This window comes from Protomyctophum parallelum (genome assembly GCF_964188405.1).
Source record: "Protomyctophum parallelum genome assembly, chromosome: 5".
In the NCBI taxonomy this organism is placed as follows: Eukaryota; Metazoa; Chordata; class Actinopteri; order Myctophiformes; family Myctophidae; genus Protomyctophum; species Protomyctophum parallelum.
Window position 1 is genome coordinate 47,943,992 of NC_139702.1, and position 257,934 is coordinate 48,201,925.

A 257,934-nucleotide genomic window follows, 5' to 3' on the forward strand; every position below is an offset into this window, starting at 1 on the left:
TGAAGCCACATTTCAGGGCAAGCGTCACGGGAGTGTGTAAGATGAATGTGCTGTGAGGCATACCTATGGACTGAAAATGTATACACTATGCTTAGTTCAAAGAAATTAGGACTTTGAAAACTCAGTACTTTGAAAAACCAAGCCTTTGAAAACGTTGTATTTTAAAATTTGAGGTGACCTATGAAGCCAAAAGTATATGAAGCCAAAAGTATAGGCCTACACTCACAAAAAACAGCCCAGCAGTCTGGACTCGATCTTCTTTGGTCTGTGAAGCACGATTGTAGCAGACGTTACTTCATCGTATCCTTCAAATAGAATACAACCTTTTTGAATAAGAATGAGTTTTGAGTCATAGGACTCTTCCCTCAAATCTTCCCTCTTCAAATGAAAATATACCATGATGAAAGAACTTTTCTGTTAGAATTGTCACGTAAAAGACTGGAAATTGGGGTTTTATGAGGTGGGTGACACAACTCTGAGTGGTTTATGGCTCAGTGGCATGGAAGTAATCATACTGAATGGTAACTGGTAAGTGGTCTGAATACCTCCCTTTTCCAAAGTGCTTTGCAATTTATGCACAACAGTACATTCATTCACCCACACTGACAGCAGAGGCAACTGCCTGCTCTGATCTGAATTAGTTTGAGGTGTTTATTGCTATCTCCAGGACACTCAGAGATGATGCCAGGAGCAGCCGGGGATCGAACTGGAGACCTTCTGATTCCCAAGAAACCGCTCTACCTCCTCCTACGCCACTGATATCCCATACATTGACTATTTCAGTATGTACTGCACGATACTGTGTTTGACCCTGTCCTGTCATGTCTGTGTTATCTTTTCCAACAGTACCGGGTCGGCCAGCTGTACATGATCAGTAAACACAGCCATGAGCAGAGTGATCGAGGGGAGGGCGTGGAGGTGGTCCAGAACCAACCGTTTGAGGACCCCACACATGGCCAGGGACAGTTCACAGAGAAACGAGTCTACCTCAATAGGTCAGTGGGATATTGCTATCTGCCCTTTTCTCTTTCTTTGGGTCTGTCCATCTCAACTGCACTAAAGTAGCCGGACAACAGAATGTGTTTGCGGCATCAGAAAAACATGAGATGGCTAGACTGATGGGAAAAATCACACTTATGTGAAGTGAGGGGCGCCTGACTTTTAGAAGCCTGCACATAATGGCAGGGTCACTTTCAATCATTACTGCGACTACATTACTTTACTGCGACTACATTACTTTACTGCGACTACATTACTTTACTGCGACTACATTACTTTACTGCGACTACATTACGAGACATGAACGCAGTGTAAAACAACACCAGTCACAACATGTCTTTATATTAACCCACATGACGTCGCGTGACGTTTACTGCTGTAAACATACAAACATTAAAAGTCTATTATGGACTATTGGCAGCCATATGACGTAATTTCAATATCCAGACATTGGAGGGGATAGCGCCCCTCAAAAAGAATAATAATATTGGTTCCCATTCCTTGGGGTGTTTTTTCCACTGTTTATTTGCACATACTGCATGTGAAATTTTACCCATTCTATAATCACTATAGGAGCAGTGAGCAACCGTTGTGAGGCACTCTGGTTTAGAGTCTTGCTCAGGGATACACATTGACACTGCTGGCCTGGCCTGGAATTGTTCCTGGGACTTTGGCTCCCCATGTGGGCTCACTAACCACTCAGCTATGACCGCCCCATATGTTGTGCACTTTCACGAAAAGACAACCACTCCATATACATACCATATAAGTTTCAACATTGATTTTCTTTATATTACTGTGCAATCATCATTTACACACAGGCTTATCAAATGAAACAACATAGGGCTACAATAGAATAGAGTATGTGACCCCCATTCACATTTAATTTTCTCAGTTGCCCAACGGTATGTTAATTCAGGCCCTTCCATTTCATGTCCATAATGCTGTGGAGCGGAAATGGAGTCACACTGAAAACGTTTCTTTTCCAGTGTGTCAAGTATTGTAATCCTACTAATCCACAAGAAGTGCAAATCCAAGTAATGGTCGCAGACCTGCCCACAGTAGAGGTCAAATGTGAATCAGCAAACCTGGAAAGTAATTTCCTGCTACAAGCACCTGCAACATCCCAGGTCTGCACATCATTTGACTTTCTATGAGGCCGTCAATCATGGCGATGCAGTCAGTCAGCTTAAAGGTATATTCAGTGATTTCACTTAATTCAAATATCACTTATTTTTTTGTTTTGTTGTGATAATCCTCCCTACTATAGAGTGTGCTGGCCATATAAGGAGTTCCTCCCTGTCCCCAGTTAACCCCTGGGGGTCAAAAAACCTTAGGTTTCGTTTTTGACTCTCTATCCTGATTGGACGAAAGGCTGGGTCCCACAGCCAAAAACGAAACCTAAGGTTTTTTGAGTGAAATCACTGAATATACCTTTAACAAAATGGGTAATTGCAGTCCTTTGTTACAAAATAAATTGCACTTAACAGCTTAGAAATGCAAATGAATTCATCTCTTGGTATTTGTTGTACGAGAGACTGCGTTGTGGCAAGATCGTTACCATGATGCAAACTCATTCAGTGTTTCTAATATGAATATGGAATGCACAAGCTCAAGACAGGATCTGACATGGTGACATGGGCCTCAGCCCTTTTATCTGCCTGTAATAAGTGCCCTCTCCAGAGTCCAGACCATGAATTCAGCATTTACTATGGTAAAAACAAACAGCATTCAAGACAGAGAAGACGACGTGAATTCGATGTGAATGAGCTGATACTGTAAGTGGGAGTGTAAACTAATGAAAGGAGAATGACCGTTTATTCTGTTTGTGCATTCTGTGCCTCGTGTAATCATTATATTATGTTTTAAATCATTATGAATTGACCATAATAGTCTATGTTTCAAACCTAAGCTTATGCTCTCTCTGTATAAGCTATAACCAAAAAATACATTCTGCACCAAATATTTTGGTCTGCCAGTCCAGTTTCCTCTTTGGGTGGCACAGGCACACCGTCATCGCTTGACAGCTGTTTATTGTATCTGTGTTTAGTATACATATATCTCCACACATGCACACACGCACACCCACACCCACACACGCGCACACCCACACCCACACACACTGATGGATACACAAACTTGTAATGACAGACTGTTACATACAGTATGCAGTGTAAAGTACCACCCTAGAGGCTCATTTTGTGTGTGTGTGTGTGTGTGTGTGTGTGTGTGTGTGTGTGTGTGTGTGTGTGTGTGTGTCTGTGTGTGTGTGTGTGTGTGCGAGCGTGTGTGCGTGCGTGCGTGTGTGTGGCACAGAAATTCCGCAGGTCGGCAAAATTAAAGACCAACGACAGAGAGCTGTGTAGCATTTTTTCAGCTTAGATACCTGTGTCAGCAACTACTGGAGGAGAGCTGTTATGTTGAGTCAGCACATCTCAGAGAGAGAGAGAGAGAGAGAGAGAGAGAGAGAGAGAGAGAGAGGAGAATGAAAGTCAAACTATGACAGAACAAGGATGGTGAAACCTACCATATGGCAGGACCGTTTATGGGCATTGTGCAAAATGATGGTAATTTCACAAACAACTTATTATCAAACAACAAACATGGTGGCCCCCACGTTGTAACTTGCTATCGTACCAAGCTGGCTATTGAATCACTCTATGATAAATGCTTTCTTTACAGAAATGGCAGGTTATAGAAACAGTAGCGCGTTTGTTTGGTTAGCAACTGGGTTAGCCACATGATTGACAACAACGTCATCTGCTTTCCTACTATTTTGATTGGTTGGTGTGAACCATTTGCCGAAGACTCCCGCTTAGGCAACGCCAATCCCAGAAACTGCTGTCGTGGGGATATGGCTTTCAGTCTGAATAATGAAGTGAGACGAAAATAAATACACTCATTTATTTTGGGTGTATTTCCCTGTTAAATTGACACTTTGACTGTCATATTCAACACATTGCTGGCCAGGCCTGGAATCGAACCTGGGGCAACTGTGGACTCCTGCCCCTAATTACAATGGTGGTTTAAACTGGTGGAAACACAAGTCCGTTTGCAGCTGGTTCCGTGAAAGTTCCAAGGTTCCAAGGATCTAGAACGGAACCGTTTTATTTTGAGAATAACAAATATTCAAAGAGCCTATCGGTGATCTTCAGCTACTCAGTCAGGGTTAAATATAAACTGAATGTTGGATGATTGAAAGTCATTGAGCACATACTGAGGAGGTGTTTGTTCAGCCTCTTCTTGAAGGCATAAACACTGCTAGATGTAAAGTCTTATGGGGGAAGTCTGTTCCATAGGCTATTGTTATAGGAGAGTGCAGAAAGCTCCATATGACGTCATTTCAATATCCAGACATTGGAGGGGATATAGCGCCCCTCAAAAAGAATAATAATATTGGTTCCCACTCGAAAGTGACCTTCCAGGCATCAGCCCACTGGTAGGTGTGAATATGATGGTGCAGGTCATCCGCATACAGGAAAATGTTGTTCTCACGCTGTTCCACAACATCATCAATGAAGATGGAGAATAACAATATGCCCTGAATCGATCCCTGGGGTACAGATCCGTTGATCGGACGTGGTAATGACTGACCAGAAAGCACAACTCGATGGATCTTTCTTGATAGTTCTGTAGCCAGACATGCAATCTTCCAGTTACGCCCTTTGAAGAGAGCTTTGCACAAAGGCCGTTGTGCCAGACCTGGTCGAATGCACCCTTAATGTCCAGTTTCGACAGCATTCACTTCGCCACCTTGGTCAAGGATGTTGTTCCATGTCTGGGACAAAACTGTATTGTTTATTGGAGATAAGGTCATGGCGGAGGAGATATCTCCTCCTCTGTTTGTGGACAGAGGATTCTAGAACAGTTCTAGAATCAAAGTTATTTTAGTGGAAAAGGGGCCAGTGGCCTCTATTCAAAACTGTATGTGAGACAAGCCACACCCCCTTTGGATCAATGTGAAAAGTTGATCTCTTTTTCCTTGACCCACAGCCAACCTTTCCATTAGTTTTGTACCAATCCTTTCCTTAAACTGCTTGAGAACACATAGCCTCAATTCAAACCGTGACATGATCTGTGCTTGTGATTGAATTAAGTATTCTTTTCACGGACAGTTTTCCCTGGATGCAGTTCAAGAAAGCTTCGCTTTCAGCTTTATTTTTGGCCTTCTCCTTCTCCAAAATGTGGCATTGAAACTTAGAAAGCGAGCTTGGTGTGAAAGCTGTATGTGGGCTGTCTGTCTTCTACTAACCAGCCACCCACTATTGGCACTGAAGAATGAAGAACTGAACAGATGGTGGTGGTGGAGGAGGAGGAGGAAGAGGAGGGGAGAGAGAGAGAGAGAGAGTGGGTGCCACTTGGACTCCTGCTGAAAGAAGCTGCAAATTAAGAAAAGAGAAAACAAAAGCAGGGTGCTTCAAAGTGGGCACAGCTCTACATTTCTGTTCTGACACTTCCTACTATAGTCTCCAATTATAGTATAAGGATCTGAAAGTTCAGAGCGCGCACGCACATGCGCGCACACACACACACACACACACACACACACACACACACACACACACACACACACACACACACACACACACACACATACACACACACACACACACACACACACACATGCATGCGTGCACGCAGTTACACACACACACACACACACACACACGTTTACATACTGTAACTGCACACATACATAGTGTATACTAGTATAAGAGGGGGAAAATACACATAGGCCTACGTCATTATGGGCTGCCTCTGTGGACATATCGGGGCTGATGGAGAAGTGCATGTTCCTTGATGACAGAAATAGTCATCATAAGTTCATAACCTTGATTGGTTCATATTTGCCGCTTTTAATGTAGCCACATGTCCTGTCATTAGCATCCCTGCTAGCGATACTAAGCTAGCTAGTGTCACTTGCGGACTGTGCTAAATCCTCCTTGATAGTATGACGGTGGATCAGTTATTCCACCTCTGTACTCTTTCAACTGAATCTGACAACCACTCCAGGATATATAGCATCTTAAATGCACACATGTGTTACCAGTCTTCCCACAGTACCCGTGGAAGAACCAGATGGCTACTGGCTAGCAAAGTGCGTGACCCAGAAGGAAATTGATAAATAACTATAATAATTGGATGTCCGATATTCGGATCTCTTTTAATTGAGATCTGAATGTCAATATAATGACTCAGACCATCCGAACATTTGGGGCCAGCCCTGATGATCAAGGAACAAAGTTAATTATGGAGGGTGAGGCCTTCATGCTGTCTTGAGGTCAGTGTGAAAGAATAAAGAGATCATAACATCTTAACTGGATTCATGTGATGCTGATTCCTTTTGTGATTTGATGATGGCAAATTCAGTTTGTGGACTCTTTATTGTGGGAAGATTTACAATCAGAAGAATTGATTTTCAGGGAGGAATACCGCAATAATGGAACCAAATAATTCACGTAACCCTCTCTCTTCTATCTCTCCCTATCTATCTCTTTCTGTCACTGTCTGTATGTCTGTTTTTCTGTCTGCAGTAAATTGCCCAGCTGGGCTCGGGCAGTGGTTCCTAAGATCTTCTATGTGACAGAGAAAGCATGGAACTATTACCCTTATACCATAACAGGTACAGTTAAAGGAAGCAGACATACTTTTTCTTTCTCAGAATAAAGATACACCAATATACATACATTTGGTATCCATCTCTATCCACTCACGCACCGTCTTATGCGTAGGCTATTTTAACTTCTTTCATTAATGTTATGATAAAATAAAATGTTTTGATGCCATGTTTATTTTCAAATGGTAAATGGGGACAGACAAACTATTAGTTTGAGACGCCACCATCGATATTTTATAGATGAGATTCCTATACCATATATCCAATGATGTATTCCCTGATGTTTCTTTTTACTGAAGCAATATAACAGTTAAGGCCTATTCATAGTCTGGATTTTCGGTGGTAAGGTGACCACCGCTCCGGTGGTGAGCTGACCACCGGAGCTGAAATAACGTTGAGCGGTGGTGAGTAAAAACAGAGAGAAGGGCTGGAGCGGTGGCGGTGGTTTGCTCTTCACCGCGGCTCGTGACGTCATGTTGTAGTTCGGTGGTCACCCCACCACTGTAAAACCAGACTATGTATGAGCCTTTAGGATTTGTCACCATATCCCACCCATCGTAAAACTATAGTCCTCATCATTGAAGAGCAGCCTGTATTAACAGTGTGTTTGTCTTTGCTTTCTCTCCCGGTCCTATGACCTCCACTTCTCCATGTCCCTACATCACGTCCTGTAGAGTACACTGTAAGTATTTCTTTGTTCACAATTCTTATTGCGCAGGGTTACAAAGTGCTTTAGATATATATACTGTATTGTATTGTGTTTTATTACTGCTTTGCCTAATTGTACAGCACTTTGGTCAACTTTGTTGTTTTAAATGTGCTCTATAAATAAAGTTGGATTGGATTGGATTGGAGAATTGCAGCTGCCACTTTGGTAATAATAATCTTTACCACAGTCAGATTATATGCACGTTTGTGTGTGTGTGTGTGTGTGTGTGTGTGTGTGTGTGTGTGTGTGTGTGTGTGTGTGTGTGTGTGTGTGTGTGTGTGTGTGTGTATATATATATATATATATATATATATATATATATATATATATAACCAATTATACCTTTCAACCTGCCTGCATGTAACTGTTATTTATTTTGGGTTTTACTTAAAAATACATAGAAATAGAAATAGCGAAGATAAGCAGATGTACAAACTCACAACACGTTGAACTTGTGAGCACAAAAAGTTGGAACAACACAGGAGTAGACTGTTTCACCTGGCCAGCCAGGCCAGGAGGCATGAATGTGTGTTACTGTGTCCATGTGAAGCTGAGCGTTGCATAATCAGCCAACAGTCCCTGCATAAATGAGGGCTTTGTTTTCACCTGTTCTCTGTTTGCATTCACAGTGTTCATTTCTACCCAAGTTCTCCATCCACATAGAGACGAAATACGAGGACAACAAAGGATCCAACGACAACGTGAGTGTCCCTTTGTGCTTACTTACTTACTTAATCCTCTTCGTGCTAGGTAGCACATAAGGTCTTCACCAACGAACGCCAATGCAGTCTGTCTTCCGCCCAATGTTGCAGTTGGCCCCAGGTCGTTGTTGTTATTGTTGTTTGTTCAATTACTAGAGTTTTGGCAGACTTCGTCATACAATGGCGTCATGCAAAAATAGGGCAAATATCCAGTCTACAAGCTCAGTAGTACGCTTTACATCGTGACGCGTTGTGAGCTATTTTCACAATTTTAAAAACATTGTGAATTGTTTTGAAACATTTCGCCTACAGTATATAATGACATACCCATAGAATAGGATTGATTTATTAATTGATTATTGTATTGTATGTGTTGTACCGCTAACTTGAACCTATTCAGGACGGGAACCTCTTTTGGTGTTTTAAGGATTATGTTATACTTTAGCTATTGAATAATAGCAAATCTACAAGCTCACAGAGCGGCACAGTGCCGCCCTACGAGCTACGATTTTAAAGGGCAGTCCATACTCTCTCCGACCACCGAACTTTTCGTCGGAAAGATCAGACTTAAATTTTTTCTCCGAATTAGAGTTCGGAGAGTCACAACATCTGGGAGTGCAGCTTTCAGAAGTTGCGAGTGACGTCATGTTGTAGTTGTACCGGAGCTCTCCGACGAAATGTTCGGTGGTCGGGGGGGAGAGTATGGACTGCCCTTAACTCATATCTTTGCTTCTGGGAGGTCCCTGGAACCACATATTTTCGCATGGGCCAAATACAGATCATTCTGGGCGTCCTTTGAGATGAAAAAGGTTGAGCATCACTGACATAGAAATATAGGTTTTTCAGAAAACTGTTAGGATTTAGAAGCCATCTTTTTTAGAATTGGCCTCAGGTCTAAAAGGGTTAATAACATTTTAAGGACTATGGAGAACATTTAATACATGCACCAAACCAAAAAGTGAAGCCTGCAAAACAGGGAATTCTCACACGATGGTGCAGTTCATATAAGCCCACTTAGTTACAGATCGGCTTTGGATTGAGACCCGACCATACAGTACATGTGCCTCTCCATTCCATATCCTTCTAAGCTTTCCTATAGTGTAGAAAAGCTCAAAGCGTGGAGCATAATTTCCAAATGGATCTTCTTCTGCAGTATGTACGGCGTACACGCATTATAGGATCCAAGTGGTTCTGGCAGCTTCTGGACCGTCTGTGTAATCAGTTAATGCTTTAATGCTCTGAGAGACTGCCAAAAAATGCCTCCAAAAATGCCTCCACCTGTTGTGAACATTTCAATCTGTCCGCTGTCTGCCTCACTTTTCTCTCACCTTCTCCCTCTTCACTTTTTTCCAATTTGTATTGGCATTAGTTATCTTGGCTGTATTTCTTTCAATCATTTTATTTTCATTTTTTCACAAACTGACACATGACTCACATACAGTACACCACTTGGCTGTATTGATCGGCATCGCCTTGGCACCCAACTCCAAATGCAACAGGAAAGAAAGTGTGCAGTTGAGGTAAATTGGTTGAAATTTATGGCAGTGGGTTTGGTCAGCTTCCTTCATGTTTTCTAATAAGGGGACTTTAAATCATTCTTCCACTGGAGACCGGTTCCAACTCCTCTCCTCCCTCCTGTATCTGGGTGTGTGTGGAGGTAAATAAGTACCCAGCTGTGTTTTGTACTTGAGGGGTTACATAATGCCGTGTCATGTTCTCTGAACATGTGGCATGATCCTTCCCCATGTATGCACATACCGCACCAATTTATGAAAGTAAAGAAAGAAAGAGACAGAGAGACAGACAGACAGACAGACAGACAGACAGACAGACAGACAGACCTGCAGAGCCGTGTTGAGTAGATAGTATTGTGTTGAGTATTGTATTGTGCATTGTGCATGTTCAAGGATATGGCAGTACATGACAGAATTGCACTGTACATATAGCATGCATCTGATGGGGAAAACGGATAAAAGAAAGCCAGTTTATTTCAATCCCTCTATTTCCCTGTCAACTCCTTTACCCACCCCCCCCCCCCCCCCCCCCCCACACACACACACACACACACACACACTGCACCCCCCCTCAGTCTCTCGCTCTCTCCCTCACTCTGTCACCGCCTGTTACTATCAACCACCCCAACCACTTAATTAAACAGCGTTATAACAGCGTTGTGCAAGATGATGACAAGGACACCTGCGTTTGTCTTTTCTTTTTATCCTCTCCCTTCTTCCTGTCTGTCTCCCCTTCTATCCTCTCTCACACGCACTCATGTGCACCATTTCCCCCTCTTTCTTTCTTTCTTTCTTTCTTTCTTTCTTTCCTCCCTTTGTCTCTGTCTCTGTCGCTGTCTCTCTCTGTCTCTCTCTGTCTCTCTCTCTCTCTCTCTCTCTCTCTCTCTCTCTCTCTCTCTCTCTCTCTCTCTCTCTCTCTCTGTCTCTCCCTTGGCTGTACTCATGCATGCTGACATATCACCCTGCTGTGCCAGCACCACTCTTTCACACTGCAAGTGACAGAAAGGCCTCTTGAAGAGTGAGAAAGAAAAGAAAGCAGCGAGAGAGGAAGTAGAGAGAGAGAGAGGTAGCGAGAGGTAACAATGGAGAAAGGGGCCAATGACACACAATACTTGAGTTAGTGAGTGAGCAAGTGTGTGTGCGTGTGTGCGTATGTGCGTGCGAGAGAGTGAGAGAGAGGGGGGAGACTTTAAATGTGTTTGTGAGAGATATTTGTGCTCTTTGGACAGAAGGGAGAACAGCAAGGAAGGACAGCAAGAGAAGCCAGAGAAATGTAGAGAACGTGGACGGAAAGGAAAGTATGAAAGGCGGAGGGAGCAGTAAAGTACAGTATCTGCCGACTGTGCCGACATGCTCAACAGAGATCCACTTTCCCAAATGCAATGTCAGTTCCATATTGCTGTAATGTGGGAACAAGAGTAGGTGCCGATTCAGTTGATTTCCGTTAATATCCCCATTCTCAACCTTGTGACGTTTACTTTACGTGACTCTGTAGCTGAAGTGGGAATGAATGCTTCCAGGTTTTCCACAACGTATCATGATGCTTGTGATCCTTTTGAATGAAAGGTCCGTCATTCTCCCATAGTGGAGCAAGTTAATTGTATTCACCTGATTCATGTCCCATGTCTCAACGACTCCCTTGTTGGACGGCTAGAATGAAAAGCAGCAGGTCTTTCAGGTTGCCAGGGCTGCTGTAAAGAACCACGTACGTGTCTTTGCTATAGCACAAACCGCTGCTCTCCTGTAATGCATCAGACTGATGGACCAAGTCCAAAGTCTACCCTGAGGCCTTTGTTGTCCAGTTCTTCTCATAAGTAATTCTATTTGAACAATATAGTTCATGGCCAGCCCCTGAACATCACTTATTGTTGACGAATGACACCATCGTGCAACAAAGTAATACAGTAGGCTTTGGGCTCTGCATAATGCTGTACCTTTTTGTAACATGATGCTCTGGTACACACTAACGCACGCACGCACGCACGCACACACGCACGCACACACACACACACACACACACACACACACACACACACACACACACACACACACACACTCACACACACACACACAGCCCAGAGTCAGTTCCACGTCAGATGGAGATCATAAACCTATTGTTTTTCCTTATGCCCTGCAGCTACAGTACTGTATGATGTGTGCTTATTACCGCACGTGTGCGTGCGTGCGTGCGTGCATGCATGCATGCGTGCGTGTGTGCGTGCGTGCGGCCCAGAACATGTGCGTGATTACACGATGTGTGCGTTGCTGCGTTTGTGCATCCACGTTTTGTGAATAGCCATTGATGTGTAAAACTATACACACTCACTGCATGTTGGATGATCCGTGAGAATAGATGTGTTGACTGCCCCCTGTTGGTTTTAATGGCAATGACAAGGCATCTACAATAGTGGTAGATCGAAATACAAAATATTTTTACATTCTCTAATTGTGTAGACTTCTTGTAAATTAAGTAATGCAGATGTGGAACAATAATGTAACTCTTGAGAGCGTAAAATGACCCGTAGGGGTCCATTTGGTTTCATTTTGGACCAACTCTCCATCATTTAGCTGGTGACCACCTGGAACCCCCTCAAGGACCACTGGTGGTCCGCGGACCACTGGCTGAGAACCCCTGGCATAGAGAATGGCAGCATGGATACACAGTCAAACTGGGATGAGCAAGTCTTGGTTTTGTGTGCAGATCTTTGACAGTGAGCTCAAGGACCAGGAAAGAGAGGTTTGCTTCGTGGACATCGCCTACGATGAGATCCCTGAGCGCTACTATAAAGACGATGAGGTGAGTGTTTGCGGTGTGTGTATATCAAGTGATGTGTGATGTGTGTACAGTATAGTTGCTCTCATCCAGAGCGACTTGCTATAAGCAAGGTAAATAAATCATAATTGCGACCATATAGATTGCAGATTAATATGAAAACCTGCAAAACCTGTCAGTCCGTCGTTCCGTGATCATGATCTATCAGTACATCACAAATGCCATGTGGTCTCACACGGTTGTCAGCTCAAACCCACAAAGCAAACACTTTCAGTTTTGCACACAAATGTCAGTATAGCATATAGCCTAACATTACAAATGTATACAAGAATACCTTTACAATTCCATTTCCCACCTCTATTTCCCATTCCAAGTTCATTTGTCTTACTCTTTTATGTAACGCTATTGCCACTATTGTAAAAATTGCTGCCTGAATGTTTGGTGTGTGTGTTTGTTAATCTTTGCTAGGACCTGAGGTATTTTAAATCAGAGAAGACATCTCGAGGGATTCTCCAAGAGGGTTGGAGGGACAGCCAGGACCCCATCATGTGTTCCTACAAACTGGTCACTGTCAAGTTTGAGGTCTGGGGCCTGCAGACTCGTGTGGAGCAGTTTGTTCACAAGGTTTGTTCCCAGTGCTGCTTCCTGATGAACAAGTGACCAGCATGATGTCACATTCTTTCAATGTGATTATACAGTAGATCATAACGTTTTTCCAACAAAGACACACACATTGTTTTAAGCTGCAATGTTTCTGCTGTTCTCTGACTACAATTAATCGTAAATGTTGTGTTACTTTTACATGTCCTTTTACAAAAACACATATCTCTATGTACTTAGTATTTTACATCAAATTCACATTTAAAATAAACATAAAGACCAACCAAATACCTTGGCATAGCAGGGCTTGACATTAAGGCTTGTCCGCTTGTCTGGGACAAGTGCATTACATTTTTTCTTGTTACTTGTTTTACTTGTCCCTTCTCTCAAGGAAAAGTTTACTTGAGGAAAAGCTAGACTGAAAATATAAAAACTTCCTTTGGGAAGTCGATGTTTGAGAAGCACAAACATATTTGACACACAATTGACAGGTGTGTTGCGATTGGTGTTGGGTAATTGATCACACCACCTATTTTGTGTGCCCCATACATTTGTGCTTCATAAAGGGAAGTTCAGTCCCGCACTCATTCCGGGCCCCTCACCGGAGAGAATGTCGTGTGCAGCTTGTGGAATTTTTTTTACCAAATACACATTTTCTGCCTTTCAAATTAATATTAAACTAGTCCCCAAAACGACTCCAAGTCTTAGGAATTAAATATTGGGTGGGTGCACAGGCAGTGCTACAAGTTTAGGTCAGTCTGCTAACTGTGCGCGGATAGGACCGATCTATGGCTGTGTATTTGGAATACATGAAATATATGTAAGATCATAGACATTCTAATCTAGGGCTATTAACTTGAGAACATAGAATATTCATCTAACATTCAAACATGTATTCACCAAGTACAACCAACTTACAGTTAGTTGATTTAAAATGTAATCCTATTTGTGTGCTCGGTCTCCGCACAAGTGACTTTTGTGCCCAGACAAGTGAATGTGAAATGTACTTGTCTGAAGGACAAGTGCCTCAAAAGGTTAATGTCAAGGCTTGCACAGTGTATTAAGATTGACTAAAAAAGAAGTGTGACTTATTGCCCTACTGTGTTATACGTTGCAGGTGATTCGAGATGTGCTGCTACTGGGACACCGGCAGGCCTTTGCCTGGGTGGACGAGTGGATTGGTAGGTCTGACAGGCCCATGTTGTCCATTCATACACATGGATTATATCCATGTTCATGGATCCTGGAACGGTGCATGCATAGGCCTACACGTTTGTGTCTCAAGGAAAATAACTGATTCTCCACTGAAACAAATGTGCAACACATGTTTCAGTGGATAATTGGTTATTTTCTCTTAGAGGCACGGTCAGGCGATTAAGTATTTATTAGTCTTAACTCACTATAATATATACCCTAGATACTGGCATTAATTGAATGTACTGTTAGTGTCACAAAATTAATTTAGCATACAGTACATAGTGTATAGAATACATTAATTATATAATTCAACTGACTGTTCAGACTTTTACACAAAACATTATAGCATGTCTTAGCATAATGTAGGATTCCTTACCTCCATACCTGCCTCCATTATATTAGTATTAACAAATTGATGTAGTTACAAATGTTTTTTGTATGCACTATTTTCAAATAGATGCCGTGTGTTACCATGATAATAACGTTTATGTAAATTCAGTGTACAATGAATGTACTTCCTCCGACTCTCATCACTGCATCGCACTGCTTTACTAAAGACAAATGCTGGATGCGGATGTGTGTTGCAATGTGTTTGTTTCAATGAAAACACATGGAACAAATACTCCCAAGTCATCTTTGAAGACTTCTTTCATGTTTCAAGGCATAGCGGTCATACAGTTCTTAAGACCTTCACTTTAATAGCTCTATATTGTGATAGCAGTCAGTGCTATAGATAGAATGTGTGTTCAGTAACAGGGGTCTTCCTGCCTCTCTAGCTCTTTTACTACATTTATTTTGGGACATTGCAAGTGTGGTTTCGCCGATACTACCACACTAAAAGAGACATTTCAACCTATTATACCAAAAGCAATGAAAGACCATAAATTGTACAGTAATATAAAACTATGGTGAACTTTGTGCAGTCAGTGCAGTGGAGGTAATAGGAACAGTAACATATAGAGGTAGTGAAGTTATCTGATCTAAATAAAAGCCTTGTCCATAGTACAGTAGATACACAATGTGATGTCCACATTCCGCTTATAGAGAGAGAGAGAGAGAGAGAGAGAGAGAGAGAGATTATTGTTCATATTGCACTTAATGAAAACAACATTAGAAAAGACCTATAAAATGCCTGCTGACAGTTAGCAGATTGTGTAATGTAGACCTAACAGGATATGTCATTGATGCTCTCTGAAACATGAAAGCTCTGTCTGTCTGTCTGTCTGTCTGTCTATCTGATTGTTTGTATCTGGTTATGAGAGAAATGGCCTTGACAGCAGCTACAGTATATGGTGCAGTATCCCTTTCACATGCTACAGAGATGTTTCCATAGCTGTGGGGCATGCAGATAGCAGCTCTCTTCCTCTCTACCACTAACCGCTGTCCCTGACATCCCGCCATGCTCCTTCCTACCACTAACATCCTGACGCACGTACTGGCTTGTTTGGGGTGCATTTTCCTTGGAATGATTTTGTTTTTAAGTAGTGTTTTCATACCCTTTCCAACAATCCATTTTCTTTGTTGGGTCTGGATTATTCATGCTTGACCTTTATTATCGGACCTCATAATTCCTTCCTTCTCTCCAGCCCTCCCATCCTCCTAACATGTCTTGGGTTTGACTAGCTGTCTCCTATAACCTCTCTGGGTCATGGGAAGCTAGTGCTGTGACCTGTAATGCTTGACCTTTGAACTTCTATTTTCAAACCGTCCCAGCATCATAATAGAAAGCGCTAATCAGCTGACAGAAATGCTATGCTCACTCCCCCAAAAATGCCCCTTTTCCAGTTTCCACCTCTCATCTCGATTGCCATGATAGGGAATTTAACATTTTAAGAGGAGTTAACACCATACTTGCACCCCCGCCCCCTGCCCCTCCTGTTCCAGATATGACTTTGGATGATGTGCGGCATTACGAGAGAAATATGCATGAGAAAACCAACATTAAAGTTTGCCATGAGCAGCAAGAGCATTCCACAGCAACCCCACCTTCACTGGATGGCATAGAGATCCATGACAAAGCCAGCGTATGTGTCTTTTCATTGTATATTTTTGCTCCATCTCTCCCACCACTGTCTGTCTCTCATGTTTGAACTGTATGAATTTGACTTAACTCACCCCCGGACATGACCACATTCACACACGTAACCCTCTCCACACACATCCACTCACCCTGACCTACAGTATGTTGTTGTTTAATTATGCAGGGAGGCAACCATTAAAGACCTGTAGACTGGGAAACTTTGACATATGTACAAATTCAATATTCAAATGGTCGTGACTTGGTCTGTCATTTCTTTCAGTCCAATTCATTTTGTTTTCCACATACTGTCTGTACTATATGTCATACTAGCTCTCGACTGACACATTTTCTAAGTTCTCCCCTGTGTCAATAGTGGTGTTGCTTAGTGAAGCGAGTCTGCACAGCATTCTATATTTATAATGTATTTAATCCTGATCAGTCCTCATCATTGAGTAAGGTTGTCCTTATAATTGATGCTTCTATTGTGTTTTTTAAATGTGCTTTAATGTGTTCTGTCTGGATGTGATATGTTGTGTTTTTTGTATCCCTTTTTAATAGATGTCTGCACATGCACATCTGAATGCAAAACGTAGACAAAGTATTTTCAATTCAGTTATGAGTTGGACATGTTTGACCAAAGTGCTATGCGTCCCTCACACTTACGTCGCAATGCCAATGATGCAACCATTTTCTGAATCACAGTGTTGGGGGCGAGCCGCCCCGCGTCCGAAACAGTCGAGAAATGACAGAGTTACTGTGTGGGGGTCCCCGGAACATCCAGACCCCCAGGAACGCGTCCAGGGCTCGTACTGTAGTGTGCTCTGTGCCACTTTAATCTGTGCTGTACTATGCTGGTCACTTTAGGTGTTGCAGCTGTCCGTGCTCGGACGGAAGGACAGAGACAGACATCACAGGGACAGACATACATAGGGACACACAAAGCCGCATATTGGAGCGGAGGCACCGCTCAAAAATGATATAGCCATTTTTCCCTCCATCAGCCGGGGCGCCTGATGGAGGGGAAAGGAACTGGTTGGAATAACGTGTTCCTTCCACGCGCTACGTCCAACCAGGGAAACTCCCCCCTGTCAGGTGTAAAGGAGCAACTTGGACACTCAGGCATGAAGGAAGCATGAGTTCAAGTCCGTTGCTCTCCCCTTGTCCCCCATATATGGGGACTAGGTTGGTGGAGGGTGTGTAGAGCCCAGGATCACATTAGATGATTGACACAGGGGTGAAAAATGGGTTACAAAATCGTGGGATAAAAAATATATTAAAAAAAAATGATATAGGATTATAGGGTCTTATTTGGGGTCTCTGTGCGTCGTTTCACATGTCATCTCTGTGTGCACCCTATGCGCACGCTTGTGTGAGTAGAGCCCATTGGACGAAACCATTTTCGCTCATTCATGTGTCTGGACCCAGCCATAATGCGCTGCAGTACAGTATGATCGGCCAACATTTCCATTGGCCCTCTCGTTTCTGGGGGCTTGGGGCTATGTCAGAGAGAGTACCCATTGGCCTCTCTGTCTGTGTCCCTTTTATGCCCATATATGGAAATATCTGTCTCGGTCCTCGAGATCCCTGGTGTCATATGCCCACATATTAGTTGGATCATATATGGAGAGGCATAGTGGTTGGATCTGTGGCTCTGGACAACCGGATCTCTGTATCTGTTAGTCCTTGCTGATGTTTGATGTCGCCAGTATACACTATACAGTATATGCCCATTCATGGGCATTCCACCTTTTGTGGCCATATATGGAGCTGACTGATTTGTTTGCGGCTGATATCATGATGACACATTGACTCCATATTTGGGCATAGTCCATTTTGACACCATGTTTGGAGTCTTTATTTACTGATAAGCACTCCAAACATGATGTTTTTATATGTCTAAAACATTGAATTGAATTTGTGACAGCTAATAAGCTGTTAACAAGGCGTTTGTCATCCTACTGTACATTGACAAGCTTCAGAACTATTGGCATCGTCCTCTGGAAATCACAACGCCCAGTCAGAACGGGCAGTGTATTGGCTGCCAGTTCCAACCCGCCACTGGCGGTGCTGCTGGCCCAGGGTTGACAATACCTCCGGGGTTCGGTATGCCCCCAGTGTCTCCAGTCATACCCTCTGCTGGGGTTTACCCAACCCAGGGGCATTTGAGCATTGGGAGGGGAGCTAATCTACCACCGCAGGCCAGGAGAGGAAGGCACAGTCATGTCTCAGCTGGCATACACAGGCAAACTAAAGCCAATTTACTATTCAAAGATTCAATAGATAGTAACTGGGTGGTGGGAGCCACATTAGAAAAGAAGCTGCTTCCACTGCCTCTCTCCCTTGTCCTGTGCACCTTCCTCAATCACCGCAAGAACAAGTTCCAATGTGGATTTGGGGCTACCATTGGTTAATCTAACTAGTAACGAGGGGAGACATGTGTCTCCAAAAGGACTTCACTGTATGAACAGATACAACATATATGTATAGATTACATCATCAATCATCACCTCCACTTGTGTCCCATGTCTTGACAGAGAAGATCATTATTATGTTATACAATTATACCATCTTGTGTGCTTAATGGACTCACCGGAAGATACATGTGTAAAAAATAATAATTTAGTAGTATGAAAATTAATCAACCAAATTATCAAAGCTGAATGCTTAGTTTATGACAGATTATTGGCAGAATATTGGGTGAAATTGAAAATTTGGTTCTAGACATTGACATACGGAGACCAGTCTTGGATTCTTAAAGTCGAGCAGAAATTATATTTGGTGGGGTATATTTATCAAAACAGGATAGGGAGGCAAGGCATAACACAAGTAAGACGCGCAAACGCGGGAAGCGAACGCAGCTCTGTGTGTGTGTGGGTATGTGTGTGTGTGTACGTGTGTGTGTGTGTGTGTGTGTGTGTGTGTGTGTGTGTGTGTGTGTGTGTGTGTGTGTGTGTGTGTGTGTGTGTGTGTGTGTGTGTGTGTGTGTGTGTGTGTGTGCGTGTGTGGGTGTGTGTGTGCTACAGCTGCGCCCTCTGGTGGCGGGCGGGTGGTGTCACAGCGGGACAGACACACAGACAGACACACACACAGACAGACACGATCTGCAGGGTCTCATAGTTAGTGCTCATTGCGTTCGCAATTAAGCGGAGAGTTTCTGTATGCGCATCTCAGCCAATCACAGTGATGGGGCAGGGTTGAACCGCAACCTCCAGACACCCCGCTATCTGTTGGTGTTTTACCCACGTAATGAATGTTTAGCTCAGGCATGGTGAGCCACCATGAGTCCACCCGCCTGGAGGTCACCTTGGCATGGTGAGCCACCATGAGTCAACCCGCCTGGAGTCACCTTGGCCATAAACTAAATTATATTAATTAATTATCATTAAAGCATCGCTGAAAAACAATATTTTGGATTTAAAATCAGATTAGCCTAAAAACTACAAAGGAATGCCACAAGGCATTTTTATTTATTTAAAGGCATCCATCTATCCATCCATCCATCCATCTTCAACCACTTATCCGTAGTTGGGTCACAGGGGCAACAGCTCCACCAGAGAGCTCCAGACGTTCCTCTCCATGAGCTACATTAGTAACTCAGTAGTAGTAGGCGTTCCAAGGCCAGTGAGTCGATGTAATCTCTCCATCTGCGGTCTGCCCCGAGGTCTCCTCCCAGTGGGACGTGCATCCAGGACCTCCCTAGGGAGATGCTCGAGAGGCATCCTAACCAGATGCCCGAACCACCTAAGCTGGCTCCTTTCCAGGCGAAGAAGCAACGGCTCTACTCCGAGTCGAATACTGGACTACTCGCCCCGGTGCTTGCCCGTTTTTCCTCCCAGAATTTTCCCCAGTGAGGGGGATAACTTTGTAATATGCTATTGGCTGTTTGTATTCTTTTTGGAAAAATATAAAAAGATACTCCTGTGGAAAGGCTATATTATTTGACTTATATTGAACCTATAAACAATTTAGTATTATTTAGTATATGTAAGGTTTTGCCCCCTCAAATGGTACCTCGTCAGATAATCCCCACATATCCTACAACAACTTCTGTGAACAGACTTCACTAGTAGCTTTTCATAATTTATATTTGTACTTGTAATTTGTTCTGCTGTCATGAAAGTTTATAGTTAGAGAAATTCAAAGTCCATCCGTCTGCTGTCCAGCCTCTCTCCCACCCCTCACTGGGGAAAATTCTGGGAGGAAAACAGAAACGGGGCGAGTAGTCTTGTTACCCTCCGAGTCTCCCTCGCGTGACTGAACTTCTCACCCTATCTCTAAGGGAGATGATACCCGTCGGAGAAAACTCATTTCGGCCGCTTGTATTCGTGACCTTATTCTTTCGGTCATGAACCACACTTCATGACCATAGGTGAGAGTAGGAACGAAGATTGCTCGGTACACAGAGAGCTTTAAAGGCAACGCCTAAGAAATGTATTATTTGCAATGTTGCTTTCTGCATGCATTGGACAATGAGTTATACTCTAATAGGCAGCCTGAGCCTTTACCTACTGAACGTTATGACATTCTCTCACTGTAGCCCCTCTCTCTCTCTCTTCAAAATCAGACATGACGATGGATGAGGTGAGAGAGTTCGAGCGCACCATCCAGGAGGCGACCAACCAGAAGATCGGGATGTTTCCCCCTTCAATCTCCATCATTGAGACACCCCTGTCCTCTTGCACCCTCACTGGTCCTGCCAGCGCCCCGTCCACCCCAATGAGCACTGACGCACCGGAGTTCCTCTCTGTTTCCAAGGACCGGCCTCGCAAGAAGTCTGCTCCAGAAACCCTGACCCTGCCTGACCCAGACAAGAAGTCTGCTCCAGAAACCCTGACCCTACCTGACCCAGACTCCACTGGTGTTACCAAAAGCTCTTCTCTGAGCCCACCCGAGTCAAACCACTTCCTGTCACTCATGCCTCCTTCCGCCGTCTCCGACAATGCTCAGTTGGAGTAGCGAGGCCGCGGGGCGCTTTCCTCCCTTCTGCTTTACCTTTTTCCTAGCCTGTCGTCTTTGTAGCTCAATGAGACTAGTCTAAACTCTTCACAGCAGTGCCCAGACCTTCCATGTTTACTAGCCATATCCCATGGTTCAGGCCTCTCTCTCTCTCTCTCACAAACACACACACACACACACACTCACACGCACGCTCCACTAACCTTCGCTCTGACCAGGCAGCTGTAGGCTCAGCCACAATGGTGGTTGACTTCCTCTTCCTGTAAATCTAACAGATATGTCATTTTGTCGTGCCACTCTTTTAAGGAGTGTTAATTTGGTCATATATAGTGACCATGAGTGTGGAGTAGGCAGCGAAACCCCAACACTTGACTAGTGAGAAAAAGATTATTGACAAAAACATAATTGACACAAGGAATTTAACAATCCGACTTTAGAGACTTCAGAGAGCTTTGAGTGGAGGAAATCTATTCATAACTATGTGCGATATCTTATTGAATAGCTTAAATCTATTCATAACTATGTGCGATATCTTATTGAATAGCTTAAATCTATTCATAACTATGTGCGGTATCTTATTGAATAGATTAACTTCCATTAGCGAACCACTTGCAAAGCCAGTGTGTGGCGGTGAAAACCTGACACATTTTGTGCGCACATGTTGCAATGTATTTTGTATTACTATACTAACATTGGTGTAACATTATGTATCAATCACAGTGACTGATACATAACGATTAAGGTTATAATACATAATAATAACATTCTGATTATCTCAACAAAGAGCTTACTTACCCCAATTATTAGAAAGAAAGAAAAAGAAAGGTCAGGCCTTGCCAGTCTACTTATTTTAGGTGAAAGTAAATTCTCAATTAACAATCCAAACTTATGTTGTATGCTAGATAGAGAAACATGCTAACACATTAAAACACAACCATACATTGCACAGTAAAGTTCTGATTGTTAAGGACATTACACACCAGGATCGTTTATTTTGCGCGATTAATTCGCATTCATTTATTGTGTCAGTATTATCTACACAGAGAGTAAATATTACACTGCGATGAAGCAACGTAATTATCTTTCCGAAACGAGGTCGATTTTTCACCGTGAATAAAAACATCAACCTGTATGAATAAGGCATCACCCAATTAATAGTTTGATGTGAAATATTCGCATCTTCACGCTCCCGGGGTGTAAAGACTTTTAAGGGTCCATTTCTATACTATCAGAATTGTACTGTGCGTACAGTGTACCATTACATTACAATGTCAACCACAAACTAATCCCATTCACACTGGTCTCAGATCCTTCTCATGTCACTTTCTGATCCCTTAACATCAGTCAGCACAACAGCCAATCTGACGGAACATCCCATCCTTCCACATATACCAGATCAGTACAATCACAAACTCACCTCAGGTCTCCCTGACTCTACATCCTGAGTTATACTTAGTTGTGCCTAGGTGTTATATGCACCGAAAAGTACCCAAAGTATGAATCAGGCTTGTCCAGCTCACACTGAAGACATGGACTGTATTATCTACCGTCTACTCCCTTAACTGCAACTTTGCAGGTGTTACAACCCAGGGACTAATACCAGGCTACTTAATATTCGGAGGGTTTACACAACATCAGCACATATGGAACATTTTCATACTGACATTTTAGGTTAAGTTACTGTTATATCATCTTTTTATGGCGTGACCATGTAATGATCACATGATCATTACACTGTGTACGACCTAAATTTAAAATGGCCTTACTCTTGTGTAATATGTGTTTAAAAGAATTGGAAGGGCCCAACAGTACTTTGGGGGGAAATTCCAAATGTATGATGTACTTACAAAGTTGTGAGAATGCAATATAAGCACAAACAAATACATTTGCACACTCTTACATTGTGTTGTCACTCATACAGAAGTACATGATGCATATGGGATATTTTCAATGAGTAAATATACACAGTCCTAATATAAACATAGCATAGTATTTTTCCATAGGCAGTAATATACAGTACATTTACACTGGAATTAGGCAATTGTGTTAACGTGTTAACCTAATACCATTGAGGAGTTCACTTTATCATTGCATATCATACGATTCATACCCAATTTGACAGAGATGCAATTGCAATGTGCAATTTCAGCAAATGGACATAAATGTTAACTGTAAAGAATGCTGGGTATTTCATGTGATGTCAATGTAAACCAATCTTATAAAATCAACAAAGAAGTCTAATGTTATGTGTAGGAACATGGCCATTTGGGAGACTTTTCAAGTACTCAGTGGCTGCTCCTTGGAAATGTTTGAATGTTACAGTGATAATGTCCATTGGGTGGGGACAGGGCACTTGCATCCAACTGATCTTATGCTGTCCCTTCTTCGCAGTGCATTGATTGCGTTGTGTATATCACAGGCATGCTGATAATATTGCTTGCCAGTGTTGGTTATATATTAAAGCCAGCTTTTTTTCCTTGGCGTAGACAAATGAGTTAAAAAGAGGAACATAATTTGTAGCATCATTTTGTTTGTGCTTGGCTTGTTCGGCTATCTGTTATCTGAAACCCTATCGGAGAACCAGACGCAGGAGAACAGCACGTAATTCTGTAATGGAAAAAAACCTCTTTCTTTAACAATCACATCGAAGAAGGCCCTCTGATACGATGCATGGAATGCTCACAAACACATGATATGTTAAGTGTATGTGTAGATTCTGTAAATGGCTGGATGTGTATTTGGCAACGCAAATGTATGGAGAAAGTGAATACCACCTCTGGAAACTCCATAGTATGCCTAATTTAAACTCTGTAGTATGGCCGTGTCATGCGATGGAGTATAGATTAAGCTGTAGTTGTGTACAATAGAGGAGCAGAGTTTGGTGTGAAAATGTAAGCACGTCGCAAGACCCTAAACGCTCTCAACTCAGTGCCTCTTGCATGCAACAAGTGTATCGTCTGTATGCCAAACCCTCTGAACATATTTCAGATTATGGTGTTTCACTTCACCTGTCACTTAGTTTTTTAATCAAGAATGAACTAATCGCTTTAAAGCATTTTGACAAAAAATGGAAATAGGCCACCGATTTACATAGCCACGCCTATACTGCTTGATCAAATCCTTATCGGTCCTATCAAGTCACTATCAAAGTAACAGGGATATAGTGTGTTTACGTTGCATTTTCTAATAATGTTAATAACTATTTATAAAGCACTTTTCGGAAAAAAAAGGCAAAGTGCAAAGTGCTTTACAATAGCAAGATAAATTACAGCCATAAGGGAAAAGCAACAGTTGGTTAACATTCAATTGGTAAAATAAACAATAAAACTAACAAAATCAATAAACATATTGTGTCAAATGTAAAGGTGTGCAAGGACTCAAGGAGTGGTTAATATAGGCACTAACATCTTAGAAAATGCCTTGATGTATGTTTTCAGGAGTGATTTAAAAGATGCCACGACTCTGCTAGCCTTAGATTCTCATGCAAGGCATTTCAAACCACAATCAGCCACAGTGAAGAGGCGAGTTTTGGGAACAACCAAGGGAGCCTACATCAGGATCTAAGATAAATAAATACAGACATTTAATTTTAAGTGGTGCAATTAAGAATATTTTTGCAGTTAATATTCCAAACTTGCTCATCAACAAAGTATTGTGACTGAACGGAAATCTTAGGAGGGATAAACAGGCTTTCTCCCTGTTAATAGCATTGACTCATTGTAAAATGCATTTTGCACAAATTGACAATGAAGGATTGCACAACAGCAGAGTGAAATCTAGTTTTGTTGGATCAATGTCCTTCACTTGAACACAATAACCTAATAGAGCATATAAGGGACAGAGTCCAGCTGATGGTCTACTCTAGCCCACAAACATTGTTAATATTATATATATAATAATATGGTGTACAACGCATTTTCACTAGTAGTTATTTTAAAAAAAATACAGTAGCTCTATAGCTAATTTCCAATGGTAGCTTATTTGGACTTTTTGTTCTGATTAAATTAATTCTGTTGTATGTTACATATTGGCCCGCTGTATAAGATCATGTTATGTATATTACTAGCTCTGCTGTTGACCATCTCTCTTGTCAAAAATACAGAAATCAACAGAAACAACACAACATATCCAGTAGTATAGCCTCACGCTTGTTTTTTGTTAAAAGATTAACATATTAGATTGTAAATATAGTAGTGGCATATTGGTTTTCTTACATTGTTTTCATTCCGAATTACAATAAAGATGTCAAATGATTTTTTATTTTTTAAGAAAGCTATCAAAATGTATTGTGATATGGATTATGTAATGTTATATCTTTAAGGGACCATTTTGGAGGCATGAATAAAATATTGCTTTGGTTTCTCTGCTCATATCAGGCTTATTTCATAATGTCACTTAAATGGATAACTGAATGTCATATATTGAATCCTCATCATCTATTTTTGGATATTGAGTTCCATTAAGTTCCCACTCCTCATAACAGCGGTGCACTTTAAATTGTACTGTTGCTTTTGTTAACCCTGCAGGACAAAATCATTTGTAACAGCTGTAAAAAATGAAAGCTCTAACAGGGTTACTGCTTTGAGTCAGTGGTAATTACCTTTTCTGTTGTACTTCTTTTTGTAGTAAAACTGCTGTGGTTTCATTTTGTGGCTGCTGTAGCCTATAGCCTACCGTTCGAAAGAAAAATCTGTTCATAATCCATACTTCTCTGGACCAAGCTTTTATTTTTTGCTCCCTCCCTCCTGTGTGTGCTGTCTCAAGTGCCATCAGTGTTCGGCTTCTGGATCGTTGTTCTTTCTGTGTTCTTCCACTTTAACTTTTATTCATATTTGTCATATTTTTTACTGCCATTTGACGTTCATTTGGTTCTTTGATGTATTAAATTGTTTCACATTTTTTTCCTCTCTAAAATCTTGTAGTAAATAAAGTTTACTTGCTACTGTAATCCATTGTTTATTTTATAATGAAATATAAAACAAAAGATCCAAACAATTAAATAATTTACAGTACTTTTAGATTAAAATCTGTTTTTAAACAAAACAAATTGACAAATAGGTCATTTATTTGTAGGCTAGATTTTCTTTTGAAGGTTTAACTGAAGCACTATATACTATACACTATATGGCTTGTTTCCATTGGGGTCCACCCTCCTGTGAAACATACAAAACTAGAAAATTCGCAATTTAAAAAAATTGCAGAGTGTGGTTGCCGCAGTGGCTTACATATGCCCCTCCCACTAGTATTGCCAGCCAATTACAATTTCAAGTCACGCCTTAGATCATGCGTAAGTAATTCGGAGGGGATTTAACCCCCGAAATTCATGTTTTTGCGACAAACGGTTACATTTCTCGCATTTGCGGCGCCCCCTATGGATGAAAATGGAATTGCTTTTAGAACTTGGTTGATTGAACCACCCCGGACATGTGATTCAAATGTGGGATGGATTGGACATTCCGTTCGTGATTTATGGCATTTTTTGTGATATAGGCCCCTCCTACTAACTTCGGAAGACGATTACGGCCGAACGATACGCACTTTCAAAATTCTGCAGTTCAGTTTTAATTGGATGGGTCCAGAGATCACGTGTGCCGATTTCTGTGAGATTTGGACAAAATCTGTAGGAGGAAAAGCAAAAAGTGTGTTTTGGACAAAATTCAAAATGGCGGAAAATCTATCATGGCGGAAATGGGCGTGGCCTATATGGGGAGATGCGTCATGACCCAAGGAATCCAGGGAAAAAATATTTTTTATTTTACGACCTACGGTTCAAGAGTTATAAGCCAAAAGGTAAAGTGGGCTGTTATAGCGCCACCATGAGGCCGACCGATAAAATTTTAGGGTTAAATAATTTTAGGGATAATGTTGAATTATCCCTAAAAGTTTTGTAACTATAGTGATTACAGTCTCCGAGGAACAAATACTTGATGGACCAATGAATGAAATACAACACATTGAGCAGGGCACTGCAGGGAGTTGAACCCCGTTCCGGTAAACCAGAAGTCCGACACCAGTGCCTTAGTTTTTGTGTTGTTGTTCATTTAAAGGTCCAGGTGTGCATACGCATGTGCCCCTGTGTGTGTAGGTGCATGTGTGCATGTGTGTGCACGCTTCAATGACCACTGTTGGACCCAATGGCGATCAAGGACCTCAGGGAGCCACCCATAATTCACAACAGTCACAGCAAACTCTGTTGCATCACAACTGGTGGCCAACAGTCGTAACCAACACCGCCACGACCCACAGGAGAATACCATCGCACAGTGGTATCAGACCAACCACAATCAGCCAGCCCTCAAACCAAACCCTTCGACCTAGAAGAACTCAAAACTGCAATGGGAAAGTTGAAACCCGGAAAAGCAGCAGGGATTGATGACATACTGGCAGAAATTATACAGCACCTGGAACCTAACGCAAAGACCTGGCTCGTGGGGATGCTGAACACATGCATGGCACAGAAAACCATCCCTTCTGTCTGGAGAAAAGCCAAAGTGGTTGCAATCCCCAAACCTGGCAAAGACCCATCATCCTCAAAGAGCTACCGACCCATTTCCCTCCTCTGCATCACCTACAAGAGAGGCTGCTACTCCAACGCCTCATACCACTCATAGACACCAAGCTGACTAAAGACCAAGCTGGTTTCCGTCCCGTCCTGTGCTGGACAGAGCTCAACCTCACCCAACACATTGAGGATGGGTTTGAGGGAAAACAAATAACTGGAGCAGCAACTGGAGGGCGAAGCAAGCACGCAGGCAGCTTGTGCCTGCCTGCGTGCCTGCCTGCCTTCCTCATGTGGAAGCTGCATAGTTGAGTTTGTGTGTGTGTTTCTTTTTCTGTCTTTCTTTCTTAGGACGAAGATCAAGGTAGACGCCGTTGGAAGGCTCAACACAAGCCGATGCCCCTAGAGATCCATCCCAAAGCTTCCCTCAGGGAGTCCAGCAAGCCAGCTAGCCAGCAAGCCCGCCCAGTCAGCCAACGCAGCCAGCCAGCTCCGCCAGTCAGCCAGTGTAGAAAGTCAGGCTGCCAAGCCAGCGCACATCAGCCCTTGCAGTCAACCATTGTAGCCATACCAGCCTTGCTCAGTCAGCTCAGCCAGGCCTCTCTCGAGGCCTGGCTCTCTGTCTGCCTGGCCCGGTCTGCCCCGCCCTGTCTTGCAGCAACAGAACCAGCCTTGCTGGCAAGCCAGCCAGCTCAGAATACGAGCTCAGCAAGCCAGCGCAGCTGGCAAGCACGCAGTTAGTCTAAACCAGTTTCAGACTGGCAGGCCAAGGCAGACAGACAGGAAGACCGAGGCGCCTAGGCAGGCAGACAGGCCAGGAAGGCAACAAAGTGCAGGCAGGGGGACTGTCCGGCCTAAGGCTGCGCTGCAAGGGTTGGAGCCTGGCCAGCTCCTGCTGGTCTAGACTGAGTGGCTGTGGCTGCACAGTAAGGCTGCGGTAACCTAGTCTGGGCTTGCTGCTGCACTGGCTTGCTCAGCTCGCATTCTGAGCTGGCTGGCTTTCCAGAAAGGCTGGTTCTGTTGCTGCAAGGCAGGGCAGGGCAGACCGGGCCAGGCAGACAGAGAGCCAGGCCTCAAGAGAGGCCTGGCTGAGCTGACTGAGCAAGGCTGGTATGGCTGCAATGGCTGACTGCAAGGGCTGATATGCTCTGGCTTGGCAGCCTGACTTTCTACACTGGCTGACTGGCGGAGCTGACTGGCTGCGTTGGCTGACTGGGCAGGCTTGCTGGCTAGCTGGCTTGCTGTGCTCCCTGAGGGAAGCTTTGGGATGGATCTCTAGGGGCATCGGCTAGTGTTGAGCCTTCCTATGGCGTCTACCTTGATCTCCGTCCTAAGAAAGAAAGACAGAAAAAGAAAGACACACACAAACCCAACTATGCAGCTTCCACCTGAGGAACCGAGACGCAAGAAAATAACTGAGCGTCACTTGGGATGGTCACAAACTCTCCAACCATACCCACCCCATGTATCTTGGAGTTACACTGGACAGGACACTCTTCAAAAAAAAACACCTGGAGAACACAAAAGCCACGGTCAACACCCACAATAACATCCTGTGAAAACTAGTGAACTCCCAAGTGGGGCGCAGACCCACAAACAATCCGTGCAACTGCCATGGCCCTGTCTTTCTCTACAGCAGAGTATTCCTGCTCAAGCTGGAGCCGATCACGTCACACCAAATTGGTCGACACAGCCCTAAATGACACCTGTCGCATCATCACGGGATGGGTCAAGAAAACACCTGTCCCGTCCGTGCCTTTATGCGCTAGCCGGCACCTCCCCCCGCACATCAGACGACTGTGTAACGCTCAAGATGAATGGAAAACACAGGAGATAGACAGTGAAGTCTGGAATGAAATGATAGAGAACACCTCACACACACAGTTTCCTTTCGTGGCTGTTTACATTCGAGGGTCGCCGGTCCTCTCAAACGGAACAGTTTAACGTCATGCCCAGGACGAAAAGATATAGAGAACACCATAATGACAAATGACAAATAACAGCAGGAAGGCATGGGCCACAATCCACCGTCTTGGCAAAGACCACACCAACCATAATTCACAACGGTCACAGCAAATTCTGTTGCATCACAACTAGTGTAGGTATTGGATGGAGCCCGCACACCACAGGTATAAGAAAGACGTGATGCAGAGGAGGGAAATGGGTCGGTAGCTCTTCGGGGATAATGGGTCTTTGCCAGGTTTAGGGATTGCAACCACTTTGGCCTTTTTCCAGACAGAAGGGGTGGTTTTCTGTGCTGTGCATGTGTTCAGCATCCCCACAAGCCAGGGCCTTGAGTTAGGTCCCAGGTGCTGTATCATTTCTGCCAGTAGGTCATCAATCCCTGCTGCTTTTCCGGGTTTCAACTTTCCCATTGCAGTTTCAAGTTCTTCTAGGTCGAAGGGTTTGGTTTGAGTGATGGCTGATTATGGTTGGTCTGATACCACTGTGCGATGGTATTCTATGTGGGTCGGTGGCGGTGTTGGTTACAACTGTTGGCCACCAGTTGTGACCAAGACCGCCACCAACCCACAGGAGAATACCATCGCACAGTGGTATCAGACCAACCACAATCAGCCAGCCTTCAAACCAAACCCTTCGACCTAGAAGAACGTGAAACTGCAATGGGAAAGTTGAAACCCGGAAAAGCAGCAGGGATTGATGACCTACTAGCAGAAATGATACAGCACCTGGGACCTAACGGAAAGACCTGGCTTGTGGGGATGCTGAACACATGCATAGCACAGAAAACCATCCCTTCTGTCTGGAAAAAGGCCAAAGTGGTTGCAATCCCTAAACCTGGCAAAGACCCATTATCCCCAAAGAGCTACCGACCCATTTCCCTCCTCTGCATCACCTACAAGCCTATCCCGTCACACCAAATTGGTCGACACAGCCCTAAATGACACCTGTGGCATCATCATAGGATGCATCAAGACAACACCTGACCCTGTCCCAACACCTGTTTACATTCGAGGGTCGCCGGTCCTCTCGAACGGAACAGTTTAACGTCATGCCCAGGACGAAAAGATATAGAGAACACCAACATGACAAATAACAGCAGGAAGGCATGGGCCACAATCCACCGTCTTGGCAAAGACCACACCACCCATAATTCACAACGGTCACAGCAAACTCTATTGCATCACAACTGGTGTAGTTATTGGATGGAGCCCGCACACCACCAAAAAAAAGAAAAACAACATACTATAGTATGCCCTCCGTGACCATGGACTTTAGCCTTTCGCTTTTCTGCAATTTAACCTTTTTTCAAATCCTCAACAATGATGAAGAATCGCGCACTATAGCGTGCCACTTAATGACCTTGACCAATATCAATGACCTTGAGCAGTATAAATTACCTTCAATAAGACTAGTAAATGACCTTGACCAGTATAAATGACCTTGACAAGTACAAATGACCTTGACCAGTATAAATGACCTTCACCAGTCGAAATGACCGTGACCAGTATATGACTGTGACCAGTATAAATTACCTTCATGAGACTAGTAATTGACTTTGACCAGTATAAATGACCTTTAGAAGACTAGTAAATGATCTTCACCAGTATAAATGACCTTTAGAAGACTAGTAAATGATCTTCACCAGTATAAATGACCTTGACCAGTATGCGGTCCGTGACCATGGACTATAGCCTTTTGCTTTTCCTTGATTTTCACCTTTAAAAAATCCTCAACAATGATGAAGAATCGCACACTATAGCGCGCCGCTCAATGACCTGAGACCATGGACCAATGAATGAAATACAACACATTGAGCAGGGCACTGCAGGGAGTTGAACCCCGTTCCGGTAAACCAGAAGTCCGACACCAGTGCCTTAGTTTTTGTGTTGTTGTTCATTTAAAGGTCCAGGTGTGCATACGCATGTGCCCCTGTGTGTGTAGGTGCATGTGTGCATGTGTGTGCACGCTTCAATGACCACTGTTGGACCCAATGGCGATCAAGGACCTCAGGGAGCCACCCATAATTCACAACAGTCACAGCGAACTCTGTTGCATCACAACTGGTGGCCAACAGTCGTAACCAACACCGCCACGACCCACAGGAGAATACCATCGCACAGTGGTATCAGACCAACCACAATCAGCCAGCCCTCAAACCAAACCCTTCGACCTAGAAGAACTCAAAACTGCAATGGGAAGGTTGAAACCCGGAAAAGCAGCAGGGATTGATGACATACTGGCAGAAATTATACAGCACCTGGAACCTAACGCAAAGACCTGGCTCGTGGGGATGCTGAACACATGCATGGCACAGAAAACCATCCCTTCTGTCTGGAGAAAAGCCAAAGTGGTTGCAATCCCCAAACCTGGCAAAGACCCATCATCCTCAAAGAGCTACCGACCCATTTCCCTCCTCTGCATCACCTACAAGAGAGGCTGCTACTCCAACGCCTCATACCACTCATAGACACCAAGCTGACTAAAGACCAAGCTGGTTTCCGTCCCGTCCTGTGCTGGACAGAGCTCAACCTCACCCAACACATTGAGGATGGGTTTGAGGGAAAACAAATAACTGGAGCAGCAACTGGAGGGCGAAGCAAGCACGCAGGCAGCTTGTGCCTGCCTGCGTGCCTGCCTGCCTTCCTCATGTGGAAGCTGCATAGTTGAGTTTGTGTGTGTGTTTCTTTTTCTGTCTTTCTTTCTTAGGACGAAGATCAAGGTAGACGCCGTTGGAAGGCTCAACACAAGCCGATGCCCCTAGAGATCCATCCCAAAGCTTCCCTCAGGGAGTCCAGCAAGCCAGCTAGCCAGCAAGCCCGCCCAGTCAGCCAACGCAGCCAGCCAGCTCCGCCAGTCAGCCAGTGTAGAAAGTCAGGCTGCCAAGCCAGCGCACATCAGCCCTTGCAGTCAACCATTGTAGCCATACCAGCCTTGCTCAGTCAGCTCAGCCAGGCCTCTCTCGAGGCCTGGCTCTCTGTCTGCCTGGCCCGGTCTGCCCCGCCCTGCCTTGCAGCAACAGAACCAGCCTTGCTGGCAAGCCAGCCAGCTCAGAATACGAGCTCAGCAAGCCAGCGCAGCTGGCAAGCACGCAGTTAGTCTAAACCAGTTTCAGACTGGCAGGCCAAGGCAGACAGACAGGAAGACCGAGGCGCCTAGGCAGGCAGACAGGCCAGGAAGGCAACAAAGTGCAGGCAGGGGGACTGTCCGGCCTAAGGCTGCGCTGCAAGGGTTGGAGCCTGGCCAGCTCCTGCTGGTCTAGACTGAGTGGCTGTGGCTGCACAGTAAGGCTGCGGTAACCTAGTCTGGGCTTGCTGCTGCACTGGCTTGCTCAGCTCGCATTCTGAGCTGGCTGGCTTTCCAGAAAGGCTGGTTCTGTTGCTGCAAGGCAGGGCAGGGCAGACCGGGCCAGGCAGACAGAGAGCCAGGCCTCAAGAGAGGCCTGGCTGAGCTGACTGAGCAAGGCTGGTATGGCTGCAATGGCTGACTGCAAGGGCTGATATGCTCTGGCTTGGCAGCCTGACTTTCTACACTGCTGACTGGCGGAGCTGACTGGCTGCGTTGGCTGACTGGGCAGGCTTGCTGGCTAGCTGGCTTGCTGTGCTCCCTGAGGGAAGCTTTGGGATGGATCTCTAGGGGCATCGGCTAGTGTTGAGCCTTCCTATGGCGTCTACCTTGATCTCCGTCCTAAGAAAGAAAGACAGAAAAAGAAAGACACACAAACCCAACTATGCAGCTTCCACCTGAGGAACCGAGACGCGAGAAAAGAACTGAGCGTCACTTGGGATGGTCACAAACTCTCCAACCATACCCACCCCATGTATCTTGGAGTTACACTGGACAGGACACTCTTCTTCAAAAAAACACCTGGAGAACACAAAAGCCACGGTCAACACCCACAATAACATCCTGTGAAAACTAGTGAACTCCCAAGTGGGGCGCAGACCCACAAACAATCCGTGCAACTGCCATGGCCCTGTCTTTCTCTACAGCAGAGTATGCCTGCTCAAGCTGGAGCCGATCACGTCACACCAAATTGGTCGACACAGCCCTAAATGACACCTGTCGCATCATCACGGGATGGGTCAAGACAACACCTGTCCCGTCCGTGCCTTTATGCGCTAGCCGGCACCTCCCCCCGCACATCAGACGACTGTGTAACGCTCAAGATGAATGGAAAACACAGGAGATAGACAGTGAAGTCTGGAATGAAATGATAGAGAACACCTCACACACACAGTTTCCTTTCGTGGCCGTTTACATTCGAGGGTTGCCGGTCCTCTCGAACGGAACAGTTTAACGTCATGCCCAGGACGAAAAGATATAGAGAACACCATAATGACAAATAACAGCAGGAAGGCATGGGCCACAATCCACCGTCTTGGCAAAGACCACACCACCCATAATTCACAACGGTCACAGCAAACTCTGTTGCATCACAACTGGTGTAGGTATTGGATGGAGCCCGCACACCACAGGTATAAGAAAGACGTGATGCAGAGGAGGGAAATGGGTCGGTAGCTCTTCGGGGATAATGGGTCTTTGCCAGGTTTAGGGATTGCAACTACTCCAGCCTTTTTCCAAACAGAAGGGATGGTTTTCTGTGCTATGCATGTGTTCAGCATCCCCACAAGCCAGGTCCTTGCGATAGGTCCCAGGTGCTGTATCATTTCTGCCAGTATGCCATCAATCCCTGCTGCTTTTCCGGGTTTCAACTTTCCCATTGCAGTTTCACGTTCTTCTAAGTCGAAGGGTTTGGTTTGAGGGCTGGCTGATTGTGGTTGGTCTGATACCACTGTGCGATGGTATTCTATGTGGGTCGGTGGCGGTGTTGGTTACAACTGTTGGCCACCAGTTGTGACCAAGACCGCCACCGACCCACAGGAGAATACCATCGCACAGTGGTATCAGACCAACCACAATCAGCCAGCCCTCAAACCAAACCCTTCGACCTAGAAGAACTTGAAACTGCAATGGGAAAGTTGAAACCCGGAAAAGCAGCAGGGATTGATGACCTACTGGCAGAAATGTTACAGCACCTGGGACCCAACGCAAAGACCTGGCTTGTGGGGATGCTGAACACATGCATAGCACAGAAAACCATCCCTTCTGTCTGGGAAAAGGCCAAAGTGGTTGCAATCCCTAAACCTGGCAAAGACCCATTATCCACAAAGAGCTACCGACCCATTTCCCTCTGCATCACCTACAAGGCTATATGAGAAGCTGCTACTCCAACGCCTTGTTGCCACTCATAGATACCAAGCTGACTAAAGACCAAGCTGGTTTCCGTCCCAGCCGCTCCTGTGCTGGACAGAGCTCAACCTCACCCAACACATTGAGGATGGGTTTGAGGGGAAACAAATAACTGGAGCAGCATTCAGAGATCTCTCTGCTGCCTACGACACTGTCCAACACCGCACAATGGTCAGGAAAAGCCTCCTCAACAACAGGCGCTTCTATGTCCAGTTAAATGACCAGAGGAGTAAATGGAAAGCCCAAAAGAACGGCCTCCAACAAGGTAGCGTGCTCGCCCCCCTCCTTTTCAATATCTACACAAACGACCAGCCACTACCCAATGCCTAATGCCAGCGTTTCATCTACGCCGACAACCTCTGCATTACGACCCAACAAGCAGACTTCCAGAAGATTGAGTCTGTCCTTGAAAGTGCCCTCCAAGAAATGTCAAGCTACTACAATACAACCACCTGAAACCCAACCTATAGAGAACACCTCATACACACATAATTTCCTTTCGTGGCCGTTTACATTCGAGGGTCACTGGTCCTCTCGAACGGAACAGTTTAACGTCATGCCCAGGACGAAAAGATATAGAGAACACCAACATGTCAAATAACAGCAGGAAGGCATGGGCCACAATCCACCGTCTTGGCAAAAACCACACCACCCATAATTCACAACGGTCACAGCAAACTCTGTTGCATCACAACTGGTGTAGGTATTGGATGGAGCCCGCACACCACAGGTATAAGAAAGACGTTCTTTGTTGAAATACTGACAGCGTTTCGATCCATTTGATCTTCATCAGGTCATGTGTACACAAAACATACACTTTTATACTAAGGGAGTGCCCCCATTAAACAATCAAAATACCACATTTTGGTGCCCCTCCCATCACTGCAGGTGTGACACGTCAACCCTGAGTGAGTAGGTGGGGACCCAGACATATTGATGTAAATATAGTCTGTTCAGAAATTGTAGTGCCTCTCATAGAGCTTGTAGGTGATGCAGAGGAGGGAAATGGGTCAGTAGCTCTTCGGGGATAATGGGTCTTTGCCAGGTTTAGGGATTGCAACTACTCCAGCCTTTTTCCAAACAGAAGGGATGGTTTTCTGTGCTATGCATGTGTTCAGCATCCCCACAAGCCAGGTCCTTGCGATAGGTCCCAGGTGCTGTATCATTTCTGCCAGTATGCCATCAATCCCTGCTGCTTTTCCGGGTTTCAACTTTCCCATTGCAGTTTCACGTTCTTCTAAGTCGAAGGGTTTGGTTTGAGGGCTGGCTGATTGTGGTTGGTCTGATACCACTGTGCGATGGTATTCTATGTGGGTCGGTGGCGGTGTTGGTTACAACTGTTGGCCACCAGTTGTGACCAAGACCGCCACCGACCCACAGGAGAATACCATCGCACAGTGGTATCAGACCAACCACAATCAGCCAGCCCTCAAACCAAACCCTTCGACCTAGAAGAACTTGAAACTGCAATGGGAAAGTTGAAACCCGGAAAAGCAGCAGGGATTGATGACCTACTGGCAGAAATGTTACAGCACCTGGGACCCAACGCAAAGACCTGGCTTGTGGGGATGCTGAACACATGCATAGCACAGAAAACCATCCCTTCTGTCTGGGAAAAGGCCAACGTGGTTGCAATCCCTAAACCTGGCATAGACCCATTATCCACAAAGAGCTACCGACCCATTTCCCTCTGCATCACCTACAAGGCTATATGAGAAGCTGCTACTCCAACGCCTTGTTGCCACTCATAGATACCAAGCTGACTAAAGACCAAGCTGGTTTCCGTCCCAGCCGCTCCTGTGCTGGACAGAGCTCAACCTCACCCAACACATTGAGGATGGGTTTGAGGGGAAACAAATAACTGGAGCAGCATTCAGAGATCTCTCTGCTGCCTACGACACTGTCCAACACCGCACAATGGTCAGGAAAAGCCTCCTCAACAACAGGCGCTTCTATGTTCAGTTAAATGACCAGAGGAGTAAATGGAAAGCCGAAAAGAACGGCCTCCCACAAGGTAGCGCGCTCGCCCCCCTCCTTTTCAATATCTAAACAAACGACCAGCCACTTGAAACCCAACCCATCAAAAACCCAACTATGCAGCTTCCACCTGAGGAACCGAGACGCAAAAAAAGAACTGAGCATCACAAACTCTCAAACCATACCCACCCCATGTAACTTGGAGTTACACTGGACAGTTTAACGTCATGCCCAGGACGAAAAGTTATAGAGAACACCAACATGACAAACCCTACACTTAAACCCTCTATATTTAATAAAAAACAATTCTGGACAGGAATCCTGTATTGCAGGGGTGCCCAAAAGGTACATCGTGATCTACCAGTAATCACAAAGGCTGTGCAGGTAGACCATATGGCATGCCCCTGTATATAATCTATCACTTGAATTAAGGTGACTTGACACCAGCTCAAATGTTGCACACAAACATCAGTAGCAAAAGTACAAAGTTATTGTGACAGTAATAATTGCTATAGTGTGTGTTCAGTAACAGGAATATTCCTGTCTCTCCAGCTCTTTAATAAATAGAAAAGGGTTTAATCAGGAGTTGTAGTAGCCACAGGATAATCTAAGCGGTGGATATTGCTCTTGTCTTCATGTCTTTATGTATGTAAATTGTCTTGTTGTTTGTGTCAAATGCGTGTATATGTGTTCTGCATATACTTGGCTGCTGTGTTGCAAGATAATGGGAGTTACTGATACTATGGGAGTGAATGGGAGTGAAAGGGAGGTACTGTTACTATGGGACTGATACTATGGGAGTGCATGGGAGTGGATGGGAGTGAATGGGAGGTATTGTTACTATGGGACTGATACTATTTGAGTGAATGGGAGTGAATGGGAGGTACTGTTACTATGGGACTGATACGATGAGAGTGAATGGGACTGAATGGGGTGTACTGTTACTATGTGACTGAATGGGAGTGAATAAAAGTGAATGGGAGTGAATGGGACTGAATGAGAGGTACCGTTACTATGGGACTGTGTTTAACAAACAACTGGAGAGACCGGGAGACCTCTGTTACTGAACAAACACTATAGCAATGATTTTGTCACAATATAGAGCTATTTAACACTGTTACTGAACACACACTATAGCAATGATTACTGTCACACTATAGAGCTATTTAACACTGTTACTGAACACACACTATAGCAATGATTACTGTCACACTATAGAGCTATTTAACACTGTTACTGAACACACACTATAGCAATGATTACTGTCACACTATAGAGCTATTTAACACTGTTACTGAACACACACTATAGCAATGATTACTGTCACACTATAGAGCTATTTAACACTGTTACTGAACACACACTATAGCAATGATTACTGTCACACTATAGAGCTATTTAACACTGTTACTGAACACACACTCTATAGCAATGATTACTGTCACAATACAGAGCAATTTAATTTAGGTAACCAAATTGACCCCAATAGTAGATCTTTACACTCTCAATAGTTCAATTGTTGTTAAGCATCTGCTTAATTTCCAAAAAACTACACAATTAGAGAATGTAGAAGATTGCTACTTTTGATCCTTGGATTTTATAATGCTGATTGTAGCATAGCGATAGTGGTTAGTGACTGAGCTTTGTTAACATGAGTGCCCGGGATCGTTTCCCACCAATTTCAAAGAATGTTTGTTGCTTCGTGCCAATTTTCACAGAATGTTTGTCCTTTTACCTACCAGACAATACTCTTCTCACCTCTAGTCGATTATTTATTCAGCGTTTGAGCCACGGACCAACATTTGAGGCCATCTAGTCTCAGACCCATTTGAGCCACTGACCACCATTGTGAGAGTCTATTAATGTGAAATGGTGGTCCGTGGCTCAAACATGTTATCACTTTTGAAGTTACTTGTTGTGTTTAGATATGTAAATACTACTCTTTAAAGCCGTGTTTCGGTAGTCGAGTGGGTACTGTCGACGGTTAGTAAACATTGAGGCCGGGCATAGTTGTTTATAAACCTTCGACACTAACCATTCGGCTACTGAAACACTGTTTTACAGTTTCGTACAAACATCATATATAAACATCATAACAAGTAACTTCAAGTGATAGACGTTTGAACACACAAACAACAACAGCGTTAAGTATTAAATAACATTTATCACTTACTTGCTCCGAAGACCGATGGTGACGTGGCACTTCCAAACAAACACTGACCAAACCTACCTCCACGCGTCTCTTCCGTATTTGAGGCAAGAAAGCTTAGAGAAGGAAAAGACACCACCGTCATGGTGTCACGTGACTGGACGCCAGGGCTGCGCCATGACACCCCACCACGCCCCCATGTGCAAGAACTCGCAGCGGAAGTTCGATGAATACATTGGAGTGGATGGGAGCCCGCTGGACATCTTGTAAAGAAACATTATTTATGAACGATAGCGACCTTTGTCATATAATCGGTCCAGGAATATAATAGAAGACATATCACAGATTGTTTTCCGACTGGGTGTTTTTCGACTTGCTAACTGTTTCATTTTATTCAGAAATTTAAAGAGCACAGGGTACGTTTCTGGGCTGCATGGGCTTAGCCTGCTGGTGGCAGTATTGGGTTCACATCACAATCCTGCCTTCAAAAGCCTATATTGTTTTTAATTCATCAACATTACAAACTAAATAACGCTTTAAAAATGTTGAGAATAAAGGATTTTGCAATATTACAAGTCAGTGGTGTTTGATGAAATACTTTTTTTCATATTAACAGTAGCCTTAGGACCAACCCGCCCACCTCCCCCTATTTTCACACCGTGTAAAGTACCGTGCCGAATTCAAATAGCCACTACTTTGCATAACAACAGCTTTAACTGTTTATATACCTGAGCTGACTGTGAGCGCACGTAGCCGGTAAGCATGCCATGCACACTTGACTTAAGTTACAGGAGTGTGACTGCTATGGCTCCAGTAGGCTACTGCTGCTGTGTGGTGTTCTCCTCCATCAAATAACAGTTACAGATATATTCGTCCAAAGCAAACCTTTTAGTTTCGCTAGTGTCCAGTAAGGATGTTTGTCTGACCATTTTAAGTCTACTTTTGTGTTTTAGGCTTAGGCTATAGCCTACAGCTGTTCTGTGTGCATGCCGCGATGCGTGCGTGCGTGCGTGCGCGTCACGTTCCGTGGTACCAGTACAATTTCATTTATCCAGTCATTCATTCATATTTAACTTGAAACTGAATAAGGCAATGTCTGGAGTTGATAGAGCAAGCATTAACTTCTTTAAGGTATGCCTATGCCTACTATATTTTGAGGGACACATGACTCTTAAATCGTTTAATTACCTCTACATTTCACATGCAAATATTATACTTTCACTACAATTATTAGTTATTACTGGACTACTATTAAGTTGTATTGTACTACTTAAAACTACTGTTGTATTATACTAGGTGGGTTGGTCCCAAGGCTACTGTTAATTTGCGTATTTATTCTGAAACTTAACCACTTGTAGAGCATATTACATTGTGATACTGCTAGGCAACTTTTACTTTAGTGAAAAAAAGTATTTCATCAAACACCACTGACTTGTAATATTGCAAAATCCTTTATTCTCAACATTTTTAAAGCGTTATTTAGTTTGTAATGTTGATTAATTAAAAACAATATAGGCTTTTGAAGGCAGGATTGTGATGTGAACCCAATACTGCCACCAGCAGGCTAAGCCCATGCAGCCCAGAAACGTACCCTGTGCTCTTTAAATTTCTGAATAAAATGAAACAGTTAGCAAGTCGAAAAACACCCAGTCGGAAAACAATCTGTGATATGTCTTCTATTATATTCCTGGACCGATTATATGACAAAGGTCGCTATCGTTCATAAATAATGTTTCTTTACAAGATGTCCAGCGGGCTCCCATCCACTCCAATGTATTCATCGAACTTCCGCTGCGAGTTCTTGCACATGGGGGCGTGGTGGGGTGTCATGGCGCAGCCCTGGCGTCCAGTCACGTGACACCATGACGGTGGTGTCTTTTCCTTCTCTAAGCCAAGAAAGCTTAGAGAAGGAAAAGACACCACCGTCATGGTGTCACGTGACTGGACGCCAGGGCTGCGCCATGACACCCCACCACGCCCCCATGTGCAAGAACTCGCAGCGGAAGTTCGATGAATACATTGGAGTGGATGGGAGCCCGCTGGACATCTTGTAAACAAACATTATTTATGAACGATAGCGACCTTTGTCATATAATCGGTCCAGGAATATAATAGAAGACATATCACAGATTGTTTTCCGACTGGGTGTTTTTCGACTTGCTAACTGTTTCATTTTATTCAGGAATTTAAAGAGCACAGAGTACGTTTCTGGGCTGCATGGGCTTAGCCTGACTCCGCCAGCTGGTGGCAGTATTGGGTTCACAATCCTTTGTCATTATAATCGGTCCAGGAATATACAAGAAGACATATGACAGGTTGTTTTCGCCGAGTGGTTCCGTTCGGAGGATGGTGGTGGTGGTGATCGCCTCCTCCTCCTCCGTGAACGAGTCTCCAGCCAAGAGTCTGGTAGACATAGACTTGGCTTCGTTGCGGGTGAGGCTATAGGACCCGCCTTTTAACAGTTTGCAGAATTACAGTACATTTCAAACACAAACTCAACAAAGACTGTCAACTGTGAGTGGACGACCCAATTAAGCATTACACTTGTTTACAACAGGATCCACATTGTTCAATTCATCAAAACATTTAGAGACATACAAATAGACACTTCAATTGTTCTGTAAAGCACTTTGAGCTGCATTTCATGTCATGAAAGGTGCTATACAAATAAAGTTTTATTATTATTAATAGGCAACTTTTACTTTTAGTGAAAAAAAGTATTTCATCAAACACCACTGACTTGTAATATTGCAAAATCCTTTATTCTCAACATTTTTTAAGCGTTATTTAGTTTGTAATGTTGATGAATTAAAAACAATATAGGCATATGGGATTTTGAAGGCAGGATTGTGAACCCAATACTGCCACCAGCTGGCGGAGTCAGGCTAAGCCCATGCAGCCCAGAAACGTACTCTGTGCTCTTTAAATTCCTGAATAAAATGAAACAGTTAGCAAGTCGAAAAACACCCAGTCGGAAAACAATCTGTGATATGTCTTCTATTATATTCCTGGACCGATTATATGACAAAGGTCGCTATCGTTCATAAATAATGTTTGTTTACAAGATGTCCAGCGGGCTCCCATCCACTCCAATGTATTCATCGAACTTCCGCTGCGAGTTCTTGCACATGGGGGCGTGGTGGGGTGTCATGGCGCAGCCCTGGCGTCCAGTCACGTGACACCATGACGGTGGTGTCTTTTCCTTCTCTAAGCTTTCTTGCTCTAAGCTTTCTTGATTTGAGGGCGGCGGCACTTCCTTCCGGTGTGAGGCCACGCCCGCGAGATTTAACAACGAATCTATTGTAGTCATATTGTAGTCATATTGCCCCTACGTTACATCCGGGTCCCTTGGTCCCATCCGCTTCTAATGCAAAATAGCTACATATAGACCGTGAGCCAGGACCCCATTTTTGGGGTCATTTGTACCGAAGGGGGGATTAATTCTCATAGTGATTTTTGGGAAGGTATACACCCCTAGTGCTAGAAAAAATGTGATAGCATTGCACTGGTGGTAGCTTTCTGTGTGTTATCACTCCATTTATAACCCCATGTTAAAAGACAGTTTTCAAAATCCAAATGAAGCATTCTACTTCAAATTCATGTTTCTATCTGGTTATTGACCCCCTTTCTTTAAAAAATGGTGAGGATATAGCCCATACTATATATTTTACAAAAAAGTTGTTAAAATAGCATCTTCAGCAATAATATCTATGACAGGCAGTGACAGAATAGTGATAGAACTAGGCTATAGTGTAAGTAATGCATCTGAAGTATTTTTACCGTACTAAAATGTCACTGTGACATTTATGTCACAGTGACCTGACCTGAGTCAAACTAACAAGTACTCACAGTTGAGTGTGACAAAACAGCTGCTGTGCATTGAGTTAATTGACACAGTATAACACAGTATAAAAAGAGCCAGTCAGTGGAGATTAGACAGTGCTACATAACTGAACGAAGAGAGAGGAGTGTTTAGATTGAGTAGCTGTATTCAACACTACATTCCAATTCAAACTGTAGATAAATACATGTGCCCATAGTTTTTTCTTTTTTTTTGCTTTCTTTCATCAAGTTTTGTTTGAAATTTCTACAGTGACAACTGCAGTTTACAGCTGTCCATACCTTCACAGCCTAATAATCAAAATCATTGTCCAAGTCTTCAACGTCTTCATCTGAACTTTACACACTCTCTGAGGTGGATGCCTGGTTCTCACAGTCTGCCAGTCTACACATGTCAGTACACTTGAGGCCATTTGCAACACACACACATTTTGGGAGTGAACATTTCTTTGTACAGTTACAGGCCAGTAGATCCAGGACAGCATCAGGTGCAGACTGGCCTTCCTTCCAGTGCACCACCAACTGTTCAGATTCCCCTTCTCTCTCCATCTTCCATCCTCTGCCAACAGGGCTGGGAACTTGTGGGTCCTGCTCCAAGCATCTTCTCCATATACCAGCCTGGTAGTTAGCTCGCTGTGCATGTTTTGTTAAACAGTCCTTAGTGGGAGTTGATGACTTTCAATTTCACCTTTTTTAGCACAGAAAAGATGATACCTGAGCTCATTGATCTTGGTGGTTGAGGCTTTTGGGACATACATGAGACATGTAAATACCTCTAGTTTGTCCATCAGTTCTGGGGAAAGGTCCCATTCCGTACCCAACTCAAAGAATGTGTCCTGTATTTCCCTGTTGCTGGTGAGAAGTTTTAGGGCACTTGTTTTCCCTTTGCCTGCAAAGGCACTTACAGTGTCACATCCAGTACTGTATATGCATGCAACCCAATGAGAGCCCTACAAACCTCCAAGCCAACAGAGGCAGCAACTTTCCTGATGTCTACAAGCCTTGTACGGGTTCTTTTGCCACATTTCTGGAACAGTGGGGCCGTAATCCTGTCACAGAATGCTAAAGACATAATGAAAACATCAGTGTCTTCTGAGCAGATGACTACAGACTGGTATCCCTCTCTTGTGGCATGGGCAGCATGGAGAAGTAGGCGACCATCTGCTTCTTCTTGTTGACATTGAAGAGCAGACACCTCCTCACTGTCTTGGGACGTAATTCTGTAACATGTGTCATTCACAGTTGCATAAAGAATCTTTCCCTGTAGCTTTGATCTATATTCTGCATTCCTCCATTCATGCACAATGAATTTAATGAGACTGTTTTTGTTGCTGACTTTGGTCAAGGTCTGTAGTCATCTGCTCAGAAGACACTGATGTTTTCATTATGTCTTTAGCATTCTGTGACAGGATTATGGCCCCACTGTTCCAGAAATGTGGCACAAGAACCCGTACAAGGCTTGTAGACATCAGGAAAGTTGCTGCCTCTGTTGGCTTGGAGGTTTGTAGGGCTCTCATTGGGTTGCATGCATATACTGGATGTGACACTGTAAGTGCCTTTGCAGGCAAAGGGAAAACAAGTGCCCTAAAACTTCTCACCAGCAACAGGGAAATACAGGACACATTCTTTGAGTTGCATGGGTACGGAATGGGACCTTTCCCCAGAACTGATGGACAAACTAGAGGTATTTACATGTCTCATGTATGTCCCAAAAGCCTCAACCACCAAGATCAATGAGCTCAGGTATCATCTTTTCTGTGCCAAAAAAGGTGAAATTGAAAGTCATCAACTCCCACCATGTAATGACTGTTTAACAAAACATGCACAGCGAGCTAACTACCAGGCTGGTATATGGAGAAGATGCTTGGAGCAGGACCCACAAGTTCCCAGCCCTGTTGGCAGAGGATGGAAGATGGAGAGAGAAGGGGAATCTGAACAGTTGGTGGTGCACTGGATGGAAGGCCAGCCTGCACCTGATGCTGTCCTGGATCTACTGGCCTGTAACTGTACAAAGAAATGTTCACTCCCAAAATGTGTGTGTGTTGCAAATGGCCTCAAGTGTACTGACATGTGTAGACTGGCAGACTGTGAGAACCAGGCATCCACCTCAGAGAGTGTGGAAAGTTCAGTTGAAGACGTTGAAGACTTGGACAATGATTTTGATTATTAGGCTGTGAAGGTATGGACAGCAAAGTAAACTGCAGTTGTCACTGTAGAAATTTCAAACAAAACTTGATGAAAAAAAGCTAAAAAAAAAGAAAAGAAAAAAAAAGTATAAAACAACAAAGACAAAAAATATTTATATAAAAATAAAAATAAAATAAAACATATATATAAATATATATAGGGGGCTAGCGGTGCTGAGCCTTCTCGTGGCGGCCCTGTTTTCACAAATTTTACAGTACCAAACACTCAATTGCTAATTTATGCTAATTGTTGTTATTGTTATATGAATTTATAAACTGTGTTCGCTTCTCGTGTTTGCGCGTCTTACTTGTCTTTACTTTAGACATGTATACCATCACAAAAATCACTTTGAGCATTAGTCCCCTAGGTGGTACAGACCAACCCCCCTTGCTCATATGGCCATTTTAAGCCCCTCAGCCATATTAGATATTGAAAATGACGCCTTTCTGGAAAATATATTTTACTAGATTTTCACTATGTTCTCAAGCATACCTAAAGGTACCAGAATCAATTGGAAAAACATTTTGTATATTTTATTTTAGGGGGTTAAGTTGTATGTTTTCATATATTGACCCATGTAATTTTCGCCTATTGTTGTATAATAAAATGCATGATAACACCAATAAAGCTACCTCTGGTGCAATGCTATCACATATTTTCTGACTCTAGACATGTATACCTTCACAAAAATCACTATGAGCATTAATCCCCCAAATGGTACAAACAAACCCCCCTGGCTCACGGTCTAATATGAACGCGTGAATCTTTTTCTTTTTTTTTACAATAACGTTATTTGTCAGAAAGGAAGCCATTGAGGGTTAAAATGGGTCTTAATGCTTCCAACTCATATAACTGTCACCAACAACACTTTTAATGATATTACATGAAGCAGACAGCCCTGTGATGAAACCTTTAGCATTACACTGTGGTTAATACGTTTTTATTCACAATGGAATGTTATTGTACTCTTAATATATCATGGTGTAGCACAGCACAGTAGATTCATATTTCAATCGATCTGGGATGTTAAAATTGTGCAAAACTCTGTTCAATGAATGGCCTCTTCTGCTACATTAAAATTACTAAACATTAAACGTTACTTATACTGTTATTGAGACTCCTATAGAGCATGTTGACATGGATAGCTTGGTTAGTAGTATCTCTGTTAGTTAATGCAGTTTGATTGATTCAATTAATAGCCTATTTTATTAGACAAAAATGTAGAACAGTAGTGTCATAGAGTGGAAAATGCCATTTGGTTTAATGTCACAGAATGCAGTGCCACGTAGAGCAGCATGATAAATGGTTAACTTTATAGTGTGTTCAAAAATGGCAGATCTGCAAGTTCAGTGTCTTGAATGAGATGTGCTGTGAGTTTGCATATCTGCTATTGTCCAGCATAGGACCGTTGCACAGTGAAGTATAGACAAGGCTTTAGGATTTATAAGTCGTTTTTAGAATATAATAGAATATTCACTCCAGTGAATAGCATTTATCCATTTAGATAACTTTTTGATGTTATTTAATTACTTATTTTTACACAGAAACATAATGTGTGTCTTTACAATAACTGTAATGTAGGCTAATAATAATACTAATAATGTAATGTAATAATTATTAATTAAATAACCTTATTTTATTCTGAAGGCAACCGGATGTCTTAAATTAGCTAGCTCTCAGACAGGAAGTTCTAAATTAGCTCAAAAGACGGAGCCCAGAACTGACAGGTAGGGTACAGTACCAAAAAAAAGCCCTATCTTGACCACAGAAACGCCCCTAAAAGACACGGTATCCTACCGTCGGTATAGGCCTACGTGTAACATAGTGTGTATATACAAATTGGCAGATTTTATTTTTTATTTTGCACGTCACTTTCTGACTTTCCAAAGGAAACGTTTTAATGCCTTATTGCTGTGTTGTTGGTGATTCTGCACCTGGCTCGCTGATAACAAACTATCCTTACACCTGGGAAAAACTGAATCCATCCTCTTCGGATCAAATAGTAATCTCAGCAAGGCAGATGGCTTCTTGGTTAGAGTGGGTGACAATATTATCACACGAAAAGATCAAATTACCTACCTAGGTTCCATCCTGGAGGCCAATCTTTCCGGTGATAAGATGGCCACCAACGTAATCAAAAAAGTCAATCAAAGAACAAGATTCCTTTACAGGATCTCCTCACTGGTCAGCAAAAACACCTTGAAGACCTTAACAGGAGCCCTCGTACAAGGTTTCTTTGACTATGCATCCACCTCTTGGTACCACAGCACCTCAAAGGCCCTTAAAACAAGGCTCCAGACCTCCCAAAACAAACTGGTCAGGCTCCTACTTGGCCTCACCCCCCGAACCCACCTCACCCCTGCCCACTTTGACAGGCTGGGATGGCTTAGGGTCGACGACAGAGTACAGCATCTTGCAATGGGTCTGGTCCACAAGATTCGATACACCACCAAGATACCCATGTACCTGTCTAAATACTTCCTTAATGTAAACGAAGTCCACACCCACAACACCAGAGGGAGTGCAACAAACCATGTACAACCCAGATTCGGCACAAACAAGGGACTAAATTCTTTTCGCTCCTATGCCACCAAAATGTGGAACGCCCTACCAACAGTCATTAAGACATGTGAATCCCTTGACTCCTTCAAAACCGCTCTCAAAGGGCACCTACGGATGGCTGCAATTCGAAACTGGCCTCTGTAAAATCTGAATCCCCCCACCCCCCCCACCCCCCATTTTCCCTCACTGTATATTGTATCTTTTCCCTTTTTTGCTTCCCATATGATGAATTCCTGTTCTGTACTTTAGCTACATAGAAATGTCTATTTGTATGTCTCTAAATGTTTGTACGTCTTTAAATGTTTTGATGAATTGAACAATGTGGACCCTGTTGTAAACAAGTGTAATGCTTAATTGGGTCGTCCACTCACAGTTGACAGTCTTTGTATTGAGTTTGTGCTTAAAATGTACTGTAAATTCTACAAACTGTTAATAAATATTTCAATCAATCAATCAATTTGTGGATTCGTTTTTAGATCAATCAGGGATCTGTTAATAACTTAATACTGTACTGCAGTCTGCAGTTGTTCCCAAATCCACATTTGTTGAGCCCCCATTAGACCCCCATTAGACACTATACTTGATATGTATCAAACAAATTTGGCTAATAATAAATTAATTAACATAATTTCAAACATTAAACCATTTAAACTTCTTCACCTGAACTGAACCAGCTCGGTGAAATAACTCAGTACTCAAAACATGTTAATTGATATCAATTTTATTTATAACTGCCAATGTCATGTAAATGTACAACGCACAAAATGTATGTCACCATAACCAAACATGTATTTCTACTTGATAAACCTTATTTATTGGAAGACGGAGCACTTGCAGCATAGATTTTGAGTCTATAATTTTGTTCTAAATACCTGCAAATTGACAAATTGTACATAACTCCTGTACTGGACGCTTTATCGTATAAAGTAAAGAAAATAAAGAACCAGACCACGTGATTAGACAAAAAGTCTCTGCAAGCTGATTAAAAAAAAAAAAAAAAAAAACAGTTTCTTACCCAAACTTACAAGTGAAACTTCAGTAGTATTTAACCCATTCTGACCTGAGATCAGATTCATACGAGGTTTCCACATGGACACACACTGGTCTGATTAACCCATTCTGACCTGAGATCAGATTCATACGAGGTTTCCACATGGACACACACTGGTCTGATTAACACGGTTCTGAATGTGAAAATCTGACATAACATTTCTATGTTCCGCATCTAGAGCCATACTGTAAAATAGATTCCAGCCTCACAAGAACTATGCATACATTTCACCTGGGCTGGTGGTGATTCACATTAAATGCCGGCAAAGCCATCCATCCTTTAATCACTTGAAACATGTGAAATTACAAATGTTCAAAAACAGCCTCACAATGCTGTGTTGTGAGATTGTAGATCAGCCATTTTTACAATTGAACATTGTTGTGCGACTAAGTGTATATATTATGTAGGACTTAAGAGGTTAATTACAAAATGATGTAACAATAACTGAACGACTTCTACAAACATCTGTCAAAGGCGTCACAAACTAGAAAATTCGCAATTTAAAAAAATTGCAGAGTGTGGTTGCCGCAGTGGCTTACATATGCCCCTCCCACTAGTATTGCCAGCCAATTACAATTTCAAGTCACGCCTTAGATCATGCGTAAGTAATTCGGAGGGGATTTAACCCCCGAAATTCATGTTTTTGCGACAAACGGTTAAATTTCTCGCATTTGCGGCGCCCCCTATGGATGAAAATAGAATTGCGTTTAGAACTTGGTTGATTGAACCACCCCGGACATGTGATTGAAATGTGGGATGGATTGGACATTCCGTTCGTGATTTATGGCATTTTTTGTGATATAGGCCCCTCCTACTAACTTCGGAAGACGATTACGGCCGAACGATACGCACTTTAAAAATTCTGCAGTTCAGTTTTAATTGGATGGGTCCAGAGATCACGTGTGCCGATTTCTGTGAGATTTGGACAAAATCTGTAGGAGGAAAAGCAAAAAGTGTGTTTTGGACAAAATTCAAAATGGCGGAAAATCTATCATGGCGGAAATGGGCGTGGCCTATATGGGGAGATGCGTCATGACCAAAGGAATCCAGGGAAAAATAATTTAGATTTTACGACCTACGGTTCAAGAGTTATAAGCCAAAAGGTAAAGTGGGCTGTTATAGCGCCACCATGAGGCCGACCGATAAAATTGTAGGGTTAAATAATTTTAGGGATAATGTTGAATTATCCCTAAAAGTTTTGTAACTATAGTGATTACAGTCTCCGAGGAACAAATACTTGAATGTGAATTTTTGCCTTTTCCCATTCATGTCAATGGGGAAATTTAATTCACTAATAAATTCATATCAATTAAACTATACAACATTTCTCTTAACAAAATACAAGCACACGATTCCCGATTTTTCCGGTCAATTTGACATATGGCTCAAGTGCGTACAGCGTACAGTGTGGGAGGTATAAAGCGTCAAAATAAAGACTACTCCAGTGAAATAATAAAGTGTCACAGTTACAAGAGTCTGGTTGCCCATTCGGGCAACCACACTAATTAAAAGAGAAACACCATCCACGAGCATGCGTAAGCACACCAAAGTCCTTGTAGCGGTGCTACTCTGGCACTCTAGTTTACATTTAAATGTGAACTACTATGTTTAGTCATTTAGATCAGATGCACAGCACACAGTAGACAGTACAAGCTGGCTCCGCCACACAAATCTGGTCCTTCTGGTGCTCAAGCTCAATAAGCAAACATACACACCAACCAGTGATTTAAAGTAACTACAGTAGCCTACATGTATGCAGATATACATGCATGTATACAGGTATGCATGCATGACTACATGTATACAGGTATACAGGTATATACAGGTATACATATATACAGGTATACAGGTATACATGTATGCAGGTATACAGGTATACATGTATACCTATTATATAATAGTATAAATAATAGTGTGTGTCGCATTTTAAAAACAATCGTCGGTATAGTCTGCAAGGGCAACCGCAGATCTACAAATTCACAACAGGCTGCAGGTGTGAGGCAATGTGAGCTTGTATGTCTGCTCTCCCTCTCGCACACACACACACACACACACACACACACACACACACACACACACACACACACACACACACACACACACACACACACACACACACACACACACACACACACACATACACACACATACACCTCAACTACTGTACTCAAGTATATGTACAATCCTGAGGTATTTCTTTTACTTTCTTTAGTATTTACAATTTCTATACTTTTAGGCTACTTCTACCACAGTAGCCTACAATATTTCCCTCTGAGTGTAGGCCTATGGTGAACATATACAGATCTTCACAGATGGATCAGTAGACCCAGAGACGGGTAGAACAGGGACAGCCTTTGTAGTCCCTAGGGCAAGATACAGACGAGCGTAAGATAAACTGGGGGTATACACAGTAGAAATGTATGCAATATTAATGGCGTTACAGTGGGTGGAGGAGGCAAGACCAGAAAAGGTGGTGGTGTGCTCAGACTCGAGCTCAGTACTTAAAAGCCTGATGTCATTCAGGTCAAAGTGCAGAGAAGATCTAATGTATCGAGTGCTTCACATGCACCATAACTTGATCCAAAAGGGAGTGGAGATACAGTTCATGTGGGTACCAGCGCATGTGGGGATTGAGGGAAATGAGACCGCAGATATGCTGGCTAAGGAAGCACTGCTAAGTGAGGAAATAGAGGTGGAAATTCATATAAGTAAAGCAGAGGCTAAGTCAGTGGTATGGAAGAAGGTGATGGAAGAATGGCAGCAAAGATGGGATGGAGAGGGAAAAGGAAGGCATTACTACAGCAGCCAAAGTAAAGTGGGTGGAAGTAGAATGTACAGTAATGGATGCAGGAGAAAGGAAGTAGTAATAACACGGCTAAAGTTGGGACACAGTGCGTTAAACAAAACATTGAAGGTGATGGGCAAACATCCTACAGGCCTATGTGAACACTGTCAGGAGGAGGAGTCGGTGGAGCATGCAATTATGGACTGTAGACAGTATCAGAGAGAAAGAGAGAGTATGGTGGAAGAGCTGAGAGGGTTGGGAGTTGAAGAAATAACTTTTAATACGTTAATTGGTGCAGCAGAGGATAATACGGGGAGAGGCACGGTGATCAGGTTTATTAAAGAAACTGGGTTATGGGATAGAGTCTATCCCATAACCCAGTTTCTTTAATAAACCTGATCACGCTTACTTACTTACACGCTTACTTACAGTCTATCCGATAGACTGTAAGTAAGCGAGAGTAACAGAAGGGGGCGGTAATGCAACTATTTGGATGCCAACCGCCATAAAACCCCATGAAGAAGAAGAAGAAGAACGGGCCGACGTGCGAGCATTTTTTACAGTCTATGTGCGAGTCTCGTGAGATTGGACTGCTCTGTCTGTTTTCTCTTCTCTCAAACAAACATGGCCGCACTGTACGAGGGGTACACGTTGTGCGCACTCACACAAACCCAAAATATTTCCGATTCAGGAATCCAGGGAATTGAAGTGGAGAGAGACATCGACCACGTCGTCGTCACGGAATCGAGCAGATCTGTCACTTTGTTCAAGGTAAATTACACCGATATAGGATGATGATGTCTGACTGAGCGTGTCCTGATTGAGTGAGCCACATGATAGCTGATGGGCTCTCGAAAACTAGCCTCGGAAACCCAGACGTTTTTATGTACAGGGAGAAAACAAACGTGACAGCAGATGCGTTTATAGCTCTGGTCCATGGCCCTAATAGACCTTGCTGCCGTTGTAGGCTACGGACCAGAGCTAATGCGTGTATAACGTCACTATAATCAGGCGAGCCGCGAGCGTGTGCAATGTTACTTACTTAGCTCTGGTCCATAGCTCTAATGCGTTTCATTTAGAATGCAACGCATTAGATTAGAGCTATGGACCAGAGCTATACTTACTGTGGTTGTGTCTGCTGTGCATGAAGCAAAGCTTTGCGATCAACCTCGCTCCCTAAAAAATAAATGCGATTTGAAAGTTCTCAGATTCTCGTGTCGCTCTGGCTAATTCTCGTGTAATGTTGTGAGTCGTGACGACATCATTATTACCCATCTTCTACTATTTTAACGACGTACTACGTAGCCGCATGCACAGACACCCCCCCCCCCCCCTCCCCTCCAACTTTCTTCTGTGCTTTTCCCCTTTTGATTGATTGATTACTTTACTAGACAGTCACAGACATGTTACTTTTACTTTATATAACCTCATGTAACAGAAAGCCCCATTCGACTCTGCAAACAAGTAATTGGAACCGAAAATCTGGTATTGGTCGCACGCTGCTACTTAGCCCCTCTCGGGACCCTACGTAAAACTTTTCTGATATTTTGTTGAGTCGTCAAAATGTCAGAAACTTCAGTACCATTGGGTTCTGCTTGGAGGGCTAGCTGCTACTTTACTCTACTTTGGTTATGTTCTGTCCTGTTGGACCGGACCGGGTCGTGCTGTATAGCCTTCGATACAAGACATTGTCTCTTGGTACCACAGCACCTCAAAGGCCTTAAAACAAGGCTTCAGACCTCCCAAAACAAACTGGTCAGGCTCCTACTTGGCCTCACCCCCGAACCCACCTCACCCCTGCCCACTTTGACAGGCTGGAATGGCTTAGGGTCGATGACAAGAGTACAGCATCTTGCAATGGGTCTGGTCCATAATATTCGATACACCACCAAGATAGTGAAGAACTGAAGATACCCATGTACCTGTCTAAATACTTCCTTAATGTTAACGACAACACCAGAGGGAGTGCAACAAACCATCCCAACCCAGATTTGGCACAAACAAGGGACTAAATTATTTTCGCTCCTATGCCACCAAAATGTGGAACGCCCTACCAAGTCATTAAGACATGCAAATCCCTTGACTCCTTCAAAACCGCTCTCAAAGGGCACCTACGGACGGCTGCAATTCGAAAATGGTCCCCGTAAAATCAGAATACCCCCCCCCCCCCCTTTTCCCCTCACTGTATAATGATGAATTGAACAAGGTGGACCCTCTTGTAAACAAGTGTAATGCTTTATTGGGTCATCCACTCACAGTTAACACTTTGTGAGCCCACGCAAAACTTTTAAAAAATCACATTCACCTAGAAACTCCATTCACACTTTTTATAATTCAGCTGACTGTGGAGACACATGCTGGAACTTTTTACTTTTAAATGTTTTATAGTTTCTGAGTTATTTAACTTAAACGCCCAATGCATTCTCAATGGCAATAACACAAACTTTGGCACCACGTATAAAAACAAAAGCTGGTTGACAGACTTTGGGCAGCTAGGCCAACAAAGAGAACATGATCGTAATCCAAGTCCAACCTACACAATAACAAGAATCTCTGTCTATCTGATGTGTGGTTAGGCTAGTGATAATACCGTATGATCACTATTCACTACTAGTAATATTATTAATGGTAATGATTACAGTAATGTCAGAAACTATCACTTATAAATTATGTTAGTTTGCAAAGAGTGTCGATTGTTGAATCTGAAAATAAATAAAAATGCATTTAGTGATTTTCTGACACATATCTTGCAGTTTACTCAAAACACATGCATTCAGATTCTAATAATGGACTAACTCTTATTCTTTTAAGGTTTCAGACCAGAAGCCGCTTGGCAGCTGGACGGTGAAACAAGGAGAAACCCTGACCTGTTCAGCAGTTTACAACTCCCAAACCCAGGAGTATGTGGCTGTCTCAGACCATAAGGTACGTAGGATGTCCCATCCGTACCTGTTGGCACACTGGTTTGATTGATTGATTGGTTTGAATAATTTAGGCACATGTTTGTGTTTGATAACAGTATGGCCATACAGTCAAGAAAACCTTTCTAAAAGGATGACACAAAAGGCCCAGAGTGGCTTGTTTCCATTGTGGTCCATTGTAACATGGTAACAATTGCTTCTTATTAGGACTGTGCTATATATCGTTTCACATGTCGTGGGCAGTGCTGTTTCTGGAGATATTATGTTGCCTCATGAACCATCGGGGTATATCGGGGTCCACTGATGAACTGGTGAAGGCTCTGTCTCCATGCCCAAAACACGTTGGCAGCTGTAGCATTTTGAAACTTTGTCTAGCCATGTCATAATATATTGCCATATCATGATATATATATTTAACAGGGCTTGACATTACGTCTTGTCCTGTTGTCTGGGACAACTAATAATATAAATCTTTCTTGAAAAGTGCATGTAAAATATACTGTACCTTGTCCGTTGGACAAGTGACTCTTGGTTTCACCTTTTCTGTGACGCTCCTAGCAACCAACAATATTGCCTGACATTATTGTCTGGCTTTCCTAACAATCACCTTTCCAATATTGCCATTCCGTTTCAGGAAAACCGAACATTGTGTTAATCTGTGGCTTGTTTCTTTACGTTCAATGGGAAAAACTAACCTATGTCACTTATTTATTTATTTTAAACGGACACTGTTGTGCTAAACGAGCCATCAATGTTATGGCTCGATGATTACATGAAACATTTAAAACACCTGTCAATTGTGTGCCCCATACATTTGTGCTTCCCGAACATTGAAGCTTTACCTTGTTGAAAAGTGGTGATATTTTTACTTGACACACCATCTCACCATTGCAGCAAGTAAAACTAATAAACTGTTCTGTTTTTCTTTTTGTAGGTTATCAGAGTTTGGAAGGATGAAGACATACATTTAGACAAGACCTTCAAAGCAACTGTGAGTATGAATATAATTGATTGTGTTAATGCGTCTGTCATTGGATGTTTCCCCCTTTCCTACCATGCACACTGTGCCATTGTCACATTTCTGAACCTTAACAGACCCAGCCAATCCGGCTGTAGAGCGAAACGAATGACAAAAGGAAGTGCACAACAAATTTGACTGCAAATTTAATGCTATCCGTCAGCTAAAGATCTTCACAGGTGCTCACGACTTGGAGCCTGTGCTGAAGCCTAATTTATACATTGTCAAAATGAATTCTACTTTGCGGAAACTCTAATGTAAGTGAGTGAGAGACTGTGCCATACAACGCAGCACAACTGAGGCTGTTTATTAACACCATGCTGTTTATTCTACCTGGACACATTCAGGTGTCTTCAGATGTGTGTAGGGTCCATGCTGCCCCAGGAACAGAGCCTGTGGTTCTGTTCCAGAGAGGTGCGGTCAGACATTTGGACTCGCTGCTATCCGCTCCCCAGCAGCCCATAGAAGAGGTTCTGGCACAGGAGGAAGTAATAAGGTGAGTGATGACGTTAGTCTGAGTCCTGCATTTATCAGGTGTTGTAGAATCGCAGTACTGGCGGGTCTACTTTCCAGAAATGTCGTACGGATTAATAATGCTAATGGAACTATACCTGCATAGATTATAAGTGTTTTGAAATTGATTTATTTCAACAGCTTTTTGAGAATCTAATTAATCCAAGGAAAATGTTTTTCTGTACTGTCAGGAATGTAGTGAGTCATAACCAGTGGACTAAAAATGCAACCTGTACAGTATAGTCATTACTGATTACACATGCTGACGATAGCGATACAAACTACATTTCTTACTGTCAGATAATTTGGATTGCTGTTGATGCATTGCCTTTTGTGACCTTTAGGTGGAGCACAAGCATCATGGCAGAGACTCAGCGCTTTGTCATCTTCACAACTGAACTGGTGAAGCTGATTTATTTTTTGTCTCTATGCATTGGAGGGCCCCTCCAAAATGTTAGTTGATTCTTCTTTGTTTTGTCTCCATGCATTGGAGGGCCCCTCCAAAATGTTAGTTGATTCTTCTTTGTTTTGTCTCCATGCATTGGAGGGCCCCTCCAAAATGTTAGTTGATTCTTGTTTGTTTTCATGCCAATCATTGTTCAGGTTCAGGTTTATTTGTCATGTGTATAGATACAGAGTATAAATACAATGAAATTTATTTTGCTCTGAGCACTCTCAGTCTTACATACACAGGACATAAACAAACCTCTATAGTGCAAGAAAAAGACAAAAAAACAGAAGAAAAGTGCAAGTGAAGTGACAAAACAGTGCAATACAGTTCAAGGTCAGCTGTTCAGCAGCCTGACTGCCTGGGGGTAGAAACTGTTACTGAGACGGGTGGTGCGAGATTTGATGCTCTGGTAGCGTTTTTTGGAAGGGAGTGGTTTGAACAGGGTATTTGCGGGATGGCTGGTGTCTTTCATGATGTTGTAGGCTTTTTTCATACATGTTGAATGTGGAATCCAGATACTGATATCTTGTGTCTTACCACAGAAGGGGGATCAGTTCCTTTACTTACAAAGATTGAAGCCTAACACACTGCAGATATACAAGCTGGAGAGAGAGGAGCCTGGTCTCTCCCCACTCAGCTTCTCTGCTACATACCGGAACAAAAGCATCAGCCTGCTTTATCTCTGTAAGTACAACTGCACTGCATAGATGTGACTGACAGGATTTTATAATATAAGAGTGTATTTGGCAAACACAGATTAAAGATTAAGATGCTGTTATTAACTAAGTAAGTTCTAAGTATCTGTCAGTCCTTGTCCCTTTCCCTGGCATGCCCCTTTTGTGTCCATATATGAAGCTAACTGATTTGTTTGTTAGACAACACACATGCTATTTGGACATAGCTGCATTTGGGTTATATTCCACACGCAGATGATGTTGTCAGTGACACATGGGTGTATTTTCCTCTTATTGTCTCATCCTTCTCCATCTACCCAGACCCCAACGGTCATGTGTACCAGAGTGAGGTGTCTGTGCAGGGCCACGCGACTGAACAGGGATCCCAGGTGCTGTCCCTGCCCCGGAACCTGCTTCTGAGTCTGCCCGTCGGAGAGGGTCTTCTGGGGGCTGCCTCAGCCCTGGCCCTGGATGAAGCCCACGTGGCTGTGGTGGGGGTCCCACACCCCTCTGCTGGGGCCGGCAAAGGTAAATATTCGAACTTAAAATATTCATGATGTACATGCTGTTTTGTAGCACTCTGTTTTGTAGCACGCTTAACTCCTCATTGCTCACCGGGCAGTGCCTTGGTATTTTGTTTCTTTATGACTCATTAACTAACGTTGGAATTTTCATCTGTTAAAAATTAATTAAATGAATTGTTAATTAATGTATAAATATACAATAACTCCATTTAGTTACCTGTAGATGCATTGAATCCGAATATGAACAAGCTGCAATTATTGTATTCCGTCGTTGACACCACAATTTAAATGCAGACACTCCGGACAACTCAGCTTTTCAGTTGGAGCACGCGCACACACACACACACACACACACACACACACACACACACACACACACACACACACTCTTTAGTATGTTGTGTTTCAAGACTTTCAAACCAGTTGGTTCCGAGCTTTGTGAATCTTAATATCTCCTGCTAGCACGTGCAGTTTCTGAATGAATTCTCTGTCCTTGTCTCCTAAGACTTCCTGTGCATCTGGAATACCAATTTCCAGACACTCCAGGCGGGGAAGGAGATGGCAGGCAAACTCTATGGACAGGTAGGATTGCTACAATATGAACATAAAATTGGATGTGGCACTGAGCTTGTTTTGTTTGCAGTGAGATGCTGTTATAGCCGTGTTTGTTTGACCAAATGTTAAGTGGTTCAAGATGTAGTTATACTAATAGGAATATTATTTGCTACTTTTAGCTGTGAGTTAGGGAAGGAAACCTGAGTCTAATAGAATTGTTCAGTAGTACATTTTTGTGATCTTCAACGTCATTATTTTTATTTTCATATTGAGGCCAAGGTTCCCTGTCCTTGTGGCTGCTCTGTGCTAATGAAGGACTGTATGACTTTGGTAGAACATCCAATCTGCTCTCCACAGTGACTGGGCTTACAGTCCCTCATCACAACTTTATAGCAGTTTACACTATTAAAATACACTCTTCATGTCATCTGATCGTCCTCTTGCAGCAATGTATGTAGATTGAATGCTTGGTACTATCGGCTACTGAACATCAAGTGAATTTAAGATGTTTAAATGAAGTGACACTTAAAGCACTGTAAAATATGCATCTGTAAACTTTGCCGTCTGATGCACTTGTGCCATGGGGGAAAATAAGAGAAAAAACATGAACCTTTGATTAGATAAATGAGTAACACAATCATTCCAATTTAATTCCATATTAAATTGTGGACGTTTTATATTCTTGATTGTGGAAAGGTTTTTGCATTCATTTGAATTTCTCTGGTTTAGCTGTGGAGTTACTCTGGGAAGCTGTTTATTCCCCATGGGAAGGCCCTCTCTGTTATCCCGTATGAGTGTGCCAAGTCTTCCCTAGCCTCAGCGCTGGGCAAATTAAAGAAGGCTGGGACTGAAGGTAAGGAGACATCAGAGCAATATAATGCCAACATAAAAGCAGCTTGACTCCTCCAAACATTGGCTGCATGTAATATTTACTCATACTGTACTTAAATACAGTACTCATAAAATAAATGAGAAAAGATTATATAAAATACAAATTATGCTGAAAGAATTTATCCAACTCTTTGATCTAGTTTTCTATTGTGTTCATGGGTGGAAATTAAAATCATGTTTGATTACTTTTTTCTTATCCTAGAGTCTAAAATTCCAGTGTTGGTGCCATCATGGAATACTATTCTTCATGGAGAGAAGACTCAGGCTTCAAGATCAGTGGATACTAGGAAGTCTGTAAGTCACTTTGTCTTCAGCTAACCGCTAACAAAATCATACTTTAACGTCTGTTAATTCCCCTATGGATGAAGATTTTTTATTTACCAGTTAAGTCCCCAGACAAATGACATATGACAATCATTTTCCAAACATCAAACTCTTTCTGACAATCCAAGTAACTTGTTTGCTTGTTTGGATTATTCTTCCCAGAAATTGAGCCGTAAGAGCCAGTCAGCACCTGCCTTTACTGTTGACCAAGTTCTGGAGCGTATCAAGGTAAGAATAAGATTATTGGTTGAAGGGTATTCTAACCTGCATCACTTCTTAGCTAGCCAACACAAAATAAATAATAAATAAAATAGCCTACACGACTATACTTTTCTATGTTTTACTCTTAGGTGTACAGGACCTAACGGTGTCTTTTTCTGTTCCTCAGAATGCACCGGCCGAGGAGGTAGAGAGGGAGGTAAAAGGGCTCCTCTCCAGAACCGATATCCAGGACCTGCAGACATCGGTGGGGCTACTGGCCTCAGGCCTGGTGCTGCGGAGCCTGGCCGATTCAGCCTTCTACACCCCAAGCTCCCTGGCACAGCTGGTACACACACAGTGCCTATGCCACAGGTCAGTGAGCGTTGGACAAAATCTGGAGGAGGAGTAGCAAACTGTTTTTTGAAGATAATGCAAAATAGCAGAACATCTAGTTAGTCAGAAATGGTCTTTGCCATTGTGGGGAGTTGCATCATAAACCATCATAAAGGATTTATATTAGTAGTAGTTCCAGAGTTATAGACAAAAATGTAAAGCAGGTTGATATAGCCCCACCATGAGGCAGATTACAAATAAATACCTTTGAGTGTCTTCCTTGACCTACTAGCAGCATGCACAAAAATGCCTTTTTGTTCCGTCAATATTATGTTAAATTAACATTTAAATAAATCTGTCTGTGCATCAATTCAGAATCGACCACATCTGCTGCATCACGATGTATCCAAGATTAATTGTTTTCCCGTCACTACTCCCTGTACATTACATCTGTGTGGCCACACACGGCTCCAATGTAGTGGTCATGTTCGCAGACGAGTATATATATATATATATATATATATATCTGATCATGGACAACGATGAGTTCGAGAACCTGTCACACCTATCGGCATCGACAAGACCAAAGAGCTGATTGTAATGTAGACTACAGGCCAGGCAGAGAATATACCCCTATCCACATACAGTAGTAGGTGCTGCAGTGTAAAACGTCAGCATCACTGAGGAACTCACCTGGGATGTGCACACTGAATTGGTGTTGGAGAAGGCACAACAACTCCTTTCCTTTCTCAGGTGAAAGAAGGTCAGCATGATCCCTAGGGTTCTGCAAGCCTTGTACAGAGGCACCACCAAAAGCATCCTGACTGGCTATTTAATGTTAACTGTACTGACCTCATCCGTAAAGCAATGCAAAGGGTTGTGCAGACAGATGAGCACCATTCCCTCCATCTTCTACAATGAACGTTGTCAGCAAAGCTTGCAGAATCGTCAAACCGCTTGAGATTATTGGGCAAAAGGTGGAAAATATGTGGGATTGACTACAGGTACAATAACCTTTACGGTGGATTTATTGACAAAATGAGATTCGCTGCAGATGGACACAAGGACTCAAAAAAGGATACATGCATAGTATACAGATAAACGCTATTCTATGCATCTCACCCCTTATGCACTATGCCATATGTTTGTAAAATGTTATCTGTTGGTATTCCACAGTGTGTGTCCCAGCCTTATTCTGTTGGCCCTGGAGAAGAAAGACTATTCCCTGTGTCAGCTCTCGCTGCAGCTGTTCCCAGATGTGCCTGAAGCTTTGACCTGTGCTTGTCTCAAAACTTTCATCAGGTAAACTCAATAATGAATGAAAAGAAAAACCAAGTCACTATTGTTCTCATTTATTTTCTTTCTGCATGAATTGGCACTATTTTACTGCCAGACTCTTTTAAAGGCTGTCTTTAAATTGAGTTCAGCAATCCATGCTATTCCACCCCATTACTACAGTATATACTGTACAGGTTTCTTCTCTATTCCTGAACAGCCATGTTGCAATGTGTGTTCTCATTGCAGCATTCCAGACAGTGATACCGAGATAGGAGGGCTAGAGCCTGATAGTCTCTCCTTCATGGAAACCGTCTTTGCAGCATGTCGAAGCCAAGGAGGCGTGCAGAATGGTTTTAGTCCTGACAGTTCTGATCCCTGCGGTGGAGGCCAAGCTCCAGTGAAGACCACAGCAGATGACACGGAAAAGCCGTCAGGCCAACCAGGGCAGACCTGTCCAGTGGGCCTGCACAAGGCTGTGCTACTGTATCCTCTTTCTGTGTTTAGGAATGGATTACAAAATTAAATGGATATGCAGGACATTTTTAATACGTCAAGTCTGTCTACCATTGTACTTGAAGCCCAACCAAAAGCAGCTAGTCTACTACACTAGTAAACCCACCATGTACATACTCTACATATGGTACAGTACTAGATAAATAGACCATTATTGATCCCACAAAGGGACATTTTGTCACTCTAGCGAATGTTCAAATATATGGATAATTAGTGTAAAGTAGATAAACCACGTGAACACTGGTGCGAACATTGAAAAAATAGGCAAAAATTCAGGGCAGGCTATTCGGGGGGGGAACCAAATAATAGACTTTTTTTTTTAATTTCCTTCAAAAACATGACAAACTGCCAAATAAATAAATCTTAGGGAAAAATCTTGAATACAAACATTAAAAGAGAATACCTAAAACTGTGAAGGTGTTAATGTCTTAACTGAAGCAGCAATGAGATCCTGCAGACGTCTTACAGTGACACCTTTATCCTCCCACACCTAAAAGACCTCTCGGCTCCTCAAGTCTTTGTGAGTACAAGCTGCTAATGTGCCTACCTGTGCTCAATGGTTGATTTGTTAGCAATGTAATTACTGGTATGAAAATGAAAGACTGTGTGTGTAATTTATAGTGGACGGTTTCCCAATTTTTCTGTTGTGAATCAGTTATTTTTGTCAAGCGACACATTGTAAAACTAACCATAAATTAGGCTCAAGAGGCAATTAACGAGCCCTTTTCAAATTCCCTCAATTCCTACCAGCCTTTGAAATTCCACTCTTTTCCCCCTACAGCTTTTTCTCCAGTACTTGCAGTTTCTTTATGTGAAATATTCCCAAGATGCCTTTCCACAAATGCATGGGTTGAGATCACCATCATTGACACTGGTTTGTATCCCATTGAACACTTGCATAATCAGCTGTGAAATCTGTAACTATTGATAGCAAATTGGTAGGTGTGCTGTTTATAAATTATGATGACATAGTATTATGTTAGTCCAAATATAGAGTTGGGAACAAACGTACATAAAGGACAAACGCAGTTCTAGGTGGCTTGACCCTTCTGTGCCACGTTGTAAAAAGACGGGAACAGTAAAAACGGGAATCAATAACTGTTAATGATTTGGGAGGATTGGTCATCAGGTCATACATTCCAGATTATTAAATTGATATTCATCATTATAGATTACATTATAAATACATTTATTTCCTTTATTGTCTCCTCTAGATCATGGATTGGGTATGTTTGATGTTGGATGCTCATTTCACTATGCTGGTAATGTCTCCAGAGGCCAGAGGCTTACTGTTGAACCTCCAAAGTTTTGTCAAGTCTCAGGTAACAGTCTCTATCTTTGTGGAGTGAGTGATTTGATTCCAATGTATATTAATCTATTTATGGTTCCTTTTCTAAATGAGGTCAGTTTGGGACACAACCAAAATTCCGTTGTGTCAGGAAGAAACCACCTAACTCCAAAGAAATTCAGGAAAGGAAAAATATATATATTTTCAGGATAGTAAGAAAACCTTATATTTTGTAAACGAAGCAATACTGCCTCATCAAAGTTGGGTGTTGTGACTTTATATACTGTATTGTTAATTACTTGCATGAGAGGGGGAGAGGTGGTGGAGTTGGTTGCTTTACAGTTTGAGGGTCCAATGGAGTTGAGAGCTTTTGTCCAAAGTGTTTTTTACTATTTTCCATTGTCAATGGAAAATATGTCATGGTCAATATTTAAACGACACACAGACGTGCAAAAAAACAAACAACTCAAAAATGGAGTTATGTGGTCTCCAGACAGCAACGATATGTTGCTACAGGTAGCTGTGTCTTGATTGCACCTACTGCAGGTTGATTCTAAACCAGGGTAGAATTTGGCCAGATTACTTGCAGATAGATAAAACGTATAAACCTACCTATATAGAACTGTAAACCAGTCATGCCATGTACAGTTTACACCCATAGGGGGGCACCCCAAATTACCAATCATCTCATAATTGGATTGACTATACTGTATGTCATGACATTTTTAACTACTGGGGTAATGGCAAGGGTGAATGGCAATTATATTAACCAAAATTGCATAGACCTTTTGTTTGTTTTTGTCAGCCATTGAAAATAGTATACGGTAAACTAAATGTAGCTTTCTAAATACTCATGGCAAAATAACTGCATGCCACTTTAATCGAAGGATTAAATCTTTCACACCTTAAAATAATTGTATTTACTTACATTATGTAAGTATTAGAGATATGTTCTCCATTGACCCTGAAACCTCCAATGGTGTCTATAATTACTTCTAAGTTTTAACTTTTACATTTTGGTTAAACATACTGTACTACCAGCTTGCTATCTTAAAATTGTGAATTTGTGATCCCTCTTCAGGTGAGACTTTACTCTGAACTGGGAAAGCTGGAAGGAAGCCTCAAAGAGCTCCATAAGATGAAGGTGGAGAAGGACATTGGACAATACTCCCTCGAAGTTATCGAGCTGTTTTAGGATAATTCCAGATCATTTTTAATAAAAATGTTGGCTGTCTCTTCTCCTTCCCATATTTGACCCGTTCAATCTGTTTGTACAGTTTTGTATTCTGTGTGTACTGCTTTGGCATACATGCTGTACAATATTTTGCCCACCAGAATGATTCATGTGTTTTATGCTACACAATTGCTTGTGTAGTTTATACATTCAGACATTGTTAAAATGCAGATCCCTCAAGTCATGTTTTAACCTGGTCAGTATTTTATCAAGCCTATATCTATGTCTGTTTCACTCATCTATCTCCGCTTTCCTTAAGAGTCAGAGACAGCCCTGTTATATTATATTAAAAACAGTACAGAGCCTGGCTCGCAAAAGGCTAATCTTTACTTGAAATGGGGGTACCTTTGATAAAAGTGAGATTTAACTGTCTTGTATGTGTCAAAACTATGAATGTAGATCTATCAGTTATATTAGATTTGCAGCATGTTTTCTGTAGATACATTTTGTGTTTCATATAATTCATCACATTGAAGAATCTGGATCTGTGACACTATTTTTGAACGGCTGCCATGCGGCAGCCAAGTCTATGGACTTTTAATGTTTGCTTTAAACAGTGATGTCACGTGGCAGCCACAGTGGGTGCCCCTGACTTCACACAAGTGTGATTTGTTTTAATAAATGCAACTCTGTAAAGGGGTTTTTAGATTTAATTTGTGTGACATTTCAAATTATTCATTTCATATCTTGTGAATTCAGAATGAATTCATTCAAGATTATGATATCTCATTTGCAAAACCGCTGTAGTGCAGAAGGTGTTCCTCTATTGTGCAATAAATCTTTTGGCATTCAATAGCCAAAACTTTTATTTAGGCTATCATATATTCTTGTTAATGAATGATGATCAAATCACATCTTCTGGACCTGTGCACTCATCACTCACAATTACCATACTCTGAAACTACTGTGTACAAACACATTCGCCTCCCCTCTCTGACAGACTTGTTGATTTAGAGAGCACTAATGAGCAAAATAGTTTACACCTTTTGTGGCCCAATCAATCAACTCAGTGCACAAACACTTTGAAGTTCAAAGGGATCAATTAGATTTCATTAGATTTATGAATTAACATTCTATATGTAGACGTAGCACATAGCACTCTATAATGTATACTCATAATTACTAACTAATAAAGTACTACTGTTAGATAATAGGTTAAATGGTGCATTTATATAACACGTTTATCCAAGGTGATTTACATAGATTGTGCATTACATTCACCCATTCGCACACATTCATACACCGATGATGGAGGAAACCATGCAAAGCACTAACCTGCACCTATGTCCTATGATGTCCTGCACGGTAGGGAGCTCGGCAGCAATCAGGGGTTCAGAGTCTTGCTCAAAGGCACTTTGACACTAACTCTGGGGGAGCCCGGGATCAAACTAGGAACCTCACGATTTCTATGTATTTGATTGCGACCATAGGTCGCAGTTTACTATGAAAACCTGTGCCGTCACCGTCAGTCACGCCACCATATATGGCCATTAGTCCATCACACCGCGTGACTTCACACCTCGTGACACGTCACAGCACCATATATGGCCGTCAGTCCATCACGCCTCGTGACACGCTCCAAATATGTCCGTCTCCATATATGAAGATCACGACACTAACCTCATCAAACCCTGGATAGCCATACATGGAGAAGACTGGATCATCACCTAGATCTGTATATATTGAGACGGCCATATTTGGAGCGTCAACCCCTTAGATCACCATATATGGAGCTGACCTGTTCTGACATTCCATACTGTATGCTTCTCACCCTCAGGGCGTCTTACTGGTATATTTGTATTACAGTGTATTGTTCCTGCTTACTGTAATGTTGTTCTGGATTAAGAGTGTCTGCAAAATGCCTAAATTCAGTAAATTGTAATTAAGAGATCCAACCAAACACAGACATGTCAACATAAACAGTGGAATAAACTAAAATACAGGGCAGAGCATGTCTGACAGAGGCAAAAATATTTATAGCCTACATAGCCCACAGTATACATATAAAACATATGATAAAAGTTACATGATTTCCCTTGAATCTTTTAGAAAAACCAGAGGTCGTTAGATAAAAGACAAAAACGATTCGTTGTCGGCAGGATTCGAACCTGCGCGGGAAGATCCCAATGGATTTCTAGTCCATCGCCTTAACCACTCGGCCACGACAACGTGATGCAATGTAATCACTGTATAAAATAATATTTAAACATTCCTACCGAACCATCCGTTAGCATTGGCCGTTAGAAGGTGTTAGGAAGTGTTAGGATGAGGATCTGTTAGGATTCGATTCGTTAGGACTTATCAATATTCTTACCTAACTGTATTACTTTTTTAGTAAGTATATATAATCAATTTATAATTTCAAAAAAATATGGCCTACTCACTACTCAGCGGTCTATTAACAGATAGACAGCTGAGAGGTTCATAAGGTCTGTTTTGTTTTGGAGCCTTTCAAAAGGCGGAAACATCGAGGTCGCATAGTCGTTGTTGGAATATAAATGGTTATGCAACATATTTATTATTCAACATCCTAATGTGATATGCAACTATTTGCTGTATATTATTATATAATAGTAATTAATAGGCTACTGCACATTGACAGAAACGAGTCATTGTTAATAGCCAAATGAGTCGGTTTTACTTTTTTAACCAAGATTAAGCCAATACCTTTCAATGTTTGGTTTTACTTCATTAATCTTTGCACAAAGTCTAAAATGACTTGAAGGTTCGCAAAAAAGCTTTCGATGTCGGACATAATGCTTATCTTTTGCCTCGCTTTGCAACGACGACGACAGGAGCGCAAGCTTATATTGTGACCGGCGGCACGCACTCGACGGTCTGCCTGGGATTCATCATTCAACCCACCGCCACACATCATTCTACCATAATACACTTACAGCGGGGTGTCAGGTTTTGCACGGATAACTATTTTTATGAACCAACAAGGCAATTGCGTCTATTGTAGAATAGCGAGTCACGTGACCGCCCCCGTACACACACACACGCACGCACGCGCGGCGCGCACGCACAGGCCTGCTGGTGTGTTTTCAACGGAGGGAGAGCCGAGAAGAAAAATGGCGTCTGCAGGCGACCCAAAGCGGGACACCGGCCATTCGGTTTGAGCTTTCTGCCTGAAATCGAGCCCGGGGCTTGTTGGGACTAACTTGGACCTTCGCAACATTGGATATTATTTTCAGCCGTTTTTCTGCGGGTTGTGTTGGACACTCCTGCAACGAGATTGAAGCCGAGGAGAAGCCACTCTCTCCTACAATGAGGGGGAGAAGAGGAAGGCCGCCCAAAGAGGCAGCAGCGATGCGGGACGCATCTCCGGAGCCAGTCCGCGGCTCCAGGGGCGCCAGGAGCCGGGGCATGCGGGGCCGTGGACGGGGCAGGGGTCGGGGACGGGGACGAGGCGGGGGTGTCGGCGGCGGCTCCGGGGAACCAGACGCAGAAATGACCGCTCGGGATAACTTTAATTCAGCCAGGGGCCGCAGGAAAGTTGCAGGCTCCGCGGCGGGATCGCGGGGCGCCAGAGGAGGAGGAGGAGGCAGGGGGAGAGGCCGGGGGTCCAGGGGAGGACGCGGCGGCAGAGCGGCACCACGGCGGCCGCACACCGTGGTGGTCTACGATGACAACAGCGACGAGGAGGAGGATAATATAAGCTACAGATCGGACGACGACGAAGAAGAAGAACTCTTGAACGAGAACCCCTCGTCGGATCAAGAGGAGGCCCTTCAGAACGACTCTGATTATCTGGAGGAATTAGATGATGATGATCATGGCAGCTACTGCTCGGACACAAGCTTCAGGAGCCACAGCACGCACGGCAGCAACACAGGTAAACACCGGGGCTTTTATACGTGGGCAATGCACGCAAAAGTGCAAGGGTTTCACATGTATATAAACTCCATTTGAGGAAAAGGTAGCTGCATTGTTCAAAATGGAGATTGCATTGAGAAACAGGCCTTTGTTTACCGTGTGCTGCTCCGCTGGCCGCTTGAGATCGGCACATTCACACATGCTGCTGTACCACCAAGCATGTTTCTGTTATTTTGACAGATCAGCAACTTTTTATTTTGCCAAACAAGCCCTATTAAAGGGCAATGCTAATATACGGCTAATATTTTTTCTGTGTTATCATGAGCGCTGCGCTTGACGTGTCTTCATTTCAGAGAAAAGTAAATAGAGCCATTTTTCGTTTATTTTTCGGTCGTTCGTTCATTCATTCATTCATTTTGACAGTTTGACACTTCCCGTTATGCTTGTCAAATATAAGCATTGGCTCTAGATGTACATATACATTTACATATGCGCCCATAAATTAGCATGTTTTTGTTTTGTCTCCACTGAATAGTTTGAAGTTTAGACGGAATTGCAAGTTTAATCACGTCTGACTGTTGTTAGACATATTAATAACCCAAACAAAACTAAGTCATTTAAATGTAACAAGACTGAAACGTTATTTTACCCTGTTTAGGCTTGATTTCTACACCGTTAGGCTTGATTTAAGTTTGTTATAAACATGTTGGTTGCGAAATGCAAGCAAACGGAGTTTGACAGGCCTTTGTTTTGAAAAGAGGCGCTATAATTTCACCTGTTGCCAAAGCCCAGCTCATTACAATATTACGTCGTAGACTACTGTTGTTGCACCGTTACCATGACAATCAATCTCCTGTCCAAATTAGACCATTTTGCCTGTTTGTTTCCCCCTTGTTGATATAAGAATGTAAAAATCATTATTGTTCTTTCTGTTGTTAATACTTTATTAACACCCCTTTTCTTTTACATCAGATCTTTTTCGGATTCTTCTTCTTGTATTTTTTTAATGAAATGTTTTCTTGCAATAAGTCATTGGAGGCATAGGTATAACACCTCCGCTCATTTTCTGACCTCATACAACTCTGGGCTCAAGTCAATCTCTTTTGCACCACAAATAGTTCAGGGAAGATAAATGCAAATGGTAATAACTAAAGTAGCCAGTCTCAGTCTGCCACATGCTTTGCTCATAGATACGTGAATATGGAAGCATTTTGTCCTGTGATAACAGTTGGGTACACACTATGCTCAGTCTCATTGACATGGGAACATACAGAATCCATGTATACTTTTGAATGATGTGCATAGCCTACATAACAAACACATACACCACATCTAGATGTGAATATGCAGGTAGCCTTTGGAAGCTCATATCAGACAGTGTCTGGGGAGGTGATAATCTCCCACCTCCCCTGTCACTCACCGCTTTATAAATTATAGCCCGCGTAATAGACCCTGATTTTTGACAAAGTTTGGTCAGCCTGGTCTGCTTGTTCTACCCAGCATCTTGAATGATTATCTCAGGACACGGTGAACTCTTGAAGTCTTGTTCATTTCTTTTCACAGTTTAGCAGCATATCTAGTCATCAACCTCCAGAGCTTATTGAGTGTATCACTAATGCATTATGATGGAGAGTGAGAATTAGCTAGCTAGCTAATAGGTTCAGGCATAAGGCTAACACTGACCCAACAGACTCATGGTGAGGTATGCAGCTTAATCCCCGATGGTGGACAGCCTAAATTTATTGGCTTTTCCAACTGGAATATCTGCCTCTCTTTCATCAAGAACTTTGCGTCTGTCATACAAACAATTGGACTGTGTACATTCACTGCTTTGCACATCACACATTGATCTAATCTTATTTTGTGTTGGTCTGTTTTCTCTGTCCCTCTCCCTCACCTGCCTGTGCAACATAGGGCGGAGGCGCAGCCGGGTGCCGCGGCCACGCTCCCCCGTCTTGGAGGCAAAGGACGTGCCTCCCCTCGAGCTCCCCAAGTCGTCAGAGGACCTCCTGATCGAGTCGCAGCTCCTCAACGTGTCCGCTGTCTACGAGGTCCTGCGCAATTTTGGCTCGGTGCTGCGCCTCTCGCCGTTCCGCTTCGAGGACTTCTGCGCGGCACTGGCAGGCCAGGAGCAATGCACGCTGCTTGCCGAGACGCACATCTCCCTGCTCAAAGCCATCTTGCGCGAGGAGGACACGTCCAACACAACGTTTGGCCCTGCCGACCTCAAGGACTCTGTCAACTCCACGTTGTACTTTGTGGATGGTATGACATGGCCTGAGGTGGTGCGTGCGTACTGCGAGAGTGACCCAGAGTACCGGCAAACCCTACCCTTCCAGGAGAGCGAGGACTACCCGTACGAGCCGCTTGAGAGCAAGGTCAAGGTCCTCCAGTTTCTTGTGGACCAGTTCCTGGCCACCAATATCGCCCGGGAGGAGCTGATGTCTGAGGGCGTGGTGGCGTATGACGACCACTGCCGTGTGTGCCACCGGCTGGGTGACCTTCTCTGCTGTGAGACATGCTCGGCCGTCTACCACCTGGAGTGTGTGAAGCCACCGCTGCAGGAGGTGCCCGAGGATGAGTGGCAGTGCGAGGTGTGTGTGGCGCACAAGGTGCCCGGTGTGGTGGACTGTGTGCCCGAGGTGCAGAAGAGCCGGCCCTATATCCGCCAACTGCCCATTGGCTACGACCGGCACCACCGCAAGTACTGGTTCCTCGACCGTCGTATCGTGGTGTAAGTTGCTTAAGTTGCTTTACTTTTTAGTGTCCTACGCTTTCTCTTTAGTAAGGTGATATAACCTGTACTTTCATTTCCTGGCTGCAGGAAATGAAAGAGAAAAAAAAAACAATATCAAATGGGTAAGAAGAGCAACAGTAGATGGAGAAGGGGCGGTGACATTGTGTCATACTAAAGATGCAAAAAGACATGCAGTGGAATTCACCTGCTTTATATTTTCATCATTCTGATTTAGTGACATCAGTAGTTTAGGTGTCTTGAGAGTTAAGAATCATTGTGTGAATGGATCCGTGTGTGTGTGGGGAGGGGGGGGGGGTAGCTGGATGATAGAGGCAGAATTTAATCGAAAAGCCAGTTAGGAGTACTTATGGGCTTGAAGGTGTACTACTACTTAACCCCATGACCATTGACTCGCACTACTGGCTGATAAATAGCCTACAGTGAGTCAAGGCAGAAGACAGAGCTCAGGTTGTGGCTTAGGTAGGTGATAAGCTGGTTTCAAATTCATGGGATGAAAAACCTCCACTCATAAAACTGTAAAAGTGGTTATGATTAGATATTCTTGACTTAAACTGCACCAAACTATCATTAGTTGTCACAAAGCCACTTCTCTGTGTGATGGTAGAAGTATTGACACTATTGGCTTGCCCATAAATAAAACTTTTTTAAGAAAGTTTTTTGGCTTTTAGCCTTTATAGATGTACAGTAGGTAGACAGGAAACGGGGAGAGAAAAGGGGGAATACACACAGCAAAGTTCGCCGGGATCGGGAGTCGAGCCCGTGACACACTGTCACGCTGGATTACCAGCCAAGGTGCCTGGACTGCTAAGCCGGCCCACGTTCAGGTGTTTAGACTTTAAACGCCTGAACGTGGCCAAAGCGCTCTGTCTTCTGGTCTGTGGAATATTAAATTAGAGCAATGTTTACCTATAATGTGCTGTTTTTACTGTTGCTACACAGATATAACATAACAAGTGTGAACCCATAGTAATATAGCAGGTATTTGGCATAAACATTCAGGTGTGACTTTTTATTGCACAGCCCCAGAAAGTAAAATAAAAATGTGTTAAATAGTTTATATAAAATAGCATTTTATAAAGGACGATGTACTTTTCGGGTAAGTGGGCATGACCTGAGCTGTACTCTCAAGTGCCTCTGAGACCTTAGTGTCAACCCCTGAAGTAGACCTCAAACGGATGAGATGGAGAAATAATTCTGGGGTATAGATCTGTCATTGGTATTGGACACTGACATTCTGTTGGGGAGGTGACATAGTGCTATCTTAATGATTAGTGACTGGGATCTTCTCATATTGATGTTTGTTACCATATTGGCATGCTTTTATTATTTATTAATATACATTTTTACAAGGTTCATTTCTATTCTGAGACCGTTGATTAACTAGGGTTAGTCTACCACCAACACAGAAGCACCCCAATATTGAGGTTATTGAATATTATATTATTGAGCCATTTGCAGGACTTTATATATTTTCATATTGTTAGTATTTAGACCTTAACTTCTAGGCAGTATTAAGACACCATAGTTCTTCATTTGAGCAGCTAGCTAGCTTCCATTTATAAATAAGCAGCGGAATACTGTCTTCTGTATTGAATAAAAACTCTCATAGTTGTACTCTCAGTATGCCCTCTACAAGGTGTGTGTAGCATCGTAATGTCAGCAGTATTGGGTCCATACGTTAGCATATTATATAGCTATTGAACAGTCCCAGATGGCATGGCTGCTGGGTCAGCAGCCGGCAGCCCGCTACATAAACCATAAAAAGGACTGTGGATCACCTCTACAACACATGATTTGAACTATACTGTAATCTATCATCTATCATTGGCTCTCTCCCCTGGCTCCCACTCGTCACCAAATCTCAGCAGGTGCTATCATGTAATAGATCCATTCCTCACTCATTGTCCCGTGGAGAATTTGTGTGTGCGACAGTGCGTGGTACTGTGGCTCTGTTTGCATAAGCACATGGCATTTTTGCGAGCGCACAGCACGCAAATGCAATCTCAGATGTGGCCTGTGTTTTATGTATGCACGTGTGTTTCTGTTTGTCACTCCAAGCAATGTGCATTGTGCACAGTGGCAGGTTTGTGTGAGTGGGTGACTGAGCGTGCAATAAATGTGCATGCATGGATGTGGGATACATGTGTGCCCATGTGTGTCAAGTGAATTCCTGGGAGGATGCTGAATAGACAGGATTGTGACTTTGTGAGAAGATGTCCCTGGCAAGGACTGCACTGTGCAAAAAGCTGTCAACCTTCCAGTCTTGGGAATATCTGTCATTGCACTGGACACACGTATCTTTAGGCCATATTCTAAATGAATAAGCAGGGATTTTACCCCTGTGCCTGGTACTACAGCATGCCCTGGTGTATTTTCACGTGAAAGTGAATGGGCCATTTTCTTTATTTGTGACTTGTCATTTGCATGCATTATGATAACTGCAACCCAAAGAGTCAGATAATTAACAGCTGAGCATTCAGCACATGCATGTGCAGTTGTGTGCTTAGTGTTAGCAGAGACACGGCAGAGCTAGGCTACAGGAACTGATCAGCACTGTAGATAAAACAGTTTAAAAATGTACCTGTACGAATGTTCTATGGGTAAACTCCACTCTTGATTTTGTTTCTCAAAGTGGGTGCTGTGACGAAAGTCCAGGGGTGCCGCAGAATACATTGATAATTGGAATTTAATATAATTCCACTTCAGTTTAACGGTAACCACTTAAACCCTCTTTGCATTGTGAGCTTGTAGATTGCTTTTTTTTGCAAGCATTCGTTTTGCACGAAAATCACTCCTTGGGCTAAAATCGTCCATAGCCACCTCTCCAAATGTGATGAGGTCATCACATTTGTGATGATGGCTATGGCCGTTTTTATTATTTACAGAGGTGACCTGAGACGAAAAACTTTGAGAACTACTGATCTAAGTGCATAATTTCTCTCCCTCCATCTTGTCCTCAAACGCCTCTCCTATTTTTCCCCCACCTGCCCCTTCAATCCTGTCTCGGCTACAGCGAAGAGGAAGGTGAGCAGGAGGATAAAGCCATCTGGTACTACAGCACTAAGGTAAAGGGTTATTTATTTTTTTAACAACCATTTTCAGACCAATGGCATTGCTGCGCTGTTTAAAAAAACCAAACAACACATCACTTGTGCATTCCTTTGATAATATCCCCTTCTCCTCTTCCTCTTGCTCCTCCTCTACTCCTCTCCCCTTTCTCCACCACCTCCTCCGATGTCTCCTGCTTTGCAGGTCCAGCTGGCGGAGCTTATCGACTGTCTGGACAAGCAGTACTGGGAGGCGGACCTGAACGCTGCGCTGGAGGAGATGAGAGAGGAGGTCCATGTCCACATGGACATCACAGAGGACCTGACCAACAAGGCCCGTGGCAACAACAAGTGTTTCCTCACCGCAGCCAACGGTATGTTTGTCTGTAGTGGAGGGTGTTGTTGATAATGATGGAGGGAGGGAACTTAGGGAAGCAATGGCAGGATTCAAACCCAGGCCATGGCACGCAGTTGTGGGTATACACAGTACTACAAAGCAAACTCTTGAGTTAATTAACACTTTTTCCACTGCGTACATCTGACTCTGGAGACAAAAATCTCCTCAGCCCCTTTTCCTCACAATAGATCATTGTTGATGTAACGGCAAGAGCGTCTCTGTGCTCAACAACAAGATCCCGGGTGCTGCTTTCTCTCTCAGTACGTCTGAGAAGTCGAGGAGGGTCGATTTTGTTATCTCAACAAAACAAAAAAATCTGTCGCTATATATCTTACCATCTCTCTTTATTTCTTTCTCTCTGTTGCTGTCTATTTTTCTTTCCATCTTTCCCTGACTCACAAACTTCACAGACACACTTCTCACTCACTGTGTCTTCTCCCAAGTGCCAATGAATGCCACCCAGTCATAGATACGTAACTGAGCCATAGGAACCAGAACTGCCATTATGTAACCTAAACCCTGTTCCCGGCCTGGCCGCCCTCCAATTTCCCCACAGCCCCTGCTCCTTCCACTCTGCCAGTATCCAGAGCTAGTGAGAAGCATAGCGCTCATTTCTTTGTGTGATTGTCATTTTTTTATTATTGTTAATAAAGCAGAAACATATTTAAAATAACATTACATTGGAAATAGGGTGGTATAACAGGGACATTGCAATGTGATTCTGCGGAACGCACACACAGAGTTTAATTTCTCCCTGAACACAATTAATGAAAATGATAATTTTTCGACGTCAATGGTGCGTCAAAGCCGAGATTGTGTATGGAACCAGACTTCAACTTCAGCCAAAAATAAAAGACGACACCCTTGAAAAAGCTTTCATTCATCTGGAAGAGAACTCTCCTAAGCACCTGCTATGCAATGGAAAAAAATATGATAGATATTTCCTACCTTCCCCTTTTGAAAGAATCAACTAGAGAAGTGTATCTATTTAAACACTGCATGTTATATCCAAGGTTTGTGTTTTTTGGGACTGCGTGCAGAGGCTGCAGCCGTACATGCTAATACTTTAGCGCTGCATGTTCACATTGACACTCCGTTGTCATGTAGTGTTGTAGCTGTCAAGTAGCCATCAGTCAAAATGGAATTTAGCCCGTTTCCCCAAACCGTATTGTTGGCAGCTCAGCCATGAGGGTAATGTCACAAAACACTTGGCTTTGCCAGTCTGGTTCCACTCAATTGACGAATGACACACAATGCACTATCAAAGCTTACACACACACACACACACACACACACACACACACACACACACACACACACACACACACACAACACCCTCACACACACAGCGTTTTGTTTTGGGCAGCAGTCGGCACACACAGAAGTCAAGGCAGACGGCTGTTTGGAATGTGAAGCACAACGGAGCTGCACAACACAAATAAAAACAGAAGCCCAACACGAGGATAAAGGAAACATTCAGTCCAAATGTCCAGTTTGCTAATTCACGACTACTACTACTTTGGTGAAACTTTGAATTTCTCGTAAGTTTACGCTATGTGGGCATTATCTGACGAGGTTAAACCTTACATTATAGCCTACTAAATTGGTCAATATAAGTAAAATAATATAGTCTTTCCATATAGGAGTATCCTTTTATATTTTTCCAAGAAGAATACAGCCAGTAGCATATTCACCTTCACAATCACTTCTACGTAATTCAACTCCATTCAAACTTACTTTATTTTCGCATATACTGGTAATTCTTTACAAATTACTGATCTTAATTGAACCTGACACAGGCTCTTACTGTTCATAAACTTTCAATAGATTTTAGTTGTGAAAAAGGGCTTTCCCCTGACTCCGCTCTCAAAGGGCACCTACAGACGGCTGCAATTCGAAACTGGCCCCTCACCCACTCACCCATTTCCCCCCTCACTGTATATGTTTCTTTTCCCTTTTTACCTCCTTTATGATGAATTCCTGTTCTGTTCTTTGGCTATAGTGTGTAAAAACGTGTACGTCCCCAAGAGGGGGGCGGCGTCTGAAAAGCTAGGGACAGCCCTCTTGTGGGGTTTAAATTATAGCCCACATCACTCAGAATAGAGTGACGGTGGTATGTTTTTGTAAATATTGAGCTCGTTCTTGTCGACAACATAGTGAACCAACACCAGGATGGATAGAAAGAACGTCGGGCCCAAATACCTTACAAGGACAAGGAAAATGTCTAAACACGGCTGTGCTTAGATAATTTAACGTTATGTCTCTGCGCCCGTGTGCCATACAGCCAAGATCCAAGCCATTCTACGTCTTTTTGTAAACTCGTCAATCTGGGTTCTGTCTCCATGCTGGAAAGATGGAAATCTAATTCCGTTTTCTGGCTCATTCCCACACCGTGACCTGCTGTGGCACTTATTTACTGAGCAAGTCTGCACCATTGTGAGGTCAGTTTAAAAAAAGAACGTATACATTAAAGCACACCGGATAGTCGCTCAATGTAAACAAACCAGACAAGCTAACAAGGTTGGCGGCCGCTACCACGTGACACATATGTGTCACGTGGTAGCGGCCTATTATGTTGACGCCCCCTCAAGGAGATTTTGGTAGGCCCTGGCCTATATAGAAGTGTCTATTTGTACGTCTCTAATTGTTTTGATGAATTGAATACCTTTATTCATCCTGTGGGGGAATTTCAGTCACACAGCCCTTAGGGTTACAGATCCAGAGTAAGGAAAGTACTGTCGGATATCGCCAGACCAGTGTAATGTGATTTATTTTCCTGGTACCACGTCATTTTAATGACGTGCACACACATGCACACTAGGGCATTCACTTCTAGTCATTTTTACTAGTTGACTAGTTGCCTAGTTTACTAGTCGACTAGTTGTTTAATTAATTATGTAAAGAAAAAAACCATTGGTGACTATAACTATAATCTACCTGATCTTGAGGCCTACAAAATGGAACCACTGCAGGGTACTTCTTGGAAAGTCTAGTGACCTGAGGTTAGGTGCGTCTTCTCTTGAATCTAGGCCTAGGGGGACGCGTTCTAGTGTGCATGCACGTGCACCGTTCCGTACCGGCACGTGCATTTTGTTTGTATCACGGCGTGGTACTGGGTTCTACGAGCATGACACCACTGGATATAGTAATACAAAGGTAAGAAGGAACAATAATAAGCACCATAAAGAACAACAGTATATAAAAGTATACGCCTAAGTATACAACTATCCTGCACAATGCAGAAAAACAAAACCTTTTCTTCGCACTGATTGCACTGTGTTAGGGTAACTGTAAAATTGTGAGGTCCTATGTGAAAACGATATGAGTTCATAGTTTTCAATACATCAGGGTGGTGACACGTACTCATGCTCAGCCCTGTTAACGACATTGTCCATTACTCCTCTCTCTGTCCAGACGAGATCATGGACCGGATGCGGGCCAGACAGGAGGAAGAGCTGGAGGTGGTGAAGAGGCGTGCCGCAGAGGAGTCCCTAAAGGCACGCCTGGAGAGGGAGAAAGAGGAGGTGGACGTGGAAAAACAGCAGGTGGAGGATGAGGAGGCCAAGCTAAAAGAAGAGGGACCACAGGAAGCGACCACGGTCAAGGAGGAGGTGAAGGAGGAGGACAAGGATGGAGACAAAGCTGCCTCCCAAGAGGAGATGAAGGAGGCCCTCAAGACGACAGGTAATATGATGACTACATGATGGTGGTTTTATATAGACTACTCCTAGTGTCTCGTCGTAATGATATCCACAGGAGGAAATGTTTGTAGCAAGTTCTGGTTTTACCTGTTTGTCAATAAAAGTAAAATTGTTCAACAATGGCATCTAAGGATAACTGCACACCATTGTATTGTAGTGACATGAGTCGTCATGAGATGATGATGCCCTCAGCTGTGGGCATGTTTACTGTCTCTATTGTTCCCAAAAGTTGCCCATGTGCATTTATTATCACCTTCAATACTGCCAAATTTATAACATTGCTGCCATTGATCTGTAGTCGGAGAGGCTCCACCTACTACTCCACTACTACCATCTACTGGTCAGGAGGACAATTGCAGCCATAGTTTGTCAGAGGGATCTAAACCTTCAGCAGCTGCAGTTCCAGCTCCAACCCTCCCCACCAGCGAGAGCCCTAGCCTGGCCATGGAGGCTCCACCCCACCCTGCCTCAACCGCAGAGGCTGTGGGAGAGCAGCTTGCTACTGCAAAAGGCACTGAAGAGAGCCAAGGTATACAGGACACTCCAGGATCTGTTGCTTTAGTGGTGAAAAGTTGTCACCAGATCTGCAACTCCATGCAGGATTGTATAAACAAGATGCACGCTAGTTATTGCCACGTGGTCCTCTGGCCTTGCTTGTTCCTTCACGTGCTTGGTCGTTCTTTAAAACCAGTGCCTATCTCCTCCGCAGTTTGACCCTAAAGACCCTTCATTCCACTTGGCAGAAGTAGTAGACGTTCCTTTAATTTTCTCCTCCTTGAACTTTAGCTGAAACGATTTTGTGCACCTTTTGTAACTCTGCTTTCTTGAGTGCTTGCAACTTTGGCTTTTGCTAAAACCAGACGAAAAGCAAAATGCATGAAATGTCACTGTCAGCGGTGAATGGCGCTGAGTTTCAACAGTTACCAGGTGTAATTGTTCCTTTCACACTGACCAAGGCATTCTTGGTTGGATTGCTTTCATTTTTACACAGTAGCCTCATTGGACATCAGGAGCCTTGCTGACTCACATCTGCTTTGTTTTCATACCTAGAAGCTCATCTTCCATCATTATACAGCATAACATTTTGAGTTAACAGACTCTGGATTTTATGGTGTAGTCGGTCAGTAATGGCATGCTCTGTGTACAAGCTGCACATGGTGGTGCTTGATGCTTCCAGCCTGCTTGGCTTTTTATTTTTATATATATTTTAGGCCAGTCTCTGCCTGCTACAGTAGCCCATTGCTTATCTGAATTGTATTTCCTGTTTGAGTTACTGGGCATCTGCACTTCTTTCTGCCTATCACTAGGGGGAGCCCCAACCTTGCCATTTACTTCTTGAGGCTGTCTCTCTAACTAAGAAGGGAACCTCTTCTTATGCTTGACCTGCAGTTGAGAGGTCATGTTTGGCAGCTAACCTTGTCTGGGTCTCATTCACCGTAGTGCTTCGTCAGTGCCTGCCGGGGGAAATATTAAATATTGTGTCATTTGCATGACAAATGACAACTGGTAAAATGCAAGCCAAACTTATTCTGTGTTCCATCTATGTATGCTTTTCAGCAGAGAAACCAGTGTCAGATTTGGTTCCACTCAGCGGGGAGGGGGTCCCCAGCCTGAGTCAGCCGTCCCAGCCCAGCGAGGAGAACAGTAACGGCAGCACGGCGATGGGGGTGCACCCCGGGGGCCCTGAGCCCCCTGACCTGGCTGATAAGTCTTCCCAGTCATCCCTGGCCAGCCTCGATGACACAGGTCTGACCCGTCAGCAGCAACGCCCTTCTGTTTGCCATGAACAAAGTCTGACAAAATGTCAAGGTTTAGATTTGATGAAAGACTAAATTCCAAAACGGTAGTTAGCAATTAGCATTGCTTTTAGGAGTGATGTAGTACATTTTACATTACATTTATGTAGTACATTTTTACACTCTGTACATAGATAGATGTATATATCATCATGATATAACGGTATACGTGACCTGTAAATCTTAACGTGTGTTTCCAGGTGATGGTAAAGACGGAGAGGCCCTGGGGCCTGGTGGTAAGAAGTCCGCGTCCATGCGAATGGTGACACGGCTCAGGAACCCTGAAAGTAAACTGAGCCAACTCAAGAGTCAGCAGGTGGCCGCCGCTGTTCATGAAGCCAACAAGGGCTTCAAGGAGGGCAAGGAGGTGAGAACCCCAAACCTGGACCCGCAGTGTCAAATCATGTATTGCTGTAAGAGATGCACCATATTGAAATTTTGGCCGATATCGATACCTGCGATAATATGCAGGGTCAATTCGTCCGATACCGATAAATTACATTATTATTGTGATTGTAGGTCGCAGTTTACTATGTGAGTATGTGCATCCACACTCAAAATTTGCACCTGCCCGTTTGGGCAACCCGGTAGCAACCTTCACCTGCCCGACCATTATTTTTACCTGCCCCGTGCAGTTGGGCAAGTGTTAGTGTCAACGGTTATTACAGTATAACAAGCATCTGTCCTTTATGTTACATCACACTGTTTGGCAGGGTGGCCCAATGGACTAGTCAATTGCAGAGCAGTTGTCCTCTCTCTATCTTCGGTTGTCTTAACAATTAATGTTAGCTAGCCAATTGCAGAGCAGTAGTCCTTCCAGGCTTTGAGATGTTAAGTTGACTTTACAACTGACATTAACGGATTAATTCATCCCTCAGGTGCTCGTGGTGAACGCGCAAGGTGACGTCACACGAGTCAGTACGCGCGCCAAAGAGGTGGTGATGAAGGGAACCATTAGCAACTACTTCAAGTTGGGCCAGGAGGGCAAGTACCGCGTCTACCACAACCAGTACAGCACCAACGCCCTGGCTCTCAACAAACACCAGCACAGAGAGGCAAGCAGGCTGGCTCTCCTACATTATTGGCTTAAAGGCATAGTTCAGGTTTCTTGTGAAAATCCTGGCTAGTCTGACGGGATGTGCAATATCTGACCCAAATGTAAAAAAACCTGAACTATCTTCGATGTTATGTTTGTTTGATTTGTGTGATTGCTGAATGAAACCTTCTCTTTCCCTCTGCTTCACTCCTCACCAAATTACTTTTGTGTGTTCTTGTTCTGTTGGCTTTAAAATTCAACAACTAAAATAAAGGAAGGCAATTTTCCCAGATCTCTATGCAGACCCGACTGACTAAAACCCAACGTATACTTATTTCCAACCAGGACCATGACAAGAGGCGGCATCTCTCCCACAAGTTCTGCATGACACCAGCAGGGGACTTCAAATGGAATGGTTCCATCCATGGCTCCAAGGTCCTGACCATCTCCACCCTGAGACTGACCATCATCCAGCTGGAGAACAACGTCCCTGCACCGTTCATGCATCCCAACTGGGCGTCGCACCGGTAGGGACGTTCAGCGTGCATTTAGCTATTTGTACCATTCACAATTGACTGACCTGTATCTCCTATTTTAACAATTAAACATGGTGGAGGAATAATAAAAGCAAAGCTAAGTTGTTGTTTTTGTTTCTTTTTCTTTGGACAGGACCAACTGGATTAAGGCAGTTCAGATGTGCAGTAAGGCCAGGGAGTTTGCCCTGGCTATGGCCATCCTAGAATGTGCCATTAAACCTGTTGCTATGCTGCCTGTCTGGAAGGATGCACTGGGCCACACCAGGTACACACACACACACACACAACCAAGATTGACATCTTCTCTATCTCATTAACCTAGGACCCTTTTTCTTTTTTTATGAGACATTTAATTTATAAGCAAAAACATTTGAAAGCATTTCAGAGGATGTTTTTTTTGGGGGGGGGGTTTACGTTTTGAGTGCATGGACACACACACAGGATTTGTGGCCAAGCATGGCCAGCAGTTATGCAGGCCTGATGTGATTAGTAGCAGATCACATCAAGTAGCCCACCCCCAGCGCGAAGCATAATATTTAGACTAGGACTCTGCTACCTGCACCACCTACCTCCGCCTGCGCTGCAGCCTCTGCACCACAACGCTCCTTTAAAGACCCGAGCCACACTCTACACAGGGTCGGGGCTACAAAGTGTTGGTGTGAGCCTTGCATCAAAGTTAATGTGGGAAGGTGTGTGTGAGTGAGTGAGCCTGGGAGTGCTGTGCATCCCAGTTATGTGTACATCGTTTGTATGTGTGTTTGATATTACCAGAGTTTTGATAACCTGTTATAACTGGGTCCTTTAGATTTTAGCGTTCATTGGCTATTCAAAAATTGTAGATATACAAGCTCACATCGCGTGACTTTGTACCTTGGCCGTCTGCTATTTTTGGACATTTTTGAAAAAGATCTTGAAAGTGTGAGAACTACTTATTTAGAAGCCATATGTACTGTAGAATCGGCCTCAGGTCTGACTTAAAGGGTTAAAAATCGCTTACTCAATAAAGTGCGATTGGAATGTCTTATCAATAAAACAACTATTTATACTAAGCTATGGCCCAGTATTTAGTACATTTTAGATTTCTGAACTTGTAATTCTCTCAAATTACTTGTGTTCCCAAGAGGCTCTGGTGATTTGTGTAGGTCATATTTCACATTTCAGGAAAGAACGCGTTTGCACTCACCACAGTGCTCATGTGCTGGATGAAACACATGCTGTGCTCTGTTCAGCTGTTCATTCTGTGTTTTATTCAAGGGGTGCATTTGTGCGTAATATCTGAAAAACCATGTGAAACAGGACATTGTATCTTTGTCCAGTCAGAATGGTCATAACACCGATTCTTCTAAATCAGTAGTTCTCACACTTTAAGATGTTTTCAATTAAAAATAAATAAAAAGCAGATGTACAGCTCAGCACAAAGTGGTGTATCACCCAGGTGTAATCATAACCATAAATGACGCTCATTCAAAACTACTTATTGAAGGCTGTTCTGATGTTGCCCTTTAACGAACAGTTTCTCACATGGCGCCGGCATGTTGCAGGTTACACCGTATGACATCCATCGAGCGTGAGGAGAAGGAGAAGGTGAAGAAGAGGGAGCGGAAGCTGGAAGAGGAGGAGACGATGCAACAGGCCACCTGGGTCAAATACACCTTCCCCATCAAACACCAGGTAGGATAAAGGACAAGTGCTGGGTCAAATACACCTTCCCCATCAAACACCACATAGGATAAAGCAGTGGTTCCCAAACGTGACCCAAAAGCGATAGACGTTTGCCCGTGAAAATAGCGCAGAACGTGATTCTTTGCACCACATTGTGAGCTTGTACATCGGCTATTTTCACTACTTCTTAAACATTTGCTTTCTAATTTATGGAATTTCTTCGATTTTTCTTCATGAGATTACCGAAAAAGGCAAATGCATTCATTTTTAATTCAATTTTGGGGGCGAATGTTTTTGTAAAATGTTTTGAAATTATAATAATTAAAAACCAAAAATATTGGGACCCAAAAAATTGTTTGGGAACCAGTGGGGAAAAAGGACAGGCACTAGGACAAATACACCTTCCCCATGAAACAGTGGTTATGATACACACACACACACACACACACCAAACATCAGATTGTCGTCAGATTTATCGTCTCCACTCGCCCTGGAAAAGGCTAACTTTGACGATCCATGACTTCAAAAGCGCTCTGTTAAAAATGTAGATGTAAGGTTATTTCAATCCAGGAGTGAGTTCAGACCTGGGAGAGACTCTCGTGGAGTGTTGAGCACACATCAAGCTGCCATGCGCTATCTTTTGACCCATATTTACACATCGCACTGGAGCTGCTTTCATGTCCAAGACCACAGCCTTACTAGATTTCCATCCCGCCTGAATCCATCCAACATCACAGCTAATGACCAGGACGTTGTTTAATTACCGCTTCCTGTGTCCTATGTGTGTATTTGTGTGTGTGGCCTGTGTGCATGTGTAATTGTGTATGGTCTCTTTCAAGCATATAGAGTGAGCTGATCAAATGGCCAGTTAACCAGTGTGTGACTCACCTCTGATCTTCTAATGTCTCCTTTCTCTGCTCTAACCTCCTTTCATGTGTCCTTCCTTCCCCTCTTTGGCCTCTATATTTTCTGTTTTTCCATGCTTGCTTACTTTGCTTTCTTTTCTTTGTCTTTCTCTGCTGTGTGCAGGTTTGGAAGCAGAAAGGAGAGGAGTATCGTGTCACAGGCTATGGAGGCTGGAGTTGGGTCAGTAAAACCCATGTACATCGGTTTGTCACCAAACTGCCTGGCAACACCAACCCCAACTACCGCAAAGAACTGGAAGGTCCGTCTCTGCACAACATGTGGTTTACTATCATTTGAAATATGTCTCCTTCAGTCTCTCAGTTCTATGTTGAAATTTATCCAGATGTTTTTCTTTAATTTCTGAATTTGAGTCAAGGATCTAGTGGAATATCTAGATTCCACTAGAATAACATATATAATATCATATATGTTCTATCATATATAGAACATATATATGATTATATATATATATACATGTTATATGTTATACATATATATATATCATATATGTCATATATATATACTATCATATATATAACATAATATCATTATATATGTATTGCACCTATGAGTATAATTGTTTTAGAATGAACGTGATATAGACTGATTAAAATAAACAATTCTCCCTTAACGTCTTCTATAGATGCCAAACTGGGCAAAAAGTGTACTCTGCTGGACTTGAGTCGACGGCAAAGTGTGGCGACAGCAGAGCCTCAGGGAGCAGTGGCCAGCAGTGGAGAGGAGAAACATGGAGAATCATTATGCACTTCCAAGGCCTCAACGGATGGCCCGTCTGAGGAGAAGATGGAGGATGGAAAGACGGAGCAGGCGGGACAGGAAGAGAAGATAGAGGATGGAAAGAAGGAGGAGGCGGAACGGGAAGAGAAGGTGGAGGATGGCAAGAAGGCAGAGGTGGGACAGGAGGAGAAGATGGAGGCCCCATCAGTGGAAGAGGCAGCTGAGAAGATGGATGTGGACCCCGCAGACTCAGGACCAGATGAAGGAAAAGGTTTGATGGGTTTGGGTTCTGCTCATCGCATCTCTTATAGTGTTTATTGAAATTCAGATGTTTAAATGTCTAATATCAGTCCTATGTCATTATGAAACTCCCTCATCTTATCAACCTGGTGTATTTACCACAAGCAAGCTTGTCGACTTCATGGGTTTTCCCTGAACATAACAAGTTGTGTGGCTATTGAAATATGGTGCGGACAAAACGCACAAAGTGGAACATTTCCTTCCTTTGAAAATAGCTCCTGGAAATTCAAAGTACATTTCCATAGGCCGATAGATAGATCATAGGGCAATAGAAATTACATCTCAGTTTTTCTCTTCCCATCAGGGACCAAGACGGTGCAAGAGGACGAATCCATGAAGGCAGAGAACACCGAAAGCTCTGAACGTCCCTTCAACTACGACGTCGTGGACGTCAGCAAAGGCTTCCTCACCCGCATCGCCTACAAGAAGGTGGTCAAGGCCTCCAAGCTGGATGGTTTATTAGAGCGCCGCATCAAGCAGTATGCCATGGAGGAAAAACAGAGGCTACAAGCCTTGACCTCCAAACCTCAGGGCCTTACTCAACCTGCAGTGAGTGCAGTCACTCCGCTTCGGCCGCGGCAACTCCTCCCACCCCGGGCTCTGGTCTCGGATCAGCTCACATCAGGTGTTACTGTAAAATTGGAGGAGAAAACTTCCACAATGCCTGCTCCTGGGTCGGCCGAGGTCAAGGAGGAGATTAAGGCTGAACCTTCTAAAGTTGTAGACAGGACTACTGTGCCTCCTCTTCCTCTCTCTGTTCCAGACAATGCGTCCAAAGTCACTGCAGGTGGAGCACAAGCTTCACCACAGAACCAAACTGCCACAATGCACCGGACAGAGCAGGGACACTTGGGGGAAAGGACTACAGGGCCTGCAGGGGATAGTTTGGACACGTCAAGGCAAGAGGTTAAAGAAATAACACCTCAGCTGCCTCAGAGTTTGTTTGCACAACAAACGGCTTGCTCACCTTCGGAAATTAGCAAGACGGGGCCCCAGGTGGGTACCCTGAACTCGAACTCGGTATCAACAAGTACACACATTTCTGAAAATGTCAGCTCTGAACATCCGAGCACGGAGGAGAATCGCAAGGGGCCAAAGGTGAACAATGACATAACACAAGGCATTGGACAAAGTAGAACTGAGGGCATTAGCACGGTCACCACTCAGCAACTTCCTCTTTGCCGTCAGGTGAATGGGAAGGACACTTTGGAGACCAAAGACATGGTGTCCAAGTCTTTGGTGGCTCCGAACCATGAAGCACTCAACAGTGCCGACGTCAAGATGAACAACACGGGTGAAGGCGAAGGAGATAGTCTCGTGAGTTTGCCAAGGGACAATGGCCAGCAGAAGGCCTTGGTGAACGGAGATGTGGCCGCCGTAAACGACGCGGTTCGGGGCATTGAGCCCAACTCGTCTCCCAGGGTAGAGGCGGAGAGCAAGGTAACGGTATCGGATCAGGACTACCAGCCTCCGGTGAAGGCAGCCAGAGTGGAGAACAATATAGATGCACTTGAAGCGGACACTCGGAGCACCGCTGCTCAGCACAACCAATCGGTATCGAGCAGCACGTCGTCGGAGACCAAACATACTCCGGCAGTCAAGGTCATTCGGATGGCACCCTCTCCGATACCCTCGGCGGAAGAATCCAGTCTGAGTAACGATTTTGCGGAGGAGAACGGCAACAGTGGCACGACGGTTACCCAGGTAACCACCACTATGACGACGTCCACGACAACAGTCACCACGGAGACGAAGGTTGTCAAGGTGCCGCCGCGCTCGCCCAGAGACGTACCCACGCCTGCGGCAGCCTCGACGACGGAGAGCAGCGCTGTGTCCACCCTCACTACGATGACCAAAACGACAGTGACTAAAATCCGCTCGCCAACGCCCGACAGTCAGTCGGAGGACAGCCAGAGTGAAACGGTGACACAGGAGCAAAAGGTGACGCTGCTGTCCTCCAGCTGTAAGTCGACCACAGATCCCAGTGGGATCACTACGAACCAAGAGCTGTCGTTGTCGACCAAGTCTCGTGTTCGCCTGCTCAAGTTTTCCCGTACCAAGAAGACTCGCTCGGACACCGCCTTACCGTCGTACCGCAAGTTTGTCACCAAGAGCTGCCGGAAGAGTATTTTCGTGCTGCCAAATGACGACCTTAAAGTGTTGGCGAGGCGGGGCGGATTTCGAGAAGTGCCCATCTTTAGCTACAATGCCAAGCCATCTGCGGATATCTGGCCGTATCCCTCACCCAGGCCTACGTTTGGCATCACATGGAGGTAGGCAACCTCTGTCTCACACAGGCGCGCGCAAACACACACACACACACACACACACTCACACTCTCTCTCTCACACAAATATATTATAGACATTATATTGAGGGAACTTGCACTAACCCACAGCCATCTGACAGATGCATAACCCTTTAATCTACAAGTAAATGTGAACCAAAGGGAGAAAACCAAAAGATATTAACATTTTTCTCTGTCTTGGAAGACAAAGCACTTGATACGAGGACGCTCAGCATTTGACAGCCAAATATGTTTTGCAAATTAATAAAACGGAAAGTATAGCTCAGTTCATGATCTGTGGCTCAGATAAAAAGAGAAATATGGGCAGAAGTTATGAGAGTTGGAACAGTAAGTGCACTCATCGCAACAGCGAGCCAAAAGTTCATTAGCCATAATTTATTACACAACATTTTAGGAAGTCACCGTTTAAAAAAGAAGAAAGAAAATCAAATAAGTCGATGAAATATTGTAGTCAAGCTAGTGTATGACTTGCTGCAGCCGTGAGACTGTCTAAATTTAACAAATAAAACATTGTGGAAATTAGGGGTGTGTGTAAACGGGGCTGCCCCTAAATGTTTACAAAATAACATTTGGTTATTCTAAATATATATATATATATATATATATATATCATTTTTATTTTTTTCAAATGAGATTTGGTCTTATAGATCGAAATGTGCTCAATTTTGATAATTTTCTGGGTGTACATTTTAATTCATTCATTTTCAGAATCGTCGTGTACACATCCTTAAAAAGTATTCTTGGCTACCTTCTTGGGTACAAGTACCTTGGACATATGTGATTCAGAGTGTCTCAGTTTCTTTTACTTGCCAGGGTACACCACTTTAAAACTCATTTTCCATCAATTAAGGTTTTAAAGGTTACCGGTATATGGAGGCTTTGGAAGTTTTCACCAGTGTCACAACACTGTAGAAAAACACCTGCCTTTTTTGTCACAGTGGTGTTAAGAACAACGATTGATCTTCCAGCCACAAGTCTGAGCCATGTCTAACGGTACAGCATTGATAGCATTGATGAAAAGAAAAATGGAATGGAAGATAATTCATCTCCAATACCTTAAACGTCTTAATTATTAGCTGACTGTGTGAAAGTTTCCCCAGGACCTGATATTATTATACATTTTGACCCTGCCGTAACGCCACATGGCATGGGGGCTCTGCTGATTTGTAGTTTAAGAGAATGACACACATGGGGTGATGCGCTCAAATTGCCTTCCCCGTCCACTTTATTTAAAACCTGCTGTTGAAAACGTGAGGTGACAGAGGGAAGGCAATGGCCCGTCAAACTGTCCCCTGCTTTCACAGCCGTGCCGTGTCCTCCTGTACTTGTTGTCCGTTTATGTCTTCCTCCTCCCTCCCCGTCTGCCATCCGTGGCTTTGGTCTGCGGCCGTGTTCTGGCTCAGAGCCACGTGTCACACGGTGTCCTCTGGAAAAGATTCACATTTTGTACTTGAGTTAAAGTATCTACTGCAATATAGAAATACTATCTGGTTATTACCTGGAAAGTCCCGAATTCAAAATGTACTTACAAAATGTATTGGCATCAAAATGTAATTAAAAGTACCAAAAGTAGAAAGCACTCATTGGAAAAAGTTCCAGTATTTCAAATGTATAAAAATCACACAATGTGTCGCATCACGACACATTGTGTGGCTTGTAGATCTGCTATTTTCAAATGGCTGAAATGGGCTGAAGTGGTTACCATATGTTTTGTAATTATAATCTAAATCTACAAAGTAACAGTAACTAAAGCTTTAAAAACATTGTAGTGGAGTAAAAATACAATATTTCGATCCAAGATCTAGTGGAGTAGAAGTAAAAGTATTGTACTCAAGTAAAGTACAAAATGGTACAGTACAGTTACTTTCCACCACTGGAAACAGGGGACCTCAGAGTTCCAGAGCAGACGTGAATCATCTGGCGGTCAGAGTAGTGTCAGGATGTCCATGTTGTGCGATGCAGGCCGAGAGATGTCTTGTCCTCTGCTAGTCTGTGGTCACTCGCTGGAAAAGGGGGATATCTTTCCCCTTCTCCCTGTCCCCGTCATGTGTTTATAGATGTGCAACATATTTTTAACTGACCATAAAAAATATCATTGTTGGGACAGTGACCACAGACATGAGGAAGGAAGGAATGCGTTCATTTTTACCTCAAATAAATGACTGCATAAAATGATTCATTTAAAAGACACTATCCTGTCATCCTATTTTGTATATATTTTTATATGTTTTGTTTATTTTTTATTCCAAAACAGTTTTGCTAACGCCCTGAAACAGTTTATTGAATTAAACCGTCTACATTCATCCCTTTGAACTTTGTGGAGCTGCTGACACTTCCGTGCCTTTTGTCAGTATTCATATTAGTAATAATCTCTGAACCTCAAAAGATCACTGTGTAACATGATGTATTAAATGTGGCAAGCAGTTATTCTATGACTGAATCACAGCCTTGAGTCCAGTATAGTGGTACCACTTGTTCCAAGGATGACGTTCATCACAGGTCATCACAACCATGGCGCCAGGACCATGAAAAAGGGCAAGGACCCCAATGGACAATACTCAAGTCATGATGCATTGCACAAACAGCGAGACGTGATTGAGTTTGTCATTAGTTTAGAGATATAAAATTAGGATTAGGTGTGGATTTGGTGTGTTTTAATTAATTAGACTTGCAGTTAGGCACTGTGGTATAAGTTTGGGTGTGGTGTTTGGTGGGGTTAAGGTTAGGGTAAGAACCTGTGAGGGGGTTAGTAACTAACCATTTCCAAAAATCCCCCAGGGCCAGCGGAACAAGAAATATTCTTTATCTAATTTATTGCCTCTGAAATTGTTTATGCTCAATCCACTGAAAAAATACCATTGCTTGCTATATAGACCACTACTGCATTTTCAAATGGCAAGTGGTTGCAGGCTTGTTCCAAGGAAAAAGGGATTTCTCTTGACTAAGGGTTTCATGTGATGTGCTTGGCGTTCAAGTCAAGTTGATGCAACATGACTATGATTTAATTGGTATAATGATAATCATAATGTTGGTTTAAGCCTGTACATTGCTGCAGCATTATGACAGCAATGTACACTATGTTCTTCCAACGCACATTTATTTATTTAATTAGTCTCATTCAAAGACTCATATCTCCTTGGAAGTGTGTTTTACATTTGCCTTATATAATACGGTTGGTAATGCAGAATGTGCGTTTTTTGTGGCGATGTTAACCCATTCTGACCGGGCACCCATTTTGGTGTTGGCATCATGTTGTGCTTTACCTATTGAAAAATAGCAGATCTACAAGCTCATATCGCGCCACCGAGTGGCGCGATACGAGCTTGTAGGTCTGCTATTTTTGAAAAATCGAAGAGCGACTGACATTTCTAGAATCTGACCTCAGGTCAGAATGGGTTCATCAGACCATTGTGTGTCCGGCGGAAACCTCGTATGAATCTGATCTCAGGTCAGAATGGGTGAAACTACGAACGCATCTTGTCTCTCTGTGTCCAGATATCGTTTGCAGACGGTCAGGTCGCTGGCTGGAGTGAGTCTGATGCTGCGGCTACTGTGGGCGTGTCTGAGGTGGGACGACATGGCCGTCAAACCCTCCTCTGCGGTTGGCACCACACGCACAGGTAGATCAACATCCAACCAATCAACGCATTTACATCTATGCCGTCGTATCAACTTGCAAAAGGATAATCTGGGTCCTTTTATAGTACACTACAGTATTTTACAGGAAGTCTACTTTATGTTTTTTCATATATTTCACATATTTTCCCAGGGTGAGCGGCACGATAAAAGGGTAGTTAGGGTGACATCTGATATCAGCCCTCGGCCTGCTGAGCCCCCACCCACCCCCACCACATGATTTCTGACCACTCCCGGCCACGACACTGTTTGCTATTAAAGTCTTTCTGCTCCCATCCCGCAAAAATGTTAAATGACTGGTAATCTCGCATAGCCAGATTGAGGTCTGGCCGAGCTATGTGAGATTAAATTACCGGAGTTAAGTTTACATCATAGTTGGCTATCGGAAATGACCAGATTTTGATGCGTTTGCTGGAGGCAATGCATTTAAATGTATGCTTAAGTCCAATAATATTTTATACCTCATTTTCATATAATTTAGTTTTTCATCCCGTGCTCATTATGCACCAGCAGTGGGTAGCATAATGAGGGAGTAAAGACAACATTTATGTCGCGTCAGTTCTACCAGAATCCTGTTGCAGTCTCCTAGTAGCCACCACACTGGCATGTGAATGAATCCTGTTGCAGTCTCCTAGTAGCCACCACACTGGCATGTGAGCAACCGCTTTTGCTGCGTTGAAATATCAAATTATATTTTCATTTGTTTTATGTTTTTTTGGTATGTGATGAAGAACCTGAACCAATTATTGCCCGGCATTCGAATGCCGTAATCTTATATCCATCACATAGTTGGTAGTTAACGGTTGTTCAAGGTTTTTTCAGTGAGGTAAGTATTTGTAAAATAACTGAATACTACTTCACAAATGCATCTTTGTGTTGTTGGCACCCCACCCTTACGTTTTAGGCATCTATCTACCAGCACACACACACACACACACACACACACACACACACACACACACACACACACACACACACACACACACACACACACACACACATATCCATTAGCAAAGAAATAACTAATAACAAAACAACCAACCTAATTCCAGAAAATGTAGTTGCGTGTGTGAATTCTTTGGTAGTGCATTTTCCCTCCATTTTCTTGGGCCTCTCCTCATCGCCATACAAACCCAGCCCTATCCCCACTCATTGCCACAGAGCAATCCGAGACGGAGATCACCACCACCGAGATCATCAAGCGCCGTGACGTCGGCCCCTACGGCATCCGCTCCGAGTACTGCATCCGCAAGATCATCTGCCCCCTGGGTGTCCCAGAGACTCCTAAAGGTTAGAAGACAACCAAGTCTCTGCTCGGAGCTTATATGTTTTTATTTTTGTCTCTTTTTGTGTCTGTATACACATGTTCACTAAACGGTTAAATCAAAAAAGACACAGATGCTTTGCTTTCCCGGTTTTAATGGGTTAAGTCTTAACCCATTAAAACTTCTAAAATTTTTGAATTTTAACCACATTATTTTATACTTTGGCTATTCACAAATTTCAGATATACAAGCTCCTAGCACGTCACTCCTTGCTGTGCTGTGAGCTTGTAGATCTGCCATATTCTTTGTGCAAATATACAGTATATATTTTTCAGTGAACATTTTTAAATCAAATCTTTTCTTCTGGTGGTCCCTGAAACCACATATTTTGAGATGGGGATCCATGGCAAAATGCATATAATCATTGGGGTCCTTGACTTGAAAAAGTTTGAGAACCCACTGCTAAGTTCAATGTTCAATGTTGAAAATGAGTGGTATTCCCCTCTCTCTCTCTCTCTCTCTGACACACCAATGTCCCTCCACCTCCCTGTGCACCCTTCCAGAGACCCACACTCCACAGAGGAAGGGGCTGCGCTCCAGTGCACTGCGGCCCAAGAAGCCGGAGCCCACCAAGCAGACGGGCCCCGTGGTGCTGGAGACCTGGGTGGCCGAGGAGGAGCTGGACCTCTGGGAGATACGAGCCTTCTCAGAGAGGTCAGAGAGACAGAGGTCACAATGCCTGGATCCATTCAATTTAGCAGCAATAAAAAGTCAATATGAATTATTGTGTTTCCTGCATACAACATGGACAAAGCCATTTACTCACCTACTGTAGGCAGCTAGAATGCCCAATTTATAATTGTGATCTCTTCCAGATCAGGAGGACATGTGTTCTATGTTGCAATAATGTCTAGCAAGTTGCAACATATCTTGCCAGCTTGACGTTAGCCATCGTCTTTTAAAATAACATGGCTTATTAGCCACAATCTAATGACGGTAAGGTTATTTTATCCATGCTGTGGGCATATTGTTTTCTCTTACCAAAATTATTTGTCTGAGGTGAGAGGGATTGTATACTAGGGACAGCTGCTAAACAACACATGCCAAGCTTGTGCTGCTGCAAGCCATTCAGTTTCCATTTCTGGTCAACACCACCTTGATCAATATTTTAGGGTAATTCAATTCAGTGTTGTGCATAACTTGCATTGATGTTTGTAACATTTGTGTTCTATTCCAGGGTAGAGAAGGAGAAAGCCCAGGCTGCAGAGCAAGCCAAAGTGAGTAGATGTTTTGATTGTTGTTTTCCCATCAATCCACACTTTAATTCATCTCTTCAACTGGAGACTGGAGAGATTGACGTCTGTACCTGGTCAATATTATTATTATTATTATGCAAATGAGGGGCGGTGGCTCAGGGGTACAGTGGCTGGATGGTAACCACAGGGTTGCCAGTTCGAACCTTGGCTCCCCCAGAGTTAGTGTCGAAGTGTCCTTGAGCAAGACACTGAACCCCTAATTGCTCCTGATGTGTATGAATGTGTGTGTGAATAGGTGAATGTAATGCACAATCTATGTAAAGCGCCTTGAATGAAGGCGCTATATACATGCACAATTTACCATAATCAATGAGTAGCAGGTCATTATTTAGAAATAAACCCCAAGAGGGTGATTAGACCCAGACATGAAGCTGAGTGGTCTTTATCTTCCCCTTTTCTCATCCTGCTTATTACACAGCTACACTTAAAAATCATAGACTCTAAAGTCTAAACTAAAGTAACAACAACGCACATTTTAAAGGATTTCATTACATTATGCCAGGTGTGTCCAGTGCAACGCAGTCTGCTCAGCAACCAACTTCAAATAATTTCAAAAACATTCTTGAATGTACTGTTTAGCTGTAAATGACATTGTGTGTTTATTTACACAGCTGCAATGTTGGATATGGGCACAAATAAGGCAACACAGATTGATATAAGCCAGGTGCTCTGAGTCTTTGATTAGACAGTGGTCTGTTATTGAGTTCAGTGGTCATTATTTAAAAAAATAAGATGGTTGAATTCAATGTTCCGAATCAAGCATTCAACCAAGCAGTGTAATAATGCGTATTATTGTTGACTCAGTCTGACATGGATTTGTTGCAGAAACGTCTTGAGCAGAAAACGGTCTCGGCCAGCGCGACTCCCCCGGGTATCCCCACCACAGCAGCCACGACCCCCAAAGTCATAGTTGGCTCATTGTCGGGCCAGGTTGCCCCCGGAACCAAGGTCGTGCTGACCACCAAGTTGGGCACCCCTGTCACATTCCAGCAGAACAAAAACTTCCAGCAGTCCTTCGCTACCTGGGTCAAGCAGGGTCAGAGCACACAAGGTATGTAAAAGGTGGCCCCAGCTGGTTTCCCTTGAGGATGATGAGGCTGTGAGGGTGACTTGAGCTGCATTAACATTGTGAATCACATCTTGACATCATCAAGATGTGATTCACAATGTTAATGATTTTTCTCAGACCTCCGGTTCTAGGAAACACAGAATGGGGGGACTTTTTTATTATTTCAGCTCTAAGGTATATTAATGACATAGTAAAATGTTGAAAATGAGTGGTATGCCCCTTTAAGGACCAGCAAACTAAATGTATGCAATACAATTTTTTCCACCAAAATGCTTTTTCTTTTATCCTTATTTTCCTTTCAAATTCTTCTTTTTTGTTTTTGTTTTTAATCTTTCTTGTTCAAAACATGCAACAGCAACTACTGTATATCTGCCATTGCAAATGAAAGGATTTCTGTCATTTCATCAATGGCAACTGTTCTATAGAGTATAAAAAAGTGCGTTTGTGATTTGTGAAGTGCCTGGAAGTAGCGCTTGCTCTGTCTTCTCTCGGTCTCGCTCGCTCTCTGACCCTCTACCGCACTCTATCATCCTCTCTTGGGCGTTTTCCGTTTGCTGTCCAGAGACAATACAGTGAAATTTTTAACTATCCAAACCGATAACAAAACAATATACAAAAATAAAAGAAAGGTGCAATTCTGGGAAATTGCAAATGTGGTTGCACTGACACGAGTGAGTCGCGAGGAATCCACTGGGAAGTGAACTCTGTCTTACCGTTTATATATTGTGATGTCATGTGAAGCATGACTACAGTGTGTGAAGCATGACCAAAAGCTTCACTTTTCTGTGGTGCAAAAGTTAACAAAAAGCAGGCTCGATTTGCTGGCAAAGACTGAGAACAATAGTGTTGCCTATAGCAACCACACTAAAAACAAATCACACTTGTGGGAAGTGAGGGGTGCTCTTATCATCATACATCACATTCTGTGCTCAGCCAATCCAATAATTTCCGTGGTACAAACAAACAGACACACAAAGCTGGGCTTTGGGCTAGCACCCCTCAAAAATTGGGGGGGAATTTGGATTGTTGCAATCATGAAAAAGCTATAATAGAGGATTCTGATTACTTCAAATAAATTCTCTCTTTTTTTCGGTTCATACATGCATACTATTTGTAAAGGCAAATATGAGTGAAATGCTCTCATTGTAGAGCCGATGTGGTCTCCTTACTTCCTCTTCCCTTCGAATCAGGAGAATCTGATGTTTCCATCACTGCCAATCAAAGCAAAAAAATATATATATATAATAATAAATGAATAATAATATATCCCACTTCTTTACACCTGTAAGCCTGTGATGTGACAATAAGGTTAATTCTATACCCATGCCAACTGCAAAGCCATTTATCCTGTGAATGAATGAATGTCGTTCGTTAACCTTTACCACTAAAGACTAAAGCCAGATGTTAGTGGGTGTTTTTTGTCCAGTGGGAAAGGGGCTTAACTGTCCACATTTTGTTGATCAAAGGGGTTTTGGGTTGTACATGTTTGAGAGATGTATTTACATATGTGGCGTGTTTGTTGCTTGACTGCAATAAATCACACCAGGGTTCTAATTTACACAATTTATCTCCGCATGGAAACTCTTCTTGGAAATGACTTGACTTCCTATTTACACTTTCTGTGTATATGTAATCTGCTTTTTCCTCTTGACTTCAAAGCTACGAATTACATTTTCATACTAAACACTTTCAGTCAGTTTGTCATCAGTTGGAACATCAGATCAATTTGCTTACCTGTCCTCACCATAATATAATTTATCACATACAATCTTTTGAAATGTGTGTGCAACTGTGCAGTGTGCACTTTGCATAAATGAAGATATTAAATATTTGTAGTAGTAGTAGTAGTAGCAGCCATATATCATCGTATTATATTCGGTTTATTTTGTATTGTGCTATATATATATTATTTATATGATGGTGGCATTTTTGGGTTTTCCTCTTAGGAGCATCAGGAACCGTAACCACCGTGTCCACGTCTGGTGGACAGACCTTCCAGATTACCGGCACCACCGTAGGGGGCAAGGTTCTGACTGCCAAGCTGCCGCTGCCTGCCAACAGCAAGATTGTAACGGTCAACGTGCCAACCACGCAAGGAGGTATGGTTATGGTACCTTTTTTAAACAAGCTCCACCTTGAGCATAGAACATCATACTGTAAATGTTCAGCTTTTATTTTCCAATGTAGCCTTTTCCTTTCCATCCAGCATCCATTTTGAGATGTTCATATTGGTGTTTTTACCCCAAGGGAGACCACACCTGAGACGGTTCAAATATGTCGGAGCATCCGATTTAGGTCTGAGATAAGTTGTTGTCGTCAGTTAAAAGCCTTTTAGTGTGCCAACCACGGACTTGGCTCTGTAGACGGATGGCATCTGTCTGAACTCATTTGCTGAACTCTGAGCTATTTCTTCCAGCCGCTGGAGGCAACACCGGAGACGTATGAATTTTCTTTGTCTACAAATTGGGTGCAAATTGGACATGCCTCTTTTCCTTGATTGCAACTGTCAGTATACCAAGGATCCTGCAGCTTCAGACGGACTTAAAACGTCTAAATATTGAGCTATGCAAAACCGTCTCCTTATTTTCTGCCACACTGTTGAATTAATCAGAGGTTAACTTAACTTAACAGTTTTGTCCAGACTATCAAGAAATGTGGAGGAAGTTTTATTAGATTTGAATGCGAAGCAGTCAGTTATTCTCCTCATTCCTAGTGATGTACGGTACTCTTTTGTTATTAACTACTGATTTAGTAATATATCATATAAATAACATTTGTAGAATTTGCCTTAATGGGTTAATTGTTTAGACGCTATCCTCTTCTTATACCTAGTAACCATATTCACACTGCTGCTGCAATTTTGTTCATTATACCAGAGTATGACGATACTTGTCATAGTATGACAATAAAATGGCTACCCTGTGAATATAGTCAATCACTCTGGTAGCATGCACCTTGGCTTGAGGCCTCCCCTACAGTCTTTGCAGGCCGGGTTATGTCCCTGTTTTATTTTCAAGTGACCGCCAACACAATAAGCACTGTGGGCCCTGCTCCCACATCACACAACCACTACCTCAGTCCAGTGTGCTGACCTACTGTGAGCCTGCCTCACTGTGGCACACGCCGTGAGTCAGTGGCTTAGTCTGGAGTGGCGCATCACTGCCTGGTTATGTCCTGTCGGCATGGTAATCTAATAAGAAAAGCTGTTATTTTGGTTGGATGGTTTTGTGGACGCTAAACTTGTGTAGTCTGAGATTCTAAATCCAGACATTGCTTTTGAAGTACTTCTTACTAAAAGAAAAAAAGGTCAATATTGACCCGACAGATGAGGCGACGGTTGATGCTGAGCAACCGCGTGGGTCAGTCTGTGGTTCTGTCGGGTAACGGGATGATGAATGGCTCATAACACCTGTTAGAGGTGGTCCTGGTTCAAATGGACCGAACAATGTGCATTAGCAATACACCCATCCATCTACCGGTACATTACATGGGCAAGGTGGTTGCACCAGATGAAATATCAGAGAATTATGTGTAAGTAAGCTATTCCATTATACAGTTAATGGTTTCACTCCTATGATGCAGTTCACTTAGCCAACCCGGCCTTGTTCAAAGCTTAGCAAAGCTGTGCCTAAGAACAGGCTCAAAATGTCCCAGATATTCCACTGTAGGTGATTCAGTGCCGATGCCTTAATCAAGTATTTTATCACATTGATCCAACTATTATGGGCAAAGACATGCTTTAATAAGCTTTGAGCTTAGAAGTCATGAAGAAAATGTTGATTGATTTAGGGTCAGGGTTAATTTTGTCAACTAAAGCTATGATGAAAAATGTTCGATAAACTCAATACCTAAATTATATCTAAGCTACGATGACAATATGAATATTGAATATATATATATATATATTGACAATTTCGTCAACAAATAAAAACTAGACGAAAATGTTAGGGAGGTACTAGTGGAGAACAAAAATCAAGTAAAAATGTCATACAGATTTCATTTAAACTTGAAATAAAATGCAAGTTAAAGAAACCACCACTGACTTAGTGACTTGAACTGATTAGATAAGTGAATGACCCACAGTTGCTTATCTTGAAAATAAAATTGATACACTGAATGAGTGTAAAGTTTAACTGTCTTCAAATTGAAACAAATAATTATGTACTAATAGAAGAATGCATGGTTGAAAATTGAAACCTGTTGAATTTTAGTCTGACTTGATTTAGTTGACTAAAACCTTATGTTGTTTAGTCAATTAAGACTACTAGACCTGTACATGCCCAAGCAACTTGGGAACCTAATTATACCCGTTGTCAACTTGTCATAGCACCCGCTTTAACTATCTGTCTGTGTCCCTTTTGTGCCCATACTGTATATGGGGATCTCTGTATCTGTCTGTCTGCCTGTGCCTGAAGAGTGCAAAGTGACTGTGAAAAGTGGACTGGTTAAGTAATCAATTGGCAGGTGTGTGGTTGCCATTGCCATGGCAATCAATTGGCAGAGGCTGGAAATTGCACAGGTGAGAGGACTTGGCCTCATTAGGCCCACTGGCAGAGCCAGAGGCTGGAAATTGCACAGGTGAGGGGATTTAGGCTGATTTGGCCCACTGGCAGAGCCTGACCATAGCCTTTTGTGGTGGTTCTGGAGAACCGTGGGTCCAACCGACTCGATACCGTGCACTGCACTCCCTGCGGGGGTGTGGAACGCGTGTTGATTGAAATCGGTGGGGCAAACGGTTCTCGAGTTACGTGCATTACAACCGTACACACACGCAGACAGACACACACACACAGACGTGGTGCATTTATAGTAGGATTCACTCAAACTAAAACAATTTCAGATGACAGAATTTTTTTTTTTTTTTTTAAGATATTTTTTTGCGGCTTACGCCTTTTATTGAATTTTGAAGGGACAGACAGTAGGCTGACAGGAAACGGGAGAGAGATGGGGGGATGACATGCAGTAAAGGCCGTGTCGGGTCCGGGAGTCGAACCCGCGGCACACTGCGACTGGATTACCAGTCCGGTGCCCAGACCGTTACGCTACGGCCTGGGCCAGATGACAGAATTTTGACCTTGAAACTAAATCAATCTGTGCTGTCCTGTCACAGTTAACACTGTTTAGGATAGAGATAGCAGCCCCCCCTCCACACACACACACAAAAAGGAAGAAGATGAAGGGGGGGAAATCGTCTTTGAAGGGGAGACTTGCAGTTGAGGTGGAGTGAAACCAGTTAAAGGACATGTATATTTATCCAGCATGACTGTTTGGCCACTGTTTGTTTTGGAAGGTCTTAAGGAAGTTAAGCAGGAAAACAAGTTTACCGTGAGGTCTGCTTCCCCAGACAGGTAACCCTCTATGGAGGGATTCCATTTTTCTTTTTCCCCCCTTTACTTTTTTCTCTCTTCCCCCTGCCACTGAATGAAAGTGTGCCACTACACTCGCTAGTCTCACTACTCCATGACTCTCTCTGAAACAGCTAGGCCATAGAAGTGAGTGTTTGATGTGAGACCAGAGCTGCAAACTCCCCAGGTCTTACGACCGGGGGGCTTAATGTGCCCTGTTTGAAGAGGGGCACCCTTGATGTTACAGGTTTACCTGCTTGCTCGTGGTTGAAAAAAGGAAAAGGTATGTCGGGGGGGGGGGGGGGGGGGGGGTGCAACACTCCAGGGGCTTAGAGAAGGGTTTCCGTTTCAGGCCTCGGTTCACGTGAGCTCCAAAATACGTGGAGCCCCAGCAAACAAATATGAAGTGTGCCCTTTGTCAGAATGAAGTCGAGATGTAGCGTCTGAACTCATGCATGATTCATAAGGGCCTTCACACATGATGGGGGCAAAGCAGCCTGACTTTCAGCGCACCTTTTGAAGATTTTGTTGACCTTGTTCGGCTAATATTTACAGTGGTCATGATCTAAGGCCGGCGGCTTCGAAAGACAGGGAGCCTACAAATAATTCATTGAGTGATATCAATACCAGCCCTCCACCCAACCACCTCTTGTCCTGTGTAAACTTGTTGCCACTTCTTCAAATACATAAATTGCATTATGGAGATTCTTGGTACTACTTACGCAAGGAAGCAGAGTTCATTTTTAACACATTGTCTGCTATTGACGTATACAATTATTCAATCGCCAACTGGTATCTGCGTTTGATATATGTGACCGGGGACAGTGGTTTGATATACAAGGGGGACATGGTCATTTTTCAGTTCTTTACACTGCACACTGTAACCTTTCATATGATGTATTGCTCATTGAAATTGAAAAGAAAATGAAGAAGATATGACCATCTGAAACTTGTTGAACCCGAAACACCAAAGTGCAGAATTTGCCCTGCAAAGTTTTAAAAGAAGAATATACCGGGTTGCTTATTTCTCTCGCAGAATCTGGCAACCCCGCAACGATAGCTGTTAGCTACATAAGCTAATATATTGATATCAATCCTGTAGCTAAAACAAGTACATTATCGCGCTATATTACATATCGATGCGATCTGCGTTATTATGACCTTAATTTTCATGGCAGGTACATTCCAAAGCAACTAATAATAACCACGTTATGGTGACATAATGTTACGTTTACATTAAATGCATTCGAGTCTTCTTCTTCTGCTATTGAAAATAGCAAGCCATTTCAGCATGTTCCATTGTTTTGATGACCAGTGCCCCTAGCTGGAACATTAGCATGAATTAGCTTTAGGAGGACCGAAAATAAACACACTTTTTACAAAATACGATTGTTAATACTTCTTTCTCTGCTATTTCTGTTAGCCAGTTAGTAAAAGACTAGTATTATCTCCCAAAACGATTGTGTACAAAAAGGCAGATTTTAGCGGAATTTGCATACTTTAGCAGGGAAGCTGTATTTCTAGTTAGCATTGATTAACAAAGAACTTTGCTTTGCTTTGCCCCAAAATACGCAAAAATAATCTGTAATTATAGAGACATTTTTGCAACGTAATCACAACGACTTAATGACACTAAAACGACTTTCTGATGGAATAAAAACATTCTTTAACATTCCAACTGTGTTAATGTGGCTAAAAACGAAAACAACAAAAAAAAGAAAAAAAGTAGTTTGGACTAAAGTTTCATTACTGCCGACTTGTGGTTGAAATCACTGGGAGCGGTCACATATATGTTTTATACCGCTTTATATGGATCTGAAATGTCACCGCTAAAAAACAACTTTTTGCCCTGAGCCGGTTGCTAGGCAACGCCTTGCTTTCCCCTGCATGCACAGTGTGCTCACACATGCCTAGACTACTGTTATAATTGGGATCTTCTATGGCAAAAACTACGCCGCTGTCCATTGTGCTGATCAGACGTCCGAGGTTCGGATCTGATTTCTGATTTTTCATCGCATCGCACTCTGAATATAAAGTTTCAAGAGAAAGATCGCTAGCGTGAGCTAATGCTAACATTAGCCTTTTCCTACTATAGAGACACACAGGGACTACAAATTTCACGCCCCCAAATGAGACCGCGTCCTCACTTCTGGTCCGTTAGAACGGTGTACTGCAGACCAGCCCATAGAAGTCCATTGAAATTCAATTCAACTGTAGTTAGCCTACTTTTAAAATGTAACAAATAGAACGTTGTTATTCATGTCTATATTTTGAACATGTCACAGGCTTACTAATATGTTCTACCTACCACGGAGCTCCGACGGTGTGTTTTACCGTTGTCAACTTGTTGTATAATTAATTTGGCTGAATAGTTGGGAAAATAACCCAGCTAAATGGAGGAGTGACATTATATATCCTGACATTTTCCTAGTGAATTCTCAGTATTAATAATTATTCTTGCACAAATGAAAAGAAACACAACAAATATATCTGTGTATTGAAAACCTCAAGGGATGCGACCGTGACGTATACATTTACAATGCTAGCACTTTTGAATCTCTGGAGTATATTATAGTACATTGTGGGTTTTATATTTAGATGGCAGGTATGTGACATTGAAAAGGACAAATCAAACATATGGGACACTTTATTAGAACACAAAAACAATCGCTACAGCCTCAGTAATCAACCAGTGAAATAAGGGTATTTTATGATATCTCTCATAGGGATCGCATTGACAGCTGCAGTACACGGTTCAAACGGACCAGAAGTGGGGCCACGGTCTCATTTGGGGGCGTGACATTTGTAGTCCCCGTGTGTCTCTATGGAGGTCTGCAAACCTCCGAGTGGGAAAACGTAATTACAGACTTGTGATGGGCCACGTAACTAGCCGTCAGTAGGCCCCCACGCAGGCTTGTCAGCGGGCCCCGTTTGCGTTGTCTGTCACGCTAGTTACGCCCCTGACCCCCCTCTCTCTATCTCAGGTATGATTCAACAGAAAGTGTTGGGGATCATCCCAACCAGTTCGGCAGGCGGTGCCCAGACCTACACCACATTCCAGCCCCGCACCACTACGCTCAGCATCAGGCCCAACACCCCTGGCTCCCCTCAGCAGGTAACTACCGGAACTACTGGCCTGGATGCACGGAGACATTTTCCAACTAACTGTTGATTGTTTCATTCTGAGGTTAGCAGTGGTTTGACTCATCGTGTGCTTTCCAGGTGCTGACCACCGGAGGTCAGATCCGTCCTGGAATGACTGTGATCCGAACTCCCATCCAGCAGGCAGGAGCCCTGAGCAAGAACATCCTCCGTACACCCGGCCTAGTGGTCCAGCAAGGTAAACCTCTCTGTCTCTCAGTTTCTCAATCTCTCTCTCTTTCTCTCGCTCTCTCGGCTCATAAACCTCTCAGCTACACACTGACGCACTAAATCGGAATTCGATCATACCCCATTATTAAGGCAAGGGAGTTCATGGAATGTGCATATGTATGAGCCGGTCATTTATGCACTAAGCACAACCCGATAACCCCATTGAAACACCTTGAACAAACTATGTAACGGAGTATGAAAAAGGGTTTAATGATTAAACGAGTTTACATTTCAACATTCTACACACTCAAATTGTATAATGGCTTTAATCACCCATATGCAGTGTTCTAGTTAGACTACCGGTAGTTATATCCTCCCAAACTAACCATTTGCTTGGCTTAACTCCATTATTCCAAATAAATTGGGTATTTTTGTGCATGTAAACATCAGATAATAATGATCTTGTTACCCATCATGCCCATGCCCAGGTCAAGGTGGACAACAGGTGCTGACCCAGATCATCCGTGGCCAGGCAATATCCACACCAATATCTGGTGCCACCACCATGGCGAGCCCTACTTCACCCGGCACACAGCGGCCTCAGCTGGGCCAGAGTCCAGCCAAACTGACATTGTCAAACCTCACACAGCTCACACAGGTTGGATCATCAGTCCTCTCACACTCGTCTCATTGTTACTAAGCAACATAACTCAATAATTTTGTTCCATAAGACACCAGGATTTAAACTACCTCTAAAAATGTGTAATATGCCAACAATACAAATGAACAACCAAGTGATCTCTTATACTAGATGAGATGTACAGACGGAAGAGATTCGGAGCTGACCTATCCTCTTTCCACTCGCCTCTCTCCTCCTCTCCTCTCCCCTCTCTCGTCTATCTGCCCTCGCTGACCCAGAAGTCACCAGGAGTGGCCCCCCAGCAGCATCTGACGGTGATGATCCAGGGTCAGGGTCAGACCACTGGCCAGCTGCAGATCATCCCCCAGGGCGTGACCGTGATCCCCGGCCCTGGACAGCAGCTTATGCAAGCCCAGTTGCCCAACGGCCAGGTCCAGCGCTTCCTGTTCACTCCTGTTGCTCCCACTGCCACGCCCACCGCAAACACAGGTATAACCACATACACACACAAGTCAATGCAGCCAATACAAAAGATAAATACAAGGTCAATATCTTAAGCCCTAACCACACCAATGGGTCGCCATGCAACTCCTTGCAAACAAATGCTTTGCGAGGAGTTTGATGGTGACCTATTGGTGTGGTTTGGGCCATTGAATTGAGTCACTTGAGTCGACGTGCAACAGGACATATCACACCACTGGGACGAACGTTAAAACCATCTTATCCCGTATCGACCCTTTGGTGTGGTTAGGGTTTGAGTTGTCCATGACATGAAATCGTTTGTTATACTGGGCTAAGCAGATGGCAATGTCAGCCGTCACCCTTATTCACATACAAATTCTCTCTCTCCATCAGTTACTACGGCTGCCGGACAGCCCCACTCCGCCACCCCCACTAAGACCCCAGCCCAGCCCGCCCAGCAGGCCGCTGCCCCGGTCCAGGCGGGTGCCACCCCGCTGGCCGCCACCAGCACCCCTCCCTCTGCCACCCCCCAGGGCCAGTTGCCCCCTCAGACTCAGCCCCACATGCCCATCCAGTCTCCTACACCGCTGCAGGTGAAGACGCAGGGAGGGAGGACCCAGCTGCAGATCCAACAGAGCCCACATCTGATCAGTGTCCCAGGGCTCCAACAACAGGTACAGTTGGGGCATGAGAGTTAAGCGTGTTACCGTGTTTATATTCAGAAATGCTAATCCTCTCGATTTGATGAACTGGACCCGATTTGGCTACCCGATAGGATACAGCTTTTGTCCCCACAAAATGTCCACAACACATTGACAAAATGGGAAAATGTACGTCATCTTGCAACACGTCTCTTTGCCATCGACAATGAAAGGAGAAATTAGGTCAAATGTCTGCCAAATATGATGTCAATTTGTGGCAACACAAACATTAAATGCCATTGACAATGAATAGAAGGTTATGTATATCCATGGAGGAGCAGGAGACCGGATTACTAACGATATCTACAAGTTGGACACCACCACAATGGTCTGGATTTTAAATAACACCAGAGGGGCTCCACCCGATTCATTTTCATATCACTACACCACCATCATCAGGACAGATGTTTGTATTTTGTATCTGGAATAATGATGGCAACAGCATCAGTGTGTTTGACACTGAGACTGACAACTACGTATTCACACAACTATGTATTCAGTCTACATTTCCAAAAAGGACTGACCAAAAGCAGGGATAACCCATATTCTCACCAGCAATGAAAATAAGACTAGAGGGGATATCAAAAGTAGAGTTGTTCCGATACTGGTATCGGGTATCGGGCAGATACCACCCTCAAGTATTCGTACTCGGAACCGGGCCCCGATACTCTGACCCGAGTACCAAAACATCCAATTGACTCTAAGCTGAACGAATGCAACGGGAGCAAGTCGGACCCAACACTGCAGCAAATCGCCAGAAACAGCCGATCTACAAGCATAAATGACAACTGAAGTGTAGGCATGACAATGAAATTAAATTGGAGAAAAAGGGGGTAACTCAACAAGAATTAGTACTCGTATCGGTACTCTGTATCGGCTACTGGCGAGTACTAAAAATGTAGTACTCTTACTCTGTCTGAAAAAAATTGTATCACAGAAACCTGTGTGCGGCCTAATTGGCTGCATGGCAATATTTGCCAATGTCAATGAAAGGAGAAATTAGGTCAAATGTCCGCCAAATACGACGTAAATGTAACCAACCAATCACATAAATTCAGTTGTTCATGAGATGATGTATACACATTCACCGAAAATGTTGATAAAGTTGCATACCTTGTTTGGTGTAGGTGCTCGCCCAGCTCCAGGCCCAGCAGACGGCTGGAGGAGGCTCCCTCCCCCAGCAGATCAAACTGCAGCTGCCCTTCCACATCCAGCAGCCTGGGGCCACCTCGGCCCCGGGAGGACAGGTACTGGAACTGGAACAATCCGGCATGTTAATTTTACTCTGAGATTGTAAAAAAAATACATTAACAGAATTTCTCTGTGTGGGTTTTTGTTTGATTACCTAATTAAAAAGATGTTTTGTCTTGATGACGATTTGTAGCCCCTAGCAGTGGGGCTCTACGTTTGGCAAAGGAGGTCAGTCTACCCGTCGGTTGGTCCGTCGCAGTCCACCAGTTTTGTCCCAAACAACATATTTTAAATATTGGCCCAACAGCTGCATCGCCATGGAATTTGCTGTGCGCTCTCATGCTCCCCAGGGCCCAATTATTAAAAGTATTTATTTTTAATCAGATTTTCTCAGTAAAGATCATAAAGTTAAATATAATTTAATCATTGATTAAAGGTTTTGAACTCTTGGGACCAAAGGATGATTCCAGGTGATCCAGTGGCCTTTCCCTCTTGCATCACCCTTTGGAAAAACATAATTTATCTCAAAATGTTAAGCGGGATTGCCATAGTGCCACAGTAACTAAGTGTATATATATGTTGTACTGCTACACTATAGCAGGTCATCGTACTGTGTTTTTGTGCGTAGTTGTTGATGTTCATGTCATTGTGTTGTTGTTGTGTGACCTGTAGATGGGCAACGTGGTGACCATCCAGACAGCCTCTGTCCAGGAACAGCTCCAGAGGATCCAACAGCTCAGAGAGCAACAGCAACAGAAGAAGAGACAGGCGGCCGAGGCCAAGAGGGAACAGAGCCTCAATGCGGCCAACCAGAGCGACATCATCGCCAAACAGGTGGGGGAAGGGTGTGTGTGTGTGTGTGTGTGTGTGTGTGTTTTTTCAGGCAGCCGTCCAGCCGGGTCATTCATCCTAGTATGAGGGTCGGTCTCTCTCCCTGCCATCAGTACATAAACATTCCTCGTCCTCAAACCCCGTCCTTACGCTGCCTTTATTTTCACAACCTTCTGTCTGTTTGAACTACCACTTGTGTGTGTGTGTGTGTGTGTGTGTGTGTGTGTGTGTGTGTGTGTGTGTGTGTGTGTGTGTGTGTGTGTGTGTGTGTGTGTGTGTGTGTGTGTGTGTGTGTGTGTGTGTGTGTGCGTGCGTGCGTGCGCAGAGTGAGAGGAAATTAATGTTTTTAGTTGTTGCTGTGTGTCTGTGCCATATTACTATTGTACACGTCTCACTGTCTGTTTGACTTATGCCTGCTATTTTAGGTTTATTTTGGATGTGAATGTCCCAGTATGTGTACATACCAGTGCTTATTTGCATGTCATGTCTGTCTGTCTGTCCATTACTTATAGTTATTTGACAGCTGTGTGTGTGGCCTTTCTGTCTGATTCACATTTCATTATTAATCCTCTTATGTATTATCATGTTAGCTCTCTACAGTAGTTAAGTTGGAGACATTCAAGTCACCAAAACTGTCCCCTTGAAGATGGTTGATTAAAACAATTATCTGTCTGGCTGTCTAATTTGTTGTTGGTTGTGTGTGTATTCTTGTAGGTGGTGATGAAGCAAAATGCTGTGATCGAGCATTTAAAACAAAAGAAGACCATGACACCTGCAGAGAGAGAAGACAACCAGAGGTAGTGTGTGTGTGTGTGTGTGTGTGTGTGTGTGTGTGTGTGTGTGTGTGCGTGTGTGTATATTTACACACATAGGTCATCATCGCCACACCCTAGCTGTCGACCTCTTGTTTGGCAAGTGTGTGCATGTAGCCAAGCCTGTGCACGTGTCCACATGTGCGACCTACATAGCAAAGTCTCCCTCCCTGCAGGGGGGGGGGGGGGCAGTGCAAGGCAGGAGGTTTACATTGAAGTGGTGTTGTGGGTCATGGGAAGGTTCGGACCTGAGCATCACCACACTCACTGCGAACACACCGAATAACATGCACTCACACTGTTCCCAGTGGAAATGACGAGGAGCTCTGAGGAACGTGATCTGCAAAAATAATTGAAAACGCCCATCCCTCGGAGAGTTGACTCTCAACGTTTAAATAACCCTCTTCACCGCCTGTTGCCATTGTCCATGTGTTTCCCTCTAACAAAAGAAAAAAACGTATTTCTGAGGGTAAACATCAACCAAGAATACAATACAATACAATGCATGCACTCACTTATTCTTATCTAGTGACTGAGTAAGGAGAAAATGCCATTTCCTACTGACTCTGACAAAAAACATTTATGATAATACTCGCAGAGTAATGGTTCCAAATGACTCGTACAGAAAACCTCTCAAGGATAGCACAAAAACAAGAGCGAAGTTCTCGCCATGGGCCATCCTTTCCTAGATGTGGGTAGGCAGGTCCTACCAGCATTTCTACCACACAGAGAGGCGTGACCCGTCACCGACCCTGACAACCATGTGTTTGTGTCCACAGCGTGGCCATTCACACCAAGCTGAAACAGCAGAGCCACGCAGCTGTGAGCTCGCAACACCAGCTCCTCATCTGTCTCCTGCCTCATTTGTCATTCTCGTCTCTGCGTGTGTGCCCGTTTGGTACCCCGTCTACTTGTCTGTCTTTAACGACGTCTTCCATTTTTGGAAAACCGAAACGAACCGTGTCAAACCGGGGAACTGAGACCACTGAGATGGTGTGTGTGTGTTAATGCGTGTCATTTAGCTAATTTCTCTACTCTAGGTTAGACTGTCTTCTCCGCATTCTTTTTAATCAGATGGTGCAGTACAGTGAGTACTGATGAAAAAATATACTCCAGGGCTCGACCCATCCCTGACCCTGATAAGAGTGTGATTGATAGTCATTGTGACGTCCATTTAACTACTCACACGTAGGTGCGCTCAACAAGCTATTTTGTTGGTGAAGCCAATGGCTGCCAACATAAACAATCCTTCTCTGTTGGCTGAGAACGTTAGGGTATGTTAGAAAACATACTGCAGAGGGTGAAGCTCAGTGATGAGTATTCACAACCAGAGCAGCACTTTAACTGGAAATTTATTTTATAAAGGTTTTCTACATTGTACTAATGCTTGGTATTATCAGAACCAAACTAAACTTACTAAATATGTTGTTGACTATGTTCCATAATTTTGCATTCTTTTGCAGATAATTTCTGCTCAAGTCTGGAGAAACAAGATATTCTTCGGTTTTGTTTTAGATGTCTGTCTTTCTTTAATCTCTTAGCTATCATATTTTTCCGTTTGTGTCTTTGTATAGTTTGCAGTAAGGCGTGGAAGTGTTTCCTGCTTTATCATGTTTCTAAGAGAAGAGTATGGCTTCCCCATTGCTCATGTACGAGCCTCGGACAGACACTGTCTAAACACTGAGGAATACAATCCTCCCCCTAACATCTGTCATACATGTGACCGAATAACTGGACTCTCTGTAGGCTCACAATATTTGAATTCCCACCATGTCACACATCCTGCCATTTGGCATCACTTTTTATTTAGCTTTTTATAGTAGTATGAATTTATTAAAGGAGTAGTTCGCCCCTTAGATTACTTATTTTCTATCAATTACAAACCCCATGAAGCCTTGAATTCATGGAGATTGTTTTTGTTTGTTTATGTCGCATTCCTAAGCCAATACCTTTAGTGGCGGAGACTCAAAGGTTTGAACAATCATTCTGTCTCTAAAGTTGCTCTTGCTCTCCTCGTCCTTCCATTCCAGGGCGATAGTGTGCAACCAGGTGATGAAGTTCATCCTGGACCGGATAGACAAGGACGAGAAGCAGGCCGCCAAGAAGAGGAAGAAGGAGGAGGTGGTGGAGCAGAAGAGAAGGTTGGCCAACGCCTCCAAGCTCTCCTCGCTCCTCTACCGCCACAAGGAGAGCCTCAAGACGGAGATCCTGAAAAAACGAACCCTGCTCGACAAGGAGCTGCAGCTGGAGGCGCAGGTGCGAGGCAGGGGGAGATGAGAGAAATTGGGATGGGGGGCGGGGGTCTTTGTAGCTTAGCTTTAGCAGAACACTCACTCACTCACTCACAGCCAGACTTGGACTCATTTTTATATCCTACCACATACTGTATTGCGACAGGATAGATAGAAATACAGCTACGTCATTCACCATGTCACCTTTCGTACAGGCCTGTAACCAAGCCATTCTTCATTCCCTCAGGAGGAGCTGAGGAAAGATCTATTACGCCTTCGGAAGGAGAAGGAGAGGGCTCAGGCCGTAGCCTACCAGGCTGCCCAGGCGGCAGCAGTGGCGGCGGCGGCCGCAGCCCGCGGCCCGGCGCCGCACAGCCACCGCACGCCACCGCACGCCACTGCAGCCCCCCACCACCAGCACCACCTCGCCTCCCCCACCAGCACCGCCTCCACGGCACACAAGAGGAAGCGGGAGGAGGATCAGCGGGAGTCGCCGCCCTCGGCCAAGTCCAAGAAGAAGAAGATGATCTCCACCACCAGCAGCAAGGACAGCAGGAAAGACATGAAGCTCTACTGTGTCTGCAAGACGCCCTACGACGAGACCAAGTATGAGTCTGATCACTGCCGCACTTTAATATCTGATCACTACTATACCAGTGGTTCTCAAACGTTCAGGACCTCTACATTCATAAGCATTGGACACAAACCCCATCAGAAAATAGTTTGTGCATACAAGATTTGTGTCGTAAATAGTTTCAAACATGTTTTTGATAATGTTTGTGACACATTGTACACCGATGTATATCGGTTAAACTGGTTAAACTGATTTTGATGCTCTATCTATTAAGACATTTTGCTGTGGGCCCCATGGAACCTAGTCAACCTACTCAAGCACCCCTGGGGGTCCCCGTATTCCACTTTGAGAACCACTGCACCATACCATAACACTACTCTGATCACTGTTCCACACCTTTATATGATTGGTCATTTATTTCACTGTAGTATATTTTATTAAAACTGCTAATTAATTGATCCATGACTTTCTCCCTCCACAGGTTCTACATCGGCTGTGACCTGTGCACCAACTGGTACCACGGCGACTGTGTGGGCATCACGGAAAAGGAAGCCAAGAAAATGGACGACTACATCTGCGTCGAGTGTAAACGTGGCCAAGAGGGCAAAAAAGAGGAGCTGTTCTGCATCTGTCAGACGCCATACGATGAGTCACAGTAAGAAGCTAGGGACAACCTGTGTGTGTGTGTGGGGGGGGGGGGGGATAGCAGCATTTCTTCTTCTTTTAAACTGGATTAATGATTACCAATAATCATTGTGAAAGTGAACTTTTTTCTTTTTTTTGTAGACAATTTTGGGCAATTTTGTTGTTTTGCTTCACCCGCACCAGACTCATGATGTCGTCTCTCGTGTGTGTGTGCAGGTTCTACATCGGGTGTGACCGCTGTCAGAACTGGTACCACGGGCGCTGCGTGGGCATCCTGCAGAGCGAGGCCAACCACATTGACGAGTACGTGTGTCCACAGTGTCAGTCCACAGAGGAGGCCATGACAGTCCTTACACCACTTACGGAAAAGGACTTTGAAGGCCTTAAGAGAATTCTACGTTCCTTACAGGTATGTATTGTAGGAGACACACACACACACACACACACACACACACAGACATAAACATACAGATGTTTACTTAGAAGGGGCGTCCTTAGGTGCTTCCATAGTGTGGTTCAATTTATTAGCTGATTACAGACGGAAGGACAGGGTGCAAAACATACACTCTCCCCATGCCTTCGGCCTGGTGGAGAGAATAAACGGCATAGTGTCCTCTAGACAGGATCATGGGAGTACACAAGCTCTTACATAAATACATGCATACCTCTCTATGAATGCTTAAAGATGCACCCTATGTCCCTATGGCTATGTGGAACACCTGACATTTTCTTTCACGGATTTGGGAAGTGCTAGTACACACTGAAAGACACACACTCATGTTCACCTGCACATACACATACTTCCTCATTCCCCTCAGGAGTCAGGAATGTCCTCTCGCATGCACACACGCGTGCTGCGTCCTCCTCCCTCCAGAGATGTGTCAATCTCACAGTTGTTTGTTTTTTGTCCATAAGCATGGATTAAAGTTCTGTCGCCACGACTGATTTCAATCATTTGGAATCCATAGAAGTCAGTATTGACCTTTTGCAGACCGCGGCCATGTTGCCATCAGAGTTTGGAAGCACTCGTTTTCAGTAAAGCAATGTCCTGCTGCCTCTTGCATTATGTGCTAATTCAACACAGGTGGTACGCAGGGAAGTTAAGTGATATCTAACGAGCACTTCCGAACTCCAGAACTTAGACAAATAATCACCTGCAAGGACAGAAAGTAACTCATAACATGATTATAGTGGATTTTTATGAAACAAACACTTAGATAGAAAGATAATAATTCAAGCTTTCCGTACAGCTGCAATGTTGGTGAGTTTGACGTTGTGTAATACAATCAGATAGTACTTTTCTGTTTGGATGAATGGTCTGCCAATGGGAGGTTGCACCTAGGTAGCACCTTGCCATTAACTTATATGGTAAGATGGCCGCGGTCTGCATATGCAGAATAGAAGTGTGTCCTGCACCAAAAATAGGCTATCTACAAGCTTACAACATGTTTTCAGAAAACCCTAATGATCTCAGATATTTATTTCATAACCGCAATCGTTAACGCCTCAATCTGCAATTTCTTCAACTGGTTAGCTGTATGGCTACCAAAATATCATCATTTTACATATTGTTAAGTGTGTAGGACACGCAGCGCTAGTGTGTGGTAACTCATTTCACGCTGTTTCACAAATTACATATTAGGACATGGCCTAGCAAAAAAAATTCAGTTGTGAGATTTTATTATGCTTTAATCCATACATAAGCCTCAGCGTTTTCTCTTCTCCTTCAGGCACATAAAATGGCATGGCCCTTCCTGGAGCCGGTGGATACTAATGATGCCCCAGACTACTACAAAGTTATCAAGGAACCAATGGGTGAGTAGAGGCATTGCTGACCTGTCTGTGTCCACATATACACATCTGACCCCCATCTGAAAATGTTTTCTGTGAAAGAGTATAGGCCTATATTCAAAGATTTGCACACATTTTCACGATATTTCAAAAATAAAAGATGAACTATGAGCTTGTAGATCTGCTATTTTTCAACAGCTACAGTTTAAAATAATGGTTAAAATGGTTTAAAGCTATGGGGTGACACAGATGCTCAGATCTAAATGGGTTAACAGAAGGAAATTATAATAAACCACGTTTTAGTTGTGTGCTCACACACTAGTTCTTCGCTCTTTATATTTCTTTCTTTCTTTCTAAATACCTTACACTTTTTTTGTCCTTCCACATACTTTGTGCGAGCCCACACAGTTTCTGCAGGAACTGCTTTTCTAGTTATATTCACATCTCTATTCTCCAATCCCTGTGACTGTATGTAGGCAACACAATTTTGGTGTGTCTTTACCTGTAATTTTAATAATACTAATAACATTGAAATAAATTAATGCATAGACAAAAACCTCATCAACTTGTATACACACACACACACACACACACACACACACTCACAGCCTCTTAAAGTGTTGCGGCCGGCCAGTTACCAGGAAGAAAGCCCTCCAACTCAGATCAAACCGGCCGTGTAAATGGGAACTTGCGTCACCGGGGCCTTTTTGAACTTCCACACAAACAAACCGTTAATGAGCGGCTCCGGGCCCCGCCGGGCTCCTGGTGGAAACAGCCCAGAGAGCCTCAAGCAGCCAGCCCCACACTCTGGCTCCTGTTGGCCTGCATGGCGCTGGAAACTACCCCCTTCTTCCTCCTCCTCTGTCCACCTCCACCTCCTCTTTTTCTACCGCAAGAAAAAGACCTTGTTGAATTAAAAAAAAAAAAAAATGTAAGAGAGGGGCGTCTGGCCGGCGTAGCTGCGGCCCTTCATCGCGTCAGGGTTTTTTCGAGATGAAATCAGAAGACAGAGAATAAGGAGGCCTTTGATATATCGGCCATGAGGTCTCTGAGTCAGGGTGGGGGCCGATGGAGGTTGAGACTCGGGATCTGTTTGTTTAAAAGCTGAGCCCCAGGGACGCGGCACGCAGCAAACCACTGGCAGCAGCAAATTATATGAAGAGCCCAACCAGCTCTCTCACTAACGAGCTCAATCTATTTATTTTTTGTTTTAGTTTTATTCAACCTTCTATTTTCTAAGGCTGTACCCTAGCCCTGTTTTTAGGACTCGAACTTCGGCAGGAACTTTCGAGCGAACATCCAAACTATTCGTTTCTAATTAATTAAAAAAATTACCTTTTGAGCTCCGAACCTCGGCGTTTCTAGTTTCTACTCTGCTACAATGTTATGCTTCCCACACACATGGGAAGAAGCAAAAGATGCTCACAGACAGTGTATTTGTGTAGGCTAGTCGTTAAGCAGCAGGAGGACGTTTGTTAGCAGCTCAACCAAACCAAACGTCCAACATAGATAAAAGTAATTACTCACCTACTGCTGCAGGTTCCATAAGTAATCCCAGTGTTGTTCAAGATGCATGGTTTTCATATTGTAAATAATTATGGTCGCGTGGTTTAGCGACTACCACTATGACTATGAGAGGAGCACGTAACTTTGGGAAAGTGTCATAGTAGCTTGTTTACAACTGAAACGGACTTCCTGTGCACTGACTTCCTCTTCAAAATAAGAGCCACGTGTAATGATTAGTCAACACTAGTTTTATTTCTAAGTCTACTTACAGGACGTTAACATCAGATTTGAGTTCCTTTTGAATGCCTGTCAGATTTCTTTGCATAACTGTCTCAGCTGTTGGTGCGCAAATGCGCCTTGCATTCCTTTGATCTACCGCGCAGAAAACATTTTGACGACGTATGCGCACTGGCGCACCGGTTGTGTGCCCCCCTGATAATAACATCTAAACATGTTATTGTAACATATAAAAACAACATGAACATAGTACTCTTATTATGCATATCGCATTCTCGCCGAGATATATTTTCGAGAAAAATAACAAAAAAAACAATGGTTCAAGCCCATTAATTAAGATTCAAGTGCCAACCCTAACGAGCGAACGTTCGAACCCCGAATGTTCGGGGACAGCCTTACTATTTTCAAGGGACTAAGTAGAACCAATCAGATATCTAACTAAGATTTTTGTTTTATTCAAGTGGCAAAGTAGAACCATGAAAGATCTTTGTATTCAGTGATGCGTCAGAGGTTTGGTTCATTTGGCAGCAGCTGTGTTCACAGGAACTTCAGTCTAATGACATTCTCCTCAGGAATGACAGCGGGTCAGATGTCGGTAATTGATTTTGACCAGTGAGTCGATTGGGGTTAGGGCTGGCGGAGGCTTTGAATTTTTGCTGTCACATATAAAATGATGAACTGTACTCCAAAGATGCATATTTGAATGCTTATCAAGCACATGCCACAAAGGCTGCAATTACTTTGAAGCAAGTATGCAGATTTCTGGAGGCAAGTCGATGAGAAAACTCGTGATATACTGCTAGATCCTCATTGACTTTCCTGCCAGAAGTGCTTTTCTTTTCTGCTGCGTATGTGATGTTTTGTCTTTGGCAAAGAGCCAAATGGTATTGAGTAAGTCCATCTCTCATCTCCCTGGTGCACAGACCTTTCCACCATGGAGGAGAGGTTGCAGAAGCGCAAGTACATCAAGCTGACGGAGTTTGTGGCGGACATGACCAAAATCTTCGACAACTGCCGCTACTACAACCCCAGTGACTCGCCGTTCTACCAGAGTGCCGAGGTCCTGGAGACCTTCTTTGTTCAGAAGCTCAAAGGGTTCAAAGCCAGCAGGTAAGATGCTGGCAACTGTGACAGTGATGTCACTTGCTGCTCACCGCCCCCCTACCTCGAAAATAGGAGTCATTGATGGTACAGGGAAGGAGTGCAACAGGGTTACCTTCACTCACACTCAGTGTATTGTCACTGAACGTACATTCACGGTACTGTATGCTATATACAGTAGTGGTTTAAACACACTACCCCTCTTCACAATTCATGGACCACTTAAGTGTTTAGTTATTTTGTATTATATATGTAATAAAGGCAAAATAAAATATTATATTAAACATCAATTATCCACATTACAGATGTAGAATTCTATTGAGCAGATTGTTTGTTTGAAATTGTCTTGGCATGTGAGTTGTGACCCTGTGTATGTTTCCTCTGACGTCAATGACTCCTGTCTTTGACCTCTCGTGTCGATCTCCCTCTGATAGTTGGACTCATCTGCAAATGTTTTGGGCTGTGACTAAACGGCAGGTCTCTGCACTGATTCTGAAAACTACTAAATAGACTGAGTGCATTTGAAAAGCCAAGTTGTAACACTGTGTGTGTGTGTGTGTGTGTGTGTGTGTGTGTGTATATATATATATATATATATATATATATATATATATATAATATATCTCATGTTGCACTTAAATGTGCAATGCATCAGAAGAAATATGTAGATATTATAATAATCCGACCGCTCTGACAGCTTCCTAAAAAGTGCCGTTTGTGTAGGAAGCTGTTGTAGCTATAGCAATGGAGTGCCTTCACATTTTGCAGTTGCGTCTTCAAGCTCTGTTTTGCACGACACATGCTTCATACTTTCATCCATCCTTGTGTTTTCAAGTTTCCTCTCTGTCCTTATCTCAGGGTTTCTCTGCTTGACCACTTGAATTCCCCTCAACCGCCAACGTGTCGATTTTTAACATTGATCGGGCATATTGTAGGGTACCATTTGGTACGTTCGGACGAAAAACCTAGTACTTAAACAAATTCTTGTTTCTCATACGTAACAAGAATGTAGTCATATGAACGATGAGAGAAAGCTAGAGTTCAAGACTGGGCTTTATTATCCCCATGAGGACATTATTTTGTGAGTTTGAGTGTATCTAATGCATTTCAAACACCTAAAGTCAAAAAGAAAATGAGTCCAAGGCACTCTTCATGAAATGTGCGTCCAGCCTGAACCTAAGTGTAATGTTATCATGTGCTTCATCTGCATGTATTTACACCATCCATTCTCTCTCTCTCTCTCTTGCAGATTGTGATGTCATAACTCCTGGGTGCCGGGGTCACTCAAAAACAAAAAACACACAAAAACAGACAATTGGCCTATCCTGGACCTTGCTGTTTTTTTTATTTCCATAAAACAGCATTACAGATTTATTAAAAAAAAGAAAAAAAGAAAAAAAAGTGCATATATTAAAACCACACTATAGGTGTGCTTCCATTAGTATTTTAGAAGGACATGAACCTCAAATAGAAAAAAGAAGGAAGAAAAAATCTAATGTTCTAATTCTAATAATGGCAGCCATGTTGGTTACACAAAGCAAGGGAAAAATAAGATTATTTTCGTACAGTCCTTGCAGAGAGATGACTGATATTTTGTTTTGGAAAAGTTTGGTAATCTCTTAAATGATATTAAATATTGGACACAAAACAAATAATAGATTTTTGATATTGTGATTTCAGATAAGCTCCACAGCACAAACAAAGATAAGTTATAATTTGCAAACTTGACAGGACAAGTTTATTGTATTCACCATAATGGAACATTTTTACCTCAAAGCTGACTGTTTTAAAAAGTGACAGTTATTAGTTTTTCATTTTACCGGATGTCTCCATGTATATGTTATTTTATGTGCATATTATATCCTTTTGTGAAGGACTATTTTTATGTTCTAAAGGAAATAATGGTAGGACTTGTATAGAGAGGTCAGTGAGAGAAGAAATCTAGTTAGCTCTCCTGTTGTGAATATGATGAGCATGGAAGTGTCATGTTTCATGATGTAATGTGGTCTTTGTATATACACTGTTGAGCTAACGTTACATTATGACACTTGGTTAACATTTCACCAACATGGCTGCGTTAACTTTCCAAAAATGTCTGACCCCAATGGCATCCAATACATGTTTTTTTTTTTGTATCCCCACCTCTTGTCTAGTGCATATTTTTGTCATATTGTCAAGCTTTTAATAAAAAAAAGAAATGACAACCAAGTCATCCAACTGTTTGCTCCTCCTCTCTGCCTGTCTCTGTAGGTCTCATAACAACAAACTGCAACAAAAATCATCAGCCTCTTAGGTCCATTCTAAAAGCTAAATGTCAAAACGGCACCCTCGCAGTTTACGCTGAACAAATTAAGCCATGGGGGTTCGATGCAGGCTGAGCCATGTCCACACAAAACCGTCCCCATCTGAACGGGGGGGTCATGTCCCTGTTGAAATGACAACACCAAACTGATGCAGTGACACCCAGCCGGACAAACCCCTCAGCCTCCCTTAACGTCCACAGTAGCGGTTATGGAAGAGAACAGAATTGAAAAGCCCCTTATTATCCAAAGCGTCCGAGGAAAACAACTGCAAAACGTGTCCCGGGGTAGATGCTGGGGCAAAGCAGCCCCCATCTTCTGGGGCCTAGCTGCCTTGACCAAGGTGGTCCTCCTATTCAGGTGAAGTGTATGGAGGACAGTGGACAGTGTGGATGGCCAACCTGTGAAGCAAGCTCTAAACTGGTTGGAGGGCTGTGGAACCGAGCTGCAGTAGATGTTTGGAGAGTCGTCTTCATTCTATAGCTGATCTCTATTTTTGTGTATCCTGTATGGCCAGATGTCAGCTCCTCTTTTCCTAGCCTGTGGTGAAACTTTAATTTCATACTTTTACCTTCCAGTTGTCTCAACTTTGCCGCCTCAACTTCTCAATTCGAAGGTTTTTCCAGACAAACCAAAACAATACACACACACACACACCAGAGTCTGGTGTTATTTAGAACCTGAACCTGATCATGTTCTGATTTTCTCATGTTGTGTCACTCCCCTCGCGGCACTGCTGCAATTCTACATTTATAAACAATGGCACTGTATTTTTTTAGAAGCATTGTTATTTTTCAGAAAATTGAAAATAGGTGGAAGTTTTCTGTCGTCTCCACCAATGAGAATATTGTGTATAGACAATAGTGTTGGGGGTAATAGAGGGCTGTCTCTCGTCGATCTCAAGAGCCCCATCACCTAAATGTACATTTCTGATTCCCACCCACCTTCAGCACCATTCAGAACAGAGAGCCATTGTGAAATTATTGTCAGGTGCGGTTTGGCCCGTGGCAGACTTATTTATGAGCCCTGGTTTTGTGGCTTCTCTTAATTTTTGTTTTCTCCACCCCATAATGGGATGTTGATCTGTTGAACATAAAGAATGTTGATCCAAAACCTTCACTCCGAGAACTGATGTCTTTGATCCTGGCTCTCCCCAGAACCATACCTTGCCTCACTGTGAATGCTCTGGGAGAAGTCAAGGACACGTAGACGGGAAGCGTGTTTGAGGCAAGCGGAATTGAGCATTGCAGGGACTGGAGAAAGGCAGTTAAAAGTATTCTATATCAACCCTGAAACACCCTAGCCCTCGTATGTACTACTCACTCCGTCGTTGCATCTTTCTGTTTCCCATCCTATCAGTGAGAGTCCATCTGTCTCTCTCTCCCGCTCTATACTATCTTGCACGGCCCTCCCCTGCCAACATATTTCACTTTGTTTGACAGGTTGGCTCACATGTATCTCTCAACTCACAGAACTAACCCTCAAACGCATGGCTCAGTAATTGTATAATGGAGTTTTCCACTCAGCATCAACTCAATTATGTTGTGGTCTGTGGTAGCACGTCTGGGAGTAAACCGTGTGTGTTGGGGGGGGGGGTCGGAGAGATCTTTCTACCGTGGGGTTTGTATGACAGTTTTATAGCAGCATTTTTTGCATATTTTGGATTTTTTTTCTAATCAGTGATTATCATTACCGTTTTTGAGGGGAAAGAGGCAATTATGTAGCTCTGTGCGTCTCAGTATATCTGATGAAAATCGACTCAAAAAGTAAGGAGTCCTAGTTTCAGTTTCACTTCGTCAGCACGGTGGTTTTCTTTGGAGAGGCAGAATTGAGAGATGATGTGATGCCAGTCTCTCTTTTTTTGCTCACAGTTTAGTCTAATACAAATGTCCCCCTGCTTTATACTTGGGCGTTATTGACTATTTGTAAATTATGGCTGTCTATATATAAAGAGATGAGAGATTTTTTGCTCTTTTAACTGACATTTAAGCCGACTTGTACATTTTAACTGTCTATTTTTTTCTCTTTAATTCTCTACATTTAGGTGAAATTGCCCTTTTATAATAAAAAGTGCTGCATATTGTGTGCAAATTGGTTTTGACCTGGGAGGGAGGGGGTGGGGGGGTATAGCATAACTCTTGTAAAGGGTTTTCTTTTTTAATTGCTAAGGAAAGAACCAGTTCATCACAATTTCTATAAGATTGCGTCTCTTATATTATTTATTCATATCAGTGAATGGTTCTCTTGGTTTTTGGGTGGATAAATGTTGAAGAAAGACATGACCAGGGATACAAAAAAGTACACTATGTTTTTAACAGATTGTGGCAATTAACTCAGAAGATATCCTTTTTTGTACTTGATAGGAAATTTCATCCTAGATAATAAAGAACTGTTTTTGACATCAGTTTTCTAAAGTGTTGTGTCATCTGTCTTTGATGTCTTACTCAACTGTGCCTGACCTTGTGAATTGGAGGGGAAATGATGCCCCTGTTCATCATGTTAACTTGTCCCATTCAAACAGCTAAAACCTGATTTATACAGCATAAAATGCATACATGTTAACCTGAGTGGGATTAGTGGGATAGTGTTACATTTCTGACAGCATGTGTAATACTACCGGTATATGTCCTGATGTTGCTACACAAAGTCATGATCAATGATGGGGTCAGTTTTTAAAAGACTGACCTTTCCTTTAAAAGTGCCAATTACTGTCACTTCCCATTTTATTAAATACCACGGAAGAAGAGCTTAGGCCAGATGAATGCATCGCAGGGGTCCAATCAATTATCTCAGACTGCCAGGGGAGAAGGAGGAAAAAGGCTTTTAGTGTGTAGACACTTCTGGTGAGCTCTCAAGGGCAAGGTCACGACCCTAACATGCTATGCACACTCTTCCTGTGTTCAAATTAGTAGCAGTACACACGAGCAACCTCTACAGCTGACCTTTTCTGTCTCCCTCTCACACCACTCTCCTCTACCAAACCTCCCCCCCGCCTCACTCAAAACCGCTAAGTGAATCCAGAAGGTTGCAGGGACACTAAACACACCGCAGATGACCACAAGCCCCCATCTATCTATCTATCTCTCTCTCTCTGCGGCTTCACTGGCTTGGGGGCTGTCACACAGGAAGCAACGTGCTCCCACCTCCCCCTCTTCCCTCGTTCCCTTCCCCACCTCCTTGTCTCCTTCCCTCCCCATCTCCTTCCCCTTCATCTATCTCTCTCTCCCCTCGCTCTCGCTCTACGAGTTGGAATGTCCTCCTGCTGTGATGGTAGCTGAGATGGGAGCGGGCTCCTGTTTCCTGCCTGCCCGCATCTGTTCCCTCCAGCACTGATCCCAGATAGAAGCTTCCTCCAGCCTGGGAACGGACGGAGCTCAGTATTCAAGTTCCCGAATCACCCCCCCCGCCCCTCCCCCCCACCACCACCACCTCCTTCCATCCATCCCACGGGCAGATGGTCATTACAGCTTCATTAGGGACCCTTCTCATGCTATCACTGGCATTGATATTGTGACTCAATGGTTCAGTAAGGCTCCCATGACCAGTCAAGGTCAGATGGTTGTGATAAGCAGCCCATCAATAATGGGATAACATTTAGTGGTGTGTGGGTGTGTTATTTTAAAAGCTATATGCTGTAGGCATGGGCCTGCAATGGTTGGCTGTCCAACATATGCACAATTGTACAAACTGAGACACAAAGTCCACATCACACTACTGGGTACAAAACAAGTACAAATCTTTATTGGGTTCATGTATAATAAAGCAACATGTAAGCTCTCAGTGCAAACATTTCGTTCTATTCCTTTGGTTTACAAATTACAGACTGAATTCATACTTTGCCGAATGACAAACAATGTTTTCAAGTTTTTGAAAGTGTAAACCTTTTGTCGATACGACACAGCCATTCGATGAAGCATAACATGTCTGCTTGTGGCCAGGCTAAAGCCATAAGCCTGAGTCTATAAAAAAGAGAAGGGATTAGAGGAAAGACAGACTGGATCTTTCCACTATTCTCTTCTCTATCATGACAGACTGAGGGAGGAGTGAGGAGGATCCTCTGTTCCCTGTGTCATTTTATCATCACTGTCAAGAGGAAACATCATATGTACAAAACTGTTACTCTTCAGGGTTCAAGTTCAAAGATAGCAAAAGAGATGAAGATAAGAGGTTTCTGCCCGACAGCAACGATATGTACGTAACCCTTCACCTGGCCCACGCCTCCCTCCTCATCACCCTTGCTTAAATGCCTAAATGCCTCCTTTGAGCCTTGATCGGCCTCCCTAGAGAGGTATGTGGTGTGTGTGTGTGTGTGTGTGTGTGTGTGTGTGTGTGTGTGTGTGTGTGTGTGTGTTTTGTGCAAGCGACCAAACAACAGCCAAAGGTGGCATTACCGCTCTACACAGCCGAGCTGCAGCGGAGGTGCTTTTCCGAGTCGTGCGTCCAGGTGCAGAGAGGATCAGATCCCTTTGATTAGATTTATGGCATGCCTCCTGCAAAAACACACAACCAGGCCCCTTTTTGATGTCCTGGTCTCCTCAGGCAGACATTTCATCGAGCGCACATAATTAAAGTTAGAAAAATAAGCCTCTCTCGTGACAAGCAAAGGTCCTGTCTCCCGCTGATCTGCTGGGGTCTTGTTGCTGCTTTTCTAGCCCCCCCACCCCCCATCCCCAAAACAATAATAGTTAGTGCATTTCCTGTTTCCCAATGACAGGGGCACTGTGACAGTACAAATATGTAAATGTTGTTTTCACCCTATTGGAGACAGGCTATTGAAAAATAGCATTAATTGGGGGGGAGGAGGGGTTACATTATTTTTCAAATCAGGGTACTGAAAGGTGTAAAAACAAAAAATCACACCTGTGTGAAGTAAAGGACACTCTTATCATACATCATCTTACATCATCTCATTCCGGCCAATCACAATTCGCGTCCTCACTTATGTCTTCAATGTTTGTGTTTACACAAACACTGAAAACTGGCCATTCATTGTCAATGGCATTCAATGTTTGTGTTAGGACAAACACTCAAAACTGGCCATGCATTGTCAATGGCATTCAATGTTTGTGTTACAATGTTTGTGTTTACACAAACCCTCAAAGCTGGACATAGGAGGGGCTAGCCCCCATCAGAAATATTACGATTTTGGATTTGTAGTACAGTGACATCTCAAACGTTTCCCTTATGAGCATTTGTATGGAAAACAATGAAGCATGATTTGCAAATTGCATGAACAAATTTGTGAATAAATTACATCATGATTAAATATGCATTGCTTTAACACAGATTTGCATTATAAAAACTTTGGGGTTTGATATTGAAGAATTGTATTGACCTAGAGTGGAATGCAATGGATGGTGTTCCAAAGAGAGAAAACTTCCTCTTGTCTGCCAGTTTAGAGCAGAACATTAAACAGAAAGTCTTTCCTGTGTGTGTGTGTGTGTGTGTGTGTGTGTGTGTGTGTGTGTGTGTGTGTGTGTGTGTGTGTGCGTACGTGGTGCATGCGTGCGTGCGTATGTGCGTGTGTGTGTGTGTGTGTGTGTGTGTGTGTGTGTGTGTGTGTGTGTGTGTGTGTCATAGTGTGACTAAGCAGGCTGGAGCTGGCAGAGTATCATGCACAGGACAAATATGGACTTGATTCACACACTTGAAAAAAGAAAAGAAAAGAAAAACTCTTAAATATGGCTCCCTGCTAAATGAAACAGCATCAAATGCCAAATAAATTTCCCCATCTGAGTTATTCTATTGAACTGCTGAACTCAGGTCATGCTAAATATCAGAAGGGGGTTTACTTCACCTTCGTGCTAAATATTTCCTTTTCAGAAGAGCCAATCAGAGAACTGCACTAAGTTGAACTGAGTGACTTCATGTGCCAGACATGAACGTAACGCCCATAATGATGAGGCCACACTAAACTGAGCTAAAATACTGTAGCTGAAATGACTGTTTAAAACTGTTTAAAGGACCACTTTTCAACCTACCTTTATATAATTGGTCCTCACTAATGTTCATGATAAAATGCCACAATTCTTTCCTACTCAGTCTGTGTCTCATAGGAGGGCTGTGGGCAGTTCAGAAACACATCCACCAGAAAGTGCAGGTTTTCTATTCCTGAAAAGTTGCAATGCGATAATGGAAGCCATCATTCTCACGATAAAAATAATCTAAATATTTTTCAAAAAACAATCTTGTTTAAACAAAAATCTGCCTAGCGATCATGTCACTGGTGGACAGGTTTTTGAACTGCCCACAGCGCTCCTATGGCTATGAGACACAGACTGAGTAGACTTTTTTGGGGGTCATTTTATCATGAACATTAGTAGGACCAATTATATGAAGATTAGTGGTGAAGTGGTCCTTTAAGGAAAATAAATGCGGGTCCGGCCTTGATAGACGCCGCAAATTCAATGTGGCAGAAGAAAACATTGAACTCGTCATGCTTGTGTCTTCTGTCAAAGAGAACACCATTTCTTTCTTTGAGATCTGTACAAAAAAAAGGGTAAAAACAAAAACAGCCTGGCTTATGATTCATCACCTTTCCACAAGTTCTTGCCCTCTTCAGAAGCTCTCCTTTCTCCTGCAATGATGGCGGTCTGCTTAAAGGTCAGTTCATATAAGCAGCTACAATGTCTCTTGGGTACAGTGGGCGTGTCTTTGGTTCACCTACACCTGGAGCGGGTGGCCTCAAGGGCTTTCTGATGCCTCCGTTTGTTAAACCTCTTGACGTAGTTGTTGCTTCGCAGAAGTCCGTCCCCCGGCTTCAGTTTACCCCCCAGCAGGCTCAGGAGGTCATTGGGAAGGTGGCGCCTCCTATGATAGATCTGACCCATCACAATGTATCTGCTCCCTAAAAGAGGAGACATTGAGAAGGTCTTCTTGAGAAGTGGATACAAGCTAATCATGTCCAATATATAAAATATAATAATTGTATAAGAAATATACTAAATAAAAATATATAAATGCATCCTCAAATGTTAGAAATGCTTGTGAGCTTTAGATCTTTGGCTTGATTTAACAGATTTCAAATTTATGATATCACCCAAACAATACCAAACAACCAATCCTTTTTTTTTTACACAATTATTTTGGGCTAAAACCCCATATCCTTCAAGAACCTGGTAGAATAGATGCAAGGGGTATTAACATCTGGGAACAGCATCTGTTCCCCATCAACAACTAGGCAACTAGCCTACAGTATTAATTTAAATGAACATTGGATGTTTGCTGTGCAAGCAGATTGCCTGCCTGACACCCATGTGTGAGCAGCTCTACTCGGGGGTTCTGCACATTTCATATCATTAAATGAAGGGAAAGCATTTGTTAATTTACTTCCACATCCAGAATTTCTCTGCTTGTCCTAGGAGCTACACCTTAAGTTGTGGTCACAAGCTTCTCTAACCCAGTGGTCTCCACAAGATTTTTTGGGGGTCCCCAGATGACAGTTAATTTACAATCTATAAGGACTTTTACGACCTTTAAAAAAGGTCGATCTACAAGCTTGATTTTGTTGATCGGCTATTTTTACAATATTTATATGTGGAACCGAGTCAAACTAAATGTAGGCCTAATAACTCAACTCCCACAATTCCAAGTGTTTATCGGGTCCTCAGTTCAAATGTGATTACTTTGGGGGATCACAGCCTGAAAATGTTGAGAACAACTGCTCAAACCAACCTTTTGGCTTTTATACTATCTCAGAGATGTTGAACGTACCAAGTTTGAGATCCGGGCAGGGCTTGCTGCACTTGTAGGTATCGAGAACCAGAAGACGGACTTTGAAGAAGAAGCTGTCAGGCGTCATGTATAGACGACTCATCTTGTAGAAGCCATCACTGCTCACCATTAACGTTATCAGGCGTATTCCTTTGCGCACCATGTCAATGTCATGAACAATCCCATTAACGGCTGTTTCGAGACAAGAGACACGTGAAAACATATCATGAGTTTATTGTGAAATTCACCCCATTGTGTTCATAATGTTTGAACGTAAAGTGTGGAATTTATGAAACCCCCAGAATTGTTGGTATGGCTTCTTATATTCCGTTAACAGTAGGACTCAGAGATGGAAAATGTCCCATTACAGATCGAAATACCACCATGTATTTCCCCATTTTCCCCCAGAGCATTACCAATTATCCTTTACAACCACAAAACCAGTTTAGCGTTCATGTACTGTCAATCCTGCCATGGGTTAAAAATAAGTCAGAGGACAGTGTTGCAATGGAAAAAACTATGTTAATGTACATGTATACTGTACTATATCTATCTATACTGTAACACAATAATCACTATTAAATATGAGCAAAGTACAATAAAAATAATTGGAAAAGACAATTTACTTTGATAGTATTAGTTCGAAGTACATCATTGACCATTTAATCACATGTTCAGAGGTTTTGTCCATTGTACATAAAAAAAAAAAAAAGAATCCAGCACTCAGTAATGTCCTTTCACAATTCAATTTGCCTCACTGCTGGGACCAACAACAGACATGTTTCAGCTCAAACATCCTTCATCAGTGTTCTTCATCACACTGATGAAGGCTGTTTGAGCTGAAACGTCCCAGCGAGGCAAATAAAATTGTGAAAGGGCATTACTCAGTCCTGGCTTCGTTCCTCTTCATTTTGGGAGTGTTGCGGGCACTGTGTTTCTACTGTACCTGTGAGTGAATACAGTACATACCAAATTCACTGTAGCAGTAATACTCTCTCTCTTCCTTCTCCTTCCTGCACTCACTCATACAGAAGGCATCGTGAGTGAAATCAGACTCTGTGAAGAAGACAGAGAGAGGAGCGAGGGATGAGAAGAAGAGAGGGAAAGAGGACAAGAGCGAGTGAGCGTCTACTATTGTGCCAACACAGAGACAGCAGACTCTCATTCCAGTGTCATTAGAAAGGACAGGGTTGTCATTACAAAACCCAGGCATCACATTCCACCAGTAAAGGACTGGGTGTGGTTCTGCACGGATGGGGGGGGGGTGTCCCCCCCCATAATTACAGTATCATAGCTGATCTCACTTGTTTTGCATTTTCATCATCATAACCTCGCATGTCCCTGAGACTCACCACAAAGTGACACATTGACAGCTAGATTTGAGGGATGAGTGAGCAATTTGTGGCAGCAGATGCAGTCTTAACGATGCAGACTGACTATCAACATGACTCCTGTGAGCTGGGTGAACTCTTTGTGTGAATGTATTGTTTGTAGAAAGACAAATAGGACACTGACTGTAACAACATATTTAGCTTATGCTATTTAAATGTCTTCAGTTGTGAGTCCATACCAGCATCTACCACCCCCAACCCTCCACAACTTTGTGACCATCGTAATAAAAAGCTCACCAGCCTGAATACCACGAACATATACTCTACAGTTGTGTGTTCCTGTGTACTATATATAAGTGTGTGTGTGTGTGTGTGTGTGTGTGTGTGTGTGTGTGTGTGTGTGTGTGTGTGTGTGGCAGCACTGTCTGACTGTGATTGCATGTGACCAGGTCATCTCGCATACCTCGTTTCAGGATATCAAATTGGAAGAGCAGGCTGGAGGACCGTCGGTTGTAGAGGACAGACGGGCGACTGTTATTTCGACCGGCGCTGCCCAAACCTGACTGATAGAGGCTGGATTTCCCCGGACGGTTCTCCTCCGGATCCAGTCGTCTGTTTGCTGGCTCCCTGCGTGGGGAGGGGGCTGGCGGCTGGTGTGGCGGGGACGGCAGCAGGGGTTGGTGGGGTTGAACTCTGGGCCTGGTGTTGGGGTGGCCCTCTGCCTCACTCTGCTGTGGGGGATTGATGTTGACGTGGGGATCTGCGTTGGGTTTCTGCTGAGTGCGGTTGGTGATGGCCATAGTGCTTCCTGTCAGTGGTGTCTTCGGAAGCAGGCCGGCCGCGTCTGCCCTTGCTTTGTCACTGTTGTGCTCGATTAGACGGTCACTCTTGGGGCCTTTCTTGCTCTTGTTGTGAGGACTGTGGTGGCGAGGGATGGGCACCAGGTCACTATGCTTGGGCCAGACGCCCGAGGGTAGTGGATGGAGGGAATATTTGCTCTCCCCCGTTCTGCTGCTCTTTTCCAGAAGTTCGTTGATGGGCAGCGAGGGCTCCTTAACCCCCAGCCTGCTCTGGTTGCTGTGATCAGGATCCACCAAGCTACCCTGGCCTTTCTCGATGAGGGTGTACAGTTCTGATTGAGACAGAATAATGTATACATTATTAGACACATCCTGTAATGCAATGAAATTACTGAAATAATACATTATATATCACTCCTATGGTTAGTCTGCCGACCATTTTAAGACTAGAATTCCTTGAGATCGACAGTTGTAGTTCTTATAACTCAGTCTCAGGACCTAGCAACCACCATGATAATCTATGTTTTTCTCTGTGCCAATTACAGTATTTATTAACTGTTGTTCTGCTATGTTCCACTACCAAACGGGACCTTGATACTTTATTATGGAATAATAAGCTTTGACTTTGATATATCTGAGTTTAAAAAGTGAAACCTGATTAGGATCTTTAGGCAAAAGGAAAATGTTAATTAAAAAAAACTAAAGACGTGAGTTAGCCTACTCCCGATTCCATCAACGAGAAACAATCTGATACAGATCTAATCAGATAGTCATAGTTGTTCTCATAAACTCTTTACAAAATCACCACTATAATTGTGTTCCCTAATAGACAAATATAGCCTATAGCCAAACAAAATATATATTGACTTGAGTATAAAGTATAAACGTTGCATGTTTAATTTGAGATGTTTTGAACAGATCTGGCATCTGAAGGCATAGCATTGGAGATTCTAATTGTACTACAACTTCTCCCTGGAAATAAAAAACGTCTGGGTTTCCGAGGCTACAACTTAATTAATCAAACAATACACATACAACAACAGCATTCGATATTCTGTCATTTCTGTATGAGGAATATGATTGTAGCATATCTGTCAAAATTAAAAGCCTATAAGCTACATATGATTTAAATAGGCCTAGATACGTATATAAATCGGAATATAATAAACCGGAAAAATATAAATATAATAAAGGGGTTAAACTCACCATTAACAACATGCTCCTCCGCATTAAGGAACGGAACTGCAAGAAACAAGAGCAGTGAAATAATCCCTGTCATCCTGAATGGTTCCGTGAGGACAGTGTTTTAAATCTGCCGGAGTGTAGGGATGCCTGGGAGTTTTATATTGACTGCTTGGGAATGGGAATGGAACTGGATGGGATGGAAAGGAAGGCGGGACGTCCAACCACAGCGCTGTGACATGACATCAGATCACACACTCTTTTCATTCATGAATGTGTTCCAGAGAACTACAGAAGCCCCGGCATATAGTGTAGTGAAAATATAGCCTCTGCTGTTTACTTAACAGTGATATAATAAGTACCGTAATTAACGATAGTTTTGTTTTCTTCGTTTCCGCCTTTTTCTGCTTGAGCATTTTGTCTACTGATCTCCAATGTCATTTTGCAGATTAATTTCCTGTATGGCTGGTATGGTATGGATCTAAGATTGGATGACGAATCCTTAAAATAAATGAAACTGCAATAAACAGATGTGAACTTGAGTGGTATGCTATTTTTAATATCGACTCGCCATCTCAAATACAGTTTGTAATCAATAAGTCATACATTAAAAGCGTGTGTCCTGCAAAATGATTATCCCATAGAGTTATCCCATAGTCAGTGGAATTCTGTTCCGGCTGCCTTGCATTACTGCCCTCTTGAGGAAGAAAATAGTAACATGAATACACTTTGCTCGCTGTTAAATACGGTTTATTCTGCAAAACCGGAAAGGACAAATCAAACAGGCACGCCTTTTAATTGATAAATTGACGAACGTTGAAATAATTCTATCACTAAGGCCTATATTATTCAAGGGTTAATAGTAGTGGCGACGTGTACTCCTTTATTTTGCCGTCAGCAGGCTACGGCAGTGACAGTGATACATGAATGCCATGGTGATATCTCCCACACGATGGTATCTGCAGTATGTAACCTGTGCTATTCTGGGTAAAACGAGAAACTAAATACGACCCAGATGGGACTCGAACCCACAATCCCCAGCTCCGGAGGCTGATGCCTTATCCATTAGGCCACTGGGTCAGCACGTTTCCACGTAAGCTAAGGTGCATTTATAAAATGTAACAGATCGGCTCTGCGGTTTATTAAATGTATTTGTTATCACGTACATAACATAATCTCGCTTTAAGTAAAATAAATTAAAAACGGCATGACACATTATTCCGAATGAGCACATTCACCAAGGAACTTGCTCCTTTTACTTAGCCGCCACACGCTCTCGCGATAACAGACCGTTGCCAATAACAACGACATGGTGTTCGTGTTTACGCTTTTGTTTAACCACTTGAACCCCGGCATGGACTGGGGGAGGGGGGCTAAACGTCCCGTTAGTCAAAAATACCCGACCCAAAATCTCACAAGGCGTCAATGCGACGCGGACGCGTTGTTTGTGAGCTTTTAGGTCGGCTATTTTTTGGCGAAGGTTGGTGTATATTTATATTGTAGACAGAGAGACTCGGGGGTCCCGTTTAATTTAAAGCGTACTGTTGAGGGTTGAAGGGGTTAATAATGTGACGCTACAGCCCCACGCGGCCATTACATCTATAGGGCGATTCCTACGTTACGTCACAACAAGTACCAGAACAACCAAGCAAGGGCTCGGTAAGCTCGTGCCGCGTGATTAAAATATGCATTTTTAAATCATGTTTAGTATTTATCGGCGTGTCGGATTGATACATTTCACTTGTTTGGCACGCAGAGCGCCATTATAGCCATGTTCTGTTGTGTTTAGTTTAGGAGAGAATGAGCAGCAGTAGTAGAAAGGGTTTGGGTTTAGTGGGCCACATGGTGGCCGCCAACTGAAAGCCACCCTGCCACTGTTCGTTCACAGCCTCGCGGCTAGCTGCGGCAGCTAGCTATACGCCAGTTCGTTTGTCAATATTTTTAGCCGATCCCATGACAGAAAGAGGATAACAATTCCTGTTTTGCTCACGCCAGGTGTTTTATTTCCACAGATTGTCTTCTTCGTTTTTTGTTGTTCAACAATCAAACGGAGATGTCAGCTGCCAACAACGACAGCAACGGAGCTCGTCTCACCCAGTTCAAAAACAAAGGAAAAGATGTCAACGTAAGTTGGAGCTGTCAAGAAGTGGCCCGCGCCGCCGGTCGGCTCAGCCGCTCAGCTACTGTAACGTAACGTTACGAGAAGGTCAGTTACACTTGAGAGACGATCAACTAATACTTTTTTTTTTAAACTTAATTTGTTTAGGAACTCAGGCGCCGGAGAGTTGAAGTCAACGTGGAGCTCCGCAAGGCAAAGAAGGATGAACAGATCCTGAAGAGAAGGAATTGTGACGGTGGCCTTCTAGAAGATCCAACATCTCCTCTCCAAGAGATAGACCCCAATTCACAGGTAACTAGAGTTAAGCATGTGACTGTTGTGACATTGACTCATAACCTCAGATAAGATTTGTTGAGCGGGAAGAACATCAGAGATAGCATGTTAGGGTCCTAGGCGGCGGCCCTGGCTGCATACTTTCATAATTGGGTAACGCTGGTGAGTGGTGATGCCTCAGATTAATTTCTAGAATGGTTGGCACTTGCAGTGGTTGGTGGTAGTTGTCATCAGAGCACTGTAAAATATAAGTACTCCATGGATGACGGACAACCTTTTCCATATGGGAAGTAGTCTGGACAAATACAGTTGCATGTTAGAAATGTAGTTCCTGTAATTTGCCTTAGCTCACGGTTCAGTGGGGGAAACCATGCACCATGGCACAAACCTGCACATCGGGAGCAATTAGGTGTTCAGAGTCTTGATCAAGGACACTTCAAGTTCAACACTAGCCCTGAAACATGACTTGTCATAATCATGACAGTCATGACGCAACTGAAGCCAGTTTTACGCGATCGCTACATTTACACGGAAAATGCTACATAAACATTCAGATTTCAAATATAAAGTCCGCACATGGGGTTAGTTTGGAAAATTCACAGTTGCACACCGGGAGTGCACTCGCCTATTATTCTATATTGGCAGTGTGGCCAGCGTGCCTATATCGAACACAGAGTGCCACACTCCTCCCGACCGATAGGGTCACGTAGTTGAAAGCCAATGGCAAAAAAACAGCTTGGATAAAAATGCCTTTTATTATACAACACGGAATGCAGCAATGCTAATCGCTGTCCCAGTAAATTTCTAACACCCGTGGGCCACGTGGCGAGTACTTTATATTTTAAATCTGAATGTTTATGTACACGTTTACAATGTAGCGATCGCGTAAAACAGGCGGAAGTTAAGCCATGACACTTGTGAAGTACGAGCATCATGTGAACCATGGCTACTTCAACACTAACTCTGGGTAGCCCAGGATCGAGAACCTCACAGTTCCCAGTAAATGCACCATTAACCATCCGGATGCTTTATCGGCCACTCTACCCCTGAGACGCTGCTGTGTGTGCTATAGATGCACGTTTAGTAGTGTAATAACATAATCTGTGATCATGAGATTAGAGATGGTTTGAGTCTCATAATCATCACGTGCTGATTCGATTGTTATATATATCTATCTCGAACAAGCCTAGACATGTGAATGTCTACAATTATAATACATATGGTAATGTTAGAAATTCTTTGATGTGGTTTGGCTTATGTGTGGTAAGCTGTTTTTGTGTGGCCTTTTCAGCATTGGTCGGTGGAGGAGATAGTGGCAGGAGTAAATAGCCAAAGCCTTGATCATCAACTGCAGGCAACACAGGCAGCCAGGTAAGGAGCTCTGAGCCTGAACGGATTTACTGTCAAAAGGGATGGGGTTGGACTACTTGTTCTACTTGTGTCCAAATAGTCAGCGATTGTGGTCTGGATACTTAAAGGAACCATTTTCAACCTTATCATATAATTAGTCTCACTAATGGCTGTCTAATCGCTCTGCATCTCAGAGGGTTGGCTTTGGACAGTTCAAACGCCTGCCTCGTGCCTACCTATAAGCGCTGGACCAGTAGGCCACAGAAGTAACTCCACTATTTTCTTTTCTATTTAACTTTATAATGTTCGCTCCCAAATTTGGAGTCATACATAATCATACAGGCCAAAATAATTATCGGATCAGGGGAAATAATACGCATCGCACTCAGTGGATGTTTTGCGTGACTTTTGTTTTGTCAGATTTCGGATACGCAAAATGCAGCGAAAAAAGTTTGTTTATACATAAACATTGTATACAAATTTTACACAATACATTTAACACAATTTAACACAATACTACACTATATGTATGCTTTATCCCCCTCTAATGTATTCAAGAATGTGTCCATGAACATAATGTCATTCATCATCACTTATTTTAAATATCTAAATATATTTTCTATATCTGTTTGGAAGCATGGGAAGGTATTACATTGACGTGGCCTCTGCTGTACATATAATTGGGTTTGACACCCCTCGTCTAAATCCTGAGCAGTCCCTTATTTCGTAAACAACTCCTTAATATACAATCTGCACCTCTGATTGCTCCCTGCTGCAGAAAGCTCCTATCCAGAGAAAAGCACCCTCCCATCGACGGCATTGTCGCGGCCGGCCTCATCCCCAGGTTTGTCAGCTTCCTGGCCCTCTCTGAATGCCCGCCCATCCAGTTTGAGGCGGCCTGGGCCCTGACCAACATCGCATCGGGCAACTCGTTACAGACTACTGCGGTGGTAGAAGGAGGGGCCATTCCAGCCTTCATTCTCCTTGTGAGCTCGCCACACCTCCATGTCAGTGAGCAGGCTATCTGGGCACTGGGCAACATCGCAGGTACACATCCAATATGGGATTTGAGTATGACACTTCGGTCCTTCCGTTCTTGTTCAAGCTAAAATGGCTACCACAATCTCCATAGCAAAGCAATGCGAAACAGTTACTTTGAGGCTGTCAAGTTCGTATGTATATCGTACATGTGTGTGTCTAGTGTCCACCAGAGGGTAATGAAAACATCAAAACAAACTTGGGTTAAACCATATTCAGATGCCCTAAATTAAAGCTGATGACCCACGTGGCTCAACTATGCAGTATGCAGGCCTCTAGGCTGCAGCTGTTTTTAGTCTGTTTGCTTATTTAGACCAAACTGACAAGAAGTCAAGGACATTGCTAGGGGAATAAACGCAATACATGTGACTGACCACTGTGACCAGTCGGATAGATTCTAAGTTGCCCAGGTCAGTATGTTGACACAATTACTTTTTGCTACCCAGGTGATGGCTCCAACTACAGAGACCAAGTAATCAAGGATGGTGTAATCCCACCACTACTGTCCATTTTGGGAGGCACAGACCTGTCTGTGTTACCTGTGAGTTCTCAACTTCTCATCCACACTACTGGCTGGTTTCACTGAAATCTTGGCTGTTTGTCATTCATTCGTGATTAATTTTTTTAATGGATACATTGAACCCATCTATAAATAACTTTTCCTCTATTCAGCATTAGCCTTGTGTAGCCAGCCTTCATCTGCCTTTGCAATGCATATTGCCCCAGGCAGATTAAGTCTGGCCCTTCTCAATTTTGGGAGGACTTCATGGCCAAAATGGTGACGAGCCAAACGGATTCGTCTGGAACCAGGCTATAACCAACCAGGGCCCAGTATGCAAATATGGGGCGGGAAAATAAAAACAATCTTACACTGAGAGGGACAAGACTAATATCCACGCGAGGCTAATTCAGCATAGTGTGCTGCTTATCTATGAATCCACCCGTTTAAGTTGGAACTTAAAAGCTTCCCCAATTTAAACTGGTGAATTAGTTTATCTAGTCCATTACTGTTATTATTTCTCAATTGTAAATGACACCTGACTCTTTGTGTCCTGCCAGTCTGGCTACCTGCGTAACGCCACCTGGACCTTGTCCAACCTGTGTCGGAACAAGAATCCTGCTCCCCCCCTGGAGGCCGTGGTGCAGCTCCTCCCAGCCCTGGTGGGCCTCCTTTACCACAATGACAGAGAGGTGCTGGCCGACACCTGTTGGGCCGTGTCCTACCTGACAGATGGCCCCAATGAGAGGATAGAGGTGGTGGTCATGTCTGGCCTGGTACCACGCATGGTGGAGCTCCTAGCCTGTGGCCATCTTGCCATTTTGGTACGCATCACTCTCCATACATCAGGCTCATGGGTCATTACAGATCATTTTGATATTTTGACCAAAAATCTTCATTATCATCTGTAATTTGCTCTGGATTACGAATTATTAATTGTAATCATAATTAGCTATTTTGATTACAGTATTATACAATTAACTCCCTTATGGCCCTTGACGTAATTAATCAATAAATCCCTTATGGCCGTTGACGTAATCGTTTAATTCCCTGTAATCGGGGGCTTAATGTACCAAACTGTAGCAACTTTTAGCTTGTTTGGCTAACGGCCGATGTAATCTACCTAAACCGTCCGAAATCCGCCCGTGCACGCTATCAAACGCACTTTATGTGCATCGCTGCGTAAATGCGATATTTTGGGCTTGATTAGAGCTTAATTTGACTTAGTTATCCCGGACATCTGACTGTGCATCTGAGTGCAGAAAGCTAGCGGATGTTTACGTCACCGGAAGTGATATCGCCAGATTCGCTCTGATTGGTCAAAATTGGCATAATGGTGAAGTTACCGCCACCATCAGGACTGTGTATAATACTATAGGATTTCCGTGTTAAAATGAGATATACAGTAGTGTGTCACAGATTTGTCACAGATTTTTCTATTGGCATTAAAATGAAGCCAGTTAAGACAGGAGGCCAATTCTACAAATTCCATCTAAATTAATAGTTCTCACACTTTCAAAAATAATAGCAGTCCAAGCTCGCTCATGAAGCAACGTGCTGTGAGCTTGTACATCTGCTGTTTTCGAATAGCCAACGCAAAAATCTGAAATGCTTTCCAGGTTTTAATGTCTCGTCTTCTCTCTGTTCCCTCCCAGACCCCTGCCCTGCGGTCGCTGGGTAACATTGTGACGGGGACAGACGAGCAGACGCAGAGTGTGCTCAACGCTGCCGCTCTCAATGCCTTCCCAGCCTTGCTGCGCCACGAGAAGAGCAACATCCAGAAGGAAGCGGCCTGGACCGTGTCCAATATCACCGCTGGAAAAGACACTCAGATCCAGGAGGTCATCAATGCAGGCCTGGTGCCCATCCTTGTAGAAGTGCTTCAGCAGGTCTGAAATGAGGGGGAAAAAAGATCTGGATGTGTACTTCTATATTATGGATACATTTTTATACAGTATGCATCGTACGTAACCCGTTTTCTGTGTAGTGCTATACCGTACGTCGATATATTGAGGCTTAGATGACTCAAGTTCAATTTCAACCACTGCTGACCACCAGAGGTTGTCTTTTGAGCAATGAATGTTACCCCTTCGCGAAAGCGCAAGACAATTGCATGTGTGCTTATGTGGGATTCATTTATCTTAACTTGGATGTCAGAGTGGTTTAAAAACATATTTAGAGTGAAATGTACAGTAAGCATAGAATTATAAAACCATGACCAAACTCCTCTTCACATGTCTACCTTGAAAGCATCCCCCTTATTATTATTTTTGTCTCTTGCTCAAATGGTAATTCAGTCTCATTGATCTGTGACTACCTTGCGTTGCCTTGACCATTTATGTCAGGACAAATGGCTAAAACAATGATGATGATGCATCTGTACCCAGCTCTGATGCATTCAAATTCAAAATGATTCCAGTCTGGCGATGCATGCTATTTTTAACATAATACTACATTCTTTCAAGTACCTTGTTTATTTTGTTTAATTCAATTTTGTGTGTCACATCATGATGTGACATTTGTATATTCTGTGGCAAATTACGTTTTCAGATTGTATATAAATTTCAGATACATTTTCAACATACTAAACACTAGTCAAAAAGCAGATTGTATTTGGGACCCATGCCATTTCTCTAGGAGGACTCATACCACCTGTAGTTCCCAGGATCCACTACATTTAAAACCTAACATTACTCCTAAATGTCTATGTTCAGGGAGATTACAAGACCCAGAAGGAGGCAGTATGGGCCATCACAAACTACACTAGTGGGGGCACCACAGAGCAAGTGGCCTACCTGGTCCAATGCAACGTCATGGAGCCCTTGCTGTGCCTGCTCTCTGTCAAAGACGCCAAAGTCATCCGGGTCATCCTAGATGCCGTCACTAACATTTTCATGGTAAGTTTCCAAAACTTGACAAACTCATTGCATTGGTTGAAAAATGTCTCCACATCTGTGCAGTTCTTCCATAAATGTGTCATTTTTAGCAAGTATTGTTAAATCCATTTGACGCTTGGGGTGCGTCTTTTTGCCGGTATTGTACAAGAACAAGGATGTCTATCCCATTTTCAATGCTCTACTCTAGACCACTGGGAGATGGACTGGACTGCTGAGGTAGAGAACCACACCCATTATCAGCTCCCAGTATTAATTATGCTACTCATAGACTGAGTTGGCAGTACTCTTGAGTAGGGATGTCAGGGGTTAACCGGCTAACCGGTTAGCCGACCGTTAAGAAACATCCGGATATTTTTATCAGCTTTAACGGTTAATTTGCATAATAATAAATGCGTGTTCTGATCTTAAATCCCTTTCTTTTAGATCGTTTTTAGTAATAGTACAACATAAACATTACAGAGACTGTAGTTGTCACTGTACAATACTTTAAAACAGTTGTCATGTTGCACACATGCCTAAAATTGCTATTTGCGCCGCCCAGCTTGTCACACTCCAGGCTGTATGAACAGCGCTCGGGCTCTGTTTTCTGCCCCCTCAATGTCCCCGTTATCTGTTGTACTTCAATGGCTAGTTGGCTACAAGTTACAACGGTAGCTTTGCGGTAGTCAAAATGTAAGCGAGTGACAGCGATATGAGATTAACACATGTCGACCTTATCATTAATAATTAAAAAAAGGCTTAGCCCATGCGTCCAGTGGCTTTATAGGTATAGGTTGCTCAGATCTGGACTGGATTTATTTATGTTTTGGACTAGAACTGGCGGACCTCTGTACTGTAGACGCGCAGATGCATGCATCAGCATCATGCAGATGTGATGCGTTGTTTATTGACAACAATTTATTTATATGTTGCTTTTTTGTTTGTCTTTTAAAAAGGAGCATAAATAAATGTATACCATTCGTCTACCAACTTTAATTATGTAGCCTATACATGCATATTACATTTGGGGTAGCCTATTAATAAAAAATCAACCACTATCCGTTAATGACCCGGTTAATCCTATCGGCTAACCGGCTGGGAAACTATCCGTTACTGACATCCCTACTCTTGAGTCTACCAACTGAGCTACACAGACTTCTATATATATATATATATAAATAAACGTCAAGGATGTAGAGAAAGAGAAATGCAACAGTGTTTTGAGGGTGCTAGCACCGTCATATGGCAACCAAGTCATTGGACTTTTTAATGTTCGTTTAGGGCAGCAGTTAAACAAACACTGATGAACTGAGACGTCATATGGCCGATATAAATACAGTGATTTTTAAAGGGCGCTAGCCCCTTCTATAAACTGCTTTTGTCCCCACAATCTCAAGATTTGCCATTTACCACGGTAAGAGAATTCCAGTCAAATGTCTGCTAAATTTTGTCTCCGTCCGTCTCAAGTTTTGCCATTGACGGTGAACGGAGAATTTACGTCATATGTAAATGAGCAAATCAGCTAACCAATCACAGACATTCTGATTGGCCAGTATGGGATGATGTATGATAAGAGCTGATAATTCCGCTAAATATGAAGTAATTTAAACATTGTATCATGGTTAAATGATAATAACATAAATCGATGTATGATGACAAGAGCGCCACTCATTTCATACGCGTGTGATTGTTAAGTACTGATCAGAATTTAAACTAGGGCTGCTGGTATGGTATCGCACCAGGGTCCGCATCCAACCACAAGGCAATTTACTATAGCATATATAGCACTACAACCTTTTGCCAGTTACATTGTCCTATGACTCCTGAGATCATGTGTAACTAATTTGGAGAAGATTTGTCAAAATAAAATACCAAATCGTGTTTCTGCAACATGCAGTTGTACCACCCCTATGGGGGTACCACTTTTGGTACTGATTTGAGTAGAGGCCCTTCAACATGGGATTCAAACTTGAGGTTGATGTTTTGTTTGCTATAGTAGCACCCTCCCACTAACTTTGAATGCCAATAATGTTTTTATCACATGAGTCCAGGCATAATGTGTACTAACGTTTGGGCAAACTGTAGCAGTAGTAAGTATTAAAAAAAAAAAAAAAACATGGTGGAAAATGTAGTTGGATGGAAATGGGTGTAGTTGTGTCATGATCCATTTTTTTTAAAGGTGGCATTGAGAGAAATGGCAAGTGTGGTTGACCTGTTGCAAGTTGTGATAAAAATAGTATTGCACTTAGTTGAGGGAGCAGCGTGTTTTTTATCTTTTCCATGTCTTGACAAACCACACAGATTGGTCTTTGTGGATATTTTTCAATGACTTTGACATAATTCTATTGTGTCAGGCATTCATCATCTTGCATGCACGTTCTCCATTAGCCTCAACTTCTCAAGTGACTGTGTTTTTCTCCAGGCAGCGGACAGAATGGATCAGACGGAGAAACTCTGTCTGATGATTGAGGAATGTGGCGGTCTGGACAAGATCGAAGCACTGCAGTCTCACGAGAACGAGTCCATCTACAAGGCCTCCCACAACATCATAGATAAATACTTCTCAACAGAGGCAAGTAGTCTGTTGTATTAGTCTCCTAATGACTGCTGGCTTGCTGATAAGAGCTATTGTCTGCAAGCGACACAATTGTGCAATGAACTATGATTAAGCTTTAAAGCTGATAAAATCCCATGTTTTTAACGCATTTAGACTGGCCATGCTACTTTCCCCTTAAAGTATTCTGTATCTGTACTAGCCGTTTTGTTACTGAATTCTGATGTTCTATCCATTTACAAGTGTTAGAGGCAAAAAGAAGGGAAATAAAATCTCCATCCCAAACGCATATCGGCTCGGACCACGCACAGTGGGTTTATCGCTAAATCACTTATTTTGTTCACTTAACAATTCTTAAGTCTGTTTTTAATAATGCCGGATATTTGTCCACCGTTTTGTCCCAAATGGTCTTCCGTAAAAGGCGACCGGCCAATAAACCTCTCCTCCCTGCTCAGAGCTACAGCACGCTTATTATTGTTTTGCCTCTACCACTGGAAGAACAGCTGCCAGGGCGCACGCTGGCCTAGTGGTCCAGGCGTATGCCACGTATAGGTTTTGGCCTGACGGCGAGTTGTGTGTCCGAGTCCCGTTCATAACAACCTTTGCTGCATGTCTCCCCTTCTCTCTCTCTCTCTCCCTCTGTGCTGTCTATCTTCACTTACTTATACTATCAATAAAGCCAGAAAAGCCAAAACATCTTAAGCCGCGGTAGTATTACTTATCTCTGAAGCAGGGAATGCGTGCACAATTATCTCCTTGTAGTTTCGTAGTCTTCTGTCTTTTTCTGTACTTTTCCAGATTCAATTCTGTGAAGTTTCTCAGAAAGACCTCAGGTTTTAGGGTGTCTTTCATAAAACTGCCTTCGATTTTGGAAGGCCTTTTCAAAATGGGCCTCAGGTTTAAATGCGTTCCATTTACATTCCTTATTTTATACTATTCCCCTAAATGAATAATATTAATTTGTATTTCAGGACGAGGAGGATGAATCTTTGGCTCCAGACTCCACTACAGATGGCTACGCTTTCCAGGTCCCTGACAACCAGCACTTTCACTTTTAACATATCCACTGTTTGTTTTAAAACATGTCATTAGTACTTGTCTTATTTCAGACCTGTACATTACCATACAAAAAAAGGAACATTTCACATTTTTTTAATAAGTCTGTAAAATCTGTAAATAAACTTTATTAAAAAAGATTGGTATCTTAATTATCGGTATCCTCACGAGTCTAGTAATACAAGTGGGGGGGGGGGCACAAGTGGCTTCTGAGGAATCTTGTGCGGAAAGGTGGCAATGTATCATCTCACCACAAGGTGTCAGTGTATCATTTAATTTGCTTGCCTGCTAACTTGGATCCATGTCCATGATCATTAGATCACCTTGATAATGAAGTTAATCAATTATATACAATATTAATGGATGAGCAATTGTTCACTGACTTGAGTGACACAAGGGGATATGGCTGAGCTCCAATCCCCACAATATTTTCTAGTATTTGTATATAGCACATTTCATGCAAAGTAAACGTGCACAGCATAGAGTTTTTTCTTATTATGGGTGGGCATCATCACCCTGTCTACTGCATTCACCACATCTCGTGCACGCGCGCTTGTGTGGCGGTGATGTCACCAGTGAGGAGGAGGTTCAACAGCACCAGAGCACTAGCAGCGTGCAGCAGCAGAAGCATCCTCATCATTCTTTCACACATACACGCACGTCCGGAGAGAGGAGGGCAAATCCTTCTGACTTTGAATCTACCCTTGTTGGATCATCACCCGCGATTGGGATGAGAAGAAGTGTTTGCATTTTTGTTTGTTTCCTATTGCGGAAGATAGTTTGTGGATGGGAATATTATGGCACCACTAGTGTCTCTATCGGAGCCACCCTGCTGTGAGCCTGTGACTGGTCCATTCTTCTGCATTTAGAGGCAGTGTGATTTCTAATGGTGATAACTACGAGCTGACCCATAGCGAAGCCAGAGGATTTTTGCAGAGGGGGTGGCGGGGGGTGTCTGTTTTAGGAGAAAGCCACACTACTTTAACAACACATGCAGTACACATCCTTTTTATGAGTTTTCATCAAGCTGGAACATAAAGGGGAATGTCTAACCAAGGACTGAGGAGAAATGGCCCAGTAAAGCTGCGGTTGACAGGTAGGACGATTTAAAGCCCCGTATCGCTTTTTAGCTTGCTAGCCGGGGCTAACTAGCCATGCTAACGTGTTGCAGAATCATGTCGCCGTGTGAACGCCGGCATTTGTCTCATCAAAACGGAATATATGTTGACCGCTGTGTTTCACTGCTGCAAATGTGTCCATTGTCTGCATTTAAACCCTATGATAAGGTTAACAACGAGACGCGCACGCGCGTGCATACGTATCGAAAGTCAGCCAGGGTGTCCCCGCTAACGTTAGCAGTCGTAGCTACCAATGTTGGCTAATGTATAGACTAGTATTTAGCTCAGTCACTTCACACTGAGAGTAATACGTTTAATGAAGTGTTTAAATGAAGCTTAAACCCACATGAGCCTAATAGTATCATACTTAAGACAGACATTGTTTATCAAATCCGAGCCTAAACATTAATAAAAGCTAAACCCAAATATCATACTAAAGACATGTTTACATAAGCCAGGCTCAGGACCATAGGCTCAGGACCTGTCCTAACATAATTCATGATTTAAGAACACCTAAACTAAACATACAAGAACCTATAAGATTATCATACTTAAGACATGTTCAAATAAAACCTAAACATATTAACCTAACATTCTACTTGCACATGTGTTCAAATATAACATATGAGCCTATTGGTATCATATTTAAAGAATGAGTGCCATGGTCTTTTACACCCTAAAACATGTTAATCAGGTATTATATAAGGAGATGTTTTTTAAGTGTGCAGTATTTGTTAAAATTACGTTTTTATGTGGACACGCCCACCAGTTAATTACGTATGCCTGGTTTGCTTGGTGGGTGGTGAAGGTGATCCACCTGAACTGAAGCTGCACCCACAGCTGTGGTTGTATGATAAAGGGGGAGGGGATGATTTGTGATGTCACTATCACTGTTTTTTTTTCCATTGGCACGTTTGACTGTCAAGGTTTCATTTCAGCCTCTAGGTCTAGGAAGTAACTATAAATACAAAGGGAAGACATCATTGCACATAACCACACCAAGTGGTCTAATGAAGTACTGTCACCTCATAAACACATGGCTGAAAAATATACAAAAATCATGGCACCCATCTTTAAGACGTGTAATGAGTCTAGCATCATATATAAGACATGTTTAACTAAAACCAATGTGCCTCATGTTTAAATAAAATAGCCTAACGTCATCACATTTAAGACAGGCCTATATTGGAATATAACAACTAAGCCTAATGGCATATACCGGTGTATATATTGAAATAAAACAAATGAGACTAATATCATATTGAAAACCTATTTAAATAACAGAGGCTAATATAATACAAAACCTATGAGCGTATAATTCGTAGGATATCTTGAAAGTAAGGTAATCTCAGATTTATAGACCTATCAACACATTTCTTGTGGAAGTCAATTCCTGAAAACCACAGCACCTGTGGAAAGATGGGATTCTACTTACTTTTCATTGTCCAGATTGCCCAGAGCCTACTGTATCCGGAAATTTCGACACATGCATACAAACAGTCTGTTTCTGTATCGCTCTAGATTGCATCTGCAAACTGCAAAATTAGTCAATTTACAAATCAAGGCGCCACAGATGCACTGAAACACCACCTCCTCAAAGGGTGCGTAGCATTAGTCCAACCGACCAATAATCCGACAACCATAAATCCGACTCCAATAATCCGACCATAAAGCCTCACACTGAACCCTATCCCCAAACCAGAACCGCACGCGTTAGCCACGGGTGAGTCTTAACCAGCCATGTAGTCGGACTAAGAAAGTGTGTTGTAGACTTGTAGTTGTAGTCACTGGGTTTGTAGTAGTCCTGACTGAGGCTGGTACAACCAAAACGGAACCAGAATTACACACAATAATTCCCTGCGATCAAGGCCAGGGCATCCAGAATTTTAGGGCCTACCCATTAAAACCCTTTATTATCCGTGTCCTAGACCGGATCACACAGGCCAGTTTAGAACGAATACCAGGCTTTCCTCTGAGGTGGAAAGTCTGGATGAGCGTGGGTTACATTGGTACCATGACCCAAAGCAGGTTTCCTGGTGGTCAGATGAAGAGCAAAAGCTGAATATCTCCCCGGTCAAGCTTGGGGGGGAATTTTTCTTTAGGCTAGTGGAAAAGAATAAAAGCTGTTTGGTTTTAGCATGCATTGCAAGATATCTGGACCTGGACCAGCAGAGATGAGCTACAGGCAATGAGGGCACAGGACAGATGGACATATACGTGATTGTTTAAACAATAACAAAAGTTATGTTGCTTGAAAGTAGAGGCATAACGTGAATTGCAAATGGAGTGGCAAAGTGTCTGTTTGGATGTATGGCAACAGGTGGATTTTTGCAAAACACATTTTTGGAACAAAATGCCTCAAATCATCCAATTGCCATCAAAGGCATAGGAAGAAATGTCACCCTTTTCATATTGGCCTATTATAGCACCACCAGGATTTTTGTTTTTGTTTTGTTTTTGTTCATTCTATTTTATGTTGCTTTCTCGTGATCATAAAAACCTGCACAATATTGTGTATAAGTTACCCACAAGCCAGAATAATGTATGTAAAATGCAGTGTCCCGTGTGCATTACTATGGTTGAACCTTTTGCCAGTGGGGTTGTCTTTGTTATAGTCTTTGTCACTTCACTTACCCTACATAAATGTTTGTCATGATTGTAATTGGAATACTTTTTCTGAATATTAGTGCATTGCAGAGGAAATGACTCCGTCCCTGCAATGTACCCTCATGGAGTAAATGAGCTGCTTTAAAAAAAAATGATATCCTGGTAAGGCTGGTATCACAAATGATAATGTATGAAATTCTGATGCTGTTGGTTGACCTGGTTCATGATTACGTGGTTGAAACTTTATGCAAAAATCACACCCGTGTAAACTGAGGGATTTACTGTGAACTAGTACTGTACCGTACTGGTACTGTTACTGTACTATTTGTACTGTACTCTGTGCGGTACAGTGACAACTTGTGGCCTGGACTTTCCTCGTCCTTTCCTTTCTTGTGATTATGTCAAGACTTTTTGCAATGATATATCTTAATTTGCATTGTTAGGCTCGAGGATATTATTTATTTATTTATTGCATAAAGTAATCATTGATTATTAGGCTACAAATACATCTTGCCCGTGTCATTCTGTGGTGCCTGATCTGTACAGCAATGTGCAGGATCTTTTTATTTGTTTATAGATTGTATTCTTTGTGTGTGTGTGTGTGTGTGTGTGATGCAGAGAAATTATTTAGAATAAATTAGGGATGTGGATTATCGATTAATGCACTGTTAATTGATACGTTTTGATACGTTTTGTATAAGGTTATCGCTCGATTAACCGGTTTGTTGATAAGAGGCGTTTTTGTAAAAGATCTGAGAATCTTAATTCATTTCCCTCAATGTCTAACATACAAATCTACATTTTCCATCCATCTGTAAACGTTTCTTTGTAGCCCTTGCTGAACTGGTCTTTTGACCGTGTACTTCTTCCTGGCCTTTCTGATGGCCATGCTGGTGATTGGTCATAATGTCTGGAAACCATGACGACTCAAGACACACCGAAAGTTGTGTAGTGTGAACTGCACACCTTGACACCTATATGACGACTTTGAAAGCCATGCAGTGTGTTACTGTTTATAAGCCTTGGAAGTAATTATGATTTTACTTTTAGGAACTTTTTTCATTCAAATACACATAGACACACAATGTTTGTGTTATATCTCCATTATGACCTCGGACGGATATGCTCTAAAAGAGTGAAAGACACATTTTCTTTTTGACCTAGTTGCTCATTTTAATTAAAGACTCATGATAACACATTCTTATCTGTTATCGTGATTCAGGTCTCAATAGTGAGAAATGTATCTTTTGCTTAATTTACTTATTCCATTCCAATAAATAAACTGCAGGAAGAATACAGGCTTCTGGTTCTTATGCTGATAATCATGGAGAAAATGTCTTTGAGTGCTACTGTAGAAAGAAATTAAGTTACAAACCATAGGATCTAGTCATCTGGCCTGCCTGCATGTCCCAAGTCTTTTTTTTCTTCTCTCTCCTTTTTTCCCATATGGGGAATGGTTTTAAATGGGCTGCAGTGGTCTTAAGACGGAATCCGAGGAATGTGGAACCTTGGAGAGGAAATGTGAGTCTCCAGATCATAGGCACATCCTCTGTCTCTGAGAATAGGAGGGGTGGTGGTGGAAAGGGACGGAGGAGACTGTGAGCAGTACATAGAAACTCTCTCTTCCTCTGTCTCTGAGAATAGGAGGGGTGGTGGTGGAAAGGGATGGAGGAGACTGTGAGCAGTACATAGAAACGCTCTCTTTCATACAGTACTGATAAACAGTAACACCAGTATAAATGTTCCCTGTTGACCCTGTGTGCACAACTGTGCATGCAGCAGCAGTGCATTAGTGTGTTCATGTTTCGTCAGAGTCATGTGCCTAAGCCTTGTGTGTTAGGCCTAGCTCTACATGCTGAAAGAATTCCCCCATCTTATTCTGTCTGCCATACAAGAGAAGTTTGGTCCTATACCTAGTTATTTATCTAAAATGGCTGCAATAGTGAGTGGTTTGAGACATGAAGTAGTGTCCTACTTGCTGGGCTTTCTGTCAAGAGGCAGGCACAACTATGGGGAGATTGCTGGTTTCTCTGATACACTATTTTCTAGGAGATGACTCAAAATATATCGGCCTTCCCCATGGTCTGACTGTTATGGGCTTATGCCTGTAGTGAATCCAGAGCCAAAGTGCCTACACCAAGGCACTGCCATACTGCAATAGTCCTGCTGGCTTGGTGCCAGCACCAAGCCAGCAGGACTATCTCTGGATCTCTGTTGCATTTGCTGTTTAGACAGCATTCACTCTTCTCGGACACCCTTTCCACTGGTTGGGTTCAGTTATTTTTGGTTCTTAACCCAGCAAGCCAAATAACGTCATGATAACGTTATGATGACGTCCTCCAGTGACTCCGGTGACGTTCAGGACTAGGCCTGATCACAGCCCATATGGGGATGATCTTTACCTAGTTTCCAGGACGTCTTCACCAGTTTAAATAATATATCTTATTCTGGGCCAGATCTGACTAGTTATGATATGGGGACGTCCGTCTTAATTTTAAATTTATGTTGATTGAAATCAGGTGAAATTCTGGGCCAAATGTGACTAGTCTTGGTTGACTTGATCTGGCCCCAATCGAGACGTCACTAATTCGTCCAGGTCCTGACCGTGCTTGCTGGGAAGGCACCTCCAGAGTCCAGATAGCACATATTCCTTCACGATTTGGCGCCGGGACGGATTTCTTGCCGTCTCTTTCCTGTCGACAGATTGTCGATAGCTAGTCTTGGCGTTTTTGATGAGGATCGTGAGGATCGTGATAAACCCGACATGTTTGGTCATTGACAGACGGATTCCCCATCGATAGAAAAGAGAGGAAGGGGTTCTGTAGAGCACCCTCATTCGTTGTTTAGCTTGTCAATCAAAGAGGCAGTTTTGTTATTGTCTGTTGCTACACTATATGAGCCTTCGAGAAATTACTGGTTATCACAATAATAAATAATATGCATATAAAAAATCTGACACTGCTGTTTACATGCAGAGGGTGGACAAACTATCCATGCATGTGTGCATTTTGTACATTTTAGTCAATGAATAGATGTATAGCGGCTATCTGTTTGTGGTCAGACTCATCAGCATCAGCTTTTAAACATTCTCCTCCAGGGAGGCCAAGTTTTCACTCGCTCAGATGTGTCGGTTAGTGGAGTGTGGGTAGGGGGGCGGTGCTATTATTGGTTTGCCCATCCTACTGGGCTATCCTCTCTTCTGCTCTCTTCTGCTCTCTGGCCAGAGGTATAGAATTAGCATAAGCTACGGATGGCATGCTATAGAGTATAGATTGTGGGTGGCAGGATTTTGCCACCCAGTTTTTTGGTCCCAAGTGCCTAGGTGTGAAATCCACATCACTAGTATACACTGTAGGCTCTTTGGAGCACCACCACATCTTTATCTGGGACAGTTGCTCTTTGGATCTTAACATTTTGTGGGTGCCCCAGAGGCACCCAGGCTTGGTAATGGGGAACAATCTGGGATTGTGGCGGGAGCTGCTATTTCTAATGCTGTGGGGAGATGACAATTGTTGATCCTTCACTCTCTGTCTCTCTCTCGCCACTGCAGCTAGAGTGGTTGCCTTTTACAAGGACGGTGTTTCCCCCCCACTTTGTTGTCCCTGAAATCTAAGGGAGGATAATAAAGGATAACCTTCCCCAACGTTCTGTTTACTGAATGACTACTAGAGAGAGACATGGTGATGTCTGTGCAAGAAAACATCAACAAATACATTATGCAAGTAAACCGTGTGTGTGTGTGTGTGTGTGTGTGTGTGTGTGTGTGTGTGTGTGTGTGTGTGTGTGTGTGTGTGTGTGTACGCAAGCCAGGAAGCTGGTGATCAAGATATAGAAATCCAAGTCCCAACATTATACTGGGGCAGAGTGCATTTCAGGGAAGTTAGTGGGTACCATCGTCTGAGCACTTGTCTTCTTCCAACAAAATACTGGTGTGTGTTTGTGTCGCTGCATGTATGCAATGTGCAAGTACTCAGCACACAGCACACGCATAACATTTCCACAGGATGTACTGTCAGCACGCAATGCTGAGCTTAAATTAGGCCTGTCGGCTTCCTAAAATGTAGGGAATCTATTTAGGCATGTTGGAGACTAAATAGGCCAACAGTTCTCAACCTGGGGATAATGCCACTCAGGGTTTCAGATCTGGCATGCCCTGCAATGAGGAAAATGGATTTCCATGCATAGGGCAGGGGGGAATTATAAACGTAATCAAGTGAAATTGTTTGAATAGGGGTCAACCACCGTTTTAGGTGGTTGGCCACATGCCAGTAGTAGCATTAGTGGTGTATCTTGGTATATGTTCATTGTGTGAGATGCCCAGCCCGTGTGCACTGGGCATCTTATGATGCAGGACACTTTAATAAATAGTTATCTATCAATAGTAGCCAACTTGGTCTTTAAAATTCCATTGCCATTCTCTGTTAATCAGAATAAGTTGGTAGTATGCTTGACACAGTCACAGTATTTATTTACTGTGTGTGTGTATCTGGGTCAATTCTTAAAGGAAATAATGCTCACACTGACACATTACTCACTGTTGTTAATGCTACATGGATATGGAATTGCATATGTTGGCACTGTGTTGTTGATTTAGTTTGTTTCCTCCTTATTTAGAGTATTCTCCCATTCTGGGGGCAGTAGGGATGGTTATCGTCAGGATTTTATCGATTCCGGTAATGCTTATCATCATGGATTCTTTCTTATCGATTCCCTGTTTCATTCTTTTAGCTAAAGTAAATAATATTAGTACAAACTGAGATTTAGTCTTTTGTCCTGAAAATACTGGTGTTTAAATTAAGCAAGCAATTGTCCCTGTAAACTAATGTTAAATCAATAAAGATTTATCAACTTTAACTTTAACTTTAAGCCAGAACTTTAATGAATATAATTCAATGTTGTCTCCTCATGACAACACTCATGACAACACATAAAGTAGTACTTTGTAGCTGGCTGGGATGTTACATCAATAATTGTCAACTTTCAATCTATCAATTAAATGGGACTGTCAGATTTGTTTTTTTAAGGGACCGACCAAGCTCAAAGGGACTTCTTGGTCCCTTATTCTATAATTTGTCTGTTTTTTCTTCTCCTCCTTCCGCCAAAAATAGCAGTTCTGGCTTAACCTTCGTTTTTTTCGGCTATGCCAAACGGTGAGGATGCGAAGCCCATGATCATTGGCCAAAGGGTGGCGCTATAGCACTCAATTGAAATTTTTAACTTTGAACAGGCACAGCTCATGAACCGTTTGACCGCCAGCAGTAAAACTTTGATACAAATACGTCTCCTCATGCCGAACAAGTTTCGTGTTCTGACTTTTGACCTCTGACCTTTAGATCACCCACCATTTGAATGATATGAAAAACAGTTCAAATCTATCTCTATCTCTACACATGAACCAATGAAAATTCTTCTTCTGCCCCTAATACATGATACATGCAGCGTCACATGTTTATGAAACTTTACAGTATGGTAGAGGATCATGCCAAATTAGCACTTACTCCAGTAAGTTAGTCTTACTCCAATTGGCCAAAGGAGGGCCCTCCTATTAATTTAATTGACAGAATACTCCGTCAAAGGAAGCTAAATTGTTAATGGCAAAGGCAGAAAAAGTGGTATGGATGGCCTACTTGGTATGCTGTGATTAAGCCTGAGTGAGCAGGACTCCCTGATAAGCAAGTCTCTCTGCTGCGTGTGCATCCTCGCCTTACAGCTCACCCCTTTCACTCTCACACAGCGGAAAAAGGCCTGTGTAGTCCGTCTCCTCGGGCTGAATATCAATAGAGGTCGGTGGCTGAAATGTCTGCCTTATGAAGTCTTGAGCGCCGATGCTCGTTGTACAGTACTTACTGTACGCCTTGGCAATTTAGATTGGGGAACTGTTTACTTAATTTCCATAGAGCTAACGTCCGGACTCCATCCGTAGTCTGCTGTATGGAAGATAGTTGTCCTTGCTGGAGCTCCTGGACTCGTGTTGTTTTTCTCTATGTGCCTGTCTGTCATTGGCCAACATCAACACAATGTTCCTCTGAGAGAGTGGAAGTGTGTGAGATCTGCAAACGTAGAGTTTGTGTGCCAATGTGTGTGTTATGCCCTTGTTCGGCAGTGCGTGTGCATGTGCGTTTCTCCTTGGCAGTTCAACACTAGGATGTGCTGAGGGAGGCAAGAAGAAAGCAACTTATGTGGATCTGACTCACTGCATCTGCTCCTCTCTCATCTCCCTTCCTGTCAGTCTCTCCTCTAAATTGTCCCCTCATTTCTCTCCTCTTGTTCTTCCCCTCCTCTCTTCTTTTTTTTATCACTTAAAATTTTATTCTCTCCTCTCTTCTTACTCATTTCTCATCAAGTCCCCCCCCCCCCCCCCAATTATTCCACAAAAGTCTTTGCAGGTGACTTTTGAATGACTTAGATTTTATGTTACTTTTTGGAGAATCTGCAGCTGCCATCATTCATAATGCAAATCCAAATCCACAGCCAATGTGACTGCCTAAGCTTAGTGCATTAGGACTGACTTGCTTCAACAAGCAATGCCCTCCAGACTTGGAAGGTGAATCCGTTAGCTTCCCAGTTCCCACCGTCAATTTCTCCTAAGTCCTAACATCATTCATTACCAACCGCAATGTGTTCTTTAAAAGCAGTGGAATGACCCAGTGCATTCTATAGCGAATGGTGAAGATAAAACAAATCACTGAGCTGTGCAACTATACATTTCTTCTTATAGTTAATGTACTGTGCTCTGTACTGTATTGTAGTGTACTGCGCTCTGTACTGTACTTTGGAATTTCTCGAAGATTTTGCCCCAAAATAATCAGTTATTGTGTGGGGGTCCTAGTGCTGCCAGAAATGGCCAAAAATGATATTCGAATATTCCTTGTAAAACACCACATGTATTCGATTTTTTTTTAAATTATTTCAAATGTATATGATTTTAATATGAATATGATGAATATATGAATATGAATATTGCAGAATAATGTGCTGTAAAACTTTCTCTTTATCTATATGGTCCGGTCCTGTATGGTGCTGAGAAATGCACTCTCTTGAGTCTTGCGAGATCAAATTAATGATTCATAATTATCTAGCCTAATTTTTGTATAATGTTTTAGTTTACGAGTCTCGCCAGAACTCGCACAGCAATTTATTTTTAAAATTCAAATCTTAATTTAAATTATTCGATTATTCTTTTACATCCGAATATTCATTCGAATATGGAATATTCGCTGGCAGCACTAGGGGGTCCCTGGCAGGTCCCCGGAACATCCAGATTTCCAGGAACGCACCCAGGGAGGGGCGGCCAAGTACGTACGTATGTATGTATGTATGTATGTATGTATGTATGTATGTATGTATGTATGTATGTATGTATGTATGTACGTATGTACGTATGTACGTATGTACGTATGTACGTACGTACGTACGTACGTACGTACTTGGCTTACGTACGTTCGTGGACATAGGGACACACATAGCTGCGTAATGGAGTGGAGGCACCGCTCAAAAACTATAGCTACTCTCACAACACACACACACATTATACTGTTGCAGCACAAAACTGGTTGTAATTATGAATCCACATTATCTGACTGATTTCCTTTCTTTTGTTCGTTCACAAGGTTTAGTGTGTTGTACATAGGGTTTCCCGCATTTCCAAGACTTGTGATTTATTTTGTACTGATTGACAATTTGACATCATTCAAAGCTTTATGTCTAGCCAATGGGCAGTTTCAAGAAGTGTGTAGGATTTATTCATTAATATGTTGTATGTGGAAAGTGAAATCAAATCAGTGGAAGACACTGCATAGCTTCACATTGTTAAGTCGCATTGTTAAGTCGATAGTCGCTTCCTGCTCCTCGTACAGTGAGGACGCTTCGCTTCGCCGCTCTCGCCTATGCTTGCATTCCTCAACTGATATCCATGCTTTATTTTATCTCTCCCCTTGGTGGAGGAAAACACACAGAGTGTGAAGTCACAGCGCCCCCTGGTGGAGAAAAACGCACAGAGCGTGGAGTCACAGCGCCCCCTGGGGGATAAAACACAGCGCCCCCTGGTGGAGGAAAACGCATAGAGCGTGGAGTCACAGCGCCCCCTGGAGGAGAAAAACTCACAGAGCGTGAAGTCACAGTGCCCCCTGGTGGAGAAAAAATCACAGAGCATGAAGTCACAGCGTCCCCTGGTGGAGAAGAAATCTCAGAGCATGATGTCACAGCGTCCCCTGGTGGAGAAGAAATCTCAGAGCATGAAGTCACAGCGTCCCCTGGTGGAGAAGAAATCTCAGAGCATGATGTCACAGCGTCCCCTGGTGGAGAAAAAACCACAGCGTCCCCTGGTGGAGAAGAAATCACAGAGCATGAAGTCACAGCGTCCCCTGGTGGAGAAGAAATCACAGAGCATGAAGTCACAGCGTCCCCTGGTGTCAACTCTCCAAACTGGCCAGAAATGTGTTGCCCCACAACATGAATTCCAAGGACAGAGATAGCTAGCCTGGTTAATAAACCAGACCGAATCAGCCGTTGGCAAAAATAAATTGCCTGCCGGCGGATTACGGTCTGGAGAGGCTCAATTGTACGCCCATTTCCTACACCAGAGAAATGGGGCGGCCAATCAGGACACGGTATGCAATATGGGCGGGCTTTGGTACAGTGACTTTCAATGCTTGACACCTTTGACTGACAGTAGCTCTGACCAATTGCGTCAAAGAGAAAATGTTTCAACCCGCTCCCCTGGAAATGAAATCCAAGCTGAGCCTCCCCAGACTAATATCCCGCGGTCCGTGCGCTATTAGTCTGGTTTATTAACCAGGCTAAGAGATAGCGCCCTAGCCAAAACAGATAATATTGTGGCAATGGTTGCCATGCAGCCAAAAACAAGGAATGTCACAGATGGTGAACCCACAACTCGCCCTGGTGGAGACACAGCGCCCCCTGGTGGAGAAAAACTCACAGAGCGTGAAGTCACAGCGCCCCCTGGTGGAGGAAAACGCACAGAGCGTGGATTCACAGCGCCCCCTGGTGGAGAAAAACTCACAGACCGTGGAGTCATAGCGTCCCCTGGTGGAGAAGAAATCTCAGAGCATGATGTCACAGCGTCCCCTGGTGGAGAAGAAATCTCAGAGCATGATGTCACAGCGTCCCCTGGTGGAGAGAAAACCACAGAGCATGAACCCACAGCGTCCCCTGGTGGAGAAGATACTGAGGCCACCGAGAGGTCCTTCAATGACAGTCGATTGGAAGAATTTCTAACTCCCTCACCAATACATCTCCTCTCATTCACCCCGGGCATGGTGGACCTGATAAACATTGGAATAAAGTCGACCCCCCTTACCAGACGATGTCACCGACTGACGGCGTCCCATATGTCAAGCCCAGCTCCAGATAGCCTAGAAAATACATTTGATAACTGATATGAACAGGGTCCATTATGTGCAGCAACAAACATGTATGGACCCCATGCTTCTAGAAAGCCTGGTGTTTCAATCACTGCACAGGTTGAGGTTTACAACATCTCTACTGTTATTTAAAATAGTGTCCAACACAAGGAGTGGTCTGGAGAGAGAATGCTGTTTGGTTACTGTACCTCACAGGCATCACAGCCCCCAAAAATGTGATAACAAGCTTAACCTTGCCTTGTTTAACAAATAAGTCCTCCTCTGTAAATGATATAATCTGTAAAGAGAAGCTAGATATAATCTTTCTAACAGAGACATGGCTTGGCTCGGATGGAGCTGTTCTCCTAGCGCCAGCCTGTCCCGCAAACTACAGTTTCATTCACTCTGTTCGCGAAGCTAAGAAAGGAGGTGGACTGGCAATAATATTTTCAGACACGTTAAAATTCAAGGCTCTGACCCTTGGCAGCTTTACATCCTTTGAATACCAGGCCACTATACTACATGGTCAATCCTCTATGCCCAGGGCTGCACATAAGTGGTGCGCCACCGCGCATGCGTCGTCAAAATTCAAAATGCGCTGTCAATCAAGCGCCGGGAAGCGCTTCTGCGTACCAACAGCCGGGGCCGCCTAGAATGATTATTATGGCCAGAATACTAGTAAATTCTGTGGCGAGAGCATTTTCCACCGACTGCCACTCAAAGTGGCTACTGGCCAATCACAGCGCGTCCTTACTCAAAAGGGGGAGGATCCATGCTGCTTTCTGCTGGGAGCCTGGGAGGAGACGGAGGGCGGTTGACAGGAAAACCTGACACAAATAGTTTCGTCTTCTCCGTTTCAGATAGCAAACTACTGTAGTCCCCGGTGTAGAAGGGCATGCTTTGGATGCTTTGCACTCTTCCCATTTGCCGCTGTGCTTAAGTTTGTTTTCCGGCTGTTGGAGCAGCATGGTTGCTCGTGTGCGATGCCGTCTCAGAAACCGAATCCGAGGCAGAAACCATATTAGCGTCTCTCACAGCCTAGGCACCGGCCACCGACTTTTTACGGGTACTAAGGTTTTAGTTCCGACATAGTGGAGTGGGAAGAGTTTAAAGCATTGCGGACTGGCACTGCTGAACTGCTGCCCAACATGAACACCGTGTCTCGACATACTGTGCCTTATTATCGTAAAGTCGGGTAGTGTACACTGTTTATTTTTGCACCGAGGAGCCATGTGTGTCTGACTACGTACGTCGCCTCAGCTAAAAACAAAAGGGAACTAGGGAAGCCTGATGTATGCTTCGCCGTACGATGTGTCGCATGTTAAAAAAATAGCTGATCTGCAAGCTCACAACGTGTCGCAACACGTTGTGAGCTAGTAGATTGGTTATTTAAATACAAAATAATAAAAAATCAAAATATTGCTTTGATGCTCATATTATCCTTAGGAAGTATTAAGTTGTTAACTTAATTTTAGCAAATTTATATATTTTTAATAATGGGATGAATCTACAACAAGAGCCATTCTAGGGCTAAATCTAGAGTTGCAATACCCTCCATTGACTCCCCACTCATCAAATAAATATTGTTTTGCTATAAGTTATTCATCCCTCTTTTATCCATCCGGCGAGACGGGTCGCCGCATTTTAGGAGCACCAAGCAACTCCTCCAGGTGCTCCTCTGAGTACTAGACCAAAAAAGTTGTGTGCAGCCCTGTCTATGCCAATGATTAGCATTTATCGCCCGCCAAAATGCAGTAAAGCAGAAATATCAGAACTTTTATCTATCTGCTCCACTAACTATGACAGAACCCTTATCTCAGGTGATCTTAATCTTCACCTGGATGATGCTACAGATGCTGTGGCTATGGGTTTCTTAGAGTTATTGCACTCCTTTGAGTTTATCCAACATGTTGTTGGGCCTACACATAAACATGGGCACACTCTGGATCTGGTGATTTCTAGAGGGCAGAACATCACTGTGGAAAGGACTATTGAAAGGCCTGAGCTATCAGACCAGTATTTGCTGTGTTTTAATATGACTGTCTCTGATCTAGAGATAAAAATCACTGAATATAACATAAAAAATCACACACGTGTGAACTGAGTGGTGCAATTCCCCCCCCCCCCCCCCTCTCTCTCTCTCTCTCTCTCTCTCACTCTCTCTCATTAGAGTCACTACCCCTCTCACTGTTTCTGGCGCCCCCTACTGCTATACATACTCGTGCTTACACAGACACACACACAAACAAACAAACAGGTACGAGGACATTGCAAGCTGGTTGTAGGAGTGGTTGCACCACTCAAAAAGTAACACCCAGCTAGTAACAGCAGCTAATGGTCCCAGGGTAGATCTCTCCAGGGGGAGCCTATTATCGTTCTGCGCAATTGATGAAGACTAACTCCGCAAAACCATATCACAGATGACATCATCCTCCTGTTCATTGGATACAATTCCCACCACCTTTCTCAAAGAGGTCTTAGACAGTGTGATTGGAGATATCTTAAAAATTGTAAACAGCTCTCTACAATCAGGCGTCTTCCCAGACTCACTGAAGACTGATGTAGTTAGGCCCCTACTCATGAAACACAATCTTGATCCTGCTGTTTTGGGTAACTATCGACCCATTTCAAATCTACCCTTTCTGGGCAAGGTTTTAGAAAAATGCATCTTCCATCAATTGGATGTGTTTCTACAGAACAATAATGTCCACAACAAATTCCAATCTGGCTTTAGGAAAGGTCACAGCACAGAAACAGCATCCCTGTGCTTTAGACCCGCTGTTGACCTGCCTGTCTAGCATCAAATGGATCAGTGAGAACTTTCTCAAGCTAAATGAGGATAAGACAGAAGTTCTCATAATCGGTTCTAGTGAGCAGAAATAATCAATAATAAGCAGACTTGGCAACCTGACTGTAGAAAGTAACAGTACAGTAAAGAACCTGGGGCTTATTATCAGTGTTGGGTGTAACGGCGCTATTAATAACGGCGTTATGTAAGGGACTACTTTTATTGGTAACGGAATAAACTAACTAGTTAGTTTTGCAATTTAGTAGTTAGTTACTTAGTTACTTTTCCAAAACAGTAGTCCCGTTACTATAATGTGTCCCTGTTCATTTTGTGTGCAAGATTTAAAAAATAATAAAGCCCCGACTGCCCGCAGTCTATTTCTCCTGCCTTCATATCTGTGTGATTTATCTTCCCAAGCCCCAATGCGCAGCGCATAGTAGCCTACTATACATCCTGCATCTACTACATCCTGTAAGTTCACTTAAGAAATAAAAGTATTGTTACAAGCAGCTTTTATTTTGAAGAGGAAGAGGAAGTTGTTTCGGTTGTAGCCAGCTACTATGACAGTGCCGGTGGTGGAATATACTCTATGCGGAATAATAATAACAACATGCTTTAAGCCAAAGTAAAAACCGCATGCGTCTTTGACTTAAACAATGTAGTCTAAACACTTTGGAATTATGTTATACATGGTAGATCCTCCGTGGCTGCGTCATTAGGTGAGTACTAGTTTAATGAATTGTTTAAGTTTCATAGTAACATTCATCATCAATGCCCCCCCCCCCCCAAAATAACAGGTTACAGGATTCTCATTCCGTTTCTGTCTGTCACTGCCTGCAAGGATGGCCGCCGTGCCATTTCTTATAAACTATCTTGTTCATACGTGGGTCCACGGTGGTGGTGGTGGTGGTGTTGTTCATGCGCCGCGGTGCGCACCGTGGAGAGGGCATCATGTGCGCTGTTGGCTGGTTGGAGCGCAGCGCAACAGCCTTTCTGTCCAGTCCTACGTGTATAGACTGGCGATTGTGGCGAATTATATTCGTTAATAAAGAGAGAGCTGTAAAGGGGATATTGTCTATGGTCAGTTCATGGTGTGTATCATTCTCGTTTTTAACCATAGAGTTAATTAGGGCCGTAATAATGCGGCGCAATTTAACTAGAACTAAGATGAGAGAACATATTACTCTAGTTTTGGCATCACTGCACTGGCTTCCGGTTGTTTTTAGGATTGATTTAAAAATTATTTTACTTGTCTATAAAGCTCTCAATGGTCTCGCACCTTCCTACCTACATGACTGCCTGCCTAAATATGTCCCAAACCGCCCCCTAAGGTCTTCCACTGCTGGCCTGCTCGCTTTGCCTAAGAAAATGGCAACTAAAAAATACGGGGAAGCAGCTTTTTGCTTCTACGGGCCGTCGGCATGGAACAAGCTCCCACTGTACCTTCGTCAGGCAGCCTCTGTAGACATTTTTAAAGCTCAGCTCAAGACCCACTTCTACAACATTGCTTTTAATTGATCTTTTATTTTTTATTTTTTGTTATTCATGTCCTCACTGTATTGCATTTCGTTGCCTTGCTTTTCTTTTATTCTCCATTGTTCTGTAAAGCACTTTGAGCTGCATTTCATGTCATGAAAGGTGCTATACAAATAAAGTTTTATTATTATTATTATTATTGTTTCCAGTCCGTGCATCCAGCTTTTATTTTTTTTGAACGGCAACCACTCCACTGCTGTCCTACTGGCTTTGGTTAGTTTGCGGTGTACATGCGTGTCTCCTGCTAAATCATTCACTATGTATGTATTTAATGTACACAATTTGTGGAACATACATTTATAAACTACTGACTCATAAGTGCATCACAGTTTTGTTTTATTTTTAAGTTATCCCTAGATGTTCTTGTTAGTCTGTAACATTTCACATTTTCCTTTGGGTGGTCAGAAAAACGCATGCCATCCATATGACATTAATAGACAGACAAAGCCCTGTGACTGCTGTAAGTTGTTGGTCTGCACTTGAATGCCTCTTGAGGACCTGAGGAAGAAGTGAGTTTTACTTTTGGTAATGAACATTAAAGTAGTCTCACTAGTCTGTGTGAATGCTGTGGGCCTTGCCAGAGTTCAGGGAACTCTGTCTTAGTGAATGCAGTCTGTGGCTAGTATAATTAGGCTAGAGCAAGAGCTGTGTTTCACCTGCAATGAATGGTTCTGTAGAGCCTTGTGACTGAAACCAGAGTTGACCATTGGCAGTTGCCATGCACACAGGCCTGAAGTGCGCGACTGCATGTGCATGCATGCGTACACTTGTACCCAAATAATATAGTAGAATTTGTTAGACATTGTGACACCTTTTCCTGGTCCTCAAATAAATTGTTGTTATATGGTTTAAAAAAAAATATATATATACTAGGGCTGGGGCGGTATGGGATTTTTATTACCGCGGTTATTGCCGGCCCCCATACCGCCGGTATGGCGGTTATTACCGTGCGATATTAATTGTGAGATTACCATAATGACGGTAATCATTAAAGGACCACTTTTGAACCTATTTTCATATAATAGGTCCTCACTTATAATCATGATAAAATGGCACGTTTTTTTCTACTCGGTCTGTGTCACATAGGAGGCCTAATCTAATTGAATACCCCTGCCATAAAGCATTACACTTGTTTACAAGAGGGTCCACCATTTTCAATTCATCATTTCATTTTGTACACTATGCACTTCTATAAAGCCAAAAACAGGAAATAATCATAAAGGAGGTAAAAAGGGGGAAAACGTATACAGTGAGGGGGGAAAGGGGTGGGTGGAGTCAAGGGATTTACATCTTAATGACAGTTGGTAGGGCGTTCCACATTTTTGTGGCATAGGAGTGAAATTAATTTAGGTGGACCCTCTTGTAAACAAGTGTCCACTCACAGTTAACGGTCTTTGTATTGAGTTGTGCTTGAAATGTAGTGTAATTCTGCAAACTGTTAATAAATATTTTAATCAATCAATCAATCAATCCTTGTTTGTGCCGAATCTGGGTTGCACATGGTTTTTTGAACTCCCTCTGGTGTTGTTGTGTTGCTGGCATGATTAGACTGACTGAGCGTCACTGTTTATTATGATACACTTCATTTCATAAAAATAAAAATAAAAATAATCATAAAAATAACCCCCCCCCCCCCCCCCCTTTTTTTTTTTTTTAAACCGCGGTAATGAACCCGATACCGCGGTATGCGTTACATACCGGCGGTATGGCGGTTATTGCACCCAGCCCTAATATATACATTTTTATGATCAGGTTTACAATGAGGAAGAGTTTTACAGTATGTTTTAACAGCGGGCGACAGCCAGTCGAATTTTCCAGAAGTGCATTATTTGTCTATGGGACCCGGGAACTACTGGCGATAGCTAGCGATAGCAGGCAAACGGGCGATGGTCAAAAAGTGGGTGGAGGAACGTCGCCCACTTTTACAATTTAGGCGTTTAGCATATACTCTTAATCCAGAGCGACTGGATCTACGAGCTGATGGTATGTGACGCGTTGTGAGCTTGTAGATCGGCTACCGTGTGTTTGTGTGTGTGTGTGTGTCGCCCGCCCGCCCTGTGGTCAGGCGTTGTCATGCAGCACATACCCAAAATACCCAGCCATATACTTCCTCAAAGTCTGTTTAGTCTGCCTCACATAACTGTATACCACTTGGTGAACGCAAGTGCCGACCCGGATCTACTTGGGTTTTGGGTGTCCATTTTAGATGCTAAATAATTAGTGTCAATGCTAGCGAGCTAAATGAGGCCATCCTTGCTCTAAAAAGCGCCAATGTTCCAATCGGGATCACCGGACAATCAGAAAAGACCTCCGAACATCGCGCGTTTTGTCAAAACCATGGAGATCTCCGTAGATTTAGAGTTATTCAGCTTTTTAGTCCGCCTGTATACAAGTGCGCATGAACGGAACTGGCCTAGGATTGCTGAAGAAGGAAAGGCCAAGCAAAAAAACTAAACAAAACAAAATAAATCAGTGATCAGTTTGATATCAATAATAAAGCTTATATGACGGAACGTTCCGCCAGAAGCAGTTGCCGTGGATTCTATATGGCGGAACGTTCCGTCACAAGCAGTTTTTGTGTTAATAGCAAAATGGCCAGTGTGTGAATATGGCTATACTAATCTTTCTCCCAGGAGACTCTGCTTATCAAATATCAACACAGAGGTTGTTCGCATTGATTTATCACCAGGCCTGATCATAACATTTCTCCATAGCTATACCATTAGTGATCAAAATCAGTCGGGAATTCAACAGATGCTACATAATGCTTTATTTGAACAATAATCTGATCATCTGAATATTTGCATCTGTGACTGTCAAGTGTCAATGTTCCCATGGAAGCAGCATTTGCTGATGCTAAGTTGTGTATTGATGGAGGAGTTGAAAATGTGAACATGACATACCAAAACCTGTTGCTAACATACTTTATTTGAGTGCTGTGCCAGATGAGTGAGGGAAATGTCATTGTTTTATTCACATTCTGTCTGCTTACATTTGTCAATCCCACACGAAAGGCTGTCTTTGCTTTTCACTTTTGGCTGAGAAGCTGGCAGTGTCAGACAGACCTGTAAGCAAGGCATTACACTGTGAGCTACCTTCCACAGTACACCCCATAGATTTTCTTTTCCAGCTCGGTCCTTGCCGATTTCTGTTTGATTTTTCACTTTTTTTAACTGATGAGGCATTTGCAGGTTGTTAAAAAGGGGAGTGATTATTTAAACATCTGTCGAATGTTTTGCCATGTCATTGGAAAATGTAGTCTAGCCCCTTAAATGTGGCCGTCTGACTCTTAAGCCTTGAGACGTTCAAACTACCTGCACTTTCAACCTCTGGTGCAGGATTTCAGGGGAAAAAAATGTGAAGCCGTCTCTTGTTATTTTGATGATTCATTCAAGTTTAGCTTTCCCCTGAAATTTTCTGGCGGCGGGATGATTTTGGCAGCCACTGAAAGTTTTCTGTGTCTAGACAACAAGCAGGAATTTTATTATTATTATTAAAGCCCTCGAATGCTAGGATTTAAAATGACCCACTCCCCACAGCCTTGTGCGTCCCTTTACTGCCCCTTGGAATGAATCTCATGGTACATTCTCTTTCTCTTACCCCAGTGTGTGTTTTTTGTTTTAGATTCTGGCACTGCCGTTCCTGATTTACAGGGATGTAATTCTAAAATGCGGGCGAGGGGAGAAGCGGGGAGGGGGTGGAGAAGAGCCACACTGTTTTGCGGTCCTCTCCGTTTCCTCTCCTCGCTGTGTTTTCCCTGCTGGATGGCCCAGGGAGCCCCCAGGATGCTGGCGTGCTGGATTATGGCTTGTCATTTCATTGATACATTTGTTTTCAGTTTACTTGTGGATTTTCCTATTGAGTCTAGGCCGGTTTAGCAGCACCACAGCAACGCAGACAAGGAACATTGCTCAGGCGAGAAGTCAGCCACACACGGCCAGTGGAGCCTTCACAATGACAAGACCGATGCCTCCGTTATCTGATCGGGCCGAGAAAGTTTGTCTCCAGACATTTAAGTTGTAATGATGACAAATTGCTAAAGGGTAGCTGAGGCAACACTCCCTCCAGTCTCAATCCAAATTTTATGTTTGAGCAGGCTTTTGGTGGATTGACCAATAGCTTCCACTCTCTGTCTCTGCTGGACAAAATGTGTTTGTGGATCTGGCTGGATAGGCTATTATTATACCAGCACATATCTCCATTTGTTATCCATATGGCTTCATTTAACACACAGAACAAGGGCTGGTTTATATTAGAAGAGACCATAATAGATTTTATGACCACACACACCCTACTTCAGTTAATACAAACATAAGATTTAACCTATGATGGAACAAAATCTTTGTCCCAAACTGTTTTCAAATAACTTCTTACAGAGAGGGGTTAATCTAGCTAACAACAAAGCACTGACTTTAGTTTTTCCGTGCGCTTCAGATGAGAAGAGTGGAAAGACTGAACACCTCCTGTGTTGCGTAACTCCAGCTTCCTTACCGGAGAGGAGGTGGGCTCCGAGACCAATATGCAGAACGCATTAAAATTTCCAAAAGTGCGTTCAGAGGATTTTCCCACATTCTATGCAAGAGAAACCTCACCTTTTCCCCCGTACCGTCCTTCTATTTAACGGGCCAGTTGGGAGCCCCTACATTTCTGCCAGTCGCACAGACCTCAGAAAATGAAAGAAATCAGTCTTGGAAATGGAACGGGGAAGGTATGAGCAATTACAAGAAATGAAGCTCCAGGAACAGGTGGTGCTGTTGACAGCATATTGGTTTGACTCTTCCTCTGACCTTAGCAAGAGTATTCCTTCTACCAGTCTGTCTGTCCCCCTGGCACACACATACAGTACACACACTATGCCTTGTACCAGTCTGTCTGTCCCCCTGGCACACACATACAGTACTCACACTATATCTCCCTGTCTCTCTCTTCCTGTCTCTCTCACCCGGATCTAACCCAGACAAGTGACAGACAAGGCGACGCTGCCACAGTGGCTCCATTTTGGGGTTGTTTTTTGTTGTTTTTAATCTGTTCTCAAGCACACAAACACACACACGCACACACATACTACTTTGTCCCTGTACTAGGCTGCTGCCACTTCCCGCTGTCCCTGTTCACTCCACAGAATCTGCGCCGCCATCATCAAATAATAGCAGTAAAGGGCATTGATGTGGCTATGCCAAGAAACACTAAGTTACTGAGGGAATGTTGTTCGCTCGCAGCCAGATCCTAATTCACTCGGATGTGTCAGACTCCAATGTTTTTCTTTTTTACAGATGTTCTTTAATGCCTGCCAAGTTTAGATCAGTTTAGTGTCTTAGTGTCACTGTGACTGGTCCAGTCGGGTTTAGATCAGTTTAATGTCACAGTGTAGTTGGTTCAGTCGACTCTAGCCTCAAAGTATGCCTGCATTGCCTGGGTAATCCATTGTATTTTACCACAGGTTAACGTCCTTTCTGACCATTGCTAGAGCATAATAATAAGTAAATCCCCTTTTGGCCTGGTTGGAGGGGGATTATGAAGATAGTTGCCGAAGTGGAACTTTTGTTGCTTTCTTCACTTGGTAATGCTGTCTGTAGAATGGCCCAAAGGAAGCAGGTTGGACTGTACGGATCGCACTTCACTCCCCCTCACACTGCTCTCCTGCTACTGTTCTGCAGTGTATCTGGTAGACCACTCAACATGTAGATATACTGTGTAGTAGTACACACACACACACACACACACACACACACACACAGCAGTGTGTGTGTGTGTGTGTGTGTGTGTCCAGTCTCCGCGTGGGGGGGGGGGGGGGGGGGGGGGAGAGTGCGTGAAGACATGAGCGATTCTGCAGTTCTCGCATAGTCGCCCGTGCAGATGGGGGGGATCAGGTAGCTTGGACGGCGCCGGTATACCGTGCCCACCATTTAACAAACCCCCACATTTAACAGTGGTCTGTCGGGTCTCCCAACTGTATCCAGAGGTTCACTGAGTCATGTGCTGCTGCCAATGCCAAGAAACGCTGACCATTGTTGACCAATCACTGACCCAAATGCTTCATACTGTTGTGTACACTTTTGCCCCTGAAAGACTCGGGTGGTGCGTTCAAATTGTTAAATAATTACCCAAAACAAACATTAAACATTTCGGTAAGCCATGCATTGGAGGTCTCCGGTCTCCGCCAGGTCAGGTAGGTTATGATGATGATGTCCGTTGATGATGTATTGACACATGACCCCCCCCCTCACACTACATTGTTCCTCAACGTAGTGTGACTTGCAGTTTCACTGCAATCCCACTATGTGTTCATGATTTGTGGCATTTTGTTCTGCTATCTGCTGGATATAGCCTCATTCATGAGGTATGCCGCTTACCAGGTGAGCCATCGATGCAGCCAACTGTAGTACATTGAACATGTAGTGTCAGCTACTTACCAGGTGAGCCATCGATGCAGCCAACTGTAGTACATTGAACATGTAGTGTCAGCTTCTTACCAGGTGAGCCATCGATGCAGCCAACTGTAGTACATTGAACATGTAGTGTCAGCTTCTTACCAGGTGAGCCATCGAGGCAGCCAACTGTAGTACATTGAACATGTAGTGTCAGCTACTCAGCTTCTTACCAGGTGAGCCATCGAGGCAGCCAACTGTAGTACATTGAACATGTAGTGTCAGCTTCTTACCAGGTGAGCCATTGGGGCAGCCAACTGTAGTACATTGAACATGTAGTGTCAGCTTCTTCCTGGCTGTTGATAGATGAGCTCCACAGCCACAAACAGCTGTAGACTTTAACAGTTTGACTGCGGGATAAAAACCTGCAATCCCCATTTGACTGCCTAGTTTTTCACTAACCTTTGAAGAACATCATCATAACAATCTGCCTTGAAATGGTGTGATCCTTTGTGGTGCCGATCAACAACAAAGAGCGGAGGAGGAACGCTCCCGTGACATCATCCGAACGGGTCACTTATCCCACTCTGTCCGAGTCTTAGAACGTATTAAAAACGCGAATTAAACAATGAAAACATAACTTGTGAATGGGAGGGAAATGCCAAGCTCAGCTGAATATGTACGCACGCACCCACGAGTGGCCGATACAGCAGCCGGATGGGAACCGCGAGGTTCCCAGTTCGATCCTGGGCTCCCCCAGAGGTAGTGCCGAAGTGTCCTTCCTTGAGCAAGACTCTGAACGCCTAATTACTCTCGATGTGCAGGTTGGTGCCTTGCATGGTTTCCTCCACCATCAGTGTGTGAATGGGTGAATGTAATGCACAATTATTAGATGTAAAGTGCTTTGGATAAAAAGCACTGTACATCTAATACACACACGTGCGCACCCACGCACACACGCAGTGGCCAGTACAGCAGCCGGATGGGAACCGCAGACTGCAGAGCTCTGTCTCACCATCAATCTAATTATTCTTTCTCTCTGTGAATACAACTATATAAATCAGAGTAGTGTTGAACCGCCCAATTGACACAATTAAATAGCGGTACTTACTACTTTGGCACCCCTAGCCCCCCCGTGGCTGTGTCATTTTGTCAATGGGTGGCATCTTATTTAGACTAGTGTCATGGAGCAGTGCCCAGTCATGTAGCCATGCAGCAGAGGAAAAGAGTATAGCCTCGCGTAGCCATATTAATATCACTGCATGGATATTACTCTGGTTCCCCTCTGTCCCACCCATTCCACAACAACACTGTTATATTTCACCATCTGATTTCTATAAAGCCTTTCTCTATTCTCTTTTGGGTTTATTTATTTATTTATTTCCCCCTCTGACCATAGGCCTATACATTGCACGCATGCACTCACGCAAGCACGCGCGCGCACTATTGTATCTGGTACTTGCTTCTGAAGCTGGGCATACACTTAAGTCTCAGTCCCTGCTACATTTTCTCCAAAATGGTCAAATGGTTCATATATCCATTCACCTCTTCACTCGTGCCGCGTGGGCTGAGAGGAAATGGTTTTGCCATTGCTCACAGGTACGCTGACGCTCTGCATTTAACAGGAAGGTCGTCATGTGGATCTCATATGTACAGTATAAGTATGACAGGCGCCAGCTGCTCTCAGCCCCCTGGCCTCTATATCGCCACAGAGCTGAACAGCGCAGAGACTCCTGTCAGATAAAAGCCCATGCCAGTATAAAACGGGCATGGTCGTTTCTACAGTGAGTCATGTAGGAGCGGCATTCCACCGGTGTGACACCACGCGTTACTCTGTCTCAATGAGCCTTGATTTTGGAAGCTTAATTCCCGTGTGAGTCTTTTGTTTGCTCTATGACTCTCTCTACCACCTTCACCCCCCTCAACAAAACAAATTGTTTACACAAGAAATGAGCACTCAGGATTTTGTTAAGCACGTTGTTCAGTTGATTGTAAGGACTGTCATTTGAGAAACTCGTGAATATATGGAATCCTTCCAGTTACTATGAACGAAAATACATCGCATGGATGCACCTGGGACGTATCCTCGTTGCACTTTATTGAGGCTTCCCATCATGTATTCTATTCTTTTTTTTCCTTTTTTTTTAAACAAATATGCTTGACCTTCTCATGCCTATTTTTATCTTGTTGTCTGACTTTATGTCTTGTCTGGTCTTGCATTGTGTTTGATATAACCTATGACCTAACTGTAAAGCACTTGATGTATGTCCTGCCTGTGAAGCACTTTGAACTGCAACCCTGTATGAAAGGTGCTATATAAATAAAGCTTATTATTATCTCAGTGATGTATCCCAAGGTCATCTGGGTTTCGGGTCTCGCGAACATCATACCCCTCACTTGGGTGACCCAGCCGGGGTGATCAAGTCCCGACTTATATCCCAGTAGCTACCCTCGATCCAGACCCATTAGGGAAAGACCAGGGTCACACACTCCGTTGGAACCAAGGTTATAATAGTTTTGGTTTTTTCATTATAGTTTAGTTTTAGTTAGTTTTGACATCTTTTTTTCTAATTCAGTTAGTTTTCGTTAGTTTTTAGAGCGGGTTTGCTAGTTTTAGTTTAGTTTTTATTTTGTGAAAATGCTTAGTTTTAGTTTAGTTTTAGTTTTTTCGTACTTTGGTTTATTTGTAGCGAAGTATAGGATTAAAAAAGATCAGAGCAAGTATTGTGTAATAAAAACTCAACAAAAGATACCATTAAAAGTATATATATTCAGTCTCTGTTGGACAATCAACCATGAACACAAGTTAAACTACAGTATAACATTCCACAAGATAGCAGCCTTAAGAGTGCAACATGTACTGTCAGAACATAAATCATAAACTGTGCAACATTGCAAACAAAAACACAGATAAAAGTGCAACAAGAACTGCTATATCGAATACAGCTTTTCAAAAGTGTGTGTGTGTGTGTGTGTGTGTGCATCACACCGTCAGTGTGTGTGTGTGTGTGTGTGTGTGTGTGTGTGTGTGTGTGAGAAATGGATAGATGTACCTGAGAACACAGAGCAGAAGAACATAAACCGTAAATACTTCAGTCAGAGACAGTCAAGGAACTTCTTGAGGAAAACACGACGCTCCACAGAGCATAAGAACATAAACCGTAAAGTCAAAACTGTTTAAACAAAGTCCTTGCAAGAAGAAGAACTGAATGAGGAATCAGCTATATTAAATACAGCGAGTATTGAGTAAGTGAGTGTGTGTGTGCGACTGTGCGTGTGTGCATGCGAAACAGATAGATGGCTGTACTTCAGTCAGACTGACACAGAGTCAAGGAACTTTTTGTTTATCTTGAGGAAAACACGACACTCCAGAGATGTGGTTGTTCTGTTTCTCAAGCCGGATGAGAGCAGTCCACACACAGAGAAGATCCGCTCCACAAAGGCTTGTGAGGCAGGGGCACTAAGAAGATCCAGTGCCACAGGTGCAAGTTTTGGATATACAATCTTCTCCCTTGAGCTCCAAAACTTCAATGGAGTCTCAGTCACACCCTGTTTGATTTCTTCACTGTACTTCTTCATTTCCGTCAACAGGCTGGGGGTAACACTCTCTTCAGGCTGATTTGTCGAGGATGCATTGACCTCCAGACGGGACGCAAGGAAGCGGTATTTCTGGAGGACAGTAGGAGCGGGGTGTGGTGCATTTTCAGTGGCAATGGTGGGAACATCAAGAGAAGCAGTAGCTGGGCTGTACTGAGCTGCCAGGTTCTGCACAAATGACTCTGCTGCCCTCCTCAGTGGCGCCATCTCTGGTGATTGCAGAACAACAGACACACTTGGATCTAGTAGGCAGGCTGCTGCGGGTGTCGCATCAAAGTGTGGGCAGTCAGGGCTGAGAAGGCCTGCAAAGCGTTGTCTTAAAGACTTCAGCATCAGCTGAGCTAACTGCTTTGCCGTGGTAGTTGTCAGCAGGTGTGCCTCAAGGTTAAGCAGGCACGGCAGTACATGTGACAGTGACTGGCTGTCACTCTGAAGCTGGTCTGTATGGATGGCAAATGGCTCAAGCAGCTTGACGAGGCTCTCCATTTTAGACCAATCACTGTTGTGAAGTGTGTCCATGCTCAAGTCCTCAAGCACTTCATTTAGGTCAGCTTTGACCTCCAGCAGTCTTCTCAGCATGTCAAACGTGCTGTTCCAGCGTGTGCTGCAATCGCGGATCAGAGTTTTTCCACACTTTTTGAACATTGCTTCATTTGCTATTGACGATTTCCGCACAGATGCAACCAGACTCCTTGCTCTGGTTATGAGGGAATCAGCACTGGCATGCTTCATCCCATCTTTCAGTGTGAGCTGAATGGTGTGGGCCAGGCAAGGCATTCTCTGGAACTTGTTGTTCTCCACATCTTCAGGCAGGCCAAAGTCTTAGAAGAAAACAGAGAGAACAAACAAACAATAAGATGATTATCCAATGTAAAACAGACAAAATAAAATAAGTTTATAATGATTAAAAAAGTATTCATGGTTTAGAACTTTGTCAATAAAACTTTTTTTTTTTAGCAGGGATTATTTAGAACATTATATTTTATTATATTTAATTTCTTACACTATGAGCTCCATTCAATTCCATTCAACATGGTTTAATATTGCATCTCTATACTAATTAATTTCAATATTAGATGTGATATCATGCCATGACAATAATTATGTTGCCAATGTGCAGAAACTTTTTACACCACTGACATTTTTACATTGAGTATACACTACAGTAGCTAGGCTTATATCAGTAGGCAACAGGCTATTGAGTGAGTAAAAAAAGCTTTTGGTAGTTTTTGTTTTTAAATTATCATTATCCCTTTTAGTTTGAAAAGGATTTTACATTTTTTTCTTCAATTGAACACTATATGGTATTAATATCAATCAAGCCTTAAAATGCTGGTTATATCATTGTGACATGTTATATCCAAAATAAACAAATAAAATACAAATCAATAAAACAAATTAATTTAGCACTATAATCACAGCACACTCACCCATGTCTCCAGCCTCGCCACTCTCCTCATCTTCTGACTCCAACTGGTCCTCCTCTGCTTCCAAGATCAACACTTCATCCAGCCCATCATTTCCAGTATCAGATTCCTTACTGCTGTTCCTCTCCCTCCCTCCCACCCAGGGTCCTGCTGTTCCTCTCCCTCCCCCCACCCAGGGTCCTGCTGTTCCTCTCCCTCCCTCCCACCCACCCAGGGTCCTGCTGTTCCTCTCCCTCCCTCCCTCCCACCCACCCAGGGTCCTGCTGTTCCTCTCCCTCCCTCCCACCCACCCAGGGTCCTGCTTTTCCTCTCCCTCCCTCCCACCCACCCAGGGTCCTGCTTTTCCTCTCCCTCCCTCCCACCCACCCAGGGTCCTGCTGTTCCTCTCCCTCCCTCCCACCCACCCAGGGTCCTGCTGTTCCTCTCCCTCCCTCCCACCCACCCAGGGTCCTGCTGTTCCTCTCCCTCCCTCCCACCCACCCAGGGTCCTGCTGTTCCTCTCCCTCCCTCCCACCCACCCAGGGTCCTGCTTTTCCTCTCCCTCCCTCCCACCCACCCAGGGTCCTGCTTTTCCTCTCCCTCCCTCCCACCCACCCAGGGTCCTGCTGTTCCTCTCCCTCCCTCCCACCCACCCAGGGTCCTGCTTTTCCTCTCCCTCCCTCCCACCCACCCAGGGTCCTGCTGTTCCTCTCCCTCCCTCCCACCCACCCAGTGTCCTGGTGTTCCTCTCCCTCCCACCCACCCAGGGTCCTGCTGTTCCTCTCCCTCCCTCCCTCCACCCAGGGTCCTGCTGTTCCCCTCCCTCCCTCCCACCAAAGGTCCTGGTGTTCCCCTCCCTCCCTCCCACCCAGGGTCCTGGTGTTCCAGACTGCTGGCACCTCCTCAGGGAGTAGAGCATAGAGAGGGGAGTGCCGTCTGGTCATCCAGACTGTTGGCTCTCTAACCTGTGACATAATCGGCATCTCAGGCATTCACTGGGCTGAGGGCTGGGGATGTAGAGTAATGGGTTCTGAGAGGAAGTGTAACATAGATTAGAAAGTGTGTGTGTGTGTGTGTGTGTGTGTGTGTGTGTGTGTGTGTGTGTGTGTGTGTGTGTGTGTGTGTGTGTGTGTGTGTGTGTGTGTGTGTGTGTGTTCGTTCGCTGCTGGGAACTTAAGGTATATTAAGTGGTCATTGTACTTGATGTCTTGTCAAGGCGGTCATCTACAAACGCACCCAAGTGTCTGGGGCTAGTCGTATGCTAGCAGTACATGCTGCACGTCTTTCTGTAGTGAGCAAGCAAGCCCGCCAGGGAGGCGTGATGTGAGGAAGAGGAAGCGTTTTTTTGTTTAGCTGTGGAACAATGCTGTGAATGAGACGGCACAGCCTGATCCTGCAACAGGAGTCATAACAGGGGCGAGGGCGAAGGGCTGCTCGCATCACCGCTTGGACCATCTATGAAGGGCCGTGACCATGTGTTCTTACGGGGACGGGTATATGTTGTTTATGGTTTCTTTGGATTGGATGCTTGTTTTCTCAACTTATTTCTAATACAATGTTCCTCAGCTTTTCCAAAGCTACTAGGCTACCTGTTTTGGGATTTTGTCAGACCAGTTTATCACCAGTCCACTGACACTAATCTGACTAAGCATCCGAAAAATATACCACTACTACTGTAGCAAATACCACTACAACTAAAGGGAACACAATTATTATTATTGTTGTTATTATTAAATGCAGGGCTGCAACTATTGATTAGCTTCTTACTAATTATTCTAATATGTTTTCAATGATTTCAGAAAGGATGCAAGTTGGGAATGCATGCCCCACCCGGTTATACAATACCCTTTGTATCTGTTATAAGAGGATTTGTTGTACTTCTGTCTGTCCATCTAGGGCTGGACAAGAGCACTGTATGTCCTCTCCTAACTCTCAACTCGGATATCACATCCTTTAGTGGCAAAGAATGCTGATCCTTGAGTGAAAGAAGCTCCTCTGGATGTATGTGAGCCCTGGCCCGCGGGCTCTGCCTGCTGTAGGCCCGTGTCCATTCTGTGTCCCCTTGGTACATCCATCCAGCCTTGTCCCGTGATAAACCCCTCAAAGACACGGAAGGTGCTCGTTGCACCCTGTGTCTTCATCGTGCTGTGTGTCCTGTTGTTGTGTCTCCAATTCCAGTGTTCCACATTGTCTGTTGTTCTGAACTGCCGGCCGCTCGGTCAGAAAAAGTAGCAAAAAAAACATGGGCTAATGATGCCAAAGGCAGATCGCATTGCCAAACATGGCCCAGAAGGTTTTGATGCAAAAGGAAAGGGGAAATGGTTAAGAAAGAACAGCTGCATGCTCTCCAACACATCTACTCTTGCAAGCACGGGAAAGATGTCTTTGTCCATCCTTCTGTCTCTCTTTCCGTCTGTCTGTCTGTCTATCTATCTTATTACCAGTAAGACACCTTAAAGCCAAAGGGCGAGGTCGTGAGAGCGCCCCTCACTCCACAGAGGTGCGATTTTTTTAAATTAACACCAGCATTAATGTTACAAACCCCGTAAATGTTGCGTGCCGCACCCTCTGTGAATAGCCTTTGTCCAACATCCCAATAATCCAACATTACTAAGCATGCAGCTGAGTCTTAATTGGCCACATATGTCGGACTAACGCATGATCCCCGTGATATTATTCATTACTCATTTGTTTGAAAACACTTACCCTGGTTAGCTGCTCAGCACATACATGCTGATCTCATCTCGTCACAGCTCCCATGGGAGGTATTGACCCATAACAAATAAGCGATCAGGTACACAGAGGGCGTGGTCGGACAAGATACTGTGCGCTTCATTTCAGGGAGGTATTATATAATGTAGCTATGATCCAACATGACACCACTTGGCGACCTATTAAATGTATCTCAAAAGATCTCTTCCGTTTTTATGTCTTCTGCATCCTGGTTGAGTTGCATTTAATTGAAGTCCAAGTCATGGCGCACACACAAGCAGCAGGTTATGCTCCAGGCTGCTGGTGGTGGCTTTTTAGGTCACTGAACACTTCTGTCTTATCTGTGTCGTATTTTATTGCAGATAGACAGGTTTTCCATCCTGACCATTTGGTTGTCAGAAAGTCTGAAAGTCTAGTGTCTAAAGTGCTGCAAGAGCTAGTGGAAGTTCTTTGTTGGCTCTGAAAGGCTGGGCCCTTACGTCTTTTTTCTTTCTTTCTTTTGCAAGACTACCTTCACCCTGTTTTTAATGCCTACACAGTACACAGCCAAAATCTCACTCCAGTGTTGAACATTTTCTTGTAAACTAAACACCCCTTTGACCGTATTGTTGACCATACTAATATTTAGTAACACTTGACATTTGAGGGCTTAATGCTGTGTGGGTATAATGGCAGAGCTGTGTGGGTATAATGGCAGAGCGCCGCTGACACAGAAAACACATCAGCTCATTAAAGGGGAAAAAAATAAAAAGAATCAAGCCAGTATTTATCCCTTGATGTTTAAATATTTGACATGGATGTCCAATGGAATTTTAAACCACTGTTTTCTATCAGGGTTTGGGATGAATAACTGCAATTTACACATTGAAAATGTTTCCCCTGGATTTTTATGCTGTCACAATGTATTGGTTTAAAACATTTAGGTTTTAAGTTATTTAAACCCAGTTGCTGTTTTATATGATTCCTGTAAAGACTACACACAGTACGTTTTGGATTAAGGCCACATATTTTATTGTGATGAGCACAAATTGTCAAAGTTATCATGTCGTGTCAAACTGATCTCACAAGGATTCACTGAGAATCCTTACCTTGTCGTACAGCAGCTCTGTGCAGGAGGATGGAAAGCCAACAGTTTAGGTTCCCTGCCAACACCCACCTTCACACTCCCCCCTGTCTGTCCCCAGAGCCCATCTGTCAAATAGACACTTCTCGCCCCCTCCAGGTTTGTGTTGGCGATAGGGTGACACGTCTCGGTTTCAACCCCTGACAGAAAACAGACGCCGCTTGATTCCAACTGACAGCTCTGTTCAATACCGGTGGGAGAAGGAGGGATGTACTATTAGCCACTGTAGTGTTTCCCTGTTCTACTGTTCCAACAGCCACATACCACATTCCTGTTTTCACTGTTCTAAAATATTGAGTATGGGGCCTAATGCATTGGTTTATGGCCTTCCCATAATAACGTTACACTGATTTGACACTGGGACAACTGGGAATTAGGAGAGGCGATCTGGGCCCTACAAAAGAGATTAGTTTGCTTCCAAAATAGCGGAGCAGATTAATGATATAATGCAAGCACGACATTTGGCACAAATTCTCTCTAAGGGCCACTCTTATGGAAAAGGCGCTGGCCAGGCCACTCAAAATTCCAAGATGGCGACTATTTTGTTCAACATGTCAGCCGCCTTAGTGGGCAGATAATGATATGATCAGTGTCGGCTGATCACTTAACAAAACTACCACACACTATCGGTATGCGAGTGTCATTTAACTGCTCTCTTGTTTCCTAGTGGGTTGACTGTGGGTTTACTCTATTGATAAATAGGAATTCAATTTCAGATTTAGCCAACAGACCAGAAAAACAGACAGTGCACCGTCACGCAATCACTTAATTTAGTGCACTTAACTTAGCCACACTCTTGGGCCTCGACATTGCGGTTAAGCAGTACTGTGGTGTAGCGCTGCGTAACATCCTTTAGGCCTCCTGGTGGTACAGGACACACACACACACACACACACACACACACACCCTCCCCAAACAATATGCAGTGATCCACTGAGAGCCATTGCAAAAAGGAGGTACTCAAGACTCCCTTGAGAAAACAAGTGTGAATCCCACACCCTCCCCAAACAATATGCAGTGATCCACTGAGAGCCGTTGCAAAAAGGAGATACTCAAGACTCCCTTGAGAAAACAAGTGTGAATCCCCAGCAGACCTCCCTGGCCCTGTCTGTTGATGACCTCTCTTACCCTTTGACCAGCACTAATGCCAACGTTCAGCCTGACTTTTGTGTTCAGCCAGATGATAGATTAAAGAGATACAGATCATTTTAGCATGCTTCTCAGAATACAAAATATTGATGACCATTAATCATTACATGGCATTTTTATAAACCATGTTTATGTTCTGTAACATTAGAGGTAATTTTTTTCCCCATTAGATTTTAATGTTCAGAACCGACTCGACGCTGGGCATATCACTTCCCCTGGTCGCCTGCGACTCGTCTGTAGAATTTGAAGTCTGTCGGTCGGATGTTTTTTGTCGAAATGTGTGAACTACAGTCTGGCAATGGCATACACGTGTCGTGCACAGATGGACAGACTCATTTTATGCATTTATATTAGAATTGATACTTTTATATTTGTCTAATCAGTGTGTGGCATCTTAGCTTGCCAACCCATAATATCTCATCTATTTATCATCATCTATCTATTTCATTAGCTGTGCTGACAAAAACCATCACCACTTCTTTGTTTTCTTCTGTCTAAGGCAGAGCCACGTGTGGGCTTGCAGGCTTAATGTGATTGTGTACAGTACACAGGCTCAGACCTTTAACCTGCTGGTTCCCTTGGGGGAAGGAAGCTGCTGTGGCCGACCTCTGGGAGTGTGATGACAATAGGGTCTAGGTCACTGGCTAGCCACTGTCTGTCTCCAAGCCCCTCAGCTACCAGCCAATTGTAAAGGTGTTCCGTTAGATGTTTAGATAAGCAGGGTTTGGCTTGGTCACATGGTCCATTCTGTTGATTTATAGATGTTTTCAGACCATAGAGTGGGGTTGGTCTTGACAAATGGTCCCCAAACAGCTGCTGTTTCATCAAGTGTCCTGAACAGACAATAAGGCATATTTAACCCCTCAGTGACCCTTTAAGAAAGGATTGCAACAAAAAGTTGCAACAAATCATGTGGTTGTTCTTTGAAGAACTGTAAGTGAAGTTATCCTAAACCATGCTTGGCATTTCTGTACTTGCAACTGAATATGAAGACACTGCAAAATCCTGTGTGTCCGTTTAATTTTGAGAATGTAAAATGTAAATGAACTCTCAGCTGTTTGCGGTATAGGCTGGCTGATTTAGTGTATAAAAGTGGCGTAGAATTTATTTCTGTCCAAGACACACCAAAAATTACACCGTGTGAAGTGAGGGGAGCTCTTATAATCTATTGTTTCATTGTTATTGGGTTTAATTGGTGTAGGACCGAAATAGCCAATTCTGCTTTGTTTAGGTACTGTAACATGAACTCCTGCTTGTCAGCTGTTGCTCTACTTGATCATTCACCAATTTATCTTCAACATACATGTTGTGTCCACTAATTATTGTTAACGTTAGCATTCGCAATGTATTGGATAACACTCCTCAAGTTATAGATGACCCTCTGGCTCTGCCAACCACTGGTATCTTGGCAGCTCCATACATTCAGACTACCCCTTTTATGTATGGCTATTAGTTTGAGGACAGATAAACAAGTCGGTGTGTGTATGCTTTGCAAGTGAGTGCACTACACTTACAGTATGTGTACAATACTGCTTGTATTGTGCGGAGGGGTGTACATACAAGCATGTACTAGTGTATGTGCATTTGAGTATGTACAGTATTGTGTATTTGTAAGCCACCATTGCAGTTGGAATGCATTGGGCCTCAATATCCCAGAAGCCTTTGCATGGCAGTGCGACTGAAACCTTTCCGGTGACGTCATCCAAATGCGTCACCTATCCCACTCTGTCCGATGGAAACCCTGTAAGACTTAAAGACTTAAAAACGTGAATTAAACAATGAAAACATTAACTGTGAAAACGTGTAACTCGTGAACGGGAGGGAAGCTGTTCCAAATCAATTAACTTGTGTAATTCATAGAAAATCACACTTGTGAAGTGAGGGGCACTGACTTATCATCATACATCATCACATTCCAGCCAATCACAATTGACGTCCTCACTTTTTATCTTGTGGTACACACATACACAAAAAGCTGGCTATAGGCCACTATAGGAGTAGGCCTATCGTGCTCAGCAAATCAAATCATCGCTATGTGGTACACACATTGCTCAGCCAATCAAATCATTGCTATGGGGTACACACAAACACACAAATCTGGGCATAGGAAAAGTGTGCCTCGGAGCACAGGTCAGGTAGGCCAATGTGGCCTAGTGGAAATGTGCATGCAAAATTTCACAGAAATCACACGTTCATTATTTTAGGTATTTAGTTAAGATTGGCTTCCAAAGTTTGCAGAATTAGTCAGTTTCTGAACAAATCAGGATGGAATATGGAAAATCGGACAGATCCATGTTGATCACATGTCTATAAAGATACTCTGCAGATTTTGGGACAAAATCTGTCGGAAGCATGCACGCACCCCCAGATTGGACCATTTGTAGAGAACAGTCATTGTTGTTATCACTTTTTGTCTTTTTGATTTAGTCTGTGCTTCTTCACTTATTCACCAGATGGTGTTTTTTGTAAGCAAATTAACAAGCGGAACAGAGAAAGCTTGCTATGAAAACACATTGCTTCCATTAGCAGCTTGTTAAAAGGCCGGCAATGCACCGCACACAAACTTTGCTCAAGCCAAGGTATTTGTTTTGATGCAACTCTGCACCTGCAAATTGCAAAACTCAGGCACAGTTTCCGTCAACTGTTTGTATGTTCCACTTCCACTCCTTTCTGCATCTATTTCATTCAGGGCTCCTAGATTATCACTAGCATCCCTTTGCTCTGTCCATTGCTTCATTGTGCCACTGCCTTGCATCCATTCATCAGCAGCAGCAGGCTGCTCTACCCAGCAACAGAGTCTGTGAGAGGTCATTGATAACGATGAAAGGGGCTTTTACCTCAATGCTGGTGGTGCTGGTGGCTGAGACAGTGAAGCAGTGTGCAGGTTAATCCCTTAATCTCCATTAGCGTAGCTGAGTAACTGGAGAGCCACGACTCCCTCAGTGCTCAACCTGACGGCTACTTAGCACCGTTACCTCAGATCAGCAGTGGTGGCCCACTATAGCAAAAACAAATCACACCTGTGTGAACTGAGTGTTGCAACTCCCCTCTCCCCCTGCCTCTCTCTCTCTGTAATTAGCACTAGGCAACAGTGCAACACTATCTCTCTCTCTCTGTTTCTGGCACAACAGTGCCACTTTTGCCCCTACTGGTACTCATAGCCACACACATAGGTTAACACGGACATTGCTGTGTTCCTTGGAGTGGTTGCACCACTTAAAAAAAAAAGTTTCCCAGAGAAACACAATTTTGGATATTCATTCATGAGTATACTCGTCAATTCAAAACATTCACTGCCATGGAGTCTGGACATAATGAACATTGAGTGTTAATGCCTTGAAATATATTTTCCACCAATAATAAGCTGTCATACAAAGCATACATATCTAGATGGGAGGATTTAGCCCCCTGTCCACATCATGGCCCTATGGCTGAGTTTGTATCTTGTCTCCATTCAGGAGACCGTGCCAAGACTTCAAATCCACGTAACTTTATATATTTCTTTCTCTGCCTTATTTATTTGTTATTTTACACACATGGACACGTGTCCATTTTGTAGTGTCATAGGAGACCTTTCTGGCTGCCTAGATGCAGCGCCCAGGCTGTCGGCTTTGGCTGTATAATTTACTCCGACGAGCAGTTTGTTCGTTTTCACCCAGCCAGCGCTGTAATTTGGTTTCTGTTCTGTTATGTTGGGATTCCATCTGATTCGTTTGGCTGTGTTAAATTGGTCACTCTCACCAGTTCCACACTGGGCAGGGCAGCTGTTATTCTGAGTGCTCATGCTTTTCAGAAATGGTATAACTTGTTTCTCTGTCTCCATGTGGTTCAGGACACTGACATGAAGCTAGTATACAAACTGTAATCCGTGTTCCTGCTGTCCCCCTTGAACCAGACTTTAGCATGAACCTGTGATCTACTTTTCATAATCTGTCATGTCACATTTATGTATATTATGATCTAGAACGTGTACTCAAGTCTACCGAATATCCTAGTTTGGAAATTTGAGAGCTCCACCATAAAGCTTTATTTCCCACAAATGCATATATTTCCCATGTACAGCTTACACGGTCAGGTCATCTCGTACACAAAACTTTATACTTCTACTACTTTATACATCTTTATTTTTTACAGTATCTCTCTCTCTCTGCCTTAAATAGAGCCCGCTGCTGTTCGGAAGGATGGCAGAGTAAGTACATCTAGGCACTGGTTGCATATAGGCACACCACACAGGATATGCCCATTGTTTCAGCGTCATGACCAGCCCAACAGTCATTGCCCAACAGTTAGCGACAAAGTTGCAGGGATTTCAACTTTCACAAGCTTTTATATTATATTATATTATATTTTAGCCAGGCATATGAAAAGGCTTGCGGGGATGAGGGGCCTGGGAACGGAGAGCCGCACGTCACCTGTGCCTCATCTATTAATAATGAGCTGGGAAAGGCTGCAGAAAGAGGGCAGGAGAAGTCTGTGTGAGCGTTTGTGCATCTGGGTTTGGACTGTGTATCTGCCTGCTTTCAACCCTGGTATAAACGTATGCACACACACACACACACACACAAGCTAGGGCAGAGGGTGACTGAGTGCATTCCAGAGTTGGGAGTTGGGACTGGGAGCTAGTTTTGGGGATCGGTGCATTCCCAGCGGTGGCCCCAGCTCTGTCTGTCTGAGTCTGGTGCACAGCAGGAAACCTCATCTCCTTATTGTCTCTGTCAGGCTGAAGGCATGTTTTCGTGTGTGTGTGTGTGTGTGTGTGTGTGTGTGTGTGTGTGTGTGTGTGTGTGTGTGTGTGTGTGTGTGTGTGTGTGTGTGTGTGTGTGTGTGTGTGTGTGTGTGTGTGTGTGTGTGTGTGTGTGTGTGTGTGTGTGTGTGTGTGTGTGTGTGTGTGTGTGTGTGTGTGTGTGTGTGTGTGTGTGTGTGTGTGTGTGTGTGTGTGTGTGTGTCTGTCCGTCTGTGTACAGCTAATCTCTGGCACTGTTGGCCCAACCGACGCAAAACTGTGCACACATACTCTCTGCAGGCCAGAGCTGACCCTTTGCCCCATTTTTCGCATTGGCCTTATGGCCTATTATAGCACCACTATGAGATTTTTGCAAAAGAAAAAACGTTTTTACATTATTCCTGCATATTTTGTCCAAACATTGCACAAATGTCGGTACACATTATCCCTATAGTTGTGATCTGTCCGATTTTTCATATATATTTTCCTCCTGATTGGCCAAGATTGGCATCTATAGTTTGCAGGAGTGGCTCATTTTTAACAAAATCAAATCATTCTGTGAAATTTGGCAGCGCATTCCACTAGGCAGGATCAATATATCCTACAGATTTTGTCGAACATCATGCAAATCAGTACACATTATCTCTATGGTCATGTGATCAAGACACAATGTGAATCACATGTGGCCAAGGACCTCCACCCAAAATGTACCTGACTATAACACGCCACTTCACATGAACACCAATAACTCTTTTACACTAGCTCATACACAAAACTACAGTTTATGCCTATCCTTCATATATCATGTTCCCATGAGAAACAATTTTTGCTACTACTTTGACACTACTTGTGTCTCTGTGTCTGTACATTCATTCAATGGCCCACCATAACCTACCTGGCCTGGCAGAACATGTTTCTAGTTATTTGTTTTCCCTACTCCAGCTAGGAACTCTCCTTTTTTGTGTTCCTTAAAGTACCATGCGTTATGTCATGACCATTTGTCTGTGTCCATCTTGATGACATTGGACATAGATGCACAGGGCTGAGGTGAAGTGAGAGATCAGGGCAGTCACACTCTCCTTATTGACTGTCTGGGTCTGCCTCTGCTTCTTCTTCGCACTCATCTGTTTCCTTCCGCATTGCTATCTCTCCCTCTCATCCTCCTGTAGCCCCCTCCCTCGAGTCCCTCCCAAAATCAGTCCCTCTCTCCTGCTCAGCCAGTGAGGAGGTCAGACAGGACAACTGTGCTGTTCCCGGTGCCTGCCTCTCCTCTGTCTGTCTACTACAGTCTTTCTGTCTCTGTCTCTGTCTCTGTCTCTGTCTCTCTCTCTCTCTCTCTCTCTCTCTCTCTCTCTCTCTCTCTCTCTCTCTCTTTCTCTCTGTCTCTTATCGCTGTCCTTATCCAGCGGGCCAGCAGCGCTGGAGAGTTTGTCCCACTCTAATGTCTAACTAGTGCTACAAAGCAAGCTTTGGCCCACTTCAGTCCACCTGGGGCAAGAGTGACATTTTAGAGAAGGAGAGAGGGGAGGAGAGGTATAGCTGAGGAACACATGCTTTCTTTCTTTCTGTTCATCTCTGTTGAAAGCCATCACATGTTGGCCGTGATGCACACCTCGGGGACTTGCTTCATACAGGAAAGAATGCTTGTCTGCTCAATATTTTACAAGGCGAGCTACGCATAATCTGCTCTTCCTCCTGGTCTCATAATGGGACAGCCAGGACAGACTGACGCGAGGGATGTATGGATGGATTACTGAGGGTTACTGGGGGGAAACTGTGTGGACTAGATATATATTCATAAATACTGCGACCATTATATGCTGTTGTAAACACGCACCACCCAAAAGTGATGTCATTAGAGGAGAATGGATGAAACCTCACAGTAGCCCAATTGAAAATTAGGAGAAAATGTGCAGAAAGAAATGTCATACTCAGGTTTTTAACGGAAGGCATAAATAGACTCGGGTGATATTACCAATGGTGGGGCAGGAGTCGCAGGACTTCTAGGCGTTCTTCTCACTAACAGACACAATGCTACATATTGTCAATGGGAATTTAATGTTTGTGCTGCCAGAAGCAGCGAGTGCATTCTCCGACATTGGCAATGAGACACGGCGCTGCCAGGGGGAGGGCCGGCAGTAGGTGGATGGATAATGACGGCTCCATTCCACGGCACTGTCGGTCCGTTCGACGACTGCGCTCCAGACACCACAATTGCCAGTAACAGCTGCCGGGGGGAGTGGCGGCATCTGCCGGTGAAGTTGGGGGGGGGGGATTATGTCACTCCACTGCCGCTCCATTTCACAACTGCCGGTTAACAACCGCAACGCTGCCTGGAGAAGGGGCGGCATCTGCCGGTGAAGCTGTGGGGATTATGACACTCGACTGCCGCTCGCTTCCGTGGCAGTGCGTTGGTCTGACATGTGTTGCATCGTGCTTATGTTTAGGGTAAGGGTTTGGGGTAGAGTGTCTGACTGATGCCGCCGAGAAACACTACCGCCTGCCGCGGATGTTCCGCGGCTGATGCCATGCGTTGCGTCGTGCTTCCGGTTAGGTTTAGGGTTTGGGGTAGAGTGTCAGACTGATGCTGCCGAGAAACACTACCGCCTGCCTGTTCCACGGCTGATGCCGCTGCCGGAAAATGCACTCGCTCTCCCTCCTAATAGCTTAACCTCAAAAAGATCACTCTGGTGTGATTTTATCATCATACAACATCATTCATCACATTCCGTGCTCAGCCAATGAAATCATCACTATGTGGTACACACAAACACACTAAACTGACCAATCAAATTATCACAAATATTGTATACACAAACACAAAAAGCTGGACATAGGAGGGGCTATTTTAAATGTTAAGATGTTTTTAAGACATTATAATAGTTACACCTCATGGGATTGTTTGCTATGGTTTTGTGTACTTGTTAACGTCCACAGCTTAACTTGTTTTCTAACATCTGTCTCTCTGCCTCTTCTCTTCCAGTCCTGTGTGCGAAGAACCTGGCAAAGAAAGACTTCTTCCGTGAGTGGAATCTGCTTTTCCTTTTTTTTTTCTTTTTTTTTTTTTTTTATACTATTCCTGTCCTGTGTGAGTCCCACATGGATTAGAGAACTGGCAGCGTGTTGGCTCTCAAACTGATGTCACTAAGGAGCTGTCTGTCTGTCTGACATGCAGAACCAGAAGGCCTGTCACGTGCACTGCCAGCCAAAGCTCTCATAATATGTGGAGCGATTAAGTCGAAAAGTGGCACTTGGGAAGAACAAGGCACTTATAGAATATGAATTGAACTGCGTAGAGATCTAGTCTATGTGGTTCCAAGGTTTTATTCGATGCTCTTCTTTTGAAGTAGCATTTCCACTTAATGACCCTTTTGGGCTTGTCAGGACTAGAGCCACGTCTGAGTGGCAACAACCAGTTTTGGAAGCACACTTAACCTGAATAGTCTAGACTGGATGGCAGGTCATACATAGTCAGCATCCTGAGATGCAGATGTATTGTACTAATTGTGCCAGAGGGAAGTAGGTGAAGGGATATAAATAATGTCTGATTTTAATTTAATTTGGTGCAAGACTCACACGCACGCATGCACGCACACGAGCGTGCGCGCACACACACACACACACACACACACACACACACACACAGTGAAATGCTGACTACTTCAAACCGTTTGTCATACAACTCCATCCGTGTTATCAGGGCAGAAGATCTGACTTCCTCTGTCACTCATCTTAATGCAAGCATGGATGTGTTAAGTTTCACCAACCAGACAGCTTTCACAACGGCGTAACCTAAAGCAGCACACGCCCTTAGCTTAATTGCCATCGTTATGGCTATAGTAAGGACATTGGATTGCAACTGACGCATCCTATTCAGCCTGTAGACTCGTTTGTCATTTAAGCCTGATATATACTTAGTTCCGTGTCAGTGTCGCACACCGAAAATAGCAGATTTACAAGCTCACAATGAGCTTGTGTAGCACTGCAGAGTGGCTCACAACCTCAGCCTGATGGCCTAAAAATCTCCCTTGAGTCATAGTGATATCCCTTTGGCTTAGTGGTTAAGATGTTGGCTTTCCACACGGGAGACAAAGGTTCAATTCCTGGGTGTTAAACTTGTATATCGGCTATTTCCAGTGTGCAACACAACGTGCAGCTGACTGTAAATCAGGCATTACCTGGAAGCCTAGGATGCGATTCGATTACTATGAATAAGCGTGGGTTTTTCGTGACAGGGATGAGCTCATCCACTTAAATGCACACCAAAAAAAATAACCAGCCAACAAGGGAACTCCCAACGGAGCAAATGTGACTTAACAGGTTTGACCAGTGTGAGGTATCGGTGCTCAGAGGCACAATCTATAAACAAACACAATGCATGTGTGCATGCGCGCATGCACACCAGTGTTGGGCATCGTTACTTTCTAAAGTAACGTCGTTAGGTTACTGGATTACTGCCCATGAAAAGAATCCCTTACCGTTACAGATTACCTTCTGAGAAAAGTAACAAGTTAGATTATTTTCCGTTATTTTCCGTTACCCGACAATTAAAACCCATTTTGAATGCTTGTGCAAGTTGTTTACATTGTAGGCTATTAGGCTACTGCCTACCGTCATTGCGCCGCATTATTACGGCCCTAATTAACTCTATGGTTAAAAACAAGAATGATACACACCATGAACTGACCATAGACAATATCCCCTTTACATCTCTCTTTATTAACGAATATAATTCGCCACAATCGCCAGCCTATACACGTAGGACTGGACAGAAAGGCTGTTGCGCTGCACTCCAACCAGCCAACAGCGCACATGATGCCCTCTCCACGGCGCGCACCGTGGCGCATGAACAACAACACCACCACCACCACCGTGGACCCACGACCCACGTATGAACTAGATAGTTTATAAGAAATGGCACGGCGGACATCCTCGCAGGTAGTGACAGTAACAGAATGAGAATCCTGTAACCTGTTATTTGGGGGGGGCATCAACAACAGCCTGTTGTTGATGATGAATGTTACTATGAAACTTAAACAATTCATTAAACTAGTACTCATGACGCAGCCACGGAGGATCTACCATGTTTAACGTAATTCCAAAGTCTTTAGCCTACATTGTTTAAGTCAAAGACGCATGCGGTTTTTACTTTGGCTTAAAGCATGTTGTTATTATTATTCTGCTTAGAGTATATTCCACCACCACCACCGGCACTGTCATAGCAGCTACAACCGAAACAACTTCCTCTTCAAAATAAAATCTACTTGTAACAGTACTTTTATTTCTTAAGTGAATTTACAGGATGTAGTAGACGCAGGATGTATAGTAGGCTATACTATGCACTGCGCATTGGGGCTTGGGAAGATAAATCACACAGAAGGCAGGAGAAATAGACTCCGGGCAGTCGGGGCATTATTATTTTTAAATCTTGCACACAAAATGAACAAGGACACATTATAGTAACGGGATTACTGTTTTGGAAAAGTAACTAAGTAACTAACTACTAAATTGCAAAACGAACTAGTTAGTTTATTCCGTTACCAATAAAAGTAGTCCCTTACATAACGCCGTTATTAATAGCGCCGTTACACCCAACACTGATGCACACACACACTCTCTCAAACACACACACACACACACACACACACACAGAGCGTGCCATTACTATGAGACACAGACTAAATAGTATCCCTTATCAGATTTCCCTTTGAATAAGACACTGTGGAAAGACATGCCTTGGAGCCACTCGGCAGATAGCAGCAGTGCTTGTCATTTCCTCTCCCATGTTATGTAAATAATTCGGACTGTAAATAACGTCTCACTGGCAACGTTTGCATGCCACTTCTACTGCATGACTGCATTAGTTGATTTTAATATTTGTTTCCACACAAGGAGGCGATTCGTTTTCAGTTGAAATCATCTATAAATGCAACAATGCAACAACTCTGAGAGTGTGTATCAGTCCTCTGCGTATCTGAAGAACTGTTGTGTGTATCGCAGAGGACCAGAAGGAGTGCAGTGAGCGGAGTGAAGTATGCTGGATCAGCGCTATAGAATACGCAAATCCCCATATATGGTCGGATCAGAGGTTCTCCAGAAATCTCTATAAATTAGGATCCGTGCACATGACCTCGCTTCTCGACCTCAGGGCGTCTGGTTGTATAAAACATAATCAGTCATGTTTGTTTTTTTTGCCACATGACGTCTCACGGCGTCACTTAAACAAACATTAAAAGTCCATAGACATACCTTCCCAATGACAAACAATTATAAAACAACCTAAGATTCTGCAAATCTATTACCCAGTACCATTAATCCAGTACCCGTATGCCATCAACAAGATGTCATAGTACTTCCATAATTGAGCATGCCTGACACAGCACTCCAGTCTCGTGGCCCACTACATAAGACAGTCACAGTGTCGTATGTCTTCTTCTGATGCCATCAGGTTCGGACAGATAGTCATCTAAAAAGCCATTCCTTTGTCTCTGCTGAGTCTGCTCCTCTATATTTTGTCTTCACAGGACTGCCAGATCCATTTGCCAAGGTGGTGGTGGACGGCTCTGGACAATGCCACTCCACAGACACTGTGAGGAACACGCTGGACCCCAAGTGGAACCAACATTATGATCTGTAAGTGCTTATTAACATCTGTAAGCCAGTCACAAACACAATGTGTGCCACTCTAGGTCCTAGACTAGAGTCTAGGACAACTGAGGAGCAACCTGACTTTTTAGCCTTCTGTCATCCCATTAATATGTGAGGCAGATTGTAAAATGTCTTCTAAATCCTAACAGTGTATGTTTCTAATAATATCAGTGGTGCTCAAACGTTTTTCACGTCAAAGACCCCCAAAATGATATGTATTTTTCCTTGTGCAGAACACAAGCTCAGGAAACCACGGTGACGAAGTTAACTCAATTAGACTTGATTAGATATTGAGGTGACTAGGAGACCTGAGGCTTTCTTCACCCTCCCAATAACTGATTGTGGGGGTTAGCAGAGATGGAGTACTCGAGAGGCTGAGGAATTGGGAATTGGCTTTACTAAATTGGGACTTGAAGGGGAGGAAATGTTTTTTCTTTTGTCTTGAAGGGGCATGATTTGTGCAATAATACAATAATACTAATAAATTGAGTTGACTACAGGGGATTGTGGAAAAGGGAAGGGAGGGGCCGGGTCAACCCAGGGGCCAAACTGGAATAGGCACAGTGAACACAGACCGTGGTCATGACAATTCTGTGATGCACATTAGTCTCTGTCTAGTGTGCATTAGGTTGACCTCTCATTAGTCTCTGTGTCTAGTGTGCATTAGGTTGACCTCTCATTCGGTCTCGTCGGTGGCAGCACTCATTTCAGAATCTTCAGATCTTTGAATAACTTGTAAAATAAGATTAACACACATTCTACCAATCCCCAGCAATAATTGAACGAACATGGCAGTTTCCCCTGCTATTTTGACTACAGTATTTGCTTATACTGCAGCCTGTCTGCTCACAATAAAACTGTATTTTAACTAATTAAAAGTTGATTACAGCCAGTTAAATTGTTCTGACATACCCTAACTGCTCCTTCGCTTTGCATATGTAAGATGGTATGTATACTGTACCTAATTGAGATTTCATACTGATTTAAATTCAAATGAGTGATTTTGAGCTTTTAAAGCACAATGACTTTAGTATACTGTACTTCCAGTATATTGTACATACTTTCTCTCTCCTCTCACCCTCTCTCTTTCCCCCCTACATGGTAAAGGCAGATGGCCACTCAGCACCCACCCGTCTGCCCACCCTTCTCCTGCCTGACTTTCTAACAGTTAGAGGTTTTTTTTGTTTTAGTTGCCATCATTGCAGATATGCTTGCTCAGCATGGGGGGGGGGGGGGCAACGTTTGGTCTCAGCTCTATATCTAAAGTGTTTTGGGACAACTTGTGATTTGACACAGTAACAAAATTGAATTGAAAGAAGTTGCCACTGAATGGCAATCTTCCAATTATTCACGCATTTTACATCTCAAATGTTTTCCAGAAGCCACAATAATCAGCCACAATAATCACAAAAAAGTCCTTCAAAATCCCAGTGGGACTGCTCATGTAGGGGCCTGTCTGTACCAAAGTCACAGCCACGTAACTATCAGTGGTAGAAAAAGTACTGCATTTCAACTATAATACTGCAATATAGAAATACTCTGTTACAAGTAAAAGTCTGTAATTCAAAATGTACTTGAGTAAAAGTACAAAGTACTCATTGTGCAGAATGTCGCATTTCAAGTTTTCAATGTATAAAAATCTTTTGAAAATAGCAAATATGACACATTGTCAGCTTGTAGATTGGCTAATTTTCAATTGGCTGGAATATATATGTAGGGCTGAAGTGGTTAATATGTTTTGTGATAATAATCAAAATCTACAAAGTAACTATAATAACTCAAGTTTTCAAATAAAACTAAAGTAGTTGAGTAAAAGTAAAATATTTGGTTCCAAGATGTAGTGGAGTAGAAGTAAAAGTATTGAAAATTGGAAATAGTCAAGTAAAGTCCAATAACCCCAAATTGTACTTAGGTACAGTACTTAAGTAAATGTACTTTCCTCCAGTGCGTAACCCTCAGTTCCATACCATATAATAAACAGGAGAAGAGAAACACACTGTGACTCCCCAGTGGCACCGCACTGTAGCTTTTGGTTTCAGTCTCTGGCACTGCTTTGCATGGCGCTGCTATGATAAGCGTGTGAGGAATGCAGAATCAGCCTCCCCTTTTCCGTGTGCACCAACACCCAGCTATAAACCACTATGGCCCTTTTAGCGTGCGCACGGTGCCTCTACAATACCCTGGGACTGTACACATTCCACGCTCCCTGCCCGGGCCAGACTTTCAGCAAAGTTATAGGATTTCAGAAGATCATACTAATCCAGTATTAACACCACTGTTCCTTATCACATATTGCGTCAGTGGTGGACGGGTTGTGCATTGTTTTGTGACATGAGGTGTGCTGAACTTTGTAACGTATGGCTCTGTTCATTGTGTTCAAACAAGAAGACAAATGTACTGTATGTTGTTAGTATGTATGTACCCTGTGTGAATACTGACTATTCACCATTTCCTTTTGGATATTTGATGGTTGATGTGACGAATGGAGTTTAATTATCATTCCCCCACATTTTAAATCTGGTTGTTTCCCATCTTCATGTCATATTATTTATTTGGGGTTAGGGGTCAATAATGTCAGAAAAGACAAGCCCTAATCGTCTCATCTCCACTGAACTACTCTGTGCTTGACTGAATGGAAGGAAGCAGTGTTTTCGCTGGGGGCCGGGGGGGGGGGGGGGGGTGTCGTGAATGTCCTCCCTGTTGAGCTCTGTTGAAGGCTGTTGGGTCCAGGGAGTAATCACCCTAAAGGACCCAAAGGGCCCACTGGCAGACAGTTCAGACCACCACAGAGAGAGGCAGAGGAAAAGGAAAGCAGACTGAGAGGGTGGATGATGGAGTTAATGTAGGGAGAGCTGAGTGGAGGAAAGAAGGAATGAGGAGAGTGTGTGGTGGACCCATATAGAAAGACAAAACCATAGAGGATGAGGCAGAGATGGTGGGAGGAGGAATTGTTGGAGAAGAATGTGTACAGTACTAGATTAACCCCCCCACACACACACACACACACGCGCACACACACACACACGGACGACAGTGGTTCAGGAGGTAGAGTGGCCGTTTCGGAATAGCAAGGTTCCCGGTTCAATCCCAGGCTCACATGCACACACAAACTCACCTGTTTCGCCAGTACTTGTTCTGCCCTGGTCAGCAATCAACATCAGGACCCACTCTTGCCTATACCCCCCCCCCCCCCCACCCACCCACCCACACACACGACTCTGTCTGAGGTGAGGAATCCCCAGTCAGTGACCCTTCACCTCTCCCTCTGCTTCAGGAAATGGTTGACATGCCACTGAGAGCAGATGGGAGGGTGGGCTTGGTAGTCTGCCAGGACTGCCTCCTCTACTCCGTCTGCAGTTTGAGGGGGTGGGGTCTGTTCCCATCAAATTCAGATCATAATGGCACCGCCGACCATCGACTGGGATCCATGGGATAATTCCCCTACAGTGCCACGCTGCCATGTTACAATATGTTACATGTGGTCAGTGTCCTGTTAACATTAATCACTTCACTTTCCACCTGGCATGCTTATTGTGGGCATTCATTGTCACAATAGATGAAAATGTTCCTAGTTCTTCTCAAAAATAATAAAATGGCGAAAATATAAGAGTTAAGACTGCTCCATGAGACTGGGAGATTAGGGGTGCGGTCCCTGGTTGAGTGATACAAAGATTATAAACATTTTACCCAATTAGAAAAAAAGAGTGCCCTTTGCGTGTTTGGCCCCTTCCGACCTTAAATGACACTGCCGGACCTCCACCCAGCTGTCCCATTACCTTGGAATGTAATCCAACAGTCTGTGGCGTTTTGTCCTGGTGGAAGCACAGAGATCTGAGAAACGTGTAACTATGGTCTGTCTCCTGGTCCAAACTGTAGATGTTCATTGTGACTGCTGAGCATGGTTTGTCAATGAACTCATCCATAATATACGTCTAGAAAATGCCCATACAATGTTGGATGTATTCGGGGCACAATTTGACTGTTTAATCAAAGTTTTAAAAAGGTACAGTATGACACTTGAAACCTGTTCACAGGTCAGACCCATGACTTAAGTTTGATGGCAATTACTACTGGTCTACCGTAGGAATGCGCTAACACGACGCGTTGCTGATTCTACCCCTCTTGGCACTCAGCATCAAGGGTTGAATAGTCCCTGCGACATACTAGCGCCATGTCTAGGGGGAGTACTTGTACTTCATGCTGCCTCATGCTTAAGCCTTAGGAAACAGGAGATGGTCTCCTGACCTTTGGGCCACATAGCTCGCGATCCATTGGTTCTGAGGCTACTTACTGACACCTGACTGTTCAGGAGATGCATGGGTTTTGTTTTTCTTTTCTTTCTGGGCTTTTTCTGCCTTTATTGGATAGTTTTGTACAGTATGGTCATAGGAAATGGGGAGAGAGATGGGAGGGGGTCAAGACAAGCGGCAAAGGTTGTTTGGGATCAAGGAGTCGAACCCGCGACACGCTGTCAGGATTAGCAGCCTAGGTGCCCGGATCGCTGGGCCAGCCCGGCCGAGATGCATGAGTTTTGATATGGAGGCCATACTAGTAGTTATGATAGCAAGAAGTATTTGAGCATATCCCTCTGCACCGCCCATCACCAACCATTCGGAGGGTATGTTCATGAACAACTCAGTTTGTAGCACTGACACTGTTGTGTGGCTTAAATCAAATGCCCTCTGGCCCTGGTCTACACTGCATGGCACACCGGTACTTTACAGTCTGAACATCCCTGCAGTGCAATGCAAACAGACTGTTGGCAGATGGCCAGCTTTCCACACAAGTCCATCCTTCAGTCTGAGATAGAGGTGGTGTGTTGCGTTGTGAAATAACACTGCAAGGGGTCTGGGGCTCTGCTATAGGCCAATCCATAATGACAATGTGTTGGTACTAGTTGGCAGCTCTCTCACTGTCCCCCTAAGGCCTGGGCACACAGGCTGCATAATTCATGCCCTGAACAATACGACAACATAATGGTACCCATCTATGACACCTTGCTCACCAAGTCCCAAAATGCGGTACAACATTTATGTATTTTATTACTTTCTCTTCCCCTTAGCTAAACAAAAAATAGCACATTTACAAGCTCAAAGCCTGTAATTTTGTCAGTTTGTACATCTTCTATTTATTTTTAGATGGGGGGGGGGGGGGGATGTATATCTTGAAAGTGTTGAATAATTATAAGTCATTAATTTATTAAGTTTCAGAACTATTTGGAAGGCAGTTGTAGAATCGGCATCAGGTCTTAATGGCTTATCACTGAATTTGCAATGGCTTATCAGACAAAACCTTAATGAAAACCTTAACCTTAATACACGTTAGGCATGTATCACCATAACCCTAACCATTAAACCATTATATTCACTGGTACTGTGTACTGTGAGAGTGAGGATCTCTGCCAGTTGCATTCTTGTATGTTTCCCTTCTCCCTTTTCATTAAGCAAATTTTTTTGTTTGCAGCTAGACAGGCAGATTGTGAGAACAATGGTTAACAATGCAGAGAAATGCGACCGGAATGCCAAACATTCAGTTGTGTGCCTGTAGGTAGTACAAATCTTTTTTCCTTTCGACTGCAATTGTAAAAGCAACTCTCTCTCTCAAGAGTTTAGCTCAAATGTAATTTCTATGACTTAAATTCTTATGCACGTCAGTCACACACACACGCACACGCAGTCACACACACACACACACACACACACACACACACACACGCAAACGCAGTCACACACACACACACACACACACACACACACACACACACACACATCTGTTATTTTCGAGTCTTCTCCCAGTGGTTAAGAAACTGTTGGACGACAAAAAACACTAGCGGGCGTTCCTGTGTTGCGTTACATTGAAATCGGTGACCTATGAATCCGGTTTTGACGGAAGCAACAGCTGTACCTATTTGAAATAGTCTTGCACACAGGGCCCTGCAGGCTGCGGGCCGTAGCGCTTAAACGCCACTAAATTCCATTGTTAAAGGTATTATGACATTATTTATAACATAATTTTAACAACATTAAAAGTCTTGGCCATGGTCCTTCAAACGTGTCTAAAAAGTTTGAACACTCAACTCCACTCCAGTATTTCTTGCCAGGAGTTTTTGTGTATGTGTAATCTGCATCCTGAGAAGCCATGGAAAAACACATTCTTTTAGCCTGTAGATGTCTGTAATTCCCCCTTTCCTGTCAACCCAAGATGCGCTTCTTTGACAACGTGGTAGGAACGTCACCGTAAAAAATAAAAGAGTCATCTAGGCCAGTTGGTATCCAGTGTAAGGACTTGTGTTGATTGACACAGCCAACAACAGAGCAGATTGATTTTTCTCTAGAAGCCATTATTAGTAAGTATTACAAAGAAACAAAGTCGCGGTCACAATGAGGAAGCGGAGAGGAGAGGGGCGGAGAAGAGAGGGTAGGCAGGGAGCAGAGGGGAGGGGGCGGAGGTTTAGCAGGGATCTACGTATATGCCTGCCGTCCAACCAGATGAGACATTTTTGCATAATTATTCACAAAAGTCCAGACAGCAGAGAATACACTGAATGTTCAAACTTCGTTATTTTTTTGGTGAAATTGATGTCAAGAAAAGCCAAAAAAGCCAAAAAATCTACAAAAATGTGTTTTAAATGTCACAATCCCTTTAATCTGGGCCTGTTTGTCAAATGTCCTTAAGCCCTGTCCCTGTAACCGTCCCACCCAATGTAAGTCACTCTGGCCCCAGCAATGCATATAATATCCTGCATTAACAACATGCATCCAGAGAGTGGACAGATCAGACACTATTGCATATGTCTATTCTACGTCTGAGCAAAGACATGGTAACGCCCCGCCTGCCTCTGATTGGCCTACCGACACTACAGAATACCGCTGGTCTCTCCAGACTTTCCTCCATCCGAGACGCCAGGTTACTCCATGGTGGGAAGAGAATGACAGCTTGGCACACGCTCTTGTAGAAGAGGCAAACTAATATTGTTTATGCCGTTTGCTTTGATTGAATGATTGATTGAACACATATTTGTATGATTTGATTTAGGTGTGTTTTAAATTAAAGTGTTAGTGTTGATTATCATGAATTAATCTAATTATAGTAAACTAATACTATTACTGGTATACTAAAAAGGATAAAGATCAAGGGAAAAGAGACCTTTTTACAGTACAATAATGTTTCAAGTTTACACTGTACACATAAACAAATAAACGGCATAAACAATATATTAGTTTGCCTCTTCTACAAAACATGAAAGTTACTGTCGCGCGTGCCAAGCTGTTATTCTATTGTATTATATCGTTCTTGTATTATTTATTTCCCACCACGGAGTAACCTCGCGGCAGACTATCCAGCATATAGCTATCTTCCCTCGGAGGAAAGTCTGGTAAGTCCGGCAGTGTCGGTAGGCCAATCAGAGGCAGGCGGGGCGGAACCATGTCTATGCTCGGACATAGAATAGATATACGCAACACTATTACCTACAGTATATGCTACTCAGTCAAAAGGGAATCCCACCGAACCAAGGGAAGTATTAGGTTTCAGGTATGGCGATGACACGCACCCGCCTTTGACCTCCCTTCATCTGGAAACCTGCTGCTGCTTACAATACCATTGTAGTGGCAAGCTCAAACTAAACTTTGCCACTCGGCTGGGCACAGGTTTTTTAGCTTAATTGTCTCAAGCTGGTATAATAATGACTGTGTCATTCTTGTTTCTTGCTTAATCATTTTTTATGAGGAAATGGCGTCGCTTTCTACCTGTCCTCTCAACCTCAGACATTCAGTCATTGTCTGCGGGTGCTCTCTCATTTCTCCTTTCCCTCTGTGAGAGACAGTTTGCACAACAACGCATATGTCGCTGCAACATCACACTGGCCTAGTTATCGCATCACATTCACACTGTGAAGGGAGATGATTCAGTGTCCTCAGAGAGACATGGAAAAACAAGACATGGAAAAACAAGACACCACATGAAAGACAAACTCAAACTCAAACAGCTGATGCATCTGCGGGTCTGAAATAAAAAAAATGCTCCTCATAAAAGACCAGATCAAGTCTGAGATTACGAGACGTAATTATGTTTTCTCTATCTTAGTAAACATTAGTAACGTTGATTTCATGAGAAACACAAAAGTACAGCAGGCATCTCTGTGTTGCACACAGTGCACAGATGAGCTGGCATCTATCCCAATGCATTCTCTGTGGAGCAGCTCCGGCTCTGACATTACAGTATAATGACTGAACTAGGCTGTTAATTAACAACTGCAGGTGTCTGTGAGAGCACCCATGAGGATATTTTATGGGTTGAAGGGTCAATATACTATTATGGAATAAGGCCATTCAATGATTTAAGAAATACAATAAAAATACTTCTGGATTCACAAAATGAATAGCCCATTCATTGTCTATGGAAGAGCTTCAGATGTTGCATGACCTCACAGTTTTCTGACTTTGGGAAAGCGTCCTCTTTCATTCTCTCAGGCCTTGATCGTTTTTAAGTTTCCTGTCCTGAAGTCCAATCAGATAGTGTTGCCAGATGACGAAGATGTGTGTGTGTGTGTGTGTGTGTGTGTGTGTGTGTGTGTGTGTGTGTGTGTGTGTGTGTGTGTGTGTGTGTGTGTGTGTGTGTGTGTGTGTGTGTGTGTGTGTGTGTGTGTGTGTGTGTGTGTGTGTGTGTGTGTGTGTGTGTGTGTGTGTGTGTGTGTGTGTGTGTGTGTGGGGCATGTAACGATATATATCGATATTCCCAACGATATTAATCGATTTATTTATTTGTTTTGTTTTTAGGGGGGCTAGTGAATTATGATGTGTATGTGTGTGTGTGAGATATGAAATGTGAGCTTTAATCATATTTCATCATATTCAAGTGCTATTGGAGAGAAATGAAACGGACTCCATGCAGTCACTTTCAGTAGTAGAGCACTGAAGAGGGGAGCTGTGTGTGCCTGTGACTGCCCAGGTGATGGTCGTTGATGCTCATTAATACATCAAGGAAGGCAATTAATGTTTTTGCACTGTACAATAGATCTACATCTATCCTAAGATGCCATCAAAGAAAGCTTTTTTTTTTTTTACATGTTAAGGTTCTAAACAAGAAAGCATGTTTACAGTTGTTGCACAGAAATTAAGCAATTTTACAGAAATGAGACAGACTCATGCAGTAACTTTAGTAGAGTACTGCAGAGGGGAGCTGTGTGTCTATGCTCATTAATACATCAAGGTTATGTTTCTGCACTGTCAAAAGTAACGCTACTTTTGCAATGCAGTTAAATGAAAAATGTGAATAAGCTCGGAGGGGAAGATAAATTATATAAAAAAATATCTTTCTGGAAAATATTTTTTTGTGAAAAATCGTGAGTTGAGTGAATCGTTACATGCCTAATATAGTGTGTGTGTGTGTGTGTGTGTGTGTGTGTGTGTGTGTGTGTGTGTGTGTGTGTGTGTGTGTGTGTGTGTGTGTGTGTGTGACTGTGACTGTGACTGTGTGTGTGTGTGTGTGTGTGTGTGTGTGTGTGTAGCATGTATACGTATATAGTTCCACAACTTCTGAATGTTGTAAACATGACATGAAGCCAAAGCCCTGTCAACTTCTACCCCTTGGCTTTCATAGGCTGTGCATCTGTTTTGATGCATGTTGTAGGGAAACCCCTCTACTCACGAATGATATACGACATAATGCCATCTTGACATCACACACAGTAAAATCCTTAGTTTAAAATTGCCTCGAAATGGGCGTATTTGTACACTATCAGAGATAAAGATTTGATAGTGCAGCCAGGTAGGCTGTAAATGTGTGCTGGGCGGGCAGGCGGGCGGGCGGGCGGGCAGGCGGGCGGGCTAGCGTGTGTGAGAATGTGATTTTGTGTGTGCCCTGTGAGTATTGCTGTGCACTATGTATGTTGTACCGGTATGTATGTATGGGGGGGGGGGGGGGGGGGGGTGCGTGCGCTAACTGCGCTTACTGGAGGGGGGGTGTGTGTGTGTGCTTACTTTGCTGTCTAGAATTGAGACGTGGTGGAGCAGAATACGGGGACTTCCTCTGTTCTTCAACCACGGCTAGACTAGATTCAGCCACACATATCAACACACACACACACACACACACGCTCACTTTGGGATCAGCTAATCTGCCACATTACACAGTCTGAAAATCTGCACCACAGTCGCGGTGTGTATTCCGTGCTTGTCAGAGATGCAAAACAAGTTCAATTTGACATCTGTGTTTGCATATTTTGGCATAAAAAAAGCTGTGTGTGTGTGTGTGTGTGTGTTATATATTGCGCTGTATATTTTTGTGACTGTCGGATACAGCATTGCATTTCTCCTCTAGGCCAGAAAACCATCGTGAAAGGTGAAACAGATGTCATATTATATTGTGTTTTATGTTAATATCCTCCCAGTCTGACTACTGTAATATCCTGTCTGAGTCGACAAACTGTGGCATGTGTCCAAATTGTGCAAAAAGCATTGGTCCTTAATATCCCTATTTATGTTCTCTACATTGGTTACTGTCACACTTTGACCTAGTGTGGGTCATGTTGCCGAAAGGCACAGATAGAAAATAGAAAAAACTGGAAAATACTGAAAAGGAGAGTACCTGTTGCAGAGAAGTGTTTTACTTTATTCACCCTTCTACACAGTGACAAAAATGAACAAAGGTATCTACAAATATTACTGGACAGATTGGCCACCAGGTCCTTGCACCTCCATAGTCCTACGTTGACTGATTTGCAATGGCAGGTCTCCGGCTAAGCCCCTCCAACTGGGCCATACCAAACCTGAATTGAATCCACAATTACACCAGTTAAATTCACTATCTCCAGGGACATTACATTTCTCAATACATACATTTAAAGTGTCACATAGTACTATAAATTATACACATATATAATTAATTATAACCAGAGTACTCTACCCAAAACTAATTGGTTAGTTGGTATGTCCCCTACACAAACCCACAGTTGGTAGTTGCTCCCTACAATGGAGTCAACAATTAATCAATCAAGCACCACACAATATACATAAAGTCAAAATAACAAATCACTCTCACTCTGCAACATAAAGAACAATTCAAACTTTAACCATGTGTTAAATTCAGTCTCAGTGGCAGGCTGAATGTTTGTCTAAATCTGGTCCCTAGCTACTAGGCACAGCCTCTGATCGTCAAAGTTGATCAGAGTTAAGTTGATCAAAGTCAAAGTTGATCAAAGTTAACCCAAAGATCAACAGTGGTAAGGTTTTCAATCTTTTTCATCATGGACCCCTACATAAACTTAGCCTGGTAATAAACCAGACTAATATCGCCGGCAGGCAATTTTTTTTTGCCAACGGCTGATTCGGTCTGGTTTATTAACCAGGCTAACATAAACTGACATTATACAAGAGGTCGTTTCGGGGGAAGCAATCTGATTGGTTGAAACAGCCGTGCTTTAAACGACCACATAGGAACGCCTAATAAAAACATAGAAATCAGCTGCTCTGTTCTCCCAGTGCGCAGCCGACTGTGTTGCTATAGGCTAGCGAGTTTCTTGGGACATTTGTGGTCGTAGTGGCTACATCTGTCATTAAAAAAATACGATTTTTAGCGAATATCTTAGTTTAAAGCGTAACTGTTGCGAAATTGCAATTGCAGACGAGTTCCTGCAGCATCGCAGCCTTCACAGACTTGCATTAATGACGGTAAAGAACACCCTCTCATGTAATATTGCTTTTATTATGGGTTCCATTTCAATTGATTCTTGCCTCTCTCACAAACACACACACATTTTAAGAATTTAGTCCACACAAAGGGAAATGCACAAGGACACAAACATTATGGGTGCAGTTATGTTACAATCACAAGCTTATGACATACATGATACAGCAAGAATGTCACTCAGCAGTGTCTCTAATAGCCATATTCGTTCACACAACGGTGCTCAGGACTAGGCTTAGTCTCATATGGTGGCATAGACGGTACCACAGGGACAGTACAACACCTCGCAAGTCTTTCTGCCTCATCCTCTGGACACTCCAAGCTGTCGAGAGTTCGAAATGCTCCCACAGCTGTCTGTCGACATGTCCCAGGCCGGACCATCAGAGAAAACAGAGCCAGCAGTCTCACACCGCCGCCCGGTGACAACACACGGCGTCCTCCACGTCTGCTCCGACAGCGGACGTATACACCGTAGGAAAGTCGCCGACTCACCGGGTCTCTCCCGGTGACGCTGGGCCCTCCTCACTCCACAGCCGCTCTCATGGGCCAGTCCACACACCGCTGCCCAGATGGCGGACCAACACACGGCAGGGAAGTCACCGGGTCCACTGCCTCTCCTCCCGGCACCTGTTCACGGGAGGGGCTGTCAGGCAGCGTGATCGCCGGTAGACTACGCCACATCTTGACGTGATATCCTGACACACCGCCACAGGAATTGCAAAAGTTCCAAAAGCTGCACCCACTACATTAACGATCGTAGTTAGAACGGGTGCGGTTGTTAGATGTTAAGCAAAGTTGGCGTCCACCGGCGTTCCACCGTGTGCAATTCATCCAGAACTCCAGTTTCAGTTATATAGAAAATCACACCCGTGTGAAGTGAGGGGCGATCCGCTCTTATCATCATTCATCATCTCATTCCGGCCAATCACAGTTTTTGTCCTCACCTTCGTCTTCAATGTTGTCAATGCTGGCCATGAATTCATTGTCAATGGCATTCAAAGTTTGAGTTAAAACAATGTTTGTGTGCACAAACCCTCAAAGCTGGACGGGGGCACCCGCTGGCCATGTGGTCCAGGCGCATGCCACATATAGTGTAGGCTTTGGCCTGACTGCGTGTCAGCGTGTGTTTGAGTTCCGTTCATGATGATCTTTGCTGCATGTCTCTCCCCTTCTCTCTCTCCCTCTTTCCTGCCCATTTTCACTTGATACTATCAATAAAGGCAGAAAAGCCAAAAACAAATCTTTAAAAAGCTGGACATAGGAGGGGATAGCGCCCCTCAAAAAGGCAATGTGAACAACCTAGAAAAGTGCACTCCTCTGAGAGCAGGACTCCATTCGGCCGGGTTGCCTACCCAGGGCCAGGGCCAATGTTGTCAGTCATAGCCGATTACAATGTAAAACCTGACCAATACATCTCGATCACGTGACTAGAGAAATAATGTGTCCCAATTTGTGTGAGTTGGAAAAAGTGTTTTAAAGTCAATGTGACCAATGTGATCATCCAGGGGACATAAAAGCATAATGATTTACTTTTGTTCCCACGCACACGCGCACGCACACGCACACGCACACACACACACACACACACACACACACACACACACACACACACACACACACACACACACACACACACACACACACACACACACACACACACACACACACACCAGCTACTGTACCTTGTGAAACTCACTTTCTCTCTCGTTTGTGCTTTCAGCTACATAGGGAAGTCAGACTCTATCACCATCAGTGTGTGGAACCACAAAAAAATCCATAAGAAACAAGGCGCTGGTTTCCTGGGCTGCGTCCGCCTCCTCTCCAATGCCATCAACAGACTCAAAGACACTGGCTGTAAGTATTTGTGTGTGCGTGTGTGTGTGCGTGTGCGTGTGTGTGCTGTGGTAATTTGCTCACTGAAAACAGGCACCAGTTTTTGAACCCTTATCTCATCTTTCTCTCCTCATCACTGGATCTTCTTTCTGTACATATTTCTATATCGGTGCGCTCTCACTTTCTGTCCCTCTCATCGCTTCTGTTTTTCCATCTGACCTTTCCTGAGAGAAACGGGCAGATGTAACGAGAGAAATTATAAAATGGAGCTATGTACTGTACAGATAAAATATCGGATAAATATAGCATGCATAGATGAAATGTAGAATGAATGTAGCTATGCATACTGTACATTTCATCAACAGTGTTTATGAAATGTAAACAGACTAGAGACGGGGAAGAGGATGCATCTGAAGGGGCTTTCTCTACACATGGGGTCCGCCTACACATGCACACACATGTACTGTACATGCGTGTGCGCACATACACACACACAGGGTGCCTGGTCAATGTGGCAATCGAAATCTGCAAAATCAGTCAAAGACTAAGTTAATCAATGAACTCGTCTAGAAATGTGTTCACACAAACGCATGAGAGAGAGAGGGGGGAGAGAGAGATTACATCAGAGCACTAGATACAGTACATCATAAACATAAAGGTAGCACTTTCTTTATTGGTAGATGAAGCATGACTCTTTCCCTCAGGTCAAAGATGTCTGACTTTGTGGTTAAATTCTTCCTTTGTTAGGTGATGGCTATTCCTGAGTTTTATAAATCCTGATTTGTACTTAATCTTAATCTTAATTTTAAATATCGTAAAACGATATTTAAAATGTCACACGTTGCTTATATCGTGACAAGAAAATGCATTGGTTACGTTACATAATCAAAACCAAGGTAAGAAATGATTGTCACTGGACCACATCAGTGACTGACTACACACAGGTCATCTAGATTTGAATGTTGTGCAGATTTACATGACATTCAATGAGTGGTGTGTTCTATTCGTCATATCTCTATGTACAGCTGTGTGAGTGGCTGTTTAGAAATTCTGTGTAAATAAATAAAAAAATAATTATTGCCTTTTCTATGGAGAGGGGGGTCCGCCATCACCATCCAGACCCCCAACACACACACACACACACACACACACACACACACACACTAGACTTGGTGTCTCCAATAACAGACATTGTCTTTATGTCCAGGAACTATGGTGACTCCTTGCTTCCTCTGCCTTTTTGGCTACATCTCTTAGCCCCTAGCGAGCTAGCCGGCCACTCAACGTGCTGGTCTTTCAACAGGGCTATTGTATTGTCAGCAGCTTTCCAGGAAATATTGCTGCAAGCATAGAGAGGATCTAGCAGCTTGTTCAGTACGGTGTGTCCAAAGAAAGGAGTGCTGTTTTGATGCCAAAACAGGAGCACCACAAGCTCCTTGGATGTTTTCATTACCATCCTATACCAACAGTTGCATCAGGAGGGATTTGCTGGCATGTTACCTGTGATTATAGTGCGACTGAAGGCATGATACAAGTTTTATGTCACCTCTGACTGGAAAAACCACACTGCTTAACTAACATGACCCGAACCAGCCCTGAACATGAGTACAGCTTCATATTTTACGGCAACAAAATTATTTTGTTAGTTATCATTCAGGACCTTTCACTAATTAGTCTGAGCCACCACGGGACCTCTGAGCGTTGCCATAATTATTGCACTACTAAATGCGCAACGAAATTCGGGCAGACACTCGTATTTGACATTCCGTTTCTCTCCAAAGCTGAATTTTGCCACTACTGTTGGAGCAGCCATAAACTACACAGGCTCATCCCGGTGTTCTGGGCATCTTTTGTCAAGTTAGTGTTACTAAAAAGCAGGTAAAAGAGTAACGTTTGAGCAGATTAACATCAGTCACTCTACCATTCAATGTAGTAGAAGAGCTGACTCTGTACACCACAGATATCTTGTCTCCACTTACAGGAAATGCGTTTGCTGCGACCATGGGACCCGTCTGTGGATTTGTCTATAGGCTACAGGATGTCACATGACAAAAATAATGGATTTAAAAGTGAATATGTGACGTTGCACTGTGATAAGTTGTTAGCTTGTACAGTAGATCTGTTGTTTTTGTCAAGTGACACAGTGATAGCTGGTGTAAAAGCCATTATTGTGTATGATTGATATGGGTGGGGTTTTGGTATTCAGATGAGGCAGAGATTTTGATTGGGGCACTTATGGGGTGTGATGGGTCTCTTTAGGAATTGCTCAGTGGGCGAAGGAGGACACCTGTAATACCTGAGGTCAAGTCTGGCATCATAACAGATGTGTTGGTGAGTTGTGTCTCTGTAGGCACAGAAGTTGGTCTGTGTGTAACCGAGACAATTGACTGAGTGGCATTGCTGGTGATTTTGTGGTCATATACAGAGTGACATTATGTTTATTATTAATCACCTGTTTGACATGCACAGTTATCTCTGTATGGCTCCTGTGTGGTAAATAGTGGGCCTATTGCTGCAGTGCAAACCATCTGCTCAAATTGGAACTGAAATCGGCATTCACCATCATTGTTTGTATTTTGCCATGCTTTCTTGTCGATCTGACAATGTCCTGTCCGGTTTCCGGCACCACAGCATAAAAATGACTGACGTGGCCTATTCGGAGGACATAAAGTCACTGAAATGCACTGGCAATGATTGATTACATTCCCCCACCTCCCCCTGCATAATGTATCCCGTCCAATTCTGACCACAAACTATTTCTCTCTGGCCATCTTAAATGAAAACACCTAGCCTTAAATTAGTCAAGCTAAAGGGTGCTATATTTTCCTTGCAAAAGAGTTGTGAATGGTCTCCAGTAGCCTTACGGTATGTTTGATTCTAAGGGTTGTTTTTTGGGCTCCCAAGAGAGTACCAGAACCCACAACATTGGCAGCATTGCCACATAAGCCTCAGTAAAAGCCAAGGAAAATGTGCGTGCCACTCTGAGGACTTCCAGAGGACTTGCCCTCAGATCAAACAGTGTTCTGCAGAGACAGACAGTATATAGGCTCCAGTCAGGCCTGAGACCAGCCACTTACTGTACAGGCAATGTGGCTGAAATTATACCGTAGTACAGCCACAGGAAGTGGACAGGGCGACATGATCTATGGCAGCAGGGCTCCAGTCCTCACATTACCCCTCTGTCTGTCTCCTACGCTGGGCTGAACATCGACACATGGCCCCAGCCTGCTCTGCGGTCTGACCAACACACACACACACACACACACTCTCACACACACACACACACACACACACACACAAACAGCCACCCAAGGGGCCCTCCAGTAACTGCTGTACATACAGGTTCCTCAAAGTCTCTACTCATAGCCATAGTCCAGTTTGTTGTGTGTGTCACACACTGACACACACAAATACTGAATCTTGCTATCTATATCGCTCTCTCTCATTCACTGACACACGCAAACAGACACAAACACACGTAGCCAGAAGCGCGGAGTTCACTGGAACTGCTTGAGTTTCTTAGAAGTTTGTCCGTCTGTACATTCAGCTCTACTTCCTGTGGCATCTCACACACACAGTTACACACACACACACACACACACACACACACACACACACACACACACACACACACACACACACACACACACACACACACGCACACACACACTTTTACAAGCAACACAGCTTTAATTTGCTTGTGGTTACTATAAACCTTGTTAAGAATTTAGATCTGATAGATTGTTCAGAACCATGTTCTCCCTTTTATAATCATGTCTTTTTTGGCTTGTTTCTAAAGCACTCACTGTTTCGAAAAATGGGGTTACACTCTCATAGCCTACTACTGTATAGTACATAGATGACACGTGCTCATGCAAATATTTGTGCCTAAATGAACATATTCACATATTGCATGCTCTGCACTCAGACAAACACTCATGTAAGCATGCATAATGCAGCCCTGCACACAAGCAAAGAGGTTTTTTATGCACTTTTTATGCATTTGAATAAAAAAGACCATAACCCGGTGTAGCATGCCATAACACCCATATCAGGGTGGAAAGTCAAGGGGAAGAAAGGAGGAGGCTTGTGCTATTTTTTTTAATTTCCTCCTCTCATCTTCTAAGTAGTCTTAAAATTCACCTCAGATGCTGTCGACTCTACGGTTTTACTGTAGGTCTATGTTTCACTTTCATCGCTCTCTCTCTCTCTCTCTCTCTGTCTCTCTCTCTCTCTCTCTCTCTCTCTCTCTCTCTCTCTGTATTTCTTCTCTCCCTCTTCCCCTCTGTAAGAGAAACAATCTGCTTACTATTCCAGCCTTGTAAGGCTTAGAACCTTCCCTGTTTAGTCTAGACATGGATCCGGAACAGACACACACACACACACACACACACACACACACACAAACGTCTGGAATCAAGCTGCCGTTGTGTTCTGGTCTTACTTTATCTACGTGCAAACCAACCACACATGACACCACGTTCAATGTCAATGTGTATAACGCGCACACTCTCTCAGGCAAGAGCGAAAGACATGATCAATCTGATCTGAATTTGTTTTTGTATTTATTATCGGGGAATTGAGAAAAAACTAGGGCATCTCTCCCTCGGTCCCTATGGTGTGTGTCTTGTTGTTGTTGTGAGGTCCACTTCATTAACGGCAGTGAAATGCAGGAGCGCAGTGGAATCCTGTGTGTGTGTGTGTGTGTGTGTGTGTGTGTGTGTGTGTGTGTGTGTGTGTGTGTGTGTGTGTGTGTGTGTGTGTGTGTGTGTGTGTGTGTGTGTGTGTGTGTGTGTGTGTGTGTGTGTGTGTGTGTGTGTGTGTGTGTGTGTGTGTGTGTGTGTGTGTGTGTGTGATTGCGGAGTGTATCTGTGTCTGGGATCTAGCAGGGGTCTTCCTGGGTTATGTTTCTCTGCTGTCTCCCTGTCTGGCTGAGCTCGCCTTCCCTGAGGGGAGCAGACAATGAAGCCTTATTTATCCAGCAACCCACAACAAGCTGCTACCAAATCTGCACGGAACTAATTTTCGGATGTGTATCACTTTCCCTCGGTGCCGCCCCACATCTGTGGACATTTTGCTGTGGACATTTACCCCTCAACCTGCACACCGGTCCACTTGCAGTTCATCTCACACAGTTAGTTTAAGCTAAAACGTCACCTGTGCCACTGTATGTATTGTAGAGGATTATTTCCAAATTCAGAGCATCTGTCCCGTATTTGTTGAGGGGTGCTAGGTGCTAGCCACTATATAGACAGCATTGTCTGTGCGTATGTCTGAGTACGGAAATAGCGTTTGTTGACCACCAGGTGTCACTGTTGTCACTGCAGCCACACACACACACACACTCACACTCACACACAGGCCAGGGAAGAGAGCTTGTACAGTACAGTACAGTACAGTACAGTACAGTACAGTACAGTACAGTACAGTACAGTACAGTACAGTACAGTACAGTACAGTACAGTACAGTACAGTACAGTACAGTACAGTACAGTACAGTATTTTTTTACTTTACTGTATCCTGTATTACTTCTCTCTCTTGATTGTATTAAATTGTGTCAAGACCTAAAAAAATCTATTTCAGTTTACTAAAGAGACGGGTAGACCCCCTGTTACTTAATGTGGTGTTATTGTGTATTCATTCATTCATTCATTCATTCATTCATTCATTCATTCAATGGTCTATAGCTATTTAACACTTTGCAAAACTAAAATAATTTACAGCAACTTTAACACTTTGTATGGTTATTTTGTCCTTACAGATCAGAGACTGGACCTGAATAAGTTGGGCCCAAATGACAACGATACTGTAAGAGGACAGATAGTTGGTGAGTAATATACACACATGCACATGTAAGCGCATGCACAGTTGCACACACACACACACACACACACACACACACACACACACACACAGCGAGATAAATCATCCCACACTAACTCAGTTACACATGTCAGATTTGATTAAAAACAAGAAAGCGAATATTTTAGAGTTGATGTTTGTACACTAGCCTTCAAATGATCATTGCAAGGAAAGGTGTGTGTGCGTGTGCGTGCGTGTGTGTGTGTGCGTGTGCGTGTGCGTGCGTGTGTGTGTGTGTGTGCGTGTGCGTGTGCACCTCTGTGCATAAACACCAAGCCACTGTCTCTGGGGTGAGAAGGTGAGAGGACAATGTATTTGTGTTGATGTTTTGTTGCTCACCATGAACAGCCTGCATGAAGGCACCTTTACACCGCGTTGCACGAGACATTAAAGTTTGAGTTTGCAGTGCTGGAATGGTGATGAAGTCTACTCATTGCACTTTCACCAGCGAAATTCATATTGATTTTATTTTCTTCTCGTTTTCTGACCACAACATTTCAGTTTGTTTCCATCGCGGACGCACACAGAGACAAGCTGAAGGTTGGTTCGTCGGTCGGTCTGTCTGTACGGTGGTTGGTGTGCAAAGTAATGTGCAATTGTTTCCTTTTGACCCAGAAGTCAAAATGAAGCAGGCACGTCCAATCAGAATGAGAAACCCCCCATAGTCATGTATGAGGTTCGTACAAGAAAGTTGCCTTGACACATGACAACCCAGCAAAATACTCAACTTAAAGCTGCAATCCAGAACGTTATTTTAACCAATCTCTGTTAACACAATCCCCGCCAAAAAACGTAGCCTACGTTCATTGTCGGCAAGCGACAAGCACCAAAATACGTAGGTTATGTTAATTCAGTTGTATAAATGTGTTCGATCCAATCTAGTGGTAAGGCTACTCACATTAGCTTCGGATGGCTATCTGTTGTTAGCCATAAAACTGCACTGCGCCATCTTGATTGCGTGTGTACACACGCTTTCAGTCGTACTTATCATGTTCCAGAACAACGACCGGTCGAGACAACACACACACACAATTAAGACAAGTTGACACAACATCCGGTCGCAATGTTTTGTATCTTCAAAATAAGGGTTGAACGGGGCGATACCCTGGCATATAGTAATGATTCTTTAATTAATCCTGGTGGGGATTGTGTTCATATAATACCACTACCACATCTGCTGTGGTTGGAGATGATCTCCCTACTCGTCACTGAGACATTTAAGGCCTATTCATACTCCAGTTTTAGGTTATAAGGAGACGGTTGTTAGTAAAAACAGATGTGTTTGGTTGAGCGGTGAGTTGCTTACCACCGTGGCGTGACGTCATGTTGTAGTTCTTGGTGGTCACCTTATCACCTAAAACAGGAGTATGAATAGGCCTTTAGACCCTAGTGTCGGATAGGACAACTACTGGTTGACAAGCTTCGAATACATTTGCAATTACCTCTCCCCATCTGGAGAGAACGCAAAACCTACGGATTGTAGCTTTAACAATTGACACAACAAAGTGCATGTATAGCACTAAACTCAGCACATTACAGGACATAATATTATGCAATGTGAACCCCTGCACTAAGAAATAAGCTTCAAGCTTATTTCTTAGTGCTGTGATAATATGCAAGCTTATTAGTGTAATCCAATTACATTTCTAATGTAATTATGAATCTAAATATATATTTTAATGAGAGCATACTGTAAGGAAATACGGTTGCAGAATTTCCCCCTCTTTGCTATAAGCGTTGCTGTCAGGTACACTGTAAATTAAATAATTTTAAATTTACAAGTTTTGGATTCTTAAAATTGATAATCCATTGTAAGAAAGACAGACAAAGGGCAAGGGAGATGAATGTTCAAACTCTGCTCAGTATGGTTTACAATGGACCCAAATGGGAATGACGTGGCTCCCCATGTGGATCTCAGCCTTCATTCACAACCTATGACATCAGCTTCAACCCTGTTCATTTCAATTATTAATGTAAAGTTAAATGTTTCAAAAAGGTATAAGAGATATGTGATAAATAATAAATAGTGGCAGTTCTTCTGAGGCCCACTGGCAATGTGCACAGGTAAAACGACATTGATCGGTCGTGCAGTTTGCGAGATTAGCTCTGGACACACATACACACAGACACACGCAGAGACCCTCTTATAGACGGCTAGACTCTGCAGAGCCACATGGTAAAAACCTGTCCTAAATTGCTGCATGGCTCCTTGACAGGAAAACTGCATGTGATACTCTGGCACACAGTGAAGAAGGCTGGAGTGCAAAGGTTTGATTATCCTTCACACCCTACAAGTACGCACAGTACGCTCAGCAATGATGTACAATCAAGCTGCAATGAAAACACAAATCACACCAACTGACATTAAAGTGCTAGTTGCAAATAGAAGCTACGATATATATTTAATTATATAATCCCTTATGAGCCTATTCAAAGTTAAAAGTACTTGACTACCAAACGAGAAAAACAAAGGTCTCAAACGATCGCAGCCCTACCACCCCCCCAACCCTGATGGTGTAGTGTAGTCTATATTAGGATGTGAAGCAGGTTGCTGCTAGTCTGTTCTAAGTATATATATATATATATATATATATATATAAATGACACCAAAGGAAGTGGAAGTAGCAGCACTCCAAAAAATGAACATGCAAGACTTTGTCTCAGGCACACGAACATGAATACTGTATGTACTTTCTCTTCTTTCTTTTTATTTATTTATTTAAACTTTTTTTTTTGAGGAGCGCTAGCGCCATCTTTGTCTGTTTATGTGAACACAAACACGACGATTTGACTGGCTGAGCATGATGATTTGATTGGCTGACCAAAGACAAAGGAGGATAAAAAGTGAGGGAAGAAAAGTATTTGGCCGGAATGATATTTGTGATGATTTGATTGGCGGAGCACGGAATGTGAAGTATGATGATAAGAGCGCCCCTCACTTCACATGAGTGCAAAAAATTTTATTTTACAAATTGTCTCTGTCTGTCTGTCTCCATCCTACTGTATTTTTGTTTTTGTACGACATCAGGTTAAATACGTTTCAGTTGCTGATGTAACATAAAGTCCAATTCCTTTGGTGTTTTTCTTATGCTGTAATCCTCAATGTCAGAATAGCTGAGGGGCGAGGGCTGCTAGAGACTCACAACCATACCTGTAGTAGTCTATCTATATCCTCTGTCTCAAGTCTCAATACAATTACCGTACCTGCTGGTACACATTACTAGACCCCACGGCTCACAGCTGCTCACTTCCACTCGTTTCGGTTAGAAAATTGAACAGAAAACACATCTCAGTGACTAATGATGCCACATTAGTATTCCATAAGTAGTTTTATGGCTCAGACCACTCTTTGCACTATTCAAGGTTTTGGTGGGAATCCAAATCCTTAATTGATTGACTGTTAAAGTGCGACGAACACGGCTCCATTTGTTGGATGTCTTGTTCAATTAGAGGAACGTGAAGCTTTGCACTGCCCACTTGACCCTGTGTTCCAGACTATCACTATATCCCCAGCTGGCTCAGAGTGAATTAACCTCACTAACCTCACAACGGTTCACGGTGAGGTTAGTGCTGTGAACCTCGCACTCGCAGCACTGCAGCGCTGTAGGTCACACCGCTCTACCGCCAGACACTGTTAGCATCTGTTGGTTCCCAACAATGGATACTCCCATCCCTGACATGTCCTCTGACCTGTAGCTGTGTAACAGATATTACTTCTTTCTTTACCGGCATTGTGTTATACTTTCACTCAATGTTGCATGTTTTTTTGTTTGTTTTTTTTAAATCAAAAGTACAGATAGGACAACACACAAACACATACACCTTTTACCCACAACATAATATGATGACCTGCTGGAGAATTCACATACTGTACCACAACAACTTAGACTGCACACCACTATCACATTTTCAAGTGCTTTGCTCTGCCAACTCCTTTGTCTTTGTGTGCAGTGAGTCTCCAGTCCAGGGATCGTATCGGGACAGGAGGGCCAGTGGTGGACTGCAGTCGCCTGTTTGACAACGACTTACCTGATGGGTCAGTACTGAATGACACTGATTCTAGGTAGCACTGTCCCTTAGCTTTGGGGCATCGCAGTACTTTGCATTCTTGATTTAGAATCCACAGCTTACATCTGGTCGTTTGTCGGCAGCCATTTTTTGCCCTTCCCCGTGTGCAGTTGGTGTAATACACGAGGAATCCTGTAGAACATGTGCACACTGCATGCCAGTGGCCTGTGCCCTTCTGTTTATTAATATCTTCTTCACATTTTTACTGTTTGTATATTTTAGAACACAAATGAGTTTGCCAGCGTTGGGGAAGTTTAGACTCCCTTACTTCGTTGGAACACTGTCCATGTTGGCTTATTCTAAAGCCCAAACCACACCAACGAGTCTAGACGGGACAAGATGGTTTTAGCGATCGTCCCAGCGGTGTGATATGTCCTGTTGTACGTCGACCCCATAGAGTTATAAAGGATAGAGTGCGGACAGCACCAGGAAGAGTGATATACTTCCGCATTTGACCACCAAATTTTGGTGGTCAACCCAAGTGATTTAACAGGTTCAATTCAATGAACCACACCAATGGGTCACCATGCACCAGTTTCAAGGAGTTACATGGTGACCCATTTGTGTGGTTTGGGCTTTAGGCAAAGCACACTGACACTTGAAATGAGCATGTTTGATGCACTCAGCATGTCAGGCGCTGAAAGTGGGAGTAAAAAACCCCATACAAATTCGGCTTTAAAGGCTCGAAACAGGTTGTTGACGATCTCCTAAACGGTGGGAGACATAGCTAGCACTCCTCCCAGACAGCCTAAGAGCAGCAGTTGGTTGAAAGCCAAGACTCAGCCCACAGACACTGTGGTGCATTTCCACAATCTTTTCTGAATACATACCAGCATTGATTTGCAATTGAAATTAAGCTAGCGGTTATAAAGGGATTTTTCTGTTTTACTTTGTGTCTGAAACAGCTGGGAAGAGCGGAGGACAGCCTCTGGACGGATCCAGTATCTAAACCACATCACACGCACCACACAATGGGAGAGGCCTACCAGGTATGCACGCACGCACGCACGCACGCACGCATGCACGCACGCACGCACGTACACACGCACGTACGCACGCACACACATACTCAGCACATTAAGTGGACCACAATACAGCATGATTGCATTAGCATACTGAGTTGAGTCATGCATATAGTACGATGCACAACAAATCTGCACTCTTGGAAAGGAAGAAACCAAAAAGAAGTGTCCCTATTAAGTGGTTGCACTTAGCCCCCCCCCCCCATCCCGTTTCCCTTCCAAAAAGAACTTCCACTAAACTCCATCCACTCGCAACACAACAATAACAGTCAGGCGGTAATGAGTGAGTTCCTATACATTTCCTGACCCACCCCCCCCTCTCCACTGCGCGCACACGCACACACTCGCACGCACACACACATGCACACACCCTTCTGCTCTATAAAAGGTTAATCAGCCAGCCAGCCGGGCAGCCAGGTTTTGCTTGGCCTCGGCCGTTCCTGCAGGAACAACTGTCGCCTTCCTATTTGGCTGGTATCAGTGGAGCCTCGAGGGGAGTAAGCAAACAAATAATAGCCCAACCCACCAGCAGCAGCACTGCTGTCATCACCACCACCACTCCCACGCAGACCTCACCTCGCTGCACTGGTCTAGTGTAGGAGGCGGAGTAGGAAAGGCATACAGGGGAGAAAGTGGGAGGGGAGGATAGCAGCCAGGTACGATCTGGGTTAGAGGGCTGACTTTGACATGCTCCCCTAGAGGCCTTTTGGACTAAATGTTGACAGCAACATGCTAGTATCCCAGAACCGCTTCTTTCCAGCTAACGGCTAACTCTTGAGGATGAAGTCTCTGTCGTCCAAGTACTACAGGTATGTCATTTATATATAGCAACTTACGCTTTCAACTTGTTGTGCAGTAGCACAGCAAACCATCTTAGCATAAGGAGGGAGGGGACTGAGGAGGAAGGAGCGGGGGGTCTCGGAGGGAGGCAGGAGGTATCTGAGGAAGAGGGTTGGGGGAGTGTAGATAGTCATGGCGTCAGTACTTCTGAACAGACACACACACACACACACACACACACACACACACACCCACACACACACACACACACACACACACACACACACACAATCTTTGTCTGTAAGTCTGTCTTTGTTTGTCTCTGCTTATCAGATATCTCTTTTGTCATTATCGCCACTCTTATACAGCGGAATACACACTCACTCACACACACACACACACACACACACACACCCACACACACTTTTCTTTTTTTTAAAGGTAATTCAGTCATGAAAACATCCTGTTGATTTACATTCCTTAGTGTAAGCTTAATACCATGCCTATAACATTTACAGTGCTGGCATGTACCCTGTACATGCTTGGTTTTAATCTGTGCACTATTATTATTATTTAATCCCGGAAAGCGGATTCCCAGGAACAACCATTCACATCATTTCCATTTCCCGCAAAATAAGGGGGGGACATAGTGTGTGTGTGTGTGTGTGTGTGTGTGTCTGAGCTTCGCAGTCCCGCCCCCTTTCATGACGATGACAGGCCCAGGAAATAATTCCCCATTCATTTTCCCCATAGAGATTTCAAAAAGTATTTATTTAAAGATCTCTAAGCCTCGAACAAAGCCAACTCGGATCGTGACAAATCACTTCTTTGTATTTATTTGTTCGACCCAAAATATTGTGTTTGTTGTCATGAATTTTCATGATCCGAGTTGGCTTTGTTCGAGGCTTACAGATCTTTAAATACTTTTTGAAATGTCTATGGGGAAAATCCATGGGGAATTATTTCCTGGGCCTGTCATCGTCATGAAAGAGGCGGGACTGTGACGACACTCTATATACTACTGTATATATATAATATATACACACACACCAGAGCATGTGAGTGGAGCGCGAGCGGAGCGAGGAGTGGACTGGCTGCATTTTGAACTGAGCGCAGAGCATGTTTTAAATGTTGCAGAGCGGCTTCCGGAGCGAGAACTGTCCTCCGCTCCAAGCCGCTCAGTGCACACGGCACACGTTGGTGCATGTTTAGAACCTAAACGTGTTGATGTGTTGACTCAGTGTGTGCAGAGTGCATTTACCAAAAGTATTATGTGCATTCATCAAAGCGTGATTCGTGTGGCGACCGACAGTGCCAGCAACATGATCAAGGCATCTTTACATCCTCCCTGACGTTGAAGGAGAAGATGATGATGATGATGGAGAAAGATGATGAAGTAAAAAAAAAGCCTCTATATGGCCATTGGCCGCGGCACCCGGCGCCGTGTTTCAATTGTTATACAGAGAGAGAGAGAGAGAGAGAGAGAGAGACAGAGAGAGAGAGAGAGAGGACTTTAGTCGCAGAAATAAAGGATTTTATGCAACTCACGTTCAGCACGTTGTCTTTCCAGGGCCAGGGGTAAGTAAACTAGTTAGTAGTAGCAGCTCCCTTTAATTCCTCTGAAGTGACGCAGAACTTTATTTCCAGTCCCCGTTCACAAAGTGCAACAGTCCCGTATATATTATTAGGCTATCAACTGCCAAGCTTGGCTAGCAGTTTACATCAATCATTGGCTCTCAAGCCCATACGCGTAATCTGCTTCACGGACTATCCATGAGAATAGACATACAAATCACCAATGTACCGCTCATGGCGTGTCGACAGTTTACACATCTGTTCTTTTGGATTTGGACACATGACGATGGGTAGCCTACAATAAGCATTTTGGAAACGAAATAGCCTGTACAGTGGATTGTAGGCCTAACATTGGTGGTCATCATGTAACCTGCCTGTATCTTTATACGTGTATGCAGTCTGCAGTGAACATTAACGTTATATGGAGAGTTTACCGTGGTGACGTTGATTGATTAGGTCAGGGTGACATTAGGTTATTATTCACTGCAGCTGGGTTAACGAGACAGCAGTGCAACATGAAACCCTGATGTGTTTTTAAACACATACATTTTTATGCTCCAGGCAATAATGACGATGTGTTTAATTAGATAATATCAGGAATACGGCATTTTATTTATTTTCTCCCCATAATTCTTTGCTGCTGAGCGGGTGTATCTGAGTGGAGCGCCCGATGCGCAAATGAAGGTGAGCGCTGAGCGAGCGTAGAGCGGCGTGGGGGGGGGAATGAACACGAGCGAATGACGAGCGGAACAAAAGCCGCCGAGAGCGAAGAGCGGGATTATCGGCCGCTCCGCTCCGCTCACATGCTCTGACACACACACACAGTCACACACACACACACACACACACACACACACTCTGATGAAGGTCTAACAACCTTGTGAGACGAAGCGTTGTAACTCAGCTGTTCAGGTACTAACACAGAGCAGAACACTATAGTGTAACGGGATGTTTCTCCTCTTGCAGGCCGGCGTCTGAGTACTCCAGCCCGTCAGGCCGTCCACTGAGCTGCGTGGTGGACGAGAACACACCTGTGGTGACGCCGGTCAACGGGGCCGTGGCCGTCGGGGCGCCCCCGGGGGAGCAGCGGCTCCAGGAGCGACGGGTCCGGTCGCAGCGCCACCGCAACTACATGAGCCGCACGCATCTACACACGCCACCCGACCTTCCTGAGGGATACGGTGAGTTGGGGGAAACGCACGCACGCAACCTTTTCAGGTTTTGGGGCCTAAAAGTATGGTAATTGATGATGTTGGTGATGATTGTGAAACTTGGAGCCAGGAGATCAGTGCAGGTCTTGATGACATGCCTGGAGATAAGAATCAAGTTTGTTTTTGTTTTTGTCAAATCACAGATTTACAGGTCTACAGTGATGGGAATGTGGTTTTGTGCAAGGGGGGGGAGGTGCTTTCTATGTGTCCACTCTTTTCAATACCATCCTCGCGTCATGCTCTTGAGTGGAACTCACCCTATCCTAAGGACTGTATGTGGATTTAAATAATACAAGTAACTTTTACTCAGCAGTGTCAACACATACTGAAGGCTGGGAAATATGAATAGAATAATGATGATGAATTCACAAAATACTGAATATATCCTATTGAAACTGAAATTTAATATCAAGATATTAAATCTTTATTATTTACTATTAATTAACTTTACTATTATTAAATAAAACCAAAATCCATCTCCTCTGTCTCTCTGGAGCTTAGCATGTTTGCGTCTTGTTTTTCCTTGTCTTGGTCTATTTTGCATGCCATTTTCTTCCTTCCTTTGTATCCTTGTGCTCATCTCACTGAGCTCATTTCAGTACATAAGCATACAGTTGTTGAATTTCATGATTAAGGAAGTTTAGAGGCAACATGGCAATATGGAGTGCCATAAATATCTTGACATCATTAAATTATATCATCCAGCTCTAATCCTAGCTGACTCACATGCAATATTGTCAGTTTCTTGTTGAAATGTAATATTATTACAGTCTCCAGAGTGTCATACTTTGAATGCTCTTTTTTTAAATAATCATAGAAATAAATCCCATCTTTTTCTCTTTTTTTATGTTGTGGCTTAACGCCCAGTCGTCTAGGGTGTGTGTGTGTGTGTGTGTGTGTGTGTGTGGGGGGGGGGGGGGGGGGGGGGGGGGGGGGGGCGTGGCCACACGCGCACGACTTCAAAAATACATCAATCACAGCGCATACCACTTCCATGATGTCACAAAACAGAACTTCCTAGTAATGTTGACGTGTGTTTAAGTTAGTAGTTGAAATGATATACCTGTAAACCAGCATTGTTCCTGTGAAGTATGTCAAATGAAGTGTAGACTGTAGTCCATCACATTAGGACATGCAACATCTCAAAATGCACACATTTAGTACCTGACTATCAACTTACGATTTCTTGCTCTGTACTTTCCTTGGTCTATTTTGGATGCCATTTTCTTTCTTTCTCTGTACAGTCTGTTCCTTGTGCTTATTGATTCTTCCCGTCTCTGTTTGGTGTATCTCACCCCCCCCCCCCCCCCCCCCCCCCCAACCCCACAATCATGACAAGTGCAGTTCAGCACTGCCTATCCTCTCCTCTCCTCTCCTCTCCTCTCCTCTCCTCTCCTCTCCTCTCCTCTCCTCTCGGTATTCCCACAGTGAGGTGATGCCGGAATGTTCTTGCTGAGTACAGGCACGGCACTTTAGGTTCTTGACTCCTTTCAATCCCACAGCTTTCCTCAGTGTCACTGCTTGTTTTCACCAGCTTGATTTAGCCTTTTTTTCCCTTCTTTTTGTACAGAAAGCAAGCGAGGCTTACTCTGCGTGTTTTTCACAGTCAGCCACAATGCCCACAAAGTGAGACGCTGTAAAAGAAGGCATTATTTTAAGGTTGGTGCTGGATACCAGTGACTTAGAATGCCACTGCTGGACAGGCGCCCTACTTTCTGAAAATGCCCCCACTGTGTCTGTCCACCACGGCTGGCAAAGCGTGGGCCAAGTGAGTCACCCAGTAACTGCTATAGCGGGCATTTTCCCCTCAGCTGAACCCTCTGAACCACGGGCTGGGTGTGGCCAAGGACGCTTTGGACCAGAGGAAGAAAAGAGGGGAAAAAAGGGATGGAGAGAGGGATAGGAGGGTACAGAATGTGTTAGTAGAGCCAGTAGGAACTTAAATTAGTTAACACTCGCACACACACACACACACACACACACACACACACACACACACACACACACTCACTCTCTCTCTCTCGCACCATAACAGTAACTCATTTGTTTGAGATTGAGATCCAACACATGATTTAGAATCGGGTGAATTCCCATGTTTAGTTTTTCCCCAAATGTGTCATTGTGTGTCTTCCTGTTTCCATTTATTTAAAGTGTGTTGTCTTTGTGCTTTTGGTATAGACGATCCAAGGTATTCCCTGGCTTTGGTTTCAGTGCAAATCAAGCTCCTGGAACCCATTCAGTAACGTCACATCTAGGTGTCCCATTCACCTCAGGCTAAATCTACTGGGTCTGTAACATATGAGGATGATTGGAACACACTGCCGCTATACCTGCTCTAACAAATTCAAAATTTCTTATTTCAAATTAGATTCTTTTCTCAGTTTAGATCTGCGAATTCTCAATTCCCCTGTACTTTTTTAGTACACTACTTGGTTAACTAGGGAGGGTGTACAGGGGCACGGTAGCACAGTCAGTAGTGCTGTCGCCTCACAGCTAGAAGGTCCTGGGTTCGATTCCCGCTGTGGGCGCTGGGGGCGTGTTCTCTCCTCCGTGTCATCAGTGCCCATACCCGAGGCGGGGTTGGCGAAAGGGCCTTTCTGTGTGGAGTTTGCATGTTCTCCCTGTGTCCCCTAGGGTATAGGTACCCTCACAAAAAACATGCAGTATGCCTGGTCTCTAAACTACCTTCCCCTGGCCAGCGTCTGATGAAGGGGAAAGGAACTGGTCGGAATAACGTGTTCCTTCCACGCGCTACGTCCGGCCGGGGAAACTCCGGAAAAAGAAGCAGCTTGGACTCCTCATGCATAGAAGGAAGCATGAGGTTAGTCCGCTGCCCCCCCCCCCCCCCAGGTTGGCAGAGGAAGTGTAGCGCCCAGGATTACATTAGATAATTGACACTGGGTGAAAAAATGGGTTGCAAAAAAGCACTATGACACCTCCAATATACGGTTTGTGATGCCACCACTATCACCAGCAGGAGTCACTAGTCTAGTGACAGAGATCAGCCAGCTCCCACGAACACGGCAAATTGTGGTCGTTGAAATCCATCGGCCAAGCCGGATGATGCACCGCTTTGGATTCAATCCCTAGACTCAGCGTTGGTGGGCAGCAATCTTACACTAACATCCGAGTGCCATTATTATCAACGTTTCCCTTTTTACTCATTTCTATTTGGCTGTTAGCAAAGTGTTACATGTGATCTCTTCTACCCCTTTCTCTTCTCTCTCCAGAGCAACGAACCACTCAGCAGGGCCAGGTCTACTTCCTCCACACACAGACTGGTGTCAGCACCTGGCATGACCCCCGAGTGCCCAGGTAGGTAACACTGAAAGTCACACACATTGGTTTCTTTGTTCTTTGTTCATTATACAAAAAGGGCTACCAATAGTTGATATTTTAACCGCTTCTAATATAGACCTTAATATTTATTCTGGATACCGTTGGGGACCCAACTGGATTTGACAGGGTTGTATTTGGCATATTTACTTTTTCTTGATTACTTGGTATTTGGGTTCAGAACAGTATCATTTGTGGATTTTTCTTTTTTCGCTGGACCAAATGGACGTGTACGGTCGGGATATAATTTCGAAGCGTCAGGTTGAGTTTTATAGCTTCGATTTGAGCAGTGTCCTCGCAAACATCCCAGTACTGTAACGGCACAACTAATATTCTATCATCCAAGGTTAAACTCCTCTGGACAGTTGTTCTGCTGAACATAGCACAGGCCACTGGGTTCTGTATTCAATCACATCGTCTGAAAAAACTCTTCATAGCTCCACTCGTTAATCCACGGGAGACGACAGGCAGTGCTATTGCATTACACGTCTTTGGCGTCTTCTTGGCGTAGCTGCTCTCTTCCTGCCCCGAAACAGCCTCCACATCATGAGCTCCAACGCCCAGCAGAACCCCCTTTGGGTTTGGTCCTTTCTTGGACCATCAGTGGTGATACGACCCAGCATGCCGAGACGCTGCCGGGAAGACGTGATGTTTCCAAGTGATGTGTCCTCACATCACACACACACGGTCCAGGTCCATAGGGAAGCAGTAGAACAAGTAGTTTGTCAGATGTGCCATGATCATGCTAAGCAACATTAAGCCTCACGACTCCAATGTTTGTTTTGCTCATTTAGAGCAGTGACAAAATGAACGATAAGCAATTAAGTATAGTTGTTAATCTAACCATTCCTCCATTTATCTATAACCATGTTGCATATTTACAAAGCACAAAAGACGATTTAAATCAATTGTGTAGCGCTGTGCAATGAAAAGCTGGACATGGACATGGGATAACTTTTTGAATTACTCTGTTAGGAGCAAGACATTGCCTCAGCATTGTTGTTACTTTAATCACATAATGGTCATCCCATTGCCAGGAAACGTTTGAATAGTTTCAAGACCTTGCGGCTCACTATGTTGCCAGGGGAGTGCTCATCCATCTAAATCACCCAATAACTGTCTTGTGTTAAGGTAGTTTTGACTGTGGTGAGTAATTGTCAGTTATCAAGGCCCATTGTTCTCTCTGACCTCTTCTCAGCAGACCTGTCTCCTTAAACTAAATATGAGGTGATAATAGTTTGTGGCACTTAGAGTTTAGTCTATGTTAGACTAAATATTTAATTCTGATGGCAGTTCTCAGTGCTTGTAATAATGAAACTGTAATGGTAGTGCAGCAGCAGCACTTAAACGAGTAATTACCACATTATGTTGCATTTCATCAATAAATTGGGGGATATTAGAGAGGATTTATGATGTTCCATTTCAAAACCTCAAGGGTCCTCAAAGTCTAATGAATTTGATGAAACTGGAGTAGCAATGCATTCATATTTATGAAGCTGTGTTGCTGTTTTAGTATAGCTTTGTCATGGATGGTTGTAAATACGGTGGAGTAATAACTGCAACAACTGCAGTATTTAAGTAGGTATACTTGAATATATGATGTCCCTGAAGAATCTTTATATTAGTGGCTACTTTTTAAACATGCATCCGGCCTGTGTTGGAACATCAGCAGCCCTTAATGGTTCTTGGGTCTTTAACTTGGACCCTACACACGTAATTCTTGAAATGAATTCAATAATTCCTTTCCCCAGAGACCTGAGTAATGTGAACTGTGAGGAGCTGGGTCCTCTGCCGCCAGGCTGGGAGATCAGGAACACTGCCACGGGACGGGTCTACTTTGTGGACCACAACAACCGAACCACGCAGTTCACTGACCCGCGACTCTCCGCCAACCTCCACCTAGTTCTCAAGTGAGTTCATAGACGAGCATGACTTCCCCGGAGCAGGTTTGATGCCGTAACAGTTGCTGCTGTCCTGTCCACTCCCTGCTAGCCTTCTCCATGGCATCCCAAAATGCATCTCCCTCTCCTGTTACCCCTTCCCTTAAGTAGATGGAGGACTGCAGGCCCCAGGCACTAATCCACGCACACAAGATTGGCTATTGAAAGCCACATGAAACTCTTCACATTTCACCAGCTTCTTTAGGCCGTATATCAAAACAAGCCTCAAACCACAAACTAATTAGGCCTGCTATAATATACAGTTCCGGATATAAGGCTGAACTGCATGCAATGTTGAACCAAGAGTTTGCCAGACACATGGAGAATAAGCATTTCCCAAGCAGCCAGGAGAAGCTTAATTAGAACATCCAGTTGTGGTATCAAATAGCGTAACACTAGACACATTTTGAGAATGTATATGAATTCCCTAAAAAGGCCTCTGAATGCAAGTTGCCTTTACCTACTGTATTGTACAATGTTATACAGTTAGGTGATGCTAGAAAGCAGGGAATGAAGGGAGTGGATTATTCATATTTTCACCAGTAGAACAAAAAAAAAGGAGGTTTGCAATCTCTGCTGTATCATTTTATTAAAGGCATGAATGACAGATAAGCGTTGAGGCAGCGAAGGCTTTCAGAGCCCCCATATACTTGATTCAGTACGTGGTTGTAAAGATTGTGCTCTATACTGTGGCTATAAAAAGTGAATGCATCAGGTGGTTAAATGTGCATAGATGGTTTTGGGCCATCGTTTTTCCACTATATAATGTTCATTACACTAGTGAATATACCTGCTGTATGAGGCCCACATGTGGCCCTGTTGATCTCACCTATTCTGTTTTTCTCTTCCTTTTTTGTCCCTTGGTTCTCTCTCTCTATTTGTCCTCTATTTTATGTTTTTTCTTTTGCGTCCTTCCTAACTTTTCCATTGCTCTCTGCTCTCTGGTTTTGTTATTTTGTCTTTCTACTCTCCACTGCTTCTACTCCTCATTCCTTTTGTCCTGCCTGTACATCGTTTGTCCCTCTCTCTCTTCATCCTTCCTTCCTGTGTCTGTCTTTCTTTCCTATCTTCCTGTCATTTGTTTCTCTCTCTTCTTTACATCTCCTTCTCTTCATCTCTCTCTCTCTCTCTCTCTCTCTCTCTCTCTCTCTCTCTCTCTCTCTCTTTCTCTCTTTCTCTCTAGTAGCCCTAGTCCAAATGGTTCCCGCTTGGCCATGGACAGCCAGCAGAACACTAACCTCAGGTAACCTACACACACACACACACACACACACACACACACACACACACACACATACGCACGCAACAGCACATCGAATTTGGGATATTTTAGCGGTTGTCAAACTCTGACACACTCGACCCAGCTGTCTGCACAAAGCACTTTCAGCAACTAATCACTCAAGGCTTCACACAAGCGCTCTGCTATGCTGCAGCGAGGAAATGCTGACAGTGTCCTGTCCCACTGGTCAATGCCCATCTGTGGGTGTGTACTGTACACACATGTACATGCTTACCTTTCTCCAGGGGTGACTTCCATGTGGATGGCGTTGAAGCTATGTATCTCTCTCTCTCTTTCTCATACATCGTTGGCGTGGTGAGCTGTCAGTCCATCTCGTAGTGTGTTTGTATTTGCTGTCAGCAAGCTATCTCGGCTGAAGTTTCTATTGCTGTTGCGCACTGAAAATATGAAAAATAGCCGATATAATTATACACATTCAGAGTGTTAGCACACTGTGAGCTTGTATATCGGCTATTTTCAGTGCACGACACCGGCATGCAACTAAGTGTACTTCAACTCGGGCTTAAGCCAGCAGCTCGGCCTGGTGAAGCTTCCTTGCTTAACTTGACAAGTTGAATGTAATACCAAACAGTTGTTAGCCAAGCGACTGTTAGCTTAGCATTGGTATTGACATCACACCATACAAAACGCATGTCTGGTGTGGTACTCTGAGACATCTCAACTGAAAGTCAGCAGCAGGTTGGCGGGGAGAACAACTTTTTACAAATCATCTGTTAATTAGTAAGTGAATGCAGCCATTAGTTGGCATAAATATTATCACTACCCCATACAAGGATAACGTGTCATTGTGCAATTTGTGCCGACCGCTCATTAGTCCGACCCATTACTAACCCTAATCCCACCCTAACCATAACCGCACGCGGAAGCCAAGGCGTGAGTCTTAACCGGCCACGCTGTCGGAATAACGGGATGTCGGCAGTGGTTTTCATGGTGATTTTTTTCCCGGTACCACGGAACGGCACGCACGTGCATGCGCGTGCAGCCGTGCATGTGCGCATCACGGCATGCAGCTGCATAGCCTAAGCCTATTGTTAAATAGTGTTTGAGCATTTTAGACACACAAAACACAAAAGTAGACTTAAAATAGTCAGACAAACATCTTTACTGCACACTAGCTAAACCGAAGAGTTTGCTTTGGACGAATTAATCTGTTCTTTGATGGCGGAGAAGGCATTGTTCTTGTGTGCAGAAAACCACGGAGCAGCAGTAGCCTACTGGACCCATTAGCCTACTGCTGTAAGTGTGCGCATGCTTACCGTATGGGCTACGTGCGCTCAGGTATAAACAGTTAAAGCTGTTGTTATGCAAAGTAGTAGCCATTTGAATTCGGCACGGTACTTGACACAGTGTGAAAATAGGAGGGGGGGGGGGGGTCAGTAAACCTAGACCACTGGGTACTCTTGGAAAGTCTTGTGCGTCTTCTCTTGAATCTAGGCCGGCGGACGCGTTATAGCGTGCCCGCACCACCGTTCCATTCCGTCCCTGTGCGTGCACGTCAAAGAATTACTGGTACCACGGCATGGTACTGCGTTCTATGAGCATGACACCACTGGATGTCGGACTAATGTGCGGTCCCCCTATAGAAGTCCACATAGTTGGGTAATTCAGGTAAAGAAGCTTAAATTAAGCTGTTGGTGTATTTACATAAGTATTCAGCTGGAGTCGTAATGTGAGGCTGGATGAGTGTTGTCTGGTGTATCTTTGCATTAACGCAATTTTGGAAAGGGCAGAAACGGAGGCACCAGCAGAGAGGGGGAGAGAGAGGGATTTAATTTCACACTGAAAGAATGTGGCGATCTCCCCCTTCTTCTTTTCTAATACAGATTCTTGGTCAGAAACTCTTGCAATAACAGCGGCTGGCACGATACGCGTGTTTGGGAAATCAACATCTGGTCATCTGGTCAAATAGTATCCATGTGTGTCAGAACAGCCTCTGCTTATGAGTTAAAGCTCTGCAATGTTATCCAGTCAATTAGCATCGTTCGGTGCTTGTCTGACTCCTTATTAGGAGAATGCAGAAGGACTCCAGCCTTCAAATGGTAAAAACCTATCTATCTATGTATCCAATTGTGGCCTTTAACCCCTTAACCCATTCTGACCTGAGATCAGATTCTAAAAATGTCTTCTACATCCTGACAGTTTTCTGAAAAAGCTATGTTTCTGTCAGTGGTTCTTCGATTTTTCAAAAATAGCAGACCTACAAGTTCGTAGGTCGTAGCTCGCTATGAGCTTGTAGATCTGCTATTTTTCAATAGCTAAATTATAACATAATGTTAAACACCAAAAGGGGTTCCCGCCCAAAATGGGTTGTAGCACGTCACCCATTTTCAACGTTATCTTCACATAATCGGTCCTCACTGATGCTCATCATAAGCTGACTGATTTCCATCTATGTACACTTCAGAAACCTGCCTACCAATGACATCATCAATGAGGATTCCTATCTAATAGAGATCAACATATTTGTTTGAAGCTTTTCAGGAAATGGTCTGGATTTAGAAGGCTTTTAGAATAACATTTTCAGGTTCATAGTGCAGTGAAGAATGACAGAAAAGCAAGGGCACAAAGAAGTGATGGGATCCCTGCAAAAGTCCAGAGTGGCAGTTTTGAGTATAAAAACTTTATACATTTTATGTCCCGCAACACAAGTCAGGCAACTATAGAGGGTATGCGCAAGCATGAAGTGAATGGCAGATCGAGTGGCAAATCGAGTGGCAAAGTGAGTGGTAAAGTGAGTTTAACATCGTTTAATGTAATTTAATGCAATCAAATAGGACTTTTCTGTTTGGATGTATGGGCTGTCAAGGCCAGAAAGTAGTTTTTGCCACTCAGTAGGTGTTCCCGCATAACTTCCAGGTATGATGATGATGTCACGCGCATGCCCTCTATAGAAGCACTCCAAAAGCTATGGTTCTTGACCAACTTGAGCAAGATCCGATGATGAATGTCTAGGCATTTTGGTAGGGAAAAAAAAGAAAACCAGATGGAACCCTAAAATACACACACAAAAAATAGATATGTACTGTAAGAGAATAAGCTTTTAACAAGAGTGTACAGTACTGTATGCTCTATGTATCTCTATCAATTACAGTCACCTTGGTGTGTCCGCATGGCTTCAGAAACCCTAGCAGTGCCACAGTTCATCTTATCCTCTCGTCTCTGCTTCTCCTCATTTCCCCCTCCTGTCCTCTGCACACATCCCCTCGTCTCTCAGCTCTGTTCCAAAAAACTGTTAAAGTTATCAGCCTCGCGGCTGGCTCTGTGTCAGGACATCTGTCTTTTATCAACCCCAGGATTTCAGACTATTTCACCCAACACCCACATAGGCCCACCACACACACACACACACACACACACACACACACACACACACACACACACACACACACACACACACACACACACACACACACACACACACACACACACACACACACACACACACACATTAGTACACAGACATACATGGCCCACAACAGTACTGATAAATGGGTTTCCTTTAAGGCTTCGAGAAAGAGAGGGGGGAAAACATGTTGTGTTGATACCAATTACCTCACTTTCACTAACACTTTGGGGTCTTGAACGGTTGGGAGTCTGTTGTGTATATGTATGTATTCATTATGTCTAGACCAGCAATTCCTTTAATGAAGGAGTACAGATTCATACATGCATACATACTGTACAATGCAGACGATGAATACAATACCTCCATACATATTCTTTCTCTTAATTATTGTGGGAAGAAATTGCAAAGGAAAGTAACCATACCTGATCCTAGTAATAAATCCAGAGTGTTAATTTAACCCTAAGAGTGCAACATTTCAACCATAGACTGTAAAAAAGAGCCGTGACTCGCATTCATTAAAGCAGGAGAGGAGCAAAAGGCTGTCAAAGTGTCAAAGCATTCATGTTTTATACAAGTTGAGCTGTCAAACTTGAGTGTGTTTCTGTTACAAGAGAGATGGTCGGTTGACAGTGTTTTGGGTTCCATGTGAAGAGTACGACCCTGCTGTTTTTCAACACAGTCTCCTCAGTACAAGTGCTTTTAAACCATTGAGACCTGAGGACGACAACTGCCTTCTAAATCACATCACACTAAGAAGTACTTAAAAAATAGCAGATGTACAAGCTCGCAGTGATGTGCTGTGATCTTGTACATCCGTTATTTTTTAATAGCCAAAGCTAAAACCTAAAATGGCACGGATGCTTTCCCGGTCTGTAATGTGGCTTTCTGTCTAACTCGAAATGAATACATTTCACTTTCATTTTCGTATCATTTTTTACAACAGTGATCCATTTTTTATCTCAGATAAATTATACAGGATTGTTAAAAAAAAAAAGCGGTTGTGGTACAGACAGTATTTAAAAATGTGCACAGAGCCACGCCTGGCCTACACCATCTGACCCTTAAGCTTTGACCCTGTACCCCAAAAAGGGGACTGACCCCAACAGCCCCCACCCTCCCCTTAGTGTAACTATGGTTCATATTATTACACTAACTATAACCCTTATGCCGTATACACGCACACACGCACACACAAGACACACACATGCTCTCCAGCTGGTCTTAATGTTGTCTGAGTATATAAGCTGATTTAAGGCAGCCACTAATGCGTGTTCATCCAACTCTTGTCAATATTAATTGACAGCTTTACATTTGGCTTCCCAATACTTAAAAAAAGAGCTATGTTCTATGTGTGAAATGTGATTGGCAAATAGTTTATTTATTATGTAAATATTTCACTGCCTCCATATAGGAAAAGTAGAGTGACAGACCACGTAGATTGGATCCTGCGACATTTTAAGAAGGCATTGTGTGCCCGAGTCAATTTGCTTCGGTTCAAGCGTGGCTGAGCCAGTCAACCTCAGGCGAGGGAGAGCTCTTGGGTCGTCAGACAGTCAGACACAACCACATAACTGTGGTCTGCCACACTGTCTCTCACATACGCTGCTATACACTCTGCTCCCTCGCTCACACCCACCGACGCCAGGGTTGCCAGATTATGCGAGAGAAACAAGCCATCAGGTTTATAAAAGCAAGTCCAAAAGAAGCGATTAGGCCACATGAGCAAACGGGCGAGCACACGTGCACACTGCACAGAGACACACTCGCAGAGACACACCTACAGATTTTGTGGAATATCTTTGAAACATATTAGCAACTCATCTTGTATGGGGTCCCTGGCACAAGATAATTCCAGAAGCGGGGTCCGTGGACAAATGCATATGATATTCATGTTTGTGGTCCTTGACATGAAGCTATTTTGAGAAACGCAAAACAACATTAGGAAGCAAGACGGAATAAGCAAAGCCCCCCCAAAATTCTTTGCAAGCGACTTCCCACAAAAAGTTACTTATACAGTAATAAGCAGACATGGCAACACTGCCTGACACGTACCGTATGTCTGACACACTGTCTCTCACATACGGTCCACTCTGCTCACACCCCCGACATGGACCGTATATGTCTTCAGCCTTACATCAGTGTTTGCTCAAGTGTATTTTTAACGTGTCATGCATCAGCAGGTATTTTCCCGACCAAGGCATACATCTTCATGACATTTCCATCAATATTTGCGCTGATGTTCAAAAGGAAAAGGGTTTATATATACTGTACTTGGCAGATTATGGGTGCAGGGTATATTTAACTTCTGGTATAAATGTGAACACAGATTATTAGGTTGTCCTTTACTGTGTGTGTGTGTGTGCGTGCGTGTGCGCGCATGTGTGCATGCGTGCATGCGTGCATGCATAGAGTGTTTGATTTTCAATTCCAATGCCATGTCTCAGGTTTCGGTTTACTTACCCTCATGCCACAGAAATGCAGTGTTGAGAAAGGTATATGTTAACAGTGCTCTTTACCTAAATATTGTCTGTATTTCTGGCGTTCAGTTCAGTGATTAATGTCCTGTCTGTGTGAAGCAGTGAAAGGAAAAGGGCAAGACCCAGGCCTGCCAGGTGAAAAACTTTAATCCAGCAGAAAAAAGTGAACCTACAATGTTGCTTTTGTAGGTTTTATTCAAAGGGTAAAGTGTCAACACATTGTATATTCCACAATTTTACAGGGCAGGTCAGAAACCGCTTCCCTCTTAGAAATGTCTGGCATTGTATATTTAACACTGACACTGCCAGCCGCCTTAATCCAAACACTCGGGTGATAAACCTTCAAATTCCTCGTTTCTGAACTTTGAGAATACTGCTCCTAAATTATTTTCGGTTAGATAGAGTAGCGTAGCTTTGACAATGAAATAAGTGTGACAGAACCATTTTTTTCAGGATTTCAGGGCCATTATGAGGAACTTGCATTTTATGTGAAACACCCATGTAGGACATAAGACAATGTATCAACATACAAATGCTATACTGTCACTGTAGTGACAGGACAAGAGGTACATACAAAATATGATTAGTATATCAGTATCAAATGTAATAAATCGTATAATCCTACTCCAGCAAGGAGGGGACCGTTATAAACCGCATAAACTGAATCGAGTCGTATAAACAAACAAACAAACAAAGACAAACACAAATTATAGCTTGCTTTGGGAAAGTGAAGTCGGCTGTAATGTCTTGCTATAAAGTATAATGTACTACATACATTAGAAAATGCCCGATTTTCAAGCTCACATCACAATCCGTCGACTCGTTAGCTTGTAGATCTGCTATTTGTTCTATTTTTGGACATTTTTGTCTCACGACATGGAGGGGGGTAGAATTTCCACCCCAAAATCGATTACCATGAGTGATATTCAATGTGCTAAACATGGTCTTTTAGCCGACATATGCCACGGTCAGGGTTATATGACATGGCAACCCCGCAACCTGCTCATCACTGTATGGTCAGGGTTATGTGACATGGCAACCCTGCAACCTGCTCATCACTGTATGGTCAGGGTTATGTGACATGGCAACCCTGCAACCTGCTCATCACTGTATGGTCAGGGTTATGTGACATGGCAGCCCCGCAACCTGCTCATCACTGTATGGTCAGGGTTATGTGACATGGCAGCCCCGCAACCTGCTCATCACTGTATGGTCAGGGTTATGTGACATGGCAGCCCCGCAACCTGCTCATCACTGTATGGTCAGGGTTATGTGACATGGCAACCCCGCAACCTGCTCATCACTGTATGGTCAGGGTTATGTGACATGGCAGCCCCGCAACCTGCTCATCACTGTATGGTCAGGGTTATGTGACATGGCAGCCCCGCAACCTGCTCATCACTGTATGGTCAGGGTTATGTGACATGGCAACCCCGCAACCTGCTCATCACTGTATGGTCAGGGCTATGTGACATGGCAGCCCCGCAACCTGCTCATCACTGTATGGTCAGGGTTATGTGACATGGCAGCCCCGCAACCTGCTCATCACTGCGGGGTCATGTTGGAGCATCAACACGGAAGACTAGCTCTCACACCGTTTCTAGTACATGCTTCACACGCTCACATAACTTCACAAACACGCGACACATTCGGTTGAATCTGCAGGAGAGTAGTTTGGCCGACCTCTCGGTCATTTCCCCCCCCCCCCCCCCCCCCCCCCCCCCCCCGCTGGAGCTGTATGGCTTCTACTACCAGCGGGCATTCCTCATAAAGGGGTCTTTGATTGTCTTGGCCGGGGCGGGCTGAGGGCCAGAGCAGGGTGGGGAAGAGAGTTCCAGTATGGCTCTTTGGCACTGCTAGCTGCAGCCTACCTGTACCAGCTCCCTTGAGGTCATTGATCTCTCTCACACACACACACACACACACACACACACACACCCTATTGTGACTGTGCAGGTTCAGGTGCAAGGGTGTGCTGGCTGACATTCATGCTGCTTTCACTTCTTAACTTCTCACACCCTCCATTTTATTTTCATCTCACTTTCTCCCTCTACCTTGGAATAACAATAATAAAATCCTCTGGCTCCTAGATTGAATGTGAAAGTTTGTCTTTCTCCCCCGATCGTCATATTTCACCCAAGCTGTCACGGCAAAAGGAACCCTTTTTGATGGCCTGCCAGGGCAGGTCTTCGGCTGCGCTTGTATTTTCTATATTTACGGTCAAATATGCAGAGCTCGGTTCCCGTTTGGAAACCAGAGACGGCAAAGTATGTCGACATGTATTTTTAATTACACTGTGCCCTCGGAAGAGGGGGGGGGGGGGAAGCGCTCAAATTATGCTTTATTATATGGTTCTCGGGCACCCTGGCCAAGAGCAACTCATTCCATTTTGTTTTAGGGCCGCCCCCCTCTCCTTCCTAAAGTGGTTCTCGGGACGGCCCGACTGCAGTCTTACCCTTTTTTTGACATGCGAATGGGGCCTCGGTGCCTGCCAATAAAATAAATAGCAGCTGACTTGATTATACAGGGATAGACGGGCGAAACACTGCACCCGTTTAGTTCGGGAATCCAAATAGAACAGGCCTTTTTTAACCCCCGGCGAACCAGACAGACCCAAGTGTGGAAGTGGGTGTCTGAATGAGTGGGCGGCGATGTTCTGCTGTACCTCAGAAGGCCTCTCCTTCCTTTCTATCCAGACCTAACCTCTGCGTGCGCCACCTTTTGTTTAGCCAACGCTAGGCCATGCACGCTCCGCTCCGCTCCGCTCCCGGAGGTGGACAGTAGCAGTGTTGTTCTTGGCAGCAAATTTAGATTTTTAGTTTTAGTCGCATTTTAGTCACCTGGAATGTTTCAGTGTTAGTCTAATTTTAGTCGACTAAATATCATAGGATTTTAGTTGACTAAATCTACAGTTGATTTAGTCGACTAAAATTTATTTTGGCGGGCGTTGATGCCGTCGTAATGGCTGATTTTACACTTGCACATGCAACTAAGTGTAAAATGACTTCTACTGGATCTCTTGTCCACTAGTCCCTAACATTTTAGTCTAATATATTTAGTCTTAGTTTTCGTCGTCATAGCTTCGTTTTCATTTCGTTTCCATTTCGTTTTTGTCAGTGGAAAAAGGTAGTCGACGAACATCTTTCGTCTTAGTTTTAGTCGACGAAATCAACACTGGACAGTAGCGTCTCTTACAGAGGGGGGCCATGCTGGCTCAGCGTCTGCTGCTGGGGAAACCAGGTCCGCTGCTGCTGCTGCCCCGTCTGAATGGCGGGGGGAGATGGATTATGTTTTCACGAGGCCCACCCAGGCGTGCCACCACCGACACCACACTGAGGCCTGCTGTGGCCAGAGCTGGAGCGCTGACCAGAGATCAGCTTCCCCTTTTCCCAACATTATTCTTTAGGGCTGTCTCTGGAGTTATGAAATGGTATGCGGTGGACGGTGCCATGCAGGGCAGTTGAGAGAGTTCAAAGAGACAACGGGCCCATAAAGGGATGGATGGCTTGATCTGAAAAAGAACAAACTATACAGTTACAGTACATTAGATTAAAATGCCCTGCTCACCTCATGATCATAATAATAATCATCTAATATAGCATCTTTCCAAATTGGTTAAAAAGCTTTACAAAATAAAAGGATGATGTGCTACTGTAACGTGGATAGAAACCAGACCTAGCTGAGCCTATAGTTAACCTAGGCATTAAATTAACTCATTACAATGCATTTCAAACGTCTATTCACCAGCCCTTACTGTAGCATGAGGCATGATGCCACAGCCTCTGGTGGCTCCAGCCACAGTTATCAGTAGGCAGAGGCACCTAAAGGGAACCCTCCGCATCAAGAAGCCTCCAGGGGCTTTAGGTGGAGCCCCGAGATGTCCCAGAGTGCCTCTTACCGGCATGACAAAGGAAGAGAGAGAACTCTTGTGATAAATGGCGGAAGAACAAATGCAGTCTATTTTGATGACAGAGAGAGAGATGAAGATGGAGGACGGGCAGAAAGAACAAACCCTCTTTCTGCCTTTGTCTGACCAGAGGTGTTTGTCTCTCTCCCCGAGGCCCAAGGGGCTGACACCGCCTGCCAGCTGGTCAGACCCAGAGTGAAGCAGAGATGTGGATCACATTGAGCCACGGCTTTGGGCCGTGTTTGGACTGCTGTGCTTTGCTCTGAGAGAACAAGAGGAAGAAGAGGGGCTGGGGAGGGAGGGAAACTCAGATTCAGTGGTTAAGACAATTTGAGATGGTGGAGATGGGGGAATTCCCTGCTGGAACTTGCTTCCCTTTCCCTCAACTCTCTCTCTCTCATGTGCACACATACGTACATGCACACGCACGCTTATCAAAACAATGCAGGAGAAACAATTCTTAATATATTTTAAAAAAATTGGTAAATTGTAAACCATAGTAACACGTACAGAAACTCATTTTACCCTGATTATCTTCCCAACTCTTCTCTATCTTTTCACCCTCATCCCACAATCGTCTATTCTTCCTCTCTCCCTTCCATATCTGTCGCTAAGTCGCCATACCTCTCCTTCCATTAATTTGCCCACACCCACAATGTACTGTATCCCTCAGTCATAGTCGTCTCCTCATCTATCTCTCTCTCTCATATCCCCCCCCCCCCCCCCCCCAGTCGTCCAAGCCAGTTGAAGGAGCAGGTGGTTCCGGGGGTCCCCCAGCAGGTTCTGTCCCCGGCCCAGCTGCCAGAGGAGGCCGAGTGCCTGACCGTGCCCAAGTACAAGAGAGACCTGGTGCAGAAGCTCAAGATCCTCCGCCAGGAGCTGTCCCAGCAGCAGCCCCAGGCGGGCCACTGCCGCATAGAGGTTTGCCGCGAGGAGATATTTGAGGTAGGACGTCAAGGCCGACCAATGCTTTTGATGAGGAAAATGTTTGAGTCGTTGCACACCGTGCCTTGCACCATAAATAGCAGATCTACAAGCTCACAATGCCCTGCAGTGTAGATCGGCTATTTTCTGTGTGAGACACCAGCACGCAACTGGCTCTGGATTTCTGCCATTTAGTAGAGTACTGCTCCTAGAAACAATATGATTGCACAAGCTACAAACGTGAAAGGGAGTTAAATCTTTGTATGCAAACTTTGGCCAATAAATAGCATGTCCTCATAATTCAGGAGGACGCAAAATGAACAGCGGCAATCTATGAGAATCACAATGTAATCTAGTCTCGAGTCTCATGTGGGCTCTAAGGTAACCGTAAAAGGGAATGTTTTGGAATTTCCAAGTGGGACTACTAGACGCACACGCTAGCATGCACACGCATACACACGCACTACATCAGCACAAACAACTTTACAATGACCATACCGTAAGTGTGCAACTCAGAATGGTCTAAAAAATGGTCAAAATGTATATAAATAGAATCATGCATAAACACAGCAACCTTTTAACTGCCATAAATGGTAAATGGTGCATTTATATAGCGCCTTTATCCAAGGCGCTTTACAGAGATTGTGCATTACATTCACCCATTCACACACACATTCATACACCGATGGCAGCGGAAACCATGCAAGGCACCAACTAGCACATCGGGAGCAATTAGGGGTTCAGTGTCTTGCTCAAGGACACTTCGACAGTAACTCTGGGGGAGCCCGGGTTCGAACTGGCAACCTTACGGTTACCATCCAGGCACTCTACCCCTGAGCCACCGCCGCCCACAATGTGCCATGTCCACAAGCGCACATCCATGCACTTTACGGGCTCTTTTTTCTCGCCTCATTGACTCTGCACCAGAATAACAGCCTGATGGCAATGCAGAACCAGTACGCAGAACTGCTGTACTATTTCTCAGTAGTAGAACGCACACCAAGAAAGGCCTTCACCACACCACACCACACAACTCTACTCTCTTTTTATCCCCTTTCTCTCCCCCATCTCTCTCTCTCTCTCTCTCTCTCTCTCTCTCTCTCTCTCTGCTCTCCAAATCATTTGTTCTACCACAGCAAGACATTCTTTCTGGATGATTTCAGCAGTTGGAGAGAAGGGGGAGGATAGGGGGAGGGGGTAAAGAAAGGGTCTAAGACAGCAGTGGCAAGTATTCAGGGCCAGACATAACTTCATAACTACGAGTTGAGCAATGAAAAATATGACTTCATACCCCTTCGCGACGTGACAGCTGTGTGTGTGTGTGTGTGTGTGTGTGTGTGTCGCTAAGTGTGAAAAAGTAGAGCTGTGAACCTACTTGAGGTTTGCAAACGGGAACCAAAGCCATCAATTGCTACTGACTGCACATACGTGTGTGCGTGCGTGCGTCGGTGTAAGTTTGCATGTGTAAATGTCTCGGTTTCCATGAGTGCACGACTGCACGTCTGCGCGTGCGTGCATGTCGTCATTCCCAGTTTACAACGTTGCAACGCTTATGTTGCTGTGGCAGGAGGTTGTTTACCGTGGCACAGCTTCTGAGTCTCTGGACTCTTCATAGAAACAAGACTCTGAGCTGGAGGAGGCTCTTATGTAATGTAACATGAACACACACACATGCTGGTAGTACTACAGTATATATTTTCAAAGTCATCCATGCAGCGAGCACACACTCTCTCTCACTCTCAGTGACTCTCTGACAGACTCCGGTTTTGGTGCGTTTCCAGAGATTCCTTCCTAGGCACCATGAGTGCCTGGTCTTCCAGCACAGTGGTTGCACACACAAGAACAATAGATGTGTGGGGAAGTGCACTCACGCACACACGCACGCACACACGCACACAAATCTCAGCAGTATTTATCAATACAACAGCCAATCGGTTCTCTGTCTATAAAGCCACTTTTGTTTGGCATACGAGAAGTGTCAGATATCCCATGAAGCTAATTGTTTCAATCAGTACGCAACTTGAACTTGATTCACTACTTCCAGGACCAGAATTGACACAGAGCCTCACCAAAACCAATAAACAGAGTGAGGGAGAGTAGACAAGACAGACGGATATGAGAACATACAGTATGTACTGTATGTATGTAGTACAGTATGTGAGATACATTGATCGACAGGAAAGCCAGTGAATGAAGATGCGTTTCATGGTGTTGTTGCTTCAAACATGCAACAGTGTGGTCCAGTCATGTTGTGCTAACTGTGATGCCTGCTGTATCCTAGGAATCCTACCGTCAAGTCATGTTGTGCTAACTGTGATGCCTGCTGTATCCTAGGAATCCTACCGTCAAGTCATGTTGTGCTAACTGTGATGCCTGCTGTATCCTAGGAATCCTACCGTCAAGTCATGTTGTGCTAACTGTGATGCCTGCTGTATCCTAGGAATCCTACCGTCAAGTCATGAAAATGCGCCCCAAAGATCTGTGGAAGAGACTGATGGTTAAATTCAGAGGAGAGGAGGGTCTGGATTATGGAGGCGTTGCCAGGTATTTTGTGTGTGTGTGTGTGTGTGTGTGTGTGTGTGTTAGGGCATTAAGCAAACGTGATTTTTGATAGTCGACTCGAATACCATCAAAATTTATAGTCGATTAGTCGGCGGTAAAATATGATATTTATTCCATCCAATCAAGCATTAAAACATCGTGTTCTGAAACAGCCAGCGAGTGAAGCAAAACAGAGCCGGTGAAGTTCCAAACATTGGAACTATCCCATTGAGATACAATGAGCACTTCTGCATTCCATTGTTACAGTGGGAGTCAACGCGAGTGTCGCCACTCTCTTACTAGAGTACGCTGAATGCCGCTCTGATTGGCCGAAATTAGCTCAGCTGTTTCAAGTCAAAGTTGCAAGTCCACAATGACTCACAGATGGACGCGTTGTGAGCTTGTAAATCTGCTATTTTTGATGCGCAAGACCGTTCTACGGAGCAGCATAGCATGTTACGTTGTTGTTCCTTTGGTTTTTAGAAGGAGGTACAAGCTAGGAGGATGTTATGATTACATACCGGTACTAGGTTTGCTAGCTAGCAGGCTCAAGGCTGCCAGGCTATGAAGATGATCAACTACTTAACTTCATCGCGACTATTATAACTATGATCGTGCGGCATAGCGGTTTGTTTTTTTGTTGGATAAGCATGAAGAAACATGAAATCATGGCAAGAGCTACTGTAGTTTGACTGTCACCAAACTGGATAATATTTGGCAGAGTGAGGAGGAACTCCTGCTGCTATACTTTACTGTACCGGACGACACGACGACAATCTAACTTGTTGAACAAACTACAGTAATAAACTCACCAATAGTAAAAGTATTTACACACTGTAGTTGTCCCCATTGAGCGTATGAGCCCATGAGGCATATCGCATTATGCTTTTCCCAAAGAAAATCTGTCTTGAATGCTGCTAGTGCCACCGCCGCTCCGCCGCCCACCGCACCTACACGAGTGAGGGTGACGGCAAAACCCACGTACAGTAGGCTTGTATATGATATGAAAACAATCAGCCAAGAATGGATTAGTACTGAAGTTAGCGAACTACCAACAAAACAACCGAGCTCACAGCTGCATGTCTGCATGTCTGCTGTAGAAAAAATAAAAATAAATCATAAAAATCATAAATAAATATTACAATTAATATTAGCGAATAATCGGATGTCAATTAACAGTGTCCAATAGTGTTTTGCTAGTCGACTAGTCGACTATTCGATTATTATGTTAATGCCCGTGTGTGTGTGTGTGTGTGTGTGTGTGTGTGTGTGTGTGTGTGTGTGTGTGTGTGTGTGTGCGCACGCGTTTGCATGTGCGTGCGCGTAACACAGTAAAATCAGGACTTGATTTTCCCTCGCTCACATTTCAGTGAAATCTTTATTTTGAAGGTCCATGGGCCTCTTTTGACCAAAAATGTAATCTGGGAAAATAATCCCAGATAAAAGCTTTTTTCTGGATCTCATACATTTTCACTTCCGGTAAATGTCCTGTTGTATCTGTTGCTTAGCAAACTAGAACCATGCATACGTTGGAGACGTTGGCGAAGAGGGCAGGCTATCATGAACCACTGAAAAGACCACATGACGTAAATGTACGTCATCTGCGCTTAACCGCTGGATTAGACTTGACGTGTGTGTGTGTGTGTGTGTGTGTGTGTGTGTGTGTGTGTGTGTGTGTGTGTGTGTGTGTGTGTGTGTGTGTGTGTGTGTGTGTGTGTGTGTGTGTGTGTGTGTGTGTGTGTGTGTGTGTGTGTGTGTGTGTGTGTGTTAGGGAGTGGCTATATCTACTGTCCCATGAGATGTTGAACCCCTACTACGGCCTGTTCCAATACTCCAGAGATGACATCTACACCCTGCAGATCAACCCTGACTCTGCTGTCAACCCTGTGAGTTAACACGCCCGATGTTTAATTTTGTCAGTCATCATTAGAATTTATATTTCATCACATCCCCAGCCTTTATTTGCCCTGGGTGAGAGGAGTGATTCCTTAAGTAATATTATATGCAGTTGCTGTGTTGATCCAATGTTATTTTATCATTGTTTTAGTGAATAATAAGGCTATGGGTATTATATTATTATTATATGTCATAAACAATTTATCACAAAGACCTTCTGCAACATTACATAAACTGCATCAAATGCCATTTGCCAACCCTCAATTGGATAACGTCGAGCAATGACGGATGCCAGTGTGATAATCTATATCTATACACAACATAAATGTTACTTAGTTTTGTTGCTGTTGTCAAGATATGCTCTACAACAGATTGATAACATATTGATACATCTTTGACAGCAGCCTTGCTAGTTTGTGTTTAAGACATTCCACATTTACTATTATTACTTCCACTATTATATTCTGCTGTATGGGTCCTTAAATGTTTACTTCAGTTCAAACTACCATTTTTTTTGCATAGCTGAAAAACATAAGCAACACTAAAGATCCCTGTTAAACAAGAAATGATCACATAGTGATATTTGTCAGGTGAAACCAGCGCTGTCTCCGTTGTGTTTCCCCCCCCCCCCCCCCCTCATATTAGTATGATTATTATTTTAGTAACGTGTATGTTTGTGTGTGACAACCTCGCGCCAGCGGGCATTTGTTTTCCGACGCTCTGTGCGTGGTTCAATGACTGTTTTGTTGTGGCTTTGCATTGGCTGCGCTGCGCTGTTTCACCCGCGTTTGGTTTGAAGTTATAACGAGTGACGTTCGAACATTGCAAACGTGTCTTTCCCGTCAACCCGTGAGTGTGACTGCAGGCTGCGTGGCTGCCAGGGATATTAGCCTCTCCCCTTCCCATTGCCCAGAGGCCGCTTTGCCATCCCATTGGCTAGAAGCAGCCAATCATGACTAGGTGGCGATCTGTCGTCTACATTTCATGAGTAGATGTATGTCAGGTTTCACCTGACAAAAAAACCCAATTTAGATCTTTTCACAGCTCTACAAAGGGAGAACCATGACACATAAACCAACTGCTTAGTAGATGAGCTGCTTGAACTGAAAATGAATAAATAGGTCACTGGACTAGGGAAGAAAGTAACCATTTAACTGTGTGAAACTCGCTGAACCTGTTAATACCACTCTTGTCCAGGAGCACCTGTCTTACTTCCACTTTGTGGGTCGTATCATGGGCATGGCCGTGTTCCACGGCCACTACATCGACGGAGGCTTCACCCTGCCTTTCTACAAGCAGCTGCTGGGCAAACCCATCACCCTGGACGACATGGAGTCTGTTGACCCGGACCTGCACAACAGCCTTGTCTGGATCCTGTAAGAGAGACACACACGCATACGTATGCACACATTAATTTAATGCAGTCCTGAATAGGCTTACCGTACCATACCATTGCTGAAAATAGTTTCAATAGGTAGTGTTTTCTTTGAATTTAATTTGTAATGCTACTGACGTTTGTGCACAGCAACACTCTTGAAAACAGTATTGCATTGTGGGTTTGACCTGACAGGTCAATCAATCAATCAGGTCACCTTAATACAAGTGGCAGATGCAAAGAAATACATATGTATATATTTGTATACATATATAATATACATAATTTATGCATATATTATTTTAATATGTAAATTAAATATTCTTTAGGGGCATGTCATGTGATCTACCTGCACAACCTTTGTGATTTATTGGTAGAATGCGATCTACCTTTTGGGCACCCCTGACCTAGATCTTATACTGCCACACCAGGTAGACTGCCTATAACACGCACACTATTGCACTATTGCAGCACACACTCACACACATACTCAAGCTAAATGACCATGAAACCCTGAAATTAGTGATCTCTAGTGCCCTCTGGTGGCTGAAACCACAATGGCAACCATCTCAGAGGGGATTATGAAAAAGTGTGTTTTATCCCCCATGTCTTAGGTGTTGTGTTTGGTGTCAATGTGCGATGGTTTTTGAAAACCGTATGCCCATACATTCCATGCCAACAATCAAAAGCTAGTTACCAAGTGCACAATTCTTATGATTTTATACATATTCCCTCCCAGTTTATAGGCATTTTAAGTTTCTGGCAGCCATCATGGACACCATCTTGAAAATGATGCCTTTTTTCCTAATTTTAGTATGTTGTTTAGCACACCCAATAGTAACAGAATCTATTGAAAAATCTCTTGTATCAATTATTTGGGCTTTCAACGAAACCTATACCTCTCTAATATTGGAGTCACTGCAAACAGACCACAAGGGGGGCGAGCCCAACTCGTTTGCGGTGTTTTTTGAAAAATGTATGCCCATACCTAACACCATGCCAAAAATCTGAAACCAAATCTTACGAGTTCCTCCCAACGTAGGTGTGAGGGCCGGCCCGAACTCTCAATGTGAGTTTGGACAGTTAATTGTTTGACATTGTATTAAGTGTGTGTGTGTGTGTGTGTGTGTGTGTGTGTGTGTGTGTGTGTGTGTGTGTGTGTGTGTGTGTGTGTGTGTGTGTGTGTGTGTGTGTGTGTGTGTGTGTGTGTGTGTGTGTGTGTGTGTGTGTGTGTGTGTGTGTGTGTGTGTGTGTGTGTGTGTCACCTTTCCAGGGACAATGACATCACAGGAGTGTTGGACCACACCTTCTGTGTGGAGCACAACGCCTATGGGGAGATCATCCAGCATGAACTCAAACCCAATGGCAAGAGTGTCCAAGTCACAGAGGACACCAAGAAGGAGTATGTCAGGTATGGAGAGCAGTGTAACATCCTGAGTATTAGAAGAGGACTCTTTCTGTGCACTGACGGACTGCCTCCAACTGTTTGTTGTGTGTCTATCTTGTCTAGGTTGTATGTGAACTGGAGGTTCCTGCATGGTATTGAGGCCCAGTTTCTGGCCCTGCAGAAAGGCTTCAATGAAGTGATCCCACAGCACCTGCTCAAAGCCTTTGACGAGAAGGAACTGGAGGTAGACCATCTCATTCCCTATATCCGTGGCCAAAATGTCACACTCTTTTCAAACGCGCTGCTCCAATGCTGTACTGCTGCTAGCTGCCTCTATAAGACACAGTATGTTACAAGATCTGTCTGTACTAACCAGTGGTGGACAATAACAAAGTATCATGTACTTAAATACATTTTTTAAGTTAAAAGTACTACAGTACTTTTAACTTGAGTACAAAATTGACAGAGCAACGTTAACTTAGGTAGGTGAGTAACATTCGACCAGGACTATCTATACTTCTGCTCTAGTATTGGGGCAGAGTACTTTAACCGCCACTGCAATATGATTTTAAAACATCCCATGCCCACGCCATCTCTGCCCATAGCTGATCGTGTGCGGCCTGGGTAAGATCGACATCGCGGACTGGAAGTCCAACACGCGCCTGAAGCACTGCACGCTGGAGAGCAACATCGTCAAGTGGTTCTGGAAGGCGGTGGAGTCGTATGACGAAGAGAGGCGAGCCAGGCTGCTGCAGTTTGTCACCGGATCGTCCAGAGTCCCTCTGCAAGGCTTCAAGGCGTTACAGGGTGGGTGTGAACATGTGGCTTGTGAGAGAGAGGACAGGAGCGTGAACATGTGCTTACAATCTGAGTGCACGCAGCATAGAAAAGCGCTAGTAGTAAGTCAGTGGTTCTCAAACGTTTTCAGGTCAAGCATCCCGAAAACTACATGCCGTGGACCCCAATCTGAAATTATTTTGTGCCAGGGACCCTGTAAAAAATATATTATGATTTTTGATTTCAGATTGACTTTTCTTGGCAACAATGTTTTTAGTTAATTGTTTGACATTGTATTAAGCGTGTGTGTGTGTGTGTGTGTGTGTGTGTGTGCGTGTGCGTGTGCGCGTGTGCGTGTTTCTTGTAGGTGCTGCCGGACCCAGACTCTTCACCATTCATCAGATCGACGCCAACGCCAACAACCTGCCCAAAGCTCACACGTGGTGTGTATTATAATAATGGTGTACATTATGTTCAGGCGCCTGAGTGTCTTCTCTATGTCTCTCGTTCATATCTCTCTCCCTCTCTTTTGTCTATCCCTCTTGCTCGTATCTCTTCCCCCTGTTCACGTCTTCCATCGTTTGTCTGTGTTCCTCATTCGTCTCTCTTTGCTCTCTCCAGCTTCAACCGGATCGACATTCCCCCCTACGAGAGCTACGACAAGCTGTGCGACAAGCTGCTGACTGCTATCGAGGAAACGTGCGGCTTTGCTGTGGAATGAGTGAATCCTTTTGCAGGGGTGGGTGTGTGTGTGTGTGTGTGTGTGTGTGCGCACGCGCATCACTATGTCAACAAAGCAGCGACACTCTCACTGACTGTCACCACACTGCACATGCAAGCCCCTCCTCGGACACACGGCAGGCGGATGGCAGGCCAGAACGCAGGCTGAAGCCACAGAATGGCTCACAGACTTCCCCCTCCATGTTCTTCCCTTACGACTTATCTGTTGTTTTGTTTTATTCAGCTGCTATGAGAGACTTGAAGGTTGTTGACCTAGAGACCCCCACAAGGATGTTGCTTTGGCTTGACATTTTTATTCTATGATTGAATTCTTTTCATTTTATCCTCTGGTCTGATTTGTGTGATTCGAACGCTGAAATTCAAGGCAGCATGAATAAAGTCTGCAGCCAAGGCGACATACATTTTCTGTTTTCGTTCGTTTTTTTTGCGGGGTGTTGTTTTCCAGTGTGATGCATAAGGGCCAGTTGTTTTTCAGTCTACAGTATGTCCATTTAGCTTTCAATCCAAAGGATTCCAGTTATACGTTTCTCATCTCTGTTCACTGCTGAAGAATCAACAGGCTTGATTTTCATATTGGACTGAATTGACCCCTGCGCTGCTCTCTGATCTTTAACATGGAGTCTACAGCTAGCCATATCTTGCCCACAGTAGCCGTTCTAACCTCAACTAATACAACCTCAGACTGCCATGGCCGCCTGGGGCATCAACTGAATAAACAACGCTGACTCATCCATCATACCTCACTGGTATGTTTTTTGACATATGAAGGGTCTCCTTCCAAAATGCTCTACACTATCTGTTTTGGCAAGATTCAGTATTCCTTTACAGTTGTAGTTTTATGTCCATGCTAGTGATTATTTCACAAAAGGAATATTTTGTTTTGCAAGTGTTAAATGTAAAAGATAAACGGGAGCTGTCATATGTCATGCTAATACCAATGAGATGCCGGAAGTGTGTGTGGAAGTTGGTCAGGTGTTGGCATTTTTGTGAAATGGAGTAAAGCTTGAACAGTACAGAGGGACGCTTTGTTACAAAGAGCAAGCTCTTTTGAAGGTGTCAAGTGAGTGATTTGAGGATTCCGCCTCACCGAATGCACGTGTATACCGTAGGGGTGTGTGTGTGTGTGTGTGGGGGGAGGGGTCATATTTGTTATAGTGTGTGTGTGTGTGTGTGTGTGTGTGTGTGTGTGTGTGGTGTGCATGTATGTGAGGGTAGACATGTCCCCCCCGTCCCCCGTCCCCTATGAAACGGCATCAGATTAATCTCACACTGCGTAGGTGACCGGAAAGCCACTGTACTGGCCCCTATGGTTTATTTTATTTTATTCAGCACAGTTGCAAATTTGCATGTTTTATTTGTATTCCCCCCCCCCCTCCTCTGAGTCAGCATAGCACAGCACAGTTCTGGTCAGCTTATACATGAAAAGCATCCAGAGAATTTGTCCAGGGGACAGGTCATGTTGAAAGACAGAAATGCTTTTACAGTGACATTTTTTAAACGTGAATATATATATATATATATATATATATATATATATATATTAAAGCCAGTAGAAATGTTCTCTCTCTCTCGCCACTTTAGAGCACTTTACATCCCCAGCGGTGATGGCAGGAGAGGCTTTCTTCAGAGATGAAAATGACCCCAGATATACCATATTTTATTTGCAAGCGTACAGATGCATTAGAAATATACAGAGTAAAAAGTATCTATATACCTGTATTTTCTTTTGGTATATATATATATATAAATATATATGTATGTACAAATACATAGCTATTTTCTATATGGCTGCTTGTACTTTATGTTCATTTTACATGCTAGCATGTTGGTGTCTGATCATTTTTGGTTCCTCTTTGCATTTGATTTTTTGATTTTTCTTTTTTTCTTTGGGAGGGGGGTAATTCTGTGACGAGAGCGCTAAACGTGAAGGGATGTTTATGGAGGTTCACATGTTTGATCCTTTGTCTGAAACCAGGGCAGACTGCAACACCTTTTCTATTTATTGGACCCCCCCCCCTGCCCCCCCTAACTTCTTCCTTAACTTTTCATTCAGAAAACCTTTAGCTAAATATTACACACACAGACATGTCACATGGTATAATAGATTGAATTCATAACATTTTCTTTTTTCTGTCTTTATTTTTCTTTATAGAAAAAACGTGTGCCTGTTTGTGAGATGATCACGTATGTGTGTGTGTGTGTGTGTGTGTGTGTGTGTGTGTGTGTGTGTGTGTGTGTGTGTGTGTGTGTGTGTGTGTGTGTGTGTGTGTTTACACGGTCCCTTCCTTGGACACATAATGGTGCACCTGTGTCCCTTTGTGGGCTACCAAATGAAACATCACTTCAGACCACAGAGAGGTTACCGTTAGCACAACTCCCTCTCACTAGAGGCTCCCCCCAAACATCCCCCTGCATGAATGGATGCTGAACAGATAAATGCCTATTTATTTGCAGTTTATTAGTTGTCCTCCTAGAAAAATGTGTTTTGTTTTGTTTTAAAACGGCCTGCTGTCAATAGTGATTGCTTGCAACCATGAACAGTTTCTTACATGAAATTCAGAAACCTGTGTGTGTGAGTGTGCACACTAATTTGTTGTAAACAGCTCAGAGCCTCCTGAAGAGAAAAAACACCCCGAACCGGTGTTATTTGTACAGTATGTATCATTTTGTTCATGCCGTTATGTGACTCGCAAGCGGCAACCTTTGATTTGACCTTTGTAACTTTATAACCAGACACAGAAATGGAATAGTTCTTTTGGGGGGGCGGGGCACATTAACCATTATGTAGATACATATGCAAAGTTCTTGATATGTACAAATTTACAATACATCCAATGTCCACGCACGCATGCACACACACACACACACACACACACACACACACACTCTGCTCCACCTTATACAGTACTGTATGTCCTTTTCTCATGGGTATGTGGAGCTCTGAGGAATGCATTGGGGGTTCAGTGCTTCCAGACAAAAGTGGACTGTTTTTTTATTAATCCTCAATTTAGCAACGAGTGTACATCCTAGGCAAGATTCCGATGTCCATTCAACAGTCTAAGACGAGACAGCCTGTAAAGTGTGCTTTGTTGCCTGATGCCAGAAATGTGTGTGAAATCTCTAAATCTGATCGGAGTCATGCAGCCTGGTGTTCATGAATACACAGATGTGTTCAGAACACTGCCACGATTAACTCAACTAGTGATGCGTCTACAATTATTATCAAGACCCCTCTCCACACTTTTATTCATTCATTTTCACTTCTGCGGATAATAGTTTTTTCTGTGTAAAATTAATTGATTTAATTGATACAATTTGCAAAAAACGTATTTTTCACCACCAATATTTTATTTCTCTGTTTTCTTTTGTGTATTTATTATTACAGTGTGTGTTCATAGTTTTTCACATCTGCTGCTCTGTGAGCTTTGTAACTGACACCTGTACATAAGGAAAATGAAAAAAGGCAAATATTAAACTTCTTGTACCCTTGCAGAAAACTGAGCAATAAAACCATGCTGTTTGAAACTCACAGCATTATGTTTCATAGAACCACTGGTGTTCTCCTTATTGTCTAGAACATTCCATGCACCACCAGTCTGTGATCGTTCTCAGCTTGAGAGTCAACCTTTTCACAAGCTGGGTGAAATCCTGAACTGCGAGGCCAGTGCTTGCGCAAGGGCAGGGCATCTTAAAGATCTTTTGAACATTCTCATTTCCATTCAGATAACATTGAAATGTAGGTTACATACTGTATGTCTGTGACAGATCAAAATCAAAACAGTTCAGTGAGAGACCCTGTGATGTGAAGCTTCACTGAGAAACAGAAGACATTGATAAGCGACAGCGTACACCCATGATTACGCCACTGACCTTAGCTGAGACCTTATGAACATCGGTATCTTGATAGCACATCGATAGCATGTCATAATCCAAGAAAACCTGCGTCTCCCGTCCATCCGTCACACCTCCTGACCTCCATATATGGTTGCCAATCCATCACGCCTTGTGACATCATGGATATGTCATGCCACCATATATGGCCATCTCCAATTCTTCATATATATGAAGATCACGACACTGACCTCATCTAACCCTGGATAACCATACATGGAGAAGACTGGATCATCACCTAGATCTGCATATATGGAGCCGGCCAGCAACTCTACATCTGACCTCAAACCCTTAATCTGACCCGTTCTGACATTCCATATGTTGATCCTACCCCACCTGCACTTCCTGTTCTGACATTCCATATGTTGATCTGACCTCATCAAACCTGTACACTCAAGACACGCTCCATATATGGCCAGTACAGAATTAATTCAATTATGTTGCCAAAGCGCCAGCGCTCGCCCAGCAATCTGCTGTCACCCAGGTGCATGCGTGCACGCAACCTCGCCCTACCTCACTTCTCGCCCTCAGGGCGTCTTACTGGTTAGGCTATAGAAAAACTTAAAGGCAGAGTGGATGGAGCATGTGCAACAGGTCTGCAGGCAGGTCAGTAGGATATGTGGCCGTTGCCCTATCCGCTGAGCTACCCAGGCCAGATGCTACCATATGGATATGTGGCCGTTGCCCTATCCGCTGAGCTACCCAGGCCAGATGCTACCCGTTGCCCTATCCGCTGAGATACCCAGGCCAGATGCTACCATATTGATCCAATTTGCCTTCCAATTCATCCTGACAGCATCCCGTGGTTCTCCAGCTTGCCCCAAAACAAAAAGACAAAGATGCACTTGGTGCAATGCCTTAGGAGAGTGACACCTGGTGTCCAAAGCAAGTCACTGCTGACTTAGGCATGTCAAGCAATATTAAAAACATAATTAATGGGACTTAGAGATACTGTAATAAATAATGATGATTACGAAAGGCTTGAATTAAAATCCAAGATCATGAAAGAAATAAGACTGTTACTCAGTTAACAAATAACATGTTATATACAACACATAAATAATACTTAACTCTTATTCTGAGGAGAGAATGTTTTGAACTCCATTACCATCTCAGTTGCCTAGTGGTGGCCGCCCTGAGATTGGGATGGGCTGAGTCCTACCAAAAAGTATAAAATGGTACTCAATGCCTCCCTGCTTAGCACTCAGCATCATGTCCAGTGAAAGTGCATTAAGCTGCTTCATGCAACGGAAACAGAAGATGGGCTCCTTACCTATGGGCCACATGGCTCAGGAACTGTTGGTTCCCCCAAGGCCACGGAATTTGGGCAAGACTAAGATGGAACTCCATATTTGGGCATGGCCAATGGTGTCATCATGTACGTCAAGGCATCTCTGCTTAAAGCTGAACGGCACAGGGTGAAGATTATAGTATTGAGTGAACCTTCATTAATCACTATGTACAAGAGCAACAATTTACACAGGAAGATAAAACTGTGATGTAATATTGTGTTGAAAATCACACGCTACATATTCGGTTCTTGCAGGAGACCCCTGCAAGTGTTTTTAAGTTGTTTTTACAGTGATTATATAAAGACAGAACTCATCACAGTTGTTCCATGTACTGCAGCAGCATTAATGATGACCCGCCGCTCCTGGAAGGAGTGAGGTCCCAGTCCTCCCAGACCCAGTTCTCCTGTCCTGGTCCTGAGTGTACATACGCCTTCACGTCTCTGGTCTTCCTCAACAAACACATCAAGAGGAGCCACAACAACCTCTACTGCCAAATGCAAAGGAATGGACAGATCCCCTCAGAAGCCATTCAACAAATTACTAGCTCTGTAACAGAACCAACATCTTTCAGCCATCAACAGTTCACCAAGACTTTAACGGAACCAGGGGAAGTAAAGACACTTATGTTAACCTACACCGAAAGGCAAAAGCACACTTGTAAACAATGTGACAAGAGTTTCACTCATTTAGGCACTCTGAACAGACACCAGCATGTCCACACCGGAGAAAAACCTTTCCACTGTGCACAGTGTGACAAGAGCTTCAGTTTGTTAAGTAACCTGAAGACACACCAGCGGCTTCACACTGGAGAAAAACCCTTCCGTTGCACACAGTGCGACAAGAGTTTCAGTCAATTAACTCACCTGACGACACACCAGCGGCTTCACACCGGAGAAAAACCCTTTCATTGCATACAGTGTGACAAGAGTTTCAATGAGTTAGGCAGTTTAAAGAGACACCAGCGTGTCCACAGTACCGGAGAAAAACCCTTCCAATGCGACCAGTGTGACAAGGGTTTCAACGATATGGGCAATATGAAGAGACACCAACGTATCCACACCGGAGAGAAACCCTATCACTGTGGACAGTGCGATAGACGTTTCAGCGTGTTAAATAACCTGAAGACGCACCAGCGTCTCCACACTGGAGAAAAACCTTTCCACTGTGCACAGTGTGAGAAGAGCTTCAGTTTGTTAAGTAACCTGAAGACACACCAGCGGCTTCACACCGGAGAAAAACCCTTTCATTGCATACAGTGTGACAAGAGTTTCAATGAGTTAGGCAGTTTAAAGAGACACCAGCGTGTCCACAGTACCGGAGAAAAACCCTTCCAATGCGACAAGGGTTTCAACGATATGGGCAATATGAAGAGACACCAGCGTATCCACACCGGAGAGAAACCCTATCACTGTGGATAGACGTTTCAGCGTGTTAAATAACCTGAAGACGCACCAGCGTCTCCACACTGGCGAGAAACCCTTCCATTGCAAACAGTGTGACAAGCGTTTCAACGACCCTGGTAACCTGAAGACACACCAGCGTATCCACACTGGTGAAAAACCCTTCGACCAGTGTGACGAGAGCTTCAGTGTCCACACTCAACTCTGTCCAACAGAGTGCTCTGATGAAAACGTTAAACACTGTCTGTCAGTGTCTGAAACACTACCGGACAGCCCAAATAAAAGACAATGACCCACGATTGGTTGTGGCAGCCAGCCTCCAGGGTTTCCCAAAGTGGGTGCTGTAATGCCAGTCCAGGGGTGTCGCAGAATACTATTTTGAATCAGTATCAGTAAATAAAGTCACACCCGTGTGAATTGAGGGGCGCTCTTATTGTACATCCATGATCTTTCCAAAACATTGGATTTTTTTAATGTTAAAGTTGAAATAGCCTATATAGGAGCAGCAGTCGTACCCATACAGCAGAGCGCTACTAAGGAATGTCTAATACAACTGCTGTTCTAAATCCTTTAAACCCATTGTCCTTATACCGGCCGTGAAACATACCTTAGTTACACCAATAATAGTGGTCTCTTATTGGCGGAGGGTTTGCACCGACAGCCGATTTGCTCAGGCACATATGTAAATTCTCCATTCATTGTCAATGGCATTTAATGTTTGTGTTCAGACAGAATCTATAGCCGTTTGTAGGAAGGGCCAGCGCCTTTCAAAAATATTTATGGGTTTAGATTATTTTCAATCAGTTCAAACCAAAACACATTTTTTCAAAGTTTTCCTCGCAACATCTCCAGGGAAATTATGCATTTACGCCCAAGGAAAATGTTTGAGAGAACAAATGTTATGCTACACCCATTCAGTGATAGATGGAGGCTGTGTCAAAAAGACCAAGTGAGCCTTTACTGAAACTTTTCCAGTTTGGTTTCCTGGTGTGGATTGGAATAAAGACCATTGTGTAGTCCCATTGTGTGTACACTGTATTTTTGAGGGGTGCTAGCCCCTCCTATAGCCAGCTTTCTGTGTGTACCACGGATCTGAGGATGTGAGGACAGAGGATGCCAATTGTGATTGGCCGGAATGTTATGCATGTTTTTTTTTAACAAAATCCAGCTAGTGTGGCTAGACAATGAATGTCTGAAGAAACCTGGCTCTGGTCCATAGCCTTACTGCTCTTGCTAAATGCAAAGGCATTAGAACTATGGACCAGAGCTACAATGGGGGGCTTGAGTTTTATTTTTTAGCGAGATGGGGAGCGATATGCAGCAAAGGTAGTCTGGATCGGGAGTCAAACCCATGACACGCCTAGGTGCCCGGACCACCATTTACTTTCATTAGATGTTGACATAACATGACAGAAATTATAATGCATAAAAACCATAAATATGGTTGGCTTAATAGTCATTCATAGCAATTAAGCGGATCATTTTAGTTTGAGGCACTAGCCCCTCTAATGCATGGCTTTTGAAATGTCACCCAAGTCTATGGACTTGATGTTTGTTAAGAGCACTACAAATTATTGCCAGCCATTTAGGGCACTGATGTGAGACAAATATAGATACATCTTATGACCGATTTTGTTCATACCAAAAACACTGCATTCATGTCTCAGAACAGTGAATCTGAAATAAATTAATCTAAAAGTCTACATTACCAGGCACCCCTCACTTCACAAGTGTGAAGTTTCACAATGTCAGGTTCCCACGGTCAATTATAAAGGGCCAAGAACTATTCAAAATGTCTGGAAAAGGCTTTTACATTTTAAACTATAAAATCGTAGTCGATGTTAAAGTACCAATTTCACATTTTTAATTTAGTCCATCTTTCTAAACCTTTAAGTCACCATTTCTCATTGAAAACAATGCAAAAGTGTGTTCTACCAATTGGTCGACCAGACTGTAAGCGCTCCTTAATTCTCAGACAATACATCCATCAGACAGCTGCGTTACAAAATCAATTTTATTAGTTGCCATTTTAAAATTCAAAGGACTTATCAAGTTCAGGACCCTTGAATACAAACTCAGAATCCGTTGCCATAGACTTCACCCCCTCAGCTTCATCCTGGAATGGAAATGAAACCATGTTAAGATAAAAGCACATTCCTTTAAGGACTGCTTCACTTTTCAACCCATCTTCGTACAATTGGTCCTCACTTGTTCAAGATTATAAAAAAAAAAAAAAGTTTAAATAAAGTCCTTGGTCAAGATTTAAAAAATATATAAAATGGCACAAAGTGACGTTTTGAATAGCCAATGGAAAAAAAAAAAGATTACAGATCCTTTAATGGGTAAAAAAGAAAATTGGTATCCCACTTCTAAGAATCAGTGTCATAAGAGTTGTAGAACACCTCATCTTTAGCCCATAGTCTAACGTCACATTGAATATAACCAATATACAAGCTTAGATCTGCCTTTATTTTTTATTAAAAAGCAAGCACTCACGTCAGCAAAGAACCTTTCAATGAGGCCATGTGCAGCTTGGTACACCATGTCATTAGCATGGTTCTGCAGCGTCTCCAAATGATCCAGCCCACCCAGTTCTTCAACCAGAAGGCACAGTTTCTCCGTCTCTCCCAGCTTCTCAGCCGCCTTTAACAAAATGGAAGGGCTCATATCAGTATACAGTAAATTATGTACTTTCAGTGGAGGTGTAATTAAGTTTTTCTACCATTGCATGTCATGGCCAGCTGCAATAAGACTACTGAAGTGGGCAATGTCCACAAAAGAGTAAAACATGAACCATTGCAGTTATTTGGCAAGTGAGTGTATAAATTATGCAAAGAAAGTACATACAGAAAGCCTGCATTTGAGACTACAAAATACAGCTCCTTACCAAGAAGATGTTGCTGATACAATCCAGTATAACCAGGATGGTTTTGGAATCTTTGACTTGCAGCAGGTCAATAATGGCCTCTAGTGCTCCACTCTGAACCAGCTGCACCACCTGCTCCACCGTGCCCCCACTGGTGAAGTTGGTGACTGCCCACACTGCCTCCCTTTGACTTTTGAAGTCACCCTGAAAGAAATTACTCTACTTAATCACACATTCAATTCATTATTGTGCAAACCACGGTCATTTTATAGCCATGTTGCTTACAGAATACCTAGAGCTGTCTAGCCATTTAGATGCCACTAAACTCAGTAACCTTTGTATTTAATATACAAGTCAAATTACATAAATGTATCACGCTTGTGATCAGTTTTGGGTAATCAACACCAGAAATACTCAAAATCACCAGATTTTTTACTGCAGCGTAACATCCATCCAATACAAACTATTGGCGTACTTACATTTCTGAGGACGTGTACCAGCGGGGGCAGTAAGCCACAGGTAATGATTTGTTGAATTTGCAGGCATGACCCTGCTGCAATGTTGGACAAGGCCCATGCTGCCTCCTTCTGCACACTGGTCTTAGGGTACCTCAGCAGTTGAGGCAGGACAGCCAAAACATCAGCATCAATGGCCACCTGGGTCTGTACATCTGATCCACTGACTATGTTCCCAATGCAGCGTAGTGCTGGAACCTGGGGAGCATAAAGCAGCACTAGAATGAATTGTTGCCTGCCATTCAAAGAACACATTTTACTGGTACTTTGACAATCAAACTACATTCAAATATAGCTATATTCAGCTAGTATGTCCTCACAAGCAGCTACTGAAGAAAGCAAAGGATGTTACCATCATAATTCACCAACTGACACGACCACAAAAACTGTCATGTTGAATAGCAACTCCTTAATGTTGACTACAAGTCTTCTGAATAAGCCCCAGTCAAAGAAAATGAATCCTGAGAAACGTTACCGTTACACCGATCTCCTTATGTCCCATAAGAACCACCAGCCGAGGAACTATGCCAGCTTGGACCACGACATCAATGCGGTCGTTGGAGCCATCCGTGAGGTAGGAGATAGCCCAGCATGCATCAGCAAGCACATCTTTATCAGTGTGGTGCAGCAGCTGGGTCACAGCCGGCAGTACCTGGTGGGGGACCATAACATGAAACCGCCTTGTAGAGTCCATAACACAGGGTATGTCATGGTGGGGGACCATAACATGAAAGCGCTTTGTAGAGTCCATAACACAGGGTATGTCATGGTGGGGGACCATAACATGAAACCCCTTTGTAGAGTCCATAACACAGGGCATGTCATGGTGGGGGACCATAACATGAAACCCCTTTGTAGAGTCCATAACACAGGGTATGTCATCGTGAGCCACAAATATGCATAAAACGTTACCTGCTGGACCGCAGACATGGGTGGAAACGGATTCTTGTGGCGGCACAAGTTAGACAGTGTCCAAGTCAGGTTACGCAGGTAACCCACCTGGAATAATACAGTTTACAAATTGTCAAGTTATGTTCTGGACAAGCCCAGCTAAAACAAAATGCATTTAATTCAAGCAACTGGAAACTGCTGCTCTAAATTTCAAACTCAACTTACAGGCGTTTCAGGAGTTATCCGGGACAGCAATGCTGGCATGACATTGCAGTTGATCAAGGCATCTCGATAAACTGGACCATCACCTGAGAAAATAAACCAATTAGTGGCTACAAATCCCAACATGCCATTTGATGAAAACCCAGGATAGATCGAGGAGCCTTTTATTCCATTTCCAGTCCAGATACATTTTAAATTTCAGCTTTACCAGCAATGTTTCCTAGAGCCCAGACAGCCTGCTCACTGATGTGCAGATGTGGTGAGGCCAGCAGGTTGATGAACACTGGCACAGCTCCATGCTCCACCACCTGAAAAAAATGTTTCAAATCACTATTGCAAAAACAAAACAACCTCATTATCCTACACCTCTAAGCTTTATAGAGTCAAGCCCACTATTGAGGTAGAGCAAAGTACTGGTTCCCAAACATTTATGGGTCCCTATTTTGTTTTTAATTTAGATAATAGAATTTCCTGAATTAAAAATTTCTTTCAAAGTCATTTCATGAATAAATGAGTAAGAAATTCCATAAATTAGAAAACAAATGTTTAAAGGACTACTTCACAACCTATCTTCATACAATAGGTCCTCCCTAATAATCATGATAAAATGGCACCAATTTATTTTCCTGCTCAGTCTGTCTCATAGGAGGGCTGTGGGCAGTTAAGAAACCCGTCCACCAGTGACATCGATGAGGAATCCAAGCCAATAGAAAATGCATGCTTTCTAGTCCTGCATTTTGTTTTAAAAAAATATGCCCAATGATGATGTCCCTGGTGGACTGGTTTCTTAACTGCACACAGCCCTCCTATGAGACACAGACTGAGTGTGTGGGGGGGGGGGGGGGGGGGGGGAATTGACGATAGGTTGAAAAGTGGTCCTTTAAGTAGTAAGGATATAGGCTACATAACATTATGCACCTGTTGTGTATGCCATGAGGTTCCAGATGCAATGTTGGTGAGAGCCCAGGCTGCTTCAAACTGCAACAGAAGATCATCATCCCTACCCAGGAACTCTACAAAACGAGTCAGCAATCCTGCATCTACAACCTCCTTCAGAGGAGGATCCTTCTCCCGTGACAGCAGCTTCCTAAGAGAGGACGACAGAAATGGAAATCAGGAGGAATAAAATAAAAATGTAACCCATCATTTTCAAGTATAGGCACACCAGTCCATGTTCTATGGCCTCTTAAGCCTGGCCTAGTGTTCATTTCCCTGAGGGGGGAGAATGGCACCAGCCAGTTTCTAATTAAAAGGTGCTTACTTCGATGCCCCAAATGTTCGAGAGGCATACGGGGTGCTTGTACAATGCATTACTCTGTAGTTCTCAATAAAGATGCGTTTTAATACAGTTTGTGGCCGATTCTGTCGGAAGTTACCAATGGCCATAGATGGCGGTAGTGAGGGACGCATCCGGTGAAAGCCGGAATTATGCAGCTCAACGTAAACGGGAAGTAAACGAGGGGGGGACATGCCCGGGAAGTGGCGTTCGGCCACAAACTGGATTAAAACACTTCTACGGACTAAGACATTGTAAAAGCACCCCGTAGGCCTCTCCAACATTTGGAGCATCAGGGTACGCACCTTCCATTTCTACATGTTCGTAGTTCTAAGGGGGCAAAATCGATACATCTAAGTCTAAATTTTAGGCTAATAATTACCCGGCCTAGGCTACAGTAATTCACTAGGTAGGTAGCCTTAATGCATCACAATATTTAAAATCCTGTCAGCTACATTTGGACCAATATTGCTGCCTATGGTGGTTTACCTGGCTGCCTGACAACCTTGAGCTTGCATGATCTTGCAGTCGCTGTTAACAGCTCCAATGATCTCCTCAAGAGTCATCACCATGAATAGCTCCTAAACACGACAGAAAGTTTGATTTAATTAAATAATCCGAGTAAGAGTTACACTTGCGAGAGCTGTGTGAAAAATCAAAAAAAGTGCCCAACTGACATTTTGGCCGGTGGTGTGATCGGGTGAGAGTCCATCCTCATCAGGGAGAGATGACAGAGTTATGTTTCTGCGCTTTAGAAAGTTTTCGTTTTTCTGAGCTTTCCGCAGCTCCACGGTCTCCGTAATCCTTTTCTCCCGAAGTTTCTGAGTGCAAAAGTGACATGGAAAGAAATTATGATCGATAAGTTATCTAACTAACCCTTGTATTACAGCAGGTTATCACATCATGGCAACTTACAATGGGATCCTTTCCCTTGTTTTTGAATTTAGAGATGCGATCATCGGCGGTGACGTTCTTGGTAGGCATCGTGGACATTGAGTTTGCGACAAACTGGAGAGCGCACTGAACCACAATCAATCAGAACTGTAACGTGAGTCGGAGAGCTTTAATAACCCATCCCATTCCGGGTCACTCAGGTGAATGTATTTAGCAATGATTTTTGCAACGCCCCCCTGCCAATGATCCAAACAGCAACTAATAAAGAACCACGGTATCGGTTTCCATGGGATGGCCAAACGAACGGCACGCAAAAAGGTAATTTAAAAGATGTGTGTGATTGTGTGAATCTGTGTAGACTGTCTGTGACTGTCAGTGTCACTGTAGCGTAGCGACGTAGCCTATCCGTTTTCACAGCGGGCGCATGTAGCCTACTAAGTAGCCTAATAGGCCAATGTCGTGTCTTGACAATAGAGGGCAGCATTACCAAGGTCTACAGAAAAAGTTTACCTTTTAACCCTGAACATTAAACTAGAGCGCACAGACTGTGTGTGTGTGTGTGTGTGTGTGTGTGTGTGTGTGTGTGTGTGTGTGTGTGTGTGTGTGTGTGTGTGTGTGTGTGTGTGTGTGTGTGTGTGTGTGTGTGTGTGTGTGTGTGTGTGTGTGTGTGTGTGTGTGTGTGTGTGTGTGTGTGTGTGTGTGTGTGTGTGTGTGTGTGCGCGCTGCAGAAGAGAGGTTGACCATTGGCAAAACGGCAGGGAATATAAATGATAAATCGAACAGGAGGAGAGTGAAAGAGAGAAAGTGATCGTGTCTCCCAGCTGCAGCTCTCCAGTAGGGTCTAATTGCCAGGAAGGGCTGAACAATAGAAACCCAACTAGACATTTCCCCCAGCCATAATCATTTCCTTTTTCATAATAATGTAGATTGCAGGAGGAACCACGCACACGCATGAAGCACAGCCAGATTCCTGGCTACTGACACCTCTTCTGTGGGCAGTAGGCCTACCTTGAGGACAGGTCAGGTCAAGAAGACCCAAACCAACCATAGCCATTTCCTTTTGTCTGCAACAGCCTCTCTGACTCTGACTGTTCACAGGCATATAATGTAGGGAAACTATTTCAGTACGATTTACCTAGAGCAGGAAGGCCAAGGAGCATCTCCAGTGGAGGAACTTGCAAATATACCTTGCTCAAAAGTAACCTACTGTATCACAGAGAAGAGATGTCCAGTGCTGTGACAGCCTTGTGTATGTAGGCCTACATGTAGGCTATATATCAGCAGAGAGCAGTCATCATACAGCTTTCCAAAGCCTTCAAACAATATATATATAACAAAATATAACAATTATTTCACAATCATGGCCACTTAAGAAACAATTACTTAAATCTAGAAAGTGCTACCTTCCATTCAAACCCCTCAAACATGAGGGCATATGAGGTATGCGGTCAACTGTATGGCTGGCTCAGGGAAGAGGACACACCTGCCTTGCATAGTCCCGTGGGAGGTAAATCTTAATGATTGGGCATGGGATACAAGCTAAGGCTTGATCACCCTTTAGCTGGCCACCTTTGATGAGGGTGTATAGTGTTTGAAGGCTGAAACACCCGCTGATTCAAAGACACACTACTGAGGATGTGTCCCGAAATTGACATCATGCCCTAGTTAAGAAATACACTTCCCAATGCCACTCTTAACATCAAGGCGAATCTCATGTGAGCCCACACCATCTATTGGCACAATGGACAGTCTTAACATCACGTCCCGTGTTATATGATTCTGAAGATAAGATTTTTATTGATCCTGCGTGGGAAATTCAGTTGCCTTCTTCACTCTTTCTTTTAGTTGAGTTCATTCATAATATCCTCACTGGCCACTTTTCCACCAGGCTTGAACCGGTTCCGTTCTTAGTCCATGAACCTTTTCCACCAGGGTTGAACCGGCTCCGTTCTTAGTCCATGAACCTTTTCCACCAGGGTTGAACCGGCTCCGTTCTTAGTCCATGAACCTTTTCCACCAGGGTTGAACCGGCTCCGTTCTTAGTCCATGAACCTTTTCCACCAGGGTTGAACCGGCTCCGTTCTTAGTCCATGAACCTTTTCCACCAGGGTTGAACCGGCTCCGTTCTTAGTCCATGAACCGGAGCCCCAAAATTGTAACGTTAATTTCGAATTGAGTGGGCGAAACCATACCTATATTAAATTGTTTATAGGATCAATATAAGTAAATTAATATATGATCACCTTTCCACAGGAGTCATTTTTGAGGGGCGCTATGTCCAGCTTTGAGGGGTTGTGCACACACAAACATTGTGTTAACACAAAAATGGACTGCCTTTGACTTTGAATGGCCATCTTTGAGTGTTTGTGTAAACACAAACATTGAAGATGACACAGATTGTGATCGGAATGAGATTGATTTTTTTCATATTTATCATCACACATTTTGTTATTTTAACCTACAGTAATATAATAATAATAAACCTTTGACTCTAACATGTAAACACTGGCTTTATCCAATTTTACAATTTTTATTCTGGAAAGTTATGCAAATTTGGACATATTTTCCTATATAACGTCTAGAAAACTTGTAATACAATAAATCAGTATCATGGTGATAACTATTTCTTAATTAAAAAAGGTAGGCCTACTGTAGGGCCCATTTATTAAATATAGTAGTATTTAAAATATGTTTTGACACAGAAACACATGTTTTATGGTCACGATTCACCAGGAGCCTGGATGGCTTATTGGTTCCAGGTTTATAATATTGTATAACTGTCCACCACCGCACGCACCTCCTCCAAGCACTTAAACCCACTTTGTTCTGGTGTCCCCGATGGTTCTGTACTCCTTTTTTCTTCACCAAAAATTGCAGATCTAGATGCTCTTGTAGATCTGTTATTTTTGCTGAAGGTTTTTTCCAAATGTTCACTGACACCCACAATGACATACCAAGTATAAGGACACTATAGTGTTACAGTGGTTAAGGCAGGGGAACATATACAAAAAAGTGTAGACAGTAGACACACTATTACACAAAACCCAGAATGAAGATGCTGTCTCACAAATCCAACTCAGTTGACTTGCCTGAAGTCAAATTGTTCAAGGAGGAGTGATCGTTTCCCAGCTATTTAAAGACCTAGGTCACTAATCTGCTTCTCTAACATTTAAACTACTCTGGTATTAATATCCTCCAGAGAGGAAAGGTGATGCATTAGTTCATCACTAAAATGTCCCTCAATTGCTGAACTAGAATGACTCTTTTTAGTAGCTGATTGCATTCGCCTGACCTCCTAGTCTTAATTACTGTAGATACTGCGCAGACTGAATATGGTGCAATAAATCTAGTTGGATAAAAAGAAAAAGAAAAAACCCTGCTAGGGGTCACAGCGGATCACTGTTGTGAACCATAAAAGAAAGTCATTGACAAGTGAGGTGGTTACTGGTTACAATATGAAAAAGACAATGGTGAATAATGACATGGGGTTATGGCAAGGTTAGGAGCATCAATCATAAGAGAGAAAAAAAATGTTGACGTTTTCTCAACCTCTCCTTTGTTTTCCTTCTCCCTTCTATTTTGAAGTGCTTCCTCTCTCTCTCTCTCTCTCTCTCTGTCTCTGTCTCTCTCAGCGATGGTACGTAAAATGATGGGTGAGCTCATTCGTTCTCCTATCCGCTTGCCGTCATCTCCAAGAGGATGAAGAGATCAGATGGGGTCAGTGTCCATTACAGATTCAAACCATGGGAAACATGCAGTTCTCTATCGTATCGAGACTATCTCTCCACCCAACATATTTCCTGTATGGGGAATGTCCCCACCTCACTTGTGACGTGGATACTGGCACGCACAGGTATATAAGGCCCAGGTGTGCGTGATTACACTGGTTTACTTGATCGACACCGCTTCTGAGCGACATCGAGGTGGAGTGATAGTCTCTTCACTCAGAGAACAAAGGTTACAAAGTAACCCAACAGTATTTTTTATATGTATTTTATCAGAGCTGGATTCAGACCCACTGCTGTGAGGACCATTGTACCAGCAGTACATACTTGTGGATAAGCCACTTTACACATTGTCCAAAATATATGATAATATGAATGAGGTCCCGTGTGATAACATCATTTTATTTTCATTCAACCACTTAAAGGGTAAAAATGACTTAGACTTACTTTCATTGAGATTTATATATACATCGGGAATCGAACCCATGACACCCTGTCATGCTAGGTGCCCCAGACAGCTACCCTAGCCGTCCATGCCACATTTGGATTTTTTTTCTTTTTCTTGTATTCCTAAATCCAATACTTTGATGATCACCGATGACTGACGGAGTCTATCAGGTAGGAAACTCAAAGAGTCTCCTATTGTGAGCAGCCATCCGGTCATCAAATTATTCTCTTAGGAATGCGACAAAAACGACAAAATCTCCATGAATTCAAGGCTTCATGGTGTGTGTAATTGCTAGAAAATGGTTTTTTTTTGGGTAAACTACTCCTTTAATCCATATCTTTACAATAAACCAAAACACCTCTGTCTGTCCTGTCTAAATCCTCTTTTCCCCTCTGTGGGTTCAGCAATTGATCAATCAGCAATTTATCTGAAGTTGTACATTACAGCACATTACATCATTATTTACCATGTACATGAATGAATCAAGCTGCACACGGCCCGGGCGACCAGACACGCTGCACACAGGCACTGTTAGACAGAGTGCTAACACAACTGTGCAGAATG

The 257,934-nt window shown here is 43.5% G+C and overlaps 7 protein-coding genes and 1 long non-coding RNA gene across 15 annotated transcripts in view; 6 read left to right on the forward strand and 2 right to left on the reverse strand.

The window, feature by feature from the left end:
• Positions 1-21,272, forward strand: part of pitpnc1a (phosphatidylinositol transfer protein cytoplasmic 1a) — a 96,170-nt gene extending 74,898 nt beyond the window's left edge. The window contains exons 2-9 of the mRNA XM_083766021.1: positions 847-995; positions 6,534-6,622; positions 7,291-7,298; positions 7,955-8,026; positions 12,242-12,337; positions 12,782-12,937; positions 14,031-14,094; positions 20,695-21,272. Coding sequence (XP_083622147.1) covers positions 847-995; positions 6,534-6,622; positions 7,291-7,298; positions 7,955-8,026; positions 12,242-12,337; positions 12,782-12,937; positions 14,031-14,094; positions 20,695-21,086 — 1,026 coding nt within the window. The 3' untranslated portion in view covers positions 21,087-21,272. The remainder of the gene's footprint in view (positions 1-846; positions 996-6,533; positions 6,623-7,290; positions 7,299-7,954; positions 8,027-12,241; positions 12,338-12,781; positions 12,938-14,030; positions 14,095-20,694) is intronic.
• Positions 21,273-51,969: 30,697 nt separating this feature from the next.
• nol11 (nucleolar protein 11) lies at positions 51,970-64,722 on the forward strand. Its single transcript, XM_083764629.1, has 18 exons — positions 51,970-52,122; positions 54,163-54,276; positions 55,207-55,263; positions 55,638-55,786; positions 56,148-56,205; positions 56,797-56,938; positions 57,250-57,456; positions 57,958-58,034; positions 58,737-58,860; positions 59,101-59,192; positions 59,385-59,450; positions 59,611-59,795; positions 60,933-61,058; positions 61,281-61,517; positions 61,989-62,067; positions 62,329-62,421; positions 62,762-62,869; positions 63,917-64,722. Exons 1-18 carry the CDS (start codon positions 51,976-51,978, stop codon positions 64,028-64,030), a joined length of 2,175 nt encoding a protein of 724 aa, XP_083620755.1. The 5' UTR covers positions 51,970-51,975; the 3' UTR covers positions 64,031-64,722.
• A 2,289-nt stretch (positions 64,723-67,011) lies between these two features.
• On the forward strand, positions 67,012-120,139 carry LOC310858798 (nucleosome-remodeling factor subunit BPTF-like). 5 transcript variants are annotated; one of them, XM_083765060.1, is made up of 36 exons: positions 67,012-67,907; positions 69,803-70,622; positions 73,660-73,711; positions 73,899-74,067; positions 77,505-77,774; positions 78,090-78,320; positions 79,349-79,537; positions 79,788-79,954; positions 80,466-80,642; positions 80,969-81,150; positions 81,293-81,424; positions 82,701-82,830; positions 83,851-83,986; positions 84,371-84,745; positions 85,070-87,038; positions 90,569-90,693; positions 91,847-91,999; positions 92,538-92,688; positions 93,212-93,251; positions 94,116-94,341; positions 96,306-96,458; positions 102,689-102,819; positions 102,927-103,044; positions 103,505-103,674; positions 103,935-104,145; positions 104,512-104,792; positions 105,947-106,066; positions 106,683-106,844; positions 107,556-107,638; positions 109,684-109,909; positions 110,132-110,490; positions 110,940-111,113; positions 111,320-111,512; positions 112,834-112,918; positions 115,561-115,747; positions 117,989-120,139. In XM_083765060.1, exons 1-36 carry the CDS (start codon positions 67,340-67,342, stop codon positions 118,029-118,031), a joined length of 8,958 nt encoding a protein of 2,985 aa, XP_083621186.1. In that variant the 5' UTR covers positions 67,012-67,339; the 3' UTR covers positions 118,032-120,139. The 5 variants fall into 5 exon arrangements, with proteins under 5 accessions (XP_083621186.1, XP_083621188.1, XP_083621187.1 ...); XM_083765062.1 differs by having other exon boundaries at positions 91,871-91,999; XM_083765061.1 differs by having other exon boundaries at positions 84,371-84,736.
• Positions 120,140-121,757: 1,618 nt separating this feature from the next.
• Positions 121,758-129,186, reverse strand: LOC310859571 (uncharacterized protein). The gene is made up of 5 exons (XM_083766189.1): positions 129,089-129,186; positions 127,546-128,214; positions 126,721-126,807; positions 125,752-125,943; positions 121,758-124,885 (listed from the first exon to the last, which is right to left on the reverse strand). Exons 1-5 carry the CDS (start codon positions 129,159-129,161, stop codon positions 124,698-124,700), a joined length of 1,209 nt encoding a protein of 402 aa, XP_083622315.1. The 5' UTR covers positions 129,162-129,186; the 3' UTR covers positions 121,758-124,697.
• A 950-nt stretch (positions 129,187-130,136) lies between these two features.
• LOC310859597 (importin subunit alpha-1-like) lies at positions 130,137-140,954 on the forward strand. 2 transcript variants are annotated; one of them, XM_083766223.1, is made up of 11 exons: positions 130,137-130,157; positions 131,077-131,189; positions 131,331-131,474; positions 132,748-132,827; positions 133,585-133,853; positions 134,291-134,385; positions 134,904-135,167; positions 135,999-136,232; positions 137,058-137,240; positions 139,642-139,791; positions 140,745-140,954. In XM_083766223.1, exons 2-11 carry the CDS (start codon positions 131,118-131,120, stop codon positions 140,829-140,831), a joined length of 1,578 nt encoding a protein of 525 aa, XP_083622349.1. In that variant the 5' UTR covers positions 130,137-130,157; positions 131,077-131,117; the 3' UTR covers positions 140,832-140,954. The 2 variants fall into 2 exon arrangements, with proteins under 2 accessions (XP_083622349.1, XP_083622348.1); XM_083766222.1 differs by lacking the exon at positions 130,137-130,157 and adding an exon at positions 130,678-130,723.
• A 473-nt stretch (positions 140,955-141,427) lies between these two features.
• Positions 141,428-243,487, forward strand: LOC310859483 (E3 ubiquitin-protein ligase SMURF2-like). 3 transcript variants are annotated; one of them, XM_083766043.1, is made up of 20 exons: positions 141,428-141,925; positions 182,302-182,340; positions 185,843-185,951; positions 199,372-199,505; positions 205,247-205,312; positions 209,299-209,383; positions 210,321-210,404; positions 213,759-213,973; positions 217,234-217,318; positions 219,091-219,249; positions 220,466-220,522; positions 231,041-231,254; positions 233,674-233,777; positions 235,546-235,660; positions 236,868-237,046; positions 238,319-238,456; positions 238,556-238,676; positions 239,038-239,239; positions 239,577-239,652; positions 239,831-243,487. In XM_083766043.1, exons 1-20 carry the CDS (start codon positions 141,874-141,876, stop codon positions 239,928-239,930), a joined length of 2,334 nt encoding a protein of 777 aa, XP_083622169.1. In that variant the 5' UTR covers positions 141,428-141,873; the 3' UTR covers positions 239,931-243,487. The 3 variants fall into 3 exon arrangements, with proteins under 3 accessions (XP_083622169.1, XP_083622168.1, XP_083622170.1); XM_083766042.1 differs by having other exon boundaries at positions 141,429-141,925; positions 220,463-220,522; XM_083766044.1 differs by lacking the exons at positions 141,428-141,925; positions 182,302-182,340; positions 185,843-185,951; positions 199,372-199,505; positions 205,247-205,312 and adding an exon at positions 205,743-205,887 and having other exon boundaries at positions 220,463-220,522.
• Positions 243,488-248,533: 5,046 nt separating this feature from the next.
• Positions 248,534-253,476, reverse strand: kpna7 (karyopherin alpha 7 (importin alpha 8)). Its single transcript, XM_083765938.1, has 12 exons — positions 253,219-253,476; positions 252,981-253,124; positions 252,793-252,884; positions 251,946-252,114; positions 251,236-251,335; positions 251,031-251,113; positions 250,827-250,913; positions 250,390-250,566; positions 249,879-250,112; positions 249,421-249,603; positions 249,030-249,176; positions 248,534-248,649 (listed from the first exon to the last, which is right to left on the reverse strand). The coding sequence occupies exons 1-12, from the start codon at positions 253,294-253,296 to the stop codon at positions 248,563-248,565; spliced, it is 1,581 nt and encodes a 526-aa protein (XP_083622064.1). The 5' UTR covers positions 253,297-253,476; the 3' UTR covers positions 248,534-248,562.
• The window catches only part of LOC310859408, a 36,570-nt gene continuing 31,135 nt past the window's right edge, over positions 252,500-257,934 (forward strand). Inside the window, exons 1-2 of the long non-coding RNA XR_014569302.1 lie at positions 252,500-252,600; positions 256,830-256,914. This is a non-coding gene — a long non-coding RNA (uncharacterized lncRNA). The remainder of the gene's footprint in view (positions 252,601-256,829; positions 256,915-257,934) is intronic.

What these genes read in the sequence shown, in the direction of transcription:
- nol11 (XM_083764629.1), top strand. Translation starts at nt 51,976, where the DNA reads ATGGCCGCACTGTACGAGGGGTACACGTTGTGCGCACTCACACAAACC. An exon ending in GATCTGTCACTTTGTTCAAG is followed by an intron (nt 52,123 to 54,162) that starts GTAAATTACACC and finishes TATTCTTTTAAG; the next exon opens with GTTTCAGACCAGAAGCCGCT. An exon ending in TGGCTGTCTCAGACCATAAG is followed by an intron (nt 54,277 to 55,206) that starts GTACGTAGGATG and finishes TTCTTTTTGTAG; the next exon opens with GTTATCAGAGTTTGGAAGGA.
- LOC310859597 (XM_083766223.1), top strand. Translation starts at nt 131,118, where the DNA reads ATGTCAGCTGCCAACAACGACAGCAACGGAGCTCGTCTCACCCAGTTC. An exon ending in ACAAAGGAAAAGATGTCAAC is followed by an intron (nt 131,190 to 131,330) that starts GTAAGTTGGAGC and finishes TAATTTGTTTAG; the next exon opens with GAACTCAGGCGCCGGAGAGT. An exon ending in GTGGCCATCTTGCCATTTTG is followed by an intron (nt 135,168 to 135,998) that starts GTACGCATCACT and finishes GTTCCCTCCCAG; the next exon opens with ACCCCTGCCCTGCGGTCGCT.
- LOC310859571 (XM_083766189.1), bottom strand. Translation starts at nt 129,161, where the DNA reads ATGACAGGGATTATTTCACTGCTCTTGTTTCTTGCAGTTCCGTTCCTT. An exon ending in ATTTGATATCCTGAAACGAG is followed by an intron (nt 126,808 to 127,545) that starts GTATGCGAGATG and finishes TCTTCTTCACAG; the next exon opens with AGTCTGATTTCACTCACGAT. An exon ending in TTACTGCTACAGTGAATTTG is followed by an intron (nt 125,944 to 126,720) that starts GTATGTACTGTA and finishes GTCTCGAAACAG; the next exon opens with CCGTTAATGGGATTGTTCAT.
- LOC310859483 (XM_083766042.1), top strand. Translation starts at nt 141,874, where the DNA reads ATGTCTAACCAAGGACTGAGGAGAAATGGCCCAGTAAAGCTGCGGTTG. An exon ending in TGGAACCAACATTATGATCT is followed by an intron (nt 185,952 to 199,371) that starts GTAAGTGCTTAT and finishes TTGTGCTTTCAG; the next exon opens with CTACATAGGGAAGTCAGACT. An exon ending in ACCAAGAAGGAGTATGTCAG is followed by an intron (nt 238,457 to 238,555) that starts GTATGGAGAGCA and finishes TATCTTGTCTAG; the next exon opens with GTTGTATGTGAACTGGAGGT.
- LOC310858798 (XM_083765060.1), top strand. Translation starts at nt 67,340, where the DNA reads ATGAGGGGGAGAAGAGGAAGGCCGCCCAAAGAGGCAGCAGCGATGCGG. An exon ending in GGCCAGCCTCGATGACACAG is followed by an intron (nt 79,538 to 79,787) that starts GTCTGACCCGTC and finishes GTGTGTTTCCAG; the next exon opens with GTGATGGTAAAGACGGAGAG. An exon ending in ACCTCACACAGCTCACACAG is followed by an intron (nt 103,675 to 103,934) that starts GTTGGATCATCA and finishes TCGCTGACCCAG; the next exon opens with AAGTCACCAGGAGTGGCCCC.
- kpna7 (XM_083765938.1), bottom strand. Translation starts at nt 253,296, where the DNA reads ATGTCCACGATGCCTACCAAGAACGTCACCGCCGATGATCGCATCTCT. An exon ending in CAAGGTTGTCAGGCAGCCAG is followed by an intron (nt 252,115 to 252,792) that starts GTAAACCACCAT and finishes GTCCTCTCTTAG; the next exon opens with GAAGCTGCTGTCACGGGAGA. An exon ending in ATAAGGAGATCGGTGTAACG is followed by an intron (nt 250,113 to 250,389) that starts GTAACGTTTCTC and finishes TATGCTCCCCAG; the next exon opens with GTTCCAGCACTACGCTGCAT.